Source organism: Nycticebus coucang, chromosome 3 (genome assembly GCF_027406575.1).
Source record: "Nycticebus coucang isolate mNycCou1 chromosome 3, mNycCou1.pri, whole genome shotgun sequence".
NCBI lineage: Eukaryota > Metazoa > Chordata > Mammalia > Primates > Lorisidae > Nycticebus > Nycticebus coucang.
Genome location: NC_069782.1, coordinates 126,993,183 through 127,264,641, shown reverse-complemented (window position 1 = coordinate 127,264,641; position 271,459 = coordinate 126,993,183). Strand labels below are relative to the sequence as shown.

Genomic DNA, 271,459 nt, shown 5'->3' with positions numbered 1-271,459 from the left:
ATAGCGAGGTGCATACAGTGGACAAAAAACAGGCATGGTCCCTACTGTCATGTAGCTTGCAATCTAATAGATAAGAAAGACAATAAAGAACTTCCAGCCTGATCAAGAGCAAGATCCCATCTTTACAAAAAATAGAACTATTAGGTAGGCGTGGTGGTTTACCTATAGTCCCAGACTGAGGCAGGAGGACCCCTTGAGCCCAGAAGCTTGAGGTTGCAGTAAGTTATGATGATGCCACTACACTCTAACCAGGGGACAAATGAACATCCTGGCAGTGACTAATGGGCGACATAACAATACCACACCATAATAAAGTGGGCCAGAAAGGCCTTTCTCAGGAGGTGATCTTTCCACTGAACACCGAAGGATAAAAAATAGACAGTGAATGAAAAGGGTAAGAATGTTCCAGCCAAAGAGATCAGACCTCACAAAGAAAGTACTAGGTTATTTAAAGAACAGAATGGTCAGTTTTCCTGGGGTGGAGAAAATATGGGTTGAGTAGTCTAGATCATATGATGAGGTAATTAGGGTCAGTTACGCACAGCCTTGGGTCCATAGTAAGACCCTAAATTAAATTATAGCCAGCAAAGGATTTAAACAAAGGGATGATGTTTTCTAATTCACATTTTAATACAATCACTCTTTCTTTTGTTTGGAGGATTGGAATAGAAGTGGGATCCCATCTCTTAGAGTAGTCTAGGTGAGAAATAATGGAACAAAGTGCTAGCAGAGGGATGGAGAGAAGCGGGTGGACTTGACACAGTGAGTCAAGAGGACTTGCTGATAGATTGAACATAGGGGAGGATGTGCTGGTGACAGAAAGAGAAGACCCAAGGGCAGTAATTAATTATATCCATCTCCACATCTCCAGCCCCTAAAATTAGGCCTGGCACATAGTAGGTATTCCATAGTTGTACTGAATGAATTTATCTGTTGTGTATACTAAACTCTGTGCCCAATCATTGTCACATTGCTTAATACAGGGCCTCTACCAGCCTATATAGTACTTTTGATCAAATTAGAAAAAAGTATCCCCTTCCTCTGGATGAACATGGCTCATCACTAGGGTTCAGATTTATGAATAGAGCATGGTCTAGATACCAACTCCTATTTAACCCGCTTCAGCTGGTCCTTTGTGCAGTGCACAGTCTGCACAACCACATACAGCTGCACTGACTTAACTTATCCCTAGGAGATGGTTTTGTGGCATTAAGCCCAGTATTCAAGGAGCAAATTTGAGGTCCACAGGAAGGAAGCTGCTTGTCTGGGGTCACCAGAGCTGCTCAGAGCTGCTGCTATGACTGAGATTCAGACCTCTGCCCTGGGAATCTCTGTGGGCTCTTTAGCCTCGGAGCCGCATTGTCTCTCCCAAATCACTCAGCCCATCAATAAAAAGCTAAATTCAAAATGGTGACTTTGCTTCCTTGAGTTTCTCATCTGTCTCAGTTACTATTGTTAGAGTGTTTCACATTTACGTAGTATCCAATATGTGCTCAGTGCCTTACAAAATACAATAAAGGAACATGAAACCAAAGAACCTTGGTTTTGTTTTTTTTTTAAACAGAATAAATAAGAAATGACTCGTTTAAAGGGCCCTTAGCTCTTGGATACAACAAGCTGTGGTATACCGGTTTAAGTTGATGCTATAAGCAGTAGTTTTTTTTTTTTAAATTGCTCTTGCACAAGCTCTTTTTTCTTTGCATCCCTGACAAGGAGATATTGGAGCAGCTGTCTTCAGAAATGTAAACTAGGAAGAGGCTCAGGCACTGGGCTCAAGGACGTAAGGAAGAGAAAGCAACACCCTGAGCAGGAAAAGTGGTGTTCCTTAATAAATAATAGCATTTAACAATTGACAAATGCTTAATATGTGCCTAGAGCTGTGCTAAACCCTTTACATGCCCCACCTAAATCAGTCCTCACACACCCCTACCTGGCAGAATCTACAAATGCCATCATTTTACACTGGAGGAATCTGAGGCACAGAGAGATTACACAATGTGTCCAAGGCTATGCAACAGATGTGTCTTGACCCTGAGATTTGAATGAAGATAGTCTGGCTCCAGAGTCTGAGCACTCAGCTGCTGTACTATAACCTCTACTACAGATGTTCCTGGTGTTGGGTCTTCTGTTTTAGTAGTGAGACCCTCTGGAGTCCTGTGATAACTGTTAATAATAGAGGCTATCTGCTTCTCAGTCTCTTAGGGATTCGATGCTACCTCTGTGCTCAGTGATTGGGCATGGTTACCTCCAGCCTACTGTTGAAATGGACAGTTTGAACAAGGCATATAGAAGAGAAAAGTCCAAACCCTGCTGGGGGACATTTCACAATCTCTGAGTTGCAATATTCTCCCAATAAAATACCATAATTACCCACATGGTATGAAAGACGGAGAACTAACTGTTATCAGGACAGAAGGACTAAATAAGCCTTCCCCTTGGAAATGGGGACTCTAATTGGTCTTTCGTAACTTGAGGGTTTTTTCTTTTTGTGACTTTCAGCTCAGTAGCACAGAAGATACGAATTTTACTGGGCTTTGGGCAGATTCTCCCCTCAGAACTAGCATTGGAAAGTGCTACAATCTATAATTGCAAAGAAAGAAAGGTAAGAATTTCTAAGACCATGGGAGGACAGGGCACCAACAGGTAGTTCCCACTGAATTCCTGAGGACAAGCAGGATAGAGAACTCTGACAAGTGGCAATGACTCCAGACCCCCAATTTAGGAACCGGGAATGCGCTCCAGCTCTAATTCAAGCCAACCAAAGAAGGGCATGGCAGCCCCCACTGTTTGGGCTGGATCTGGTGATGTCACAGTTCCGAGGCTGTTATCCGACCATGAGCTGTACCAACCCTCCTACCACCACTACACAGACACACACCCTCACAATTAGGTTCCTGTGCCAGGGCTGTTCTGTCCCGTTGAGCTCAGGGCTTGTATGGCTATAATTATCCTATGCCACAATGCCCCCCCCAAGTGAGGGGCTTGGCGAGATTATGCCCACATTCACCCTGACTGTATCATCTGAGAACAACTTGGTTCCTTAAAGCTATAATTGATAAATAATCCAATGATTTCTTCTACTTAGAATCTCATGGCTCAACTCCAACTAAGCCAGTCGAATATGTAGAGCAGCACTTTTGGATTCCAACATGATACCATCTACACCCTGATTTTGACATCTTCAGCAGTTTCCTCAGGATGTACAGCAAGCCACAGCTCTCACCCCTGAGTGCTGCCAGGGATGCTGCGCTAGGCACCTAGCAGGAGCTCTGGAAGGCAAAGTGATATGTGTAAGGGAACAAACTTGAGACAGGCCCCCCAGATTTCTACTATTATAAAGCATATAACCTTAGATGATTCACTAAAACTCAGTTTCCCTATCTGTAAAATGGAGACCCATAAAGACCGCCTGCCTCACCTGATAATCATAAATATTAAGTTATATCATGGGTGGGAAATGTTTTGGCAAACTATAAGAGCTAACAAGGAAAGGGGGGGATACACATCACACAAAGTTTTGCTCCAAAAGGACAAATAAGAGTAGGGGACAAACAGATTTTTTAAGTTGTAATGCTAATTCTTTTTTCTACTTACGGGAGCGGCAGAGCCAGAATGCATCTTCTTCAAAGTTTCCTTCCCAGGACATAATTCCTCAGCACCAGACCCTTTTCCATGTAGTACTTAAAAACCAGCATGAGCCCAATCAACAGAACCGGGTACCTGGCGTGTGCAGTTGGCCTTTTATACCATGGGTTCCACTTCTGGAGATTTCATCTAACCTTGGATAGAAGATGTAGTGTGACCTAAATGGTTGTGTCTCTACCAAACATGTGCAGACTTTTTTCCTGTCATTATTCCCTAAATCATCAGTATAACAACTATTTGCATAGCATTTACTTTGTATTAGGAAGTAACAGAGATGATTGCAGGCGTCCTCAAACTTTTTAAACAGGGGGCCAGTTCACTGTCCCTCAGACCGCTGGAGGGCCGGACTATAGTTTAAAAAACAAACTCTGAACAAATTCCTATGCACACTGCACATATCTTATTTTGAAGTAAAAAACAAAACGGGAACAAATACAATCACACCGCCTCATGTGGCCCACAGACCACAGTTTGAGGACCCCTGGTTTAAGGTATATGGGAGTATGCATGTAGGCTATATGCAAATACTATGCCCTGTATATAAGAGACTTGAGCTGCAACAGATTTTGGTATCTGCATTGGTCCTGGAATCAAGCCCCCACAGATACTGAGGGACAACTGTAATAGAAATTTCCTCAATATTTGTTAAACTATTATCCTTTCTATTCGACGACAGAACACCAAGATGAGAATTTTGTTAGACGTGTCACAAAGTGTTACATTATTGGGGGCACCTTCAAATTTGTAGCCCAATCTTACATCCAGGGCCATGAGGCCCCAAATCACTCACTTCAAGAAAACAAGCAGCACGATTCCAGGCGGATGGAGCACCTTGGGCTCTCCAAACTGCCATGTCCCTTTCTTTGTACATATTATCCTTGCTCTCTTTCATTCATCTCCATCCAATCCATGTCATCTCTATAAAACTTACCCAACTTCCCTGGACTAAAGACTCCTGTCTCGTTCCTCCACCCTGCCTCCCCAGCAAGCTATTGTAATACTTGGTTACCCGTGTTCTCCACCAGATCTTAAGTATTCGTGCGTTTCTACCTCACCCACAGGAGTATCATCATAAACACGATGTGTGGCACAGGGACCCCACACTTATTTATTGGAAGGATTAGTCCTCTCTGTGTCCTTTTAGGAAAGGGAGGGAATGGGAAGCCATAGGAAAAATCAGAGAGAATCAAGTAGCCAACCACTTTAGTTAATACTCACATTCCTCCGGAACATTTTTGCAGACAAGTCCTTCCTCCCCCATTCCTTTACTTCCAGAAATGATCTTCCAAAGCATATGATGTGCCTGGCAGTAGGCAGAACTTCACAAAGAGCACATCCCCTTGACCTGGTCTCTCTACCCACCCCAAGGCTGGGTTCACAATAGTTAACTGAAGCTGAGTAGCCCTGGTTTAATCCTAGCTCTACTAATTACTAGCTGTGCAACTTTAAGCAAGTTATTTAATCTTTCTTTGCCTCAGTTTTCTGATGCATAAAATAATAGTAGCAATATCAAGAGGGTGGACAAGAGTTGTGAGAATTAAATGATACAATCTATGTAAAGTGCCCAGCTCCTGGCACGTAAATAAGCACCCCATAAACAGTAGCAGTCCCATCTGAAAGATGACAAACCCATTCTATGTAAACCTCCGGAGGGATGGACTTGTTCCAGGACATCCTGGGCAGGGAGGGGGTGTGGTGGCCACTCTGGGGTTCTGTCTGAAGGCTCAGACAACTGGTGTCATCGACCTTTGGTTCTCATCTGGATCCATCGCTCACCAGCGATGGCCCTAGCCTAAGTAGCTTGTCTCTCAAAGCCTTATGTCCCCAGTAGGGCTGGCAGCACTGAGCTGCCTCACAAGGGGGTGCTGAAAAGATCAATTCGTGTTAGCAAAGTGCTTTGGAAATGTAACATGCTAAATATTAATGGGTCTCTATGAGTGTCGGGAAATGTGCAATCTGAACTCTGCTCAGGGCAAGTTGAAGGTGGGGAGAGCAATTCTGGGCAGCCCGATTGCCACATCCTCGGTCTAATTGGAAGGGGGTGCTGATGAAGAGTGAGTGCGGCCAGCGGCCAGCGTCTGGGGGCTGGCCAGAGCTGCGGGATGGCAGCTCTGGAAGGAAGCATGTCTGAGGAAGCACCTCATCCACAAATAGAAAGAAACCTGGGGTGGGTCTTACAAAAAGCAAACACAAGCTCATTCTCTCTCTCTCTCTCTTAGGGTCTGTAAACCATCTGAGTTTTTGTCCTGTTCTTAACCTCCCAATTCCCATGGGTAGGATAATAAGTAGATATTTTATTAACCTTAGCCAGAACTCTCAATCCAAAATCTTTAGTGTGGCCAGACATCAGGGACTCCTGCTCACACCACCACTGAACAGGTACGGAGCAGGCATGCCCTAGGACACCATTCAACTGTCACCTCTTCCAGGAAAACTTCTTTGACTCAACTGATTTGAGCAGGTGAACTCCTGTTCAGGTCATCTATAACATTTTGCACTTGTACTGTAAGTGTGTGTAATAGACACTCCCAGAACTCTGCCCCGTGACTTTCTACCACCTATGGCCTAGCATGTGCAGTCAAGAAGGTGGGAGTTAATGGACAAATACCCTAGTTTCTCATCTCTAGAGGGGACAACACTAAGACAGCTTCTACATTGTCTTTGAAAGATCCCCAGTGGAGTTGAGTCCCAGTTGCCCACAGCGATAACCTGCTCATTAACACACCCTCTGTTGCTTTCCTCTCCTTCCCTGTCTCACCTTCTCACTCCGCTACTGGTGCCTCCTGGCATCACTGCCTGGGACTGCTTCTGGGGCACCTGAGACTGGACTTCAGCTGCAGTGTGAAAGCTATCCGTGTGCCTCTCTTCCTCCCTACACATAAGCTCCTTGTGGGAGGAGACTGTGTCTGCTTCATCATTTTATCCTCAGTGTTTTGCATCATGCCTAGAATATAAGTGCTCAGGGAATATTTGTTGAATGAATGAATGAGTCAGGATGAGGGTCAAAGAATGGTTTAATATTATCTAGCACTTACTGAGCTCTTAAATTCTCAATATAAACATAGGAACAAGAGGTTCTGTCCCAGGGCTTAAAAGGGAACCAAATGCCTGTAATTACCAAACTTTCCAGATGTGGAAACTTGCTTGCACACTTCAGCAGTTAGCCTGCATCCCAGCTGGCTGCTCCCAAAAGAGCCCTGTGTGTCTCCTGCAGCTTTGGCCTCGGAGAATTCATCACCTTGGGTAGGACAGTAATTTCTGCCCTATATAGCAGTAAATGCTCTTTTCTCTTCCTGCCAACTCATCAGGCTTCTCTCTTTTCTGTTCTTCACATTAAAAAAAAAAAAAAAAAACCTGGCTGGCTATTTCTCATGCATTTTCTGCATTGTTCCCTTTCTTTCTCACTTTTTACTTTCTCAGTGGTCAAAGAAAGGCCAATCTATAAGAAAAGTGCCCACAAAGCTGAAGCTGAGGATGAGCCTGTGCACAAGGAAAAGCTAAAAGCAGCCAAAGAGACTCAATCACTATGTTTGGAGAATATCAAGAAAAGGCTAAACCCACTGTTTGTGGAAAGGTGGAATGTGTGTGTGACTGATGAAGAGGTCAAGCTACCCCAGGTCTGGGTATTTTTCCACCTTCTTTTATTTTATAAAGGTATTCAAACTAGAAATTGTATGGTAATCAATATAAGAGTGCATAGAATTCCAGCAGAGGGAAAGCACCTAAGCAATTCTTAGCCAGGGCACATCATACAAATTCTAGTACCAACATTTGGGGAAAGAGAAACAGCGACAAGGAGAGTGAGAAAGAATATGAGCAATTATAATTTAAATAGTCTAGTACATTTGCCTGCCCTTCCACCCACTGAATGCACACCCCAGTATGAACATGAGATAGGAGAGGACAAAATAATTGCTAATAGTGATTAAAATACCATGTGATAGGTGCTATTCTAAGGACCTCATATACGTTCATGAATTTGGTCTTCAGTATGAGGCACATAATTATCCCATTTTACAGATGAGGAAACTGATGCAGAGAGGTTAATTAACTTGTCTATAGTTTTGTGGCAAGTAAGTAAGCATTAGAGCCAGGATTCGAAATTAGACAGTCTGGCTGTGGCACCCATGCTCAAAACCACTTGGCTATCCTGGGGCACATAAAATTGCTGTTCTCTCAGTCAGCCTCAGTTCTCAAACACCTCCTATAGGAAAAGCACCTAACCAGGATATTAGTAATTCGGGTGTTCAGAGAGCCACATTTTTCATACCAGAGCAATGCTAATGCAAACCAATTCCTCAGGTACACAACTACAGAATCAGTAATCTGTTGTGATGTTAGGGATGTTCAAGGAAAATTCCAGTGATGTGTCAATTTTACCTTCCCATGACTTGAGAATGTAACCTCACTCTAGAAGAGAATCCTCTGCATGTAATTTGTCTAGCTTCATGGGCTCAGGTGGAAAATCTCCCAGACAGCCAAAAGAACCTGCAGATCTTAGAGCCACAGTCAATATCTCTAAGAAATTATAAAGAGGAGGAAATACCATAGGATTTCAAATGAGAAACTATTTGAGCTTGTTTTCAAAAAGAGTGAACTAGTGTAGTTTCTAGGAACTACAGACAAGCAACTGGATATTAATATCACCTCCTGCTAGGTTTTTAGAATAGCTTATCTTTCTTTCTTTCTTTTCTTTTTTCTTAATCAGGCCCAGGTAAGGTTTGAACCCACCAACCCTGATGTGCAGGGCCAGCACTCCAACCACTGAGTTAGAATAACTTATCAAGAAGATGAACATTTATTCACTCTACAAATATTTCTTTGGTACTTACTAGGTGCCAAGCTGTGCTCTCAGCACTGGGGATGTAGCAGCAAACAAAGCAGACAAAATCCTGCCTTCATAGAGCTCACATTCTACTAGAAGGCTCACAATTAAGAAGCAAACAGATAAATTTAGGAAATAGTAAATGCTATTAAGTAATCCAAGGTAAAGGGATAACAAGTGACAAGTCTGTGGGGAGAGGACATTAGTTTTCTCTGTACAGCTAAGTGATGTAAGAGAGCAAGCTGTAGGAAGCCCAAGGGAGGGGAGTTCCCAAGACAACAACCAGTCTAGAAGCCCTAAGATATGGACCTGGCAGGTTCAAGAGACAGCAAGAATGTACATGCAATGAGAATGGAAAAGTTTGAAAGCTCATGTGGGCAAGGAGAGGTGGCCAGATGCCAAGTAGTTAGTACATAGTACAGGATCCTATAGGCCACTGCAAGGATCTTGGATTCATTTCTAAGTGTGACAGGAAGTCTGGAAGGGTTTTAAGGAGAAAGTAGGTGATCTGATTTGGCTTTTAAAGAGATAACTCTGGCTGCTACATAGAACATGAGAACAGGCCATCTCTGCTCCCTTCATTGGAAGTAACTACCTCTTCCTCTGTGCCATGTCTTGATTACATGGAGCATTTGTTTAGGCTTCTTGTCTAATTCTTTCGTTTCTTTTCAGTTATATTCTGGTTTTTGTTTTGTTTTGTTTTGTTTTTTTGAGACTGGGTCTCTCTCTTGTTCAGGCTGGTCTCTGACTCCCGAGCTCAAGCAATCCTCCTGCTTTGGCCTCCCAGAATGCTAGGATTACAGGCATGAGACACTGTGCCCAGTATGTTTGCTCTTTTTGGGTACCCCCCGTCTACCCGTAGTTCCTAAGTTCCTTGGAGACAGAGCCTGAGCTTGTTTGTCCTGCTTCCCTGTCTTGATTACCCCCAAGGACTACTCATGTCTACCCACACATGCCCAGAATAGCACTGAGCAAAGGAATTGTTCAATAATGCTGGAAAATAACTAACATTTCAGTGAGGCAGTTTTAACTGAAAGGGGGAACTTTTGAAGAGAGGAATAAAAAATCTGAATGGGGCTAGGCACAACGGCTCATGCTTGTAATCCTAGCATTTTGGGAGACCAAGACAGGAAGATAGCTTGAGGACAGGAGTTGGAAACTGGCCGGAGCAAAAGCCAGACTCTGTCTCTACCAAAAAAAAAAAAGAAAAGAAAAACAGCCAGGCATGATGTGCCTATAGTCCCAGCTACTCCAAAAACTAAGAAAGGAAGATCACTTGAGCCCAAGAGTTTGAGGTTACAGTGAGCAATGATGACACCACTGCACTTTAGCTTGGATAATTGAGAGATACCTTGTCTCAAACAAACAAACAATAACAACAAAAATAACTGAATGGCCCGGCTTCAAAAAAACAAAGGTCTTCAATACAGAAGACACTCACAACCTCCTGTCTCTTTCAGAATGTTGTGGCCTAGAGATTTAATCATCAGGCAGGTAGTTGCGTCTTTTAAGGATCTTTATAACTCTGAGATTTTATAATTCTTTTTTTTGTGTGTGTGGTATTTGGCCGGGGCTGGGTTTGAACCCGCCACCTCCGGCATATGGGACCGGCACCCTACTCCTTGAGCCACAGGCACTGCCCTTATAATTCTAATAATAATATGTAAGTCACAAAAAATTATAGGACTTGGTTCATACAAGAATTTGCATCATCCACCCCAAACCAGTCATAGTCAGTCTTTCAGATTTCTCCCTGACCAGAAATGCCTTGATACACCTCGTCAACTTGGTAAAGTCTGTTTCACCTGTCAAGACTTGCCTAAATGTCCCTAGCCTAGACTCTAAATTAGCAAGATCACAGATGAAGTACTGTGTACATTCTGGGCACCACAATTTAAGAGGAATTGGGGCATGATGATCACAGGAGGCTGACCAGAAAGTGAGGATTGGAAACCCAATACTAGAAGAAACAGCTGGAGGCAGTTAGAAGATTTCTTCCAGAAAAAAATAAAAATTGGGTGAGGGTGGGAGTGCTGGAAGGCACAACTCCATCTTAACGTGTTGGAAGATTGTCATATGGCATAGAGAGAACCTTATTATATGCTCTCTAGAAGGCAGGTATAGGACTGATGGGAAGAAGTGACAAGAAGGAAGGTTTCTATCCCACCTAAGGAAGTATCTTCTCAACACCTAGCCCAGGGGCTTCCCTATGGTGAGAACACACTGCATTTTAATAGAATTGCAGGTATAACAATTTGAGCTATTCAGCAGCAAAATAGGCTCACAAAGCCTCTGGATCAGTGCTCCAGAAAGCCATAGAAGGGAGTCTTACTAGAATGGTGTTAGATTGAATTAGATCAGGAAAACCAAAAGCCTCACACTGAGTACTGACCATGATTGTTTGGTAGTGACTGCCTGAAACAGCAGGGGAACATTTTGAGGGTGCGTCTGTGCTCAGCAAGAGTGTGGCTATCAATAAGCCATGTCTGCTGTGGGTAGAAGAGTAGGGAAAGGCAGCAAGAATGCCATTCCTGCTACCTGAGAACTCTTTCACCCCTCCAGTTGTTGCATGCTTGTCTGTTGCTATATGCTTGAATGTTGGGCCTCTCCTGGCCCAGGTACAACTGTTGGCATAAAATTCAATAAAGTGTCTCCCAGTCTCCCAAACAGGTATACATCATCATATTCTCCATCCATGGGCCCTGTGACTTTCAGATCTGCTCAGAAACCTGGGGCAACCAGCATTGATTCTGTTTGTTTCCTTAGAAGGAACAGTATTGATCTATTGCACTGTGAAACCTGCTCTTGGGTCGCCTAGTTCCAACAAGCAATTCCCTTGTCTTCGGCAGCCATTTCAAAGTTCCCCAGACGCTCTGCTTCTATTTGGCTCAGTCTCCAGCTATCAGGCTTCTTGTGCTGGGTACCCTCAAGCAGCCCCCAGTACCGTGTCCCCCTTATTCCCTGCCTTCAGACAAAGCCGCATCAGACAACAATCACTTCAGAGCTGGGCACTCAGATAAGGCTGGCTTCTCCTCTCAGTCTGGTGTGGACAACAGATACACAGATAAATTAACAAGTCCAATATAGGCAAAGAAAAGTGAAATTGAGGCTGGGAGATGGTGGAGGAGGGAGGCCAACTCTGTAGGGGGTAGGATGGGGCTGGGGAGCTGCCTAGAGAGCCTGGGTGGGAGGCTAAGCTGAGGGAGAGTGTCCTGAATGAGTAAAGACCTCTTCTGAAGTAGTGAGCACAATGTGATAGTTTGGAAGTCACCTCTAATGACCTAACAAGTTCCCAAGATGGGTCAACAAAGTGTGAAATCAGGGCCAGTGCTGGACAAATGGTGAGGTAGATAAAGTTTGGCATTTCTCTCCCTCATACAAGGATACTGACTTCTTCAGCAAACGGCCCCTTCCTCCAACAACAGCCTTTCCCAGCAGAGGGAGCCCTGAGCCCTTATGCTGGGCCTTGTCTATAGGGTTCTGTCTATAGGCTTGTCTATAGGGGTTCTGTGGGGGCTCTAGCTCATCTGAATTTGGCAGAGATCCAGACACACCAGCTCTGGCATCAAAACTGACCTTCCCCACGTGCCTACAGCAGCATTATTCACAATAGCCAAAAGGTGGAAGCAACCCCAAGATTCAACGACAGAGCAATGGAAACTAAAACATGGTGTACATGGACAATGGAGTGTTATCCAGCCTTAAAAAGGAAGGAAATTCTGACATATGCTACAATGCAGATGAACTTTGAGGACATTATGCTAAATGGAATAAGCCAATCACAAAAGGACAAATGGTGTACAATTCTGTTTATAGGAGGTACCAAGAGTAATCAGATTTATAGAGATAGAAATTAGAATGGTGGCTGCCAGGGCCTGGGAGAGGAAAGAATGGAGAATTGTTTAATGGGTGCAGTTTCAGTTGTGCAAGATGCAAAACGTCCTGAAGATATGTTGCACAGCAGTATGGACTTCACACTATTGAACTGTATGTTTAAAATGGTTAAAATGGTAAGTTGTATTTTCCATATTTAAAAAAAACTTCTAAAATTGCAAATACAAAAACAAGCAAACAACAATAAAATGCCCTGATTTTTGCCTTTGTGCCGTTCTCTAGCACTGTGCACAAGCTTCTGATGGGAGTTGGCTTTACCAGTTCTTTCATCTGGAGTCTGAGGCTATGACCTCTGCCAGGAGAGGCCAGTCCAGACAACAAAACAGTTGTGCTAAACAGGTGATAATGGGATAAATTGATGTTCCTCCCAGTTCATACATTATAACTGGAATCTTCTGGAAATCATTCCTAGAAGCCAAAGATCATAGTTAGTGGAAGGAACTTTAGAAACGGTGGCCAGTCCATGCAGTGAGAGATTTCTGAACCCTCCTAGCTGCACAGTCCATGAGAGGACACCCATGTTTGACTTTGTCACAGCTTTACCCCAACCCTTGGCACTGGGTCTGGGACTTGGGCGACACTCATAATGGTTTTATTTTTCCAGGGCTAGTGAGCAAATAAATTAATAAGTAAATAAAGCTGGGCCCTTTAATATCACAAAGTAGGTAGTTTTAATCACTGGGCATCTTATGGGAAATAGTGCGTTACATTCTGCTTGTGTACTGAACAAGTTGGTTTTGCCTGCCGGTACCCCTTCTTTTGGAGAAACTACTTCTCCCTCATTCCTTGTAGTTTGGAGCTGTCAATCACTACCTACGTCCTCACTGGCCACAGGAGTGAGCACGTGACCCAGGGTGAGCCAGCCATTGGACTGTCTCCTTTGTACCCATGTCTAATAGAGAAGTGAGATCCCAAGCAGTGAGAATTCTTCCACGAGATTTGCACATGGACACAAAGAGAGAAAGGGCCTCTCCCTTTTGGCTCACAAGCCAGCAGCCATCCTTCCCATCAGCTAGAGAAAACCTACCTAAGAATGAAGCCACAGAGGCAGGGACCACCCAGAGCTGGAGACTACAAGACAGAATCCTGCTGTCGGTGTTTTAACCCCTGGATATTGCTGTGCTGAAAGCCAGACCTACTGTAGAACTTCCCAATTATAAAAGTTAATAAATTCTTTTTTTCTCTTAAGCTTGTTTGAATTGGGTGTGTGAACCTTGCAACAGAGAATCCTGACAAATACGGTCTGTTCATTTCAGTTTGAATGTTTTCCACACATGTTTCACCTTATGACATTGTCTATTTTTAAGAGTACACAAAATGCATTCTGCACATCTTTGTATGCAGTGCACCAAGACACAGCATAAAAATCTGGAGAGAAAAAATTAGAAAAGCCAGTGTTTGTCCTTAAGGGACATTCTAATGGAGGTGAAGCGTTGGGGGAAGGGAAGAATTCCATTTAAAGAGTATTTTTAAATTATCTGCTATATACCACATGTTTTCACAAGTTATTGCAATTAACTATTGCCACCCTGAAAGGAAAATACCATTTTTTTTCACTTTATAGAAAAAAATTATAGTTTATGTTGAAGAATAGGCCCAAGATCACCCACCTATTAAAAGGTAGAACAAGGCTTCAAATTCAGGCCTCTATCTCCAAGGTAAGTGTCTGGGCCACTGAACAATCCTGCCTCCTAGAAAGGAGATAAGACAAGCTCAAGAACATTATAAGGAAAAGTGCAGAATTCATACATTGATCCATTCATAAAATACTTATTCAGTGTCTGCTATTCACTAATGTTTGTGAAAATACTTCTTAACCTAGTATACACAACATAAATGTAAAATATTATCCACATGTGCCAGGCACCACGTTAGGCACTGTAGAAGGAGGGACATAAAGATGAATAAAATAGCCTTTTCTTCGCGGGCATATAATAGAGTAGACTTAGAAATACTTCATAGCAACGAATGATTAATGGCACAAGAGAAGTTCAAAGTGCTGTGAGAGTTCTGAGCGGGAAATGTTTACATCTGATTGAGGGAGCAGAAAGACTTCGTGGAAGAAAAGTACATTAGGTAAGTGCACATCGTTACTGTCGTGCTGAGAACGATGTTCCTATAGGATTTTAGAAAGAGTGCTAAAGAAGGGAGGACAAGAAAGAGAGAGGAAAAAGGAAAGAAGGAGGGAAGAAAGCAGAGAGGGAGGGAGGGGAGCAGAAGGGACAAGAGCAGAGGAAAGGGAAGAAAGAAACGAAGGAAAAAGAGAAAAGAAAGGCAGAGAGTGTGGGAGGGAGAGAAAGGAGGCAAGGGAGCAGATAGGCATGCGCTGCAGCCCGGTCCTGAGGTAGCGGGACAAGGAATGGCAGCTCTCTAACCTTCCTCTCCAGAGACTCTTTGTTAGGGTAATATATCCTCTGGACTACTCACCCACCTATCTGCTTGTCACTGCAAAATAAATTATTACTTGTGACCCCCACTTCTTACAGAAGGAACCTTGTAATTATAAAATTGTAAAGGTTTTTAACTTGAGTGGGAATAATAAACTTTGGGAGTTTGCTCAACTGAAGACCTTCTAGGCCCCAAAGATTCTATTTTTTTTTTTTTTTTGAGACAGAGTCTTACTCTGTTGCCCCTGGTAGAGTGTTGTGGCATCACAGCTCACAGCAACCTCTGACACTCGGGCTCAAGTGATTCTCTTGTCTCAGCCTCTCAAGTAGCTGGGACTACAGGTGCCTGCCACAATGCCCAGCTGTTTTTAGAGATGAGGGGTCTCACTGTGGTTCAGGCTGGTCTTGAACCTGTGAGCTCAATCCACCTGTGTCGGCCTCCGACAGTGCTGGGATTACAGGTATGAGCCACTGTGCCTGGCCTCAGATTCATTTTGAATATCACTGGTTTGAGTCCCAGAAATTTGCATGCTTTAATGCCACTTAGGTGACTCTGCTGCACACGTTCTGAGGAACACACTTTGAGAAAGACTGCAGCGTAACCGTGTTGTTTCACAGATAAAGAAGTAACAGAGTCCCAGAGAAATGAAAACTTGTTTTGGGGTCACATCAAAATTGTTGTTATGTGTTGTTATGTCACATCAAAAAGGTGTTATGTAGAGTGATCAGAAGCTGGGAGAGCTAGATAGTAAACAATCCAGGCCCAGAATCAGGTGTATGGACTTTGAGTCCGTAGCTCTGTTTCCCACTAGACTTGACAGCTATACAACCAGAGTTTGCTTAATACTATAGGAATATCCACATGGACCAAGAGCCACAGCTCTCAGTCATCCAAGGGTACAAGATTTTAAATCCAGCTTCTCTAAGATTCCAGTGTTAACTTACACATAGTTAGCACTAAATAAATATTTGTTGACTTGAAAAATCCCTAGTTGGCACTTAAAAAAAAGAAAAAATAAATAGAGAGAAGGAGGTTCTAGAGAATCTGCAGGTGAAAGAATCAGACTCCTTCTCGGCTGTTTTCTCATGGCATCTCTTCGTAAGTTTGCCTTTGATTCAGGTTATTTAATAAGTATTTAATGAGCACCAACCACTTTTAAAGGCACCTTGTTCTGTTCTTAGGGAATACAAAAATGTTCTGTTCTTAGCTTTTCTGTTCTGATGAGTGACATGTTACAGGGAAATACTTATTTGGGGGAAATCAGAGTATACTGTACGGAGGTGATTTTGAGATGGATTATAAAGGATAAGACTTTCAACAGGCAAAATATGAAGGGAAGTTGATCTGGGGAGTGTTCATCTCAGGGGCAACAAGGTGTTGAAGAACTGGCCGGTAGTTCAGTTTGGCTGTAGCTAGGGAACCAATGAGAAGGTAATGGGATTATAAAACCAGAAAATAATGATGGTCCTTGTAGTGGAAGATTTAGATTTAGAATGGAATCTTGAAGCTAAATCCAAAAGATGCTGTGGAATTATTAGAAATGTTGGATTGGTTTGATATTTCAGAAATATGTTTCTGATAAGGGTGTTATGTAGAGTGATCAGAAGCTGGGAGAGCTAGAAGGCAGGAAGTCTGGCTGTGAAGATGGCCAGTTGGAGCCAATTGGATGAAGGTGAGGATGCAGCAGGGGCAGAAGTGTCAGGTCACAGCAGCTGAGTGGCAGAGGGGTCTCACGTAGAGAAGGGTACAGATAACTCTGAAGTTTTAAACGTGAGTGACTGAATAATCAAATATAGGGACATCAGGAAGTGAAGTTGCTTTGGCTTAGATAGTGATGGTGAAAATTTTGATGTGAAACATGCTAAGATTGAAGTTTTATAAAACATCTGAGTATAGGCACTAGCTAGCCAAGATGGAGTTGAAGGTGGAGAGACAGGTGTTAGCTAGGGGTATAGAGGAATCACTGATATGATCATGGAAACTGCTGGAATAGGTAGCAACAGTGAGTGAAGAAGATTAGAATGATTATATGTTTGAATTGTAAATAACAGAAATCCCTACACATTATGGTTTAAATAACGCAAGGAATTTATTGCCTCATGTAACTGAAAAGTCCACTGGAGTGGACTTCAGGCATGGTTAGTCAGCGACCTGGATCAATTATGCTTCAATTCCCTAAACGCTGCTTTATACTGTGTTTTAGCTTCCTTTTCACACTGGATTCCCTTGAGGTTGTAAAATGGTAGCCAACAGCAATTAAGTATATATGGTTTGTCATTTATACCCAAGAGGAGAGAAAAGAAATAGTTTCCTTCAACTATCAAATGAAACCCTTGAGCTTTGCTCTAATTGGCTTACTGAAGGTCACATGTAAATGTCACATGGTGATGGCTCTGGTCTGGTTTTCCCCCAGCCCTCACTGTGATAGGAGGGATGAGTTATACTAATGGGCTTCAATCAGTCACAGCTTACCATTACAGCTGCAGATAGAATTGGTTCTACCTGGTTCTCCTGGCTGCTTATACAATGAGAACTGGAGGTCAGTTTGAGTTCACTACAAGGTCCCAAACCAGATTCTTTTTTTTTTTTTTCTTTTTTTTTGTAGAGACAGAGTCTCACTTTATGGCCCTCGGTAGAGTGCCATGGCCTCGCACAGCTCACAGTAACCTCCAACTCCTGGGCTTAAGCGATTCTCTTGCCTCAGCCTCCCAAGTAGCTGGGACTACAGGCACCCGCCACAACGCCCCGCTATTTTTTGGTTGCAGTTTGGCCGGGGCCGGGTCTGAACCCGCCGCCCTCGGTATATGGGGCTGGCGCCTTACCGACTGAGCCATAGGCGCCAAACCAGATTCTTATAGAGCAGTGGTTCTTAACCTGTGGGTCGCGACCCCTTCGTAACAATGAAAATACATCACGACTTTAGGAAGGTTGAGAAACACTGTGTAGAGGTACAATATTGGTAGGAAATCTAAGGAAATTGTATTGCTATGGAACCCCAGAGAGGAAAATATTTATTTCATTTAGGATACAATAACTGACAAGGTTATAGGCATGATGATGGATAAAGAGTCATTTGTTTGGATGATTAAGAAAAGCATTTGTGGCCTTGAGATGGCAGCTTTAGTTGAGTGTTGGTCATCAGTGAAAGAGACCAAAAGAAGGAGAAGTGTGGACTCTTGTTTGAGAAAGATGGATAGTGATGGAGGAAAAAGCAATTCAGAGGGAGAAGGGGACATTGCATACTGCTTTTAAGAGAAGGGAGACAAGGAGAGACCAAGAGGAGAGTTCAGGAGAAGAGGGGAGAGATGGACGATGCGAAAAGGATGGAATAACAGATGCAGCGTGGTGTTGAAGAGCCAGGAAGAGGGAATAAGCTCAGATATGCAGGCAGGGAAGTTTGTTTGGAGAGGAAATTGGGCATCTCTTCCTAGGAGATCAGCCTAGGAGGAGAGCCAGGGTAAAAACAGAAACATTGGTGTTTCTGTTTCAACTCCCTCAACAAAGGGAGTTGAGGAAACTCAGAGCTGTGCCTATAACTTTCCCAGTAAAATGACTCTGGAGGCTGAGTTTCTGGATGCCCCCAGCAGACCCCGGAGATTTGGAACAATACCTGGGGGAATTCATTAGGAAGCTACAAAACATGAATAAGAAGACTGGAGAGTTGCAACTTAGTACAGTCTTTCTGAAGAGTAGTCTGGCACCTTACAATAAAAGCCATAAGAGTGTTTCTAGCCTTTGACCCAATAATCCCTCGTCTGGGAATACATACCATGGAAATAACAGAAGAGAAAATATAAACTATTTTTAAAAAGATGTTTATTGCTGCCCTGTTCATAATAGGAAAATCCTGGAAGACATCCAAATGCTCCACAACTGGGGAGTGGTTAAGCAGATTCGGTTACATTAGTATGATGGAATATTATTTAATCATTACAAATGATAAACATGAGTCCTCTGTCAATATACGAGAAAATGTATACAGAAAAATGTTAGGTGAACAAGGTAGAATATGAAATAGGACGGATAAGTTGATTTCTACCCTGGAAAATGATGCTTATACAATGGCATGCCTTATAAAAGGTCACTGAATTGTGTAAATAGTTGGTGCGAGGAGGTGAAGAGATTTTTTTCCCCTTTAGAAAATTGTTTAAATACACATTTTTTAAAGAGTTGGCAAGCAGCTGAAGCTAGTCAGCGTGAATTTGTAGTAATGCTGATCTGCAGGACTCTCAGCGGTCTCCCTTTTCAGAGAAAGAAAGGAAGAGCAGGGGACATTCAGAGCCAAAGACAATTAAGGAAGTGAGTCATGAAACCAGGGGTCACCAAGAGAAACCAAGTTCTTTGCTGAAATGGCTTATAATGTTGTAGGTTTCTTAGGGAGGGGAGTAGAGACAGAATAGATATTAGGACCCTGGAAATTGGAAAGATGGGAGGGGCTACAGACCCAAGGGAGGTGAAGAGTTGTGCTAATGAAAGTGAATAAGTGGGAGCTTTGAGCTCCTGAGAGTGATGTTAGAAAACCCGGGGTATTGGGAATGATGAAACAAACTGAAAGGGCAGTTGAGGGGGAGGGGGAATAGACAACTCTGGAGTAAAAGAGGCTGAGAGATAGTGATAATAGGTAGACACGTCTGGAATGAACAGAAAAGTACAGCAAACACAATGGCCATTCATTCATTTATTCATCCAATAAATGCTTATTGAACTCCTACTATGTGCCAGACACTATTCTAGACACTAGAGAATCAACAGTGAACAAAACAGACAGTGTGACTTGTCCCACCAGGGACTTTGTCCCACTGGGTGGCCCTGAACCACACATATCCTCTCTGTTGCAGGTCCCAGCATGTAGTTGATGTTCAGTTACCTTTGGTTCAATGAATGCAGAAATGAGATGAATTTGATTTATTTTATTTTATTATTATTATTATTTTTTTTTTTTTTGCAGTTTTTGGTCGGGGCTGGGTTTGAACTGGCCACCTCTGGCATATGGGGCCAGCGCCCCACTCCTTTGAGACACAAGTGCCTCCCTTGATTGATCTTTTAAAGCAGGGTCCAGTCAGTGTGCTAGGGCCCTGGGGGCACGTGAGGGGGAGGGCATGGGGCCTCGCAGCCAGCTGGGGAGTCAGTGCACTCAAGCAATTAGAGACTTGCTGCCCAAGGAAGTGGGCTCAGCAGAGACGGAGGGGCCAGGTACAGAGAGAAGAGGTACAGCACCATCCTTTCTCGGACCAGAGGGAATAACAAGAAGATTGATGTAGGGATAGAATATATTAAGATGAGAAGTATTGTATTTGAGAAAATATATTCATGGAATGTTCTTGATGTTTTCCTGAAGGTCATTTATTCACCATTTACTGGGCATCAACCTAGGTGAATGGCTCTTGACTAGGGATTTGAAGGCCTGTAGAGTTAAAAAAAAAAAAAACAACAACAACTCAGCTGCTATTCTCAGAAGGCTTACAGGCTTGTAAAATCAGAGTTGGTCTTGAAAACTGGGGTTTAGGAAGATAAAAACCACTCCTGGATCCCCCAGTGTGGGAAGAAGCTATGACAACAGCCCAGGGCTCTCTCCATTACCAGAGTTGTCTGAAACCTGGGGGCGAAAAGAGGAACATTGTCCTGTGCAGTTTCGCCAGGGCTTGGCTAGAGGCAGGAGGCACAGGGTGACTGATACTGGGATTCTGGAGAGAAAGAGGCTGGGATGCTGACTGCATAGCAGGGGCTGGGAGGCCTGGGGAGGGAATAGCCAGAGGGGCTGCTGGACCAGGGAGAGTGAGAGGGGTGTTGGGGGTTAGTTCAGGAAGGCGACAGAGACTGGTCTCTTGGATTTCCTCACCGTGTCCAGAAGGAAATGGACAGAAGACACCTCAGAGCAAGTGGTCTGCTGCCCTAGAGATGAAGAGAGCCCGAGTCACAGAGATGGGGAAGGGACGGATTGATGGTACTGGCCCAGGAACTATACACCCCGATGGGCCCTTCTGCTAGCCTACCTGAGGGGCAGCTGGTACCCAAGATAGGGAGGGAGGGGTGGTGGGACATTTACTGGGCCCAGGCAGTTCTGGTTTCTAATCCTTGCTTTGCCACATACTAGCCATGTGACCTTGGACAGATACATCACTTCCCTTTTCTAAGCCTCAGTTTCCTCATCCTTGAAACAGGCTTAGCAACCTGGAAGGGTTATTCTGAGAATTACACCCCAGAGTGCTGAGTTAACCCTTAGGACAGGCTAGCTGTTGTTTTTATTGGAATGATGCTTAGTTCTGTGTGGGATACAAAGAGGAACAGGGTACAGCTCTCCTCCCCATCCTGCCAGAACTCCCTGCAATGAGGGGAGACAGATATGAACAAGGGATGACAACCAACCAGAACATAGTGTCTCATTGTTGAACAGTAGCATGCCTACTGCAGGAGCCTGGCGGAGCGAATAATTAGTTCTGCCTGTAGAGGTCAGGGAAGGCTTCCCCGAAGAGGGGACATTTGAGCTGGACCATTAAACGGATCACCTGGCAGAGAAGAGGGGAGAAACGCTGCAGGCAGAGCAGCCGCCTTGAGCAAAAGCAGGGAAGCATGCAAGGGCAGTGAGAGAGAGGGGGAGAGTGACAGCGCTTCCAGCCCGCAGCCTGGTGCCGGGAGGGGGAGCCACGAGGGGCGCCTGGGGCAGGTCTGGGAAGGGCCTTGAGTGCTGGGCTGTGTGCAGATATGTACTCCTGCTGCAGTGGGCAACCTCTTAGTGTCTGTCGGGAGAGCTGGCTCTGGTGGGAGGAAGGATAGAAGGAAGGAGGCTGGAGCAGATGCTGGGGAGACCAGGCCCTGCCCCCTGCAGCTTTGGTGCAGCCTGCACCCCAACCATCTCAGGTTGCTTGGGGGTCCAGGGCCCCTTGCTGCAGTCAGTCATCACTGGTACCCACTGCATCCAGCTGCTGCCGCCAGAGCCTCCAGACATTCCCCACAGCGGGGGAGAGGGCCCTCATGTCCACAGTCCTGAGACCCTGAGGGTCTGAAGTCCCTCATCTATCATTTTGGGGGTGCTCTGACCAAGACTGGATGCAGCCTTGGTCTCTCTCACAGGGGAAGTGAAAGGACCATCCCCACCTGCTAAGTGGACTTTCCTTTTCAGAAAGAGCTTTGCTGATGAAGAGCGATACGTGACTTTCACTGGTGAGGAAAGGATTTTAATAACGTCTGTTGATGACTCTTGCCCTGCTCTGCGGAGATACAGAGGCTCATTCTTCTTCCTTTTAATAACCCAGTGCCACTGAACTGTGGAGTGGCCAGCTCTGGCTCTTTCTCACCCCAGTGGTGCATCGCTTGCCCCTCTGCCCCCAGCTTGGGTCCTCTCCTGTTCCCGCTGTCCCTGTCTCTCTGCTATCGGATTTCCCTCACCTTCCTTTTCTTCTCTCCCTCGCCCCTCCTTTCTCTGAGAGAGTCGGGGGCTGGAAGGAACCTTATTAACTGGAAACTTGGTCCAAAGAGATGGATGGGCAGGCCAGCAGAGAGTGAGCCCCTTGTCACTCTGGCGGCAGTCCTGCAGGCCAGAGCTTGCCAAGGAGATTGGTGTTGGCAGATGAAACACGCTTCCCAGACTTCAGTTTGCATTAGAATCACCTGCGGTGCTTATTAACAGAGTTCCAGACCCCGCCTGAGCTTCTGTTCTCTAGGTCTGCAAAGAGCCCAGAGAACTGCAGTTTCCCCCACTAAGCCCCTCAGGAGACCCAGGCAGGGGGCTGCCAGCCTCTCAAAGTAACCCAGAGGTGAGACTGGACAAGTTCCTTCCTCGGACTCTCCTGCTAACCCCATCTAATAGCCTTTCTTCCAACTCCACCTTTTTTCTCAACAATCCAAGTGTAGGAGTCCTGAGGCATTCTGTGGTTTGGGAGCTTGAATCATATGCCGTGTTGAAGTTGGTTCTGTAGTAGTGGCGGCTAGCGTGTACTGAGTATGAGTGCGAGAAAGCTGGGTGAACACTTGCCGTGCTGCTCGGTTCACCCCAGTGATGTGGAGGTCGGTCTTATTAGCCCATTCATTGCCCTCGTGTGACTTGCCCCGCGACTCCAGGCCCATAAAAGCACAGCTGGGTCCCCCTGAGACCTGAGCTGACATTTGCTGAGTCCATTCCCCTAGCCTCACTCCACACTGCTCACAGAACAAGCACATGGGAGACAGGCAAAGGAGAGGAGACGTGTGGGGAGAATGTAATGGAAACCTCTCTCCCATAAGATGTTCAATAGAAAACAATCCTCAAGGGAAAATGGCTGTTTTCCTAATTGTCTCCACCACCTGGGCCTTCTTATGTTTAGCCTTGCTGTTTCTCCTCCTAAATAACTCCCTGTCCCCCTCCACCCCACACTCCTTAACTCAACCCGAAAACTACCCAGTAGGCCACCATTCTCCTGGGCTCCTGCCTGTCACACATAGATTCCATATGGCACAATCTCCTTCAGTCCTTGTGCCAGGCTCTGGTGACCAGCCGAGCCTCATGCCTTGATTATGTTTTGGCCTCCACACCAGTCCCCGTAACCACCACTGCTTTGTACCTAAAAGACTTCCCTCATTACCTTCCTAGTACAAATTCAGTCCCCCAAACTCCAGTATTCTGTGTTACCGTCAGTTACATCTTCCTAAACCCTCTGCTGTCAGAGGGTTATTTTATTTTTTATTTATATATTTCTTTAGAGATGGGGTCTCGCTATATTGTCCAGGCTGGTCTCAAACTTCCAGATTCAAGTGATCCTTCTACCTCAGCCTTCTGGGTAGGTGGGACTATAGGTGCAATCTACCATGCCCACCTTACTGCTGCCATCTTGTATGCCCCCCCTTAATGATTGCCTCAGCCTTGCCGTGCACACTGCAAGAGTCCAAAATCCCTGCCTCTGCCTCCCCACCTATGCCTCTCTACTTCTGCAGAATGAATTCTTCTTTCCTGGGGGTTCAACATATTATACTATATTCTTCCAGCCACTGAGCCTTTGCTTATGCAGTTCCTGCCATCAGACCTGCCATTCTCTCTCATCTTCTCTAATCTCAAACCTTTATTCCTTCAACCCCTCAGTCCTAAACTCTTCGCCTGCACACAGCCTTCTCTGGGAACTTACCTTCCTTTTCCTTTTAATTCCTTGGTGCTCAGTATCCATAGTTGGCATCTTATACTCTCACACTTAAGGATTTATTGACTCAGGATTATTCTAAGGTTGTTTCGGATCTGTGTGTTTTTCTCTCCCTAGCCAGATGCTGTAGGTGTTTAAGAACAAAACTAGACCTTTTTGCTCTTCAGTGCCTACTCTCCCAGAACACAGTGAGTGGCTTTAGTAACTTTGCATTAAATTGAAACAATTCCTAAATGACCATCCCTTTAATTACAATGAACGACTTCAAAGTCCAAAGCCAGTGGAGTGTGTGCTTTGTAAATGGAAATGATCAGATGATATAGTGGGGATGAAGAACACTGTACTAAAAGGCAGGACACCTGCTTTATAATCCCATACTTTCTATTGTCCGGCTGTGTGATCCAGGGCAAGTCATGCCACGTCTCTATCCTGAGGGGTTGGACCAGATGTCCTATGATACCCTTCCCAGCTTTTCCACATCCTGTGATCTGGGCTAATCAATCCACCCGCTCTCCTAGCTAATGATCAAGGGCAAATTTGTCTCTCTGGACCTCACTTTACTTACATGTGAAATGGAAAATACAGTAATAGTAGCTAATTTATAGAGTTGTTGTAAGAATTAAATGCAACAATTCAGAAAGCTCTTAGCCTAGAGCTGGCCCATAGAAAGTGATCAATAAATAGTAGCTATTATTAAGTCACTAGGCCTGGGTTAGGAGGGTTAGGGAAACCCCAGGAGGAGAAGGCCATCTCCTTTGTTTGATCCAAGTAGAAAATCCAAGAGTCCATGAAGCCATTTGAGCTCTGATAATGTTAGGCTGGGGCCCCTGTGGTAAGGCCCAGCCCAGCAGCCTTGTAAGGACTAAAACACCAACTGTCCCGTTAATGACAGCACTGCTGGCAGTTGGGGTGACCCTGCTGTATAGTCCCATCGATTTTCCCATTACCCTTTAATGCTGTGTATTAAAGGCTTTGCAGATCTACCCTGTTACCTTCTTTCTTTATTATCTCTAGGGCCTGCCCAAATGCTTGGGAGGATTAAATTGCCTGGCTGCAGTAAACCTCTCAGCAGGGTGAGACACCTTTTGTTGAGTAGATCTTGGAAGCCAGGAGCCATGGAAGCCTTCCTGGCTTACTGCTCAGGTCATGCAAACACTAATAAGGACCCTGCAGGGTGCACAGACTATGCACTTGGGGCTAACTTACAACCCACTGCCAGCTGGAGGAGGATACACCAGAAGAGCCGGGTCCTCACCCCTCTGCTGGTTGTCTTTTCTGGCCTTACCTGGCCTCAGCCTGCCCCTGGTTAGTAACTCCTTTTGCTGTATCCTCAGTTCCCATGTTCTTCATCTTTTTTTTTTTTTTTAATTCTTTGAGACAGGTTCTCACTCTCTCACCTGGGCTAGAGTACAGTGATGTCATCATAGTTCACTTCAACCTCAAATTCCTGGGCTGAAGCAATTTTCCTGCCTCAGTCTCCCATGTACCAAGTACCTGGGACTACAGATGTGCACCTCCACCTCCAGCTAATTTTTCTATTTTTTGTAGAGACGTGGTATCGCTCTTGCTCAGACCTATCTCGAACTCCTCGCCTCAAGCAATGCTCCTCCCTCAGCCTCCCAGCCTTAGATTACTGGTGTGAATGTCTTTCATCCTGCTTCCTGATGCCCCTCAGGTCTGCCTCCTGGCTGCTGTTCTTATTCAGTAATTCCGTTTGCTAGTCTGGATCCTAATATACACATGACTTCACAACAAAGCCTTATTCAGAATTTAGGGTTGCCTTGACTCCTTTATTTGTGAAATGGGAACATGAGTCCTCTTGTTGAGACCAGAGGGAGAACACATCATTCTTTCTCTGAGCAAAAAAGCCCAGGGAATCAAGCATTGCTGCTTTTTTCCCCTTTAATTTGAGGTATCATCCAAGATAGAGAGGTGGATATTTCACAGTATAATTCATCTATGCAAATTTGTTTTTTCCCATTGAAAAGTAAAATAGCAATTCGAAGGTGCAACTTGTTCTCAGCTGGCATCCTAGACATCAAGTCTCCATCCCCTGAGAGTAGATTTGAGTTTGGGAATTTGTCAATGAAACTTAAACCTGATGAACAAAGTAAGTGATCGAACAGAATACAGACAATCCACAACTTGTCAATTATTCGACTTACGATGTTTTTACTTTACAATGGTGCGAAAGCAAAAATGCATTCAGTAGGAGTCATAATTCAAATTTTGAATTTCCATCTTTTCCCAGGCTAGCAACATTATGCCATACAATACTCACTTGTGATACTAGGCAGCAACGTGAGGCACAGCTCCCTGTCAACCCCGCCTGTAATCATAAGGGTAAATAACCAGTACGGTACAGTGTACTGTGTTCAATAAATTGCAAAAGATGTTAAAATATTTATTATAAAATAGACTTTATGTTAGATGATTTTGCCAAACTTTAGGCTAACGTAAATGTTCTGTGTACTAAGCTAAGCTATGATGTTCAATCAATTAGGTGTATTAAATGCATTTTTGATGTAAGATATTTTCAACTTACAATGGGTTTATTGGGATGTAACCCCATCATAAGTCAATAAGTATCTGTAATCTTCTCCTCTCTCCCACAGACATAAATTAAGGACATGGCTTTACTGTTAAATTGACACTAACATTTATCTCAATGAAAAGTTCTAAAATATATTTTGTCATAAGTGTTGCTTCTTTAGGTGACAACTTTGAAGGGAAATGCGCTTACATTATTAAGCTTTGGTCAACTTATATATATGAAGCAGGATTTTAGGGGTGGAAGCAAAAGAAATACAACTCAAATTGGCTTAAGGAGAAAAAAATAATTTATTGGCTCCATGACTAAAACATCCACAGTTAGACTTATTTTCAGGTATGCCTGGAGTTATTTCAGGGGCTGAAATAATGTGGTCAGAACCCGGCCTTTCTTAGTCTCTTGGCTCACTTCCTGTGCTTACTTTTCACTCTCAAGCAGACCCTCTGAACACCGTGGCACCCCTCAATCTTCAAATCCAATGGCAAGAGAGCTCCACTTACCCTCTGGTTTCAACAAAGATCCCAAGATGGAATCTCACTGGCCTGGCAGGTGCTATACCCTTTCCTGAACAATCACGAGAGCCAAGGGGATGGAATTCCTGAGTGACCACGTCTGAGTCACATCTGCATTCTAGGAACCAGATTGATCCCACATGAACCAACAGTACAATAGGGGTGGCTCCACAGAGGAAAAATGAGGTTCTGTTACCAGAGGAGAGGCACGTGCACAGTTGGTAGACAAATGCAACTGATATCCATTATGGCTTTAAAAAAAAATGAGATTCATAGTTGTCACATTAACATGATAGAATCATGAAAGATTTTCTTTTAAAATTTTTACTTTATTCTTATATTACAGTTCATAAAATAAAGAGAAATGTAGATGTTCATAGAAAACAATTTATAACCAAAGCAAAATTTTTTTTTTAAAAAGAAATTGCTCCATTCATTTCTGGTTGCATCTTATGATGTCCTCTCCCTGAAGTGTAAGGCATTTGTCTGGAGAGGTTTTCAGGAAGTTCTAGCCAATTTCAGGAAGTTCTGGCTATGTTCTCATTCGTTCTTTCCTTTATGCAATGTCCGACTGGCATGTTGGGCAACACTATGGTTATGGAATAGGATAGTGGTTTTCAAACCACTTCTGGAAGCAGAACTCTTTTTGCAAATACTATCTTCCCTCTCTGCTCCCAGCTGCAGAGCTTTCTCCTTCCCTGTTACTCTCCTCCTTCCCCTCCACCTCTGATTCAGGACTGCAGATCCCTGAGGCTCCGAGAAATGCAATTTGAAAACCACTGGAATATAGCAAAGTAACTGGCTCTCCAGGACACAGCCTGGGGCTTTGGCTTCAGTCCAAGAGCAGGGAGGGGCACAGAATGGACATTTATTAAGCACTTACTGTCAGGGATACAACTTTTTATTTCATTTAATCTCTGCGAGGCAATACTTATTATCCTTTTTACAGATGGGAAGATTGAGGCTCAGAATGTCACGTAGCTGGCGTGGCAGAGAGCTGGTTTTAAAGCCAGGTCTTTCTCACTTCAACCACCCCGCACCTCCTCACATATTCACGGAGCATCTACTGTATGCCGGATCCCATGCAGGTGTTTTTATGTGGACTTTTCCATTTGACCCTTACAAAATCTCATAAGGAAAAGAATCCAGACACCAAAGAGCACATACAATGTGATTTTATATAAATTTCAAAAATACATCAACTTTATCTATTATAATAGAAATCAGAAATATGATTACCCTTGGCTACGAGGGGATGGGTGAGGGGTGGTACCGACGGGGAGGGAGCCAGAGGGAGCCCTGGGCCATGATGGCAGTATCAATATCTTGGTCTGGCTGGTTACACGGGTGCACACATATGTAAAAACTCACAGAGCTATACACATATGGATTGTGTGATTATATGGAGTTTTACCTTGGTTTGTTTTTATTTTTAAACCTTACTATTTAAAAAAAAAAAAAAAAGGTTACCATTGTAAATATAAGGAGACTATGGTTCAGGAAGGTAATTAGTCTAGGGTCATGCTATCAGGACTGGAACCTTCCAAGGAGTGTGTGCTGGAGACTTCCTGGCACATGGGCCCCTCTAGGGCATTCTCAGTGGCCTGTAAACAGAACCAGGAGTGCCCAGGGGTTGTCAGCCAGGAAGAGTTGTGTTGCTCTTCCTGAAGGTGTCACTTCAGACACCCAGGGCCTGCCCCCGCCCCCTGCATCCCATTTTCTTCCCCACTTCTTGGCTCCACTGTCCCTAATGCCTCTGTGTCAGTAAGATGGCTACAAAGGCCCTTCCCGGGGAGGAGGATAAAGCATGGTCAAGGCAAAAGTTCAGTGCCAGGAAAGGCATAAGGAGAGAGATTGTGAATGAGTGAGGGTAGAGAAGCCAGGCCTTCCCAAATGCAATCAGGGCCACTTTGTCTCCTGCCAGAAGGCCTGTCCCTGTGCTCAGAACCTCCCAGGGCAGTCCCTATGCTCCCCACAGAGTCCTCCAGGTCCTTTACCTTTTCTCCTATACTATAAAAGTGGCTTCTATTTTTAGGTCCCATTGTAAGAGAGACCCTGGGATTCAGGCCAGGGATCCAGGGAGCTGGGAAACCACAGTCCCAGGGGCCAGATCAGTAGCATAACTGAGTGGATAAAACCGTAGCAGCCTTGGCATCAACTGGGTATAAATCTAAGTCTGATGATGAATCCCTGTGAGGCCCTGAGCAAACCTCCAGCTCCATGGACATGTAGGCACTGGGCTAGGTCGCTTTCAGAGTGAGAGGCCTACCTGCCTCCCCCTCAGAAGCTCTAGGAACACTCAGCCCAAACCCAAATCTTCCACAGCACTTTCACCTGAAACTCTTCAACACCTCCCTTTATATCTAGTAGCAAAGGGGGACCACTGGTGGATTTGAAGCAAAGAAATAAGTGCTGTAATAGAGTTGGCATTTGAACCAAGGCTTGAAGGATGAGCAGGATTATAGCAAGTGAGCAGAGAGCCCACGGAGAGGACCCCTGGGATATAAAGGCAGAATGACTGAGCAGCACAGCCTCCCACTGTCAGGGCCAGGTTAGAATATGTGGGCTTCATGCACAGACACTGGCAGCCAGTGATGACTGATGATTTCTCCGCAGAAAAATAACCTGGCTGTGGCATTTAAAAACATTATCCCTCATGGGATAAACCAGAGAGGCAAGAGGTTGAAGGCAGTTAGGTTTATTCATTCAACAAACATTTACTAAGCACCTACTAGGTGTCAGGCCCTGTGCAGAGTCCTGAGGAGACAGTGCCAAAGAAGATGTGGATCTTGGCTTCCTGAACTTTGTCTTCAACAGGAAATCACTAATGAGATGAGTGACAGGAAGGAGCAGCTTGAGCAAGAGCAAGACTCCTGTCTCTACCAAAAATAAGAAAACTTAGCTGGATGTGGTGGCACACATCTGTACTCCCAGCTATTTGGGAGGCTAAAGCAGGAGGATCTCTTGAGCCCAGGAGTTTGAGGTTGCTATGAGCAATGATGACACCACTGCACTCTAGCTCAGGCAACTGCGTGAGACTCTGTCTCAAAAAAAATAAAATTAAATAAAATTGATCACTCTGGTTACAGGAAAGGGTATGGTGGAGTAAGAGGGATGTGAGGCAGCCATTTACTAGGTTCTAGGGTCCATAGGGAGAGAGAATTTGCAAGACCCCATAGGGAGAGAGGGGGAGGAGTCAGAAAGGACTCCAGGATCCCCAGCTTAGAGGAAACTATAACAGAATAGTGAAAGCTTCCGCCCTCTTTACTCCTATCTGAACACCCAGTCCTGTGTTCTGAGCTTTGCCTTTAATTAGATCATAAACTACTTAAAGCAAAATACCAGCTCTCACTTTACCCTGGACAGTGCCTGTCCTGTCCCAGGATCTTCCAGACAAGAGATGCTCAGTAAATAGCTCCTAAATGAATGAAAGATCACTATTGAGGAAACATTGGTGTTGATCCCAGCTGCAGCCAGTCACAGCCAAAAAGGGCTTCCCTTCCCTTCCCTTCTCAGATCTCTCACTCTCTGCCCTGCCCCCCACTGTGACAGGCTGAGCTGGGGGTCAAGGGGCAGAAGTGGCTTGTGGGCACAGTGCCACCTGGAATACTTAAAACATGAATTGCGAGTCAAGTGGCCCCTCTCACAGTTAATCGATGGCAGCATATCCTGATCGCTTTCATTATTATTATTTTCTTATGCATGTGTGATCGGGAGATTTATTGTTGAGGCTACAGAGGCAAAATCAATTATTCATGTTATAAATTAGAAAATGATTTATGTCTACAGGAGACGGGGCCTCAGCGAGCCGAGCCCATTACAGATAAGCTTTGCTGAAAGGACCAAGATTTATCTGTAAACTTCACAAATTGCCGCTCACCATTCCAGCCCTGTTCCCAAGCCCTACCCCCCAGGGCACCCATCCCTCTTCCTGAGTCATTCTGTCTTTTTCTGTCGTCCACCATCCCCTTGACTCCTTTTTCCTCTCCCCGATTCCCATTGACTCTTCTTTGTTCTTCTTTACTGTTTTTTTCTTCTTCTTTTTTCAACCTTTAACAAACATCCCATCACTTGCTTGTATCTCTTTTGGGAGAAGATACTCTTGAAGAAGTGTCTAAATAAACTATCTCTAGGTACAGCCTGCCCTGTATAGAGGAAAGATAGGTAACAGATTGGGGAAGAATTCCTCTTGGTTCAGTTCATCTACAAAACCTATTGAGGGGAGGAAGGACTGAGTCAGGTTTCCCAGTGAGAGACGGTCATTACCCAGTCTCTGCATTCTATCTTTGTCTGGGCTCTTCCCAGGGAACATGGTAATGAGACCCAATGTGATCATGTGGAAAGCCTATGAGATTTGGAGCCAAATAGATAGGGGCTTGAATCCTAGCTGTGCTGGTGACCTTGGGCAAGTCACTGATGCTCTCTGGGTCTCAGTTTCAGCATCTGCAAAATGAGATTTCAACATCAGCTCTCATTACAAGACCATGAAAGGATTGAAGGTGCACAGTGTCTGGCACACAGGGAGTGTTCCCAAGATGGTAGTTTCATTTGTGGGCAAAAGATTGCAAGGGTAATATCCTCTTCCTGTGTCTTACTCCGCTGCTCTGCAGAGCAACACAGCTGTCCTGGACTCCAAAGACCTGGGACCTGGCATTATGGCCAAAGGGAAAAGGACACTGCCCCAGGAATCAGGAAGCTGGCGTTACAGACTTGCTATCCCTTACATATGTGTAACCAAAGCAAATCACTTTCCTTTCTGAGCCTCACTTTCCCCTCCTGTCAAATGGAGATGATAACACTTGTCCTGCCTACCTCAGAGGGTCTTGTATCAAAGGAGGACAATCTTAATAGAAAACATAACATCTTATAGCAGTTCTTACTGGATGGTGTTATAGGAGAAAACTGGAAAAAAGGATTTTGGTCAGTTGGAAGGCAACTGCAACAGAAGTCCATTTAAGGATGGGTCTCATAAATGATTGAGTAAATGCCCCTAGAATGCCCTGAAACAGCCATAAAGCCCTCTGTGGCTTCTTCACAGTTCACCAGAGGCTCAGCCAACCCACTGATGCCTGAGCCCTAGAGTCATAGATACAAGCCTATTTTCATGGCACAGGGCACTCTCACATCTGCCTTGGTGCCATGGCAGGAAGCACTGACCCTGGAGAGGTGGGCCCTTACTGAGTGCCCACTATGTGCCAGACACAGGGGATCCCAATAAGCAAACAAGGTGCAAAAGTTGTATTCAGGGAGTCTACACTCTAGTGGAAGAGACAGTTATGAAACATACACATAAATTAAATTGCAAATGATGATAAAATCCCATGGTAAAGAAGAATAGGAAGCCATGAGACCTGGGCAGGGGGACTGGCTCAGTGCTGGAGGGTAGGCAAGTCTCCCATGAGGAAGAAGGTATAAGTCAAGACCTATAGGACCAAAAAAGAAGTATGGTTTGCTATGATTTGAATGTCTGTGTCTCCCAAAAATTCATATGTCAAAACCTAACCCTCAATATAAAGATATTTGGAGGTGGGGCCTTTGAGAGGTAATTAGGTCATGAGGGTGGGGCCCTCATCAATGATATTAGTACCATTATAAAAGAGACTCTGGCAAGTTCCTTTGCCCCTTCCACCTCTAGAGAACATGGGGAGAAGGTGCCATCTATAAACCAGGAAGTGGGCCCTCACCAGATACTGAATCTATCAGCACCTTAATTTTTGTCTTCCCACCTCAGAACTGTGAGAAATAAATGTGTGTTATTCATAAGCCATCCAGTCTATAGTATTCTGCTATGTTAGCCTGAAAGACTAAAACAGGGTTACTAGAGAAAAAGAATGGATGGGGAGAGACTGCATGAGTCCCCTGCAGGGTAAGGCAGAAGGAATGAATGAGCCACAGCAGGCCAGAGTGGCTGAAGTATAGTAGGCCCAGTGGTGAGTGATTTGAGGTGAGGTAGGGAGGCAGGCACTGGTTAGTTTTTGGAGAGGATCCAAAATGCCTTTAGCTCCCAATCTGAGAAAAACACCTGCTTTTTAGTGATTGTCTTACTCAGCCCAGAAACCTGATCCCAGGGATCTCCCTTGGCCTGGGAGACTCAGCTACATCCCCTTCCAAGGGGCTGGAACCCTGGGATCTGTTGAGTCTCCTCCTTCTTATGTCAAAATACAAATCCCTTCCTCCTTCCTTCCCACCCCAAAGATCATGGGAGTCTAGATCCCAGGTTCCTTGAATTCCATAAAGTCCACTCAGCACTGCCTCCCTGGACCTTTTCTCCATTTCCCTAGGAGTCTGCGTCTGTGGGTCTTAAGGCCTAAAAATAATTTTTCTCAACCCCCATGACTTTTTCCTGAAGTCTTGATACCTGCTCTTTCAGCTGTGAATCCTCATCTCCCCATCCCCATAAGATGGTCCCTAAGCCCCCTGCCCTGCTCCAGGTAAGAACCATGTCTAGTGCCCCTCAAGACACACAAGTCATCTGATATCTCTGCTGCTGTTGATTAAGAAGACTCAGACTTACACCAGTGCCAACAATATTCTGACTGGAAGAAAACACTAGATTCAGCTTTAATTCTTTCTGATTCTCCAAAGTCTGGAATGTCAGATATTTCCCTCAGAAATCTCACCTACCTTAAACCCCCAGTTAGGTGATTCCACATCTGTCTTTAAACTTCTGGTGGCTCCCAACTGGCCATGCCCGTGATGAGGCTCCAAGCCATGAACATGGCAGAAAGGCCCTGGAAATGGGATCCCAGCCTCCCCTGCCATGTTTCCTCAAGTTTGTTCTCCACCAGGACTGCTTACCAGTCACTGTCCCACCTTCATGCCTTTCCACACACCCCTCCCCCCCATCAGAACCTTGCTGATCAAAACCATCATAGCTCCGTCACCCCCAGGCTACCCCTGCAGCAGGGTCAGCACAGAGAGCAGAGAGAGACCTGGGCTCGGATCTCAGCTTCTCTACTTGAGACCTGCCTAACCTTGCTCAAGATACAACCTCTTAGCCCCTTGGTCTCTCCATATCTTAAATGTGAATAGCACCATTTTCTTCTCCTGTAGCTGTAGGAGTCTACCTATTTGGGCAAAGAGTTAGGATTTGGGACTGAAAGGAAGTTTCCTACCAAGGAAACTTGAATGCAGGCCCGGAGACAGGGAGTGGCTTTTCAGAATGTGGTCTAGGCCTTGCAGGGGTCACAAAGCATGTACTGGAATAAGGTCTCACTGATGTGGAATGGATTAAATGTACCACCAGAGAGAATGCCTGTGAAAATGCATCATCAGTGTTAGGCAGGTTGCTGTTCATACCATGCTTATCAAGATCTCTGGATTATCAAGGAAGGAAATGAGGGGCTTTGGCAGAAGAAGAGGCAGCGCAGAGTCTAACAAAGCCAGCAGCTGCCCCTGGGACACCAACCTGCTTGGATCGGATTGGGAGCTTTGACTCCCGCTAGAGAGGATGTGTGGTTGATGAACTAGCTTTGGCAACGCTTGGTTACCTTGTCCTGCCAATAAAGTCACCAGGATTGAAAAATGGACCCGACTCCCTCCGGTGCCCTTGTCCTTGGGTGTTCTATGTGTCTGAGTTCTGTCCTTTGTGCAGCCAAATTACCTTTGCCTTCCCTCTCTCTGAAAAGCTGGTTTGGTGAAATGAGCCCCTTGTGTAGGTAACACAGCTACGCCTCCATGTATGAAGATTGTGGATGGTGCCGGAACCGAAGGTGGCTGGACTCGCAGGCGTGGGGAGATGGGCCTGCAGGGAAGGGGCCCATCTAACTGAAGGGAGTCAGTCTACTGTGGTGTCTGTTAGCACAGGCACATAATTAAGGTAGGCCTGGAATCAAATATGGGTTATGCTATTTAGTAGCTGTGTGACCTTGGGCAAGTCAACTTAACCTCTCTGAGTCTCCAGCGTGCTTCTCTGAGACCTTACAGAGTTATTCTGGGAGTTAAATAAAGTTATTTGCTTAACATAATACGTGGCATTTTTTATAACTGCTAAGTGGTAACCATTAGTATTAGTATTGGTATTAGGTTTAGTATTAGTACTGGTATTAGTACTATCCCTCCCAATTGAACCCTCCTGCTTTCTCTCCAAACGGCGAGAGAAGACCAAGAGTAAAAGTAAAGCAGACTGCAAAAAAGAAGGAAAGACTCACATTAGCATAGTAATTATGGCTGAGAGGAAATGGGCTGTATTAGGAGCAGACTTTTCCCAAGAACTTGAGGGCCTGACCTCACATCCCTCACACCCCTTTCGTACACCCTGGAAAGGGGTAGTGGGCATGAGAACAGAGCAACCCAAAGATTTTTCCTGCCCAGCCTACTTGCGGTGGCGGGGTCTTTGCAAAGACTGGGCTGGGAGCCAGGCTGAGTGTAACTGTAACTGGGTCTGAGGTTTTCCTCTTTAAAAAGATCTCTAAGCCTCTGCGCAAGAGAAAGCACAAATGTAACAAATGCTTGATAGATTTTTGCTGAATGGAAGGAGGGAGGTGATGGAAGATGAAAGGGAAGAAGGGAGCAGGGGAGGTAAAGCAGGGCAGACCTCTGGGGCAGCACCTTACAGAGACCCAGGCCACATCTGGCTGGCTGTGTGCATTATAGTCTGCTCACTCCCTGCCCTGTTTAGAGGCCTATAGCTGGCCCACAAGCCAGCTGTGCAGAGATCCCAGCAAGCCCAGCGGCTGCCTTACCTCCAGCCCCAGGCCTCAGGCAGGGAGCGTGTGTAGGAGCTAAGAACTCCCGGGCCGCTTATTGCCTCCATCCTCTTCTGACCCCGTGCGTCTCTTCAGCTGCCATTCCAGCTCCTTTCCTTGCATCACTACCCAAGCAGCTCATCAGTGCACTGTCCCTCAGGCTCTGGAGCCTTCCACACCTTTGCAGCCCTGGCGGGCCTCACCCTTCTGAAACAGCAGCATTGTGTGAAACCTCCCACATCCGCCTGCCCGCTTGTACCTGGTCGTCCCTTATCTCTCCCACGGCCCAACCCCCTCTCTCTATGCCCAGACGCACACCAGGAGTGCCTTCTCTCCTCCTCTGGATGATGGCACCACATTATTTTGAATTAAATCAGAATAGCTGGTTCTGTCCCATGTGAACAGTTAGACACCCAGGGCCATGTTAACAAATCCCCCTCCACTCCCTGCCCAAGCTACCTCCAAATTTAATCACACATTTGGCCTAGAACATTCTTTACTCCCCCTGCCACCTTCTGCCCTTCTCCTCTTGCCAAAGTCTATGGAGGTTGCTTCTGTAAGTCCCTACACTTCACTTACCTCTTCCAATATAGATTGCACATAAAGGCCCAAATGCCACCTCCTCCATGAAGCCCTCCCAGAGCTTGGCCATCAGAGTTACTCTCCAGCACGTTGCATTAGCACTGTTGTCAGTACTGTTTTAAGTCACAGGCTTCCTACCTGAGTCAGTCATTTATCTGCCTCCCCACCCTACCCCTAACTGTGATTTTATGAACAGAGACTTTCTCTTATTCATCTCCGCATCCTTAGCACCTGGCTTGTATTTGGAACATGGAGGGTACTAAATATTATAAAGTTGACTAAATGGAGGGCGCTTATAGTTTGGCTGGGTTATCAAGGCACTCAGCTCCCTTAAAAGATGAAAAACTGTGTTAAGAAGGAAAGCTCTGGCCAGGCACAGTGGCTCATACCTGTAACCCTAGCATTCTAAGGGGCCAAAGCAGGAGGATCCTTGATCTCAAGAGTTTGAGACCAGCCTGAGCAGCAGTGAGACCTTGTTTCTACTAAAAATAGAAAAATTATGTCATTGTGGCAAGCGCTTATAGCCCCAGCTACTTGGGAGGCTGAGGCAGGAGGATTGCTTAAACCCAAGAGTTCTAGGTTGTTGTGAGCTGGGCTAATGCCACGGCACTCTAGCCTGGGCAACAGATTGAGACTCTGTCTTGGAAAAATAAAAACAAAAATATAAGGAAAACTCTACAGCACCCCAGGGATTTTGACAATTTCCTATCCAGACCTGTGGCCTCCAGTGCACGTGAGTAACAGCCCTGTACATGGAATCCCTGTTGGACCCTGTGCCTCTATATTGCCGCTGTTTTCTCACAGCAGTGCTTGCTTCTGGCTTGGAGTCAGCTAATCCTTTACTAAGACTTCTAGATCTTTCCCATCCATGTGCAAATACAGTACTAAGCACTCCCCTCCACTCTGTGCATGCATACATTTAAAAAAAATTTTTTTTATTATTAACTCATAGCTGTGTACATTAATGTGATCATGCATGCATACCTTTTAATTCATATAGTTTATTTTTTTCTCTTTGGAGAAAAAAGCATGTAGTTTTGACCCATTTGTCTGTATAGTTACCAGGAAATAATCTAATCTGTTCCAGCATTCATCTTTTTCCCTTCTACAATTTCCTTGTTAATGACATCTTCAGGTTAAAAAAATTCTCAGGTATTTTTGCTTCTTTCCACCCCATGCTGAGGAAAGGTTCCCGGATCCATCCCTCCCTTTCCATCTTTAGAGTTGTCACCATTATGACTGAGGTCCTCATTACCTCATGCCCGAGGGACTGCCCCTACAAAATGCTAGAGCAGGAAGAAGTAACAGTCCAAACTTCTTGCTTTAATGAGATGCAACTGAGGCTCAGAAGTGAGCTAGCCACCCAGTGTCACACAGAGACAGTGAATGACCCACGGGGTCTGGTCCGTGTCTGCCATGAGCAACTCTACCTTAGCACCTGGCAAAGGGCACATGGCATCACACTCAATAAGCGCAGGGATCTTGACAGCCAGGATCCAAGTTGGGTTTTCCAACTCCCAGTGCAGGGCTCTCGTCACCTGCCAGGGCTTCCTGGCTCATCTCCCAGCCTCTAGCCCATCCCTCACCTCCCAGCCTCTAGCCCATCCCTTACAATCTAATCTGTGTTTTAACATCCAACAGATGCTTCCTCTGACAGGCCGTTCTCCTGCCTCAGAACTTAAAATGGGTCCTTATTCATTGCCTTGGACTTAAAGCATACTTTCCCCCCCTTCTCAAATTATATGGGCATTAATTTTTTTCTTTCCTAAGAAAAGATGAAATCGTGTGTGTGAGAGGGTGATAGAAAAAATAGAATGGGCCTTGACATCTTAAATTCATGCAAACTCAGACCTGTTCTCCTGGCAGTAGAATTCCTTGCCAAGAAATGATGAACTGCTTGGGCTGGCCTGATGTGGCTGGGGAGGAGGCTGTAGACAGGGTGCAGGGTCAGGCAGGAGCAGGTGAAAGAGCCAGAAGTGAGAGAACCTCAGTCTTGTCTGGGGAAGCAGGGGGTCAAGCATCAGGATCTGTGCCTCAGTCCATAAGCTCTAACCACGGTTCATCCCCAAGGGAGGTGGGAACACACTCAGCCTGCACAATGGAAGCCAGGAGAGAGTTGTATACAGATGGGCATGTCCAGAGTTCTTCCTTGTCTCAGGGTCTAGTGCTCTGGTGTTGAAGGCATTACTGTTCCCAAGCATCCTGGTATCTTCAGTCGATTGTCTATCAGTTTTTAAGGGTTGCCATAACAAAGCATCCCAGACTGGCTGTCTTAAACAACAGAATCAATTTTCTCACAGTACAGGAGGCCATGTGTGTGGGACCAAGGTGTTAGAAAGGCCAGTCCCTCCTGAGGCCTCTCTCCTTAGCTTGCAGACTGCCATCTCCTGGTGTCATCTCTACCTGCCCGGGTCCGCATCTCCTCTTCTCATAAGGACACTAGTCTTATTGGATTAGGGCCCACCCTAATGATTTCATTTTAACTAAATTATCTCTTTAATGATACTTTCCAAATACAATGATACTAGGAAGTACTGCGATTAGCATGTCAACACATGGATTTAGGGGGAGACAGTTCAGACTATGACATCTCTCAGAGGACAGGATCCAGGGTGGTACGGACACAGGATAAAGGCTTCTCCTCCATATGTGTCCATGGGCAGAGAAGACTTGCAAGATTAGCAATCGATAAATGCCCATGGGTTTGGAAGTTTCTAGCTAAAGAGCTTTTAGAGGATACTATTTCTGGGACCATGGCCACAGCAGACAAGTACTGGGCCTTGAGTGTCTTCATCACTGTTCTTTGAAAGGCAAACCCAGCCTAGACAGGGATATCCAAAATTCTATCTGGGCAGAAGTGGGGCGTGAGACTCAGTTTGTTGTTCCATTGGCAAATTAGCTGAGGGACCCTGAGCAGAAGAGAGCTCTCAAAGTACGATAGCTAGGGCCAGAGCAGCAGCTCATGTGGGAGAACAATGCTGGTGGGAAATAGAGGAAGGCAGCAAGCAGAGCCAAAGGCCCAGGGAACAGAGGTATGAAGGAGACTTGAAGGTTCCTTTTAATTACTTCACTGAATTACGCCCTTTATCTTGAGATTCTATAGTCCTGCCCACTGTGACTCTAGATTTGGCCAAGTAATTTGCTTTGGCCATTGAAATGTTAGCAAACATGCTTGCAAGCAGAAACTTCAAAAGTGCCTGTGTGTTTCCATTCCTTACACAATTGATTGTGTGTGTTGGTTGTGCCCCTCTGCCAGGCCATGAGGATATATTCCTGTGCTAGCCTGCTGGACCCTTGGTAGAGAACTGAGTCATCTCATTCATCCCTGTCATCCAAGCTGTCCAGTCCAGGCATCCTTGATCAGCCAATAGCAAGCCAAGCTCCACACAAGTATGAAAGAATCTAACCATTATGGGAAAACCTCCTAGCTGAGGCCAGCCTCAATCACTGACCTGCAGCAAGCTAAGTATGTACATATTGTTTTAAGCCTCTGATCACTGGGGTAGTTTGTTAGGCAGTGTTATTGTGGTAACAGAAAGGGGTGCAAGAGACAAAGCAAGACAGGCAGCATCCAAGTAGGAGATAATAGTCAGTGTGATCCAGAGACATTGGGACCTGAGGGAGTCTGAGACCCTAAGAGCCTCAAAAATCAGACTGGTAGCATGCTGGAGGCCATGGCAAGACTCAGAAGCTCATGTCAAGGCACATTCCCCTTTACCTTGTTTCCCTGATCCTCCCCACATCCCTTCACCCTGGCTTTAGTCAAGGTTACTTTTGCACTTGACTAATTCTTGTATCCCTGATCCTCCGCTTCCCTTTACCCTGGATTTAGTCAAGGTTACTTTTGCACTTGTCTTATTCTCGTATCCCTGATCCTCCCCTGCCCTTTACCCTGGTTACTGATTTAGTCAAGGTTACTTTTGCACTTTACTAGTTCTCACACTGGATTTTATATGTCTCAGTTTATCCATCACTGTCTCTCCCTTTGTCCCCATCTACCATGGGTGCCAGAAAGCATAGTGCACTGAGAGCCAGAAACCTGGGATCTAGTCCTGGCTCTGCTGATGCTGAGTGACCTTGGGCAGCTCAGTCCCGGCTGCTGATACTCAGTTTCATTGGCCATAGAGTGAGCACAGGACCAGATGACATCTAGGGTTCCTCCAGACCCTGGAGGCGATCCTAGACCTTTTGTTCCCTACCAGCCCTTCACCCTCCACTCTCTGATTTTCCCTGCGTTTCTAGTCTGTATGCAGTTTGTTCCAGCTACCAGAGGAATGAAGCATTAAAAACCTATGCATTTCTGTTGTCATCCATTATCAGCTTTCCCTCATCATCCATTAGGAAGAAACATTCCCCCTTATCTTTCTCTTGTTCCCTGTGTATTTTAAAGAATGTTTTTCTATTTCCTTTTATGTGTTTTGCAGGTTGCATCTCATTTCTTTCTTTGATTTTTTCTCTTCTCATGCCTGTAAATTCTAGCTACTTCTTTGTTTTCTTCTTGGGCAATCGGGCCAAGCTTCCTGTTTTTGCCTTTCCAACTGGCAGATCTTTTCCCTCTGCAGCTTTTTGTCTGGCCAATGAGATTTCTCCTTCATCACTTAACCAATATTGTTCATGTTGGAGGGGTTTTTTTATAGGCCTTAATTAATTCAGTATGCTAGAGCTGGTTGATAGTCACTGTTCTACAACTTAACAAACTCAGTGACCTTGCGCAGGTCACTTAGCATCTCAGAGCCTTAGTTTCTTCACCTGTAAAATAGGAAAGTAACATTTGTCCTTGGTACCTGCCAGAGGAGTTATAAAGCACTGAATAGAAAAGGTGGTAGGACAGCCTTGGTAAGCTGCAGAGAATTGTATAAAGAGGGGTTATTATTTTCTGGATATGCTTGTAAAGGTGAGTTCTGCAGGTAAAACCGCTGACCATAACTGCTTTTTTGTCCCCTAAAGTTCTCTGAGCAGGGCTGCTCAGTTTTCCTGTGCCCTGCTCCTCACAGCCTCCCCATTTCCCCCTCAGAAGATAAAAACCTAGGGAACCCTGACCTCACTGCCTGGAGTTGTTTATTTCTACCACAGGGGCCCAAGGTGTTTACCATTTTTTGTCTGCCTGGTTTGATTCCCCATCATGTTTTTCTTTAGGGAATCCTTCCTTACTTTGGGGACATCATTTGAGCTGTCATTCTCATGTTCTGTGTGCCTGTCCCTCCCCAGAGTGAAGCCATGCAACTCAGACTGATCCATCAGTGTGAGCACAGGACCTAAGCAGGGCCAATCAGAGTCCTACATGTGATTGATGTACGTAAATTGGAAGAGAACAGGTACTTTCCTGCTGGTGCTACAAGTTAGGGAGGGTGTGATTCTGGGACGCTTGACAGCCATCTTGTCTTATGTGGTGGGAGCCTGCCTTCAGAATAAAGCAATGCAGAAAATGAGGACTGGAGAAAGGAGCAGAGTCACAATGACAGCATGTGGTAACCCCGCCAACACTGAGCACATCTGGAGCTAGAGCTATACCTAGATTTCTTAGTCATGTGAGTTAATAACCTTTCTGATTAAGCTTATGTGAATTGGGGAAATTATTATACTACTGAAAAAAATCTCTGACTAATACACCTGACACATCCTAAATGGTTCTGGAGCCTCTCTGCTCTCTCTCAGCCTCAGACAGTCTATCCAGGACCAAGATGGCAAGGGGACATTCAAAGGAGGGAGAAGAGCAAAGGAGCTGATATTTCCTTCTATAAGCTCAACAAGAAAGCTGTGTGCAGACTAGAACATTCTTTACCCACCTGGTGGCCTTTTGGGGGAATCACAAATATAGAGAGAACCAAGATTTTGGAAAGAAGCAGACATGGGCCTCGATCTTGATCCATTACTTACTTATAAGCCATGTGATTCTGCACTCATACCCTCTACGGGTCTCTCTTGTGGAACTATTTAGAAACAATGTATGTACAGAGCCTGGTTTGTAATAGCCCTTCAATAAATTGTAGCTAAAAAGTCTCCTAACCTTTCTGAATTCAACTTTCTAAACTGAAATTGTCTTTCTTTTGTGTTTCCTTTCCTGTTTTTCTTGGAAACCTATCTTGTAATAGTTTCTGGCCATTCCCTCTAAGGTTATCTTCAACTTTGAAATACTCAAAAGACCTCTTCCCCACTGTATCTAGATGCCATCTGCATGTAATGTCTCTCAGTGAATGTTTGTGAGATGAATGAATTGATGAACACTGAATTGGAAAGTAAGTTGCATCCACCCCATTAGAGTCCTACCTTCAGCACCATGGAGCTGTCCACAGTGCTGTCTAGAACTAATTCTAGAAGTCTGTCTAGCAGACTTCTTTAACTATTTCAAGAGTATTTTCTGATCTGTTTCACCTGGAAGAAGGCTCTTTTTGTTTTATCTCGTTTTATTTATTCCACATTCCTTCATTTGTTTATCAAATTTTATGCAACTTTATCCTAGGAAGATACCTTTTGCCCTCAAAGAGCCTATAGGCTTCCTGAAGTAAAATTTATTGATTTACATTTTTATTTTTTTGAGACAGAGTCTCACTATGTTTCCCTCAGCAGAATACCATGGCATCACAGCTCACAGAAACCTCAAACTCCTGGGCTTAAGCGATTCTCTTGCCTCAGCTTCCTAATTAACTGGGACTACAGGCGCCCGCCACAATGCCCGACTATTTTTTGTTGCAGTTGTCATTGTTGTTTAGCTGGCCTGGGCTGGGTTCGAACCCACCAGCCTCAGCATATGTGGCCAGTGCTGTAAGTACTGTGCTATGGGAGTCGAGCCCCGAAGTAAAATTTAAAACAAAAAAAAATTCTTCCACAGATCCTAGTACATTTCTAAATACATAGTCTATCCCACGGGGAATAAAAACAGAATCACATGATATTAAAGGTGGAAAAACCATTGGAACCAATTAAATGCTACTCTCAGCACCCTATTCCACCTTCCCCACCACAATTTGTCTATAAATGCAGAAACTGATGGCTCCTGCCTTTATGCCTTTCTCAAAGCCATGCCTCTAGTGTATTTGTTTTTTCAATTTATTTATTTTTTATTTATTTATTTTTGCAGCTTTTGGCACCCTACCCCCTTTGAACCACAGGTTCCACCCCCTATTTTTTATTTTATTTTTTTAAATTCACTATGATAATTATACTTATTTATGGGGTACATAGTGACATTTCAATATATATAACGTGTAGTGGATCAGACAGAGTAATTAGCATATCTATCATATCTAAGGTTTATCATTTCTTTGTGTTGGAAATGTTCAATATCCTCCTTCTAGCTTTCTGAAACCATATATTATTATTTGCTATAGTCATCTTACAGTGATATGAACACTAAAACTTATTCCTCTTGTCTAGTTATAATTTGGCATCCTTTAAAAAAAAATCTCTCCCTATCCTTCTGTGTTATTGTTTTTAAACAAATTCCATGTGCCTATATTCCATTCTGGAGGGCAGCTCCAAGTGCTTCCTAGTTTTCCGTCTGGTCAAGAACCCTCTGTACATCTTGCCATATATCTACATGCTCCTTTCCCCTCCGCGAGACTGCCTGTGCCTTATGTTCAAGGCCACACCACCAGCTCATTCTCTTTTTCTGTATTCCTGTTCTCTCGGATTAGTCTGGCTGCAGAACTGGCCCAGAATTTCAATCATACACTTGCATGATGGTCACCAGCCCCAGGAACCCCTGTGGGGAGGATGTTTTACAGATTGTCTCTGGGAAGTTAGGATCCTCCTGCCAGAATAGTGTGTACTCCTCCTCATCACCTTTGGACATAGAATGTACACACCATTCGCCTCCCCCTCATTTAGAACAGGAAAACTCCTCCATGCCTAATAGCTCATGCCATTCAGAGAGGGATGTTATTCAGACACAGGACATTTATCTGACCCTTAAAAAGGGAGACAGAAATCACCTGGTAGGGTCAAATAGAACCCAGCTAGTATTTTAAAAATTGCTTCTTATACATAGAAACCACCCACTATTCTCCCATTCAGTCACCCCCAGGCTAACGTTCCTTGAGCCCTCTCTTTTTTATGTACACATAACTCCCACATCCCCACATCCATTCCCAGCAAAGGCTTCCTGAGGAAGAGCAGCTTGGAGGAGAAGAGAAGCACGTGGGTGTTAGTTAGCTTATTGGTGGCATCTCCTCTACCAGACTATAAGCTCCATGAGGACCAAAACGAAGTCTATGTTCCATTGTTTATTCTGCACCTGGCACATTGCAAATGTTCAAGTAATACTTGTAGAAGAGAGAAATACATAAAAACCAAAGAGAAATGAAACCAGAGAGGCAAGCAGAGGAGAGGCACTTCTCTGCTTTCATGTCTCTGTCTTGTAGCTAATGGAATGGGATGGATGAGAGGGCAACCTGCCCTTGGAGACCTGTCGGAGGAGCCCACATGCTCCCTCCCCTCACCCAAAGGCCAGAGTTGCTTCCCGTGATTTCTGATCCTAGGCTGACATTAGTTCTCAGAGGAAGACACAATGGGCGGCTGACTCTCTCTCCTTATCCTTGTCCAATCATCTGTAACTGTGACAGATGGCAGCCAGGGAGGGCTGCATGTGAAAAGGGGCAGAGGCAATGAAAAGACCAAGGCAGAGAGAAAGGAACTGCCTTGGGGCTTCCAAATCAGGTCACTTTTGAGTTCTGAATAGGCAAGATGGACAAGCTTTTTTTGACACAGTCTGAGCTCTCTCTTCAGTCCACAATGCAGGGCTCTGGGGACATGGGTGTTCTGGCTAGTCTCTAGCAATCTACGTGTGGGGCATCACAGACAAGTTTTTGAAGGGAGGGGCCTAAATGCCAGAAGTTATCTCAGCTTCTTCAGAAATGCCCAGAAGTGCTGTGGCTCTGCATGTCTTGGCTGGACAATCGAAGCCTCCATTATTTGACCTTCAAACTACTTTGTCAGCCTCATGGCCCATTACACATCCTCTATGCCTCATGGCATTCCCTTCATCCCTCCTGTGATTTTTTTCAGGGGATTTGATTAGCAGCTTCTAAAATTCATACAGAGGAGTCAATGTGCAGGAATAGCCATAACTGTTTTGAAAAAGAACAAAGAGAGGGTCTGGTACTACCAAGTGTCAAGACTTATTACAAAGCTCTATGAATTTAAATAATGTGGTACTGGCTCAGAGACAGACAAAGAGGATGATGAAATAGAACAGAATCCAGAAACAGGTCCAAGTCTTTAAGTGAATGTGGTATATAAAAAAGGTCTTGTTTTTAATGGTTGGGAGAGGACTGACAATTCATTAAATAATACTGGGACAATTAACCATTCATATGGAGAAAATATAAAGCCAGATCCCTACCTCATACCACATCAAATGTATTACAGAGGGGCTATAATTTTTAAACACCCTCATTCTATCATACTACTAGTATTTCTTTAAATGTGGGTTTTTAAAAACATGTACTTCTACATCTCTCTGGCTTTGCTCATGTTGTTTCTTCTGTCTGGAATATTCTAAGTTCTAACAATGCTCCTCCCTTTTTCCAAACAACTCTCTCCTGATGGCTCTACATTGAAGCCTCCATAGGTTCTCAATTGGATTGGAAGCTCTTCAAAGACAGGACTTATATTATATTTCCTGGTATCTGTTCCCAGAATCCAAAATAGTGTCTTGCAAGCATAAAAAGATCTGTAAATACACACTGATGATAATCATTAGGGTGGTGAGGGTGGTGGTGATAAGGAAAGAGCTTAGCTGAATGCCCTGGGAAATGGTATGGATGAGTCCCAGTCTGTAAACAAAGTAATTTTCACCAAGCTCTCTAATTAGATCAAGAGCCAGGAGCTCCAGTTCAGTTGGTTCTTTCTCTGACATCTATCTGTTAATTTCTAATATAGAATCCAGAAGTTAAAATGATACTTGTCAATAAGGGCCATCCAAGATCTTCGATGGCTTATACTCAAGAAGGTTAAACTGCTACTACTGGGAAATAAATAATAAAATCATAAGAATCAAATCAAGGGAAAAAAACCCTCAACACCGATCAGTTAATTAAGAAGCATTTATTGAGATTTTTCATGTGCCAAGAATGGCAGAAGATACAAAGAACTAAATTCAACATGCCAGTTACAAAGGATGTGTAAAGCATACACACCAAATGCCAGTTCTATGATTAACAACATGAGTTTTGAAATCAGAAGTAAATCTTCACTCTGTCACTCACTTCTGTAAGTTTCGTCACATATAAAATAGAGATAGTAGACATCTATTTCATAAGATTCTCATGAGAATCAAGTGGAATAGTAAGTGTAAAGCACTTAGTATGGTGATGGACATATATGAAACTCAATATATGTTACCAGTACATTTTTTGGTTATAGAATAGAGAGTTCCACTCTAAGAAGGCAATAGACTTAGTGAGGTCCTGGAATTATTATTATACACAGGAACCCCAAGTCTGCATGACAACTAAGAAAAATCTATAGAATGAATAATAATGTGCCTTTTATACATATGTCTTACTGTTACTCAAATGAATATAAATGCTACTATAATGGTAAAAAACTGATCTAAGACAAGATAGAAATGCCATTGTTCACTTTATCACTTGATATTATCCCAACTTCTAAGCTGCCAAAAAAATTAATCCAAAGACAATATGAAGGCTTTGCTTATTTTTCCGTTGGGAAACTCAGAAACACATGCATGAGTGGTGGACAAAAGTTCCGAAAGATGAATCTCAGCATAAGAGTTGTGTCAGAAAATCCCAAAGTTAAGTATTTGCACTGAAGATTGTGCCTTCCTGTCACTGTCTTTCATTCCCTCATCGTGGCTTGCAGATGGGAATCAAATGACCAGGACCTTTCCTGATAACAGTGCTTGGCATAGGGTGGCTGTGCCACTCCCTATCCTCTGGTTTTCTTCTAACTGTCATTACAGAAAAGGAGAGAAGCCATGAGGCAAAAACAGGTCCAGCCAGGGAGGGTCCTGGTGAACAGAGACCCAAGGAAAGGTTAAAGGTCATTTCTTAATAGAGCATAGGGATTTGGAATAATGGTGAAAAGCAACATTAAGATTGATTTCCCAACAAAGTGCCTTTTTCGTAAATGCTATCTTTGGGTATCTAAGTGAATAATCTTTATTTTCAGGAACTTTTCTGAGGGAATTGAACTTGAACCTTTTAAATGCTGAAGCTCCATTTATTAAAACCCCTGTTGATCTCTGGTGGCCCAACATTTTGGTATCCCCTTAAAGTTTTTGCCAACTTTAGATTTCCCAACTAAAATTTCTAGGCCTCTATTGGGACGTGTGGTGAGAAGGCATTTATGGAAATCAGGGGTCAGCCCAGAGAAATCACAGACATCTCACAAGGCAAGACCCAGACAATGAGGCCAAGTGCTTAGCCTTCCCAGCTGTGTCCCCTCCCCCGCAACACACACACACACACACACACACACACAGAGGGGAGGAGGGAAAGGATTTGTTCATCCGGAATTACAGAAAGAAAAAGTCACTAAAGCTCAAAGGGGGAAGACTCTTTCCCAAGGCTAAGGAATGAAGTTCTTGACGAGCTGGGGGTCAAGTTTAGGTCTCCTAGTTCATCAGTTACACCCTTTGACTCTGCCATGTAGAAAAAGAAGGGCTATGTTGAGCCTCTTTCTCCTTTGTAGCTTCTGATTGTTGCCAGAGTAAGGATTTGGGGGAGGCAGAGGATAGGGAAGAAGATTGAACAAATTTTCCCATGGGATTGCTGATTCCTATTCCATATACCCCAGGAACACTTAAGGCCCAGACTTATTAAATGTTCAACTTACCTCAGTCATGTAGAAATTTTTGCTCTGCCTCTAACTAAAGAACATCACATCCAGAGACAGAGACTTGAGAACAGAGGCAAGGTGTCTGGTGATGGAAGAACTGGCTCCTGGCTCAGAAGTATTTGGATACCAGGTGAACTGAGCTTCCTTAAAATTTAATGTTGTCTCTTCTGGGGACTAGATGGGAATCACACAATGACTCAAACAGTTGAATTTACTTTGAAAGACAGTGTATAGGCAGGGGCTGCTCTCTGAGGCCATATGTAATTATGGGATAACCCAGGATATACTGAGATGCTTCTATAGCCCACCATTCATCTCTCCCACTCAAACTAATTCACCTCCATAAAAGGCAGTGTAGGAAGAGGGACACCGATAATTTCTGTCGCAAAATTTGTTCCAGAAGAATGATGAAAATGAAATTGTCTCTGTCATACCTTCTGAGTCCAGCCTCCTGGAAAGACACCTAACATTTTCATCCTTCCTCGTCCCATCTTTCCCAATGTTATGATTTGAATGTGTCCCCCAAAGTTCATGTGTTGGAACCTAAAGTAGCAGTGTTTGGGAGGTGGAGCTTAATAAGAGGTTATTAGGTCATGAGGGTTCTGCCCTCACCAATAGATTAATGTCATCTTTGTGGGAGTGCATTAGTTGTTGTGGGAGAGGGCTAGTTATCATAGGAGTGGAAAAGCGAATCTGGCTCTCTTGTGCCCTCTTGCCTTCCATCATGGGACAACACAGCAAGAAGGCCCCCTCCAAATGCTGGCACCATGCTCTTGAACTTTCCAGCCTCCAGAACCATGAATCGAATATATTTCTGTTCTTTATAAGTTATCCAGCCTGTTGTATTCTGTTATAACATTAAAATGGACTAAGATGCTCCTTTTGAATGGGCCTTACCTCTCTATCAAATGCCAAGCTTCAGATACTGACTTATGTTTCCAAAATTCATCAAGTTTCCTACCATTTGCCAGGTTTTTTTTTTTTCAATATTTAAAAAATTGGGGGTGGGGGGAACAACAGAGTCTCACTATGTCACCCTTGGTAGATTGCTGTGGCATCACAGCTCGCAGCAACCTCCAACTCGTGGGCTTAAGCAATTCTCTTGCCTCAGCCTCCCAAGTAGCTGGGACTACAGGTGCCTGCCACAATGCACGGCTATTTGTGTTGCAGTTGTCATTGTTGTTTTAGCAGGCTCAGGCCAGGTTCAAACCTGCCAGCCTCAGTATACGTGGCTGACGCCGTAACCACTGAGCAGGCGCCGAGCCCATTTGTCAGTTTTGACCGCAGGACATGCATTCTTGCTTTGCCTGGTTTTACAACCCCTCTTTGGCTCTCCATCTCATCCATAGATACTAACTAACATTAGCACTCGCCTCCTCCTTATTGATAGTCATTGATGTCTCTCCCTGGATCGATCTCTGCTTTCTTCCGCATAGTCCATCCTGATATTCTCCCCCCGAAGCCTTTGTACAATGGCCCAGAAAACTACCACTGCACTTGGGGAACAGGACAGACCATCTTTTTGCTCAAGACCACTTTGCATAAAGTGAACTCTCTTGCCACCTTTTCTCTTTGGATTCTGCTGTTTAGTCCTGAAGTTCTACCGTGCTAGATACTGAGACTACAAAGATGAATAAAAGTCTCCACTTTCTGGAAGCTTACAGTCTGGTGGGAGACAAAAAGCAGTAAACAAGCAAAATGTATCAGTAAATATTCAGTTTCAGGTGACAAACTTAGGAAAAAAAGAGTAGTGGGAGAGATGAATTTTTAGTTTATTATATCATATAACTTAAAATGTTAAGGGTTAACCGGTTTCATGCGGACAAAATCCAGGATTTCTGATGCCCTGAGGAATGTATCCGTGTCCTCTCTCCTTTCTGCTTTCCTCTACTTTGGCTTCATTGATTCTTTCCCTATTACATCTTCCACCTCCACCCAGCTGCTCTACCTTTGTGGTCTACTAGCTTAGCAACCCCAAAGAATAGGTACAGCACTAATCCAGGGTAGGCCTCTTATTGGTTTAATTCAAGTCCCATGCCTATTCTTGAGCCAATTACAGTGGCCAAGAGAATGCAATGTTCTGATTAGCTAAGTCAAGGTTACATGCCCACTGAAACTCCACGGATTTGGATTTGAGGAGGGACGGTCTCCCAAAGAAAAATTGGGATCCTTTGTCTAGAAAATAAATGTTAAATGGGTAAAAACAAGTATTTGCTCCACAACCTAACCACACCTCATCACTTGTATTCTCCCAGATTTTCCAGGGCATCAGATGGTTAGGTTGTCATCAAAATGACTGAAGTATTACTGTGCACAAGTATATTAATATGCATCACCCATATTTGTACTCTTGATCTTCAAAAAAGGCTCAGTGCCATGCCTTTTAGCAGTGACTGATGATGAAAAGTCTCAACCCCAATGGCAAAATGAAAATGGGGGGGGAGGGAGATTTTGAGAAATAACACCCTTTGAGATATCTCTCAAAAACCATACCTATCAAATTCTTCCTCTTATTCTCAAATAGGACCTTAGCTAAGGCCACGCTCTACTTACCTGTAATACTATTTTAATTGCACCATTTGAAGGTGAATCATACAAAGTTATTGTTTGTACAATAAAGACTGAGGTTTTTCTTCACAGGGTGCTTGTGTACTTGTGTGCATTTTAAGCACCAACAGCCCAGCTTGAATTGTTAAAAGACTTCATCACTTGCAGTTTACAAATATAACCTCTCTGTCTTCCGCCTACCTCCACCCACCCTTGGGATTTTGAAAGCCTTCTGTGTGGAGTAAAGAACTGCCACTTCTTTGTCAAAGACTCCCAGAACAGGGTTAAACTCTGTTCTGTTTAAAGAAGAGCTATAGGTTAGATAACTGAGCCATTTGGCTTACATCAATTGTTCCAACTGCCACAACATTGGCAATGTCTTGCCAAGGAATGACTCAACATTGTCAAGAATTCTGGAACAGCTAAAAAAAAAATTGAGAGAGGTCTACCTGCCAGCCAACGCTGATTCACCCAACCTGGAAAAGATTGTGCTAGCAATGAAAAAGTCAATGGGCTAAAAGCATGATGTCCGTGAGGCATGCTCCTCCCAGGGCTGAACTGGGGTACCCTGATACTTCCAATAACCAGACAACTAGAGGGGTTCTGAAACCACCATGGGTCTGGGCCTGCATCCTGGGCTCTCCTGGGTAGAGATGATGCAAACGAACCACTTTCCCTGGACAGCTTCACAGAACAGAAAACTTTCAAGTTTGGGGTGGGGAAGAGATTGTTCTGAGTTTAAGTCTTGGCTCCATCACTTATTTGCTCTGTGACTGTAGGAAAGCCTCAGTCTCCCCATTTGTAAGGTAGGGTGATAATACCAACCTTCCAGTTGGCTATAATGATTTAACAAATATTTACTAAGTACTTATGTAGCACCAGACCCAGGCATAACAAGGGACCAGATATACAGTCCCTGTCATCCTAGAGCTATAATTATTTAAGTTATATAATAGTGCATGCAAAATAATTGCCTTTTTGGAAATGGTAGTTACTAGTTATTCTGGAGACTTGGAGTTAAAGGATTCTAAAACCTACTGCTGTTTGGATGGGGGGTGGTTATGACTGGCAGTGAGGAAGTATGGAAAAGGGTCCAAAAGGACCTGAAGAAGTGGGCAGAGCTGAAGACCTTCCTCAATAGATAAAATAGTTTGTTGATAAACTATTAGTGAGTGCTGGCTCTTAAATAGGGAAAAGCTTCATCAAGGCTTAGTTGGAGTAACCCGAAACCGCTCAGCCTTAAAAGCACTCTAAGAGTGGTCGAGTTTTGTCTTCATTTTACCACTTTGGAGACTATAGCACAGAGAGGTTAAGTGCTTTGCTTAAGATCACACAGCTAGTAAGTGATAGAATTGGAATTAATACTTAAACCTGTCCAATGCCAAACCCCTTTTACCATGGCACCTCCTTCTCTAGCTCCTGGAAAGGGATGTGACTCTCTGGAGTTCTAAGGAGGGCAACTCTTTTCCTGAGGTCTACACAGTTACTAGAGATACTGAACCCAAAGCTTCCTCTGAGCAATAGATTGTTTTATTCATTCAACAAATAGCTCTCAAGTGCCGAGCACTGTTTTGGCTTTGGGGATACAACACTTAACAGGATAGATAAAAATTTCTGTCCTCATGAAATGTATATCCTAGTAGGGAAGGGAGACAATAAGCATAATAAATAAGAAAAATATACAGTAGGCTAGCTAGTGATGACAGCTAGGGAGCAAAACAAGCAGGGAAGGAGACAAAGGAATGGACAGTAAGTGGCCATTTTAGATGAGCTAGCCAGGGAAGGCCTCACAGAGAAAGGGATAATGCAAGCAAAACACATGGATATCTAGAAGAAGACTAGAGAAAGACTTTAAATCTCTGGTAGGGCAGCATCAGTCGGCGAATTGGCCCCAGGTGTGCCAGCGCAGATGGGTTATGGCGGCCATGAGAATGTGCCTGGCAGACCTTCAGCTGCAGGGAGTGGGATTGACCAAGGCTCTGGGTGCTGGGCTCTGAAATCCATCACCTACTTTGCACCAAGGCCATACTTCCCAGAAGCTGCTTCTAGCTGAAAACTGAGCACAGCAAGGATACCAAAGCAGGCCCCTTCCTGGGAGGTTTGCACTCCTCTGAAAGCCAGTTTTGTCCTGAAAACTCCACAACAGGATTTGCTGAGCTTTCTCCAGACTGCAGGGCAGCCTAGCAGCTCCTACCCACCTGCCCTCCTCTCTCTCACTCAAGGTCAGATTTGCCTTGCTTCGTCCAGCTTATTTCAGCTCCCTCCCCATTTTCTTTCACATAGGTATTTCCCCTAATAAAATCCATGCTCTTTTTATCCTATCTTGTCATCTGCTTCTTAGAAGACCCAGACTAACATAGAGTGGAGAGGGAAAAAAAGAAGAAAAAAAGAGAAAGAAATGATAAAAAGAGGTGCCTAGTTTCTAGTAGGCTCTGCTCACTGAGCTCTTCTTGAGTTAACCTCGGATTCAAGGATCCCTGCTCTGCAAACTCATCCATTTCTAGGCTTTTGTACTTGGTTTTCCTGATTTGTTTTTGTAATTTACTAGTGCAGCTCCTTTTAAGTAAATGACAACAAAAACAAAAGCTCCAGTGTTGTCTCAGCTAACCTAAGGGGGTGAGGGCGCTCATCCACATCTCCACGCACAGTGGAAGCCTTGATGACAGCAGCAAGGGGGATGAAGCCAGATGTGGCAGTAGCAGCAGCCAGCCCAGTGGGAGGCTGAGGAACATTATCGCTGGAGACCATCCAAGGTGGGGAGGAAGGCGCAGGGGCAGCTGGGAGTACCTCTCCCATCCCCAGGCCAGGCTGTCAGTGGTGGGCTGTTAATGTGTGGGTATTTCTGCGAGGGAGGAGAGAAGGGCTGGGGACACGAAAACCCTTCGCTGGGTCCTACCAGGTCTGTCCTGGGCTCATTGACTTCAGTTTCCCTATTGGTTTTGAAGCCAAGTAAGTCATTTCCGGCTGTTCTGCAAACATCAGCTCCAATCGATAGCATCAGAATTGTTTCTTTGCCCCATTTGTTTTCAACAGCCTGCCACTGGTGGTCCCCCACACTGACTTTCTCCAGCGGCAGCTGTGCCCTGGGGCTCCCTGTCGGTGTATGGCAGAGATCCCCAGCAGAGCAGCAATCACAAGTTCAGACCTTTAATCTCTCGCTCAGAGGGTTAAGGCCCCAGGTTCACCTCCCCAAGCAGACTATAGGCACTTACTGTGCAAGCAACAGCCAACCTTCCTTTACCCAGTCTGTCTTTGCTCTTGAGAACAGCATTTCTGGTTAAGCAGGACCTGGCCTCACTCACTGCCTTTGTAATCCACAGCCACTGCAGGAAAGGCTAACGACTAGGTTTCCAGGAGGAAGCAGCCCAGGAGAAGCACAGGGCCATGCTCAAGCTCCTCATGTAAAGGCCCAGTATTAGGTTTGCTTGAAGATATAGCCCATCATGACTAGACATCCTACATCAAAGCTGATCTCTAGACTGCCTGGTCCTGCCCTCCACCAGACAGCTCTAAGCATCTCGGATTGTCTGTTTACCCATCAACCCACATTTACTCAAATCTTTTTGAGACACTACCCTGTGCTCTGCACCATGTTCTCCATGGAGCCCACATAGCCCCACCCCCAGTGCCTTTGCAGAGCAACAGAAGAGAGAGCCATGTAGACACCCAGCTGCCTGCCACCTCTTGTTTGCCCAAACTGAAATGGTTGTCAAGTCCTGCAAAATCACGTGGTGGGTCTAGAACCTGGGGAGCAGGGGTCATTGACTTTGCCACCTACTCTGCTTTCTTTTGAGTGTTAACCAGGTCTAGCTATACCAGACAATGGATTTTAGCCAGGTGGGGGTTGTTCTACCTGGAGAGCCCCCCCCCTTTCTCTCTCTCTCTCTCTCTCTCACACACACACACATATGAATATCAGCCAAGGCCAAAAGTGATAACAATAGAAACTAAACATATTAAGTGAGGGATATGAGTGAAGATGAGTCATATCCCACCAGAGGATAAGACCTCTGTGGGAAGGGGATGCCCTGTTCACTGCTGTGTCCCCAGCTCCCACCACCATGACTGGTCCATAGCAGGTGCTCAATAAACACCTCTTGAATAAAGGAGCCTTGCATAAATTGACAAAAAGAGGAGAGAGAGAGAGAGAGAAATGGCTTTAAAATTCAGATCAGAGGCTATAGTGTATTATTTATTAAAAACAGAAAGTAATGATGAATGTACTTCTATGTATGGCTAAGTCAGAGTGGTCACAGGTGGAGACACAGGAAGGAAAAACATAAAGAAGGAGGCACCAAACAGGAAGAGCAAAGCACAGCCAGCAGTGAGGGAAGGCCCACACATCTCTCTTGCTTCTCTGACCTGTCTGTGTTCTCTGTTCACTGCATGTGCTCTGCTACCCAAACACCTGGCAAAATCTGCAACCCACATCATTAATATTCCAAGCCAGCCTCCGGATTCCACAAATAGCAAGGCTGCCCAGCCTGGAAGGTGGATGTGTGCAGTGGAAATGACATGGAGGAGCACTGACTAGATTATCTCAGTCAGTTCTTAGAACAGCCTGCAAGGATGGGGGTTTGAGGTTCGAGTACTGGAGTGTGGCGGTGAGGTGGCTCGTTCAGCTATTTGCTGAGGCTCCTGTCCAGAAGGAGAGTTAAAGGACAGAAATTTGGCAAGTAACCTGGTGGATTAGATCTGCACCAAGAGAGAAGGTTGAAGAATGCAGATCAACCCCGCTGAGGCGAGCTGCAACCCCAAGGATACAAACAAAAGGTACAAAATCCATCACCAAGCGGATGGGAGTCCATGAGAACAGCTTGGAGTGCCCCACAAATAAATGAGCAGAGTTCAAAGGTCCTCCCAGTACGCTCCACAGGAGAGACTCTCCAAAAACTGGACCTACCTCCCCTACTAGGGTGCCACGGCATTCTCCTGCCAGGCATAAAACTGTATGTATTCTCTACCTGCAATTCTGAGCTCGCAGCACTCCCCTCCACTCTCACTCTGAGGTCTGGAGGCCTGTCCTCCAGGAGTCCAGATTCTTGGGTGATTTCTTGAGAGGTGTGGATAGGGCCTAGACTGCAGCTGGTCAGTGCTGATTCTGCGGCACAGGAATGAGAAGAGGACGGTCGGCTGAGAGGGAACCACACTGGAGCGGCGCAGAGCAGCAGCCGTTTTTTGGCAACAATAGGGCTCACTCGCGGATATTCCAAAGCCACACCCCATGTCTACCTGGGCAACCAGAGGAGGCCTGGCATCTTCTCAGGTGGCAACCACCGCAGAACAGATCTGGGATAGAAACGCAAGCCCCATGAGTAAAGGGTTTGCCTGAGGCGATACCAGCCTGGGTGGAGCACAGGGACTAGAATACACATGTGCAGAGCTGGGAAATTCCCAGGGCGGGGCTGACCCAGAAGACCACTTTACTGAGCCTAAGATACACCGGCCCTCAGGGGATCGTCAACCTATAGACAAAGTAAGGCAGGAGGCTAGAACTGACAGCTAACTGAATACAAACCTGCAGGAGCAAAGACAGGGCCTGGGGCGCAGGTTCTCGGAACTCAAAATAGCTTCTCTTCTGCAAGGGAATTTAGCAGGGACAGAAACAAATTCTTACAAAGTTGTTCTGTTCTGTCAGTAACATCAATCAGGGGTGGGGCTGAAACTGAGTGAACACCCCCCCCCACCTCCATCAAGCGCGGGAGGTTGTCAGGCCTCACCTCCCACTGCTGGATAGAGGCATAGAGGCTGGGTTGCAGCCTGGCTGAGCAGATATAGATTTCCTTGTGATTCAGGCAGGTGCAAATCCCTGGAGTATCTGCTCACTGGAGGCAACTGGGTCACAGCCCTGCGGGGCTAACAGTGACTGGGTGTGACAGAGGTGCAAGGTGGGGAAGGAGGCATCAACCTTCCCAGACTAATCTATTTGCTGGGTGGGTCCTCCTGACTTCACGGAGCACAGGAGAAAGTCATATCTGAGTTGTCACCAGACCCCTGCGATCCAGTTGCCAGAGACCTTTTAAACTCTCCTACCTGAGACAGGTGCTGACTAAGACAATTGATTTGGACCTTTTGAACTGAACCAATCACCTGAGGACTATTCAAGTGGTGCCCTGAGTATGTGGTTGTAGGAAGGTTTGATTTTCCTTTTCCAATTGTTGCCTGTTGGGGGGCAGGGTGACTGAATTGCTGGTATTTCTCCACAGCTGAGACTTCAACCCAGAGTAACTGTTTCACTAGGGTCAGACAGAGACCAGCTGAAAACAAGACAGAACCACTTAGCCCCACCACACCAAACAGGTCCCCAGTTTCTCAGGCTGTAGCACTGTATGGTTCCTCAACAAAGCTCCAGGGGAAAAATCAAATGGTGTAAAATAATCATGGGGCGGAATCAGTGGAAAAACTCTGGTAACATGAATAATCAGAATAGATCAACCCCCCCACACACACACAGGAAAGGTATGGCAGATGTAACTGAAGATCCCATTCATAAACAGCTGGCTGAGATGTCAGAAATCGAATTCAGAATTTGGATTGCAAACAAGAATAATAGAATGGAGGAAAATTTGGAATTAGAAATTCGAGCAGCAATTCAAAAGTTGGAATTAGAAATTGGAGGAGAAATTCAAAAGTTGTCTCAAGAATTTAATGAATTTAAAGACAAAACCACCAAAGATTTTGACGCACTGAAGCAAGAATTTGCAGTCCTCAAAGATCTGAAAAATACAGCAGAATCCCTCAGTACCAGAGTGGAGCAAGCAGAAGAAAGGATTTCTGGCATTGAAGACAAAGCCATTGCATACTCCCAAACTCTCAAAGAGGAAGAGAAATGGACAGCAAAAACGGATCACTCAGGGAGCTCTGGGATAATACGAAGAAGGCTAATATCTGCCTCATTGGAATCCCTGAAAGTGATGAAGTGGCCTCGCAAGGCACAGAGGCCCTTCTCCATGAAATTATGAAAGAGAATTTTCCAGACATGCCAAGAGATTCTGAAATTCAGATAGCAGACAGTTTCAGAACCCCAGCACGACACAATCTGAATAAGACATCCCCCACGTATATCATAATTAACTTCACTAAAGTTAATATGAAGGAGAAAATTCTGAAAGCAGCCAGACGTAAGAAATCCATTACCTACAAAGGGAAGAATATTAGAATGACTGCAGATCTCTCTGCTGAAGCTTTTCAAGCCAGAAGAGGGTGGTCATCGACTTTTTTTTTTTTCAGTAATACAAGCCTTTTATTAGCAAAGGGAATGTATTCCAATACTTATTACTCTATCTTGATATAAAAATTACATAGAAAACAAAGAGATGTATCACCCCTTAAACAAGAGGGCTATTGATTAAAAACAAAAGACCACCTTAAAATGTCCCACATACAGAAAACATGGCCATTTTTAGGTTAAGGTTGGTTGAGTTACTGAGCATTGTCAGGTACTCTTCCTGATGCAGTGGGGTCCAGAAATGGCAGGCTCCTCTATGGCTGCTGAGAAGGACCCATTGCTTTGCCTCCTAAATCACTATCACCCCAGCATCAGCAACACTAGTCAGGGGTCAGGCATTGGGGAAGGACTATGCAGTCATATCTGATGCCGTTTTCACAGCTCTCCTACTTGCAAATGGCAGCATTTTGGCCCTTTCCCCTCAGATAGAAATAAAATGCAAATACCTTCCCTCAGATAAAAGACTGTGTAGGGCTAGGCACTATGGCTTATGGCTGTAATCCTAGCACTTTGGGAGGCAGAGGCAGCAGGGCTGCTTGAGTCTAGGAGTTCAACAAGATCAGCCTGAACAAAAGCAAGACCCCATCTCTACAAAATACAGAAAAATGAGCTAGGTGTGGAGGCACACATCTGAAGGCCCAGAGACTCAGGAGACTCAAGAAGGAGGATCACTTGAGCCCAGGAGTTAAGTTGCAGTAACCTATGGTTACAAAACTGCACCCTAGTCTGAGAGACAAGAGCAGGACTTTGTCTCAAAAGAAAAAAAAAAAAAAAAGACAGTGTGGACTTTGAGTAAATGTATAATCAAGCAAAATGTGATACCAGCTCTTTCATTTTACCAAGAAGACAGTATCAGCCATTTGCAAAGGGAGAGGGAGAGGAAAAGCTAGGGAATGACTCACAGGAAAAAGTAAAGGACACGGAAGGTAAAACTGAGGCTCCAACTCTCGCTTCATGTCGGCACAGCTGACCTGCACCTGAGCAAGCCCACATAAATGAATGCACACACAGGCATGGAGGAGTTCTTTGGCATGGAATTAACAAAAGCACTGCTAATTCATGTAACAAATTACAGTTAACGTACATTACAACATGACTGGCTTGCACTTGTATAAAGGAGCTTCTCTGTCAGGGTCTCAATAAGGAACCTAGACATTGTGTCTGGGAAAACAAGTACATTCCTACTTGTAGGAGGAAGTAGAAAGGTTCTAATTTTCCTAGGCACTGAGCCAGTCTTCAAGAAACTTTCAAAATAAGCCATTTGCGAACACACAGAGCCTTCATACAACCTTTAACCAGCTAGCACTACCCAGTACCCCAAAGTGCCCTATGTTCCTTAAAACTCACCTGTTCTCCCCTTTCTTATTTCTATCCATATCAAAACTTCCTTTTTCTCGGAGAAGGTTGGATAGGGGCTCCAGCAACAGAATCTCTTAAAACAACAAATAGTGGGCAACACCTGTGGCTCAGTGAGTAAGGTGCAGGCCTCATACACTGAGGGTGGTGGGTTTGAACCTGGTCCCGGCCAAACTGCAACAACAATAAAAATAGCCAGGTGTTGTGACAGGCTCCTGTAGTCCCAGCTACTTGGGAAGCTGAGGCAAGAGAATCACCTAAATCCAAGAGCTGGAGGTTGCTGTGAGCTGTGACACCATGGCACTCTACCAAGGGTGACAAAATGAGGCTCTGTCTCTAAAAAACACACACACACACACACACAAACAAATACTAAGGTAAATGTGTCAAGGGTCAGTTGGTGGACATCCCTCTTAGAGACCTGTATTTTATGACACAAAGCTGAAAATCTCGAATGAATCTCACTACTAGGATTTCAGGCAAAATAACAGAAAAGCAAAAAATAAAAATCAGGTTTCATATATATGTTGGAAGAGTAGGTTAACTTTCTAGGTAGCTCATATTGAGTATGTATAGAGCTCCTTTGGCTAATTTTTGTTTTCCATGGCTTTGCTTTCCCTTTAATGCCTAACTTGAAAATTTTCTAAAAATATCAATGATTGTGGAGATGAGACAGAAGAGTTGTAAGGGCATAAGACAAAGAGAAAATGGCATACCAGGGTGTTATGTCTCAAGTAAAAGGTTTTAAACTTAATACTAATATATTATGGTCTGTAATAATACATATTAAATCATGTTAAAAAACAATAAAATCTTATAAGAAACTGGATTAAAGTTTGATAATTCTCTTAAATAAACAGACTACAATAGAACTGTAGTTGCTGGCTAAGCTCCATTGATTTTTTTTTTTTAACTCTCTTTGATTTTTTCTCCTGATATTCTGTTATCCTTTCTGCAGGTCACTTCTTCAACCCCTTCATTTTCCTGGTTTGTAGTTTGCTTAGGTCTTGCTTCTGCATATGAATCGTTCCATAAATCATACCAAAAGTGTCATGGGAGATATTTTTCTTCTTCTTTGGCTTGAGAGCTTTTGGCATTTTCATAGATAATTTATAAAGGTCATCTGACACTAGGTGTGTCCTTCTCAAAACTAGATCCAGTGAGGGTCCCATTTCTTCCAATTCAATCTGGGGTGTTCTACAACCAGATTTCTTCAGCAACTTATAGCTTTGAAAGTAAATCTTCCCATTCAGTGCAGTGAAGTGCACAACCTACTCTAATCCAGCCAGGTGGATATTTGATACTGTGGGTCTTTTGCATCACTGTTGCATTTGCATTTTCTCCTTTAATCAGTATGGCATTTTTAATATTTTCTTTTTTTTTGATTTTTTTTATTTTTAATATTTTCATTGAGTTTTGGTTCTCTCTTCTCAAGGAATCTCTTGGCTCTTTTTGTCTTGAACTTTACGACTCGATCCAAAGCGTCCATAACTAGCAGTCTCTGCAAATCCAAGCTGGAAAATAGTGGTCATCGACTTTTAATCTCCTAAAACAAAATAACTTTCAACTCCAGATCTTGTATCCAGCTAAACTGAGTTTCATTTATGATGGAGAAATTAAATACTTTAATGACACTCATATGTTGAAGAAATTAGCCATAACCAAACTAGCTCTTCAGGATGTTCTCAGGCCTATCCTCCATAACGACCAGACAAATCCTCTACTACAAAAGTAAACTCACTCAGAAACTTTTGATCAAACTCCAACTTCCACAGTGGCGAAAGGATTAAAAATGTCCACTGGACTTTTGAAAAACTCAATACCCAAAATTTTACCAGACTTATCAATATTCTCCATTAATGTGAATTGGCTTAAACTGTCCTCTAAAGAGGCACTCATTAGCTGACTGGATACAAAAACTCAGGCCAGATATTTGCTGCATACCAGAGTCACATCTTACCTTAAAAGATAAATATAGACTCAGGGGGAAAGGATGGTCATTCATATTTCAGGCAAATGATAATCAGAAAAAAGCAGGTGTTGCAATTCTATTTGCAGACACGATAGGCTTTAAACCAACAAAAGTAAGGAAGGATAAGAATGGTCACTTCATATTTGTTAAGGGTAATACTCAATATGATGATATTTCAATTATTAATATCTATGCACCCAACCATAATGCACCTCAATTTATAAGAGAAACTCTAACAGACATGACCAACTTGATTTCCTCCAGCTCTATAATAGTCGGAGATTTCAACACTCCTTTGGCAGTGTTGCATCGATCCTCCAAGAAGAAGCTAAACAAAGACATTTTAGATTTAAATGTAACCATCCAACATTTGGATTTAGCAGACATCTACAGAACATTTCATCCTAACAAAACTGAATACACATACTTCTCATCAGCCCACGGAACATACTCCAAAATCGATCACATCTTAGGTCACAAGTCTAACCTCAGTAAATTTAAAGGAATAGAAATTATTCCATGCATCTTCTCAGACCACCATGGAATAAAAGTTGAACTCAGTAACAACAGGAATCTGCATACTCATACAAAAATATGAAAGTTAAATAACCTTATGCTGAATGATAGCTGGGTCGGAGATGAGATTAAGAAGGAAATTACCAAATTTTTGGAACAAAACAACAATGAAAACACAAATTAAAAGAACCACTGGGATACTGCAAAGGCAGTCCTAAGAGGGAAATTTATAGCACTGCAAGCCTTCCTCAAGAGAACGGAAAGAGAGGAAGTTAACAACTTAATGGGACATCTCAAGCAACTGGAAAAGGAAGAACATTCCAACCCCAAACCCAGTAGAAGAAAAGAAATAACAAAAATTAGAGCAGAATTAAATGAATTGAAAACAAAAGAATTATACAACAGATCAATAAATCAAAAAGTTGGTTTTTTGAAAAGGTCAATAAAGGTTTGGCGGCGGAGCAAGATGGCAGCTGAGTAACAGCTTTCTTGCATCTGGGCACTGTGAGTCTGGGGAGATAGAACTCCAGGCATCTCTGGCTGGTGGAATCTGCCTATCATCACCCCTGCGCGGATACAGGGAGTCAGCGAGAGACTTCTGGACCCCAATAGGAGGACTAAAACAGGGGAAAACCGGCAAGTGGTCACGTGTGTTCAATCGGTCTAAACTGTAAGTTCAGTAGCAGCGAGACTGCAAACCAGAAAGGCCTTACCTGTGAACTGTTTTGGTGTCTTTGGACTTGGCACTCAGCTGAACTGCCTTGGGGAGAGCCTGAGCGGGAGTGCGGAGAACTTTGGCCATTGTCTAGGGCCGCAGTCTGAGCCGCTGAGCCAGACGGAGCTAATGGTGTTTGGCGGTGGGTCACACGGAGCCATTGTGAGCGATCTGCCCCGGCAAGCTCCGCCCTCAGGGTCGCAGAGCTAGAATTGGGTGGGAGCTGGTAACCCAGCGACCAAGTAGCCTAAGGGTGGGGTCTGAGCCGCCTTGCAGCACTAACCCTCAGGGGCAGAGTGAGACCAGTTTTGGCACACTGGGTAAGTGGATAGCCACTTCAGCAGTGATTCCAGCGACAAGCACTTTCCTGGGAAAGCTTCTGCTCAGCAAGTGAACAAGTTCAAAGTGCCTTTTAAATGGGCTGAAGAGAGATTTAGGGTGTCTACCTGCTGGGGTTTGAGAAATCAGCAGCCTCCAGTCATATCAGAACTGTGATTAACATCTCATACCCCAGAAGACCACGTGTTGCCCACACAATATTCAATAACATATACATACTGCTTTGTTTTTGGTTGTGTGTTTTGTTTTTTTGGGGGGGGGAGTTGGTTGGGTTTTTTTTTGTTTCTTTATTTTGATGTTGTTGATGTTGTTTTGTTTTATAAGTTCAAACTTTTCCATACAGATCCTTTTTCTTTCTCAATTTTTCTAGTTTAGTTATAATTTCCCATTGCTGGGCGGCGCCTGTGGCTCAGTGAGTAGGGGGCTGGCCCCATATGCCGAGGGTGGCGGGTTCAAACCTACCCCCGGCCAAACTGCAACAAAAAATAGCCGGGCGTTGTGGCGGGCGCCTGTAGTCCCAGCTGCTTGGGAGGCTGAGGCAAGAGAATCGCATAAGCCCAAGAGTTAGAGGTTGCTGTGAGCCGTGTGACGCCACGGCACTCTACCCAAGGGCAGTATAGTGAAACTCTGTCTCTACAAAAAAAAAAAAAAAAAAAATTTCCCATTGCTGTCTTTTTCAATAATTAGAACCTCATTTTTGCTAGTGTTTCTACTGCTATTATTTGGTTTTTCACCCAATTTTATCCCGTAAAGTTTTCTGTTTGCCTGTTTTGGTTTGATCTATACCATTTTTGTCTTTCCTCTCTACTGGGTGAAGGTGGGGTACTGTGTCTGATCAGGTTAGCAAAGAGCTGCTGACCTCAAGGGAACCACCCAACTGGGCACCCCCAGAAGGTGGTTTTTTTAAAGGTTGTGTCAAAGTACCCTACTGTACACCCATATTGTTCTGTCTCCCTCTTTCTGTGCCTCTCTTCTTTTTGTCAATATTCCTTTTACCCACCCCCTCTCCTTTCTCTATTTTTCTTTTTTTTCTTATCACTCGGTCCTCCTTTCCTTTATCCCTTTTTTGCTCTTCTCATCCCTCTGGTCCTGTAACCCTTAGTCCACAGGCACGAGAACTTAAACAGCAAGAGGAAGTGAAAGGAAAATTAGGGCAAGGAAACAGATAAAAGAAACCACTCACGAGGAAGAATCAGCAGAAAACTCCAGGCAACATGAAGAACCAGTCCAGAACAACCCCACCAAGGGACGATGAGGTAGCTACTGCAGAGGATTCCACCTATAAAGAAATGTTAGGAATGACAGAAAGGGAATTTAGAATACACATGTTGAAAACAATGAAAGAAATGATGGAAACAATGAAGGAAACTGCTAATAAAGTGGAAAATAACCAAAAGGAAATCCAAAAACAGAATCAAATCAGAGATGAACGATATGAAGAATATAAAAAGGATATAGCAGAGCTGAAGGAAATGAAACAGTCAATCAGGGAATTTAAAGATGCAATGGAAAGTATCAGCAACAGGTTAGACCATGCAGAAGAAAGAATTTCAGAGGTAGAAGACAAAGTTCTTGAGATAACTCAGATAGTAAAAGAGGCAGAAAAGAAGAGAGAGAAAACAGAACGTTCACTGTCAGAATTATGGGACTTTATGAAGCGTTCCAACATACGAGTTATAGGAATTCCAGAAGGGGAAGAAGAATGCCCCAGAGGAATGGAAGCCATACTAGAGAATATTATAAAAGAAAATTTCCCAAATATCACCAAAGATTCTGACACACTGCTTTCAGAGGGATATCGGACCCCACGTCGCCTCAACTCTAACCGAGCTTCTCCAAGACACATTGTGATGAACCTGTCCAAAGTCAAGACAAAAGAAAAGATTCTGCAAGCTGCCAGGAGTAAGCGCCAGTTGACCTACAGGGGCAAATCCATCAGAGTGACCACAGACTTCTCTAATGAAACTTTCCAAGGAGAAGACAATGGTCATCTACCTTTAATCTACTTAAACAGAACAATTTCCAGCCCAGAATTCTGTACCCTGCTAAGCTAAGCTTCAAAATTGATGGAGAAATCAAACATTTTTATGGATATACAAACATTGAGGAAATTTGCCACAACAAGACCAGCTCTACAGGAAATACTTCAACCTGTTCTGCACACTGACCACCACAATGGATCAGCAGCAAAGTAAGAACTCAGAAATTAAAGGACAGAACCTAACCTCCACACTGATGCAAAAGATAAAACTAAGCAATGGACTCTCACCAAATAAGACGAATAGAATACTACCACACTTATCGATTATCTCAATAAATGTTAATGGCTTGAATTCCCCACTGAAGAGACATAGATTGGCTGACTGGATTAAAAAACACAAGCCATCCATTTGCTGTCTGCAAGAAACACACCTGGCTTCAAAAGACAAATTAAAGCTCCAAGTCAAGGGTTGGAAGACAATTTTTCAGGCAAATGGAATTCAGAAGAAAAGAGGAGTTGCAATCTTATTTTCAGATACATGTGGATTTAAAGCAACTAAAGTCAAAAAAGACAAAGATGGTCACTTTATATTGGTCAAGGGAAAACTACAACAAGAAGACATTTCAATTCTAAATATCTATGCACCCAATTTAAATGCTCCCAGATTCTTGAAACAGACCTTACTCAGTCTGAGCAATATGATATCTGATAATCCCATAATAACAGGGGACTTTAACACTCCTCTTACAGAGCTGGACAGATCTTCTAAACAAAAATTAAACAAAGATATAAGAGATTTAAATGAGACCCTGGAACAACTGTGCTTGACAGACGCATATAGAACACTCCACCCCAAAGATAAAGAATATACATTCTTCTCATCACCCCATGGAACATTCTCCAAAATTGATCATATCCTGGGACACAAAACAAATATCAACAGAATCAAAAGAATTGAAATTTTACCTTGTATCTTCTCAGACCATAAGGCACTAAAGGTGGAACTCAACTCTAACAAAAATGCTCGACCCCACCCAAAGGCATGGAAATTAAACAATCTTCTGTTGAATAACAGATGGGTGCAGGAAGAAATGAAACAGGAAATCATTAACTTCCTTGAGCATAACAACAATGAAGACACAAGCTACCAAAACCTCTGGGATACTGCAAAAGCAGTTTTGAGAGGAAAATTCATCGCTTTAGATGCCTACATTCGAAAAACAGAAAGAGAGCACATCAACAATCTCACAAGAGATCTTATGGAATTGGAAAAAGAAGAACAATCTAAGCCTAAACTCAGTAGAAGAAAAGAAATATCCAAAATCAAATCAGAGATCAATGAAATTGAAAACAAAAGAATCATTCAGAAAATTAATGAAACAAAGAGTTGTTTTTTTGAAAAAATAAATAAAATAGATAAACCATTGGCCAGACTAACAAGGAATAGAAAAGTAAAATCTCTAGCAACCTCAATCAGAAATGACAAAGGGGAAATAACAACTGATCCCACAGAGATACAAGAGATCATCTCTGAATACTACCAGAAACTCTATGCCCAGAAATTTGACAATGTGAAGGAAATGGATCAATATTTGGAATCACACCCTCTCCCTAGACTCAGCCAGGAAGAAATAGAGCTCCTGAACAGACCAATTTCAAGCACCGAGATCAAAGAAACAATAAAAAATCTTCCAACCCAAAAATGCCCTGGTCCAGATGGCTTCACACTAGAATTCTATCAAACCTTCAAGGAAGAGCTTATTCCTGTACTGCAGAAATTGTTCCAAAAATTTGAGGAAGAAGGAATCTTCCCCAACACATTCTATGAAGCAAACATCACCCTGATACCAAAACCAGGAAAAGACCCAAACAAAAAGGAGAATTTCAGACCAATCTCACCCATGAATATAGATGCAAAAATCCTCAACAAAATCCTGGCCAATAGATTACAGCTTATCATCAAAAAAGTCATTCATCATGATCAAGTAGGCTTCATCCCAGGGATGCAAGGCTGGTTTAACATACGCAAGTCCATAAACATTATCCACCATATTAACAGAGGCAAAAATAAAGATCACATGATCCTCTCAATAGATGCAGAAAAACCATTTGATAAAATCCAGCATCCTTTTCTAATGAGAACACTGAAGAGTATAGGCATATTTCTAAAACTGATTGAAGCTATCTATGACAAACCCACAGCCAATATTTTACTGAATGGAGTAAAACTGAAAGCTTTTCCTCTTAGAACTGGAACCAGACAAGGTTGTCCTCTGTCACCTTTACTATTCAACATAGTGCTGGAAGTTCTAGCCAATACAATTAAGCAAGACAAGGAAATAAAGGGAATCCAAATGGGAGCAGAGGAGGTCAAACTCTCCCTCTTTGCCGACGACATGATCTTATACTTAGAGAACCCCAAAGACTCAACCACAAGACTCCTAGAAGTCATCAAAAAATACAGTAATGTTTCAGGATATGAAATCAATGTCCACAAGTCAGTAGCCTTTGTATACACCAATAACAGTCAAGATGAGAAGCTAATTAAGGATAGAACTCCCTTCACCATAGTCTCAAAGAAAATGAAATACCTAGGAATATACCTAGGAGGTGAAGGACCTCTGTAAAGAAAACTATGAAATCCTCAGAAAGGAAATAGCAGAGGATATTAACAAAGGGAAGAACATACCATGCTCATGGATGGGAAGAATCAACATTGTTAAAATGTCTATACTTCCCAAAGCAATCTACCTATTCAATGCCATTCCTATCAAAATACCAACATCGTACTTTCAAGATTTGGAAAAAATGATTCTGCGTTTTGTATGGAACTGGAAAAAACCCCGTATAGCTAAGGCAGTTCTCTGTAACAAAAATAAAGCTGGGGGCATCAGCATACCAGATTTTAGTCTGTACTACAAAGCCACAGTGCTCAAGACAGCATGGTACTGGCACAAAAACAGAGACATAGACACTTGGAATCGAATTGAAAACCAAGAAATGAAACTAACATCTTACAACCACCTAATCTTCGATAAACCAAACAAGAACATACCTTGGGGGAAAGACTCCCTATTCAATAAATGGTGTTGGGAGAACTGCATGTCTACATGTAAAAGACTGAAACTGGATCCACACCTTTCCCCACTCACAAAAATTGATTCAAGATGGATAAAGGACTTAAATTTAAGGCATGAAACAATAAAAATCCTCCAAGAAAGCATAGGAAAAACACTGGAAGATATTGGCCTGGGGAAAGACTTCATGAAGAAGACTGCCATGGCAATTGCAACAACAACAAAAATAAACAAATGGGACTTCATTAAACTGAAAAGCTTCTGTACAGCTAAGGAGACAATAACCAAAGCAAAGAGACAACCTACACAATGGGAAAGGACATTTGCATATTTTCAATCAGACAAAAGCTTGATAACTAGCATCTATAGAGAACTCAAATTAATCCACATGAAAAAAGCCAACAATCTCATATATCAATGGGCAAGAGACATGAATAGAACTTTCTCTAAAGATGACAGACGAATGGCTAACAAACACATGAAAAAATGTTCATCATCTCTATATATTAGAGAAATGCAAATCAAAACAACCCTGAGATATCATCTAACCCCAGTGAGAATGGCCTACATCTCAAAATCTCAAAACTGCAGATGCTGGCGTGGATGTGGAGAGAAGGGAACACTTTTACACTGCTGGTGGGACTGCAAACTAGTACAACCTTTTTGGAAGGAAGTATGGAGAAACCTCAAAGCACTCAACCTAGACCTCCCATTTGATCCTGCAATCCCATTACTGGGCATCTACCCAGAAGGAAAAAAATCCTTTGATCATAAGGACACTTGTACTAGACTGTTTATTGCAGCTCAATTTACAATCGCCAAAATGTGGAAACAGCCTAAATGCCCACCAACCCAGGAATGGATTAACAAGCTGTGGTATATGTATACCATGGAATACTATTCAGCCATTAAAAAAAATGGAGACTTTACATCCTTCGTATTAACTTGGATGAAAGTGGAAGACATTATTCTTAGTAAAGCATCACAAGAATGGAGAAGCATGAATCCTATGTACTCAATTTTGATATGAGGACAATTAATGACAATTAAGGTTATGGGGGGGGAAGCAGAAAGAGGGACGGAAGGAGGGGGGTGGGGCCTTGGTGTGTGTCACACTTTATGGGGGCAAGACATGATTGCAAGAGGGACTTTACCTAACAATTGCAATCAGTGTAACCTGGCTTATTGTACCCTCAATGAATCCCCAACAATAAAAAAAAAAAAAGAAAAGGTCGATAAAATAGATAAACCTTTGGCTAGCCTAAGCAGAAAAAAAAAGGAGCAAAATCTCTAATCTCATCAATCAGAAACGATAAAGACGAAATAACAACAGACTCCTCAGAAATTCAAAAACTCCTTAATGAATATTACAAGAAACTTTATTCTCAGAAATATGAAAATCTGAAGGAAATTGGAATTTGGAAGCACGTCACCTTCCAAGACTTAGCCAGAATCAAGTGGAAATGTTGAACAGACCCATATCAAGTTCTGAAATAGCATCAACCATAAGAAATCTCCCTAAAAAGAAAAGCCCAGGACCAGATGGCTTCACATCAGAATTCTACCAAACCTTTAAAGAGGAACTAGTACCTATATTACTCAACCTGTTCCAAAATGTAGAAAAAGAAGGAAGACTACCAAACACATTCTATGAAGCGAACATGACCCTGATCCCCAAACCAGGAAAAGATCCAACAAGAAAAGAGGATAGACTGATATCACTAATGAATATAGGTGCAAAAATATTCAACAAGATCCTAACAAACAGAATCCAGCAACACGTCAAACAAATTATACATCATGACCAAGTTGGTTTTATCCCAGAGTCCAAAGGCTGGTTCAATATACATAAATCTATAAGTATAATTCAGCACATAAACAAATTAAAAAACAAAGACCATATGATTCTCTCAATTGATGCAGAAAAAGCTTTTGATAACATCCAGCATCTCTTCATCATCAGAACACTCAAGAAAATTGGTATAGAAGGGACATTTCTTAAACTCATAGAGGCCATCTACAGCAACCCCACAGCCAATATCATATTGAATGGAGTTAAATTGAAATCATTTCCACTTAGATCAGGAACCAGACAAGACTGCCCATTATCTCCACTGTTCTTTAACATTGTAATGGAAGTTTTAGCCACCACAATTAGGGAAGAAAAGGCGATAAAGGGTATCCATATAGGGTCAGAAGAGATCAAACTTTTGCTCTTTGCAGATGATATGATTGTATATCTGGAAAACACCAGGGATTCTACTACAAAACGCTTAGAAGTGATCAAGGAATACAGCAGCGTCTCAGGTTACAAAATCAACATTCATAAATTGGTAGCCTTTATATATACCAACAATAGTCAAGCTGAAAAAACAATTAAGGACTCTATTCCATTCACAGTAGTGCCAAAGAAGATGAAATATTTGGGAGTTTATCTAACAAAGGACGTGAAAGATCTCTATAAAGAGAACTATGAACTTCTAAGAAAAGAAATAGCTGGAAATGTTAACAAATGGAAAAACATTCCATTCTCATGGCTGGGAAGAATCAACATTGTTAAAATGTCCATACTACCCAAAGCAATATACAATTTTAATGCAATCCCTATTAAAGCTCCACTTTAAAGATCTTGAAAAAATAATACTTCATTTTATATGGAATCAGAAAAAACCTCAAATAGCCAAGAAATTACTCAGAAATAAAAACAAAGCAGGAGGAATCACGCTACAAGACCTCAGACTATACTATAAATGGATAGTGATCAAAACAGCATGGTACTGGCACAAAAACAGAGAAGTAGATGTCTGGAACAAAACAGAGAACCAAGAGATGAATCCAGCTACTTACCGTTATTTGATCTTTGACAAGCCAATTAAAAACATTCAGTGGGGAAAAGATTCCCTATTTAACAAATGGTGCTGGGTGAACTGGCTGGCAACCTGTAGAAGACTGTAATTGGACCCACACCTTTCACCATTAACTAAGATAGACTGTCACTGGATTAAAGATTCAAACTTAAGACATGAAACTATAAAAATACTAAAAGAGAGTGCAGGGAAAACCCTTCAAGAAATCAGTCTGGGCGAGTACTTTATGAGGAGGACCCCCCGGGCAATTGAAGCACCTTCAAAAATACACTACTGGGACCTGATCAAACTAAAATGCTTCTGCACAGCCGAGAACACAGTACGTAAAGCAAGCAAACAGCCCTCAGAATGGGAGAAGATATTTGCAGGTTATGTCTCCGACAAAGGTTTAATAAACAGAATCTGCAGAGAACTCAAACGTATAAGCAAGAAAAGAAGAAGTGATCCCATCGCAGGCTGGGCAAGGGACTTGAAGAGAAACTTCTCTGAAGAAGACTGGCGCACAGCCTACAGACATATGAAAAAATGTTCATCATCCTTAATCATCAGAGAAATGCAAATCAAAACTACTTTGAGATATCATCTAACTCCAGTAAGATTAGCCTATATCACAAAATCCCAAGATCGGAGATGTTGGCGTGGATGTGGAGAAAAGGGAACACTTCTACATTGCTGGTGGGAATGCAAATTAATACATTCCTTTTGGAAAGATGTTTGGAGAACACTTAGAGATCAAAAATAGATCTTCCATTCAATCCTATAATTCCTCTATTAGACATATACCCAGAAGACCAAAAATCACATCATAACAAAGATATTTGTACCTGAATGTTTATTGCAGCTCAATTCATAATTGCTAAGTCATGGAAGAAGCCCAAGTGCCCATCGATCCACGAATGGATTAATAAATTGTGGTATATGTACACCATGGAATATTATGCAGCCTTAAAGAAAGATGGAAACTTTACCTCTTTCATGTTTACATGGATGGAGCTGGAACATATTCTTCTTAGTAAAGTATCTCAAGAATGGAAGAAAAAGTATCCAATGTACTCAGCCCTACTATGAAACTAATTTATGGCTTTCATATGAAAGCTATAACCCACTTATAACCTAAGAATATGGGGAAGGGGGAGAGGGAGGCGAGGGAGGGGTAGGATGGGTGGAGGGAGGGTGATTGGTGGGATTACACCTACGGTGCATCTTACAAGGGTACATGTGAAACTTAGTAAATGTAGAATATAAATGTCTTAACACAATAACTAAGAAAATGCCAGGAAGGCTATGTTAACCAGTGTGATGAAAATGTGTCAAACTGTCCATAAAACCAGTGTATGCTGCCCCATGATCGCATTAATGTACACAGCTGTGATTTAATAATAATAAAAAAAGAACAGCCTGCAAGGTAAACATTATTATCCCCACTTTCTTGATGGGGAAAACTGAGGCTCTGACACCTTGGAAGGTATCTGAGGTTACACGGTTCATAAGTATAAGAACAGGAAGTTTTTTCAGGCCTGATTCAAAATCTAGTTGTAGTTACAGCTTTGGCTCACCCAGGTGCCCCTGGACAAGCCATTTCACCTGTTTGGGTCTCAGATGCCTCAGATTCTATAAATTCAGGAGCTTATGGACTACCACCCTTTAAGTCTTACTTCCAGATCTATCTTTCCATATGAACAGGCCCCCTTTCTTCTGCCAAGATACTCCACATCTCTCTTCAGCTCAGACCCCCACTTGTGGAGAGCAAGCCCAGCAATCCCACCAGTGGCTTTCCCCAGCATGAGCCTTCTCACTCCTGGAAGCCTCTTCACATCCCTTCTTCACTGAATCTACTTTCCCTCTCCAGCCTTTAAACTCCAGTCAACCAGGAACCACTTCTCCCTCTAGAATCGTCCCACCTCAGAGTGAGTGAAATGCCTAGGAGAGGTGGTTCTCCTCAAGTTCTGGGGCCTTCTTTCCAGTTGCCATTACTGCTGTTGGCCAAAAAATCAGGTGCTCAAGCAACCCTGCACATAGTGGGTGGTGGGCAGGAAGGGGCAGTCTTAGAGACATGATGCAGGTAGGCTGCCCATTTTCTTTGTGCACCCCTTTTCCCTGTACCCCATGTCCCAGGACCTGGAGCTCTCAGAAGTGCTATGCAGCACCCCCGTTTATAACAGACACGCCTACTATATGGCAGAATGGGGTAGAGGGCAGATGAGAACAGAGACAGTGAAACCACAGCAGGTGTCCGGAAGAGGCTGACTGATTCCAGCCCTGGGAACTGGCCAGGGCACCCAGGCAAATGCATAGGCAAAACAGGTCAATGTCCTGGCACATTTTCCTCTCCTGGGATTTGGGATGGAGGACAAAAGTTCCTTCTCTCAACTCTTCTGAGGTAAAACAAGGGGTAGGGAAAGATCGGGGCGTTGGAGAAAAGGTGGGGAGTTCTGTAGTCACCATCTCTAGCAGAATCGTAGGCTACATGTTGCCCCAGGCAGCTGGGCCTCTGAGAGCTACTAGACCAATAATAAGGGAGACGTCTTGTTGTGAGCACTGCTCAGTGTTTAGAAGGACCTCACACTGGGGGCTCATTTGGTTTACACAATAATTCTGTAAAAAAGTAGGGCATGGACAGTCCCCACTTTGCAAATGAGGAAACTGAGGCCAGGTATACCATTCAAACCAGGAATACATAGATTCTCTGCCTTGGCCCAGGCACGCCCCACACCCAGCAAGATACAGGCATGTGCACAAATGAGGCAGGACCAGGGAAACAAAGCTTCTCTCTTAGAGAGACAATGTGGTGCAGTGGGTAAGCACGTGGATTTACTGGGCAGGCTTTGCTGGGTTTGAATCCTGCCACCACTGATACTTGCTGTGTGACCCTGGATAGATCATTTGCTTCCTTTCCGCATGCCTCAATTACCTTCTCTCTTAGAAAGATGTTTTAATAATACTTATTTGATATGTTTCTTTGGGAATTGAAAGCATTTAATGCTGGAAAAACACTTGACACCACACTACTAACTACATAAATGTTAGCTATTACTGCCGTTATTAGCTGGAGCTTTGAACTTGTGTCCCAGTGGGCTGGACTATGCAGGGGTAGTCTTTTCTTGTACCAATGAAAACCATCTCTTCTGCTTAACAGTCGAACTCAAGTCTAAGAGCATGATGCTCCTGTGGGATGCAAGGTCACACCGAGCCAACGAGGGAGGGGGCTTATGCCAGCACTCAGTGCAACTGGCCTAAGCCTCTCCCCAGGGCTCCTTAAGTATGAACCATAACCCCACGTGTGAAAACACTGGGGAGAAATGAAGGTGAGGAAGAGACCATGGCCTCTTCTCACAAGGGTTACTGCTGCTGGACCCCACCCCACCTCTTCAGCATCCTCAGGAGTGAGTGAAAAAGTAAGGCACCCAGGACAAGATGCCATCATATGACAGGGGACCCCCACCTACCTCTGCCTCTTCACCAAATTTCTGCAGTGGTCAAACAGTCCTTGAATTAGCTTGTTCCATCAGTCACATAGCTAGAGGGGGAAGAACCTGGTCTCTTGTTCAGATCCTCCAGCTCCTGCCCTGCCTACCCACAGCACTAATTCCACTCTGCACAGGAGCTCTGTCAGCCACTGTCCTGAGCATTGCTGAGCTCTTTCCACTACGGAGAAAATGGGGCCATAATTCTAAAGGAGCTTGCAGGCTTGTTTAGAATTACTCTGGGAATGGCATGGAAGGCCTTTGCAAGTGGGCAGGGCTATTAAAACAAATAAACAGCTATCTCAGGCCCATGTGCAAGGCTTCTAGAAATAGCAGGTCACCAGGATTCCTGGGTGCTGTAGAAAGCCGCCAGGGAAATGGACCGTGGCTGAAATTGTCCCAGATATCCTGTGCCAGCTATTCTTTCTTCATATTCTAAGGAACTTCCTACCCCCAGATTTAACAGCAATATTGGAAGACTATAGTTTTCCTATAGTTCAATCCAGGGTAGTGTTTTCTGACCTTTTAGAGACTATGGACCCTTTGAAAATATAAGGAAAGCTGTCTGGGCATGGTGGCTCACACCTGTACTCCTAGCACGCTGAAAAGCCAAGGAAGGTGTATCCTTTGAGCTCAGGAGTTAAAGACCAGCCTGAGAAAAAGTGAGACCCTGTGTCCAGTAAAAAGAGAAAAATTAGCTGAGTGTGGTGGCACAGGCCTGTAGTCCCAGCTACTTGAGAGGCTGAGCCCAGGAATTTGAGATTGCTATGAGCTAGGCTGACTCCACAGCACTCTAGCCTAGGGCAACAGAGTTGAGACTCTGTCTCAAATAATAATAATAATAATAATAAAGCTACCAACTCTTTGGCCAAGAGGATAAGTTGTGTGTGGATGCTCACAACACTTTGCAAACAGTTTTGAAGGTACCACAAACATCCCCCCACCCCCCAGGACTGCTTTTGGACCCAACTTGGGACACATCTTTGGGTTTGGGGAGTATATAAAATAGTGAGACTTCTCTAAGCTGTCTAAGCAACCTGTAAGTAAAATAGTAATTTTTTTTTACATTTATTGAATATTACACACTTTATAAAATGTTTTCCATTCCATATCCTCACAAATCTTACAGCCATGCTGTTCATGAAGAAAATGAGACTCAGAGGAGTTAAGCAACTTTTATCCAAAGTTACACTGTTAATGATGACGGTTAGTGTTTATAACAACTACCTGCCAGGCATTTTAGATGTATGAAATCTAATTTCCCAACAGTACCATAAGGTAGCCACTATTTTTTTTTGGTAGTCACTATTTTTATTTAGCAATTTATAGATGGGTAAACTAAGGCTTAGGAAAGCTAAGTAACTTACCCAAGTTCATATAGCTATAAGTGATGGCACTGGGATATGAATTCATGACTGCCTTAATGCAAGCTCATCCTGGCTTGGAATATAAAGCAAGTATTTTTATAAAGCAAGATTGGTTACAAAGGAAAATAGTTTGTTTAAAAGAAGCATTTGGGCTGGATGTGATGGCTCACGCCTGTAATCCTAGCACTTGGGGAAGCCAGGCAGGAGGATTGCTTGAGCTCAGGGAATGCAAGACCAGCCTGAGCAAGAGTGAGACCTCATCTCTACTAAAAATAGAAAAATTAGCGAGGTGTGGTGGCACACACCTGTAGTTCCAGCTATTCAGAAGACTAAGGCAAGAGGATCACTTGAGCCCAGGAGTTTGAGGTTACTATGAGCTGTGATGCCACAATACTCTAGCCTAGGGAAAAAGTGAGACTCTATCTCCAAAAAAAGTAAAAATGAAAATAAAATATGCTTTTGATTAGTGAGAATATATTGGCATTTTCCCAATATGTGACAGAGAAAACGTGTATTCTGATGAACCTGTTAAAACAGCTTACCTAAATCTAGGTCTTCCAACCTGGCCAAACTACCCCTGGCCCAACAATAGAAAGCACTGGGCATATCAGGAACATTTGTGGTAAGAGTCCTGGGCCCCCTCAGGGCATGCCCACCTTCAATCCTTGATTTTTCTAGCACTTACTTGGCACCTGCCCCCTTGGCTTGTCCCACTCTTGAACCTGATGACCACTGAACTTCCCTTCTTGTGGAGCCCTGGCCTGTCTCTCAGATGCTCTTTGAGCTCATCCTCTGTTTCTGCTCTTCCCCTCTCTGGAGTCCCATGTCCCTCCCCACACACCTATTCAAGCCTGTTTGGTCTATATCCTCCAGCTAGGTATGTGTTGTCTCTCTTCAAGGAGCAAATTAATATTTTGCATTCTGGCTTCACACTTAGCTTCCTGTGAAGTAGGTTTGGTTGACATGAATCAGACATGTACTTATTAGACTCAACCAGAAACCCAAGTACCAGGTCTGTATAATCATTCTCCTGCCTCTGCTACATCAATCTGAATGCCAGGGGGTATGAGATATCCACGCCAGCTGCAGTCTTTCAGGCATGTATGCATTCATTCCTCCACTTACTGAGCACCTACTGAGTGTAAGGCCCAGAGCTATTTGTTGTGGGCACACAAAGGAACTAATATTTTTTAAGCTTCTACATCGCTTCAACTCCGGGCTGGGTAATTTTTGTACAATCTTATTTAATAATTTAAGATACGGTCCCAAGCTAAAGATTTGTACTTTTTTTCCTTTGGAGACAGGGACTTGCTCTGTCACCTAGCTAGCTGGCAGTGTCATCAACATTGCTCACTGCAACCTCAAACTCCTGGGCCCAAGTGATACTCCTGCCTCACCTCCTGAATAGCTGAGGCTACAAGCATGTATGACCATACCCAGGTAATATTTCTATTTTTCTTTATAGAGACAGAGTTTCACTTTATCACCCTTGGTAGAGTGCTGTGGCATCAAACAGCTCACAGCAAACTCCAACTCCTGGGCTTAGGCGATTCTCTTGCCTCAGCCTCCCAAGTAGCTGTGACTACAGGCACCCGCCACAACGCCTGTCTATTTTTTTGTTGCAGTTCGGCCAGGGCCAGGTTTGAACCCAGCACACTCCATATATGGGGCTGGCACCCTACTTACTGAACCACAGGCGCTGCCCAATATTTCTATTTTTAATAGAGACAGGGTTTCACTTTGCTCAGGATGGTCTTGAACTGCTGACCTCAAGGATCCTCCCACCTCAGCCTCCCAGAGTGGTAGGATTACAGGCATGAGCCCCCACACCTGGCTTAAGAAAAAGAAAACAAATTCAGAGTTTCATGGGGAAGATTAAAATGTATGCAACAATTATCATATGTGATAGACTATTTTTATAAGAAAACAATATGAATATTTGGGGAAGTGAAATGATACTTCCTAGGAGAGGTTTATGCACTGATCCTTTGACGTTAGCTGGACTTCTCGATTTTCACAGTGACTCTGTATCTTCTCAGTCATTTACACACTTCTTTTCCACCCTCCAGTCAGGTAAATATCTCGCCCACTACGTGTCAGCAGCAATTTGTTCAGGCAGAAGATCAAAGCAAGGATATGGACCCAATGTATCTTGATTCCAGCAAGGCACTTGACGAATGCTTTACCTGGTGCCCTTGAGGACTTGATGGGGAAATGAGAACTGGGTCAGAGGACAGAAAGTGGAGTCATAGCTGGATGAGCACCACAGTGAAAGAATGTTGATTAGTTTTTCTGTGTCAACCCAAAGGAGGTCTCTAGTGGCATGCCATAGAGCTCTGTCCTTGGTGCTGACCTCATTGGCATTGTTACCTGTGACTCAGAAGACGACGTACAAGGTGTTCTGATCAAGTTTGCAGCAGACACAAAGCTGGGAAACATAGATACCACTACAGATGACAGAATGGAAATAAGAAATGACCTCAACAGGAAGAAACATAGGGCTGAAACCAACACGATGGAATAGAACAGAGAGAAATGCAAAGTCCTGCATTTGGGTTAAAAATTAATTGCACAAGTACCGGATGAGGTAGACCTGGTTTGGCAGCAATCCATATGAAAATGACCTATTTGTTTGTTATTCTGAAAGTTGGCCACTCTCTCAGCCTGGCCCGACTGTGTTATGTGGTTGATACATGATACATAAAGTGAACACTATCTTGGCTACATTAAGGGAGGTAAAGTGTCTCTGGTCTAGACTATAATGTGGACTCAATGTGTTCAGAACTGGTCAGTCCTGTCTGAAGCACCATGCTTAACCCTCAGCATTACAGAGTAAGCAGGACCCTGAGAAACTGGAGCATGTCATGAGAATGTCAGCCACACGATGCAGGAGCCGAAAGCCATGCCTGTAAAGGAGACTGGAGGGAGCTTGGAAGCCGGTCCAGGAGATGGGGCAGGTCAGGGAAACATGAGCGCTGTTTCGACCATGTGATGAGTTGTCACATGGAAACTGGATTAGACTTCCTCGGTGGATTCCTCTAGACCAGACACTTCCAACTGTGTTCACTTGCCAGGATCCAGGTGACAGGTGATATTCACATGCCCAACACATTCCCGTGGTGGACCTCCAATCTTAGACCTCCCTATATTTGCAGGAAAGTAAAGAACTTATAATAATTTGTCACTGTCACAACAATCAAAGGCACATTTGTCATGGTGACTTGTTGGTCCCCAGCAGGAGTCTGGTAGTTGAGAAAATGTCACAGCTTCTCTTACTTCTGCCACCCAGCATCCTAGGAGGGGTAGAGCCTGAGAAAGATAGGGAATTGCAGCGTGCTTGGGGTCTCAGGTGTTCTCATCTACTTTTTGCTGACCACTATGGTGCTTCCTCAAGTTGAAGTGTTGAAAGCCAAGAATTTGGCATGGAAGTCAACAGAGCAGCCCTTTCAACTGGCTTTGAGTCTAGGCTATCCTCATTGATGTAAAAGAGTTCTCCAAGGGACCGAGCATGGCTCTCTGGCACCCTGCACTGGGAATTGAGGCCAGCATTCCAAGAATAGTAATGTGGTCATTTGCCATGCCTCGGTCCCTGTGTTCTACGTGTCTGGGGTCCTCTCAGGAAGAGATGGAAGGATTCCTTTAACTGGGTTCCTGGGCAAGGATCATACAAATCTCCCCAGTCATCTCTAATTGTCACGGAGCAATTAAAGTCTAACAAGATAGACAGACCTACCTACCTATTCAGGACCTTATTCTGTTTTGTCTGTTTGTTTATCAGCTGGGTGGCCTCAGCAAGTTACCTCTTTCTTCTCAGTTTCCTCATTTGTAAAATGAAGCCAATCATGGTTCCCCCTCCAAGGATTAGTGCGAGGGATATATGAGATAATGCACATAGTAAGCCCCAATATTAGTATAATTGCCGACCCGTTCTTCCTCTCCTTGAACGCTGACACATCCCTGGGCAGAGAGAAGATGAGTTGTGGGTATGCACAATGCCCACCATGTGGCAGTAACACCACACCCTTCTCTTCTAATCAAGAAGTTGTCCCAGAAGGCAAGTGGGTTAAAGCAAAACTACTGATTTAAGAAAAAAGTAATTTGAGGGCGGCGCCTGTGGCTCAAGGAGTAGGGCCCCGGTCCCATATGCCAGAGGTGGCGGGTTCAAACCCAGCCCCGGCCAAAAACCACAAAAAAAAAAAAAAGAAAAAAGTAATTTGAAAATTTAGCCACTTTATTTTTAGGAAAAATTACTGGTAACATATGCCACAGCCAATCACACTCTTGGGCACTGTGACACTGAGACTGAGAGCCTCTGATTGTGGGGCTGGTTGTCACAATGGAGTGCATGCGTGTGAGAGAGAAACAGACAGAGCGGGAAAGACAGGTGCACATTCCAGGGCCTCACCCCAGGGGATTTTTATTCGGGAGGTCTTAGGGGGCACTGAGCTCCTTGCCACATTTTCTAGAACTTTGAGAAGCACAGTTCCAAAAAATAGAACAAGGAGTTATTTTTAGAATTTAAGCTCCCTGCAAAGGGTGACAATAAAAAGAAGAGTTTTCTAAAGAGTAGAGCGAGAGCCATCCAGCAGTGGAGAGGCAGGCGCACTGAGCTCTCTGTCATGGGAAGTATTCACACAGGATCTGTCTGAGAACCCACAGGCACAGCAGGTCGCAGCTACCCTGAGGACAGCCAGTTCTAACCTGTGGTGTGCCTCCCTGTCCCACCCCTGGGGTCTCTAAGCAGCTGATTGGGATGTCAGTTAAACTAGATGTGAGCCCTCATCCTATTCTGGGGCAGAACTGAGAAGCAAAAATTTGTCTTAGGCAAGTCCTCTTTTCTTTCTCTGCTTCCTCCAGTTTGGGCAGCAGGAAGGTGGGTAAAGACTCAAGGTCAAGGACTTAGTAACTGTGAAGTCACTCTTGGACTGCCCTGGAGAAGGCTTGGAACATCATTCTTTCAGAGATGTCTACACTTTAAGAATAGAACTCCTTGGCTGGGCTTGGTAGCTCACACCTACAATCCTAGGACTCTGGGAGGCCAAAGCAGGAGGATTTCTCAAGCTCAGGAGGTTGAGAACAGCCTGAACAAGAGTGACCGTGTCTCTAGTAAAAACAGAAAAATTAGCCAGGCATTGTGGCAGGCACCTATGGTCCTAGGTACTCGGGAGACTGAGGCAGGAGGATCACTTGAGCCCAGGAGTTTGAAGTTGCTGTGAGCTAGGCTGACACCACAGCACCTGGGCAACACAGTGAGACTCTATCTAAAAAATAAAAACGAGGGAATAAAGAAAGAAAAAAGAAAGGTAGGAAGGAAGGGAGGGAGGGAGGGAAGAAGGATGGAAAGAAACTCCTGATATTGACAGAACCCTAAGAACCCACATTTAGGAGCTGGGAGTGAGTTTGTATCATAACTTTGTGCTTCAGTATTCACAAACCCTCACTGCTGGTAACAGTGTAGTAGGTGGTTATGAGCCAGAGGGGAGAGAGGGTGTCTAGGCCACATAGTCTACAGAAAATATAATGTAAGCCACATATAATTTAAAATTTTCTAGTAGCCACATTAAAAACAGGACAAAGAAGTAGTTGAAGTTCATTTTAATAATATTTTATTTGACTCAATATATACCCCAAATATTACCATTCTAACATGTAGTCAATATAAAAATTATTAATGAGCTATTTTATATTCTCCCTCTCTTTTTGTACTAAGTCTTTGAAATTGAGTATATAACTCACACTTAATAACAGGACATCTCGATTCAGACTAGCTAAATTTCAAGAGCTCAATAACCATATCTGGAAAGGGGTTACATTATTGGTTGACACAGTTCTAGACCCCATATAACCTAAAAATGTCCTAGCTTATCTTCCTACTAGGACATGGCCTCAGGCAAGTTATCTAACTTTTCTTTATCTGACTCTCCTCCTTCATAAATAGTAACGATAATAGTGTCTCCATAGTAAAGTTATTATGAGGATTAAATGAGTTAACATGTGGGAAACATTTAGAATAGTGTCTGGCAGGTAGCAATTGCACAGAAATTCAACCCCCTCAGTTTTGTCACATAGGAAGAGCAGGAATTTTCATCTTTTTGTGGATAAGACATGAACATTTATTAAGCATCTACAATGTGTCAGTCTCAGAGCTACAGATCATGATCTCATTAAACTCCCTAATATCCCAGAGAGAGATTATTGCCATGTTCTAATGGTGAAGCTCAGAGAGGTCATCTAACTTATCCAAAGCCACACAGCAGGTACATGGCCGAGCAGGGAGTCAAACCCAGGTGTCCTGACTCCAAAACCCTGCTCTTTTCACTGAGCTCCTCATATGTGACCTGCAATGAAAAGAGGTGACTCAAGCTCTCACAGGAGGTAGTGACAACTCTAGACCTTGAGTTGCCACCTGCCTGCTCCGAGGCTCTTGCTCCTCTTGCCCCCCACAAAGCTGCCTCCCTAAGTGTAGAAATAGGGTACCATGATAGGTTGAAGGGGACATTCTGCATAGAGGGACCCTGTAATTACATCTTTTTAGGTGGCTCCCCATGTTTGCCAATAAAACTGGATCTTAGCACCTGAGCTGAAGATAGAGAGTGGAGGGGATGGGAGTGATTTAGTTTCCCTAAAGATACTTCCAAACATTAGAACCCAGTTCTTGCCCAGTTCTGCCCAGTTTCTACATCCCTGGGTACTGAATGATTTAAAAGCAGGAATTGAGGGCTCTGGCCAGAATGATGTGGCAAAAGGATATTTCCAGGTGCCGATCCCTGGTGGCACCTGCCTTAGCCTGCAGGTGACAGGTAAGCAGAGAAAAGGACTAAAAGAAAAACAGAAGATTTAGGAACCAGGATCCAGTTACAGAAAGAAAGGGGGGCAAACAGAGATAGTGAGAGCAATTGAGAACAGCAATGCAGCAAAAAGAGCTTTTAGTGATAATTAATAATTAACATATCTAATGATGTCCCGGCGACAGGAAGAGGCCAGCATGGGGCTCTGGGGCATGACTCGGGGTGACAGTGACCTCCATGAGGACCAGCAGCCTGAGACTCATTAACCTTCATGAGCGACCCCCCCACCACCTCCACGGCCATGCAGCTAGGAAGCTTCCCGCTGCAGAGATGGACACAGTCATTGCAAATCCAGGAGAAGGGGAGGACGGAGGAGTAATTACGTGGGGAGAGGCTGTGAGTATGACAGGGTTCCAGGAAATTCCTTTTTTAGACTCACAGATCCAGCTCCATTGAAAGCCTGGCTTTCCCTTGACCAAGACAAGCGGCCAAGGGAAGGGATATTTGAAGGCACGGAATGTTCCTCAGGAGGGGCAATGTGTTCAGAGCCAAAGGAAGTGGGGAAAGCAGTGAAAGGAATCGAGGGCAGGGGAATGCCCGTGCGGGTGGGAGCCATCCCAAGAGGGGTAAGGTATAGCCAAAGCAGCAGTGGAAGGGACTGGTGACACAGTTATGATGGTGGGGACACTGGAGATCACCTTCTCATCGTGTTGACACATGGCCTGTCTTCTGTGCTTACGTGGTGAGAAAGAGATCTCTGGTATCGTCCTCTTTTATGCGATCATTTTATGGGATCTTTTATGACCTCATTTAACCTTAATTAATTCTATAAGGGCCTTATCTCCAAATACAGTTATATTGGGGGTTGAGGGCTTCAATGTGTAAGTTTTCAGGGGACACACATATTCAGTCCACAACCACCCAGCCACCACCACCAAGTCACATTTTTTTCCATTATATAACTTACATATAATTTTCCATTATGTATAAGTAAATGCATACATATGTTGGGATATCTGCATATATTTTGGCAGCCCAACAGCTACACACTGACAGAGATGTGCCATCATAACTTTTGGTGGCAAATTCATGGTCACCTGAGGCTGGGGGATAAGGAAAATGGACTGGAATGAGGAACGAGAAAGCCATTTTGGATAATGGAAACATGGTGGTGGCTACGTCAATATATAAATGTATCAAAACTCATCCCTCTAACTGTACATTTACAAAAGATGCTATTATTGCATACGATTTATTCTTCAGTAAAGTTGTTTTTTTATTTTAAATTTCACAAATATTTTAAGTACAATGGCCTGTTCTGAAGAACCCAGCAGAGAAAAACTGATGCCTGAAAACGTATGGATTATGTACCCTTAATTATCATACATTTCTATAGCACTTACTGTATGTCAGGCTGTGTTCTAAGCACTTTGTAAAAACCTCCATGAGGACCAGCAGCCTGAGACTCATTAACCTTTATGACTCCCCCACCCCATGACTATGCAGCCAGGGAGCTTCCCATTGCTGAAATGAACATAGTCATGGCAAATCCAGGAGAAGGGTAGGGCAGAGGAGTGATTGTACGGGAAGAAGCAACTGCTCTCATTTAATTCTCATACTAATCCTATGATGTGAAGGCTGTCATGGTCCACATTTTACAGATCAGGAAGAGAGGTTGGCTAGTGGCCCAAGATGGCACAGCCAATAAGGAGAACAACATGACTCTGATCCCAAACAGGCTGGCATCAAAGCCCCTGCTCTTTGACACTATGCTAAGCTCGTTCTTTACATGACAGCAAGAGACCAGGCTCTGTCTCTGCGTAGACCATTGCCCCCTGACAAAAGAGCCCTCAGAGCTCCTGGCACCAGCCAGTGCACAGAGAGAAGCCGACTGTCCTTGAAGCTTGGTCACCAGACTCTTCTCCACTTCCCTCCGTCCTTGACACTCACTGGGTGTGCCAGTCCCATATCTGCTGCTGTCCAACTGCCAACTTTAGGCACCATCCAGTGGTGCCTTATAGCCCAGCACTGGAGACACAGTTGGTTGTCTGAGCCACTCTGTCTGTCCCTGAGAGATATTAACAGAAAATAAATATCAGTGTGTGACTTCCCGAAGTCCTGTGTTTTGTGAGCCAGAGCTGGTTTCCTTGTGTTCCATGTGCTTCCTGTAAGTCAGGGTTCTGCAGAGGGAGCGTGCAGGACCAGCCCTTAGGAGACCTGGTTCAAGCATGGACTTTGCTACCAATGTGCTGTAAGATGTGGGGTAAGTTACTTCCCTTCTCTGGGTCCCAGTTTTCTCAGTTCTAAAATAATGGGGGAATTAGACCAGATCTGGAGTTCTTGGCCTATGGATTCCTGAGGAGTCCACAAATGGGCTACAAATGTTCCAGGGATCCCCCCAAATTGTAAGCAAAATATTTTGTGTATTTAGGTAAAGGGGCCCATATAGCTCATTTGATTTTCAAAGGTATTACTTTCCTTTTAAAATTTCTGCTCACTTGACTGCCAATGTCCTTTCTAGTTCTAAAATTGTAAGATCCTATGCCTTCCGCATGTCAGCCTGGAAGCATCATTTACAGAGAATGGCAGAGGAAACCCAGGACATCAGTATGTCTTCTGGTTCATTCATTCATTCATTCATTCAAAGTATAGCAATTGTAATTAATATCTTCTATTCAAATAATAACCTTTGACCATGGTCTCACACGTGTCCAGAGCCTCTACAATGACTTGGGGCTTACCACAGTACCTAGCACATAATAGGAACTCTATAAATTTTGGATAAATGATATAACAGTAAATAGGGAGTCTGACTAGGAATTGGCAGTGCAAACTGGGGAGGAAAGGCTGAACCCAAATCAGGAGATAGGAGTTTTAGTCCCAGCTTGGCTGCACATGAAGCCTCTCCCTCTTCTGGCCTCTCTTTTTTCATTTGTGAACTGAGGGAACTAGAATAGTTAAGCTCCAAGGCCCCTTCTTGATTTAGAATCCCAGGATGTCAAGACCACCCTGGCCACTCAGATGGGGTGCTGCAAAGATCAGTGCCAAGGGCTCCCCAACCCAGGGAGGTCTCTAGCTTAGTGCATTAGTCATCTACTGTTGCATTAAAAAATTGGTCTGAATTTAGCAGCTTAAAACAAAAAATATTTATTATCTCAGATAGTTTCTGAGGATCAGGAATCTGAGAGTAGCTGAGCTGGGTAGTTCTGGCTGAGACGCTTTTGTGAGGTTGCAGCTGGGGCTGCCATCTCTGAAGGCTGGACTGGGGCTGGAGCCTCTGCTTCCAGACTCACTCACATGGCCGTTGGCTGTCAGCCTCAGTTCCTTCCCATTTGGGCTTCTCCATAGTAATGCTCATGACATGGTAGCTGGTTGTCCAAGACAGAAAGCGGGTCACCGAGATGAAAGCTTAACTTTAACCAAGCAAGTGACATACTTTCACCTACATTGTACTTCATCAGTTACACAAACCAACCGTAGTATGATATGGGAGAGGACATGACTATCAGGGGGTGAGCTCCTTGGGGGCCATCTGGGAAGCTAGCTGCCACACCCAGGCTAGAGCTACATCTGTGGGGCCTCTGCTCATAACTTTTCTGGAGGTGGGGGTCCCAGCGGGGAGAACTTTTGCATAAGCCAGCCAGCATCATCAGTGAAATGTCCTTCCTGCTCCTTTCCACAGCAAGCGTGGGAATTCTGCAGGGCTCCTTGCTGAAGCCCCAATGCCTATCACAGCCTAGCGAAGGGTGAGTGAGGGCAGAGCTATGTGGGGACTCATCAGGGAATACCCTAAATAACCCAGCAAAACCTCAATCAACCAGAGCAAAGGGAGCCAGGATCCTCATTTAATCAGATTTCTTGACTGACTCAACTACCCCTCATCGATAAAGAAATCTAAATACTGTGGTAAAGCGACACATAGCAGGAAAATACACTGCTGTTAAAGATTTAAAGACCCCCTTTCAAGGATCCATAAGTTTATATGTGCTCCACATCTAAAATATTGTGAGATTCTGCAAGATCCAGAATTATCAATGACTGAACCATTGCCTTCACTTTGCTTACTAAGGCAGGAAAGTGGAATAAAACATTTTAGGAAGTTTTTTTAAATTTAAAAACACTTCTAACAAAGCAGCCTTTCTGCAGAACTTCTATCTAATTAGGAAATTAAATTAACCAGACCATTTCACTTCCTCAGTAAATGGGATTGAATTTCTTGTGGCGACTCAGACTCCGTTCACCATTTCCTTGGCATATCCGGCACTTTACCCCACCTCCTGCCTTCCGTCTTCTCCCAGCCTGGAATTCCTGGAGAGCCTGGAGCTGGAGTTGAATGTGCTGGTTCCCGTCTCTGTACTGTCACATGTAGGGCATTTGGCCTCTTAAGCTTCTTTTCCTTCACTCATATAAGGAGGTGATGAAAGAGTGTGATTCTCCAAGTCTCTTTACCCCTAACTGTTCTCTCCCTCTTCATTTTCTGAAATCTGACTGCTTTTTCAGGATGCAGGTAAAATGCTGTCCTCACCATGCAGCCTCCTTTGTAATTTCTCCCTTCTCTGTGATCTCATCTATTTAAATTAATAGATTAAAAAAAAAAAACACTTCTTTCTTTCTTTTTTTTTTTAGAGACAGAGCCTCACTTTGTCACCCTCAGTATAGAGCTGTGGCATTACAGCTCACAGCAACCTCCAGCTCTTGGGCATAGGCGATTATCTTACCTCAGCCTCCCAAGTAGCTGGGACTATAATTAATAGATGTGAACATATGATTTTATGGATTAGGTATAATATCCATGCGAATTTTGTCCCTCTTACAAGACTATGCTCTTTGAAGGCAGGCACCTGGCCCTTCTCATCTTTATATCTGGAGCACTGCCCCTAGCACATAGTAGGTGCTCACACCTGTGATTCTGAAGTCCAAAGATAGGATTGAGATTTTGCAGTATACCGGTGTATTGGCTGCCCTAGACCAGCAGGGGGAGCACGTTTGCTCTTTAAATGAAGTCGCCCATTCCAAACCACTTTTTTTTTTCCTTTCTTTCTTTCTCTTTCTTTTTTTCTATCTTCTTTCTTTCTTTCTTTCTTTTTTTTTTTTTTTTTTTGTAGAGCCAGAGTCTCACTTTATGGCCCTCGGTAGAGTGCCGTGGCCTCACACAGCTCACAGCAACCTCCAACTCCTGGGCTTAAGCGATTCTCCTGCCTCAGCCTCCCGAGCAGCTGGGACTACAGGCGCCCGCCACAACTCCCAGCTATTTTTTGGTTGCAGTTTGGCCAGGGCCGAGTTTGAATCCGCCACCCTCGGTATATGGGGCCCGCGCCTTACCGACTGAGCCACAGGCGCCGCCCTGAAGTCGCCCATTCCAAATGCTACACTCTACAGAGCTGATGGATGGATTTACCTTTGAGGGTGAGAGAGGCTGGTGGGGGTGGGATGAGGACAACAGCGATGAGGAAGAGCCTGTTATTTCTGACTAAAAAGACGCCATTTATTTTTTATCTTGGGAAAGAATAACATCGCAGAAACAGAGAGCACCCTTCATGATAAATTCCAAGCACTTCCTATCTCTAAGGCCAGGAAACTGCATGCAGTTACAATGGGGATACATTCTTGATTAAACACTGTGTAACTTGGGGAATTAAGTCTATGATAAATTGGGAGATAGGGACCTGCAGCCTCATTTCTTTTAAGGATATTTAATTATGAAATTCTGTAACGAAATTACAGCCTTATTAAAATGGTTTCTCACTGAAGAGAGGGTCTCGAAAGGTGAGATGATGCCAATAGGACAAGCGCTGTAGGGTCTTGCAAGAGCTCTCTCTGTGCCACTGTACACTGATCAGAGACCAGAAAGAGGAGATAAAGATTTTCTTTTGGGAAAATAGCCCCTTGGGGAGAGTGGTCTCTCTATCTCTACCTTTCCCCGTAACCCTGCCCCCATAGATCCTAGGTAGCTAGGATCCTGTTAAGGAGATTTGTCTGGTGTTGCCCTTCTCTTTAAAAAGACAGACACCTGCCAGTGTTGGGCAGCTTGTCAGCCATTCGCACCTTAGTGTGAATTATACCAATCAGCTATTAACGTTTACCTCGTACCCCAAAATGATTTGGGACTTGTTTAATCTAATAATGCTAAATTTGGTTGTAGATTAGAAGAAATCATAATTTCAGGAGGGAGACCAGAGTGATGAGCCTTTGTAGGAGGGATCTGGTCACCCAAAAAGCTGTGCAAGGGACACAGAAGAGAGGGAGCATCGAGAGGTAGCAAATATGCTGTGAACCATACTGACTGCAAATGCCCCCAGGTTTTTCAAAGATTCCGCTCATGGCTCGGCACCTGTAGCACAGTGGTTACAGTGCCAGCCACATGCACTGAGGCGGGCGGGTTTGAGCCCAGCCAGGGCCAGCTAAACAAAGTGACAACTGCAACAAGAAAATAGCCAGGTGTTCTGGCAGGCCCCTATAGTCCCAGCTACTCGGGAGGCTGAGGCAAGAGAATTGCTTAAGCCCAAGAGTTTGAGGCTGCTGTGAGCTGTGACACCACAGCACTCTATGGAGGGTGACACAGTGAGACTTTGTCTCAAAAAAAAAAAAAAAAAAGGATTCTGCTCTATCACCAGCCAAAGCATCAGACCATGTGCCTCAATTTTTCATTCAGAAAATACGACCCCTTGGCTTATGTAGTGACTATTCTCCACCATATACAAGCAGAAATGTTGAACCTCATGGTTCGATCGTAGACTACATGTTTCGTCTCTCAGGGACTGAGATCCAATCTCCTCCATCAGAAAACAGGGCGAGTCATCTCACTTCCCTCATAGGTAATGTGCTTACAAGTACACATATCACTGTGCCTAGTGCAGAGTGACCCTGAGTAAAGGGCATTGACTGTTGCGGCGGCTGCTGCTACTGCTTCTGTTGTGATTGCTGGCCCAGCTGCTATTGTTGTTGCTGTTATTGTTGTTGTTAGTGCATGGCACATATGTGGCACTGAACGTTGAATGCTGTAATTACAGAATCGTTCTGCGACCTGTAGAGTCGGCCTGAGATGTGAGGTCTACTGCTCATTACTTACAACAAGGTCAGCTTTCACCCCTGGGCTGCCTAATTGGGAGCCAGAGAATAGTGTTGGAATAAACCAGGAAATCTGACAACCCAGCTGAGATCTTCCTTTCTCTGTCACTGTGTGAATCAGAGTCATGCACCCTAAGAGGTGAATGCTACTTTAAGGAATCAGATTTTCTAGAGCACTAGGTAGAGATGGTTTTAAGTGACCAGATGCCTTGGGGCAAACTAGAGAGTATACTGGCTTGCAGCCAGCCCTGTCATGGTCCACCAGTGTGACTTTAGGCATGTCAGACATATCACTTATCATCTTTTCTCTCCCTCATCTGCAAAATAGAGACCATGCTAGCAGGGCTACTGTGAGGACTTGATGCCACTGTGCCCAGTTCAGGGCTGACATTGAGTGGCAATTCAGTGAACATTAGCCTGCTTGTCTCCAGGCCTTTCTCCTGCTTCTCATTCCTAAATAAAGGCCTAGAACACTGAGCTGCAGGGAATCTGAAAGATCATCCAACTCTGTTTTATTTTTCTAGGTTCAGGAAGGACATGTAACAAGACAGTGGCAGGCCCAGATGAAAGGCCAGGTCACCCCGTTCCTCATCTGAGGCTCACCCCACTTCATTGCTGTGCCACCATATCGCAGTAGTGGGGCTGTCAGCTCAGAGCTAAGTTCTTCTAAAGTTACATCAACTAAGCTATAATGACCATTAGCTACTATGGTTTTTTCTTTTTGAGGCTGTTCGTGTCTTGGGCTAAAAACTCATCTGTGTAAGCATTTGTACTCTGTTCATATTTTCAGCAAGTCTTGGGTATTGTGCCTGGATTTTAACTTCTCCTTCTAAGTGCAGGATTCTAAATTCAAATTCACAAACCAGTGTCTGTTTTCTGGAGCATATCCAAGTGTGGGTGAGTGAGAACAGGCAGTTTATAATCCTGAGATGCTAATCTACCTTGCCAGGTTCTCAATGTGGTGGAGGAAGTAATAAAGTTGGAGAACAGAATGGGTTCCCAGTCTGAATGACCAATTAAACCTCTTTTTAAGTGACCAAGAGCAATACCTATGAGATACAAGCTAATTACATGAATTAAAAACAACCACTATCGAGAAAACCCAGACACTTCAACTATATCAAATACTGAGGACCAGAAATACGAGCCATCTTTTATTTAATGCATCTGATATTCTGCTATATGTCTGTCAAATTGAACCAGGTCCTATCTCTGGCCTCAGTTTACCTCTGATCCTGAATATATAGAGGTGGAATTTAATTCCAGGAGGAAGGAAGAAAGGATGACAGCAAGCCATGAGCCCGCCTTTGAGTTAAATGGATAAAATACCAGTTATGGGCCCTTTTCTTTCCTGGTTCCTTCCTTTTGATCATTCATCCAGTAAACAGTTATGGAGCAACTACTCCAGAAGCACTGCAATAGGCCCTGGGATGCAGCAGTCCCTGCCCTCGTGGATCTGACATTCCCAGGGGGGAATATAAACAACAGACAAGCAAATGAACAGATAAGATACTTTCAGAGAGCTCTAAGCCCTAAGAAGGACATGTGGTTAGTTAATGGGATAGTGAGAAACGACTGGGGCAGGGGCAGGTTGGATGGATGGTTGGAATAACATCTTGGAGGAGGTGACCTGTGTGAGAGGTGGCCAGTGATGGATAAACCTAAGAGAACATTTCAGGCAGAGGGCTCAGCAAGTGAAGGGCCCTGCCTGAGGATGAGCTCCAAGGAGAGAAGGTCCAAGCAGCTGCAGCCCAGTGAGCTAGGCTGTGGCGTGAAATAGGAGAGGTGGTGGCCGGCTGGTGCAAGGCCTGGAGGCAGAAGCAGGACTCAGGACAGACAAACTTGGATTAGAATCCCAGCTTCAAGACTCACCAGCAGCATGACCTTGAGCAGGTTACTTAACCTCAACCTCAGCTTCCTCATCTTTGAAATGGGGATTCTGGTAATAGGATCCACCTTACATGGCTGATGTGAGGAATAAATGCGAGGAATCCTTTAAGTGCTTAGCAGAGCACCTGGCACATAGTTAGCGGTCAGTAAACTCCGACTTCTGGTATTAGGGACTTCTGATCATTGATTCCCAAGGCTACCGCTAGCAGCCGGGGTTGGTTTCAGCCGCCACCACCAAAAAAGCCACCAGGTGGCGGTCTTTCAAGCTTTTCTGGTTTTAGCCTGGTCAAAACTGTTTGTCCTTGTTTTCATTCAATAGCAAAGTGTAAAAAACAATCCTCCAAAGACCAGGTGGGTTCAAGATTACTGGAAATATAAAGGGAATATTTTCGGTTTCAGCAACAAACTGTAATGGAAAGAACAGCAGCTAAGGATCAGACCTGGGTTCCAGTGTGTGCTTTCCCCACGGACCAATTCAGCCTCTGATCCTATGGGTCTCTATTTCCCCATCTACCTCTAGAGGCACTATCGTGAGGCCCCAGTAACATACTGCATGTGGACTGGCTATGGAATGACTATCTATGGTGAGCTTGGGAGGCTGAGGCAAGAGAATTAAGCCCAGGAGTGGGAGGTTGCTGTGAGCTGTGATGCCCCAGCACTCAAAGCAGGGTGACAGCTTGAGGCTCTGTCTCAAAAAAAGAAAAAAAAAAGACTAGAGTGAGCTTGAGTGACACTCCCAGCTCGGCCACTTTGCTGTTTACTTAGCTCGGCTTTCTAATCTATAAAATGGGCATAAGAATAGAGTTGTAGGCTTGTTGGGATGATTACAGCTGTGAAGCACTTGAATAGCTCCCTGCATGGGTAAGCACAGCCTCAGGGTGTGCTGTCATTATTTGTAAAGCACCATTTAGGAGGATCAGCTTGTGACCACAGGTTGTGGTGGCTTTGATTGAGGTGACTGCTGGAGAAATGTAGAAAAAGAAGGAGAGCGATTGGAAAGGAGGATGAGACAACTTGAATAAGCAGAGAAAGGAAAGAGTTCCCCGTGGAGGTGGAGAGTTCTGGGGGCAGGATGTGGGAGGAGGGGTATCAGTTGATGGCTCTGTCTCCCAGCTCACCCTAGTCCTTATGCCTTTTAGCAGGAATTGGGCGTCAGTTTCCTGCAGTGTTGTAAGCTCCTTGAAGGCAGAGGAGGTCTTATTTATCTTCGTTCCCCCACCAGCCTAACACAGAGCTCACATCTAACAAGCCCTAGGTAAGTGCTGGCTGGGGAGCAATCCATCCTGGGCCTTTCCGTGAATGATCATGTCCCAGACCACTTGGGGCTCTGCACGAGGCGGAACTGCACCAGACCAACCTCAGGATCAGGTGCTCTGCCTGTGCCGTGGGGGTGCTGGTTATTCTGTGCTAATGTCCGTACCTGTAAATGTATGCAGACCGCGTCATAACCGCAGGCAGAAGGAGAAAAGGCACAGGCACCAGCTGCTTTCCCGGGTTGCCCATTTGCCCATGGCCTGTCCCTCCTGCCTGGAAGTCTCTCAGGAGGGCGGCACATGGTGGTGAGTGCTGTATAATTGCTTAATGGCAGGGATGGGTGTAGGAGGGATCGCAGAGAAACCGAAGGACAGCAGGCACAATGGAAGAATGTGGCGAGCCGCGAAAGAACACCCACGCTCCTAACCCTGCTTTGCCACATGACAACTTTGGAGGGTGAGGGGAGTCACTCCAGCTTTCTGAGCCTATTTCCTCATCTCCACATCAGAGAAAATACAAATACCCACTTCTTTGTCCTAAGGGCATGGAGTGGGGCACGAAGAAAAGTGTTTAAATACTGTGGACTCTTCTAATGAGATGTTGCACAAGACTACACTTTGTAAATACTAAAGCAGCCTGAAAAACTTTTCTACCAAAGGGTCCCCAAAGCCCTGGGAATATCGGAATCTCACCCAACAGGAAGCCTGGGAGGTCTTTTCAAGGCTCATGCTTTGTTTAAAATATGCTTGCAAAACTTTGCATTCAACTCCATGGTATATCCAGATTTATTAAGATGGAAACTGTATTTTTATTTCTTACCAGTCAAATTAGCTACTACTCCTTCTTTTGCCCACCTGCCCCTAGCAAAACTTTAGTAAAAACGGATACTCCAGGAAGATGTGGCATTTTTATCTTGAGTTTTCTTGTGTTCAAGGGATACTTCCAAGCATCTGTGTTTAAGAAGCATTGCGTAAGACCACTCTTCAGGTCAAGTTTTTTGTGTTTTCATTTTGATGGGCCAGCCTCTGTACCTTGCTTTACTCAGAGAAAATACTTGGCTTTTGTCCATTTGGGTCCTATCACCCCAGGGGCCAGAATTGCACCGCTTACCTCCATGCTTTCGTGCCCACGGTGCCAGCCAGCAAGCAGCAATTGGACAGATCAGACAGCACCTGCCAGGGTCTCCCCAGGAACCAGGAACAGCTGCTGTGACTGTGCATGCCGTCTCCCTCTGACCTCCTCCCGCCTTCCTGGAGCCTGCTCTCTCCTCCCGCCTGGCCCCCACCCTGCCTTTGAGAGCTTACCTGCCTCCTGAGGTGCGGCTCAGGCTGGCAGCTTCCTGCACCCTCCTCCTGCCGTCTGGCCTGCGCTCTGGCCCTGTGCTCATGGGCATCAGACCCACATCTGCTGGAAAGCGAATGGCATTCCAGCTCTTAAAGACCTCCAGGGGAGCAGTTTCTACAACCTCTGCAGGAATCTTGTTCTAACATCTCACAACTCTCACGGAGAAAAAGAACCTTCCTTTCATGAAATCTCAATTCCTTTCTGAAGCAATGTGCATGGAGTTGCTTTATTCTTTACCAGTTTGAGCTAAAACTTAACCAAACCTAATTTCTCGTGATTTTCTCCCTGCCTCATGGGAGTGTGGAATATTGGTTTTGCTTCTGACCAGCCCTCATCTATTGCACAGGCCTGGGTTAGACAGAGCTGGCTCCTGCCTCTGAAGTGTGAGCAGAGCAACACTGAAGCAAAAAAGACCCTCTACCCCAGAGGCAGGGCTGAGCCCAGGGTGCCCCGGCCTCCTTTGGGTGCCTGGAAGTGAATCCATTGACACTGGGGCCTTTCGTGAGCCGGCCCCTGAAAATGTTTTTGGGAAATATAAAGCCAGGTCTCTATCTCAATGGTAGCACCATGAACGAATCAGTTTCTCAACTCTGTCAACAGTGGAGGATGCCTTGATGTGGGCCCAGGAGACTTCCTTTTGCATCCCAGCTCTGCCTCTCATGAGCCGTGCTTCATTGGGCAAGCCAATTCACCTCCGTGAACCCTTGTTTATGTGTCTATCTCACAGAGGTAAGTGTTAATAGGATTTTTTTTTAATTCTGCAAAATGTTACGCGAATTACAAGATTGCCATAGATTGGGGTGGGAAGAATATAAAAGCAGAGGACCTACCTGTCTGCCACGGGAGAAATACAAATGTGACCTGCTGAAGGGCCAGGAGGAAGAGAAAAGGATGAAAGTGAGTGGCATTTTGCAGGAAGGAAAGGTAGGAGAAGGTGACAGTTGGGCATGGAGAATGGAGGAAATAAAGGGAAGAAGGCTGATGGTTATCATTTATGGAGCACTCACTATGTGCCAGGTGCTCTGCTAAGGGCCCTATGTATGCTCTCTATGTATATTCCTTATAAAAACCCTGCAGTGAGATCTTATTACTCTCATTTTACTCTTGCATGTGACAGGTCATAACATACCTTGGGACCCTGAAGCTGAACATGTAGGAGATCCATCCTATTTTTTTTTTTTTATTGTTGGGGGACCCATCCTATTTTTAACGAAATTTGGTGTCAGGATGAGGGTGGGGTTTCAGAAAAAATCAGGGAAGAATTAAGAGGTGCAGAGATAGGTAGGGGGGCTTGTCCTCAACAAACCCTGGTTAATGAAATCAGGATGAAGTAATCTGAAATAATGTCCCTAAAATTTCAAACGTGGATTCCTTTTCCCAGATGTCATTAGTTTTTGTCCACCTGCTCCTATTAGCTCCACACTTCTATACCTCCATCTTACCTACCTCTTGGATAGCCCATTGCCTCGCTCCTCCCTCTCTCCTCTCTCTCTCTCTCTCTCTCTCTCTCTCACACACACACACACACACACACACACACCCTGCTCAGGTTCAGTTATCCTTTCCATCTTTGTTTGTGTCAATGCTTGACTGTGTTAATGATGACACCTTCATGCTCAGTTTAGACACTTGTTTTCTCCCTCAATCCTTTGCTTCCTTTCCTAACAACTCCCTTCCCCTTCTCTCTTCTACTGATTCTTTTCCTCCTTTTATTTTCTCCTTCCTGTTGACCTTCTTTTCCTGTTCCCTTTTACCCATTTCTCTTTTTTCTTTTAGGATGAATCTGGCATGGGTACCCATGTAGCCCATGACCAGGTAGATGTCTGCAACCTCCATGCAACTGATAAAGGACTTTCCACCCCCCTGTTATTTAAACCATGACCATGAACTCATGTTTGTCAGAAATATTTCTGGGTTGGCACCTAGAGATGCCAGACCAGGAGGAGCTGGAACTTGGAATGAAACATGCCCACCAAAGCAGGGCAAGGATCTGGGAAGTTCTTGGCAGCTGGTGGTGGCAGGAAGTGAGGCTTGGTTAGGGAAATGCTGAATGACGGCAGCAGAAGGAAAAGAACACATAGCCTCAGGGAAGAAAGGAAAGTAGCTGGACCCCAGAATCCTGGTCCCTGAGGTCCTGGGTCATGGGGTAGGGTACCAGGATTGAGAACGGGATGAAGACCCAGTGACTGGAGCTGGGGATACCAGAAAGAGCTCTGTTACAAGAAAAAGGTGAGAGTCAGCTACTAGGACAGAAAGAAACATAGAGCAGGACCAAGGCCAGCAGCAAGGCCACCTTTAAGATTCAAGTTGATGCTTCCAGTGGTAGTACTTGGGCTCCAAGGAGCCCCTTCCTGTGGAGAAGATACCTGCTGAGCATCTCAGCAGGGGAAGGGAGTTGTGTGGTCAGGGCCACCATGGCTTTCCATTGCCCTTCTCCCTCCTGCATCATACTCAGCCGGCCCCACTACAGTGTGGGAAAACATCAAACCACGTTCCACACACAGGCAGACGCGTTCTTGGAGCCCGAACCATCGTGGCACAGATTTACATGATGAGCAGACTCTGCCCCCAAATTTGCCCCAGCCCTCACAGTCTCCTGGGATTCTGTCATGCTCCCCTTTGTCCAGCGTCCCTTTCCTGCATCTGTTCTCTATCTGGAAGAGTTTGCCTGTAGCAAGCAATCCCATTTCAAGCTCTTCTGAACTAATTCTCTCTGGCCATCTGGAAGACTCCTTTCGGTGTCTATGATGGCTCTGTCCCTGGACTGAGCCGTCCCCCAGGGTTTGTGGCTCCTCTAAAGAGGTGATGTCCATTTTTACCCCTAGTTACCGCCCCTCAAGAGTCATTCTGTATATTCACCTCTTATGAGCTGCTGTTAACCCAAGTGCATCTGCAACTCACCAGCTATGTGATTAATGGGGTAACTCCTTGGAAAAAAGGGACCACACCCTGAAGTGACTTGGTTTGAAATAGGGCTATTTCTTCACACTCTCTTAAACTTCTCACTTCTTCCACAGGCTGTGGTTTCCTGTTTTTGACAAGAGCTACTTTTCCACACCCTTACAAAAACATTCATTTCTTTTGGCTCAACCATGCCTAAAGTACGTGTACCATGCCACAATCCCTTACCTGCGATTCTAAATCCCCAAATATCTGAAAAGCAAGAGTTTTTGTTTCGTTTTCACAAGTTTGATGCCAGAACTCATGTAGTGACAAAATCTGACCTGCACTGCTGTGTAGGTACTTTACCCTCACACCCACACTAGAGATGAAGGTCTCTACTGTCTTCTTGTAAAGCCACCTGTCCTTTTGCATTTGGATAAGTTACTTTATCCTCACACCCACTTAGTGTAAAACTTCATATAGTTCATTGCATAGATATTAATATGTCCGATTTCAAGGTGCTGCTCATGACCTCACTGGGGATGTTCAAAATGTGTGGCACCTTTCTAATCTAAAATGCGTCTGGCTTCAAGGGCTTCAGATAAGAGCTCAAGGAACTGTATCAACCTCTCTGTTCTTCTGGATAGGTCTCTTGGAACAGAAGCATCTCTAAGATACCAGGCTCCCTGGCTTTTCCTTTCCATCTGGAGAGAAACTAGCCATGTGCATCAGTGAGGGTCAAAGGAAACTGAAAGATTGAAAATCTTCTGATGTACAGAAAGGATTAACAAAGCCATTTGTAAATGAAAGGACGGGGGGGCTGGGGTGGTCTTCAGTATTTTCTACAATTTTTGTTATGTTATTGATATGCTGTGTGACTATGAGCAATTTGTGTAACCTCTCTGAGCCTGGACTAAAGGAGAGAGCTAGTTCCTGAGGACTCCCGCTCCAGTGAGCTTTGAAGATGACTAAGCTAACACACACAAAATTTCTTGAGCTTTCAGAAAATGAAGTATTACATAATCTTTCCAGCACGTTTGTAAGTTAATGACTTTAATTGGAATAATTAATGGGCAAACACTTATCGTGTGCTCACTCTGTGCCCAGTTTTGGGCTGGGCTATATGAAGTAATCAAGTATAGGGTACAAACCCTGGACTTCAGGGGCTTGCATTCTAATAGGAAGGCCAACTTTCACTCAGATGAAACAATCAGAGAGAACAGAAGACAAGGGTGTACTGTATGGTGGGAAGATGTTGCAGACCTGCAGGAAAGCTAAAAACTACTGGCCGGGGCAGTTTCAGAAGTGGTGAAGGAGGCAAGACTTAGTTTGGGTATCAGCAGATGAGAAAACGCTTTAAGCAAGTTCCTTAGGTAAGAACAGGCAAAGTTCGTGGGGGAACACTCTGAAGAAAGCCGTTACTGGAATAGAGAAGGCTGGAGTTGCTGGATAGAAATTGAACTAGATGGATGGGGTAAGGAGTGTGCTGGGAACGTGTGGGCAGTAGTCTGCTCAGCTGCCATCACACATACCACAGACGGGGTGGCTTAAACAACAGACATTCTTTTCGCACAGCACGGGAGTCTGGAGGTCCCAGATCAAGGTGCTAGCAGGTCTGGTTTCTTCTGAGGCCTCTCTCCTGAGCTTGCAGATGGCTTTCTCTGTGCTCTCACGTGGAGCTTTCCTCTGTGTTCATGTGGAGGGAGATGGAGGGCTCTACTATCTCTTTCTCTTCTTGTAAGGTCCTTTTGGATTAGGGTCCCACCCTACGTCCTCATTTCACTGTAATTCCCTCCTAAAGGGCCCTAACTCCAAATGCAATCTCATTAGGGATTAGGACATCAATGAAGGAGTTTGGTGGGAAAGGCACAGTTCGGTCCATAACAGCATGCATGTGAAGCGAGGAAGCAGGGTGTGTCTGGGCAATTTGGGAGGAGGACAAGATGTCTACCATGGGATGGGCAGGGCTGGAGCTCTGGGTGGACATTGACATGAACTGAGTGAATGGATATGACGGACATTAACGTAATTAAACATTTTAGGGTCAGGACCTCTTGGCTCATTGGGTCACAAGTTCAAGTCCTGAAGTCAGATTGTATTCCCTGAAGAATTTCCTGGATACACCATCTGTATCATTTCCCATGTTTCTCTGCCCTTGCCCAGCACCTCTGGTCTCCTGTAGGAGAACCTTACCTGGCTAGCTACAGGAAAGTGCGAGGTCGTATAGAACTGTGTTGCGCAGAGAACCTAGTCACATCTGGATGGCTAATGCTGATAATTACTGTGCTGGTTACTAAATCTGACGGGTTTCGGCGAGGTGAAGCTCTACAGCTGGGGCTGCTGCTCACAGCTTCATCGGCAGAGAGAGAGGTGAGAACAAAAACCAAGAAAGGTGTGCTCAGATGCTTGAGATTGAGTGAAGCTGGTTAATTACCAGTCACTTGCTGTCTCCCTGAGTTGTAGTTTCTGGCTAAGGAATGCTCATGGATCAGACAGAATATGACAACCTGCAACTTATTTCCACACTAAAAGGGTGGCAGGGGCCAAGATGCAGAGAAAGTGTGGAGACAGTCTCTTAGGTGCCAGGGCCATGTCCTTCCTACTCAGATGCCCTCAGAACGGTGATGACAGCCAGGCACTGAGGCTCATGCCTGTAATCCTAGCCCTTCAGGAGAGTGAAGCGGGAGGATTGCTTGAGGCCAGGAGTCTGAGGTTGCAGTGAACTATGATGACACCACTACACTGTAGCCAAGGCAACAAGGCTAGACCCTGTCTCTAAAATAATAATAATAATAATAGGAAGAAGAAGAAGAAGAAGGTGGTAGCATAATCCAGCAGGGTACAGAGCCAACCGGGCTCCTAATGGAGATAGCTGGGGATCAGATGTGCCCTTGCAGCAGAGTCTATTTGCTGCTAGGTGAAGGTTCTTAGTTTGGGGCCCTAGATTAAATTTTAATAATCCATGAATGCCCCTCAAGTTGTATGCTGATGTATGACTATGTGAGTGAGCATTGTCTTAGAAATAGATCCATACATTTATCAGATTCTTGAAAGGTCCAAAAGGGTCTGTGATCCCCAGAAGGAGGGTGATTATAAACCATTGTCCTAAACCCTTGGAGAAATAGGGTGACATTAGGCAGAGCCCCAAGAGAGTTGGGGTCCCTTATGATCCTGAAATTATACTCTGGGGGGAGTGTGTTTGTGTAAATGTATGTGTTTGCATATTTTTCTAGAAAAAAGAATTTAAAATTTTTTTGCCAGGTTCTCAAAGGAGTCCACAGCCCTCAAACGTTTCATGGAGGCTCAAAAACTAGGTTTGTTTATACTAAGCTACTTTCTTTCAGGAAAAGATTAGAGACCTAAAAACAGGGCCCAGAATATGCTCTGGTGGTTCTGCTCAAAATCTGAGGCTAACAAGATCTGGGGCCAAGGACTGGCTAGTGAGCTCTCCATAAACAAATGTACTCAAGTCATTATGAGAGTCAAGTGCCTAGAAGCCAGACCAGTGAGTGATGACCACTAAAGTGTCAATAGATGGGAAAACAGTCCTAGCTCTTTTCCTCTCTGATGGTGGATTCCCAAGTCTTTCTCTTCCTAAGCCCTGTGCCCCAGCTTTCAGGAACCTTAAAGGCCTTACTCATGGGAGCTCAAAATTCATTCATTAACTAGTTGCTGAGCGCCTATTCTGTGCCAGTCTCTATTCTAGGCACAAAATAAGGGACTGGCCTTCAGAGTGTTATTGACCAAGGCCAGTTTCCTGCCCTGGACACGGGTATTAGGAGTGCTGCTGACAAAATGTGTTCTTCGCGAGCTTAGTCCCCTGTGGCCCCTGGTCCTGAGAGGCAGAAGCTATTCCACTCACCCCAGCGGGCTGGAGGCCAGGAGGAGGAAGCAGTACCTGTGAGCTAAGCGGTGAGCGTGGCTGGTAGGACGCATGGGGTCAGAGCAGGTGGGCCAGGTTCAGCCCGGGCACTGCTGGGGCGGGGGCTAGGCAGGCTGGGGTGGGGGTGCTGCCGGCGGGGGTGGGGTGGAAAAGGCGCTGCCCCAAGCCTCTTCGGCCGCTGCGCCTGAGGTCGGAGCTGTGCTCGCCGGCTCCCCGCCCGCCTGGACCGTTGCAAAGCTCTGCTCTCCATACTGAGCAGTCCCGGGAGGCGCTCGTACACGTCCCCAGGCTGGATAAAGATCTGCTCGGCGCTGGCTCCGCAGCGCGAAATCTCGCCATCAGCGCGGCTAGCACCGCCGCTCTGGCCCGGCCCGGCGACGCCAGATCGCTATCTCGGGGGAAACGGGAAGGCAGCGCCACTGCTCCGGTCGCCACTCCCGGCCCTGCGTGCGGGGGCAGTTGCGGGGTCCAGGGGCTAGCCACGCTCCCCTCCCCCTTTCCATTCCTTCCTGGCACTTCCTCCCGAGGGACCCCTGCTTCCAGCCAGCCCGGTGCCCTCGCGCCCTGCCAGGCGCCCTCTCCCCAGTCGCCAGGCCCGGCTGCCTCCTGAAGGTTACGCGACGCAGCGGCGGTGCGCGAGGGGCTCCCGCCCTCGCCGCCGCCCACCCCAGTGCTGGCCGCGCCGGGCCAGCCTGGCTGCCGGCTGCTGCCACCGCAATCCCGGCTCCTAAATCAGTAAGGGGAGGCGCCCCTCCCTCCACCCGGCTCCCCCGGCTCCCCGGGCCGCGATTGGCCGCTCGGGCGGCCCCCACCCCCGGGCCCCGGGCTCCAGCTGTCGCGCCATTGGCTGCGGGCCTCCGCCAGCCTTTACATAAGCCCGGCGCGCTCGAGTGGAGTTGTATAAAGCGGGCGCGCGGCGTCGGGGCGGGAGGCTCGAGGCCAGCCCGGGACCAGAGCTGGGAGCTGGAAGGCGGCGGCGGCAGAGGCGGCAGCGAGCGCCCGCGCTCCGACGCCCCCAGGCGGTGGGGCTGAGAGAGCCGAGGATGGCTCCGAGCGCTGACCCCAGCGTGAGTACCCGCTCCCGGTGCCCCCACCCCCTCTGGCGGAGAAAGTTTCTCCAGCCTACCCGACCCTCCAGATCCGCCCGCAGGGCTCGCGGAGATGCCGCCGGGGAACCAGGGAAAACCGAGATCGCGAAGGCGGTGGCTTTGCTCCCAACTTGCCGTGAGGCGCTGGACTCCATTGGCGCGCTGAGCCTTCACCGGGCTGGGGGCGAGGCGGGCGGCTGACTGGAGGTAGCAGAGGTGGAAGCTGAGGTGTGGGGGTGACAGTAGGCAGCTGGCAGGGAAGGCTTTGGGGGCGCACTGGATGTCAGCTGTCTGGGGAGGGGGCGCCGGAGCTGGGAGGGGGCGGAGCAGGTGAGAAGGGATATGTCGTGGGTATGGGGAAGTCACCCAGCCAACCAAGCTGAGCTCTGGGCTGGAGAAGCTACTGGCCTTGGCCGAGTGCCTACGCTTCTAGGCTGGGGAAGAGCCCCGGGAGGCTGGCTCTTCCTTCCCTGGGGAAGCCGAGCTCCCGGGCACAGCGCTGGGTGGCAGAGAGCTCCGGGAGCCAGCCCCGCGCGCGACGTAGCTGGCAGCCGCCTTTTGCTGGACCGAGGTGTAGTCTCGCTTTCAAGCTGTCTGAGGCAAGCTAGCTTCAGGCATTCCAGTGGAACTGGGGGTCCCCCTTGACCCTGCGGGAGCACTTGGAGGCTTTGATGGGGCAGCAGGCCGGGCTTGGGGGCATGCCCAGCAATGCAGCGCGCTTCTTTGCAGTACAGTAGTTGGGAACCTTGTTAGTCCCGCTTCTGCAGAAACCAACTCAAGAATTCAAAGTCATCCCAGCCTGGATGGAGCCTCCCAGAGTGGCTGGGGCATGCTCCTAGGGAGGGCTGAGGAGGGGGCGCTTCCTCCGGGAATGACTAATGAATATTGCTGTTGCTGTCCCAAAGGGAGCTTCCTTTCTCCTGCTAGGACAGTTCTTAAGTCACACTTGAGGTACCTTCTGGGATGGGTGCAGGACTTCCTAAGTGTAGCCAGGTGGAAAAGAAGGGAAGAGGGTTTTGGTAATAGGAGACAGCTCTATGATACCATCTTGAGTCAGGGAAGAACTCAGATGGGAAGAGAAAAGCTACTGGTGGGAGATTTTGGACCGTGATGACTTGAAGATACCCCAGACTGAATTCGAGCTAATTCAGAGAGTCAGCCTGCACCTCACTCTCAGCCATGGAGAAGGAGAGGTGGAGGCTGAAAAGAGGGAACATGGCAGCTGTTCCAACATGGTTCTTGAGAAAGTGTTCTCTCTCTCCGTCTTGGTTAAGAACATTCTTCTGGCAGCAGGTTCAAAGTCAATTTAAGAGGCAACACAGGGAGTTTAGGGTCCTCATGCTGACACAGAGGACCACAGTTAGAATATTCCAGTTTCCAGTTGGTACTAACAGACTCTGGAGAAGATCAAAGACAGGGTGGTAGTTACCTGCTCTGCATCTGTTCAATTGTGGCTGCATTCTTCATCTTACCCCATCTCTGAATATGGATGTTCAAATTCCTAGGATAGCTGCTCCAGCCTGGAGATCTTTTATAGGGACTCTCCGTCCTTATCCTAAACCCCAGCCCATCCTCTGCCTGCAGTCTACATTTTTCTTCTGCATTTCCAAAGACCTTTCCACCACTGGGTATTTGTGCAATGAAATACCTGCTTGTTGCTTTTTTTTCCCTCCTCTCCATCTGGGTTGCACCTGGTGTTCTGAACCTTGATGTTTATTTCTTGGCATTTTGATGTTTGGTTAAGACGTCCTATGGCTGCACAGGGATGCTCCTGTGAATGTGTGGACCAACGGCCTGTGTAATTCTACAGAGTGAAACATAGACTCTTGTAGAGATGAGGCCACCTATCAGGAAGACAGTCCTATTAAACAGCTTGTGACAACCTCTGGTTCTCAAGCTTCCTTGCTGCCTGCTAAGGTGGTGGAAGCTCAAAGGTGGAACAGGCTCTTTGGTGTCCAGTAGGGGGCGCCAAAGGTACCTGGCTCAGAACCACTGACTTTCTCACTTCTTTCTTGTCCTTCACTGGCCAGAGCAATTCAATGCTTTAAACCAGCTCAGGCCACAGCCCTCAGCCATCACCACTGTGCTTGGGAGCCTTCTAGTATATGCTTCCTGGACTTCAGGTAGTCCTGTGACTTTAGGTACAACGAATCAGGTACAAGGACAATATTCCCAGGAGCCCTAGCTGGTACACAGCCCTACCTGCTCACTGAGATCTTTCCTGTGTGCTCAGTACTGGTGTAGTCTTTGAGCTCTTTAGGGGCTCAGAGTCCAAGAACATTAGAGCTAGAAGAAAGGAGCCTTGGGGGAGCACCTAGTTTACCCCATCCCATCTCCAACACTCTCATGCACAACACTCAGGTTTACCTATGAGAAAACTGAAGTCCAAGAAAGGCAAGTATATTGCCCAAGGTCACATGGCTATGTAGTGGAAGAGATGGGACTAGTTCCTAGGACTCCTGATGCTCTCTGCAGAGCTCTTTCCACTCCAGTGACCTGCTTCCGCTTCATTGTGACGTTGGGCATATGTTCCCCATGCAAGAGGCACTCATAATTACTGACTGACCAGACCTTGGTAAATGAATAAATCTAGTGAATTTGGGGAGATTTCCTTTGAATCTATTATTCAGAGTGAGCAGGTGAGGAGAGAAAAAGTTCTTGTAATGCACACACATAGCATTTTAGGCAAAAACCATGCAACTCTCAGTTTTGGTCCATACATTTAGGAATCAGAAGTGCCTGGTCCCTCGTGGTGGTCTTTGAACCCATGCCTCGAGTTCCTCTTTTCCTCCACTGAGGGCTGCTGGAGTTGGATCTGTCTGTGTTGCAGTCATACCACTGCTGGTGGGACCTCCCATACTCAGATTCTAGATGAATTGGAGAGTTTCCAAAGAGTATTTGCCTATTTCCCCCATCCTTGCTACTCTCAGCTCAAGGTCAGAGAGCTAGGATGTTCTATTTTTGCAAAATCCTTATGTTCAAGCTTCTTGGGTGACCTGGAAGATACTACCATTTCCATTGCCCTTTCTTCTGTTCTAAGAGTCTGGCTGTTGACATCTGAGCTGGGGCCTGGTCAGGAGGTTTGCCAAGTGGCCTGTGGGCTGCCCCCTCGTTTTCCTCTCGCCACCTAGCTTCTTTGCATACTGTATGGACTTCCCTTGAGAGTCTGAGCACACTTGATGGCCTACCCTCATGAGGAACTGAGTGCTGCCAGAATTCTAAGAGGCAGAATCTTCTGTCCCTAAGACTCATGAAAGGGGTGCTTGTTGCCAGGGAAGATGCTTGAGTCTTCTCCTCTCTTTCACTCTCACAGACAAGTTGGGTCTTTTTCTTCAGGGGATGAGGGAGGTGGCAAGATAACACGGACCACTGAGAGCAACAGCTCCTTTCTATAAAGTGGAGTTCCAAGAGGCTACACTTCAGATCCTCATCAGCTCCCAGCTTTAGCTGGAGAAATGTGCCTGCCTTGGCTTGGTTCAGTTTTGAATAAGGCCAGAGGAATAGAATTATATAAAATACAGCTATGGCACTGGCTCTGTGGATTATTTGGGGAAGAGGGTATAGAGTTTGAGAAGTGGCATTAGACACTGAGAAAACAAGAAGTGTTTTCTCAAAAGGCACACTAGATGGTTGGCCTTACCTACTCTCATTGTAATGGTAAGGACCTAGGCTTAGAATCCGGCTCCCTGCTTACTTGTTTAGTGACCTTGGACAAACCGCTAAACCTCTGAATGCCTCGGTTTCCTCCTCTGCTATATGGTGAAGCTGGTGACCATGTGATGGGGGTAAAGTCACAAAGATTGAGGGAGACAATCTTTAATATGCCTTTGCCCTTGGTAAGGTGTAAAGAAGTATTCGGTTGAAAGGGGATTATTACTGCTGGATCACCAGGAACCCCCAGGGTCATCTTTGTCTCAGCAAGCGAGGCTGTGTGCCCAGGTTTGCATATCAGCCTCTGCTCACAGCACACCAGGGCTGATGGTCAAGGTCTTCTTTGCAGGGCTTTCTTCTTACCTTTTTCCCTCCCCCACTTTAGAGTTCTCACTTTGAGGTTCTGCCATGCTTGGGAAAAAGAAATTTTACAGGTCCCGGGATAATTCTGAATGTGATGGAGGGCCTTGAGCTATTGATTCCTAAGGAAGGATCTTTCTGCTGGGAGAAGCCTTCCTCAGGGCCCAGTGATTTAAGAGTGCTGACAAATCCGTGCTCATGGAGCCTCCTACAGGCTGCAGATGCAGGCTTCCAGGCCAGCCTGGGCTCTGCTAGGAATTTCTGGAGAGCCTGGCTGGCTCTTAGGGGACATAAACCTGTGAACTCTTCTTAGGAGAAAGTATGAAATCAATTGATTTCAATCAATGATCAATGAAATCAAGTATCAATCATTATCACACCAAACACACCCTGGACCACTTAGGGCCTTTAAGAAACCAGAAGAAGCAAGAGACCGAGAGGTTGTGTTTGAAAAGTGCAGAAAGGTGTGAAGGGGTTGGGGGAAAGGAGGGGACAGGAAGACCTTTTTCCATTGAACCACTCATGATCTTGACCTTATTTAAGTCCTTGGGTAGTGACTGAAGGAGTTACATGCCTCTCCCCACCATTTGTCAATGTCTGGAGACTTTTTTTTTATAATTAGAACTGGGGTAAGGGGTGCTACTAGCATCTACTGGATAGAGGCCAGGGATGCTTCTAAACCTCTTGTAATGCACAGGAAATACCCCACAACAAAGATGTCAATAGTGCCAAGATTGAGGAACCTTGGACTAGAGCACCATAGCATAGAATCACAGCACGTGTGAAGTGGGAGGGGTTTTAGAAGCACTCACATCCAATTCTCCCATTTTATGACTGAGGACACTGAGATTCAGAGAGGAAAGGGGACCAGCCAGGGTCATACAGAGAGCAAGGGGCAAAGCTGGTCTGGAATTCAGGTCTGCCTCTTCTGCTGACTCACCCAGACTCCCCCCCAAGTTGTGAAAATTACATGTGAGCTGTGAAACCACATAGAAAATTATAAGGAGACTATTAATATTGCTATTATTAAAAATCTGGGAGTTTGGAAAGTTCTATTCCTGGCTGTGCTACTGACTCATTGTATAATATTGGACAAATCGTTCTCCCACCCCCTTGCTTATGAGTGTGCATGTGGTGGGGAGTGGTCTCAGCAAAAGAGAAGTATATCATAATCATTCTCCTCAGACAAAAATCCAAAAATTTGCCCTTCAAAAACCCTAGACACTTAAAAAAAAAAAAAAAAGAAGAAGAAGAAGAAATTTTCCTTGAAAGAAATCATGTTGACTTCGTAAGAAGCAAAGCGTTTACTTCTTGGAAAAATTCCAGTACTCTGGCCCTGTAAGTTGGTTCCAGCCCAGGAAATCTGATCAACATCCAGAGGAGAAACTGATAGCTCCACAAATGATGAGACACTGGATTTGTCCCCACTCCCTGTGAGAAAGGGAGATGGTGACTTCGACTTCTCTGCCACCCTTTCCTACTCAGCCCTCCTGGCACAGGGAAGTTCTGCAAAGAACTTCAATGAGGGATGGGAAGGCATGTCATTAATTAGTAAAACCTTGTTTACTTAACAGACCTATATTCTTAAAGAGCTCTTCCAAGGGACATTTTGACATATTACTTTAATTAGCTATAGAAGAATCGAGAGTGCAGAGAGTATAAAATGACCCTCTCTGTTGTTTCCTGTTACTCTTATCTTTGTTTGCACCTGACAAGTGCAGGGACAAGGTCATGGGAATCACTGCTGAGCTCCAGGAGTGTCCTGGAGACCACAAACCCGAGGAGAGCCTGCAGGGACATCTACCCTCCCTTACATCAGTCTTTACCTGCCTGGCAAGCAGCGCCTCTGTGCAGACTTTTGCACCAACATCTCAGCCCTCCTCTGATGTATATCTATTTTACAGGAACCATCATGTTGTGCAAATCTTGGCATGGCTCTGAGGAGTGGGAACAGGTTTGGGAGCCCAAATTTCTCTCTGCTAAACAGAGGAGCTCTTAGAGGATTGGTGGGAATGGCCTCAGTTGGTGTCTGTTGTATAAGGCACAGTCCTGATCTTGTCCTCCTTGTCCCCAGGATAAGAGGTAGGATGTCACTTGAGGATGCCCAGAGGACTGAGTGTGCTCCCTCCCTAGACCCCATGGAAGTATTACTACATAGATGCCAGCCATGCATCTTCTGTGAGTCCTGAGGCAGATCCCTTAGCTTCTAGAGGTCAGTCCTTGTAATCAGAGAGCTGGGTGACAGGCCCTTTCCATCACCGGCAGTTTCTTTCTCTAAGTGATGTCATATTCCCTTTCACCCCAGTCTCTAAGAACAGTCTCTTTCTTAGAAATCATAATCATGTACCTTTCATCTGAGAAGCTGTGAAGCCAACGAGGCTTTCACAGGTGGGGAAGTAAGAGTCTCCAAGAAGGAGAAATGCAGTCTTGTAAACAGTACGGGGAAGGCACTGTCATTTGTTCTCAGCTGCAGATGCAGTGCCTAGCATGGCGCTTGGCACGTGGAGGGGCTCAATGGGTGCACAAATGAATAAATGAATGAAGGTGGCCATTCTGGTGCAGAGGCGGCCCTTGGTATAAAGTGATTGTCCAAACTGGCCTCAATTAGGGAAGCCTGCATCCTTTCTAGCTGCTTCCCAGAGCTGGCACTTGGCACCAAGGCTATAAAGATCTCTGAGGGTCCCACTGGTCAAGCAGGGCTGGAGGGCCCCACGCAGTGGTGGCTGGCTCTGAGCCTTGAGCAAGGCCAAGTTCTCTCCTTCTTTCCCACACCTTGGTAGTTCTTACTCCCCCTCCCTACCCCTTCCTCCCAGGCTGCTGCAGAGAAGCTCAGTGCAGGTTTACCTCACTTTAAGCAGAGAATAGATGAAAATTTGGATTTCCACTGAAGACAAACTAGGGAGTGAATCATTGCTTCGTAAAAAATGATGCCTAGGAGGATGCTTTTAAATAGCAATGTCCACTAATGCATTTTAAATGATTTAGGGGAAAAACCTGACCCATAGAGTATTAGATGTGGAAAAGAACTTCAAAGGTCATCCAGAGGCCCTGCCCTACCCCCACCCCAGTGTGTTCAAGTCCCCTCCAAGATACTGTCACTCACTTCTCAGAAACACAGCCTATCTGTCCTGCACACTGCTGCCCAAAGTCTAAAATGGCTTTTCAAAAATGCAAGTCTGAGCATGTCTTCCCAACTTCCAAACCTCCCCCACTGTGTGACTCCAGGCTCCTTACCTGGGCACAGCAGGCTCTGGGGGCCTAGTGGCTGCCTGCATGCCAGACTGGGTCTCCACCCCTTCTCTCTGCCCTTCTCTCTTCTCTCCTCTCCCCTACATCCCAGACATGGTGTTCCAGCTCCAACAACCACATTTGCAGCCTGCACCAATGTCTTTGATCCATAGGCCTCTACCACCTGGAACCCCAATTCAACCTTCTTCAGAGAGCTTTTCCTGCCTGCCCTCCCCACCCACTCGGTAGTTAACCTCTCCCTCCCATGGCCTACATCTGAACTTGGCACCTGATGCTACTCTAAACATACCCACTGTTTTGTGTCTCACCCTGGAAGACCAGAAGCTCCTTGAGGTCAGAGACCAGGCCTTTTGCATCATTTCTAACCTGGTCTGTTGGCATCTTCTAAATGTTTGGAGAATGAATGTAGATTGTGAATAACATAGCATACTGAGGGGGTCTGCGTGTGGAAAGCAGTATTTAAGGAGTCAACTCCACTAGGGTCCCTAGACAAATTAGTAACAGAGGCAAACCTATTCCTCAAGGTCTTACAGTCTAGAGCAGGCATCCTCAAACTTTTTGAACAGGGGGCCAGTTCACTGTCCCTCAGACCGTTGGAGGGCCAGACTATAGTTAAAAAAAAACTATGCAGTGTAACCTGTCTTATTGTACCCTCAATGAATCCCCAACAATAAAAAAAAAAAAAAACTATGAACAAATTCCTATGCACACTGCACATATCTTATTTTGAAGTAAAAAAACAAACCGGGAACAAATACAATCACACCGCCTCATGTGGCCCGCGGGCTTCCGTTTGAGGACCCCCAGTCTAGAGCATTCCATTCAACTTTTATCAACTACTCCTGGAAGGCAAGCACCTAGCGGGCCTAGACGCCATCTCCTGAGATGCATTCACAAGTTCAGTTAGCAGCAGCAAGTGTGGTCATTGCTACTGGCACTGCTGTGTACGGACATTCTCTGTGGTAGGCACTGTGCTCAGCCCTTGGCCCACAATCTCACTTCATTCTCATCACAACCCAATGAGCATTATATCCCATTTTACAGAACGCGAAGTCTGAGCACTTAGTAATACTTACTAAGAACCTGCCATGCCTCGTGCCTAAGGCTAGAAGACACATTTGTCCTCTCAGTTTCAGAAATGCCGTATCATTAGCCCCCTGGCCTCTGTGGCACCTCCTAGCCTGGGTTCCCTGAGCATTTGTCTGCTGTTGATGGAGCAGGACCAAGCCTCCTGTCTGCCCATGGGTGCCACCATGGGCAGTGTCCGGAACTCTCTCCAGGTAGGGGAAGAGGAAGCCTTGTATTTTCCTGGTGCTGGGACACGTGCCTAGGACGTGTCACTTTCTGCAAAGGGGATGTGCAGAGGTCTGGAATTTGTCTTCCAGGCTGGCCATTAGAAGACAGGGGATAAGGTGGAGAAATAGGCAACTGAGGCATTGGAATGTATATTTCACTTGGACGAGGACTTTATCTCGTTCTCATCTGTTTTCCTAGAGCCCAGAACTGTACCCGACATAGAGCAAGTACATAAAAATACTGAATGAATGACCGAGTGAGCTAGCCAGTGAAGGCAGCCTCAGCCTTCTCTCTCACTTGGGCCACAGTGTTTGCCTCCTCCTGGCCTCTCTGCTCCCTGCCCAGCCCTCTTGCAGTCTTCTGCACTTCACACCGCTGCTCCAGCCGTGGCATTCTCTGACCTGTCGGGCCTATGTCACTCATGTGACCTCCAGCTTCCTTAGCTCCACTCCTTCCCACTGGAGGTCCCGCCTCTGCTCTGTGCACTGGCCCTGCAGAGCCTCATTGCCACACACTGTGCAAGTGCTGTCTCCCCACCTCTGCCCGCTGGCCAGCTCAGCTGTGCCCCCCTTAGGCCTTCCCCAGCTTCCCCGGCACAAGTGGTTGCTCCTCCCACTGTGCCCCCACCTCACTCAGTTAAAACAAGTTTGGTGCAGTGAGAGAAACTATTTGGTATAGTGTCTAAGAATTCTGGAGCTAATTTGCTCATCCTAGATCTGTCATGTACTAGCTGTTGACCTTGAGCAAGTTACTTACCCTCTCTGTGCCTTAATCTTATCTGTAAAATGGGGAAAATAATAGTTCCTACCTCACAGGGTTTGAATGAGTCATTCCTGTGAAGGGTGAGAGTCAGGCCTGGCATATAGTCAGCGGTAGACTTGTGTTATTACTAACCATTCTCGGATAGTACGTGCCACAGGAAACTGCAGCTACACGCCTCTCTGTGTGCCTCGCCTACAGGGTCCCAAGGATGAGCTCTTAGGTTTAGAGAGGGAGCTCTGAAAGCCACGTGGATGTGAGGGGAGGGAGAGGGGAGGGAGACGCAGTTAGCAGGTGTGGCTGTTGTTCTGGTAAAGAGAAAGGGGGCACATCCCAGGCAGTAGGGACAGAAAGACTGGGCAGCTCTAAGGGAGCTTTGTGCAGTGGAATCTGCTATGTGAGCCTGTGGTTGTAAAGGATGATGCAGTGGGTAGCACGCCAGATCTCCACCCTGAGGGGCTGTGCTGGGACGAAGGGGCCCAGTGACAGCTTGTGCTCCCAGACTCAGGTTCAAGTCCACCTCAGAGGAAGAAGAGGAGAGTCAGGGCCCAGACAGATGGAGATGGGAATCAGTGGGCCAGGCCAGATACTGCCAAATGTCCCCAGGGACCGAGGTAACAAAATTGCCCCAGCTGGGAGCCACTGCTCTGGTCTGATGGAAGGTCCTTCAGCTGGAAACAAGGGCTCCCTCCTACGTATGACCCAGGCAGTGGGGCCTGTGGGCAACCACTGGGTCCCCTAACCTTTGTGAGGGTCTGCTCCCTGTATTCCTTCCTGCTCCTGCTCCAGGCTCTCCTTGTCCAGCTAACTTTGTAGGATCCTCCGACTTCAGTGACAGCACCCTTCCTCTAGAAAGTATCCCCAGGTCCTCCCTCCAGCTAACTGGGACCTCTCTGTGGCCCTCCTCCGCAGCACTCCTCTTCCCACACTGCCAGTGTTGGACGGGTTTCTTTCTGTGACCCCAGTGCCCACCACAATGCCAGGCCCATTGAGGGACCACAAGAAGTGTGCCGCAGATGAAAGAGCCAGGGCAGCACCCATTAGCTTTTCTCCAACATTGCTTGAGTTCCTGTAGCTCTTTTGCAAGACCCTGTGTAGATCTGGTGGCCCAGCCCACGTGGTGCAGAGTGTTCCTCTCCTTCATGTCTCGGCATGTCTCAGTATGTCTCAGCATCCTTGCAAGTGTCTGAAAAGGGGCTGTGTTCTGTGCTTGTTCCGGGCATCTGAATCATTTGGGCCTCATGGTTGTTGTTTTTTTTTTGCAAGAGCTTGGGGTGTGTCCTTGACTCTTTCCATAATTGTGAAAGAACGGTTTTCCCCGAAAATTGCCCTGGAAGCCTCTCCCCACAGCTGCCTGACCCCACATCAAAGAATCCAGGTTGCTTGGTTACCAGTTTTCAGACCCAATTCAGGAAAGTCCTGAGGTCACAGAAAACTGAGTTTGGCTACGTGCAGCCTACAGCCAATGTCTAAAGGCCATCTAGCCTTCACGTTCTCTGTGTAAAAGGAAGGGAAATGAGCAAGGCGAGGCTGCCTCCTGCCTGGCCCCCCAGAGGCCTTTCCTGTATAGCTCACTTAACCCTGGAAACCTTGGTAGATCACATGATCCATGTTACAGACGAGGACACCAAAGATCAGAAGGCTTAAGGAAGAGGCCAAGGTCACTAGTTAGTTGGTGATGGAGTTGAGATCCACGGCCAGGTCACTGACTCCAAGCATTGGTTTCTTTTTCTTTCTCTCTCCCCTACTCTCCACCTTGCGGAGGATTGTTCAAAAGTTTCCTTATAGTGCATTTTTTAAGAAATTATTATTACAAAGCAGTTCTTCTCATAGCTTGAAACACAAGTCCTACCATCTTTGGCCCTTGTGAAGACCCTTCTTTTCCCTCTCCCACACCTCCCTGCACGAGGAGCTCACATCCCCTGCAGAGGTGCTGTGTGCTCTGGCCCCTCTGTCTTTGATATTTAGCCTCACCTCCTCAGGACTGCTGTGCCCTGGGATAGCCTTCCATTGCCCTTACTCAGGGTGCTGCACCCAGGATTACACAGCTGCTGCACGGCCTGCTGGGAGAGCTTCTTGAAGCTGAGGACTAGGTTTTATTCATCTTTGTATTCTTAGACTGTACCGAATGTCTGCATGGAATATAGAGTACTTCGTACTATGTACTACTCTGGGGCTACTCCTGCTGATGAGTACACTCACACTGCTCTAACACACAGAGCACTTAGACACTTGGTACACAAGAGGGTAAGTACTATTCACAGTGCTCTAATACACAGTAGGTGCTCGGTACACAAGCAGGGTGGGTACTATTCACAGTAGGTGCTTGGTACATGATCAGGGTAAGTACTACTCCCAGTGCTCTAACACACAGCAGGTGCTTGGGACATGAGCAGGGTAAGTACTACTCACGGTAGGAGCTTGGTACACAAGCAGGGTGAGTACTACCCACAGTGCTCTAATTCACGGTAGGTGCTTAGCACATGATCAGGGTAAATACTATTCACAGTGTCCTGATACACAGCAGGTGCTTGGTACATGAGCAGGGTAAGTACCACTCCCAGGGCTCTAATACATAGGTGTTTGGTGCACAATCAGGGTAAGTACTACTCACATTACTCGGACACACAGTAGGTGCTTGGTACACGAGCAGTCAAGAAAACAAAAAAGTTCAGTTCAACCAATTTTTTCATTCTATTTTTAACCTTTCTTCCTGTTCTCCCAAAGGATTCAGCTGTGCACAGTGGTGTGACAGAGGCTTCCTGAGTTAGCCATGTAAAATGCGAGGTCACTCGGGTGTCTGCTGCCCTGTGCTTCAGGCAGTATCATCCTGCTCTGCTTTCTTCCCAAACTTCATATCCCCCCCTCCTCCTTTGACACTCCCTAGATAAATAGATTTTCTTTATATACTTCAACCAGCCGATGATGAATTTTGGTAACAGAAACATTTTTCACTTCAAATCAGATTGCAGTTTATACTCCCATCTGGAGACCATGAGTCTGGGGCAGTGGTTCTCAGCCCAGACTGGCCATTAACATTATCTAGGCAGGTTCTAAAAATATACAGCACCCAAACCCAACCCAGACCAATTAAATCAAAAAAGTGGGTGGGAGGCTTGGACAGCAGCATTTTCCTAAACACCCCCTTGCCCCAGGTGACTCTATTGTCCAGCCAGTGTTCAGGGCCACTAGTCTAGAGTCTTCCCCAGGCATTTCCAACAGCCTGTTAGAAAAACTGACTCTCAGGTGCCACCCCAGACTAACTGAATCAGAATCTGTATTTCAGCATGATCCTGAGGTGACTGGCAAGCACGTTGCAGTTTAAGAAGCATTGCTTTAGAAAAAGAACAGTTTTTAAATGACTATGACAAGTTACAAGCCATTTCTGTTGCTTCACATTATCATTTGGACATATTCCTTCTTTTTATTTAAGAAATATTAATAGATGGCCTACAAGGTGCCAGGTACTATGGCAGTTTCTGGGAACATGTTGGCATGCATTTCTATCTTGGCCTGCAAGTTCCACCCTTTACCCTGTCTCCAGGCTCTGCCCCTGATGGTTGGTATCTGTCTCTGTCTCCTTGACCTGACCGGCCCCCAGCTCTAACCCTTCTCCCTTTTGTCATTCCTGCCATCAGTGGTAATTTGACCTTGCTGAAGACAGCTCGTATCTTGAATGTGTGAAGATAAACGCCAGCCTGGGAATCCCTGAGGATTGCCTAGCCCTAGGATTGATTTCAGCTTCTTAGATCTAGAGGCAGAGGAGAAGGTTCTTGAACCAATCTTGTGCTTTCACTGTAGTATATTGCCTGGTTTCAGGACTCTGGGAGCTGTAGTATAGAACCTTGCTATAGTCAACGTGTAATTTTGTAGTTTATAGACCAGCATCACTGATACCACTGGGAGCTTATAGAAATATAGAATCTTGGGCTCTATACAGAATTATTGACTCAGAATCTGCATTTTAACGAGACCGCCGGGTGATTCCTATACACATCCAAGTTTAAGAAGCACTGAAGCACTGGTATAGAACGGAGCTTCTCAAGTTTTGCAACATGTTAGAATCACGTGGGAGCTTTAAAAAAAATCTAACACCCAGGCTGCATCCTTTGCCAATTAAGTCAGAATATCTTGAGAAGAGACCCAAGTATTAGTATTTTTTTATTGTGGCAAAATATACAGAACATAAAATTGATCATTTTAATGATATTTAAGTGTAAAGTTCGTCAACATTGTGTACGTTTACATTATTGTGCTGCCCTCACAACCATCATCCACAAAAATCTTTATCTTTCAAAACTGAAACTCTGTACCCATTAAACACTAACTCCCCATCTCCCCCTCCCCCACTCTAGTAACAACACTCATTCTGCTTTCTGTCTCTATTAATTTGACTACTTTGGATACCTGTGTAAGTGGATCATACACTATTTGTCCTTTTGTGACTTATTTCATTTGGCATAATGTCTTCAATATTTATCTACCTTGGAGCATGTATCAGAATTCCCTTCCTTTTAAAGGCTGAATAATATTTCATTGTATATACGTGTATATACCACATTTTGTTTATTTATTCAACTGTTAGTTTATCCATTCAACCACTGATGGACACTGAAGTGCTTCCACCTTTTGGCTGTTGTGAATAATGCTGCTATGAACATGGTTGTACCAATGTCTTTTTGAGTCTCTTCTTTGACTTCTTTTGGGTATAGACCCAGAAGTGAAATTGCTGGAGCATATGACAATTCTAATTTGAATTTTTTGAGGAACTGCCATGCTGTTTTCCACAGCAGCTGCACCATTTTATATTCCCACCAGCAATGCACAAGTCTTCCAATTTCTCCATTCCTGTACCGACAATTGTTATTTTCTTGTTATTTTAAAAAAAATTATGGCCATTCTAACGGGTGTGAAATGGTGAAGTCTTGTGGTTTTGAATTTGCATTTCCCTAATGATTAATGATACTTGTGTACTTATTAGGCATTTGTATACAGTAGAGAAATGTCTATTTAAGTCTTTTGCCCATTTTGGATCAAGCTGTTTAGTTTTCATTATTGAGTTATAGGAGTTCTTTATAGATTCTGGATATTAATACCTTATCAGATATATGATTTGAAAATATTTTCTCCCATTCTGTGGGTTGCCTTTTTACTTTTTTCATAGTGTCCCTTGATGCACAAAAGTTTTTAATTTTAATGCAGTCTGTTTTATTGTATCTATTTTTTCCTTTTGTTGCTTGTGCTTTTGGTATCTTATCCAAGAAATTATCGTCAGGCATGAGAATTTTTTTAAAGCCTCCCCAGGTGACTCCAATGTGCAGCCAAGACTGAGCAGTGTTTCTCAACTTTTAATATGCATTCAAATCACCTGAAAGCTTGTTAAAATGCATATTCTGATTTATTAGGTGGAGGGGGGGATCCAAGTTTCTGCATGTCTAACCAACTCCTAAATGATGCTGATGCTGCTGATCTATGGACCACTCTGAGTAGCCAGGACGTAGAAAAGCATTTCAATGGACTTCTTTCATCTGAGCCCTAAGAATAGAGGATAGATATTTATCAGATTTTTCTCATCACAATTGTTCCCCAAATCCACCATCAAGAAAGCCTACTGCTTACTCTCTAACTTTCGACTAGTACTAAGTAGTCCTGGTGGTGCCGGGTGCCTTTGGCATGGCGGAAGAATGAATTGTGAAGGATGTGTTCTCCCTGTCCACTCTCTCCCTGGCCTCAGGGAGAGGCCATCCAGGCTGGTCTGCCCAGACTGGGTGAGTTCACGTCCACACTAAATGATGACCTGCTCCTCTCCAGGCTTGGCCCTTGTGAGAGAGCTGCTGTAGAACCCTGCCGACAAGCTGTTTTGTTCAAAATATGTTTAATATGCTCAGAAAGGAAAACCACACAGGTTGGTCTGAAGTTTATAGAAGAAGCTCAAGGGGAAAAAACTGCTGAAAATCTGCTTCTAAAAAAAAATCCTTTAATCCATCATAGAATTTTAGAGTCAGAAAGGACTTTTAGAGAACTCCTCTCAAACCTTCAATTTGGAGAAGAAAGCTGAGACCCAAAGAGGTTTGTGACTTGTTCAAGGTCACCAAGCAAAATAGAGGTCAGCTCATAGGTACCTTCTTTCTTTTTCGTCTTGCTTTAAGTTACTTATCTAGGAATGGATAACACAGAGTAGCTACTTCTTTCACATGGCTCTTTTAATTAAAAGTTCTATGTTTTAGAGAAAAGGTAAAAATCAAGAGGCTAGGTCATGGTTCTTACACCTTATGGCCTTCATCAGAATTTCTACCAGTAGGGCCGATTGTGGTGGCTCATGCCTGTAATCCTAGCACTCTGAGAGGCCAAGTTGGGTAGATTGCTTGAGCTCAGGAGTTCTAGACCACCCTGAGCAAGAGTGTGACTCCATCTCTACCAAAACTAGAAAAGCTAGCCAGTGTAGTGGGGCATGCCTGTCACCCCAGCTACTCAGGAGGCTGAGGCAAGAGGATCACTTGAACTCAAGAGTTTGAGGTTGCTGTGAGCTGTGATGACACCATAGCACTTTACCCAGGGTGACCTAGTAAGACTCTGTCTCCATTAAAAACAAAAATTTTTTTTGTACCAGTTAAGCTTGTGTTACCCTGACAGGACCTGTCTCCCTGGTGGCAATGACCCAAATTGCAGGTGTGGTGCTTGGAAGGAACTAACCAGCTTCTGGAAGGCACACCAATGTCACTTTCCTCTTCCATGCCTATTGCTGATGTTGTAAGCTGAGCACAGCACTCTTTCCAGTCCCTGCCAATCAATTGGATTTGGCTCTCAAGTTGAAAGTTATTTGCCCTCACTACAATAGAGGTCATACCTTGAAAAGCCCATTGACCTTCAGATTCATGCTACATTTCAGCATGTCTACATTGGTTATTAAAAACTCTTTAGTTTCTCATCCACCTGCACACACACCCTGCTGCCCATTAATCCAATTATGACTTTCCTTTATCCAATCACACGTCCTGCCAAGTCACAGGGCTCTTGTGATGCATTTGTCTTTAGTGATTAGACAGCCCAGTAGAAGGTGCTGTCTTGTTCAGATGACTCTGTAATTTGGAATGACCTCAGTCTGGTAGCTCAACATCCACTGTGTGCCCTATAAACATGCTACAAGAACCTCCTTCCCAGGAAGGCTCACCGAGGTCAGTTTCTGCCCTGCAATTGGAGCCTTGCCTCTATGTCTCTCTTCAGCCTCTCCAGCAAGGCATTAGGAAGGCTTCTGAATCATGTTTGGCTTTGAAGGCAATGGGCCCTTCATTTGGGTCTCTGGATCCTTGAACAGAAGCAAGCTCATTTGCTGGCAGGAGCATCTGTCTCCATAAAGAGAGACAGTCTTCAGATCTTCTTTGCTCTTCCCTTCATTAAGACATCAGCCTCACTCAACCATGCTCTCGGCTGCCAGATGCACTGACAAGCCAGCAGGAAAAGTTCCATCAAAAAGAGGTTTGCTGCCTTCTGAAGGCAGGAAAGTACTGCTTTGCCTGCTGGGACCTTGTGGGACTCATTCCAGTGGATTTTTTAAACTTTCCGTGAGTTCTGATTCCGGGCCTGCGGGGGGAATCTCAGGGTGGTGCCATCTGTAGCTTTCTGAGTGTCTGCCTGCTCATGCTCAAAGTGGGCAGAGCTCTTCCACCTCCTTGCCCATTCTCATCTGTCTCCTGGGTGTGCCACTGGCTTCCATGGCCCCAGGCTGCTTGGCAACACCTGAGTTATGTTAGAGATATAATAATGAATTATACAATGCATTATACATAATTAATTTATAATAAAACACACACTCAATGGTTTAATTTCTCCAAGTGAATGATGTGCTACCTGCCAGATCCTGCTGGAAACCTCCCCAAACTAATTGCTTCTTGGTCTGGAGGTGATACCAGCTGCCCCAGGGAGGGATCTTGGCTTGGGGAACCTGCAAAGTCACAGACTGCCTCTGGGTATGTCCCACAGGAGGACATTCCTTCACTGCCTCTGTTGTTCTGCTCTGGATACTTGTCAGGGTCTCACCTAGATGCTATACCGTCTGAGAACTGTTATATTCGTCATGCTCCCAGTATGGGAAATGCTTGTGTATTTATACTCTACCCTTCCTTCCTTCCTTCCTTCACTCATTCAGTAAATATGTATCGAGTGCCTATGATGTGCCCCGTCCTCAGCTTGCTGTACATCAGTGAAGAAAGCAGACAAGATCTTTGCACCAGTGGAGCTTCTATTCTAGCAGAGTGGGACGGACCCTGAACAATAAGTGGACTGGATGAGCAAATTGTACCGTGTGCCATGCGGTGATAAGCACTACAGAAAAGGAAAAAGCAGTGCAGAGCCAGGGAGATCAGCAGGACAAGGGGGCAGGCTGCAGTTAGAAAGAGGGTTGCCAGGGCAGCAGCCTAGGAATGGCCGAGCCCTCGAGTGGGTCAGAAAGGCACTTCTGGGCCTACCAGGATTTGATTTTCCCAGCTGCTTTGCCTACAAGTTCTTTCAGTTCTTTTTGTAACTTTTGGTTTCAGATGTTCACAATATTGCTGTTTCTGCTGCCTCTGTGGTTCCTGCCCCTCACTGAGGGGTCCCAGCGGGCTGAACCCATGTTCACTGCAGTCACCAACTCGGTCCTGCCTCCTGACTATGACAGCAACCCCACCCAGCTCAACTACGGTGTGGCAGTTACTGATGTGGACCATGATGGTGACTTTGAGATCGTCGTGGCAGGGTAAGTGCCTCGCACCCTGAGTGTGACGTATACATTCATCAGCATTTGCCATGTGAAGGCTGTGTGACACGGAACTGCAGACTCAGAGACTCACAAAGCACACATTCTTCCTCGTAGGTCTGTGGTCATCTGCAGCTCCACTGCAGCTCCACCGCAGCTCAGCTGGGCTCAGCCGAGCTTCCGGGATGCTAGGGCTCTGCGTTTTGCTATAGCAGTGAATTTGGAATGGAGGCAAGTTTGGAAGAAAGGTGTTCTATCCACAGGCTCTTTGGGGAGAATATCTACTTTAAGGCACTCTCTTCTCATATTTAAGCCTCCGGGCTCTAGGATGTATAAAGGAGGGGCTTGAGGGTGACAACTGTGGTAAAAAGGGTTGTTCAAAGCTGCCTTTGTACAGTACTTTATGTAAGATGAAGAAAACTTTAACCATTTCAAAGAAGGAAGGAAGATGGAAATTAAGAAGGATTGCCATTGTAGTTACAGCTACTCAGGAGGCTGAGGCAGGAGGATCTCTTGACCCCAAGAGTTTGAGGTTGCTGTGAGCTAGGCTGATGCCACAGGACTCCTGCCTGGGTGATAGAGTGAGACTCTTATCTCAAAAAGGGGGAAAAATAAAGAGGGATCACTAAGCCGCCTCTAACCATGCCTTGGTGCTCCCTTCTCTCCTGGAAAAAAAGTATTATGTGTCAGGAAAAGCATAAGAAGGAGGCCCAAAAGTCTGAGTCCATGCCCTAGATGTACACCTTTCCAGCTGTATGACCTAGAGTCAGTCCCTCCTCACTGAAATTCGGACATACCATCTGTACAAAAGGAGATAGCCGAAATGCCTGATTGTCCCAGAGCCTCAGTAAGGCTACTGCGCATGACACTACATTGCACTTTCTGCCAATCACCGTAATTCCTATTTGTTGAGGGCTAATATGTGCCAGGCATGGGCATCATCGTATTTTACATGCATTGTCTTATTTCATCCCCTGGCAACACTGTGAAGTAAGTAACTCTCATCCTCACGTAGAAAAAAGGAAGTGGGCTTCAGAGATGGTAAGCAGCTTGTCCTCCATCGAGTAAATATTAAGTAGATGAGTCAGAATCTGAACCCCCAGGCAGCCTAACTCTGGAGCTGCCAAACTACCCTGTATAATGTTTAGTTATCGCTTCGAAAATCAGCCAATCAATAAAAACACTAGAGGGGCCTGTCGACCTCATTGTGGGAGGTCTGAGTTTTTATGGTAGCACTAAACAAAGGTAACCGGCAGGTAACATTATTTGTAGCAGCTGCATGTAACAGTAGAAAGCATTGACCTTGGAATTGGAAGACATGGTTTTAATTCTCACCGTACCTAAGCCAATAGTTGCAATTTACTTTATGAAGATCCACTTTCTCATCTATAAAATGGGCATATTGAAATCTACCCACCTATCTCACAGGGCAGTCCCCGGGGACCATGGTGATGATACACAAAAAAGATACTTAGTGAGGTCATTTTTTTCTTTCATTTATTTATTTATTCTACCCCCCATCTAAATTCTGGACAATTTAGATTGGTGTGCTGTCCAGTGGAACTTTCTCTGATGATGTCAATATTCTGTGTTGGTGCTATCCAATATGTTGCACCAAGCCACTTGTGGCTATTGAGCACTTAAAACTCAATTTTTATTTTTATTTGATTTTGACGAAATAGCCACATTTAAATTGGACTGCACAGCTCTGGGCTTTAAAGAGGGAAAAACTAATGAGCAGAGTGTGACAGAAAAAACAGAAATAGAAATGTTTGTGGTGACGCTCTCTACCTGAGGTGACCTGAGCGCGGCCAACCAGCCTGCCTGTGTCCAGTTCTGTTACTGGCCAGTTGCTTTCTGAATCAGGGAAAAGCCCTCCTCTCCTGGCCAAACCCATGCCCAGCCTGACTCCCAGTACTGGGGGCCACCCTGCTGGAGTCTGGGGGTAAAGAACTTTGATGCATTTCTGAGATGTTCCAGTTGCCTCTGTCTCCTGCTTGGTGAACCCAGCCTCCCCAGGTTGACCTGACAGAGGACAGAGAATAGCATGGCAACCATCCTTCTCTCGTCCTGTCCCCTCCATGCTCTCCTTTCATCTTGGACAATGATATGATCTGTATCTCCCCAGATTAATATGGAAAAAACGAGACCCGAGACATGAACAGAAAGCCTGCTCTTCCCCTTCTTGGACCTGGCCACCTGGCAGAGCTAGCCAGGCCCCAGAACACGGAACATGCAAGGTGCCTCTGATGGCAGGACTGTGTTTCCCCACAATGAGCAGCCAGTCCTGGTCCTTGCAGTCCTGCTGTCCAGCTGCCCTGGCCAGGGCAGCACCCCTTTGGTTTTCTCCTGCCCTCTTGCAGACTCTTCTCCAAGGCTCCAGGTGGAGGGAAAGAAAAGGTGTAAGAGCCGAGGAAAGAACCCCTTACAGCTTACTTTGATGTTTTTGTTGTTGTTTTGCCCCTTTCCAAGGCCTTTCTCTCAAAGGCCTGCTGAACTGCTTCTCACCAGCCGTGCTGCCCTCCTCACAGTCACTTTGTCTCTCAGCTGCAGATAGTGGGAGTAAAAGAAAAGGTCTTGGGCCCCAGGGCTGGTCCTGGCCTCGGTCTGTTTGGAAAGAAACAGAACTGTTTGGTGGCAGAATATTCAGTCTCGTCCTTTCCAAGGCAAAGGGAGTGATAGATGCCCCCACAGACCACTTGCTGGGGTCACTTACCTGAGCCCTGCGTCTAAACATGGGTTTCGTGAAGGTGTCTATCCCACCCACCCTTGGATGTGCAGAGGATCAATCCTGCGTCTATTGACCATTCAGCTTCTTTCTTTCCAAGTACTGGGCATTCATTTCATTTTCCTTTTCCATCAAGTCTTTTTCTCTTTCTTATCCAAGAAACTCAAGAAATTTGCCTTCTCTCCTCTATCGTAGAGAAGCTAGACCATCATTTGCAGTCAGCTTAGAGTAGATGTCTAAACCTTGTTTAGCTTGCTGCTTACTGTGGATCCTGCAGGACTTTCTAGTCATCCTCTAGAAACAAGAACTGGACCATCCTACGTGTTGATCCTGGGTCAGCCATTTGGAAAGGCTCCCCTCTCCTTCCAGGAGAAGATTGAGTGGGCAGCTTGTATCTGAAAGCTGGGGCTACTGGGTGTAATTCCGAAAGATGATATTTATTGCTCACCCCCAGCAAAGAAGAAGTTACATGGAACACAGGATGGCGAAACTGGGCAGCCTCCCAGCTCCAGTTCAGGCTTTCTTTGTTGCCATTGTGAAGTATTGTGAATTCTTAGAATCATCAGACAGACACATTCTCATCTGAGTACCAAAATACATTCCAAAGGCAAATGTAACTTTTTATTATCTTCCGGTTAGGATGATTTGTCACTGTCTTCTTCTTTGGGCTGGATAACCAAACGTTGACTAGACAGACGTATTTAAATCAGGACCTTGGGAGGTCATTTGGCCCACCCTTTGCTTTTCAGTGAGTCCACACCTGTAGTATTTGGAGGCTCCATTTACTTGGAGCCATCCAAGGGAATGTGTGCAATCCTTTGTAATCCCTCTCAATATTTACTTATGTCAAGAACTGGTTTGACTAATCTGGATCTCTTATATTAGAGCTTAATAAGCTATTTCTGTTAGCCTTGGTTTTCCTATTGCCTTTGAAGATATAAACCAAATGATCACCATCCTTTCAGATAATAAAAGTGCGGATCACTGCCCTGCCTTTTATCCCATGTGGATGCCTTGGCAACATTTCTGATTTTGGCTTTTATTCCATTTTATCCACCCTACATCCATATTCAACTCTGTTTCCTTCTCTGTTTGATTATAGACTCTCCATTTAAGAATCATGTAGCAGAAGTTGAAATTTTTAAAAATTGAATATGAATGCCTTGGCCAGGGCACCTGTGGTCCAGCTCCTGAGGCCCACTCTCTATTACCTTCCCATTACCTGGCCCCTGAACACATTTACTTTTGTCACCCATGGGAGAATGGCCAGCTCTTCAGTTTATAAAGCATTCAGTACTTGAACTTGTCTCGGATTTGTTGACCTTGTAGTATGTGACTGGAGGCCTGTTGCTCTGAGTATTTACTCTTTGAATAGGTTTGTTTTGTTTTGCTTTTTTGGTGTCCTCGTTCTGGGTATTGACAGCATTGATTTTGAGCATGTTGCAGTGGGTTTGTGTTGTGTTTCAGAGTCTTGAGTTAATTGTGATGGAAGGCGTGTGCGTGTCTCTGACTCTGGGAGGAGCAGGGAATGACCGCCCTTTGTTCTGCAGGGATGGGGGAGGGAATGGGCCGGTTCATCTCCTCCAACACATCTGGGTGAGTGCATCCGCATATGGAGGGCTTATCTGGCAACCAGCAGGTGCATGATTGCAGTCTGCTCCCTGCAGGGTGAGGGGAGGATTTGATCACCTCTGGAAACTTCCATACACGCACAGACCATGGAGGAGCTTCAGGACTGGCTTCCAGGTAAATAGAAAGCCCAGTGGCTTCCCCTTTTCTCAGTGGAACTAAACACCCAATCTGTAATCTGATGGAGTCTGGAAGGAATTCCTGTTGGTGTCAATCTCACACAATTCCTTTAGAGCAGCTTTTGTTTCCTGGGATATCCCCAGAGGTCTGAGATAACCCCCCCCTTTTCAGTTTCCAACAGGAATTTGTTCAAATGGAAAGATTGTAATGATTGTAAAGTTTAAATCACAATTTAGATCAGTTTTTCTACCCAAAGATCTTTCATTTGATAAAACCTTAACTCATTCTTCACACTCGGAAGGGTTTCATTTAAAGGGATGCTGCATATTAGAAAGCAGTGTTTGAGGTTTTCCTAATTTTGTAACTATGTCAGAAAACTTTTTTAATTTACTAAAGTTAATTGAATTATTTAAAAGGCAAACTGTATTCAATTACCAGATTAATCATAATTATAGAGGAGATATTTTTGCCATTATAAATAAGAGCAGTGATAAAAAAAATAAGAAATTTGTTCATGATTTAACCAAAGCAGCATTTATGCATTTTATTATAAGTTTATAGAGAGAGATACTTACAGTATAAAATATATGTAATATGTATGTATAGATAAATACAGTAGACAGATATATACTGTATATCTAAACATATCTAAATACACACACACACACCCACATACACACAATCTTTTAACAAAATATTTTTGAACTTTCAGTCCCAACTGTTGCTTTGTAAAATGTAAAAGTTTCATAGATTTGTTCATCACTTTTGGCATTGTCTTAAAATGTTAGATTATTTAATTCTGTTTCTCTTTCTTCATAAGCTTAAAATATATTTTGCTTAAATACATTGCAAAAAAAATTCACACAATACAGATGAAGGTAAAAATCCATCTTTACTAACTCCTCGCCCCTGCTCTGAGTTCATCCAAGTCCCCTCCCAGAAGAACAAGCTCCTCCCACCTCTAGGTGTTTTCAATTTGGTGTTTATACTTCCAGAAATTCTGTTTTATTTATATAGAGAATATGTGTGTGATAGACAAAGACACACACACACAGATTCCATGTTACATAAATTTCTATGATGTACATATTATAAAATATATATTTTTTGGAGGAATTGTACTGATGCATATTGTTATAAAACTTGCTTTGATTCACTGTGTAATATCTTCAAACATATAGAGCTTGCTTTTTTTTAAGCTTCGTGTGGATGGACCTCATTTTGCCATTCCCCAGCGACATTTAAATTGGTTCTAATCTGTGACTATTGCGAATGTCACTGTGCTGCATGCCACCCTTACACATATGCAAATATCTTTTTTTTTTAGACAGAGTCTCACTGTGTCACCCTCAGTAGAGTGCTGTGGCATCACAGCCCACAGCAACCTCAAACTCTTGGGCTTAAGCGATTCTCTTGCCTCAGCCTCCCAAGTAGCTGGGACTACAGCGCCCTCCACAACGCTCAGCTTTTTGTTGTTATTGTTGTTGTAGTTGTCATTGTTGTTTAGCAGGCCTGGGCCGGGTTCAAACCCGCCAGCCCTAGTGTGTGTGGCCGGTGCCCTAACCTCTGACCTGTGGGTGCCGAGCTGCACATACAAATATCTTACAAATACCTTACAAATATCTCTCTAGGATAGATGCTGAGAAGTGGAAATGCTGGGTAGGGATATGTACCTTTTAAATCTTAATAGATATCAGCAAATTGCTTCCCATCTCAATATTTTTCTACTTATTTGTAGCCTAAAAATAAAAGGTAGATTTTGGGATTATTCGATTCACTAGCTATTCAAGCACCTCATGTGTGTACAGCCACATATGCTCAAGGGGCTGAACTTTATCAATTTAGATGGAACCATTCCAAGAAAGAAAAAAAGGGCCTATTCTACATCTGCAAAGGAAGCTGCTGCTGTTAAAACTGCATTGAGGACTTCAATACTTTCCGATTCAAACTGGTATGAAAGGACTTCCTCTGAAGCCTCCTCTGTGAAAATATATTTCTTAAATGGTCATCCTTAACCCTGAGATTCATTGTCATTGGCGTCATGGGAGAATGATTGTGGGTGCTAGCTCTTCTGCTGTGGTTTTGCAGGGACTGCCTCTGATTTTGAATACTAATAAAATATGAGTTGGAGCAAGAGTCAGGGATTTTTAACCCATTCTTAAAACTTTTCTAAAAAGTTTACTCAGCAGTGCATAGGTTTGCCAGAGATGTCCCAAGGCTATGTTCACACTTCCTTCTCCCCAGCCCTGGGCAATGATAAACAATGGGCAGAAATTCCATCTCTGCCTCCTTCCTCCAAATTACAGATTACAGACTTTCCTGACCAGCTCAAAAGTCCAGGGCCCCCATGCAATTACACCACTCCCCCCTACACATACAGAGTAAGCGTGGTGGTAGGTGTGGCAAGTAGACTAATGGCCTCCCCAATGTGAGTTCAAATCCCCAGAACCCATAAATGTATCTTATATGGCAGAAGGGTGTTGGCAGATGTGATTAATTAAAGACCTTGAAATGGGGAGTTTATCCTGGATTATCTGAATAGGCCCAATGTGATCACAAGGTCCTTACAAGTGGGAAAAAAGGAGGCAGTAGGGGGAAATCAGAATGATTTGATGTGAGAAGGATTCAACCCATTATTTCCGACTTTAAGATGGAGAGAGGAACAGAGAGTCAAGGAATGGGGGTGGCCTCTAGAAGCTAGAAAAGATAAGGAAACTGAAGTACTCCTAGAGCTTCTAGAAGGGAGAGCAGCCCTGCTAGCACCTCGATTTCAGCCCCATGGGACCAGTGTCAGACTTCTAATATACAAAACTGTAAGATAATCAATTTGTATTGTTTTAAGCCATTAAGTTTATGGTAATTTGTCACAGCAGCCATAGGAAATGAATACAGCAGGTGAAAGTTTGAGTGCTTGGGGTCATTTTTCAGAGAGGTGATGGCCATTACCTCAGACAATTTTAGGGTATTATTTTTCTATTTTCACAACAATGAAAGAAATATACCACCAACAAACGTATTCTTTTTAATCAATGTCAATCTCTGTCAAAGGAATATGTGTAGCTTTGGGAATACTTCCTAAAAGCACACTTTGTTCCTTGGTGACCATCCAAATTAACTCATCCTGAAACTTACTATTTGACACCCACTGCAATGGGTGGCTGGAGGTGGGGAGAGGGAATTCAGAGCTTTTAAACAGTGCACTGTCCTTGGTGGAGCAAATGAACTCACACTGGGTGAGGTTACAGGCGACCAGTGCCACCAGAGAGATGTGAGCATTCCCAGAGACCCAAGGGGTTAAGAGCACTTACTTCCTGCTGGGAATCTAGGGTGGCATTTTGACAGCCTTGGAAGGACAGGCAGCCCATGGGTCTGTTCAGCAAGAGGACAAAGGCCTCTCCAGGTCAAAGATCATTTTAGGCTTGTTTGTTGTTGTTTGTTTGTTTTTAAATTTATTTTTAAAAAAGCATGTTAACAAAAAACCTGATTTTCACAAAGCAGTGAAAAGTATTTATAAAAAGCTATTCAAAAATAGTAATATAATTAAAACACTAAAATTGCCTCTGCTGAAAATGGCAAAGCTACTTTTGGTAGTCTGAATTTTTCATCCATTTAGAAAGTAGATGTATGCCTTGTCTCCAATCACTTTCCTTGAAGTCTTTCTTCTCTCCATTTTTTTAAGTGGAGGGCTGGCCGAAGGACCCTCTTAGTCCCGTGGGCCGCATTACAGGCTGCCAAAGGCAAGGGCCCAGCTCAGGCAAGAGCCTTGCAGCACATGCTCTTGGGCTTTCTTCATCCCTCCCCTGCTCTTTGGAGGTTATGCAGCTCTGACTCTCAGGATGTGGCCCCCCACCCCTTGTGTTCTCCTAAACCCACCCTTTCTCCTCCCTAGTACTGCCAATGTGGTGAGCATGCGGTCTTTTCCCTTTCTTACAAGGATGCTACGATTCTGACTTAAATTCCTTTTGTGGAAATTGTTGAGGTTCTTTTTAAGGTGCTGGTATCTGGAAAAACATAAAAGGATGCGGGAAGCTAAAAACAAACATTTGCACTTCATGTATCCACCATGATCGTCCCAGTTTACCTTCACCTGCTTGCAGACTACAGTTATATATAAGAAGGAAGGTATGAAGGGGTAGGGAGCAGCAGATTCACAGGTCTGGTATTTTACTTCCATTTTCTCCCTTTAACCATCATGCAACCCATATGATAGGCAGCATCTGATTGATTCTAAGTCACACATGTTTTATATTTTAATATCTCTAGAATTGAGATGGGACTTGCAATTGGAAGCTTGCATTTATTTGGCAGCACTTTTCCTTTAATAGAGACACATAAAGTAATAGTGAGTTTTATTGCTAATGATACCTTAAATTTGATGAAAACTTGCAGATGAGGAAACTGAGGCCCAGAGTTCTGCCTGGGGTCACAGAGATGATGAAAGATGGAACTATTATTCTGTATATGCCCATTAAACTGAGCTTTTTAATTGTGTTGCTCAAATCATAATCTTTATTCAATTTTTTTCTGCTTGGCCTATTAATAACTGAGAAGTTTGTTTTATAGTATCCTATGGTCGCATCCACTTCTTTCCATGATTCTGTCAATTTTTGGTTTACGTATGTTGAGACTGATTTATAGATGCAATTTCACAATTCATATATTTTCCTAGTGAATGAGGCCGTTGTCACTATGAAGTGACCTCTTCTATCCCTAATTATGCTTTTGGTGTGATTTACCAGGTCTGTCTTTTTCCAAACTTTTGTTTTGAACTTTTCACGATCCTCATGTTTTATGTGTGTTTCTTATATGCAGTGTAAACATATGTATATGTATATATATAATTTAAGTTTGTTCAAACATTGGACCATGTCTGTAATTTTGGTGATTAGTACAGTCCACTTACATTTAATGGGAATAAAATCCTGATATATTCACACCGGTTTCTGTTATCTCATTTTTTTTTTCAGTTTCCTTGTTTTCAGTGTTTCTTTTCTTTTCTTTTTGAAAATGTGATTGATTAAACTGGGTATGGTAGCTCTCACCTGTAATCCTAGCACTCTGGGAAGGCCAGGGGGCATGGATTACCTGAGCTCAGGTGTTCAAAACCAGCCGAGCTAGAGCGAGACCCCATCTTAAAAAATAGCTGGGCATTGTGGCAGGTGCCTACAGTCCCAGCTACTTGGGAGGCTGAGGGAAGATGATTGCTTGAGCTCAAGAGTTTGAGGTTGCTGTGAACTATGAGGCCAGGGCCTCTACCCAGGGTGACAGAGTGAGACTCTATCTCAAAAAAAAAAAAAAGAATTGTTTTTGATTGATTCAAGGGTGGGGGAAGATTCTTATTTTCTAAATCCCATTTTTTGCCTCTATTAATTTGGGGTTTCTACCTTTTACTTCTGTATTTTTAGGGTTTTACTTTGAAATTTTATGATTCATTTTAACATGACAAACTGAAATTATCTTAACCCCTTTCTGTAACAATACAAGTGCTTTTAGTATACTTTAACTCTGAATATCCCCTCTTGGCATATGTGTAATACTTTAGCTTTGTCCTTTTTCAGTTATAATAATAAGAATTATTGTTGCTGTTATTGGCTTAGATAAATACAATGTTTTTTGTGTACATCAATTTTTACCATCCAATTTGCTCATCCTTTCCTCCTGCGTCTCAGAAAGACCTCCTGGGATCATTTTTCTTCCAAGCATGTTCCTTTACTGGCTCATCCTGGTAAACTCTTAGTTTTTGTTTAATCTAAAAATACCTTCATCATATTTTTATTCTTGAAAGATCATTTTTCTGCATTCAAAATTTCAGGTTGATGGTTATTATTTCACTGTCTTCTGGCTGCCATTGTTGCTTTTCAGATGCCTGTCATTAGTAATGCTATTCCTTTGTAGGTGATCTATCCTTCTTTTGATTTCTTTTTCATCTTTTGGATTTTAGAGTTTTGCCAGCATGTGTACAGCTAGAGATCTCTCTCTCTTTTCTAACCCTGCCTGGGCTTCCCAAATCTAAGGATTCATATCTCTGATCATTTCTAAATAGTTTGCAGCCATCATCTTTTTAAAATTCTTTTTCTTTCTACTTTCTCCTTCTGGGACGCCACTCTGATATGTCTCTAAATCTCTTAACCTTTCTTACATTATTTCATCTTCTGTCTCTCTGTGCTGCTGCATTCTGGGTAATTTCCCAGGTATATTTTCCAGTTTGCTGATTTTTTCTTCAATTGCATCTAGACTGCTGATTTTTCATTTCAAAAATTGTTTTTCATTTTTAGAAGTTTCATATGGCCCTTTTCAAATCTCTCTAATAATTTCTAATAATGTCTTATTGCTTGCTCACTTTTGTGAGTCCATCCTTTCTTTCTTTAAACATTTTGTACATAGTTATATTTTATATTTAACAATTCAATATCTGCAGCCTTTGGGAATTGAATCAGTTCTTACTTTTTTTTTTTTTGAGGCTTATTTGGGGTGTCTTGCTCCCTTATTGTATTTGCCTGATCTATGGGCCTAAATTAAAGATGCTTTTAACCAGAAAGGATTTGTATTTCCCTCTATTGAGGGCCAGGAGGTCCTACTGATGTGGGGTCACCCTAGCTCTCTCCAAGGGTCCTGGCTTAATTTGGGATGTAGGAGGTTCAGCTTCCCTACCTTGCTGCCAGCTCAAGGGTTCGTAATACAATTCATAGTACTCTGAGCCCTTCATACCCATTTGTTTACCCCTCACTGCTACCAGGTCTAATTTAAGCTCCCTTTTCTATGAGATGTGGTGGTTCTTGAAGATTTCCCTTAAGTTTGTGAGCCCAATAATACATTAAAAATATGTTTTATCTGGGATCTACTTGTTCTGTAGTAAGAGGGTCCTTTAGAGGTCTTCATACAGATGGAAACAGAAAAATAGACTTAGCATCTCCAAAGTTTATGTTCTTTCAATTACCAAGAAGGCCTTGGAGGGTATATGCAACTAAAGGAAGTAATATTTAAGAGGTCCTCTCCCTTTGCTGTTCAGAGATGCTTGAATTCACTTCTGCAAAATAGAAAGTGCTTTATGATGTGGGAGATTTGGGCATGAGATAGACAGGGAGGCGTGTGTGTGGGTGCATGTGTGTACAGGAAGAGAAGCATGTGCAGTAAGCCCCGTGCACTCAAGTAGCCAGGCCACACCCTTGGACTGTGTCTCTCTAGAGGAGTATGGGAGTTCAAGATTAGAGTCTGTTACTAGCATAGATGATACCATCAGATGGTCACTGGCGTTTGGGTATGCCACAGGTAATGTGTGATTGTGCACATCAAAAGGATCCCTTCTATCTCAGCAGCCATCTTCCCACATTGTTTATGAAATGCTTACAGCCATGTGAGGTCATGGACAACTACGTGGTATCCTTTGACATGCCTCAGTGTTGTAGTCACTCCGCATGCTGTCCAAGCGTGGGCAGTGCAAAGATGAGCATGCTAATGAGGGTTCTCCCTGTTGGCGGCTATCCTAGAAAGCAGCATACATTAGTGGGCTCCTCACATAGGTGCCTCCACAGCACCTCTATGCCTTCTTCTGGGAAGAATACCCCCTCCTTTGGAGAACTGTGTCAATCACAGAATCCTGTAGGGCTGCCAAGCAAAGCAGTCCTTCGGCCATTAGGTATTAGTCCAGGGTTTCTTGTACACTAAGACTGTCTAATCTTAGATCTTCATCTGGGATTTTCTATTTTGAATCTAAGAATGAAGGCTCTCTATGTTCTCTTAGATCATGAGTTGAAAGAATATATCACAACTACCACTTTTCCTATTCCCCATCTCCTGGAGGAACCTGAGTGAATGAAGATGATGCCCCAAGAGAAAAGGAGAGAATCTTGAGGATGTCAAGGCCATGTTTCTTGTCCCTGAGACATGGGTCTCCTGTAGTTCTCCTTCAGTTCTATAACACCTTTGCAAACTCCAGTAAATCTTCCTCATTTTCTCTATAACTCATCAGATACCAGATCTCACAGCTTGTAAATCAGGCAAGGGAAGCGAGGGAAGCTCCTTTGCAGACCAGAGCAAGCATCCTATCTGGTGCTGAGTTGCAGACCAGAGCAAAACCATTAGTAGTGCCAAAGGAGATGCTGTGGCTGTCTAGTCAGAGAGAAGAATATTCTTAAGAATATTTCAGGACAGTTGACAATATGTGATCAATATTAACCTATTATTTCTGAAGGAGCTTTGCTAGCGAGATCAGATTTTAAAAGAAACTCAAGCCAAAAAATGATCACCATGTTACTTAATTAAACAGTGAATATTCTATATACACACATTTATAAATAGTTGTTTTTAAAATTTCCCCTCTCACATTTTGGATTACAGACTTTTAAAGGCAGGAACTTTATGTTTTTCTTCTGTGCACCTACAGTGCCTATCACATAGTGAGTGTTCAGTAAAATGAAATAGGCCAGTGTCTTATGGATGGATGGAGGATCTTAGATAAGAGGATTAATGAAAATAATAAACATTGACTATACTCAGAAGTGATGGATTCAGAGACCTAAGCCTTGAGAGCAACGTTAATCGACTCAATAAAGACATTCTACATGCCTCCCTACCATGTGCATACCTGTGTGCTCAGTGCTTTGGCAGATACAAGAATATGATCTCTTTCTTCCAGCCTTCTTAGTTGTAAAAGACATAGACATAGGCCAAGTATGATGGCTCACACCTGTAATCCTGGCACTTTGGGAGGCCAAGATGAGAGGATTCAACTTGAGCAAGAGTGAGACTGTCCCTACTAAAAATAGAAAAATTAGCTGGGCATCGTGGCAGCCACCTATAGTCCCAGCTACACAGGAGACTGAGGCAGGAGGTTTGCTTGAACTGAGGAGTTTGAGGTTGCTGTGAGCTAGACTGAAACCACGGCAGTCTAGCCCATGCAACAGAGTAAGACTCTGTCTCAAAAAAAAGAATGTAGGAATATATGGAAATAATAGAGTAGAATGTTGTGTGTGCCAGAGAGGAGACACTCATTCCATGTTCAGCACATTTATCAGGTTCTTGTCCCCTGTGAATATTCCTGTTTCTTATATACACAGAATTGCATCCAAGGTCGTAGTAATATGGCTTTTTTCCCCTTCCTCTCTGGAATTTCTCTGATGTCATGGTTTGGTCTTTTACTATTAAATTCTAAGTCCTTACATTAATTTCCATGTCATTAAACCACAATAATTGTTTGTTGATGGAGTAGTCCCAAAGGACTGACAATATCATTGAGCCTCCAGTCCTAGTTCTTCCTGGCTCCTGTCTAGCACCTCAGGGAGGCCATGAAATTCTCCCAAATGTACCACTAACCAGTTGTACAGATGCCAGGCTTGTCTTTGTTTTTGTTTTAATTGACCAATAAAAGTTGTATGTGCTGTATTTATTATATGTAAAGGATGTTTTGAAATATGTATACATTGTGGAATGGCTAAATTGAGCTAATGAACATATACATTACCTCACATATTAATTTTTTGTGGTGAGAACACTTAAAATCTACTCTCCTAGCCATTTTCAAGAATATAGTCCATTGTTATTAACTATAGTCACCATGTTGTACTATAGATCTGTTGAACTTATTCTTCCTGTCTAACTGAAATTTGTGTCCTTTGACCAACATCTCCCTCTCCCACCCCCAACCCCTGGTGACCACTCTTCTACTCTCTGCTTCTGTGGATTCAACTTTTGTAGATTCTCCATGTAAGTGAGATCATGTACACTTTTCCTTCTGTGCCTGGCTTGTTTCACTTGACATAATATCCTCCAGGTTCATACATGGTGTTGCAAATGACAAGATTGTCTCTAAAGGCTAACTAGTATTCCATTATCTATATACACACAGCGTTTTCTTTATCCATTTATCCATCCGTGGATGCTTAGAATGATTCCATACCTTAGCTATGGGGAATAACACTGCAGTGAACATGGGAGTGCAGATATCTTTTTGATACACTGATTTCGTTTCCTTTGGATATGTACCCAGGAGTGGGATTTCTGGATCATATGGTAGTTCTATTTTTAATTTTTTGAGGAACTTCCATACGGTTTCCCATAATTAGCCTTGTTTTCTTTTGAACATATATTTTTCTATCAGTAACCTTTGTCCATATCCTTCCCTCCAAGCTAAAGAAAGTATGGGAGAAGGAGGAGGAGGGAGACAGCTAGCTATTTCCCTCAGCCTCCTCCTAGTAAGATGGGCTATAATTCCAGTTCCTCCAGGATCTTTTCAAGTTACTTCTCTATTCTGGGATGCTGTGGCTGCACCAGGCTGAAGCGGAGGCAGCACGCCCCCTCCCACCCCCTCACCCCCCACCCCCAGCCCCACTCAGCTATTGCTGGCCTGAGAAGGCCACCTGGCTGGCCTGAGAAGGCCTTGATTAAGCCATTTCAGCACCTGGTTACTGGACAGTGCCACATGGGCCAGGCCCAGAGACCCTGGCCTTCCCTCCCTGCATTCCATATTCAAACCATTTTACTCCCACAAATTAGGAAGACTTTGAAAAGTATGGCAAGTTTCATTATAGACGTTTCTTTTCCAGGCAATTCATTAATGTCAAAAAGCAAGAGAGAGTGAAATAACAGATATCTCAAAGTTTCCAAGGGCGTATCTAAAATCTAAATCAATCTTTCAAGCACACCTAACACTTCATGGGAAAATAAATCTTTAATTTAAAAACCAGGAAGTAAAAAGAAGACAAGTTTATTCTTGGCTCAAAAAGCTGGAGAGCTAAAGAAAGTTTCAAGGAACGCTGGCAACTTTCTGATGCCTATCAGATAATAGTACTTCCTAAGTTGTGAAGGAGACACATGTATTAAGGCATGTAAATTGCTTAGCACAGCACCTGACACATACTAAGTGCTCAATTGTTAATGTGTTAAGGTTAATTATGTTCATTTAACGCCTAATATAACAGAAGGGGTCTGCTTGGACCAACCCGTATCTTAGAGACTTCAATGTCCCTCCCTCCCTCCTTTCACCTGTGGGATAACATGGCACTGTATAACTTTTTGTTGCTGTTTTTAAATTAGAACTATATATTCTTTGTTGTTAATTTTTGACATAGTCCCTTAAAAAGTGTTGAATTCTGTGCCGTCTGCAGACATGCGACTCTAAAATAAGTTAACTTATATTTTACTTAGTTTCCTATAAATCAGTATCCCACCTAGGAGAAAGCTTATTATGTTAGTCAGCTGTTATTCATTCACTCTACATCTTTTTTATTAAGCTGCCATGTGCCAGGCACCTTGCTGAGCCCTGGAGATTAGTTGTAAACGAGAGCAACTCCTGCTTCCCAGAACTCAGAGAGTATCAATATGCCTGATGAATTAAAGAAATTCTTACTTTGGGAAATAATTCCAACTTTCTCCCACCAAGTCTTTTATCTGAATTCGTAATTTTTAGCCAGGATCATTTCTCATTCCCACTGTCCATTCTTGCTAAAAGATGCTAATAAGAAATGGAATGATAAAACAAAATCGGGATAGAAAGGAGAAAGACACGACTAGGCAATCCATGAATTAATCAGCCCCTGAATAATCAAGAGGTGATATATAAAATGTAAGTATCAGAGTTCATGCTGCCTTAAATAATTAAACACATTAAAGGAGAGACAGAAAGACCACATTTCAGAAGAAATTAGTAGCCTTAAGGCAGAGGGTGAGCAAAATCGAGCTTTGCAGCAGCATTTATAAGCCTTTCCTATATTGTAACAAACCAAGCAGGGAGCAGTAAGAGGAATAGTTATATGGATTCTCTCATGTATTTTAAAATAGTGAATTCCAACCTAGAGGTCACAGAGTTACTCTAAGGCATCTGAGAATCCATCTGTGCAGGGGCATTTTATCAATAGTTGCTAGTCCAGCTACCAACATAGGGAGAATTTTTTAACATCGAAAGGTATCTTCGGGCGGTGCCTGTGGCTCAAGGAGTAGGGCGCCAGTCCCATATGCTGGAGGTGGCGGGTTCAAACCTAGCCCCGGCCAAAAAAAAAAAGAAAGGTATCTTCATGCTTGAAAAGAGTTGAAAACCGTGTTCTTAATGCATGTTTGTGTACTCTCATGAAAATGGGATTAAAAGGAGCCTGAGAAGGGTCACTGAAAGAAGAGAGAGAGATTGGTTTCAGACAAGACATGGAGAAAGGAGGAGAGAACAGAGGAATGAGAAAAGAAAAAGGAGAGAGAGAAGAAATGTATATAAGATCTGGGGGGTGGTAGAAGAATTATGGTGTCAGGCAAATCTGTGTTGAAACTCTAGCCCTTTCTCTTTCTAATTGTGGGACCTTAGAACAAGTTACCTAACCAAACCCCTCTGAGTTTTGGTTTCTTGGTCTATAAAGTAGTGACAATAATAACTAATCGTCTACAGCATAGCCCTGTGGCAAATGCCATATTAGCGCTCACAGCAAGAGAAAAGAACCAATAGAAGGTACATCATGCACTGGACAATGACATTTAGGTTAATGGTGGGCAGCACAGGCAAGGGTGGTCTCCTAGATTAAAATAGCATATTCTTATTGCACATTTCCTATCTTTAGCACGTTTACACAAATAGTTACCATCACATTACAGTTGGCTTCAGTATTCAGCACAGTAACGTGCTGTAAAGATTTGTAGCCTAGGAGCAATGTAGCCTAAATCATAAGGCCCAGGCGTATAGTAGGCTAGACATCTAGGTTTCTGTAAGTGCACACCATGATGTTTGCAGAACGGTGAAATCACCTAATGATACACTTCTCAGGCTGTATCCCACTTACTAAGCAATGCATGTATGTATATGTGTATATATGTATATGTGTGTATATATAGAGAGGGAGGGAGAGAGAGAGAGAGATTGAATGAGAGAGAGAGATTGAATGAGAGAGAGAGAAAGATTTATTATAAGGAACTGGCATGCGATGGTGCAGGCCGAGAAGTCCCATGACCTGCTGTCTGCAAGCTGGAGACCCACGAAAGCCAGCAGTGTAAGTCGGACTAAGTCTGAAGGCCTGAGAACCACAAGAGCTGATGATGTAAAGCCCAGTTCCAGAACAGGAGAAGATGAGAACGAAGTCCCAGCTCAGCAGTAAGGCAGGAAAGAAGGGACAAATTCTTCATTCCTCTACCTTTTGTTCTATTCAGACCCTCAACACACAGAGGAGGACAGTCTACTGAGTCCCTAGATTTGATGCTTTTCTCACCTGGGAACACCTTCACGGACACACCCAGAAACAATACTTAATCTGGGTGTCCAGTGGGCTGCTGAGATTGACACAGAACATTGAACAGCAGTTACTATGATACGCACAAAATGCTTGGTCCTGTGTCTAGCACGTAGAAAGAATTCAAATATTAGCTATCACCACCACCATCATCATTTCTTTCTATCCCAGCTTGTGTCTACCCATAAGATCTTTCAGAGTCTTACCCATCAGAAAATACCTGAGTGCTATTTCTGATCAAATCTTTACCAAACCAGATTAGTCAGAGCTCTTTTGAGTACAACAGAAACTAAGCATTTGCTGACCCTCCTCTCTCCAAAAGGATGTAGTGGAGGCATACTGGGCTGCTCTCATAACTCAGAGAAAATCTGTCAACTGAACCTTGAGAAAGCAGGCACAGGGGCAGCAGCGGGGCAGCAGGTCTGACAGCAGCCGGAGTCCAAACATGGTCAGCATCACTCTCTCTGTGTCTCTGCCTCTCATCCCTGTATCTGTGTCTTGGCCTGTCTGCTCAATTATTTTAGAGCATCTTTCTCCGTGAGTCTGGCTCCAAAGCTACCAGCAATCCTGGGCATATATCTCCCCAGCTCGACCACCAGAGAGAAAGTTCCAATTATAAGGAAAGGATTCTGAGGGGCTGCGTGTCCACCTCTGTGGTTCAGTGAAGCCATGTGAACTGTATGGTTGGGAAAGGGGGGAGGATTGATCTTTGGAACATAAGAAGTCTGTCCTAGATCCAAGAAGAAAGAGCGCTGAGCAGACACACAGTCATGATATATTCCCTTATTCAGCAACCATTTGCTGAGCACCTACTGGGTGCCCAACCGTGTATTCAGCCCTAGAGACACAGTGGTGGCCACGACATACGTGGTCCCTGCTCTCACAGAGCTAACATCCTAATGAGAGAGACAGCAATAAACAAAGAAACAGGAAATCTAGATTTCTGTCGAGACACAGTGTGTACACAGATGCACATGTGTACCTGCATGTGAACACCTCTCACTGGGAAAATTTCACGGTGCCTGTGCTAGCATGCTTGGGTCACCAACCTCCAGGCCTCCAGCACAGACCCCTTCCCCTTCCCTGGTTGCTGTGGAATCCCCTGGTTAAATCATCCACTTTGGCACCCATTCATCTTCCCTTCTAACCCTCAATTCTAGTCCTTTCAAAACCTATTGAGCTCCAGTGATGCAAAGAAGACACCAGCTAGATTTCCAAGAAAATTTGCATGCTCTGAATTATGAACTAAAGGTAGGGAGGCCTGGAGAATGGTTTCAGATGAACCCCAGCCACAGAAAAAGAACAAAGTAGAAGAAGGATGAGTAAAAGCAGTGTCTTAGAGTCATCCGTGAGAACAGTGACTTAGGCAGGAGTCCACCAGGGCCTGTCCCTGGGGGCTGAGGGACTCCCAGGCTCCAGCCTCACTCTCACAAATGGAGATTCATGAGGCAATATACACAACCATTGTATATGTGTGTGGATGGGTTTCAAATTTTTTTCTAATATGATATTTTAAAAATGTGAATGATTTTTGCAATCCTATTTTGGCATTTCTTTATTTTTTAATATACTGAGAGTCCGCAAAACTGGAAGTGACCCAGACCTCTCTCAAATTTAAGAGGCTCTGGCCTCTTAAATGAACACCTACAATGTACCAAACTCTATGCTTTGCCCTTCCCACCTATTCTCATTTGTCAAGGAGGCAACATTGTTTCCGATTTATAAAAGAAGAAAAAGAGGTCAAGGGAGGGAGACAGATCTTTTGTTGATGGTCACCTCATTAGTAAATGGCTGAACCAGGAGGTGACTGTGGCCCTTTGAGCCCAACTCTGTTCCTAGGCTGGGCCAGTCTGAAATGAAGTTTTTTTCACTTTGTAGCAAAATAACTAAATAAGGATGGTGCAATATTCTCATAAAGCTAAGAATATTCCATCTAAAGTACTGAATTTTTTTTAATACTAAGATTTTGTCCTTCTTGCTTTTTTCAGTGTTAAAAAGTGTTTTTATGGTTATACAAGGTCTGACAGTTAAGTTCATGAATTCATCCTAGAAAAAGTGCTACATCCCTCATTGCTGAATATCACTACAGTCTCCTTCAAAGTACTCCCCTTGGGAAGCTGTCCACTGCCACCAGCACCTAGTCCATCCTTCAGAGAGACTTTGGAACTTTTTCTGGAAGGGCCATCGGAGCTGTCATCATACAGCACACAAAACACACTACAACAATAATTTATGCCACTCAGCAAGACACCTCCACACATCAACACCAACACAGCTGGGAGACTCTGATATACCAAAGTTATGAAACCTTACTGAGTTGTTTCTACAGAGCTGCCAATGTAAGCACACAGTGGCAACTTCACGAACTTAGTTGCCAGACCTTATGTGACAATAGCTCTGACGGCCATTCCAGAAAAAGAGTTCCAAAAGGTGACAATAGTGATATTTAGCAATGAGGTATGTAGCAGTTTTTCTAGGATGAGTTCGCAAACTTAATTGTCAGGCCTGGGGTTTTGTTTGGTTTTGTTTTTTAGATTGTCCTTAGCTGCCAAAATAAAACATTGGCAATCCTGCACTGAGTGTTCCTAAGTTTGTGTTTTGAAAATTCACTATACCGCAATATCTCAGTTTGGAAAGCACTCAGGCCTTTCACCAAGGAAGCACTTTCCTGCACCAAGCGCCCACAGGGCCCAGGCTGGATGGTTTTCCTGCGTTCTTTCATGAAAGATCAGACCAATACAGCAGGGATTGTCAACCCATGTGCCATGGCACACTGCTGTGCTATGAGAGGATCTTAGGTGTGCCACAAAAATTTTAAAAATCATTAATTAAATTATTTTCAAAAGATGTTCAAAGTGCAGTAAGTATATTCTTTTCTTCTCTTCTTTTTTTTTTTTTTTTTGTAGAGACAGAGTCTCACTTTATGGCCCTCGGTAGAGTGCCGTTGCCTCACACAGCTCACAGCAACCTCCAACTCTTGGGCTTAAGCGATTCTCTTGCCTCAGCCTCCCGAGTGGCTGGGACTACAGACGCCCGCCACAACGCCCGGCTATTTTTTGGTTGCAGTTTGGCCGGGGCTGGGTTTGAACCCGCCACCCTCGGTATATGGGGCCGGCGCCTTACCGACTGAGCCACAGGTGCCGCCCACTCTCTTCTTTTTTTTTTTAATCAACATAATTTAGGTGTGCCATGGAAGTTTAACTATAAGTTCAAGTGTGCCATGAGATTAAAAAAAAAAAAAATGGTTGAAAAACACTGCATTAAAGGAAGGTCTCACCAGGGTTTTACAGATTAGGAAACTGAGGCTAAGAGAGATAAGGGTGCTTTCCATGGGGCTTGGGCTCAAACTCTGCACCTCCGCTCTGCTTGTGAATCCAGAGCATCCCAGACCTCCAGGCAGCAACCCTCCCAGTCCCCAGCATGTCAGAGACACAGTGTCATCATCCCTCACCCTGCCTCCTCCCTCCATATACTGAAGCTTTGATAGCTCTCACAGCCTCCACAGACAGCATTTTTGAGGGCTGATAACCAGCTTTTGTGGCCCCCTTTTGGTTCTCCGGCTTGGAACAACTACCCAGAGAGCCTCAGTAAGAAGGCTGTGAGCTGTGCTGGCCAGGCAAACGGAGGTCAAATGGCTCCCCAGAGCACTTGGCGGTTCACGATCTCTTATTTTGGTGCAAGGCAGAATGGTATGGTCCCCCAGGTACTGCTGGGGCCTGCCTTGCATGTTAATAATGGCCTTAGTGCATATACATGGCCTTCTCTCTGTGTGCAGGGCTTGGAGGATGGTTTTCCTCTGGACAGGCTGTGGCTGGATCTCTTGGGTGCATGCACGTTCAGTCTGCTCAGGGGTCCTTGGCACTTTGCAGAGACCGTCCAAAGGCTACTCTCACTTATACCCCAGCTTACCCACAGGGACAGCTACATGGGTGGCCTCCGTGTGGCTGCCAAAGGTGGCTATAGCAGGCATACTGTAAACAGAAAAAGTATCTGTTCTCTTCACTAGGAGGAGGAGAAGAACCAAGCTGGCTCCTAGACTCATGAGCACTCTGAGAGAAAGGTGCAGGGTTTGGCTCAGCCTGGAGAAGATGGAGCAGCCCATGGGCCAATGTATTTTTCAGGAGCTGTAAGATAAAGGAGAAAGACTCCATCAGCTTGTGGAACCAGAGATGGCTAATGAGGCCAATGTAATTCATGACATGAGAAAAATGTTGACAAATAGAGCAAAACTTATTATACATAATATTATACAGTAGTAAGAATAATAACAAGATACAGGGATTCATATTGTCATGTTTTGGTACCCAGCATCTACTCCCTTCTCCTAAAAACACCTTTCTTTCCTAATGAGAAATTGCGTCTTCCCTTTTGTGGGCAGTTTTGGAGAAATGGTAATCAAGGAATACTACCCTCACACTATAGAAGGATCCAAAGTGATCCCTGGAGCTTCCTCCATCATATGCCAAGGGCTAGAGCCAAGAGGTGGGCACAGTCCTATGCACATCCAACTGGAATCTCCCCTACGTCTTTCATTTTTGGATAGAGCGATGCAAGGATGAAAGAATTGTTTGGAATTTAGTCATCTTAGTTGCTGCACCCAAGCTGGACTGTCAGAGGGTTTGGGCTCTTTCTGGAGCTGTCCATTACGAGATTGGCCCTTCAGCTCTCTCTTTGAACCAGCAACTCCCCTGTAGCCTGCCATTCAATTTTCTTTTGACATAAGTTAGACAGAGTTAGTTTCTGTTGCTCATAATTAAGGAATACTGCAGAGCTCACCCACCGAATTAGTGTTGTCCTCTTCACACAGGCTCGGGAAGGTCATATAGCTGGTTCAGTGGTTCTTCCTTCCCTTGAACAGAGCAGACCTCCTCTTTGAAATGACCTTGGGAGCCTATTTCCCACTCTCTTCTTCAAAGAGAGTGTAACACAAGAACATAGGACCTTATAACTAGGCTTCAATTTGGACCCAAAACAACATTACCAGCTCAATCAGCTGGTTATTCACTGGGATTGGCTACAAATGCCAAAAAGCCTCTTGACTGTTTCCAGAAATAAAATCCAGCCTCACAGGATGAGGATCTGCCACCATTATGCTTATTCCAAATAATGTGGCATCAATTTGAAGAAATTTTCAAGGGAGCCCCCAAACTGTCTGAACAATAGCAGCAACCTTGGGATGAATTCTGGCATCTTTTGATGATTGCTCGGCAAGGGGAGGACACTCAGTTAGGTGGATATATTCCAGTGTATTTATTAAACAGCCCACCTTATTAACTAAAAGTCACATGCTATAGTGGAGACATATTTCTAAGCCTAAGAATTAGACTTTGTTTTAAAGACCCGTGGGAAATTGGGCGGCATCCGTAGCTCAGCGGGTAGGGTGCCAGCCCCATGCACCAAGGCTGGTGGGTTAGAGCCCAGCCCGGCCTGGGTCAGCTAAAACAACAATGAAAACTACAACAAAAAGAAAAATAGCCAGGTGTTGTGGCACATGCCTATAGTCCCAGCTGGTTGGGAGGCTGAGGCAAGAGAATCACTGAGACCAGGAATTTGAGGTTGCTGTGAGCTGTGATGCCACGGGCAACAGCTTTAGACTCTATCTCAAAAAAAAAAGACCCGTGAGAAATTCCCCACATGCAGCCTGAGACCCCACGCACCACCCCCTAGATGTAGCCGTGTAAGGGTTTTTCCCTTCACAGGGGAAACAGATGAGGTTTAACAGGCAGTGGCTATTATCTGTTTTTCTTAAGCAAGGTGGGTGTCATCGGCTCAAGGATGGGCTACGAATCTAAAATAATAAAACATGTAACACTTATCAGCTAATGCCTGCTTTAAACCCCCCTGTGTGAGTGTTATGGTTCCTTGCTTTTACGCTTTCTCTTAGATTAGGGGAAAGCTTGCCATTAGGTTTCCCAAAATAAGAGAGAGAGAGATAACCTATTGTGTACTGGGTGTGTACATGTTTGGATGATACTGTGAGCCCAAAATTGAAACATTAGAGTGGGTGGAACACACCCTACTATCTCCTCACTTTGGTATGGTCATCTGGCTGGGAGTAGATAAATTCTCTGCCATTGCCAGGTCCAGGGGCTGGGACCATTTCAACTATTTGAAGAATCCCACTTTCAGGAAGGGGCAGAAGAAATGTGGTAGTTCTTGATGTGTCTCTTGATAGGGAAACAAAGGAAGAATGAAGCTTTCAGAAGTGATTTCTGTCTCTTGGTGTCTTTACAATTTCTATCTCTTTGTGATCAAAAGATCACAGCCCAATGAGGGGAGGGAGAGAAGCGTCTCTACTTTTGGCAGCCTTTAAGACAGTCTTGGATTATTTATTTGTTCTGTAACTCAGTTCTGTCAAACATTCTTTTTCTATCTCTTGTCATAAAAAATTGAAATGCTGGTTTCTCGGTGGATGCTTTGGCTTTAACTATATGCCTGACCTTGGACAAATTATTTGCCTTCTCTGGACCTGTTTTCTTGAGTGTAAGCACAGTGTTTGGCCCAACATAGGTGCTCAGTAAGTACTTGTGGGTGAGTGGGATGACTCTCAGGGTCCTTTCAGCTGTAACTTCCTCGTTCTCTCTCTCCGGCTTTCCTGATAATTGAGGGGAGTCTATAGTGGGCTTCCTCCCTGTGGTGGACATCACCATTGCCTCTTGGCATGTTTCATATGTGTTTGGTGTTCATTCTCAAAAATGTTTTGCCATTCTCCTGAGTGTACACAATCACCGTATTAACATGGGAGATCCATCCTGAGAGTCTAGAATTGAAGGTCCACGTGGTTTACCCAGTAGAGTTGCTATCAAGTTACTACCACCCAATGCTCTTGGCTTTTGCTCGTCAAAAGTCATTTGTTTATTTACTCTGTGTATTTGAAAACCTTTCCATAGGCAACAACTTCCCCACTTCCTTCAAGTGTTAGTCAGCTGTACCATGTCATCTTGTAACAGGCTAGACCATAAACTTTGTTCAAAAGTTGTGATGATCTTTTAATTCCTATTTTTGTTAGCCCGTGCCTGGAATTTACACAGTTGAGGTGCTTTGGGGGTTAATATTACTCTTTTCTGGAGTTGATTTCCAAAGTGTGTCCCCTAGAGGCTCACCCCCTAATCTGAATTGTCAACTGGGGACTGCTAGAGATTGATGATGAGGGATTATGATCGTCTACGTGTTGCACTTTCATCCAATTTTCTGATGTGTTTTGGTAATGATGTTGACAGTTGTGTGAAGATCTGTTACTGAAATTAAAGCAGCAGCAGCAGCGGCATTTTTTGAGCTTGATGATTAGATTTGATTAGATCAGAGTGGGTTTTACTTTTCCCTCAGAGTCAGCAGAGATTTACTGTCCACTGACTGATTTAACTTCATGCTAGAAGATGGTTAGGGGCATAACTTACCATCAGGAAAGAAATGTCAAGGAATATTAAAACAAAATTCAACCTTGTTTGACTTTGTGTTGACCTTGATGGGTCAGAGATTATACACATTATAAAACATTTCTCTCCATACAGCATCACAGAAAAAATACATTTTGACACATTTTGGTGGACATTTGTATCAATGAGCATCTTCCAGCAGTAGCTATCATTTGAGTGAGTCAGAAGCTTTCGTGAAATCAGATAAGGCATAAAAGAATAGGATTATAGTTTCTGATTTTTCTTTCTACTGGAAAGACGTGAAAGTAGCCAAACATAAGTCTGAGTCTACATGACTTAAAGCCACAGTGAGATGCTGGAAGGAGACAGTTCGTATACAGGGATTTCCTGTAATGTGATAGGTGCATTTTCACTTTGCACATGAATTCTTAAAATAATCATAACCTATAATTCACAAAAGAAGACATGCAAATAGCCAATAGAAAGGAAAAAAATACAACTTCAGCTAAGAATTTTCAAGATGCAGCATCAAATCAGACTAAAGTTTTCACTAACAAAAATGGCGAAATTTTGCAACCATGTGATGAGGTAAATATTTTCCTGAACTACTAGTGAAAATTCAAAAATCTGAAAAGAAATTTGCCCAAAGGTACAAAGAGCCTTAAAAATACACAGATCTGGGCAGCGCCTGTGGCTCAGTGAGTAGGGTGCCAGCCCCATATGCCGAGGGTGGCGGGTTCGGACCCAGACCCGGCCAAACTGCAACAAAAAAAATAGTCAGGCGTTGTGGCCGGTGTCTGTAGTCCCAGCTGCTCGGGAGGCTGAGGCAAGAGAATCACGTAAGCTCAAAGAGTTAGAGGTTGCTGTGAGCTGTGTGACGCCACAGCACTCTACCCGAGGGCAGTACAGTGAGACTCTGTCTCTACAAAAAAAAAAAAAATACACAGACCTTTTGACTCTATAATTCTATTTTTCTACCTCTGTCCCAAGGAAATAATCAGAAAAATGTGGTCAAAAATGTACATGCAAGGTTATTTGTTGTACTTTGTTATAACAGCAAAAAGCCAGAATTGGTTAATAATGAGGAAAATATTCACAACTAAGGGAAAGAAGCATAACATAAAACTTGATACAATCCAAACTTTATAAGATATTTAAATAGGGGCAGAAAAAAGACAAGAAGGAAATACACTAAAGTATTAAAAGTTATTCTAGGTGGTTGATTTAGAGGTGATTTTTATTTTCTTCTTTATACTTTTCTGTGTTTTCCGATCTTTGTCAAATTTGCACAAAGTACACTTTTTTATAATTAGGAAAAACTTTTAATGATAATAATAATCACAGCAAATATAGGGTGGCCCAAGTCGTTTTTGCAGTATTTTGGATCCTGGGGATGAGAACAAGGAGAACAACTATGCGTTTCTCTTCACCTAATTTGGAGAATTTTAGCATAAATTCCACTGGTTCTTGGTGCCTTGTTTTTTCCAGCTGCTCGATAATTTTCTTCACCTTGTCAGGAATCACAGGGATTCTGCAGATTCTTCTGTCTGATATTGCAAGATGAAGTTGAAAATGTGTCCTCGATAATTGTCTTAACTGAGAAGGTTTTTAAGATGCTCTTTCTGGAGCTTAGTGACAGATTCATTCTTATTCAGTAGCTCTTCACCCAGGAATAGCAAGGAAGCTGGTGACTTCTCTACGTGCTTTGTGGCACTTAGAGCTATGTGTGTTTTTAAACATTGAGGGAAATACTAGACACCTTCAGGGGTTTTTTTTTTGTCTCTTCTTTGACCCTCTGCCCTGATGTATGGATGTCTCGATTTCTCTCCAAGTCGGTGTCAGTGTGCTGGCAATTAAAATCCTCCTATGTCGGGCAGCGCCTGTGGCTCAGTGAGTAGGGCGCCAGCCCCATATGCCAAGGGTGGCGGGTTCAAACCTAGCCCCGGACAAACTGCAACAAAAAAATAGCCCGGCGTTGTGGCAGGCGCCTGTAGTCCCAGCTGCTCGGGAGGCTGAGGCAAGAGAATCACGTAAGCCCAAGAGTTAGAGGTTGCTGTGAGCTGTGTGACGCCACGGCACTCTACCCGAGGGCGGTACAGTGAGACTCTGTCTCTACAAAAAAAAAAAAAATCCTCCCATGTCCTTGCTATGGCCCGAGAAAGTTGGACTCCATGAGCTAATGTCTTCAATTTCAACCTGGATTGTTTCTGTGACACTTGGAGTCGGTCACCTCCTCTGTCCCCTTCATTATTTATAAGAACCCAATTGTGATGCCTTGTGGAAGTGAATCCTAGGACTTCCTCACAGGCGCTACTCATGGTGGAGTGAAACCTCCCCTGCAAGAGGCAGCTGTGGAACTCTTGGAGCATAGAATCTAGTATTGGAGGTTCTGGGGGCTTAGAAACAAATTATAGACGTGCCCCTTAAGTTAAAGGGGAGGCAGAATCCCAACATATGTCTCAAACCAAAATAAAAGCAAGTGTGTTGCTAAAAACAGCTTCCCAGAACTCATCTTACATGAGGGCAGAGATGGCAAATAACTGTGATTGAGCGCCTACTGTGTGCCTGGCTTTGTGCTGAGCACTTTACCTGCACTTTCTCATGCAGTCCTCAGCAATCATCTGAGATAGACTATTTTTGCCTATTTTTGCCTAAATGAGGAAACAGAGTCTTAAGAAACTTTGCTGAGGCCACCATAAGTTGCAAAGCTAGAACTCAGTCCCAGAGCTCCCACAGGCGGCAGGACCAGTGTGTCCTAGGCTCGGTCAGAAGAGTGAGCCTGGGTGTTTGCTAAAGAGACTGCCCCCAGGCCCTTGGAGCTTTCTCTGACTGTGTTGACACGGGAAGTTTTTAATAAGTGCCCCTGACAGTCTTCCTGTAAGACCACCTTGGGAGAAAATGCAAGCTGCAGTGGTTCTCAGCCCTGTGGCTGCAAGTTAGACTCATCTGGGGAGCTTTTAAAAAAAAATACTGCTGCCTGGCTCCACCCCAGAGACGGTCTGATTTAATTGGACTGGGGTGGGACCCAGGCTTCAGTATCTTAAAGCACTCCAGGTGATTCCAAAGTGCAGCCAGGGCTAAGAGCAACCGCTCTGCTGCCTTGGCTGATTAAAATTAAATCAGCCTGACTTACTCTAAAAAAACACTGGTAAAAGAAGAATAGCTCGGTGCCAACCAACTGTTCCCTACTGCCAGCCCAGCAATCAGGGAGAGTCATGTAAGGCCAGAAAGAAGAAAAGCAAAATAACCAGCAGGGTGTAACCTCGGCCCTTCTGTCCTTTCACTCCCCAGCTCCTGACTGGACAGCCGTATCCAGTGCTCCGAGAGCACCACATAGGCCAGAGCTTGGGCAAAGAGGGGGATTCTTGCATTCCTTTACCACAGTAGTCTCAAGTGTCAAGTGTATCAGAATCCCACAGAGGGCTTGTTGAAAAAGATTACAGGATGTAGTTTCTGACGATGTAGCAGCCCTGGGTGGGGTTCGTGCTGCTGGTGGAGAACACCCTTGCAGACCACTGCTTTAGCATTTGACTGTCCTTGAACTCATGCCATATAAACATACATATGGGCCTAGCCCTGCTTCCTGGTCAGTGCAGAACTGTACTTTGGAGCAAAATTTTCTCTGAGGGAGCCTTTGGTTGGGTCTTAGATCCTTTGATTGTAACATTTGCAGGAGACACCACGGGGACATCCTCAAAGAGTCAAGGACCAGCCCCAACTGCCCCACCTCCCTCCATCATGGGTTATTACAGGCATCCTCAAACTTTTTGAACAGGGGGGCCAATTCACTGTCCTTCAGACCATTGGAGGGCCAGACTATAGTTTAAAAAAAAAAAAAACTATGAACAAATTCCTATGCGCACTGCACATATCTTATTTTGAAGTAAAAAAACAAAGCAGGAACAAATACAATCACACCGCCTCATGTGGCCCACAGGCCGCAGTTTGAAGACCCCTGGGTTATTACATACATCTGCAGATACCAATGTGGATCCATCAGATCATTCAGCAAGCTGTTCATGGTGCCTGCTGAATGCCAGTCTTTGTTCTGACGGCTGGAAGGAGAATAGTAGGGAAGTCTTCCATGTGTGGATCATACTTTGAGTAGCAAAGTCCTGGGTCATCATGGATGTCAACTGGGTCAAAATTGGGAGTGGAAGGTTCTAGATTAATTCATATTCTGGCTATTTGATCAGGTGGACTACATTCTTAGAATTCACCTGTCCTCACCCCATTCAGCAGTCCAGGATCAGAGGCTGATGTCCTTTCAGGCCCTGATCTAAAACCCTAGGAGGAAGCTATGGGGAGCGCCCCTCCCACTCAGGAGCACCAGGGAGGCTGGAGTCCAGGCTGATGTAAAATCCCTCCTTTGTCTTAGGCACAAACTCAGGTCACGCTGTACATACTGATGATCGTAGCATATTGGTTCCCTGCCACTCTGATTTACACTCGTGAGGTGCTCATCAATTCCAATAGGGAACTTGTTGAGTTATTTCAGCTTTCAGTTTTGATAGCAAAAACTAACTCCATAAAGCCAACATTTCTCCTCTTAGTTATGTTTCCAAGGATGGCACAGCTGCCCTCTGGTTCCTTGCTAGCCAGTCATTCCTCTCAGGGTCTCAGAGCTAATATCCCTCCCTAGGGCTCTCTAGACTCAAATTTGGGTTGGTATCCTAGAGAGTCACCATGAAGACTATTCCAGAAAAAAATATCAGCATAGCGTGTAAATAGCTGGCTTTTTTTTTTTTTTTTTTGAGACAGAGTCTTACCATGTCGCCCTCAGTAGAGTGCAGTGGTACCACAGCTCACAGCAACCTCAAACTCTTGGGCTTAAGCGATTCTCTTGCCTCAGCCTCCCATGTAGCACCTGCCACAATGCCCAGCTTTTTTTTGGTTGTAGTTATCATTGTTGTTTGGCAGGCCTGGGATGGATTTGAACCCACCAACTCCGGTGTATGTGGCTGGCACCCTACTCGCTGAGCTACAGGTGCCGAGCCTAGCTAGCTTTCTTTTTAACAGCAGGAACGTCACTGCACTAGCCACTGCTACCCAGAGAGGGAAAAAACTGACAAGACTTGATTTGGGGGACCTTTCACAGTGCCCCTGCCCATTAGGTGAGCAGAGGTGGTCCTAGAAAGAACCCACTGAGATGTAATTACAGCTCCTGAGCCTTGCTCCTGTCCTGCTCACATGCCAGAAGGTGTCCCTGAAGCTGCTGCTTTCCTACCCCAACCACAGCCTTCCAGACTTCACAGTCAGCTCCTGTTGTGATGAGCAGCTTGCCAAAAGACTTACAGAACCTGTCACAAAAGATGCCTGAGTGGAAGCTCCTTTGTCAATTACCCTGGGCCCTCTTAGCTGTCAGGGGCCCACCTGGCCCAGCTGTTCAGTACCTATCCATACATTCCAGCAAACCCAATACTGTTATTATTTGGCAGCAAACTACACATGAATACCAACTGCATAGAAATGCATAGCAAATGTTCCCACTTTTCCTGTGACATCTTGAAGGTCCAGCAAAGACTCTGAGGTTCTAAGGGAGTATCTACTTCACACCTTTCCATAAGATGATCCCTGGGCCTAAATTAACAAAAATGGCTGAGCTAGCCTATATTTATCTACATTGTATTCAATTCAGCAAATACTTACAGAGCTGTATGGAGAAACTTTGCCTATCAGTCAAGGAGAAACAAATATATATAAAGTGTAGTCCTATAATCAAGAAAATTGTAGTTTATTAATATTATAGTTAAGTCTGTGGACATATCCACACATATCTGATACACAAAATAGAATGTGATAAATTCTAGATGAGAAGTAGGCTCAGAGCTGGGTGGGAGGGGAGATTAAATTTAGCTGGAGAAGTCTGGCATGACCTCATGGAAGGGGTGGCAATGGATCTGCAACAGACAGAATTTCAACTGGGTATGAACATCTTTGGTGAAACTATTATAATAATTGTGACTGTGTATTAAGCTCTTACCATGTATCAGATGCTATTCCAAGGACTTTATGTGTGTTAGCTTATATGAATATCTCTTTAACTCTGTCAGGTGGGTACTTATGTTATCATCTCCATTTTAAAGGTGAGATAGGTGAAGTCCAGCAAGGTCAGATAACTTGCCCCAGGCCAAATACAAGTCCATGGGCATCTGGGATTTGAATCCAGGCAGCCTAGAACCAGTGCTCAAGCTGCCTATATAAACCTCTTTTGCTTCAATGTACAAGACATTCGGTTTTCTTTTTTTATTACCCTCATTTTTAAATCACTAATCAACTTTGTTGAGCTTTGTTAGAAGTAGAGTAAGCACTGAGGACCTACTGAAGATGTTTGTTTATCCCTCACTATGGGCTTTTGAGGCACCTAATCAGTGAAACCCTTGATGAGAGCAGGCTGCAGCAGCCTGCCTTTCTGAGCTCTAGGAAGCCAAGAAGGGGCTCTCCAACCCGGTAGCTCCCCCACCCTGGAGACTCTTCGCAGTCCAGCTAAGCTTATCTGTCTCCCTCTGGGGTTTTGGGTTCTGTGCCCATGAATCTTTTAGGGGGATCATGTCCTAAGTTGTAAGATGTGATTGGGGGAAGGGAAAACCACACACCCACCCAGGGAGATGGTTCCTTTTTCTCCCAGGGCTTCATAACTTGGGACTGTTCACAGGCCCAGGAGCAAGCTCTGCCAAGTGTACCCTCCGGCCTCCCTCCCTCAGGTGGGAGAGGCACCTTCCTGGTGCAGCAGGAAGGGGCATTTAGGCCTCTGTGTGAGTGGAGGTGGAAAAAAATTGAGCCTCTGCTGGACCTGCCCCAGGCCATGCCACACAGAGCCTGAAGAAGAGGCAGCTTTTTGTCTTTCACAGAAGGGGTCCATCTAGAACCATGCAAAAGAGATGTGGCTAACACATTTCTCTTAAACGTGAAGCCAAGAGGTGGCTTCAGAGAGAAATGCTGCCGCCTGTCAACAACCCTAACCGCTTAAGGGAGTCAAGATGGGGCTCCTTTCTGACCTGGGCCAGAGTACAGACAGGGTTAATCCTCCTTCTCCTCTTGGATGTCAAGTAACCGTGAAATCTTTCAGCTACTTCTCCTCTAAAACAGGAAGAGAGGTCTGCGAGCCCCCCATCACCTACCATCCCCCAACTTGACATCTCGGCACACTGGACCTGGGAGGTCTGAAAGCCGGTGAATCTTCCAGCCAGGAGACAGGTCTGGGACCGGCGCTGCCGCCTCCCCCACTGCGCTCTCTGCCAGGGGAGGAAGGACCAGCTGCATCCGTCAGCCAGGCCCTGGGTCCCCCTCCGCCCTGGGATTGGTCCGGGACCATTTTGTGTTAAATGCCGGCATATAAATTTGTAGACGATCCTTGTGCACAAATTGGATTCCTTCACAGGGCCCTTAAATGCTGCCATTCAGCCAGATTTAACGGTAGGCTCCAGCCGCCGCCGCCCCCACCGCCACCCTCGGGGCTGACCCTCCGCAGTCACCGGGGATCGAACCCGCCCGCCGGGGGCTGCCCGGGTCTGTGTACAACGCGGCCTGCGCCCGCTCCCCGCCGCCTCCTGGCTCCCTCCGTCGTCTCCACGTTCACGCCCTCTCTTCCTCTCCCTGCCTCCCGCTCCCTTTCCCCCCACCGGCTCCCGCCCGCCCGTCCGCCTCCCCTCTTCCCCTCCAGTCTCCCTCCTCCTGTCTGCGCCGTGGCAGCTGCTTCCAATGCAGCGAGATGCACCAATTCATTCAGCCTCGCAGACTCTTTAAGGTCGTTACTAAATATATCAAGCAGAAGAAAAGGGTCTTTTTTCCTATCTCTGAGCAGGGAGCATGAATGCCGGCCTCAGGACCCGAGCTCGTCCTCCCTGATCGCGAACGGGAGGCAGCCCGGAGCCCGCCCGGCTCCGGACTCCAGCCCTCCCCGCGGCTCCCTGCAGAGACAGGGGTGGCCGGAGAGAAGGCTGGAGGCACCGAGGGGAAGCGGGCAGGGGACGCCGAGGACTCCGAGAGGGAAATCCATTTGGTATCTTCAAGGAGTTAAACAGCTCTGGAGACTCCGAGGAGAAAACAATTTCCCCCAAAGCTATTTCTCCCCCTCTAGATTAATTTTTTTTTCTTTATTTTGGAGGAAATTGGGAAGTGTTGAAAGAGACTGACTTGCCAGTCCTGGAGACGGAATTCTATTCAGATGCTCTGAGCAGTGTTGTCTGTGGTTTTTTCTAAGTTGTAAGCCGATGACCTTGCTGCTTGAGCAGTAACGGGAGGTGCCTGAGCGCACGTGAACCGCCAGACTTCTGCGTTGTGATTAGACAAAACAACAAAGTTAGTCGCCTGTTACCGCGGCGGGTGGGGAGTGCCTGCTAGCCTCCCTTCTCCGGGGTTCTGGTTTCATGGCAGCTTCTCCAGTACCAGTAACCAGTCCTCCCTACTACACACCGGCACGCACTTCTCTTCCTCCTAATGTGTGTAGGCAGAGCAGGCTGAGTTGTGACTTCAGAGAAAACGCCTCCTCCCCGTGCAAAAATATCTCCCGCACACAACACAGCATGCAGCGCCCATCCTTTAGAAGTTCTTTGAGGGGAGATAAAAATATAAGTGGTATTTCATCTTAAAATCAAAAGTAGATGAGGTCACTGAAAAATGTGTAGGGCAGTCATTTTTAACCTTTTTTTGGGGGGGGGGTTATGGAATCTTTTTTCAAACAAAGAATGCTATGGCTGTCTGCGCCAGCGATGTGCACACTCTTATAATCAGACTTCTGGAAACAGCTTCATGAACCCCTAGGGCCTGTCCACAGACCCACTGACTTAAAAATAAGAACCATGGGGTCAAGAAAGGAAGGCTGGGAGACACTGGTATTTCAGTAACAGTCTAAAAAGGAGATTCAGTGACAATGGTCAGGAAGGAGAAGTTAGGTGGAGAACATTTTAGAAAAGTTGTCACTGAAGCAGCAGGCCTAAGGGGTTCGGGTTAGAGGAAGTGGTGCCTATCAGATGCCTCAGAAAGCTCAGAGAACATAAAGACTGAGAAATGTTCATTAGAATTAAAAATCATCAGGGGGTTGCTGGGAGAAATTTTTCAGTGGGGAAGGAAGAGGAAGTTAGATTTTCTAGGTGAGCCCTGGAGGCAAGACGGTAGGGAAAGGAAGTACAGAAACCCTGGGCAGGCAGGGCACGGCAACAAGTGCTTTCTGGATGGGAGATAAACAGGAAGTCTTCACAGAGAAATCAATTTTTGAGATGGGCTATTGAAAAATAAATAAGAATTCACCAGGCAGGAAAGGGGGCTGGGGAGAGCATTTCCAGCAGGAAGAGGGCATTTTCACAGAGGAAGTTTTGAAGACAGTGCTGTGTTTGGAGGCCAAGGCATTATTTGTTGGTGGGTGGATTCTGTGAGGAGAGGGTGGGAGGGAGATAACTCTGGAAAGTGAAGCCAGGGCAGGGAGTGCAGGTGGGGCAGGGGCTGAGGAGTTTGTGCTTTGCCCTGTCAGGCAATGAACAGCCATTGAAGAGAGATTTTTAACATATTTTTTTCTCCTGATTCTAAAAGTAATACAAGCTCATTATAGAAATTTTTTAAAAATAGGGAAAAATATGAGACACACAGATGATTACTGTTAACATTTTGGCATATTACTTCTTTTAGTCTTCTTTCTATACACTTTTCATTAAATCTAAGACACCATCATTGGAGAGCACATCATTACTTTCTCCGCCACGACGAAGGTGCAGTTATACTTGACACACTGCTCCTTATCCGAGAGAATGAGACACATTCCATTTCAGGTGGGTTAAAATGTAGGGGAAAAATCCTTGGAATTTCAATAATACCTTGGAATGGATGAAATAAAGCTATGTGTATTTTTCAAACTTGAGATCTCATATTTCAAGTTTTGTGCCTTGCTTCTTTTAACTCAGAATTACACCACAAGCATTCTCCAGGTTTTAAAAGTATTTGTAAAAATAATTTTTATAGCTGCATAATGTTCCACTGTATTGATATTCCATGATTTAAACACCTATTTCCTTATGGTAGGGAAATAGTTGATTTTATTTTACTACTATATATAGTACCTCAGGGAATAAAGGTGTGCATAATCTTTTTTTATTAAATCATAGCTGTGTACATTAATGTGATCCTGGGGCACCATACACTGGTTTTGCATAATCTTTATATTTTGATTTTTGTTTTAAATATTTTACTCAGAAATAATGTAGTGAATGCCCATAGTTTTATGTTGCCTTAATGTTCATTTTGAACACAAGTTTAACCATCTCATACTAGAAACAGGGCCCAGTCAACCTTGACACATTTTCTAGTTCTACCCCGTGTCCAAATGGTCAAGCCAGTGGCCAGAGATAAGAACTTAGAGGCATCTCTCTCACCTTGCAACTGGGCTCCCTGTTTTTCCTGTAGCTGTCTTTAAAAGGACCATTCAGGCATTTGCCCGAGAATTTATATTGACCCATGGCCCTATTACCTTACAGTAGAACCTCTGTAAGTTGACTACCCAAGGGACTGTATCAAACTGGTCAACCTATAGAGATGGTCAACATAAGGAACTAGGCCTCCTGTACTGATATGTACATGTGGTGCATGTCCAGTCTATGAATATTAGGTCAACTTAAGGAGGTGGTCAGTGTAGAGAGGTGGTCACCTGTGCAGGTTGTACTGCATATGTTGTCACACAAACTTTCTCTGCCTGACTCTTCCTTCCTGCCTTGCGTGATCCCAGCACAGAGCACCGCTGTCCCAACTCATTGCACCTCCTTGCCCAGGATCTGTAAGTTAAAAACCTTTTGACTTTATGTCCTGTTGTGGTGGTGTTTTGACTCTGTGCCTCCCATTTGAAGAACCAGGGGCTGCCCTGAACCGGGTTTTCTCTGAGCACAGCTGGGCAGGCATAAACTGGGCATGGGTCAGACAAAAGCCACAAGGGCAATCTACTAGTATAATCACGTTTCCCATGAGAAGGATCCCTGGGCACAAGTTGGACAACTAGGTATTAGGAGCTTCACTAGGTAGGAGTGTTCTGTGAAAGGCACGCTGTAAACACATCCAGCTCCCCTTCATTTCCTAGTAGGGCAGGGTTACTAGCTGCTTTGGTACTGGAACCCCAATTTAGCTGGGGGCTCTCAGAACAGATAAATGTATAACACAAGCTAAACATTGATATGGTATAAGACAAGTTATCTTTTAAAAACATACATTATGCTTTCTGTCTCTCCAAAGTATATAAATAAACTACTGGTAAACTTAGCTACAGCTCCATGTGCAACCCTGTAGCTTTTTTCTTTAAATTGTAGTAAAATGAACATAACATAAAATTTACCTTCTTAACCATTTATAAGTGTACAGCTCAATGGCATTAAGTATATTCATATTGTTGTGCTACCAACACCACCATCATCCGTCCACAGAACTCTTGTCATCTTTCAAAACTAGAACTCTCTACCCATTAAACTCTAGCTCCCCATTACCCCTCCTCCCAGATCCTGGTAACCACCATTCTACTGTCTGTCCTTGAATTTGACCACTTTAGATACCTCATGTAAGTGGAGTCATATACTTTGTGACTGGTTTGTTTCATTTAATATCATTTCCTCAAGGTTCATGCATGTTGTAACATGTGTCAGAATTTCATTCCTTTTTAAGGCCTAATAATATTCCATTGTATATCCACTTATACATACCACATTCTATTTATCTGCTCGCCCAACAGTATGCATAAGCTTTTATCTGAAGTTTGGGTTATCTGTCTAGATTCCTAGTCATCACTCAAAAGGCATTAAAAAATTTTAGGTTCTTGCTCAGTGCCTATGGCTCAAGTGGCTAAGGCGCCAGCCACATACACCTGAGCTGGCTGGTTCGAATCCAGCCCAGGCCTGCCAAACAACAATGACAGCTGCAACCAAAAAAAAAAAAAAATTTAGGTTCTTGATTTATATTGCCAATTTCTTTCCCAAAACTTTTCATGCATTTATATGAATGTGTGTGTGTCAGCATTAGATACTATGGTTTGGTTTATTTTTGTTACTTTTAAAAATTGTTTTTTTTTTACAGACAGAATTTTACTCTTAGGCTCAAGTGATCCTCCTGGGACTAAAAGCACGTGCCACCACCTCTGCCTAATTTTGAAAATTTTTTGTAGAGATGGCAGCTTGCCATTTTACCCAGGCTGCCCTTGAACTCCTGGCCTCAGGTGAGCCTCTGCTTCTGCTGCCCAAAGTGCTGGGATTACAGGCTTGATCTACCCTAGCCAGCTACTCTGATACTATATTAGAAATATAGCGTGTCATGGTTTTAATATCATTTCTTTGATCATTCCTAATGAAGATGAACTTTTTTTATATCTTCATTAGCTAGGTTGTTTCCTCTTTGTTAATTTTTTTGTGTCCTCTGATCATTTTCCTATTAAAGATGTAGTATTTTACTTACTACTTTATATGTATGCTCTCCTTTATAGATGAAGGATCTGTTCAAACAATCACCATATTCAGGCACCAGTTAGGCATTGGAGAGACTGCTGTGAGCATCAAACAAAAGAGTTTGATGACCCAGAGAGTTTTCTCCTAGCGAGGGAGAAAGACGTTAAACAGTTGTGTAATATGTTCAATGGCACAGGTGCTATGGAGAAACATGAAAATGGGGAAGGGACTGGAAGTGTTGGGGCCATGTGTCAGGGAAGGCTCATCTGAGAAGTTTGGAGATATCTGAAGAAGGGGGAGGTGGAGACGGTGTTTTAGGCAAAGGGTCAGGCCCGAACAAAGACTCTGAGGCAGGAGCACAGGAGCCTTCTCAGCTGGCGCAGAGTGAGGAAGAAGAGAGGGGTGAGAGGTAAGACCTAAGTGTGACCAGAGAAGAAGACCATGCTGGCCCTGACTTTGGCTTCTTTCTGTAAGTGAGAACGCAATTAGGAGAGGGATTTTGAGCTGGGGGTGATGTGACATGGCTGGCACCTTAGAAGTCTCACTCTGATTTTCATTTGGAGGATAGACTTGAGGAAGGACAGGAGGGAAGCCAAGAGATCTGTTTGGAAGTCCCTGCAGTAACCCAAATGAAAGATGATGGCGCTTAGACCATCATCCGGGTTAGCAGACATATGTGCTGTGAGGTAGAGCCAATAGGTTTGGCAGATACCCTGTTTCCCCGAAAATAAGACATCCTCCGAAAATAAGACCTACTTATAGGAAAGATAAGACGTCCCCTGAAAATAAGACCTAGCGCATCTTTGGGAGCACACCTTAAAATAAGACACTGTCTTATTTTCGGGAAAACAGGGTAGGAATCAGGCATGGGGTGGGAGAGGCATTAGTTAAGACTTCAAGCTTTTGGCCTGAGCACCTGGAAGTCAGAAATGGCAAAAGGAAAGACAGCAGGTATAGATCTACACGGGCAATGGGGAGCTCAGTTTTTGACAAGTTAAGTTTGAAATGTCTATTAAACATTCAAGAGCAACGTCGAGAAGGCAATTGGATATATGAGTCTGGAGTTCAGGGAGGAGGTCTGGGATGGGGATATAAATCTGGGAGTTGTCAGCGTATAGATGGTATTTAATCCCCTGCTACTGTGTGAGGTCACCAGGCGGTGAGAATGGATAGAGAACGGCAATGCCCGATGACTGAGCCTGCTGCCTCCCACGTCAGGAGAGATTTGGACCTCTTGGCCTAGTTTTGGCACTCTAAGGGTTACCAGGCTGGGAGTGGGCCTGGGTGGGAGAAAAGATATGATCAGGTCCGTGTTTCAGATCAGTGGCTCTACAGGGTTGCCTGTGTTTTATCCCATCTCTTCTGGGCAGGGTGAGTCCGAGAGCTTCCCATTGGAGGTCCCAGTGGGCACTGGTTAATGTCTCAGATTTCTATGGTTACATTTGACCAAAAGTGAGTGAACTCTTTAATCTCAAGAGTCATCATCAATAGGGCAGGGCACATTGGTGGCCCTTTGACATTGATGGGGAAAATGCAGGCTTGGGAGGAGAGAGAGAAAGGGCAAGGGGTCTGAAGGGCAGTTTGGGCTGAAGTGCAGCTGGTACCTTCTTTAAAGCAGTGATGTCCAGGGGCTGGGGAGAGGGAAGGTTCATCCAGACACCTGGAGAGCTTTGTCAATCTAGTTTTCCCTGGCCCCCAAGTCCCCTGACCCCAGGAGATTCTAGAACTCCCTCCTGCCCCTGTTGAGAACCCTCACTGTGAGTGGTGAGTACTCCCTCAGAAGGGAGCTGGGAGGGAATAGCAGTGCTTGACCAGAGAAGATGCTCACCAATGCATGACTTCCTCCCTGCTGCTCGGGGACATGTCAGCATTAAGAAGAGTGACTATATGATTTGTTACCCAAGCCACAACACTTTAGATGGGGCTGGGGGTAGAGGGGAAGGAGATTTACTGAAACTTACCCAAGACATTAAGTGTAAACTGGGGCTGTCCTGAAACAAACTCTGATATTAAGACCACCAGCAGAGCTCCAAGTGTGGCTGAGAAATTCCAGTATCAGCATCACCTAGAGAGATGGTTTTAAAAATAAACCTCTGATCTCATCTCCAGATGTACTGGCTCAAAATCTTTAGGGATGGGACCCATGGTCTGCATTTTTAGTGAGCCCCCCACCCCCCGTGTAGGATTTCTCTCTTTGTCCCATCATCTCTTTCCTTCCGCAAGGGATGATTCATGGTCATTTCAGACAAGGCTTCAGCAAGAAAGAAGAACTGCTGGGGGGAGGAAGGATCATCTTTTCTGCAGTAGGGTAGCTGTCCCATTTCTAACACATCCTAAAACTGGAGCAGTGCTGCCTTACTGGAGAACTCAGCCCCAAATCTCTCTGGGTGTTCATGACAGTAATTTCCTTATTTTCTTCTCTTGGACTCTGGGCTGCCCTGTGGTCCCTGAGTAGATCCTAGGATGCGGCAGTAAAACATAAAGAATTGTCCCTCTGACTCTCAAAGGGATGTCAGGATTAAGTCCTAGATGTCAACGTCCTGGCAAGTGTCCTTCCCACGAGCCAGCATCCGTTCCCCTTTCATAATACATTCTGTCTCTGTCATCTGTGAATTTAAAGCCTTTTTGAGCTTCATTTATATTTTAAGCCTGTTTTCTCTTCTTTGGATTACAAATCCCATAAATTTCCTACCTGTTGAATAGTGCTTCCTTTGTTTGTCTAAACACCAGCTCTTTCTCCTTGGCTCCTGAAAACTAGAAGATGATGAATCCCCCTGAGAAACCGTATATACCTTATATGTACCTTTCCTTATATGCCACTTGTTTCAACAATCACAGGGCCAGAAGGGACCTTGAACATAGTTAAATCAGATTCTTCCGATTCTGTCCACCAGATCTTCTCTTTCCTTATAGCTACCCAGTCTACTTGAATATGCTCAATGACGAAGAACTTACTACCTCCGGAAGCAACCAGCTCCAATTTTGCAGAATTTTTTCTCAATGTTGTTTCAAAATCAACCTCCCCTAGGATAAGATGATTCATGTGGTAATGGCTTGGAATTGGAAACAGCGTGAACTCATGTTTCGTTTAATATAGATACAGATGGTTACATAGAGAAATATTTATAGACATATATGTATACATGGCTTGGTATACATACATATATTTCCTCGATCTGTCATCTCAGGGGGCCTAGAGGCAACTGACACCCCAACAGCAACAAGTATTCCTCGTGCCCCGATCTTGATTTCTAATACCTTCTCCATTAAAAAGAAACAGAACTTGCTCTAGCTGATTTTAGGACTGGGGCAAAAATACATAAAATGAGCCTGGAGCATCTGGTGGGCCCATAGAGTAAGGAAAGGCTCAAAAAAGCCACTATGATGGATATGTCAGACACAGGAGCCATCTAAAAGAGCTCCCAGCGGCCAAAGCTGGACCAATTTGAGCAGCATAAAGTTATATTGGGTTATAACCCAAACTGTAAAATAAATAGCAATGGATCTATGCTGATATAAATAAGTGCATAAATAAATAAATGACAGAGAACAGACAAATCTCTCACGTAGAAGAATTCCAAGATTTATGTAGACACAGCACTCTCAAGGAAGTGAAGCATAACTCCCTATGAAGTGTAGGCTCTGCAGAGCGACTTCCTCGTGAAGAATGTGGTATGGGGGTGGGTCACTTTACAATGGAGAAACTCAGCAAACTCTACCCACGTGGGTGACCATCAAGGTCAACCTCAACATGGATAAGTCATGTTGATAGTGTGTGCCCTCGGAATAATGTGACATAGATGGCACATTGCCTCTGTTGTCTTCTTCCCAAAAACCCAGTCACCTCAGCCTAAGCATGAGAAAAACATCAGACAAATCCCATTTGAGCAACATTCTGCGTAATGTATTACCAGAACCCCTTCAAAACTATCTAAGTCATCAAAACCAAGGAGAGTGAAAAACTGTCAGAGGAAGATGAGCTTAGGGAACATGACAGCTAAATGTAATATGGTATCCTGGTGGGCTTCTGGGAGAGAAAAAGGGCATTAGGTAAAAACTAAGGAAACGTGAATGAAGTATGGACGTTAGTTAATAATCATGTGTTGGTATTGCTTCAGTGACTGTGACCAATGTGACATACTAATGCAGGATGCTGCAGATAGAGGAAACTGGGTGGGTATATGTGGGGACTCTCTTTATTATGTTTACAACTTTTCTGTAACTCTAAAGCTGTCCTAAACTAAAATGTGTTTTTAAGAAAGGAAATGAGTCTTCTCTACCTATGTTCTGGCTTTGGCTCTGTCCCTGGCCTGAATTGGCTTAGAAATTAGCTAGAACAGGTCAACCCTGTGTCCCTCTGGGCTGCTCCCCAGGGCAGTCATCATACTCACCTCCCCCTCTGCCCTCTCTGTTGTCTCATCTCCAAATCAGTCATCTCCATCCCCTTCCATAAGGTTGCTAGTGGGTCCTGGTTTCAGCTTCTCTTACTACCCAGATAACCCTTTGTTAGGCTCAGCTCAGTTTGACAACTGCCCACCCAAGTTCAATGAGGTGCCCAGAACTGAATGTAACACTTGAATGTGGCTGCCCAGGGAAGCCGAGAAAGAGCAGAACTGTCACCTCCTTTGGTTCATATACGTGTATCTCTATTAATATAGCCTACAGTGACTTCAATGCCTTTTACTTTAGGGAGCAGCCTCCTCATGCTAATATCTTCAACTCAATTTCCAATTTTTTTTTTTTTTTTTTTTTTGTAGAGACAGAGTCTCACTGTACCGCCCTCGGGTAGAGTGCCGTGGCATCACACAGCTCACAGCAACCTCTAACTCTTGGGCTTACGCGATTCTCTTGCCTCAGCCTCCCGAGCAGCTGGGACTACAGGCGCCCGCCACAACGCCCAGCTATTTTTTTTTGTTGCAGTTTGGCTGGGGCTGGGTTTGAACCCGCCACCTTCGGCATATGGGGCCGGCGCCCTACTCACTGAGCCACAGGTGCCACCCAATTTCCAATTTTTTTATACAGCTCCACTATACTCAACATAAGGAATAACTTTCTGCAAAGTTGAAGTTTACCAAAAACAAAAAACAAAAAAGGAAAGAAAGAAAAGTGTTGTTTCCAGAGATAGCCTTCTAACCCTGGCAGTGGCAGCGACAAAAAAAGGGGACATTGGTAGGTGGAACTGGAAACAGAGGTTCAAGCCAATAGTATTTACAGTCCCTGGGACAAGTTACATAACTGCTCTTGCCTCAGTTTCCTCATCTTTAAAATGGGAAGAATGATCTCTCAGCCAGCCAAGTACTGTCAAACACGTAAAAAATAAATAATTTAAAAATAAAATGAGGTTAATGATAGAACCTGACTCATAAGCTATTGGGAATTAAATGAAGTAATGTGTGTAAAGGGGCTTGGATCAAGTTTCTGGCACACAGTACTATCTGAATGTCTGCTCTTGTTTGCCATTATTTTAATATTTGTTCGGAGGGTAAAGACAGCCCAAGACCTTCCTCCAGCCCCTGGTAAATCACTCCTGACTCACAGGTCCTTTGTGGAACCCCCAGCTCTGACACCCAGCACTCAGGCTTCCTCTCCCAATTTTATGTCATCTGTTTAATTTGCTCAGTAAGCCCATCAATGTCCCCTTCCGACTCATCTGTGTGCAAGTTGAATAGAAGGTGACTGAGGGAACAGCCCAGTGGTGAGTGTGATAAGGCCAGGTCTCCTACCGTTGGGCTGGTGTCATGCCAAGCAGAATGAAACACCCTCCAACTCTGGACACCAGATTAGTCTTACCACAAATCATGACAAGTGCCTTACACATGCTAATGACCAACTTCCTTTGGTTTTAAAGCCTGATCATTTCAGGAACATCAGGGTAAATGATGGGCTGTAGCTATTGAAAAAGAAGTTAGAGGTGCTGGCGTCTGAACTTAATTAGACACCTGTGCTCTTTATAGGGCCTGATAAGGTCAAGCAAATACATTCAGCGCTAATAACGTTATCAGCGCCATGTGGTCGGCAAGCCTTGCCAAAGTCGATACGTCAAGTTTTTGTGGCTCAGAACATGTGTCTTCTATTCACACTCAAGCTTGTTTCTCACATGCCAACAGCTGGTGCCACATCTGGAAAGCTTGTTTCTGCTGTGGCTCCTTGTCTCCTATGAGTGTTTTATGGGACACTTTACCCCACCTCAATCCTTGTAAGAGAAAAGGGCTGATTCATTAATTCACTCTCTGGAGGCCTGTCAAGAGGCAGCCCCTACGCCCTTGCCGCATGGCACCCATGTGAATAAGATAAACTTGTGCTCCAGGCAGCAGCCCTCACACATTAATGTGCGGAACACTCATGGGGGTTTCGGGGGCTTAGGCAAGAGGCCTGCTCCAAGGCCCTGTGTTAGAACCGAGGGGAGGGCGCATGGCCTGGGACTCTGCCGCTCTCACCCGCTCCCTGTGTGATTCTGACGCAGGTGATCTGAGCACCACGCTCCAGGAAATACTCATCTCAGGGCTTTTAGTTCCCCGTAAGAGGCCGGCATAATGTGGATCATTAGTATAACCAGCAAGTAGTTCACTCTGCCTTGCATTAGAATCAGAGAAGCTTTAGATGTAGGTAGGAGGAGGAAAGGGTGTGCTGGGAAGAGGGAACAGCCAAGCTTAAAGTGTGGTGGTGGGAGGAGCAGAAAGGACACTGAAGGCTGATTTTGAAAGGGCAAACACTTGAGGCATGACAAACAAAGCTGAATCTGAGCTTCAGCTCACCCCTTGCTACGCGTATGTCCTTAGCAAGTTATATATAATTTCTCAGAGCCTCAGTTTCCTCTTTTGTAAAGGGTAACTACATCCACCTCTCAAGGCTGAGAGGCTAAGTAAATTAATAAATATCAGTACATGGTGCTGACCAAAGTTCCTGGAGCAAGGTGGATCCTACACAAATTATAACTACTAATAAAAATAGCACTAACAATGGAATCTCTGCATCCATGAAAGGAAAAGAACAGAAACTAGTACAAACGAGAAATAATCAGATAAATATTATTCTAACTAATAATAAATTATTATTCTGTACTTTATTTTTTATAGGCCATGAGTAGCCATCAGCATTTTTAAAGCAGATGTCATAATGCATTTAATCAGTAATAAATACTTAGTGTGCACCTACTATGTGCTGGGCTAGGCCAGGCCCTGAAGCTGGCTAGGTTTGTGTTTGAGAGGACTCTGGAGGCAGGATGAGGGGTGCAGGGGAGGCAGGAGACCATTATAAATTATTGCAATAGCCCAAGCCTGGGGTTCCAGAACTGAATGTCTGTCGGAATCACCTGGAGGGCTTTTTCAAAACACAGGTTGCTGGGACACCGGCTCAGAGTTTCTGATCTCATAGATCTGGGCTGGAGCCTGAGAACTGTGCCTTTTTAACAGGCTCCCGGGCAGTGCTGCTGATGCTGGGGAGCACACTTTTAGAACCACTGGTCCAGATAAAAGAAGAGGGCGTGCAGACAAAGAAGGCACAGGCACCAAGGATGGTGGTGGTGCTTTAGGGGTGGAGCAGACAGGAAAGGATGACCACAAGGGACCCAGGGATGCTGGAACCAGGCCACCTCATAGTCTGGCCTTAGGATTTGCTTGTGCCTGGTTTTCCCATACACCTTTGGGGTTCTGCCAACCCACCAGCTGTGGGAGAGCTGGAGCTACCGCTGCGTGGGCCTAGTTGTGGTCTGGAACTGTCAATCCTGCTGTCATCCCAGCTGAGACTGGGTGTCTCGGTGTGGTCTCTTTTATCTCTATTCAGAGGCAAAGTTTTTTTGTTTTTTTTTTTGTTTGTTTGTTTGTTTTTGCTGTTCTTTTCCTCCCGGGATGTTGATGCCGCCAAGATGTGCAGGTACTGTTCCGCAAGAGTGCCTGAGGTGTGTATTGAATTTCGGTCCTGGATCATTTAATGCGTGGTGACAGAGGGAGAGGATGTTGTTTGGATTCATGTGGAACTCTCCGCCTTTTCTATTTTCTGTGTGAAAGACTGACCACAGAGCCTTGCTCAGCAGCCAGTCCCTGAATTCCCCGCCTGCAAGAACCTCGTGGCACCAGGAGCCCTGGTCCCCATGGCATTACCAAAGCTCCTGTGAAACCCAGTGGAAAATTGGAACATTTGTGCAGGTCTTCAGAGCATCTGTTTCATTTAAAGCTCTCCTCAACTCGAGTTGTTACTGAATTAAACATTGAAACAAACAACAATCAATAGCCTAATAATATTATGTTCTGAAATGTGTTCTTTAATAACGACTGCGAAGCTCTTTGAGGGAGGAACGCGTCTGTGTGTACTAAACGGTAATCTACGTTAATTCCTTTACAGCTGCTGGTTTTGAAAAATGGTTCTGGGTATTTCTTACTGATGCAGAGTGTTCTGTTTTCTGTGGATCAGAAACTTCTCGTAGGTGGTTGGCTGCGATCTCACCCCTCTTAGTCTTGTTGGGAAAGGCTGCTTCAGTTCTGCTCTCCTCCTTGCCTGGAGGCTGAGTTAGAAACTAGACAGAGGCTGTGCACCTGTAACTCAGTGGTTAGGGCACCAGCCACATGCTCCAGGGGTAGTGGGTTCAAACCCAGCTCTGGTCTGCTTAAAAAAAATAGCTGGGCATTGTGGCGGGTGCCTGTAGTCCCAAATACTAGGGAGGCTGAGGCAAGAAAATCACTTGAGCCCAAAAGTTTGGGGTTGCTGTGAGCTATGATGCCACAGTACTCTACCAAGGGTAGCAAAGTGAGACTCTGTCTCAATTAAAAAAAAAAAAGAAAGAAAAGAAATTAGACAGCCCAGACCCAGACAAACGTTGTGACCTGAGGCCCATGCCCAGATAGGCGCTGGGGAAAGAAAGAAAATTGTAAAAAAAAAAAAAAAAAAAAAAAGAAAAAGAAAATTGTAAACACAGAGGCTGCATGATTGGGAACAGGAATTTTCTTGGTTCCCAAGCACACTGATGTTCCATGACTTTCTGAGGAAAGTTAAACACATGAAAACTGTCTTCTGAGATCTCGTGTTCTGAAAAAGACACCACCAAAGAGGGTAGACATGGAGATGACATGTTGGGGCCCCGGGGGCCCGGTTCCCCGAACCCAGTTGACCTGGTTTGATTACTCAGCTGAGCTAGAAGGTTCAACTGAGGCACAATGATAATTGAAAGCAAAAGTGAGTGGAAACTGAAAACACTGGAGCGGCACAGGCAGGGTGGATAGAGAGCAAAGGTCACCTGCACAAGTTTCAGGGTAACAAAGAGAGGTTTTATTTAGGAAGAACAAAGAGAAAGTTTAGAGCACTTCTAAAGAGAGTTGGAAGTAGGTCCTTCTCATGAAGGAGAAAGGGTGAGAGAAAAGGAGGTGCAAAGGCCTGCGGAGATTATAAATACTCTCTCCATTGAAGTTGGCTGCAAGTCTTTCCTTGGCCTCTCTGCACCTCCAGGCAGTATTGCCCTTTCCTCTCGGTCACTGATTGTCCCTTTCTGTTGGTCATTGATTACTTCGGTTATTTCATGCTCATATTCTTATGGGCCCTGTAGACTTCCTGGTTCAGCAGGCCAGGTTTTCCTACCACCCCCGTTGAATCCCCTTTCTTTGTGTCCTTTCTCAAGACGTATGGAAATTAACCAGTTGCCATTAACATTAGATGCTAGCCATGCGGGAAGGTGTGAGAGCAATGCATGGGGTATCGGGGTGTCTGTGTTCAAATGGAGCCAGAATTCTCTTCCTTAACCATCACCACCCTAAGGGGAGGAAGTGCTAGTAAAGGTGCATTTCGGCTTTAGGTTTAGGATTTTAAGGTCTTGGAAAGTTAATAAGTACTCCAAGATCCTATGTCTTACTTGGTCTCCTCCAGGTTCACATGCTGAGTCTCTCCCCTTCTTTCTCTCTGACCCAAGATCCATACTGATAATTTATGGTTTCTAATATCATTGACATATTTTGGGTAATTTCTGAAAAAAAGAAAATTGTAAAGATAAAAAAGTGGGCAGAATAGTGTAATGAACCCTCTGTAATTTTGGTGGGTTTTAGTGACTTTTCCTGCTAATTTTATATCCTGGAGTGCAGCATTGTAATAGTAGTATTTGCAGTAACAAAGGAGGAGAAAGAGGATAGGTTGTTTTGTGGGTAGAATATAATCTTGCAAGAGAGAAAAAGAAGGTAGAAGTTACAAATTCTGTTGACTTCCATCTTCCCTATGCGGGGCCCTCAAACTTGAGAAGGTAGAACCAATAATCTACTGAGGCAGCAGTCCCCAACCTTTTTGGTACTAGGGACCAGTGCTTTGGAAGATAATTTTTCTACTGACCAAGGGGGGATGGTTCCCAGATGATTCAAGCACATTACCTTTATTGTGCACTTTATTTCTATTATCATTACATTATAATATATAATGATATATTTATACAACTCACCATGATGCAGAATCAGGAAGCCCTGAACTTGTTTCTCTGCAACCAGATGGTCCTAACTTGTATTTGCAGCGTCTCCCCAGCGCTGGCACCACCACCTCAGCTCCACTTCAGATCATCAGGCATTAGATTCTCATCAGGAGTGAGCAACCTAGATCCCTCACATGCAGAGTTTACAGTGAGGTTTGTGCTTCCATGGGAATTCAGTGCAGCCACTCACATCCCACTCAGGCAGTGATGCGAGCAATGGGGAGTGGCTGTAAATACAGAGGAAGCTTCCCTCACTTGCCCGCCATTCACCTGCTGTGTGGCCTGGTTCCTAACAGGCCTTGGACTAGTACCAGTCCATGGCCCAGGGACTTAGGTCCACAGTACTAATGGACCTGCAGCCTAAAGCAGGTAAGATGCACATTTGGGTGTCTGAATTACAATTACAGGACAAGGTACGGTGGTGATCTTAACGTCACTTGGTGATCCTAGAAAATGGGGCAGTCAAGGAAGAGAACAGGCAAATTATTTCAAACGTGAAAAACAAAGTGGATCTAAAAATTAAAGAATAGTGAGTTCAAGCAAATGGCTTATACGTTTTTAGGACTTGGTGTGTTGACCATCAGGAACTAGCACTGGCTGCCTAAGAATACTCTACACACAACTATCCTCGTTTCCTTGCGAGGAGGCGTTTGGCTGGTGGATTGTCAAAATGTTGTAGACATTATTTATTTTTATTTTAGCAAAGCAGTTAACAGTCTCCCCACACATTATCACAATGAATATGTTGACCCATAAGCTGCATGATCATTCTCTTACCTAAAATCATGCCCAAAGCTTGATTCCAAAGCCAGAAGAAAGGCTCTGTCCTGGGCCCCTGCCTTCTTGTACCCATTTTTATCAATCACTCAGCTAAAGACTTGGGAAGGCAGCTAATCAGAATTGTAAATGGCAAACCAAGACCAGAAATGGAAGAATAATGATTCGACATTTGGAGAGGAAAAGATTTATTATGTAAGCAGTTACTTTATCTTAGATACACATTTGTGTGTACAGAGAGACCATCATAGAAACATGTGCTATAAATATATACATGCATATGTATGCGTGTAGGCATGTGGCCTTCACTTTTCCAAGTGGGTACTCAGTTTGACTTAGAGGAGACCAGTATCTATATGACGATCTCGCCTTGCTATAAAGAAAGGGACGAATATGTGGGTGCTGCTGACAATAGGAGCTACGGTTTATTGAGTATCTACTATGTACCAAACAATGAATGAAGCATGCTGTGCAGCAAAGAGTTACAGCAGGCTGCTATCCTCGGGAAGTCCTGCTTATCAGGGCAGCCTCTGGCTGATGTCTGGGAACCTGGACCCCAAAACTGATGCTGGGGCTCCCTGAAGTGAAACCGTTGATACAAACACTGTGCTTCATTCTCAGCACCTGCTTTCCTTGTGGGAGGTGGGAATTTGGGTGCATGCTGGCAGAGGATGCCTACTGAGCCAGCCCCCCAATGCAAACCCAGAGCACTGAATGTCTAATGAGCTTTCCTGGTAGACAATATTTCACACATGTCACAACTTGTTGTGAAGGGATTAAATGCCATCTGTATGACTGTACTAGGAGAGAGCCCATGGAAGCTTGCACCTGATTACCTGCAAACTTCACCTCGCATACCTTTCCCCTTGCTGATTTTGCCTTGTATCCTTTCATAGTAATGAACCTTAGCTATGAGTATGATTATATGCTGAGTCTTCTATGTCCTGCCAGTGAGTCATTAAGCCTGGGGGTAGTCTTAGGCCCCCCGACCCACAGCATATGACACTTGTCATATCCTGTCCTTCTTACAGAACTCTACACTTATTACTGCTAACTCACAGACCCAGGATTGAATCCTGCTCTAACTCTAAAGGCTGGCTTGTCCCACGAAAGCACATAGTGGCCTACAGCTCTTTTATACTTGCTGCCATGCAGGACCAAAACCTGAATGGAGAGTCCTCATACTTTCAGGCCCCCCGGTCTCATCTCAGTGTCTTCTGGGATCAGAATAAACCACTGAGCAGGTGACCCTGGACAGCAAGGATAGGGAATGGCCCCTGCTTTTTAGGGCCCGGGGAATTTATCCCTGGGAATTTCACCCCATGGATTCTCCGTGCCCCTCCTTCTTGCTATCTGCTCCCTGGGAAAGCAGGCGGTTGTGTTTTCTGGTGAAGGCAGAGTACAGGCTTATGGGGTTAAAGACTAATGCTGGCTGTGGCCTTCCCCTGCTGGGTGGCCACCAGCCAATCACCCCTTCCTTCTCCTGTCTGATGAAAAGGCTCATGCTCCAACGCCCATAGAAAGCACAACACTGAGAGTGGCCCCACTGGACACTATGGACTCTGGGTGACAACGAGGGGATAGTGTGGGTTTATCATGGTGACAGATGTACTGCTCGGGTGTGGGATGCCAGTGGCAAGGTAGGGAACAGGTGGTATAGTAACTCTGTTCTTTCTGCTCAATTTTGCTGTGAACCTCAAACTACTCTTAAAAAAAAAAAAAAAAAAAAAACAAGGACACACAATAGCTCTCCAAGTGTGGTTGAGGGCGTGGATTAGGATAGCCAGAGACTGCCACTTTCTTAAAAGTGTGACTAATACCTAACATTCCCCACTCCTGTCTTCATTAAAGGCCTTGAAATGTCTTTAAGAGAGAAGAAATTGTCTCTTTCTTTTGCCAACTGGCAAGTGATGTACCCATCTTCTCCCCAGCCTGAGAAGGCACAGAATCCCCAGTTCTCCATTTTTAAGTAGCCTCCTTCACCTGAGGAGCCCTGGGCCTAAAGGAACCAGAAGTTTATCATGGAATTTCCTTTTTTATAAGTATCCTGTTTCAGTAGCCCCCTCCCTTTTCTGCTAGGGCCGCAACAAGGCCCCAGGGGTTAGAGTTGGTGAAGCAGAAGAGACATTCCTCTCTGCAGCTCTAGGGGGTGTCTGGGGACCTGCCTCGGCCACCCCCAAATTCAAACCTACATCTGAGGTACACAGGAAGTGGCAAGAGGTTACAATATGGAATGTCGGTGCCACTTCTGTTTCTAAGCCCATCACCCACCATCTTCTCTCTCCTACTCCCCAGTCAGTGCCTCTTTGACATCGCAAACACCTTAAACCCAACCTCCTGGGGGGGAGGGTCCATTGAATCCCAATAGATAAACACAGCGTGAGGGGTCAATCCTTACGGCATCAAAATGCATCCACCTTTCAGAAGACAGAGTGCAAGGCACAGCCAGGTAAGAGCCAATAAGAAAACTGTGTTAGGAACATGGGCTTCTAGAACCCACGGGCCTGAACGTGAATTGGGCTCTGCTGGTTTCCAGCTGTGCAACTCCAACAAATTACCTAAACTTGCTGAGCCTTTGTTTCCTCATCAGTAAAATGAAGTAACAATGGTTCCTTCCTTACAGAGCGTGAGGATTAAATGAGACCATTCGGCTAACAATCCCCACAATGAAGGCATGCTCCTTTTATGCTCACTTGCTCCCTTTCTCTGCCACCTCCTTCTGCACCTTGGTTCCTGAAGATTCTCTAAGAAGTGTACCTTCACCCTCTCCAGAGAGACCGCCAATACCAGACACACCCTTGTCCCAGCATCTTTTTGAAGCATCACCTTCTCCTCCCCAAAGACAGGCACCTCTTGAAATAAGCTCCCAGCTTCTCAGGGTGCACGTTCCAGAATTCTCCCTGCCCCGACACCCCATCTGAGATCATTTTTGTCACCCTGGCACATCACCATGCCTTGACGGAAACAGACCAGCTCTGTGCTAGTGTTTGGTTGTTTTGCAAACTGATCATTGCAGAAATCTGTGATTTAGAGGGGAAGCAAGTCCAAAGAAATTTTCCGTCCTTTTGTGTTTTGTTGGTGGTGATGGAGGGCTGTTTGTTTTGCTTTGCTAAATTGCCACTCTCAGTGAATGTAACAGTTTATTTTTAATGATAAGGATAAGATCCTGTCAAAAATAAAGATGCCCAGGAGCAGGCAGTGTGAGTTCTTAAGAACACAGAACCTAGAGTGGGATCATGAGCTGGACTGAGCACAGCTTCCAGAAGCTCATGCAAATCTCAGTCTGAGCCACACACCATTGCTTCATAACTAAGTGACCTTCGGGAAGTCATTTGAGCTCCTATGCCTCATCTATAAAAAGGGATAATAGGTTCATCTGGGGGAACATGAGAACGTGCATGTAAAGTTCATAGCCTTGCCTCGCAGGCAGTGAGCAGTCTCTACGCGCTAAGCTGTCATTAGCATGCATTCTAGAATTCAGTTAGCACCTGTGCTCAAAGCGGGTGCTTTGGAAATCTATGGAAGAGCTTGGTCAACCTGCCTCCCACAACTTGAGTACAGGCAGTCCCTGGTTTACAAACAAGATAGGTTCTGTAGATTTAAGTTGAATTTGCATATAAGTTGGAACAGGTATTTACCTATTACCTGTAATAGCCTCCATAAGTGGCAGTTGTACGTACGTCAGATGTTTGTAACTCAGGGACTGCATGTACTTCCTCCGGTCTGGAAGCAGATGTAATCGTAGGCTCTTCACAGAAGCAGGTATGCTTCCTTTTGCCACCTTCATGGCCCCTTATGGTGAGTTGTGCTTGGCTTGGCCGTTGGGGTGTCCCTTATCAGGTCATCTGGGAGCTCACAGATGTTGGCAAATATTTGCGATTATCAGAGATATCAAGAAAGCGTACAGGCAAAACCTACTAAATGCAAAATACAAATGTCTACATACAATGACTAAGAAAATGCCATGAAGTACATTGAACAGTTTGATGAGAATATTTCAGATTGTATATGAAACCAGCACATTGTACCCCTTGATTGCACAAATGTACACAACTATGATTTAACAATAAAAAAAATTTAAAAAAAAAGATATCAAGAAAGCCTCACATCTCCCTGTGGGGCCAGCCTTTGCAAGTTTAATCAACCCAGCCTGTCAGGGACTAAATCTGAGGCAGTGTCTGCACTTTGGAATCATCACCATCACCCATGCATGTGATGTGGACCCTTTGGGGCCAGTGCGGATGACGGAACTCTCAGATATGAGCCAGGAAGAGCATGTCATTGCCCCAGGCTACCAGCCATCTCCTCTGGAAGCTCTAGTGAAGGAAACACAGCTGGACCCACCTATTCTGAAGAAACAGTTTTTACTTTAAAGAAGTCCCAGACTGAGTATCCAGGGGACTGAGCAGTGGGGCCATTCATGAGCCAATGAAGATACAGTGAAAATGAGTTATTCTTTCTTGAGCCTTTTTAGGCAGTTATCTGTGCATTATCTCATTCAATTGTTACAAGAGCCCTTTGATGTAGATACAATTCTTATTATTATTTCCATTGCACAGGTGAGAGGCTCGATGCTCAGAGAGGTTAGGACACAGAGCAGGCAAAGAATAGAGAGGAGATTGGAGTCCGGGGTGTTTGACTGAAGAGATGGGCTCCTGACCTCAGGCTCCTGCACAAACAACAAAAAGCAGTGCCAGGTAGAACTGAGGCTTTCAGGCTGTGTTTTCCCAGATGTAACCTTCTGGAACAAAAAGACTTTCTGTAGTACCCTAACCTAGAAATCAGAGCAGAGTGGGGCTGCTGGGCTGAAGAGAGCTGGGGCCCAGTGCTCTGTCAACCTCCTTTTCCTCCCCTCGGGGCCCTTGTGAACCTCTGGTGAAGCTCAAGGAGCATGGACTTGACAGCTTCTGTCTAATCTTTGTGAAAGAGAAGATAAAATTGGGGAGATTAAATGAGTTAATGCATGTGAAGCATCTAGTCTGCTCCCTGCTACCTGATACCTTTCATGGGAAAGTAAGCATTAACCTAGAAGGAGGTGTCTCTGTCTGTGTCTTAATCCCTGAAACCTGTGAACATTACCTTACCTGACAAAGATGTGATAAACTTTAAGATGTTGAGAAGAGTTTATCTTGAAACGATGTGGCCATAACCAAGCACGGCCTGCAGCTACCAGCAGCTAGAACAGTCAAGGAACGTGTTCTGCCCCCGAGCCCCCAGAGGGATTGTGACCTTGTTGGAACCTTGATTTCAGACTTTTGACCGCTGGAACTGTAAGAGGATAAATTTCTGTGTTAGGCCACACAGTTTACGGAACTTTGTTATGGTGGCCCTAGGGGATTTACACAGGGACGTCACCCCATGTACCTCTGACTCTCACACCGTATGTGTATCTGGGAATTGTTTCACCCCAAGATGATGACATAGGGCAGGTGCCAGGTCCTTGGAATAATGCATGAAAAGTGCCCACCTTGTATCTGCACACGGATAGGCAGGCTCCGGCAGAATCCTCTCTACCCTTTGAAGACCCTTCAAAGGGCAGAATCTGGGTCACTGCTCAGGTTTCCTTCTGGGCCTTGGCTCCAGCAATCACAATGTCGAGTCAGTTATTCATAACACCCAGATCGTCATTTCTGACAAGAGGTCTGCATTTATCTGTTGAGCCCAGTGATCGCGGGGACGGGAGCTTTATTTGTGCTGTCAGCGTTCCACTTTGTCATCATCTACACACAGGCCAGGGGTTGTGGGGGGAGGCTCTCCGGATGAGCAGTGATGCCTCCTGGAGATTGTTCTCGCTACATGTCCTCTTCCCTCCTCTCACTACAACATTAGCCTTTCCTGGAAAGTGTTACCTCCGAGTGACCAAGAGACCCGTGTGGTCTGGGGTCCAGCCCGGTCTTGCTACACTCCTCAGCTGCAAAGAGGTTCTTCCCAGGATGACTCCACAGCAGCCCCGCCACAGAGACTTCTCCATAGCCTTCTGGCATTGATGTTTTAGCTACTTCTCCCGAGAGTTTGCCAGAGCCACAAAGTAAAGAAGCAGTAACTCTTATTTAATTTTATTTATTTGTTTTTTTGCCACCACACCTGCTGACGGGGTATCATATGCTAGTTGTGCACTCACTGGTCTAATTTAGAGAAAGCTTTGCCAAAAGGAATCCCTGATCTAGTTAAAATAGTATGTTAGCTCATGAATAGAAGAAAAATAAGGCATTATGGTCAGGTAAAAAGAAACTAGAATTTGGAAGCAGGAAAACCAAATTCAAAGCCTACCTGCCACTTTTTAGCTGTAGGACTTGGACACATGATGACCCCCTGGCCTTCATTTCTCATTTAAAGGTTGGGGAGATAAATAATGACTCCACTGCAATGCTGAGAGGATGGAGTCATCGATGTGGGGAAACCATAAAGCGCTGTGCAACTGCATGTGCGGGGGCAGGGGAGGGAATGCTTGGTCCTTCTTTGGTTCTGCGTTTTGAGTCCCAAGGTCAACATAGCCACTGTTTCACTAAAAGATCTCTGTCGAGGGCTTCCTGGCCATTTATACAGGCTGCAAATCAACAGAGACCTCCAACTGGACTCCTGTCACATCTTGTTCCACCTCCGCTTGCCATACATTGAATTTCAAAAGATGCTGGCTGGCTTCTCTTATCTCCAAAAGTGTGTGTTATGGTCCGTGTCTCTCTCTTTCTGAAAGAACCAAATGCACACATCAAAGGAAAAGAAGAAAGCTCATGCCATCCCAAAGGAGTGAGCATTTGCAGATGCCTAAGTTGATCTGACCCTTTTCTGACCTGTTTGTTGGGGACCTGGGCAGAGAGCTGCAGAGGATGGGCCTGACTGGTCCTTGGAAGAGGTGGTGGGTACAAAGAGGAAGGGGACAGGTTTATAGGAAAAGGCTGATGAAATAGATAGCTGGTTTCCTCTCTGCTCTAAGCAGGACACTAGCATGGCTGAGCCCAGTGGCTTAAAAAAATGATAGTTTCTTGGGGTGGAAATCTGCCCGGCTCCTGGAGACCTGGGAAAGGTGAAGACAATGTGTTTGCTGTTCTCCACCTTCAGGAAGGATTATATTCGCAAGTGTGGAAGAGAGAATCAAATGCATTGTGAACTGCAAATTAATCAATAATATAATCCTTCTAGGCATTCATACCACAGCTTGTTCTCTGTATGTTCAACTGTACTGATGTTGTTATAAACCCGTAAATGGCAAACATGAGATTTATCCAAGTCCTTTCGTATTGGACTTAGACCACCCTGTGTCAATTCATTCTTAGTGAATCTTGATGAGATTAGAAAGACTAGGGATGAGTCTCACATTTTGGTGAGAACTCTCCACTTCAGGAATTTGAAATGCTGATTCCTGGACTTTACTTTTTACTTCTGGCATTTCTGATTCAGTAGGTCTGGGTGATGCTCCTGAATTTGTGTTTTTAACAAGCTCTCCAGATATTTCTCTTCTAAGTTGTCAACAAGCTACTTTTTGACTCGCACTGATCCAGACCAGCCCTTCTGAAACATTAATGTGCTCAGGAATAACCAACATGCCTTGTTGAAATGGAGATTCTGATTCGGAGGTCTGGGTGGGGCCCAAATTTTTGCATTTTTTAACATGCACCTAAATGATGCCATTGCCTCGGGCCCTCATCCCACAATTTGAGCAGCAAGAATCTAGGTGCTATTCTTTTCTTTTCCTGCAATGGGGTTGTACCAGGGGCTTTGTTCTAGACGGGTGATTCAAACCATAAAATGTCTGCTTACTTAATATCTTAGATCGTGGTCATGCACCTTTCATTTGTAATTAAAATAACTGTTTATCTTAACTGCCAGTCAGGTAAGGTAATTTTTATACAGCAAGCACTTTAAGGAAATAAATGTCTAGGTACTATTTGGTACTTTCTTACTAACACTTAACGCCCAATACTTTTCTCTCCCTAAACTTTAATGCACATTTGCTCCAACAGCCGGATTCTGATGAGTGCTAATGCTTGGCTGAGGGAACTCAAACCAGCTTGGCAACAAAGATCCCTCTGAATGACCGCCTTTAGTAGTTGGCAGCTTTATATATTTTTTAAAGCAAGAGTCTCTTCTAGGACTATTTTCTTCAAATCAAAATGAAGAGTTTAATCTATCAGTTAACACTCCATAGCAACTGGGAGGCTTTTGCTGCTTCTCCGAGCCATTATTTCTCAAGGCACAATCAGGTGTACCCCCATTAGCTTCAGCAGGAGAGAAAACTGGAAGGAACTTGATTTCCCATTGTAATGGGCTAGCCGGAGAGAGTGAGGGGCAGCGTTTGTCAGGCAGAATGGCACATGTGCAGGTGTGTACAGCAAATGTGGACACTCAGGTGAGTGACACCATACCCCTTGAGTGTCTTGACAAGCGTGGTGGACTCGAACACTGACTTATATTAGGAATTCCGAGCAGGTAGTCCCCACACAGGGAAATTTCATCATCATACAGAGGGGCCAGCCACCTGGCTGGCAGCAGCTAGCCACTCATCACCTTCTCAGACGCTGTTCCAACTTCTTCCTTATGCCATGGCCCATGCCATCCTCTCAGCTGAGAACCTCACCCCTTCTTTATCTCTTGGGAGACCCAGGTCTCTGGACATCATTTTTGAGTCACTCTCACCTTATTCTATCCTCTTGCCCATTCTGGCTTCCTGTCCTCTTCCTTCCAGGCCTAACCTGTCTGGTCGGACAGGGCCCCGGGCTAGAAGGACAGACTGATCTGAAAATGGCCTCTCTATTCCCCCATGATCTGTGACCAACAAGAGCCTACTTGGTCCTTATCTTTGCATGACAGCCCTGTCTGATCTCTGCCAGTCACCAGGATCTGTGACCTGTATCTAGCAACCTGTGTCTCTTTGCTTATCCAATGCAGACATAAGGCCAGGCTGGCTTACAGCAGCCTCCTGTACATTCAGGCCAACGCTGGACTTCCTCCCTGCTGAAGGAAACTACAGCTGCCTTGTGACTAGGCCCTCAAAAAGTTCATATCTTATCTGTTGGCAGGGCATTCCTGCAACTCAACAGGCCTTTCATTCAGCTCCTGTTGAGTTAAGTAGAGGAGCAGGTGCTCCCCGAAGTCCCAGGCAGCTGCCTCTGCTACAGACAACAGCCACATATTGTGTGAGTCTGTGTGTGTGTGCGTGCACGCACGCAAAACCTATAGCTCTGTCATAGTTTACATATATTAATCTCATTTGACCTTGTAGAGCAAACATTATTAGCCCCACTTAATAGATGAGGAAACTGAATCCTGGTGATTATAAGCAGGTTCCTTTATCAAACATTGTGTGAGGGGTTAGAAAGAATAAAATATAGTCCAGAACTCTGTGGCACTCACAGGCTCCTGTGCTCAAGGCTACAGAGGTAATAAGAATAATTCATTCTTTCAAAAATATTTATTGAGTTCCCATTATGTGCCAGGTACTGAGTATATAAAGGAGAAGACAGTCGTACTAACTAGTGTTCGCTGAGCATCTGCTCTGTGCCAGACACTGTATTAACTCCTTTACAGGGATTGTCTTACTCCTTGGCAACCTCGTGGCATGGGAGAGGATGTCAGCATCTTCATTTACTGCTGAGGAAACTGAGGCTCAGGCTGTCTGAGGGCAGCCACCCACACAACTAGAGGGCTGCAGAGCAAGTTTTCCTCAGGTGATATGACCCTGAGCCAAGAGCCTCACTGCAGAGCTATGTTCTCTGACTCCCAGTCCAGTGCTCTGCACACTGCTCCATGTCACCCCACAGAGCCTGCCTCACTCTGGAGAGCAGATGTTTCTGCCACCTTTCACCCAGCCACTCCCCAGGGCTGAAGGCAGGTAGGCCCTGTCCTGGGTCCCATGACCCCAACTCTTGACCCAGATTCTGCAGAGCCACCCACCCCCTAGCTTCTGGTTTGGTAACCTGAGGTCACTCTTTCTGGGCCCTGTTGGCCACGTCACTCCCTGGCCCCCTTGCACAGCTCACCCAGTCCTGGTGCAGGGCCCCTCTTCCCTGTGGGGCTGGCCTCCCCACACCTGCCCTCTGCAGCTCACACTCCTCAAGTTGTAGTGGCTTTGCCCTCGGAGGTGGCTGATCCTGCATGCCCGTCTGCCATGGTTGATGGCCGCGGTAAGCCTCTCTTGCTGTTCCAACTTCTTTCTCACACCACAATCCGTGCACCCACCTCTCAGCTAAGAACCTTGCCCTTATTTACTTCCAGGGAGACTCAGGTCTCTGTGCATCACTTTCTAGTCACTCTCTTCCACCTTTTGTCCTATCTTCTTACCCATTCTGACTTCCTGTCCTCTTAATTCCACATTCCTTCCATCTTCTACACATCTTGCTGGGTACCCTCGGAACCCACTGCCCCCCTAGGCTTTTTCCTCTTGCCCACAAAGGTGCACAGGCCTCAGAGCTTGGTAAAACACTCACTCAACGCCGTGCCCCCTGGTCAGTATCTAGGCCTTTCTAAGCCCTTTTCATCCCCAGTGAGTCACTCACACTGCAGGCCCATCCACTCCCACGTGCTCTTGTTCCAGCTCCCCTCTCCTCTCCAAGGAAACAGCCTCCTTAAAGGTCATCAGTGGCTGCCAAGTTGCCAGATTCACCTGCTTTTTCCAGTCGTTGGCCTTTTGACCCCTAAAAGGCGTTTGACCCCACTGACCATGCCTCGCTTTTTAACCCTTGCTTTCGTGATTTCTGTGCTTTCTCAACTCTGTCTTAAAAGTCATTTGCTTGGAAGGAACACAAACCTGCTTGAGTTAGCTCAGACGAGTTTTCTGGAATGATTCAGGGGAATGTCACAGAATCCAATTTCCATTATTCTGCACTATTGTTTCACTTCTCTTCCTTGGCCAATCCTTCACACACACAGCCAACAGACAGCACTCTCCAAAACAGTGCTTTGCTATAATAGTGCACCCTGCTCAGATTCCTTCAGTGGCTCCCCACTTTCTACCAAAGGCAATCTGCGGTTTTAGATTACATGCCACATCTCCCACAATCCTAGCTGCTACAGGACTGATCCCAGTCTACCTTCTACTATTTCCTACTACCGTCCAACACACATTTCCATGCGGTTGGATTAGTCTGTCCCCATTCCCTAAACATATTTTTCTGTTCCCTCCTCACACTGTTGCTTTTATAAATGCCTGACCCATACATCTGTTAGCAAAATCCTAGACATCCTTTAAGTTCAAGATCAAATAAATCTTTATGAAGACCTAACCCTGGCAAAAGTGACCTCTCTCTCCTCTGAGAGCTTAGGATTGGGGTCACTCCTTATTTGCCACACCATGCTGGAAACTTTCTGAACAGAGAATTACATCATATACCATGTGTATCCATCACAGGACCTAGCAGTGTGCCAGACTAGAAATAGGATCCCAGAAGGGTAGAATAAAGTCAATGACTGACTTATCTTTTTTTACTCTTAAAGAAGAATGAGGCTGGGCACAGTGGCTCACACCTGTAATCCTAGCACTCTGGGAGGCCAAGGCAGGAGGATTGCTTGGAAGCCAGGAGTTTGAGACCAGCCTGAGCAAGAGTGAGAGCCTGTCTTTACTAAAAATAGAAAAATTAGCCAAGTGCAATGGTGGGCACCTAGAGTCCCAGGTACTTGGGAGGCTGAGGCAGGAGGATCACTCGAGCTGGGGAGTTTGAGGTTGCTGTAAGCTAGGCTGACCCCATAGTACTCTAGCCCAGGTGACAGAGTTAAGATTCTGTCTCAAAAAGAGAAGATAAATGAAGCATCCACTGTCACCTGGCACCACCATTCTGCCCTAAATTGGCTTGTCTCTTCAACTGAAGGAGAAACAAAGACCAATAGCATTTTAGCTAGAATCTTCTAGGAAGCCATAGCGTGAAGGAAAGAAAATTTGAGTAGAGATTTAAAGTGTTTTGTGACCCAGCAGTAAGTGATTGGCCTGAATCCACAGCAGGTGGATGCGTTCTGGCCAGACGCTGTGATCAACTTGCTGGTCTTGTTGCTGCCAACTCTTAGGGCCCCCCTGCCTCCCTGCAGCCCAGCTTGCTGCCTGGAACACAGTCTTGAAGACCAGGCAGAAGGCCAAAACCCAGACCCATGTACAGAACCTAGTGGGTCAAATACCCTGTTTCCCCGAAAATAAGACATCCTCCGAAAATAAGACCTACTTACAGGAAAGATAAGACGTCCCCTGAAAATAAGACCTAGTGCATCTTTGGGAGCACACCTTAAAATAAGACACTGTCTTATTTTTGGGGAAACAGGGTAGTTGTTCTACTTTCTGTGTTTACCTCTTTCTGAGGATTCTAGATGGGAACGGGGAGACCTTGAGATGTGTCTGGAGGATATAGGGACCCAGTGGTGACAGGAAGGCCTTGCCTTCCGTCAGGAGGCCCTTGTAAGGTTGTTCCAGATTGTATATACCCAGATGAGTCACTGGCATCTAGAGACACATACTTCAACCTTCCTGGCTTCTCTCCCTTGGGATACATGGCTCCTGAGTTGCCACTCACTGGCTCTGCTACTAATTGAAGGGTGCCAGCTACAGGCTCTGGTTTCTGCTTCTGGAATGGACAGGTGACCCCAGCCTGGGCCAATAAGAGTTTTCCCTGGGGGTTTTCACATTGGAACCGAGGAAAGAAAGCATCTTCCCCACTGGCGCTGAAGGTGAAAGGTGAGGCTGGGAGTGCTGCCACCACTGAAGCCTTGGGAAGGAAGATGGTGTGAGAGAATGCAGCCCACAGGTGGAGGAAAGAGAAGCAAGAGAAGGTCCTGGCCACTTCCTTCTCCCGTCACCCTGAGACCTGGCCACACCCTTGCTATTCCTGCAGGTTGGACATCTGAGTCAATAAATTCCTTGACTCTCTCAGGTTGAGTGTTTGTTACTTGCAACCAAAGATTCCTGATTCACATAGCCTCCATCTGTCACCAGAATCACTTCTCTGACAGTCTGTGGAATCCCTGCCTCCCTGTCTTCCTCTTTTCCTGGAAACACGTGTTGAGGGCTGGTTGTCTTCATCATGATCAACACGCACGACTGAGCACCTGCTCTTTCCTGGCGTTGTCCTAGGTATGGTGGGAATAGAGCTGCATGTGATAGTCTCTGCCTTCTGGGTGCTTCTATGCTCATCAAAATAGAAGAAATTCCAAGGGCACAGAGCACATGCTGAGAACAGATCTTTTTTAGAACAAGGCATAAATCAATCAGTCTGCGTGGAGTTTTTACAGAACACAGACACTCATCACTACAGATTATCTGACCTTTTGGTGCCAACATCCCTTTCTTGAAAAACCATGTACCCCTTAGAACAAAAGGTTTTTCTCTTTTTTCTTAAAGTTACCTTTTCCAATAGAGCAGTCTGTTTGTGGGGTCTTCTCCACCCTGGCCAAATCCTAAATCAGGATCACCTCTGGTGGTAGTGTGGTTGTTTTTCCAACCTTGTCCAATTCATTCCCCTGTGGAATCCCCACCCTAGATCATCATCAGGCCCAGGACTGTCCCATTACCAGAGCCTCTATTTTACTAAACAAATATGTGGTCTCTGGATATTCCAGGATACAATCTGTGACTCTCCTGTTTGAATGTCATCCCATATGTTTTCTGGTCCTATTTAACTTCAATGGCTTTCAAAGGATTAAATGTGTAAAATGGAAAAAAGAGCATTATACACATTTCCAAAGAAATGATCTATGCTCAAGGGTGTACATTCAAAAGGGGAAAATTTAGATACGGCTAGAAAAGAAAGAAGAAAGAGAAGGAGGAGTAGGGAAAAATAGGAGTTTCTGAATTTCTTATTACCGTTCCATCCCCAGGCTCTCCCAGACCCTCAGATATCCTGAGATCTGAGTACCACCCCAGTGGGGTCTAGGCCACCCTTAGGGAGACCTGTCTATTGTGAAGTCAAGTGGCAATCCTAGAGAATTCCATTGATTTTTGAATAATCCTTTTCCCTACTTTCCAGGGATAAATTCCCCTTCCCCTTAGGTATGAAATACTAGGTCATCTTTATCTGCTTTCGGTTTTGAAAACGTAGGAGCTTAAAATCTATCCACACATCCCTTCTACCCCTTAACCCATTTGAAGTGTATGTGCTCTTAATCATTTCTGAACCTCATCTTAAACAACTCTCTCTTCTCAGTCTCTTTATTCCCTGAAGGTCATCTCTCCTCATAATGTCCGTCCTAAGACCTAACATCTTCCATCCATCCAAGTTTTTCTCCCTGAAGTATTTGTTTCAGGAAAATCAGTATTCCTCAGTACTGACCCAAATTAGTTTTTACTAAACTAGATTCTGTTTTTGATTCCTGTCTTGATAATGATCATTTAAAACTTTCAATATACTCATATATGTGTATAAGGCTGACAACCCTTTAGACCAGGAGTTGGCAATCTTTTTCTAAAGCGCCAGAGGGTAAATATTCTCAGGACTGGGGCCATATAGTTTCATTGCAACTATTCAACTCTGTTGTTTAGCCAGTCATAATATATAAATGAATGAGCAAGTCTGTGTTCTAATAAAACTTTATTTGCGAAAATAGGCAACAGGCCATAGGCCATAGTTTGCTGATTAGACCAAAGGATAGATTTCTCTTTCATTTTATTTTATCCAATGATTAGCTTTTTGACTTTCACAAACCCACTTTTCTCCAAAACGAACTTTGTTTTTTGTTTTTGTTTTTCCTTTGGAGACAAGGTCTTGCTCTCTCATCATAGCTCACTGCAGCCTTAAACTCCTGGCCTGAAGCGATTCTCCTGCCTCAGCCTCCCAAGTAGCTGAGACTACAGGCTCATGCCATCATGCCCAGCAAATTTTTCTATTTTTTGAAGGAAAGGGGTGTCTTGCTCTTGTTCAGGCTGGTCTTGAACTCCTATCCTCAAGCAATCCTACCACTTCCACCTCCCCAAATGCTAGGATTACAGACATGAGCCACCATGCCGTGGCCCGAAACTCACTTTCTTTATCTATAAAATGAGAGTATTAAAAAATAAAAAATTCCTTCATTTCTAGTTGTGAAAATGCAACACATCTTTAACAATCCTTAGGGGAAATGCCCCAAATGGCCACAAGATGGGCTTGTTCCTCTGTGATAATATCTTGGAGTTGCTGTGTCCATGACTGAAACTTTATGGGGATCTCTCCATCTGTCTCTGTAGGTCAGCAGATCCCTTTCCCTTGAGTCTCTGTCTCTGTGTAGCTCTGTCTCTTTGTCCGTGTTTATGTGTCTTCTCTCTCGGCATGTAGGATTCATTTCCCCCCTTTTTGTAGATTTCCTCTTTTCCATTTTTATATATCCTGCCTGTTTCTATCTTGTAGTCTCTGTTTATACATACATCTATCCCTTCTTTCTGCCCTGCCTCTCTCTCTCGACTACTACATTGAATATTTTTTTAATTTTTAATGAAAAAGTGTTTTTAATGAAACAATTTTCCTGTTCTTAATTTTCAAAATGGGTCGTATATTTTACATATCTTTCAAATCTAAAGAAGTTTCCATTTATATAAAGTGAGATATCATATGTAAATTACTTAGCACAGCATCTGGCATATACTTGGTACTCAATTATTACATCCTTTTATCTGGCTTCCCCTCATGTGATTGCCTAAGTGATTTCTTTTTCACATGGGTCAATGATTCTAAACAGAAAAGAAGTCAATCCTCCATATCTTTAACATTTTGTTATTTTCTCTCAAGCCCTTACCCAGGACTCCAATTCTTGGTGCTGAAAGCTCGTTGTCATTACTGTGCTTGTAAATATCTTTTGGGAATTAATGTGAGTGCAGGCTCAAAGATCAAACAGGAGACTGGTGACTCAGTCAACCTTTCATTCAGCTTCTTGTAGTCCCACGGGCTTCTCTTCTGTTCAATCTGCAAGTATTTATTGAGTGTTCACTCTGCCTGGGATGATGGGAGAGAAAAGTGGACAAAGCAGACACAGTCGCAGCCCTCATGCAGCTCATAGTTTGCTGGGAGAAATGGGCATTAAATATATAGCCAACCAAGAGGAGGGGACTGGGTGGATGCAGTGATTAGGTACCAATGACGGAGATGATCTCCAAGGAGCCTTTGAAGGTGAGACCTAAGGATGAGAGGAGCCAGGTGTGATATGGAGGGAGAGGCCCCAGGTGCGGGGAGCAGTTAGTTCTGCAGCAGGGCCCTGGGCTGGAATGTGCTGGAATGTCAGGAGCTGAAAGGGACCCTGTGGCTGAGGAGGTGCGTGAGGCAGGGAGCAGACTGTGCTGGATTCCCAGGCAGGGACTGACACTGCATCTGAGCTTCATTCAGACACAGGGGAAGCCACCAAAGGGTTTTAGGCAGGAGCATGGGATTATCTGATTTATGTGCTAAAAAAACAACTCTGGTTCTGATGGAATTAGATTGGGTGGGGGAGGGACAAGTGAGGAACCAAAAAGGAAGCTTCCCCAGAGACAGTAGTGGGAAGGGAGGAGAGTAGAGAAAGGGTTTGAAATATTCGAGGAAGTAGAAATGACAGGATTGGTTGACAGAGTCTATGTGTTGATGCCAGACTGCTGGCCTTAGGGGCATATGGGGGTGGGGGTGAAGGAAGCAATCTACAGTCCCAGGTGGGCATGTCCCATCCGCAGTGGCTCTGGCACATGCACGGGGAAGGAGGGGTCAGCTGGCCAGTAGGATGTGTGGGTCTAAGCTTGGCCTGGGACTGGGCTTGAAGGTGTGGATTCAGGTCTGTGGTTCGTGGGTTGTGGGGATGACTGCTGCACCCTCGTGAAAAGGGAGGGAAGAGAAGAGGGCCCTGGGCCAGGCCTGGGGCAGCCAACAGAGAGTGAGAGGGTAGGGAGGAGAGGAGGAACCTGCAAAGGGGAGAAGGACAGGACGCTGGGGACAGAGCAGGAAAACCAGAGGCTGGCACGCCAAGGCCGAGAGAGGGGAAGGAGCAGGGACCGGGGATGAGCCAAACACAGCTGAGGGGCCAGGAGGGAGGATAAGGACAGAAGAAGGGGGCCCTGAGATGGGGCCACACAGAAGCCACAGCTGCAAGAGCAGTGTCGTCAGAGTTAGGGGCAAAAGGTAGAGTGAAACAGGCAGTGGGAGAGTGGGGACAGCTAGTGGAGACAACTATTTTGAGATGTGTGATGATAAAGAGGAATAAAGAAGGATCCCCCCCCCCCGAGGATGGGTGATCAAGGGGATGAGAAATACTAGAGTGTGTTTAGAAACTATCAACATGATCACCAGAGAGTGAGAGATGGTGCCTTGGAGTTATTTTGTTTTTTATTTTTTGAGAACTTCTGATTGTGTAACTCTTCGCAGTTTACCGAGTGTTGTCACACACACACTCTTGCACTCTTGCATCCTGTGAGGGATGGAGCAGCCCTGAGTTACAGGTGAGGAAGCTAAACTTTAGATAATTTGAGTGACAAGCTCAAGGTGAAGAGCCAGGCAGTGGCAGGGCTGGGACTTACTCCCAGCTGCCTGAGGCCTAACCCCAGGCCCTGTCCTCCCCACAGCAGTCCTGTCCCAGTGAACTGGCACTCACGGCACAAATTGGTTCTGCCCTTGATGGTATCTCTCAAGCAGGTTTCACAGTCACCACTGGGCCAGTCCCTCCTGCCTGCTGGCCCATCCTTTGATAGTTGGAAGCCATAAATGCTTTCCAGGAAGGTGGGTCTTTGTCCTAGGTCCCTGCTCTGTTTTACTGAGCTTCAAAGCCTCCCGAATTTCTATAAGTATCACCAAATCTTTGGCAGGTATGAGAAAGAGGAAATGTGTCATCCCAGGAAGCTCACATCCAGCTTTCAGGCTGGACATCTTGGACACTGACACCCCAGAGTGATGTGGTCAAGTCATCTAACCTCTGCACCTCAGTCTCCACGTCTGTAAAATGGGGATGTTAATAAAACCTGTGTGCTGGGATTGTCATGAGGATGAAAAGAAATAGTGGGTATAAGGCTCTTAGAATAGTGGTTAGCACACGGTGACTGCTCTCCTGATGTTACCTATGGATATTTTTATTCATTCACTCACTCACCCACTCACTCACTCACTCTTGCATGGAGCGGACATTTGTTGAGCACATGCTCTGTGCCAAGCATCGCTCCAGGCATGGCAAATGCAGAGATGCAGCTACTCTTCCTGGGCTCAAGGAGCATATGTTTTAATGAGGGAAGTGATGTTGGAACGCAGACAGCTCTGCCCTCACAGGAATAAACGCGGTGCAAAAACGCTGTGGGTATCCAGAGAAGAGAAGGTCACATCCAGCTGGGGCAGCCAGGCAGGCTTCGTGGGAGGATGGGGGGAGGTGGGGAGAACATTCTCCATGGAAGGGGTGGCTGCAGCTGAGCAAAGCCACAGGAGCCGAAAGGACAGAGCATATTCAGCAGAAGGGGAGGAAGCCAGCGGAGCCGGAGCGTCAGCTCCTGGAGGGGAGGGGAGGGAATAAGGCTGTTTCTCCCAAGGAAGAAGATTGTGAGGGGCTCCGGGTGTCAGCCCAGACACCACTAAGGGTGGACCAGGTGGGAGAGGGAGTGACAACTCCATGCACTGCCGCCTGACCTGGCACCAGAGGGTCTCGAGACCCCAACCTAGGAGCTGTTGGTCTGGCTTTGTGTCTGTAGTCCCTAAGGGTTGGTGGGGGCAGGAGGGCAGGAGTAAATGACAGCCCGAGTGTCAGGATTCATCCCAGGCCACCATGTAGATGTGGGGACACCTCTACTGCATGTGCTCACTCTGCAATAGACTGAAGAAAGAATCTGACCCGGCCAAGGAGTCTCGCCCTGTGATCCCTGTAGGGGATGCCCTGAAGCTGGCAGAGCAAGCTCTTCAAAGAGGAGATGCACCAGGGCAGTCTGCTTTCCCAGGGTCACTACCGAGAGCGCCAGAGCCTGATGTGTAGCCCACCCACCCCGGGGCAAAAGGCCTGGCCTCCAACGGGCAGGCGGGAAACCAGGGTCCCTCCCCCCTCACTGGGAGCTGGTTTCAGGGGATAGTAAGGACATTCCAAGAGACTCAAGAGGCAGCGGGTGCAAAGGAGGGGTTTCAATGCTGGGCTTTGTGCAGTGGCTCCTCAGCCCTAGCCTGGGGGAGGGGACACCTGCTCTGCTCATCCCAGTGGGTCACAATCAGACTCATGGACCCACAGAGCTTCTAGTCCAAGGGCTCACACTGAATCCCTGGCTCACACTGTGGAATGTGACGTGTGAAACGAAACGCAGCAACACAGACGTGTTCTGCCTGAAACTGAGAGCGGGGGCCCAGCCAGCGGCACCCCCAGCCGCCTCTGTCCACACACTTTGTGACCCTCTGATGTAGTCCAACTTTCTCTTTTCACAGAAGAGAAACCCAGAGCCTAGAGAGGGGAACTGACCAGCCCAAGGCCACCAACCTCATCTCTGGCAGAGCTGGGACCTTTAAGAAGCAAATGAGATCAGGGCTGAGAAAGTGATTTTATAAACTGTAAAGCGCTAATGAGATCAGGGCTGAGAAAGTGATTTTATAAACTGTAAAGCACTGGAGGAATGTAAGGTTATTCTTATCTCCACCGCCCCTTCCGCATGAAGTTCTTGTGTATTTCTCAGGGTCGCTACTTTGGGGGAAACTGCTAGAAAAAAATATGTACAGGACCAAGAGTGTTGGTGTCATAGACAATGTGGGAAGAATAAAGGATTTGGACCCTGACGACAGAGAGGCCCAGTGAGCTATGTAACTTTGGACCTCACTTTATTTCCTGTTCTAGAAAAATGCCTTACCTATCTTTTTTCTGGGATTATGTGCGGCTCACGTGAGGCATTGCACTTGAAAGTGCTCTTAACAAGACCAACCATTCCACAAACAGAGTTATGTCATGAAGGACAACAGAAGACCCCAACACTTTCAGGATGGTGTTTACCCTCACAAGGCACTTCCTATCCCTGAGATCTGGAGCCAGCTGCTGACAGTGCTGGAACCCAAGTGTTCCGTCTCCCCTGTCTAGACACGTCTCCATAGGTCATGCTGCGCCCTCAACGCACAGCCCTCAGACACTCTTTGTCAAAGTGTCTAAGGCACAACCTTCATCACCAGGCGCTGACTCAGGCCCCAGTAAGCTCTGTTTCTCCTTTCACACCCTGAGGATGCCAGAAGGCACCCGGCCAGCTGCTCAGCATCCCCCAAACCTCATGGGCTCCTATGTCCTGGGGACAAAGGAAAGGGCAGGTTGGAAGTGTTTCAGGAAAAAAAGAAGTGATTTCTCTCAAAGACCTTGGAGAGTTCTTTCTGCCCTCCCTAGGTGTTCTCAGCTGGGAACTTTCCAGAGGCAGAACCTGAACTTCATTGAGCACATGCATACTCGGGCTGGAACACAGGCAAGGGGTCTGGTGCTCTGTGCATGGGAGTTGGCCAAGTTCCTTTGGAGAGTCTGGCAAGCTGGTGTGACTGTGCAACCTAGGGGGAGTGACCTTGGGCGCACTGCTGTCCTTGTTTTCTCCAGATGGAAAGGCGACAGACAGAAGCCAACTGTGGGATAGCTAAGCTTTTATGACTCAGGCATGAGCTCTGAGGTTTCATTCATTCAATCATTCAGCAAATATTTATTGAGCACCTATTGTGTGTCAGGCACTGTTCTAGGGAAAAGAAGGGACAAAAATTTCTGCCCTCGTGGAGCTGATATTCTCAGGGGATCAGAAGGAGAAGAGATAAACAAGAAGACAGAGGATTGCAGGCTGGGGTCAAAGCTGTGGGAAAGAGAGCAGTGGTGAGGGGCGAAAAGTGCAGGGGGGCGTCTGGTTGCACATTTTGAGAGTGTGAATGGGCAAGGCCTCACTGAGGGGGGACCATCAAGCAAGGGCCTGATGGAGGTGAAGCAGGGAGCCATCCAGGGGGATATCTGAAGAACAGCATCCTGGGCAGAGGGGACAGCAAGTGCAAAGTCCCTGAGGCAGGAACGTATCTGGGGGTTCAGCGCAGCGAGGAGGTGGTGTGGCCACAGGAGATAACAGGAGAGAAGAAGAGTGATGGGCTCTGTAATCTTTTGTCTTGAGCTCCTTAGAAAAATAGATCTAGCCTGTCCATCTAATAACTTGAGATGTGCTCATATTTTGCCATCTGAGATGCTAATGCTGGTACTTTCTAGCAGGAAAGAGTTGTTCCAAACCTTAACAAAAAAGCCTTCCACTCCTCCAGGGATCATTCACCCAGGGTTCTTGGGATTGTAGGAAGCGCCTGTGTTCAAGTCTCGGCACCTATTGCTTACTAGCTGTTATCCTGTGTTATCAACCTCTCTGGGCTTCAGTTTCCATGATGAACCTCATTAGTTGTTGTTAGATTTAAATCCAAGAGATCATGAGTGTGAAGTGCCTTTTACATTGAAATGGGCAAGATAAAAGTCAGGGAGGTTTTTGTTTCCCTCAGTGAATTCTGTGGTAAGGGGCCGTCACAAATTGCCCACTCCCCACCACCTCCCTGCTCCCTATATCGACTCCACATGGGCCCAACTGGTTCTCACTTTGCCTGACCTTGTATCCAATTCAGGGACTCAGGGATCCCCCAGTTAAGGCTGGGAAGGGTCCGCCAGGAACACTCTGGTTCTGAATCACACACCCCACCACCACCACCCCCTCGGGTGTGTCCAGGCAGACTCTGAGCCCAGTGCTCTGGCCAGGTGGGACTGGGTGAACCCAGCTGCTCCTCTCTAATATCCCATCCTGGCTTCTCCTCCAGGTACAATGGCCCCAACCTAGTTCTGAAGTATGACCGGGCCCAAAAGCGGCTGGTGAACATCGCAGTGGATGAGCGCAGCTCACCCTACTATGCACTGCGGGACCGCCAGGGGAATGCCATCGGGGTCACAGCCTGCGACATCGACGGGGATGGCCGTGAGGAGATCTACTTCCTCAATACCAACAATGCCTTTTCAGGTAGGGATGGGGGCTCAGGCCTTCTCCCTCCCAGCACCACCCAGGGAATCCCAACCTCAGCCACGGTCCTTGCTGCTTCTAGGGGCTCCGGGGTCCCAGAACCACCCCCGCCCCTTGCCCAGCTTGTAGCTCCCATCTCTAGGGCCCGGGTCTGAAGATGGGTAGGGTGGGCAGAGGAAGCCGGTGCTGTCCCGGCTGGGCCCCCAGCCCTGTGACCTCTCCCTCACCTCCACCCCTGGCTCCCGCACTGGTGCTGGCACCCGTCCCTCTCACCTGGGCTATGCTGTGAGCGCGGCCGTCCTGGGAACCACTTTGAGAACCACAATGCCGGCTCAAAAGGGACTTTCCAAAATGCTTTGAAATCCTTCAAGAGCCCCCACCACTTTTAGCTGAGCTCATTTATTCATTCCATAAAATTCTTGCCAAGCACCTACTCTATGCCTGCCTAGAGGTGCTGGGGATAGAACTTTGAGTTCACAGAGTCTTTTCTGGCCCAGAGTTTCTCACACCGAGTGTGCACCTGAGTCCGCAGGCATCTTGTGTAAATGCAGAGCTGACTCGGCTGCATCTCCGCCCTGTTCCCAGGCTACGATCAGGCTTCTGGGTCAGGGACCACACTCTGAGTAGCAATTCCTACACACTAAGGAATGGAGAAGGGAGCCTGCTGCCCAGAAGTCTAAATAATGGTGGTGGCAGTGATGTCACTAACACAGAAGTAGAAACTGCTGTGGCCAGGCCCTGGTCTAAGTATTTACGCTATTATCTCATTTAGGTCTTACACATCTCAGGTAGGTAGGAACTTTATGGTTGAGGAAACCGAGGCACAAGGAGGCTACCTGGCTTGCCCAAGGCCACACGGCTTGTAAGTCCCAGAAGTCAAACCCAGGGGTCCAACTCCAGTTTTAGTAAATGAGCTGCTAAAACGAGCACCTGGGGTCTGACTCCAGATCATCCTGTGACCAAAACACCCCATGGTCCTCCTCTCACGTATGTCTGGGGACCCTGAGGAGCGGACTCAGAGGGGGTGCTCAGTGTCTCGTGAGTTGGGCAACTGTGCTCCTGAGCTACCCTTGACTCTTACATTTTCTCAGGCTCAGATGTCAGGATCTCTGTCCACTAGAATGAAGCCTGCTTCTGCGAGTCCATGGCATCCATCACCTAGGCAGTGGACAACCCTGTGTCCCTGAAGAGCCAGGTTGGGTGTGTACTGGACTCTCCAGATGGCAGCAGCTCCTTGGGTTGGCCCTAAATGGGACCCTGTGCTTCAGACCTGAGCAGTCACTGTCTGGGACCTCCCAACCTCCTGGAGCCAGTGACAGTCTGGCTATGATAGGGACCACCAACACACACACACTGGCTCTCCCGAGGGCCACAACGCCCTTACTAGTGTCAGACTCAATCTAGGACCCAGCCCCTAGACTGCCCTGATGTTGAGCCTTGCCAGCTGCATGAATGGGAGGGGATGAAGTTGGGGCCCATGCCAGGGGCAGGGGCGGGCGTGCTGGCTGGCAGGCAGCCAGCTTTGTGCAGCCAAGAAACAATGAGCCACAGCCCCAAGTGGTGTTTTATGGGTTTTCATCTCATCTTGCCACCAAGTGAGGCCTGAGAGATAGTAATTATCCCTATACAAATATCAGGGCATGATTACCCAGCTGGATTTACTGCCCTCTCTCCAACCAAGCCAAGATTGCATTAGGACACAATTAATTGATAGGCTGATAAACTCTTTAATGTGGGACAAGGTCAGGAAGGGAGCAGTGTCAAGGGACGCCTGTGGAAGGGGTGAGTCCCAAGGAAGACTCTGGAGAGCTAGGAAGTGGGAATGAGAGCTATGGGTTCAGTGTGGGCTCAGCAGGCAGGATGCCAGAGGATGGGGCAGACTTGTCCCCACGCACCAGGACAGGGTCCCTGCAAGAAGCCCCACTGCAAGTATGAGCAGTGCCCTTCCCACATGCTCCAAGTGCTCCACTGTGGGTCCTAAGCAGTGGTTCCCCGCCCAGGCTGCACATTAGAACCACGTGGGGAGCTTCCAACAATCCCAGCTAAGCCACACCCAGTTAGCCCCCTCAGAACTGCTGGGAGACCCAGTCACCAGAGTGTAAAGCTGTGCAGCTGGGGTTAAAGGCCACTGTCTTGGCATCGTGTTCATTCCCTGTTCAGCCCAACAATAACCCACTCATTCATTCAGTGGGAAAATATATATATATTTTTTTTTAGAGGCAGAGTTTCACTTTATTGCCCTCAGTAGAGTGCTTTGGCGTCACAGCTCACAGCAACCTCCAACTCCTGGGCTTAGACGATTCTCTTGCCTCAGCCTCCTGAGTAGCTGGGACTGGAGGCACCTGCCACAGGCCCGGCTACTTTTTTTTTTTTTTTTTTTTTGTAGTTTGGCCAGGGCCAAGTTTGAACCCACCAGTTTTGGTATATGGGGCTGGTGCCCTATTCACTGAGCCACAGGCGCCACCCCCCTGGGCAAATATTTATGGAGCACCTAGCATGTGCCAGGCACCATTCTAGGCACTGAGTATGCCTCAGTGAATGAAACACAGGGTCCTGCCCTCATGGAGCTTACTCTCTGTCCCCAACGCAAACTTATATTTCTCTAGGTATCTGACTCCCCTCTCCCAACCGTCTGGATGCTAAGTTCCTTGAGGGAAAAGTCCCTGTGTAGTTCATTTTGTGGTCCCTTTGGCCCCCACTAGACATTGAATACCCCAAGAGCTAAATTAAAATTTTGTAAGTAAATCCCAGGAAGAGCAGGTGCACATGAGCCCTTAGGCTTGAGAAGGTTTGTGGAGAGAGAAGACAAGGGAAGAGGCAGAAGGGAAGCCCCAGGAAGGTCCTGGGCTTCCTGAGGCTGAAGGCACATTTGGAGAGGCTGAAGCTGGCCCAGGGCTAGGGTGAGGATGACAGTGGCTGGCAGCCCAGCCCTAGGCCCACACCTCCTGCCACCTTTCTGTGGGCTTGAGGGATGTCTGTGTGCTTGAGTTAATTTTTCAGTTGAGTGGTTCCATTGACTCATTGACAGTGGGCTGGGTGTAGAGCCAGGACATTTGTGTTGCATCAGCACTTCCTCAGGTCCCAGGCACAGTACTCAGCCACTGACACCCTGCCCACTTGGGGAATCTGAGAGCCTCTCCAGTAGCCCCCAGCTAGCCCAGGATCGGCCGTGGCTTTTGGCTGTGGGCTTCTTCAGCCTGAGCCAGGTTGTTGGAACGATCTACTGAAGGACAGTCCCTCTCTCCTGCTTCAGCCAGCCTTCGGAAATTTGGCATTAGAGTCCCCAGAAGGGAGCTGAGAATCTGCTCCTGGTATTGTCCTGTAGGAGTCAGTTTGTACAGACCTGGGGTCTGCCCCTGACTCAATGACCTTGGGTGAGGTACCCAGGCTCCACTCCCTCATCTGTAGGACAGGAAAAGTACTGACTTCGTAAGCTCCAGTCCCTGCCGTGACCCAGGAGACTATATCCAAAGTCTTTGCCATTGCTCCTGGTGTGACCAGCTTGCCTTCTGACTGCCTCCCCTCCCTTCCTCCTGCTCACTCCATTCCCATCTGATGCCTTCATACCTGCTGTCCCCTTTGTCTGAAATACTTTTCCCACTGATGTCCTCAAGGCTCACTTCTCTTCATTCAGGCCCCTCCTCAGATGAGGTCTTCCCTGAGCACCTTATCTAAAATCATACACCCCCCATTATGCCCTGTGCTTTTAACTGGCTTTATTTTCCATCATAGCACTTATCACTAATCTGAAAATATGCTATTTGTTGTCCCTTTCTCCTACTAGACCCTTAATTCCGTGGACTTTTGTGCACTGCTCCAGACCCAAAGAACTAAAGCCCCTTAGCAAGCATTGAATACATATTTTTGAATAAACAATTGAGATAATGAATGAAAAGCGCTATGACGGTGCCTCAGACTACACCCTCCAAATACCAGCCATTGTAATTCTGTGGCTATGAATAAAGTCCGAGCCTCTGAGAGTCCCGAACCTCCTCCTGGTCCCTGGGAGAGAAGCCCCAGGAACAGAAAGAGAAAAGGATCATGAATAAGCAAGACACCACCCACAGGAGGGCTCCCGGTGAGTGTGGGTCAAAGATTAGGAACTGGCATGTAGGGAAGGGAAGCTTCATCACCATCCTGAGGAGGCCTGGGCCAGGAAACCAGCTTATGCCTTAACTGACATGGAAAAATCCAAGCCCAAGTGCTTCAGCCAACACCACTCAGGGAAAGCCAGGTGAGAGCATGTACAGGGCAAAGGGGACCCAGGACCTCCTGCAGCTCCTGGTCAGAGCCCATTCCCCTGGGCTCTGGCCCACCCCAGCACTCCATGGGACAGCCCTCGCTCTCCTGCCCATGTGGCCTGGCCTGGGTAATGGGCACATGGATAGCAGGTCGCATGAAATGTGATCCCCGCTGCTACCTTTCTTTTTACTCAATTCAACAAGGAGTCTTGAAGATCATCATGTGCAGGGCCCTGTTTAAAGAATACATATACCTCCCTCCTTTCTACGCAAACAGTGGCATGTCCTGCTCACATCCACTCCTTCCTTTTACATTTAACAATATACAGTAGACCCTCCACAGTTGGCCCCCTCCCTACATTCATCACCTCCTTAAGTTGACCTAATTTTCATACACCAGACGTATACCACACATACGTATCAGTACAGTAGGCCTAGTTCCTTGTTGACGACCTCTGTATGTTGACCAGTTTGTTATAGTCCCTTGAGTGGTCAACTTAAAGAGATTCTACAATATTTTGGATATTATTTCATAGCAATTACACAGAGAGCTATTTTTTTTTTTTTTTTTAAAGAACCTTACTCAGTTGCCCTGGGGTTGAGTGTTGTGGTGTTATAGCTCACAGCAACCTCAAACCCTTGGGCTCAAGCAATCCCCTTGCCTCAGCCTCTTGAATAGCTGAGACTTCACAGGTACCTGACACAATGCCTGGATCATTTTTCTATTTTTAGTAGAGATGGGGTCTCATTCTTACTGAGGCTAGTCTCGTACTCGTGAGCTCAAGCAATCCACCTGCCTCGGCCTCCCAGAATGCTAGGATTACAGGTGTGAGCCACAGTGCCCGGCCTCTCACAGAGAGCTTTCTCATTCTTTTCATGGCTTTGTAATACCCATTGTATAGAATGGCCATTAATTCAATCAGTCCTGTATTGATGAAGGATTACTTGCAATCCTTTGTCCTTACAAAGAGTGCCACCAAATGACTAAGCTTGTACAACATGCCATTTTCCACAATTTCAGGTGTATTTGTAAGATAAGTTTGTGGAAATGGAATTACTGAGTCACAGGACTAACACATGTGTAGCTCAGATAGGCATCGCCAACTGCCCTTCTCAGGGACACTGCTCATTATATTCCCGTCACCCACATATGCAAATGAGCACTGTCCAACACTCGCCAGCACAACATTTCATGAATTTTTTTTTAGTATTTGCCAATCTAATAGGATAGCATTGATATCTAAGTATAGTTTTAATTTTCATTTTTCTTAAAATGAGTGTGGCTGAGAATATTTTTATATATTTGAATCTCTTGTCTACTCATAGCCTTTGCCCATTTTTTCTATTGATTATTGGTCTTTTTCCTATTGATTTGTAACACCTCTTTATAAATTAGGGAAATAAGCCCTTTGTAATAACAAGTTGCAAACAGTTTTCCCTTGTTTGTCATTTTTCTTATGTCTTTGCTCATGGAGGGTTTTGCAATGTAGAAAATTTTCGTTTTTATGGACTTGGATTTATCACTCTTTTCTTTTATGACTTCTGGGCTCTGTGTCATACTTAGGGAAGCCTTCAGCAGGGCTTCTGTGACCTCTTGGAGAGGAGAGGCAGCATCAATGACTGTGTGAGAGGGAAGAGGGGGATTCGGGGGGAGGCACTCTCGGCCTCTTCTGCCTTCATGGCGGATGAGCTGTGTGCTCTCGAGAGAAGCACCCCTTGTGCGGCAGCTCCTTCACCCAGGCCCAGTTCCAGCTGCACCCAGGCACTTTGCACCTCTCCACTCAAAGTGCAATGCACCAACCAGCAACACTGGGGTCTGTCAGCCGGAAGCTCCTAAAACTGCAGCCTGTCAGGGCCCCCAGACCTCCAGGAGCCCAAGAAAGTCAGAAATGCATTGCCCTGAGTCTCTGCCCTCTTTTTCTAGGCTCCTCTAGGTCCTAAAAAGGATTCTAGGATCTCTCGATCCCCAACCAGTTTTCACCTGGATGCAATGTCCTGACTCGCAGCCCTCCCAGCACCACCCCACTTGGGGACCTGCCCAGACTCCTCATCGCAGGTGGCCCAGTGAGCAGCAGGGAGGGAGCAAGGCTGCCACCACAGCACAGTAGAGTTGGGGTCCAGAGGCCACGCCACGTTCATGGTCCTAACAATGAACGAGGCTCTTTGGGAGCCAGGGCTGCCCCCAACAAGCAGCCCCAGCTCTTTAATACCATGTGAAGGGGCTTTGCAGCAGACAGACCTCCGTTGAAAGCACACTGTTGCTGCTCACAGCAGCTGTGCAACCTTAGACAAACGATCAAATATGCTGAGCCCTGATTTTGCTCTGTAGAAATGAAGACTCCATCCTCCTGGCTGGACCACGGACAGGACTAAAGGGGCCAATGTGGGTAAAGCTCCTGGCAGGAGCTGAAGGGGTATCCAAATTTACCCTGGCATGGAGGGTTGGGGCCAGCAATTATATCCCACCCAGGGGAGCCTGGGCTCCTCTGTTAAAGTGTCCTGTGTGTGAACTACTCTCTTTACCTGGAGACTTCACTGCCTTGCTGGTTTCCATTGACTGAGCCTTAAAAGCCTTTTATATCTCACATCACTGTTGCCTCCTGGGATGTGGATCCTTGAGGGAATGCCTGTCATTCCCTGGATGATGATAGTGATGATAGCATTGTTATTATTTATTGAATTTATCATGTTCCAGACATTGTTCCAAGTGCTTTACATACATTATCTAATTTAGTCCTCACAAGAACCAGGTAAATAGGTGCCCATTCTCATGATCCCATTTTATACATAAGAAAAAGCCAAGTTCATGACTTCCCTAAGGTCAGCCTAGAAGAAGTGCCATTGCTGGCTACCCTACCAGCCCTACTATTTACCTAATGAATGAGGTTGGAGGCTAAGGCTACTGCCCTGCCTCATATACCTGCCAACCCTTCTCTGTGACCACTATCAGACCATGAGTCAGGCTAGCCCCTGGGCTGGGGCACTCCCCACCCAGTGGTCCTTAGGTAGAGCCTTTTATGGTCCAGTCTTACCTCCTGTGGTTCCAGGGCGCCCTCCAGTTCTAATTTTCTGTTTGTCTAATAACTCCTCTGCCCCTTCTTCTTCCTCCTATATCCTCAAAGTGACTAATCCCTGGGACTCAGTCTGTGGCCTGGTCCTTCCCCCTCTCCCTGGCTCCAGCCCCACTGCTGCCATCCCTACTGGCAGTGACGTCTTGGCTAACTTGTGACCACTTCAAACCCAAACTCTCTGAAGCCAAGCTCTTGCTTCCCACCCCCAGCTGGCCCAACATCCCTGCCTGGGTCACCATCCTCACACTTAGACAGCTCCCCTTATCTACAGCCACATAGCCAGTTCCTCCCACCCTCCTACGGTGGCCCCTGCACCCAGCGCTTCCACCCCCACTCCCATTTTCAACACCCCCATCAAGCCCGAGTTCTTGCAAAAGTGGCTGCTCGCTGCATTTTCTCCCGTGCTGGCTCACTCCACGTCCAACTCAATCTTTTAGAAACACTGAGTTCCCCTGACTTTCCCCAGATCAGAAGCCACCAATGAATGGCCCCTTTGCCCTCAGTTCTGGGGTCGCTGGGTTCACCACCATGTTTCTCCTCCTCTCTAGGCCATCTCTGTGTCCCCTCTGTGCCTTTTTCTTGCCACCCTGCCTCCTAAAGCACCACTCCCTCTTGCCTGCCCAAGCTGTCCAGCGCAGTGCAGACACAGCCTTCCCAGTCAGGAAGCCCTGGCTTTGACTGTCTCTCCACCCCTTACCAGTCTGTGCCTTGGGTAATTGACTTAACCGCTACCCCTTACTTTCTCCATCTCTAAAATGGGGCTACACCACCTCTTAGGGTCTTCAGGGCTTAGACAAAAGGATGGCTGCTAAAATAAGAAAGTGCTGTGGGTATAGCCTGCCCATACTGAGTGCTCCATGCACATGGGAGTGGTTACTGTTGTTACTCTGATGCTTCGAGCCCCAGGTCAGGTGCCTCCTCCCTCAGGCAGGCCTCCCTGATTCCAATGACCTCTTCCATCCTGACTTCATGGCATCTCCCGGATGTACTGTCTAGTCCTGCCTTGCAGGGCTCTGCTAGCTGCGGGATCTGAGGCATGGCCTCAGTCACTTTTCACGTGAAGGAGGCATGAGACTGTGCCTGGTGGGTGTGGGAGGGCGGGGGAGCAGGCACACAAGTAGCACCTGGCACAGCATCCTGTAGAGGTGGTCGGTGTCACGTTACTGCAGCATCCCGTAGAGGTGGTCAGTGTCACGTTACTGCTGCCTAGAAGGCCTCTCCTTTGCCTGCCATTGTGATGTGAATGGACCATCAGCACCCTGACATGAGGAACAAGACTCAAGCTTCCTGTGGCCCCCTCTTCCCCCAGTGGCTGGCTTCCCACCCTCCCACCCACCCCCCACCCCCTGCAGGCACAGTGGGTGCCTTCCCCCAGCCTCCTGGCAGGAACTGGACTTTGAAACCTCCAAGTCTCCTTTCATGCCAAGATGCCAGAATCAGGGTGGAAATGGGAATTCCCAGATTGCCTCTCACAGGGGCTGTGACCTCCAGAGCCCCCTGCCCCACCTGAAGCCCCTGTTTCTCCCAGGCCTCCCCCACTTGGCATCTCTCCCAGGGACTCAAGAAGGTCTTTCTCTACTGCCCCTACTCCTCTTTCAGAGCAGCTGCCCCCCGACTTGGTGGGGGACCCCAGCCCAGAATACAGCTACAAGGAGCCAGAAGGCAGATTACACGCCGACACAGGCCAGGGGCCAGTGCTGGGTGTTTATTGCCTGTGCCATCGACCTGCACAGCTCGCTGTTTATCTGTCTTCCTGACACACCTAATTACCCAGGTTGCAGCTGCCAGAGCGTTTGCTCTTCCTAAATCATGGGCTCCCATTGCTTCTGTCGCCCAGGCTTCTGGGCCTCTGCCTGCAGAAGGGCTGCCATTGATTTTGCCGTTCCCATTTATGATCTACAAGGCTCTGCATCGCTGTTGCACATTTTACCTTAATTAGTTTATTTTTCTGGGCATCCCTGGTGAGCTTGGAAGCCCGGAAGCTGAAGGGGGGTTGTGCCAACAGCATAAGGCATCCTAACCCCTCTGGCCAAAAAGCCAGAGAGCCTGACCAGACATCAGCACCCTAGGGCAGCAACATGCTAAGGCCAGTGCTGGTTCCATAGGGTGCTAACAGGTGGTTTGCAAAAAGGGGTTCCATGGAATGTTTGGGAAAGACTGGGTTAAATAAAATTAAGCAGGTAATTTATTACGGGAGTTTTCAAGGTTTTAATAGAGCAATGTCTTCGTGAATCTCCACGAGGCAGGTGAGCATACCGTCTTTCTCAAACTCAGATGATCATGGACTCCTTTCTCTAGGCAGCTTACAGAGAACAGGGCCCCAAAAAGTACACTTTGGGAAAGGCTGCCTGGGGTGGACAGGGGGAGTTGGAGGTAATGAGGCAAACAAAGAAGGTCACCCTCTTTTGGCTAGGGCAGGAGCTCAGCAGCTTGAGAAATTCCTCCTCGCTGAATCTAGAAGTTCCTTTCAGAGCTCTGCTGAACCCTGGCTGCCACCACCACTCTCTCATCCTGACCCCAGCTTTGGAGGATTGGAGCCAGGGTACTTCAGGAAAGGACTAGGCTGGCTGCAGGTTCAGAGCCAAGGGAGCTCTGGTTGGGCAAGGGTTGCTTATTGAGCAAGGGTTGCTTATTGTGGGTAAAGACTGGAGACCCAGAAATCTTCAGAGGGCCTCCCCCACCAGGTGTCTGGAAGCGATGACAAGGCTGCCACTGCCTCCAGGACAGCCATAAAGACAGCAGCTGAAGTCCAGGTCCCTTCTCCACAGACCTGAAATCTAGAACACTCTGAAAACCTCAAGTGCTTTTTTTCAAGTTTTGGAAAACTCATTTGATAGCAAAACCTGTCCTAAGCTGATATGAGCTATATATAGGCTTTATTTATCCCATTTGGTGTGAATATTCATGTTTCACTGCAGAAATATTAATGTGTTTAATTACAGGGCGCTGCCCCAGTCCCTGCTGGGGGTGTTATGTAATAAACGGAGTGTGCACTGTGTTACCTTTTATGTAGGGAAAAAACTCAACTTTCTAAACACATTTGGCCCCCAGGGACTGTGACGAGGAGCTGGAGCCTGGGGTCTTGCGAAGCTGTCACCAACTCTCAATGTGCATTTTCTTGTGTAATTACCAGATGACCCTGAGAGAGGCACTGCTACTACATGCGACCTTTAGAGGGAAACCAAGACCAGGAGAGGACTGGGCCAACTGAGAGAGACTCAGGCCAACTGGGCCCAGTACCTGTGCTTTTGTCCAGCCTCTCAGCCTCCCCAGGCCTCTGCCCAAGCACAGCAGCTCTGCAGATCCCAGAGGCGGCCTGAGCTCAAGCTGCCACCCACAAACACCTGCAGGCCTCCTAGGTCTGCCTCCCCGGTCCCTCCCTGGGAAGGGCCTTTCCCTCCTCTCCGGCCCAGGCCTCCGTTCCCTGGTGCCAACTCCAGAGCCCATGGTTGACACTCCTGCCCCTTGAGGTCCCCTGTCTCAGAGGACGGAGCTGGAGGCCTGAGACCAAACCCTCTGTCCTCTCCTGGGCTGGACCACCTGGGGGGCCGTTGCTCTGCTCTCTCCTACACACATCCAAAAGTACTCACATAGCCACTACGCGTCTTCACACACTCTTTCTCACACTCACTCGTTCTCACACATTCAGTCTCACACGCTCACTCATTCCCACACTCTCACTCATAGCTTCTCTCACTCATTCTCACACTCAGCCATTCTCTCTTACACTTTCACAGCCTCTCCCACACCCACCTGCTCATTCTCTGACACACGCTCCTGCACATTCCTATTCTCATGTGCTCTCATCACACACCCTCACACTCATTCTCACACTCATACTTCAGACGACCATTCTCACTCATCCTCACATACACCCTTACACACTCATTCTCACTCACTGACTCATTCCCATGATCACACTGATGCACCTTCACACTCATTCTCATGGTCCCACTCTCCCCACACACATTCTTACACACTCATCCTCATGGTCACACTGTCTTACATTCACACTCAGGCTCATGTTCACACTCATGCTACTTGCTTGCACATCACACTCACAGAATATTACCAAACCTCTGAAGTGAAAACCTGATGTCTCCAAAGGACCTCAGCAAGTAGCTCATCTATATGGAGAAACTCGTTTCTGTCCAGTCATAGCTGCCACTATAGTTGGAGGGCACACCTTTAGTGTGCACCATCTATTCCTCACATAAACTTGAATGTAGTTACCATTGTCATCCCCATATGTGAGTAAGAACACTGAGGCTCAGAGATGCTAAGCAACTTGCCTAAAGTCTAGAACTGCAAGCAGAGCCCAGGTAGCACTGCGATCCGGACTCTGGCCCGCCTCCTGGAAGCCCTGTGTTCCTCCCCTGGGCGGTGCTGTCACCCTTCAGTCAGCGCCCACTGTCTCATCCCTGAGACAGCCAGCCAGTCAAGGTCAGGGTTCTGTCCCCATGTCTCCCTCCCTGATCCCTTCAGCTGCTCCTCTCCCTATGTTTCCCATGCTGGGTCCTGAGGAGGAACGTGACCCCTCCTAAACTACAAATTCTCTAAGTCTCACTTTAACCGGAAGCAAACTAGGGGTGACAGTGGAGAAAGAGCTCTGCCTCCATGGTCTCTTGGGAAGGCTTGAGGCTCCAGCCACAGGGAGTTCTTCCCATTTCCCCAGAACAAGGTTCTCAGTCATGAATGAGCTTCAGAAGGCCACAAACCTCCTGCAATTACATATGGCATGTTGTGTGGTATAGATCTGTGACTTTGTGAGCTGCAGGTAGTTAACCTCCATCGAATTTGCGAAAGGATCAGTAACCCAAAAGAGCGGGAGACCACTCCCTTGCGGGCTCCCCAGTCCTGTGACTAGGGCCTCTCGGGGCTGCCCACATTTCTCATCACTCCCCAAGCAGAACCGCCTCTCACCTTCTCAGAGCTTAACTTCCATTTCCCTCCTCAGTGTGGACTAAGACCCACCCACCAACCAGGGTCACTTTTTTTGTTGTTTGTGTTTTGGAGATAGAGTCTCACTCAGTTACCCTCAGTAGAGTGGCATCGTAGCTCACAGCAACCTCAAACTCTTTAGGCTCAAGTGATCATTTTGCCTCTGCCTCCCTGGTAACTGGGACTACAAGTGCCCACCACAATGCCCAGCTATTTTTTTAGAGACAGGATCTCACTTTTGCTCAGGTTGATCTTGAACTGCTGAGCTCAGGCAATCCACTGGCCTTGGCCTCCCAGAGTGCTGAGATTACAGGCATGAGCCACTGCGCCCAGCAGGCCACTTCTTCTGAGACCCAAGTCAGATCCTACAATCCAGCAGAGAATGCAGGGATGGCTGCAAGAGACATTCTGGGCCGGTTTGGATGTTGAAATGTGAGCAGCCCCAATCCCTCCTACATGATGCTATAGGAGCACGAGGTGCGGGGTTTGAAATCCCACTGCCGAAGGTAATTTCCTCCCTAGCTCCTGAGGCCTCACTGGTCACCTTCATAAGCCTTGGTCTCTTCTCCCAGCTGCAAACATCTGAGTGTCCCCCAAATATGGAGGAGTCTCAACTTCTTGAGGTCTCCCGCAGCAGACTGGCCAACTACCTCTGGCCCAACCACCTTGTGGCAAGTACTACAAGATATACATCGAAGTCAGAGCCCAGACCCTGGGCCGCCGTCCACCAGTCCTCCCTTTCCTCCCATCTGCAGGGGTGGCCACATACACAGACAAGTTGTTCAAGTTCCGCAATAACCGGTGGGAAGACATCCTTAGTGATGAGGTCAACGTGGCCCGTGGCGTGGCCAGCCTCTTTGCCGGACGTTCTGTGGCCTGTGTGGACAGGAAGGTGAGTGCAGGGACACATGGTTGGGGGTGCCTTGGGAGAAGCAGAGGGCACACAGCGATGAGAGCTAGGAGAGGAGCCACCAGGTAGACATCCCCTGGCAGAGTGGTGGCTGTCACCAGCGTGGTGGCTCCCAGGGTGTCCTACATGGAGTGGCTGCTAAATACTAACAACTTAGACTCGTTACAATAGACCTTTTATCCTTTCTCCTGTGTGGCTCTTCAACAAGCAGTGAGGAAGCTGACTGGGGGTTACTGTGTCCACTGGACACTTGAAGGGATCAAGGATCAGCTTGGAGCAGTGACTTGCCTGGGAACCCAAAATGGATTGGTGGTGTGGCTAGGACACAAGTCAGAACCTTCCAGCTCTAAATCCTCTGCTCATTCATTTATTCAACTAACATTTACAAAGTGTCTCCTGTGCGCCCAGCATTCAGCCACGTAAATACTAATGGAACAAATGAAGGCACAATGGAGGGCTCATAGGTGGGTGAGTGGAGCGCGCCAGAATATGCAAGTACTTTAGTGCATCAGTAGCCCCACCCAAAGTAGATGGGGAAGAAAGAGCAAGTGGGGAGGGCCAGGAGCAGCTGCAGCCATCTGCCCTGCATGGGGGCAGTCACCCTCCCCACCTCAGGTCCCAGCAGGCCCAGCCAGAGCCAGAGGCTTGCTGTGGAAGTGATTTATCCCTCCTGTCACCTGCTCCCCTGCCACCCACCTCCTTGGCTTAGTAAACAGTCATCTCTAAATCAGGGTCCCAGCTGCTGCCCAGCTTCCAGAGGAGCGTCTCTGGCCCCCATTCTAGGGGCAGGGGCAAAGGGATGGGCTCACTTTGGGATTGAGATGGCACCAGGGGATTGGGGATTCAGTGTGAATCTTCACAGCAGGGGCCTCCAGGCCTTGGGAGAAGGCAGGTGCCAGGTATAAATATTTATTTCTTAACAAGCTGGTGCTGGGAAGAGAAGCCAAGCTGGGCTGTGAAGCCACATTTAGCCCTGACCTGAATCTGTGCCACCTGGACTCCTGCCTGGTGGGAGGGACAGGGGGGTGGCAGCTCTGTGAACAGCCCCCAGAGTGTGGGGAGGGGAGGGTGCCAGGCCTGGGCACAGCTGGGGGCCCATTCCCACCCTCCTCCCAGCCACAGCCGCCTGTCTCGCTTTGGGACCAGGGCTCCCCACCCTCAGCTGCTGTGGAAAACTTCTCTCTTCTCTCAGAGAACTGGAGGGAGGGGCGTGCAGGTTCATCACAAGGAGATGCTCTCTTTGTCCTCACAAGGTCATCTGCATACCCACGCATTTAACCACAGGACAAAGGCACCAGGTGAAATGCAAAAAAAGAGAGAGAGAGGGAAAAAAGGAGGCCCTGGCACTGCAGCCCAGGAGGCGGGCAGCCCGTCTGCCATCAGGAGAGAGAGTGCTTTCTGTGTCCAGCCTCCACCTTAGTGATCCCTGGGGCCTGAGCCCTAGGAGCGAGGGCGTGGAGGGAGGCCAAGGCCAATGCGGAAGTTGGGAGAGACGAGTGCAGGACAGTGCAGGAAAACACAGAGCAAGACAACAGTAGTAACAGCTGAGGGCTATTAAACAACAACGTGCCAAGCCCTGTGCCAAGTAGTTGAGGCCTCACCTTCCTGAATCCTTATAATTATAAGCCCATGCAGTAGGTACTGTCATTATCAGATTTTTACAGATAAGGAAACTAAGTCCCCCACTAATTAGGCAACTTGAGGTCACACTGAAGTGGTCACACTGAAGTGGCAGGCAAAGCTAGAAATTGAGCCCTGCTTGCCCAAAATTGAAGCAGATGCCTCTTTACCCCTGGCTACCCTGCCTCTGGGTGAAATGACATCAGCACAAGTTTCTATTAGTGTCCACCCTCCTCATCCCTCCTTAGCCCCACAGCCAGTAAGTACCTGGGGCCTCTTAATCTACCCAATCAGTGGTTCTTAAAGTGTGGTCCCCAGAAGAGCAGCATCAGCACTGTTAGAAATGGACACACTCAGGCCCCACCCACTGCACTGAATCAAAAATTCTGAGGGTGGGACCCAGCTGCATGTCTCAGCCCCTGCCACACGCCGTCTCCCCTCACTCACTCTCTATCCCAAACCTGGAATACCTGCTTGTCCTTTATCTTCAGCGGACTCATCACTCACCCACCTTTCTGGATCCTGCTCAAAGCCGATCTCTTACAAGAAGCGTTCCCTGATCGATAATGATTATGCCTCATGTTTATATAGCATTTTTATCTTTTCAAAGACCTTTCACATACGTTGTCTCATTTCATCTTCTCAAAAAAACCTGCCAGGAAGCAGGGGGAATATGATCTCCATTTAACACATGAGAGGACGCAGCCTGGAGGCAGTGAGGGATTTGCCCAAGGACAAGAAGCCAGTTAGAGGCAGAGCCTGGACCCAGGCTAGCCCTAGACCAGTGGTTCTCAAAGTGTGGGTCCCAGACCAGCAGCATCAACATCACCTGGGAGCTTGCTAGAAATGCACATTCTCAGAGCCCACCCCAGACCTCTTGAATCAGAAACTCTGGGGGTGGGGCCCAGGAACTGTGGTTTAACAAGTTCTCCAAGTGATTCTGATGTGGGATAAAGTGTAAGAACCACTGCCCTGGACCCAAAACTACAGAAACATCTTTCCCCTGGAATCAGGTCCCCCTCCCAGAATTATTACGGTCAAGTTTACGTTGAAATTTCTGCAGTATTCTACAACCGTAACATATCTATGTTTATCAGTTTTATCACCCCAATAAGATATTAGGTATAACTGAATTTTATAAATATCCTAATTTCCAGCAGAGTGCATTTCAGTCCTTTGGGCTTAATTGCTCATTTGTGGATGAGATTGCTGCCAGCTGGTAGGGTCAGGAGCGGTTCTTCCTGGCACACTTTCACCCCTGCCCCTTTCATTCCCTCTACATGCAGTCATTCTGCACACATACACCAAGCCCTGGGGTTGGCTGAGAACCTCTCAAAGTTCTCCCCTAATCAGGAAGCCGTGTTGTAAAGCAGCACATCTCAGATTTCGGTTACACACAGTAATCATGCAGGAGTCTGGGTAAAAAGCCGATTGTGACTCAACAGGTCTGGGGTGGGGCCTGGAGATTACCTATTTCTAACACACTCCCAGGTGTCACCAAAGCTGCTAGTCCAGGGACCCCTCCACTTTGAGTAACAAGATTCGTAAAGCACAGATTGCCAGGTGGCCGGGGAGAGACTCAGAAAACCAAAAGAGAAGGAGCAGAGAAGTCTGGAGGGACCAGCTTTGCCACCTTCTCTGGCTTTGTCCCTTGACACTCTGTCTTGCATCTTACGTTCCAGCAACGTGCAGCTAACTACTGGGTTTTCCCAACATATTCTCTTTCTCATCTCTGCCTGGAAGGTTCTTTCCCCTCTGCTTCACCCGGCTGAGACTCCTCCTTAGGAAACCTTTTCTGAACTTCCCGCAGTTCAGTGCCCTTCCTCTAGGTTAGGAGCCCCTCTTCTGTGCACCCAGGAAATCTCATGCGTACCCTCTGCCATGTGCTTCTATGACCATTGATGCACCTGCCTCCCGCAGAGACCCTGAGCTCCTTTCTTGGCTTCACCCACTAATCAGACAGACTTACGTGGCTCTTAATCAGCTTCCTTGGAAAAGAGGGTCCTTTAGCAGACACCAAGTCAGTAACCAGTAAGGTGGGGCAAGGATCTGCTCGTGGTGCCATTGGGTAAGAAATAGAAGCAGGCAGCGTGGGCCAAGAGGAGGGGGTAACAGTACCATCTTGTTGCCTTGAGCTCAGCTGTTTCTCTGGTGTCCCTTTGGGTTTATGGCTTGCCATTCAAACTAGACTATAAGCAACCTAAGGACAGGGATTTTGTCTTAAGCACCTTGCACAGAGTGGGAGCTCAAGAAGTATTTACTATCTGAGTAATTGGAGGAAAGTGATGAGAAGGACGAGGGGATAGCTAGACAACTGATTTAGAAATTGTGTGGACCTCTTGGGAAGAAGGCATCCATTGAAGAAATAACACCATTACAATAACAGGCAGAAAAGAAGAATCTTTCATCAGCATCGTTTCAGACTATAGAAGAGAATGACTGTAGCAAAAGGAGCTGGTGCCCAGGGCTTCTCCTAGATGCAAAGGAAAAATAAAATATTTGAGACAGTGTTATGAAGGCAGAAGCAATATAATCTTTCTTTCTGGTAATATGGGGGAAAGAAGGGAGTGGAAAGGGGAGGGAGGACCCCTGCAAATCTGTGCCTCTTATGATACCAAAATAGAGGCATGAAGAAGCACAGGGCAGGAAGAGGGAGAGGGAGGTGGCTCAGGAATTTGCTTGTCATCTTGGCTGGAGTGAGCTTGAATGGGAGAGAGAGAGACTGAGAATAATGGGGAATTGGTAGATCAATCAATCAGCAAATATTTATTGAGCAGCTACCCTGGCTGGCAGCTGGAGAGAGCTCAGCTGGAGGGAGGCACATTAGAAAATTGTCTATAAAAAGGTGGTTGTGGGGGAGAGGGAGGGATGTGTTCTTTTGGAACAGGATGGAAGGAGACGCAGCCTGCTTTGCTGTATGGTTCCTGGGGGCGTCATTCACATAGGAGCCTTTGTGAAAAGCCCCTCTGGAAGTGGGCCGTGTACAGACCGCAAGCCCATTCAAACAGACGTGGGGAGAAGAACCCAACCCTGTGAAAGACCTATGGTCCTGCAGGGGTGGGGGGTTCTGGGGAAAGATTGGGATGAGCTGACATGGGTCTGCTCACCTGCCTCCTTCTCCTCTTCCTCAGGGCTCCGGTCGTTACTCTGTCTACATTGCTAACTATGCCTACGGTAACGTGGGCCCTGATGCTCTCATTGAAATGGACCCCGAGGCCAGTGACCTGTCCCGGGGCATCTTGGCACTCAGAGATGTGGCTGCTGAGGCTGGGGTCAGCAAATACACAGGTATGCAGGGTGACCTGGGAGGCTGCACACTGGACAGGCTGGGGCCTGGGTCCAGAGTCTAATTAAGCAGAGACTACAAGGAGAAGATGAGCTTATGTCCCTGGGAAGATGGATAGAGGCTCTATTCCATCCCATCACCCACAGAAGGCCCCTCTCATGCTGCCTTTCCTACAGTTGCTGAGATATCTGGCAGGTGGGAGTTTTGGGGTACCCAGTAGAAGACATCAGGCATAGTGGCTTGCTGGAAAGTGGGGTGTGGGAACACCACCACAGCAGCATCCTCTCCCTAGAACCTCTTCCCCCATTCCCTGCTGTAACCTCAATGATGGGTGAGCAGGTTCCATAGGAGAAAACTGACAAATCACAAAAGCCGAGATTTAAAGCATTCGTTATTGCCAAATAGCAGATGAAATTATTTACTTACACATAAGCAGCCAGGAATTGAGTGCTAAATCCCTAAGCTTCAGCTGGGTCCCGTCTCGGATAACTGAGCTCAAAGAATTGTGTTCTTGTTCCAAAACCTCTCCAGCACTTTTTTTGAAGGCACACTCCCCCTTCATCTTTCTGGATGGGGGACCTATTGTCAGAGTCTCTGACAGGGAGATCTTTCTAGGGAAGGCTGTTTCTCTAATTCCAGCACGGCTGCTGACTAAACTCTGATAATCTGCCAATAGACTGCTGATGGCAGAGCACTCCAGTTCCTCTTTTGGGTGCCAAAAATCAGGAAACCAGAGTTGTGCACAGCAACTTCTCATGTGCACCTCAGCCTCACTCACACCGACCTGCACTTCAGACGTAGAAATTCTCTTGTGTTATAAGAGACTTCCAAAGTGGCAGCCTGCCTGAATCCAAACCCTGGGGCTGAAAGCACACTTGAGAGGTCATCTGAGGCTTCCCCCCACCTCTAGATACCTGGGTGGTGGCATAATCTCAAAATCCTGCCCAGAAAGATTTGACACTGCCTCCCCTAAGTTTATGATGCCTTCCTCTAACCAACTTTCCACCCCAGAGAAAAGGGGAGATGAATGTTGACCTGACAAAGTTTGTGGAAACAAATGACTAAACAATAAACTAGTTTGCACAGCTCAAACCCCATCAAAGTGCCTGAGAGCTCCGTGCATGAACGTACCACAGAAAGGCTGTGTCAGTAATAAACCACGTTTCCCTGGGAAGGGGAATAAACATGCAGGCGCTTCAGTCTAGATTTGCACAGTCAATTTTTCTGAATAGTTCCCAGTTCTGTGCACTGGGTTGGCTTAGCAATTAAGGGCCTTGATCTTGCAAGAGAAGGCGGGTGGGCTGGGGGGTGGGGGAATGAAGCCCTTGAAAATGATGAGATGGAAGGAAAGCACAGACTGGGAGAGTGGCTGAGACATGGAATAAAAGAACTCAGAGGGGGCGGCTGGGTGAGCATGAAGGGGGCATTGTTCACGCTGGCTGTGCTGGCACAGAACTGAGCAGGGGAATGGAGGGGACCCAGAGGAGCCAGCTGAGGAGCACAGTGGGGACAGGAGCCCCAGCCAACTGTGCCAGCTGGGCTGGAAGGATGGGCAGCTCAAGGAGGCAGCAGCAGCTTCTGTGGAAGCATGGAGGGAGGCTGGGGCAGCTGGCGTGCCCAGAGGATGCATTAGAGCAGCTCCGCAAACTTCCAAGAGCCATTTGGCTGACAAGAACCCATTTGGCCCACCATGTTACTATTCTATCTGCCCGCCTTCCTCAGCCCACCCTTTTTCTGCCCACCAAGCCCCCCAACATTAAACTGCTGCTCCCCTTATCACGTGGCTAACAACACATGGACAACTGGCTGGAAAACCAGCCCAGAGTATCCCTCTAAGCCCCAGGAATGGACCCCAACAGTAAGGGCCACCGCACTGAGCTCTGCCTAATGGCTGAGGCTCTAGGCACGTGGCCAGCGCTCAGCGCAGGCCAGTGCCAAGGCACTGGAAAGCAGGCCATGGGTAGATGTACAGTTGGGAAGTTGAAGGTCCCTGGAGTGTCACAGCACCCATCTTCTGGAAAGCTTTGTGACCTGGGAGAACCTCCCATTTTCAAAAGAGCAAACTAAGGCTGGGAGAGAAGGGAGCCTCCAAGGTCACAGAGGAGGTTTGTAGGGAAGGAGCATGAGAACCCCATCTCCTGATGCCTAAATTGCCACTGCCAGCTGCCCCTTCTGGGGAGCTCCTGCTTGAGAATCCCGCTCCAGCCAGCAAGACGGGAGGGGCAGGGAAGGGAAAGCCCCGCATGCACTGGGAAGCAGGCGCCGGTTGGCACTCAGACCTTGAGCTACGGCCCTATGTTGTTGTGGTAGCAGCTGCCTGGCCAGGAGCTCAGGGCAGTAGGGGAAGTCCAGGCCCTGTGGGCCAGGTGGGCCAAGGGGCTGTCTGGCTCTGCGGAAGGGGGAGGAGAGGCCTCCTCTCCAGACACTATTGATTCTGGCGGCCACCTGCACTCTGCTGGGTCACAGTGCCATCTAGCGGCCACCGTGCCTGCTCTCAGGGGACTATTAGGGCCCGGGAGGGGGAAATAGGGGCAGTAAGTAAACCATCCCCAGCCCCTGGTTCCCTGAGAATCCCAAGCCCCCAATTCCCCAGCTGCCTGAAGCCTCTTGGAGCCAGGACGGTGGGGTGAGCTGCCCTGCCTGGGAGTCCCTGAAACTGGGTTCTCACCATGGCCAAGCCTGGCATAGAATCAACACAGGGTAGGTAGGGATCAAAGCCCTACCCTGCCTCTGTGGCTTGGGGCCCTCTGACCTTGGGCAGGCCCCTCAGCTTCTCTGAGCACTTTGAGCCAGATGTCTAGGAGTGGCTAAGGGCACAGGATCTGGAGCCAGGCCACAGGTACAGATCCTGCTCCAATCTGGGCAACCCACATATTATCCTCTCTTAGCCTCAGTTCTCTCATCTTCAAAATGGGAGCATTTTGAGGAAGAAAGGAGGTGCACTTGGAACATGCCTGGCACACAGGCAGTACCCATCAAGTGTGGCAAATACCAAGATACTCCTGCTCTGAGGCCCTCTGCCAGGCATCCCCTGGGTGCAGGGCGCACTGTGCTAGGCACAGACAGACACAAAAGGCATCAGCCCCGGCCTTGGAGGTGTCCTCTGTGTCGCAGAGGCAATCTCCTCCCGCCACACTGGTCCCTCTCTCTTCCCTCCTTCCTGGCCAGTGCCACCGCCTCCCCTAGGCCTCCACCCCCTCCCCGGACCTCTGCACTGTGGCCTCACCCTTTGAGGGAGCATCTGCCCAGACTGCAAGGTGGTGATTAAAGAAGTCTTAAAAGAGGGCGGCGCCTGTGGCTCAGTGAGTAGGGCGCCAGCCCCATATGCCGAGGGTGGCGGGTTCAAACCCAGCCCCGGCCAAACTGCAACCAAAAAAAAATAGCCGGGCGTTGTGGCGGGCGCCTGTAGTCCCAGCTGCTCGGGAGGCTGAGGCAAGAGAATCGCGTAAGCCCAGGAGTTAGAGGTTGCTGTGAGCCGTGTGACGCCACGGCACTCTACCTGAGGGCGGTACAGTGAGACTCTGTCTCTACAAAAAAATTAAAAAAAAAAAAAAAAAAGAAGTCTTAAAAGAAATTTGGAAAGAAAGTGAAGGTGGATTTATGATGTTGGGTAGGAGCTTCGCTGTTGGCTGGGAACAAAGCAGAGGGTAGATCTGATTTATAGGAAGTCATTATTGGAGGAGACAGAGATGCCTAAAACCCAGCTGAGGCCTGCTGGCAGATTCCCACCAGTGGGCTTGACCAAGGGCCGCAGAGTGGGGAGCCTCCCAGATTCCCAGGCAGGTGCTGGCCTTTTATCAGGAGCAAAGCCAGATGTGAGAGCCAGGGACCAGGTAGAGCTGGTGTGACAGGGCTCAAGAACCCCAGGGAGTGCAACACAGGTTTGCAAGGGGTACCCAAAGCCCAAGATATATAGGGACCGTTTTCCTGGGGTGTTAGTTGCATTAGATGTCTGTTGGGGGAGGAAACAGGATTTTTCTTTGAAAACAGATATGCTATAGAATAGAACTGTAATTTTTGTATGCACTTTTCTCAGCTAACACAAGAGATTTTAAAGAAATGTCAAGCCTATGGCTGGCCACTCCAGGATACACCCCCAGGCTTGCCAGTACAAATGATGGAGCCTGTCCTTCCACCTCCATCCCCTTTACACTCAGTGGAGACAGGGCAGGAGGGATTGAGGAGGGGTTGTCTTTGTCCACTACCTACTACTCCACATAGCCCAGCATCCAGAGGCTCCTAGAGGGCTTGGAAATGGCAACACCAGCACCAACACAGTGTTATTCAGTTTTAGAATTTTTCAGGAAATTTAAAATGAGAGACCCTGATACCACCCTTCCCTTCATACACACACACACACACACACACGCACAAATACACATGCATAAATGCACACCCCACCCCATTCCTGTACCCCACATTCTTCAACATCTTTGCCCCACTCTTTTACAGTATCTTAGATGTTCTTGGCAGCTTGCAGGTCTTGGTATCTACCAGAATCCCATTTCTGTCAAGGTCCCAGCAGATTAATCTCCTGGGCCCAAACGTGTTGGCTGACAGGCCTCACTTCAGAGTCTTCCCAGGTGCTGAGTCTAGATGGGAGCTGGGATCAGCTCTCAACACACTTATCCTGTAGTCCACTCTAGAGGATGCATTCTAGAAGGAGCCTTAGAGACCTTCTCATTCATCCATCCACTTTACAGGGAAGAAGACTGAAGCCTAGAAAACGCAAATCTGTATTCTGTGGGTGCAGAGGTACCGAAGCCAGGCAAGAACTAGCGGCCTTTCCTTAGCACCGTGAACCCCATGCTGTCTAGTCCCTGGGCCCCAGGCCCTCAGTTGGGAGTGGCTTAGCAGCATTCACACCCCTCCTGCAACCTGTTCCACCCACCCCCAATCCCTGAGGGCTGGCCCAGATGCTATCTGAGAGTAGGATCACCTGTACCTGAATCATTGTACTTAAAGCTACCTTATCAAAGTGCTGAGATTTAGAGGTATAGGGGTGCAGGGTTTGTTTTAAAGGGACAAGGTCTCACTCTGTCATCCATGCTGAAGTACAGTGGTGTGATCATAGCTCACTGCAGCCCAAACTCCTAAGCTCAAGTGATCCTCCTGCTTCAACCTCCCCAGTAGCTAGGACTGTAGGCATGTGCCACCATACCAGGCTATTTTTTTTTTTTTTTTTTTTTTTGGTAGAGACAGAGTCTCACTGTACCTCCCTCGGTAAAGTGCCGTGGCCTCACACAGCTCACACAGCTCTAACTCTTGGGCTTACACGATTCTCTTGCCTCAGCCTCCCGAGCAGCTGGGACTACAGGTGCGTGCCACAACGCCCGGCTATTTTTTTGTTGCAGTTTGGCCAGGGCTGGGTTTGAACCCGCCACCCTCAGCATATGGGGCCAGCGCCCAACTCACTGAGCCACAGGCGCCGCCCTTTTCTTTTTTTTTTTTTTTTTAATTTTTTGTGGAAAACAGTGTCTCACTATGTTGCCCATGCTGATCTGGCCTCGAGTGATCCTGCTGCAGTCTCCCAAAGTGCTAGGATTACAGATGTGAGCCACCATGCCTGGTCAAAAAGGTGCTGTTCCTGAGGACAACCAAGGCTGCTCCATGGGGCTTGGGCCCAATGAGCAGAGTTCAGAGGGAATGCTGGGATATGGCCAGAGAAAATGGGGGCTACAAAAGAGCATTTCCCCTTCCGCCCCTTCCGCCCCTTTCACACGGTCTGGGGCACAGAGTGAGAAGCCTTCAGGAAGAGATGAGCAGGGAGAAGCATTCACACACCCCCGCAGCAGAACTAAGAGGCCTTTGAAGCTTGAAAGTGCTGGGAAAATAAAGGGATATTATTCACCCAGCAGGTGGTAAATCGTCCCAGCTAATGACTGTGTGGCACCTGACATTTTCCGAGGCACCTTCCAAAAACCAGCTCACTTAATATTTATGACAGCCCAGAGAAGGAGCCATTATTATATGATCAGTCTTACGTTGTAGCTGAGAAAACAGAAGCCCAGAAAGGTTCAGCGAGGTGCCCAAGGTCACACAGCTCAAACTTGGACTCTCTGATCCGCAGTCCTGTGGTTTCCTACCACCAGCACTGTCTTTCCAGCATTACCTGGAGCTGTTTGCCCCCAAGAGAATGCACTAGCCTCAGATGTAAAAGAATTAATTGATAGAAAGTGGAGTTAACGTTATTCTTCAAGTCTAAATAAAGACATTCCTACCTGCCCCCTGGGTAGCCCCATATGCTGTGTGCTAAGCCGTAGAAGCTGGAGTTGAGGGTGGGCAAGAGAAAGAAGAGGAAAGGGAAGGTCCTGGTGGAAGATACTTGCTGAAGGAGGGGACTTTGTCAGTGTCCTGGCAGGGCAATAGGAGTGGCAGCCTGCATTTATAAGAGATGGACTTGTATGAAGGGGTCTTGTATGTTGACCTAGGAGTTTCTCCCCTTGCGCCAGCAAGGGGTACAGACCCCTGGCTACCCCTACCTCAGACCCCCATTTAGCCACCCACCATAAGGCAGCTGGGGCTGGTGCCTGGGGAGACAGCTCCCTGACTGCCACCTCACCTGCTACCCAACTGTGCAGCCAACTTGCCAAGAAGGAGTTGTGGGTAACATCTCTGTTATGGTCCAGTTACCATGGCAATAAATTGTGGCTAATTAGTAGTGTGGTTACCATGGCAATTTTCTAGTAATTACAGGTTACAAATGGTACAAGGCTTCAACCCAACCCAATTAGTTAATTAGAAAGATTTAGAAATTTGTCCAAAAAGGAAATAACCTGCTTTGTAGAAAATGAAGGGAATGTGTCACAGCTTGGGAGCCAGAGGCACAGAGGAAATTGGAGGATGCGGAAGGAAGTGGGGGAGGAAGGATGGAGCTGCATGGCAGCCAGTCCCCAGGTCCCACTTGGAATTTCCTGGGGCCTAGGCAAGGCTGAGTATTTCTCACCAAAGCTGCCCCGGGGCTGGCATTTGGCAGAACCAGGGCAGGGACAGCCACGGCAGCCACTTAAACAACTCCTCTTTTAATGGGCAGAGGTGGGGCCAGGTTGTAGCCCAGCACCCTTCCCTCCTGGTGTTAGGAAAGGCCTCTGAGAGCCACTCCACTCCACGCTGAAATCATGAAAAGCAGATGCCATATCTTGGAGGATGCTCCATGGGGACGATGTGAATTTAGTGACTCCATTTTTAAGAGCTTTGGGCTCTGCTTGGGCACTAATCAGATTATCGGAGAGGAATCTGGAAAGCATGGGGCCCAGAGTTGGTTAACAAGGAGTCCAATTCCCCCCTCTCCCCCATTGTCATACAGCAATAAGAGTGCCAGTACCGCCACCACCCCTGTCTCCCTGGCCCCAAAAGCCAGCTCTGGTGGGCATGCTCCATTTGCACAAATGAGAAAGGTCCCATGATTTCCTTTGGGGGCATCTCAGAGGATGGGAGGAGCCCAGAGACCAAGAGAACCCCTGTCTCTAATTAGCACAGTCACTTTGGGGACACCTATGTCCCAGAGGCAGGTGGGTGGCTGGCTGGCCCATCATGACACAGGTCTGTCTGAGCTCTTATTTACTTTTTAAAAAATTGAGTTCTTCTGGAGCGCTCTGATAACTCTTCTTGTCATGCTGACAGCCCTTTAGGGCAGCACTTCTCAAACTATAATGTGCACACAGACCACCCAGGCGTCTTGTTAGAATGCAGGATCTGGTTCAGTCAGGGCCTAAGATTCTGCATTACTAACCAATTTCCAGGTGCCACTCCTGCAGCGGGGCCCCAGGTCTGACTCTGAGCAGCAAGATTGTAGGGTCCCCGAAGCCCTTTCATGTATAGCTCACCTTATTTTTTTAATTGACAAATTAAAATTGTATGTATTTATGGTATGCAACATGGTTTCTGCACTCCAAAATATACATTGTGGAATGGCTAAATCAAGCCAGTTAACATATGCACTACCTCTCATACTTAACCATTTTTAAAATCGACTGTCTCGGCAAATTCAAGCATACACTGCATTATCATTAACTACAGGCACCATGTGGTACAATAATCTCTCATTCTTTCTGTTAACGGAAGCTTTGGGTACTTTGACCAACATCTCCGCAACCCTCACTCCCATCTCCAACCCCTGGTAACTCCCATTCTACTCTCTGTTTCTATGAGTTCAACTTTTTTAGATTCCACATGTAAGTGAGATCATGGAGTATTTGTCTCTCTGTGCCTGGTTTATTTCACTTAGCATAATGTTCTCCAGATCATCAACATTGTTGAAATGACAGGATTTCCTTCTTTCTCAAGGCTGAATAATACTCCATCATGTATTCTTATACCACGTGTCCTTTATCTGTTCGTCCATTGATGGACCCTCAGGTTGACTTCCTACCTTGGGTACTGTGAATAGTGCTGTAATGGCACACATAGGCGCACAGATACTCCTTTAGCACGCTGATTTCATTTCCTATGGATGTATACCATGCAGTGGGATTTCTGGATCTTTTGGTATTTCTATTTTTAACTTTTTTCAGAACCTCCATACTCTTTTCTATAATGGCTTTCCTGGTTTACTTTCCCACTAACAGTGTACTGGGGCTTCCCTTTTCTCTACATCCTCACTGACACGCTAACCTTTTGTCTTTTTGATAACACCCATGCTAACAGGTTTATCTCACTCCTATTGTCCTCTTAGAAACCCAGAAGTAGAAAAGAGCAAGCAGGTCAGGCTATCCTCATTTCACAGACAAGAGACTGAGGCTCAAAGGGTAAACTGCCTGAGGTCATACAGTTTGTAAGAAGCCCAGCTGTGCTTGGACTCCATGCCCTGGTCCTGGCTCCCCCGCTTTCTGCTTTCTGCCTGACTTTCCTGACACTCGGCAGGGTGGCTGAGGGAAGGCATTCTTGGTGCAACTTGGTTTTCCAGAGAGCAGAAGGTGGAGCCAGGCAGGCAGAAAGCTTTTATTAGAAAGCCTCTGGCTGGGGGTATTTTGTTCAAGACATGTGAAGGTTGGACTTCTTTACATGGCTCAAATTTGATCTTGGAGACTTCGAAGCCGGCTTGGTTTCTTTCTGTCTTTTTTAAAATAAATATATAAATACTTTATTGGATTTCTTTCTTTCAAACTACACTCTTGTTGCAGTAAGTCAAATGAAACAAAGATATTTAAAGGAAAGGCCAAATGCCATCTCTCTTTCTGTCCCCAAACGCTACCCCATCATGGGTAGCCCATGTTAATGGCTTGGGGAGTGGCCTTCCCCACTTTTCTCCAAACTGAATAAGCTTGCCCAAACATGTATATTCAGGAATATCGTGTATTTTCCTATGTTTTTAAAATAAAAGTAAGACCATGTGATGCCATTACTTGACAAATTGCTTATTCTTTTAACAATACATCATGGGCACTCCGCCAAGTCGATACATATGGATCTACATGGTCTTTTTAGTAGCTGCAGAATGGCCCGTCATACGGATGCAGAGTAATCTACTCAACCACTTCTCTATCGATGAGTATAATTGTTTCTACGTCAAACAAAGCCAAGTAAGCATCCTTGTGTAAAACTGGAACCTCTCCCAATAGATTCTTTAAAGAGGAGCACGCACGTCTTGACCAGAACATGTGTGACTCAGCACGGGAGTGGGAGAGGCTGCCGGAGGTCTGTAACTTCACCAAAGTGGCATGACAGAGCTGGCTTTAGGATTACCATAATTCAGCCACCTCTCTCAGAAGGGCAGGGCAGGGCAGGGCCTTGGCATCTGGAGGACGTGCCCTCTGCGCTCCTTTGCTCATGGAATCACCCCTCTGCCACAGCGTGATTGGATCCATCTCGTCCCTGGTCACACCCTCAGTACCATGGCCCTCCACACAGGTTTATGGGGACTGTGGGCCCAGGGTTAGGCTCAGGGACACATCCAGAAGGTTAGAATTCTTCCCAGGGCCTGGGGTTTTGATCCTGCCATTCACTATGGGCCTATGTTCTCTCCCAGGGGGCCGGGGCGTCAGCGTGGGCCCCATCCTCAGCAGCAGTGCCTCGGACATCTTCTGTGACAACGAGAATGGGCCTAACTTCCTCTTCCACAATCGAGGCGATGGAACGTTTGTGGATGCTGCGGCCAGCACTGGTGAGTGGATGCAGACGCCACCCTGTGCACCCTGAGCCCCTAGACTCACAGGGGACGTTGGGCTGTCCTGCCTCCTCTGGCCTCATTGAGAACAGGACAAGTCATCCTCTGCACCACACAGAGAAACAGTGCTTATCCCCCAATTCCACAACCCCCAGGGCTCAGGCCACAGGGAATGTTTGCAGCTGCAGAGAGGGCATGTAGAACTCCTGGCCATTATCCTGCTACAATGAGAAACGGGATAAAGGCACCTGAAACAGTGCCCCAGGCTCCCCGCTCTGCGCCTCTTCCTCCCACTCTGCACCTCCCTCTTCCCCCTCAGAGCCTTTACACCTGCCCTTCCCTCTGCCTGGACTGCCCCACCCACTACCCGCAGACCTCTCTTTGCCCTTCACCACTCAGCTCAAATGCCACCTCCGCAAAGACTTCCTGCTGCCCTGGCGCCACCTGGCAGAGACTGGCCCTTCCTCCTCCATGTTCCCGCCAACCCTTGCAGGCACCTCCCACTCAGGCTTCTATATGACCATCATGTCTTGGGAGCTCTGCATGGACTGGGGCATTCATCTATCTATTCTTGACGCAATGCTTGCCACCCAGTGGCCACCCAATAAATTCTGCTGAGTGACAGAGTGAGCACTTCAAGAAAGTTCACTGATGTGTGGTTACATCCCACGTATGCCCTTCAGCTACTTCCCCCAGACCATCCCACCACCCCCACCTTGCTGAGGAATGGAAGATTTGATTTTACCTTCTTTCTGGAGGCATAGGGAGGGCTCTGGCCTCCAGAAGAAGAGATGAGTGGGATCTAGACATAGGTCAAAGGCCCTGCAAGCTCTAGCTGTCACCAACAGCCAGCGTCAAATCCCTACGTGTGTGCTGGTCCGCTCTCTCTAAATTCAGAGTTTCGACTTCCTGCCTGGGAGGCTCCATCTGGGGGAACTCCTGGTCCACAACACCCACCCAGCCCCAGCTGTCGCCCATCAACCCTCATCCTTGGCTTACTCTTCTCCATCCCTGGCAAAACAAGTGGGGGCAGCTCCCTGGCCTGTCCTCCCACCGGCTCACCCCTGCCTATTGCTGTACTCTGGCAGCAAATTTTCTCATTGCTAAAAAATCATAAAGCGAAGGGAGAAAAACTAGAGGATTTGATAAGGTGTTAAAGAGATGGAAGCAGAGGTGAGTGAACAAGTTGGAGTGGGAGAAGGTATCAGGCGGGAGGAGAGCGGCAAGGTGCTAGGCCCGTAATTGAAAGTCAGAATGATTGCAGGGGTTTAACAAGACATGTCAAGAGGGCATTCATCACCCAAACAGATGCTGCTGTGAAATGCAGCCTGGCACCGATTATTCCCGTGAAAGGGAACCAGCTCCTTGTCAAGGTGCCTTATAGATAGGAGAGAAATGGGCCAATGCAGAAGGCCACTGACATTCAGGCCAGGGAGTTTTGCAGAGAATTAATGGGGTATTAATCCCAGGGATTGGAGGCTGCCCACAGTCCTTTACAAATACTCTTTCTCCAGTATGGGTCTCACTGCCTCTTCCTCCCTCTTCCCTCTCTCCTGGTATCCTCTTCCCCCAAGAGGACGCTGAGCCTCCAAGGTCTTCAGGGGTCCACCCTGCCTTCTCCTGCTTCCCGACCTCAGGATCTCTGTGTTCGCAACTGGCAAGAGTTCCCATTACCCTGGGGTCTCTGATCCCCACTGCCCATCATACTGTCCTCTTGCCTGACATCCTAGAGGGCCTGATGACTGGCAGATGTTTGTACTCTGCAAGGGTCAGAAGAGTCAGTGTGGGTGGACACCTAGAGTCACAGTCTCTCTGCTCTGCACTGGCCTGGGGCAGCTAGGGAATCAGGCCATCACTCTGGGCAATGCCACCCTCATCCTCTCCCAGGATTCTATCAGTGGGTGGTATAGGTGGGGGGCGGGACTGGGCATAGAGGCTTCCCTTCTCAGGTCACACCAGGCTTGCTGTGCGTTTCTCTGTCCCAGCTGCTGCATCTCCTCTGCTGTCACCTATGTCCCTAGTTTGCCTTCTATCATGTTACTTATGTCCCTCCATTCATTCAGCAAAGTATTTACTGAAAACTGCCTGGTCACCAAAGCCCTGAGACAGACACTGCGTATGTAAACACAGGGGGAACCAAAGGACAGCCCTAACCCCATAGAGTGTCAGGGTCAGAAAACCAGACCCTGAGGAAGTAAACCACACAGGGACATGACTGCACACAGTCATCAGCAGGATGGAGGCTGTAGGGGACAGTGACAGGGTGGACGGAGTGGCTGTCTCAGATGGGTGGTCAGGGCAGGCTTCCCTGAGGAGGGGACTTTGTGGCTGAAAGCAGAAAAACCAGGAGTCAGGTACCCTAGAGCCTGGGAGAGTGTACCAGACAGAGAAGGCCCAGAAGCTGGGAAAAGCTTGGGTTATTTGAGGAATGAGAGGAAATACGGGGGACCGAGCTCAGCACATGGGGCGAGGGTGTTATTAGACCTAAACCAGGTAGATGGGCAGGGCCTCGAGTTGCTCAGGCATGACTTTGAACTTCACCCATGAGTACTGGGAGTCACTGAGAGATTTAAGCAAGAGTGACACAATCAGCTTAATGTCTCCCAGTGGTAGCGTGAGGGCTGGCCAGGAGGTATTTTGTCCAGAATCCTCCCTGCCCCAAAACTGAGTAAAAAACAATGTGCTTGCTGGGAAAACACAGCTCTCTTTACAACCAGATGGCCCTCCCACCACTTGCCCCTGTGGGAACCTCTGAGACTGCTGCTCTACCTCCCCATCCACTCCCTGGAGGGCAGGAAGCATTCAAGGGCCACCTTCCTTCGTTGCTTGTCACAGAGCTCAGGCAAGGTGAGTAAGAGTGGGATGCAGGGATGCCACACTGAGGGTCTCTGCCTCTGCCTGCCAGGTGTGGACGACCCCCACCAGCATGGGCGAGGTGTTGCCCTGGCTGACTTCAACGGTGATGGCAAAGTGGACATCGTCTATGGCAACTGGAATGGCCCCCACCGCCTCTATCTGCAGATGGCTGCACACGGGAAGGTCCGCTTTCGGGTAAGAAGGGGCCTCCCCTCTCTCCCCCACCTGCTCGCTTTCGGGTAAGAAGGGGCCTCCCCTCTCACCCCCACCTGCTCTGCAGTGTCCCTGATGTGTCATAGGAGCTGCTGCCGTGGCCTGTGGCCCCCGGCAGGCTAAGAAGGGGCTTGGAGGGGTGGGAGTCGCAGTAGAGGGGTGATGGGCTCCAGCCCAGGCTTTGTGAAGATTACAATGCTCAGAGCAGAGGGAACCAGGTCGGCAGAGGAGCAGGGCCGCCTCCCAAGGTGGGCAGGAGCCCTGTGAGGTGGGCTTCATTCTCTGCATCAAGGACACTTTTCCTGGTGCCTCCAGGAAACCTGTAACCCAGCCTGAGCTTTTCAAATCGAGGTTCAAATCACGGCCAAAGTGGTGGGAGAGAGTGGGAGGTTAAAGGCATAGAATTCCCAGCAGCTGTCCCCAGGGACAAATAGCAGACGGTGGACAAGGTGGCCTCAGACCCCTCTCTGTGCCACGCCCCAAACTGTCAGTAGACTGAGGCTGTTAGTGGCAGGAATGGAGGCACCACCAGTGTGATGGGCTTTGGTTTAAGGCCTAGGGATCACTGAAGCTGATTTCAGGGATTGTTCTGCAGATACCTAGTTCTTGCCAAAAAAACCCTGAGCCAGTGAGAACATTCCTGGAGAGGTCCCTGGGGCCATGAAACCTTGGAGTTTGCCTTATGTGTGACAATGAGGAGGCCCCCGCACAAGCTAGCACCTCATAAGCCGTCACCTGGGGTGCTCAGGCCCAGCCCTACCCCCCAGCTGAGGCCTGAGATCCTTTGGGGGCTGGGGAGCATGCTCTGAACGCAGGGTGCCGATCCCCCTGGGATCTTGGCAAAGATCAAGACAGGCGATTTCCACCTGCATTCAGCTTTCATTCTAACCCAGGTTCTCAACCGGGGTGATGTGCTGCCTTCCCCCAGGACATCTGACAATGTCTGGGGCATTTGGGTTGTCACAACTGGGGAAGGGGGGGCTAGTGCCATGTGTATATAGAGGACAGAGGTGTTGCTGAAATCCTACAGGGCACAGGACAGCCCGTTACAGCAAAGAATTATCCAGCCCTGAATGTCAACGGGCTGAGGCTGAAGACCTGGTTAACCAACTTGACGGCCCCTCCCCAGAGCTCATGGGAGCCATAGCAATGATAGTAACAACTGTCCCATTTGTCAGTTGCCTTCCATGTGCCAGGAACTGTGCTAAGAGCTTAACATACATTATCTTGGAAGCCCAGGCATTAGATGGGGCAACCCCAAGACGGCCATGGAGATTTCCATTTTTATAGGATCAATAGAATAATAACGGTTTACAAAGCCTGAGGTCTCTTTGTTCCCTAGCTCTTAAGGCTCTGCTCAATCCCCCCTGACCAGCTGGCCAGGCTTTTAATCAACCTCATTTCCGTGCTAATGGGGACAACCTCCTCCCTGGCCTCCCCAGAACAGTCAGCTCACCAGGTGGCCCAGCCAGCTCCTCCCTGTGGCCACTGGGAGAGGACCTACAACAAGAAGCTAAGGCAAGGCCAGGTCTGGGGCAGAGAGGCCTCCCAGCAACACCCACTGTGCCCTTCCCAGCCCTCTCCATGTGGATCCTAGGACTTGGATGGGCTCCCAGGGTCTTTAAGGGAAGAACCAACCTATAATGGGGTGTTCTGCTCAGAAACAAAAGGTCATCCTGCATAGCTCCCACTATTTCAGCGGCAAACCCACACCCAGGGCCACCCAGGGCCCCTTACAGCTGGGCATGGGGTCTCCCAGTGAGTCCTGGATGGGTGTAGGTGATGCTGAAGCCCTCCAAAGCAAACATCTCAAAAACAAAATTGAAAAGTCTCCCAAGAAACAATATTAGAGAGTAGAGGCAGCAAAAGCACAGCTATGGGCAGCCTCCTCCACCTTCCCAAGGCTGACAGCGGGGCAAGGCAAGGCAGGTTGCCAGCAATCCGTCTCAAGCCCACTTTGTGCCAAGCATTTTATGTGCAATCCTCACAATCTGGGCATGTTACTAATGAGGAAAGTGTGATCTGAGGGGTTCTGTAACTTGCCCAAGATCACACAGCCAGTCAGCAGTGGAGCCTGGATTCAAATGCACAGCAGAGCGTGGTGCCCAGCCAGCTCCCCAGAAGAGGAATGCGGCATCGTAGAAAGGGCACAACCTCTGGAATCAGCAGCCTTGGCTTCAGCCCCACTCATTAGCTATGACTTGGGCAGTTCCCCTCTCTCTCCAGGACTCATTTACCTCCACTGAAAAATGGGACCACTAATGTTTATGCTGCCTCAAGGGGGTGCCTGGAGGGGTTGATGTGGTCCTGACTGGGAAACAAATAAGCGCCTCACTGGTGTCTCTGAGGACTGTTATCCTCCCTTTTTTGTCTTCCTACAAGTAGCCTGAGGTCAGCCACCCCAGGTACCTTGCAGGGAGGTAGCAGAGGAGAGGTCGCCACCTTGCCTGTGATTGCCCCATGCACAGCAGAGGGGGGCTGGCCCTTTGCCCATGCCCACTGTCTTATCCGCTGACCACAGGCCTCTCTCCTGCAGGACATCGCCTCACCCAAGTTCTCCATGCCCTCCCCTGTCCGCACAGTCATTGCTGCTGACTTTGACAATGACCAGGAGCTGGAGATCTTCTTCAACAACATTGCCTACCGCAGCTCCTCGGCCAACCGCCTCTTCCGGTAGACACTATGGCCTGGCTTATGGCCCTTCATCCTTGGGCTGGTGGGGAGGAGGGTCACAGAGGAATCAGGAGAGGAGGGTTCTAAGGGTCAGGAGTCAGTGCCAAGGATGAGGAGATAGAAAGGACAGGGATTGAGAAAGAGGCTGAAGGAGGGAGAGTACTGGGCAAGAAGCCAGCCCTTTGCTGTTGGAGGGACATAGCAGAGGGACATGGCTCTAGTGTACCCAGAACCCATAAATCCACACCACCACAAAAACAGGGCAGAACCCATAAATCCACACCACCATAAAAGGGGGGTTATAAGATAAATCTGTTTGCGTAAACCTATGTTAAGCAAAGACAAACAGGTTTATTTACTGCAGGACTTCTCAGAGCCTTTAATATGACCATGAATATTTTAACTTTCCAAAAGATGCACTGAGAATTCCAAATAGATTTGTCTGTGGGACAGTTCCTTCAGAGCTGTTTGTCTCGGGACTGGTGTTCTGTAAAACATCCTTTGGGAAATGCTGGATGGCAAGCATTTCTGGTAGATGAGCAAAGGGAGTTTCAGAAGTGGAAGGAATCTTCAAGCATTTGGGTGTTGTGTCTAGCAAGGAACTTTCTGAGGCAACATTTGTCTAAAGGTGTCCAGAGACCGTTGGTATCAGAATCTACTGCAGTGTTTAAACACAGAATCTCAGGGCCCACCCCAGACTTCCTGATTTAGAATCTCAGGGGGTGAGGCACAGGAATCAGAAATAATGAGCACCAAATGGTTCTTATCACACTCAAGTTTGAGAACCACTGTTGAGGAACAAACCTCAGGACACACATGGCCTAAGATGTCCCTGTTCCTGGCCCAAAGCATTCTAATGGGGCTCAGGACTGGGAGAGAATGAGAGTGGACCGGGGACCTTGGATACAGGAAATGGACCAAATCACCTGCTCAGCCCCTCAAGGCTCCTGTTGGTCTCCCAGGAGGGCCCAGCTATTAATAAAAGGCGTGAGCTGTGACTAAGCGTGTTTTAAAATATAATTATTAACAAAGCATCAATCCTGGTTGGAGGTAATCACCCCCCGAAGGCACCAGATTTACTAATTAGGTGCCTTGCAAAAAGCTTATTCACAACTTCCAGATTAATTGCGAAAGATCAATTGCTAGTTAACAGAGACACTGCTTTCCTTCTCTGGCTAATAAAGTGTCACTTGCCAGAGCCCCTAAGCACTGAGGACTCCAGTGCTTCTGTCTCTGTGACCCAAGGACTCAGGCACCTCTTCCCTGTCTTCCTGGCCATGCAGCCTGCCCCAGACCTCCCACTTCCCCTCTAACCCCTTAAGGGTAAGCTAGGAGGGAGGACAGGGTGGGCTGGCCTGAGTGGACAGAGTCACCTCATAGCCACCCAGTGGGTTAGTGTGTTTGCGTCTATACAGCAGCAGCAGAAACCACTTCCCAGGTGCGCGGCTGTGCCCCAGGTCCCCATGGCAGATGGCTGGGTTCTGAGCACACAGCAGAGGACAGTGTGCATGTGAGGGCCTACAGCTGGGGCTGCCACTCAGCTGGAAGCTCTGGAAGTTTAACCCCTGCCTGGCTCACACCACGTGGGTTTCTCACCTGTCACTGAGTGGAACATCATGGGCTCCTTGGCCCTGGTGCTCTCGTGGGGGCGCACCAGATGCTAGAGATGCAAAGCTTCAGGGTGCTTGTGTCTACAAGCCCTATAATAATACCTAGGGCAACCGGAGAATTCACCCAGATGGGCGCTTAGTGAAGCCAAAGGGCCCAGCCCTCTTAATAATCACTGTGGGCAAACAGGGATGAACAGGGACTTTCCTGACTGAGGTGTGTACAGTCACCCCAGTAACATGTCTAGACAGGCCTCAGATCTGTTCTCCACCCACCAGCACTCTTGGTCTCCCTTGGGGATTCCTGCCCCGCCCCACCCCCACCCCACCTGGTCTCCATCCTTCTTTCTGCCCCTCACCCTCCCAACCCCCACACAGGGCCCAGCACACCGTAGCTGCTGCCTAAGAATGTGTTCAATGAACACTTTAGTGCAGGGGAATTACTGGATGTTGTCTGTAGGAATCCTTAACTGCATTGTCACCTGAACCAAGAGGTGTCTCTGCCCAGCTGTGTCAGAATCTGCAGGACACAAATGGTCACAGGGACTGTGACTGTCAGCAGGCTGAGGCATCACTCCCACGCACACCTACACTCAGGTCCACCTCACAGAGCATCTGTGAATTCTGCCGACTCTCCCTCAAGGGCCCACCAAGGCTCCAGCTCAGGGCACCCTGACCCCCTCCTGTCAGCGCTGGCCACATCACAGCCCCCTGGTATTTCTTTGTGATTTGGGAGATAAACAGCAATGGTCACATCACCCTGCAATGTGGCAGGGAGGGTGATGCCAATCCCTCCCTACCTGCTGCCTCCCCTATCATCGCTCTACACATCTAGGGAGGAGCACCAGGGCTATGATAACATAATGAGCAAGACAAATTTGGGAGGAAGGCTCATTGCCATCTTCAGAATTAAGCTTATGTGTGGAAAAAGAGCAAGAATAGCGTTTCCTGAAGCACATATTATCAAGATTCGGAGTTTAAAACAGATAGAACCCCTGCCACCAAAAGGGATCCTCTGCCTCCCTTTTGCCCCTGAAATTCACCCACATGTCCCACAGGCATGTGCCTGGAGCTCCCTGAGCGCCAGGCACTGTGTTAGGTGCTGCCTGAGAGATGCACAGACGACTGACTGAAACAAAGGCCCAGCCTGCAGAGAGCGCCATCTAGTGGTGGAGATAAGACGCGGTTTTGCAGAGCTTTTATGCTGGACAGCAGGTGGACAAAGGACAGCCGGGAAGGACAGCAGGGGAGGGTAGGGAGCATGTGTGTGGAGTTTGAATCCAGAACTAGGAAACCCAGGGGCTGCCTGAAGGAAAGCAAAGGTCTGTTGAAGGTGGTTCTACCCATGCCCCTTACCCATCCATCAGTTGCCCTTCCCTGGGCTGTCTATAATTCATCCATTAGAGAAGGAAAAATCAATATTTACCAATGTAAATTAAAATCCAAGAAGGGAACAGCCAAGGTACAGGCAGGACCTATCAGTAGAGAGTGGCTCTTTGGGCATCCAGCCCATGCACATTGGTATCCAGAGACACTCAGGTGACAGAATGGAGCACGTGGACCTTTAGGCCCTGGTTGTGCCTGCGACCACCAGAACAGTCTTGTCTGCTCTCCTACAGGGTCATCCGTAGGGAACACGGAGACCCCCTCATCGAGGAGCTCAATCCTGGGGATGCCTTGGAACCTGAGGGCCGGGGCACAGGTGAGGGGCAACTAGGGACTCCGTCCTGCACTCTCATCTCAGTGTTCCCCCTACCTTGGAGTAAAGGGCAGGAGGGACAGGGGCAGCCAATCCCTGATGGCTGAGATTCAAGGGCAGGGGTGACAGCAGAGGTGGGGGAGCCCCAGGGACTGTAGGCAGGAAGCAGAGGAGGAGATGGTCCATCCCCCAAACCCCAGGCTGCTAGTGGTGGGGGTGGGGCGGTGGGAATCTGGAGGTCTGTGGGCAGCAGCTTCCCTGCCATGCCTTGCTGAGTGAGGATGGAAAGGAGTGAGCCCCTCCTGCTCTCGGGCAGGAGATCCTGCCAACTCAGCCTCCCCTCTGCATTCATCATGGTGTCAGAGAGCACTGGGCCAAGAATCCCAAGACCTGGCTGTGCCATTGCCCCACTTCGCAGTCTTGGAAAAGCTGCTTTATCTTTTGGTCTTGTTCTATACATACATAATATAGGGATAATTATACCTGCCCTCCTCACCTCTCTCGGTTGTAATGAGAACCAAAAGGGGATGTGTATAGGCCAACACTTCACAAAATGACAAAAAGCTATGCAAAAATAAATATTATCCAAATCATAACAGAAAAACCAGAAGGAAGTCCGTAGGTTCTGAGTAATTTGCACCCACCCTCTCCATGGCAGGTCTTGGGGGAGGAAGGGAACTTGCTTCCGTGAGTCCCTATACAAGCTGGCTTGTGGGCAGGGGAGGAGGAAGCCCAGGTCCTCCTGCCCCAGGGCTGTGTTCTTCTCTGCCTCCCACACACGGCCCAGACACGCCCCTGACTGGGAGCCCCTGTCCCCTGGGGGTTTCCTAGCCAGTGGCAGAAATGAAATCTTTATTGTCCGTAGGGGGTGTGGTGACCGACTTTGATGGAGACGGCATGCTAGACCTCATCTTGTCCCACGGAGAGTCCATGGCTCAGCCACTGTCTGTCTTCCGGGGCAACCAGGTGTGCACAGACCCCAGGACCCACAAACCCAGCCTGGGGTGCTTTCCTGGTGGACGAGGGCAAAGTGACGGGATGCCAGCTTGGCCAGCAGGAAATGGAACCCCCAGGCCTGGAAGAAGCACCTAAATCCCCTGCAGGGCAGTAAACCTCGAGAAGGGTCGCCTCCTGGAACAAGCCTTCACCCCTCTGCCGGCCGTCTGCTGTCACTTCCCTGCCCCAAACCTATTTCCTGGTGTCTTGGATTTCCCTCCTGTCCTCCCAGGGCCTCTCCTTCCTTCACCAGCCCGTCTTCCCCTTCCCACCCTCCTTGCCCTCTTCCTCTCTCTGTTTCCTCCTCCCTCTTTCTTTCCTCCTCCTGCCCTCCTGCCCTCCTGCCTCTGTCCTGTCCTCCCCCTGACCTGCTGATGCCCCCACATCTCTATCCCTCCCTGCAGGGCTTCAACAACAACTGGCTGCGAGTGGTGCCACGGACCCAGTTTGGGGCCTTCGCCAGGGGGGCTAAGGTCGTGCTCTACACCAAGAAGAGTGGGGCCCACCTGAGGATCATTGATGGGGGCTCTGGCTACCTGTGCGAGATGGAGCCTGTGGCACATTTTGGCCTGGGTGAGTCGGGGCCCTGGAACAAGAAATAACCTGGATGTCCCTCCGTAGGTTAATGGTTCAACACACTGTGGTACATGTACCATGGAACATTACTCAGCAGGAAGAGGGATAAACTATGGATACATGAAACAACTTGGATAGGTCTCCAGGGCTCATCTGCAAAGGTCACATGCTGTATGATTCTGTTTATAAAACATGCTTTAAGTGACAAAGCTACAGATATGGAAAACAGATTGGTGGTTGCCAGGGGCTAGAGATAATGGGAAGGAGAGGGACGAGTGTGACTTTAAGTGGATAGCCTGAGGGCATCTTTGTGCAGATGAGACAGAAATCACCACATGTGATGAGATATGTCCTTGGTCGTGATGGTTACATGAATCTACACATGTAGATGTACACCCCTTGCGGCAGTGTCAGACCCCTGGTTTTGATATGAACTGTAGTTATGTGAGCTCTGGCCACTGGGGGGAACTGGGCGAAGGGTACACGCACAGGACTTCTCTGCACCATGTTCACAACTTCCTGTGAATCTATAATTATTTCTAAATAAAACATTTTTTTTGAGACAGTTTCACTATGTCGCCCTTGGTAGAGTGCCATGGCATCCCAGCTCACAGCAACCTCAAACTCGTGGGCCCAAGCAATTCTCTTGCCTCAGCCGCCCAAGTAGCTGGAGCTACAGGCTCCTGCCACAACATCTGGCTATTTTTTGGTTGCAGATGTCGTTGTTTAGCTGGCCCAGGCTGGGCTCGAACCCGCCAGCCTCGGTGTATGTGGCCAGTGCCCTACTCATTGAGCTATGGCACTGAGCCTAAATAAAACATTTTTAAAGAAATGCATGGGGGTGTAGAATTAGGAAAAAAAAGTCTAAAAAGTTTCTGACAGGAGGGGGGATTATAATAATGGAAAAAGACATTGGAAGACACCACAGGAGCCAAGATGTCTTTACTAAAAGGCAATGGTTAAGAAAGCATTTGAGTCAAATATTGTTAGGTTCAAAATCAGACACCTTCTCTGTGCATTAGCACTGCACAAAGTGATATAATTTTAATATAAAAAGAATAGGCAAGATGGTCTCAAGTTAATAAATATATGTTAATATCATACACACATCGTATGTGCAGAAAGAAACTGAAAAAAAATGCAAGAAGTGAAAACAGTGATTCTGTCTGAGTGACTGGATTAATATAGTAACTCTCACTCGTTCCAGACACAGTGCAGAGCACTTTACTCTTATTACTTCATTTAATCTTCGTGACTCACTTGTGAGATGGGCGATATTATTCCCACGTTATAAATGGGAAAATGGGAAAACTGAGGATCAGAACAATTAGGAAACCTGCTGCCCAAAGTCACGTGATACTTAAATGACAGAGCTGGGATTCAAACCCAGGCCTCCTTGAGGTTGTGATTTTTATTTTCTTCCATATGTTTTGTGTATGTGTGTGCTCCGATTTTTATAGGGAACACATAATATTTATGTGTGGGCTGAAAAAGAAGCAATAAATATTTAGAGGGCCCAGGGCCTGGTTATGTGACTGTATTCTCGGGCTATTTCACCCTGATGGGGCAGCCCAAGGTTGGAGCGTCTATCACTCTGAAGCCAGCCATTTGCTCTGCTGGCTTGAAAGGTACAAGATGACTTTCACATACACAGTCCTGTCTTGCAAAATGGTAGTAGCCTCATCGAGTTGTGGCTTATGCAAAGCACTTAGCCTGATGCGGCACATACTAACCACAGCATGAAAAATCATGACCCACATCCAGGAAACTGAGGCTGAGGTCATATAGCTTGTCCCAAATCACTCCAGAAAATAGGGAGAGCTGGATTTGGACCCCACTTCCTTGGGCATAATGATCTGAGTTCTGACCATTGCAATCACCACCTCCCATAGCCGTTATGTGTACAGCCAGGCAAGGCCCTTCACTCTGCTTCTTTTCTTACTGGACATCCACACCCCCTCAGTTACCATGTGACCCAAGTGACACCACCAAGCACCAAGATGATGGCCATGGCATGACAGGTGGAACGTTCATCCAGATGCCTGGTTGCCCATCAACCCATTAACCTCTTTATCTTCCCATGGAGCAGATAAGGAAGTTGAGGTGCACACAGCAAATCAGTGGTAAGGCCAGGACTGGCCTGAGGTTCTCCTTCCCTCATCCCATGGGCTGCCTCTGCTATTTTAAGATGTGTGCTGTGAGCCTCACTGAGTCCCTTCTCTGGCCAGAGTCTGCCCCTGCCGGGAGAAAAGACCTGCTTCCTCAATTTTGAGGCACTGGGTGGGACTTCTGTGGGATCAAGGGGGTGCAAGAGCTTCTTCTGGGCTGTCTGCCCCCCATGCTCAGGTTACATGCGCTGCACCTGGTCGAGAGCCCACCAGACTGCCTGTCCTTACTACCTTGCAAGGCCACAGGATTTGTTCTTGATCTGAACTGTGCCTCTCCCTGTAGGTCCCACACACCTCTCCCCACTTCCTAGCTAGCAGCAGACTGAGCCAGCTCACTACAAACCAGGAAACAAAAACACCAATAATCTACTTGCCTCCCTAGCCCTACTAGGGTCATGGCTCAGGCAGCTGGCTGCTTTGCGGGTGCCCTCCAGCCCCACCCCCACGGTCACCTTCATCTCTGCTAATTGTTTGCAAGTGACTCAGACCTGCCTCCCAGCCGGCTGGTCCTCATTTAGGGAAGGAAAATTCAGTGGCCCACATAAAAATTGCTTTATTAAAGTGCAAAAATATTCTACCAACTGTATTCCCACCATCTGTTTTGCTTGTAATTCTTCTGAAAAGCGCAATTTTGTGTGCCTATTTGATCCTTGTCCTTCAAAGGCTGCCAAGAGGTGACTTGATGTGGCTCCTGACCTCATGTCTCTGTGGTTAATGGGGGCCATTCCTCTGTGCCCCTCCCCTGCACACAGCTCTGGCAGACTGGCCAGCTGGAAGGTTGCCGCTGCATGGTGTCTGGAGGCCGGGTCCCCTTGGGTGTACAGCTTCGTAAAGACTTAAGATGTCTCACAGACAGCCTGAAGCAGAGGGGTCAAGCTGAGGACAGGAGACTGGGTTCCAGTCCCTGCTCAGACACCTGCAAGTCACTTCACCTTGTCAAACCTCAGTGTCTACATCAGGAGAATGAGGCTAAAACGCTCACTGCATAGGCACTGAAGTCCCTCCCCAGTCTCATCTCCTGTCCACGCCACCTAATACACATTCTCACACTCCATTTCCGCGACTTTGAACTTCTCCCTGATGTTTAAACACAGCATGCCCTTTCACACCTCTGTACCTTTGCCCGTCCTATATCATTTGTCTGGAATGTTCCTGCCTTCCCTTCTCTGCCTCACAGACTCTTATTCCTCCTGCAGCACCCAAATGAAATGGCCCATCTCTCTTACCGAATGGTACTGATGCTACTGCTGCACTTGCCCAGCCACTTGTGTTCATTGCTCCCACAGGAATCTTCTCCTCCAGAGTGGTGCCTGGATCTGTCTCATTCTCTGCTGAGTCCCAGACCCCTGAGCAGTGCTTGGCCCTTGCGTGGGGGTGGGGAGGGCATTAAAACACGGGTACAGCAGATAGGGGCTCTGGGATCAGACCTTAGTTGGGTAACTTTGGGTGATTCACTTCACCCAAAGTCTTACCTGTCTCATCTCAACATAGGAATTACGAACTAGTACCTTCCCCTTGGAGATGTGAAGATTCAGTGGGTTAACACTGTCAAGCACTTGTTTTGGTGTGGGGCACTTTGTAAATGTCAGCTGTCATCACCGACAAGTGGAAGCCTTCTGGGAACTGCAGGAGACCCAGTGTCCACCAGCCAGTGCTGACTGACAGGATACTGAGGGTAATGAATGCTCCCCAGTGCAGAGCTCGTATTCCAGGAACAAGGGCTGTGCTTCCTGGGATCACTAGGACTCTCAGCCAGCACCCCATCTTACAGATGAAGAAACTGAGGCCCAGAGAGGATGCCCAGGTCAGCAGAGGAGGGAGACTGTCTCGTGGCCCCAGCCCCTGGAGTCTGGATGGAGAGAGGCAGCAGGACTCAGAACTGGGTGCTGCAAGTGCCAGATGTAAATTTGTGCCTCTCTATGAATATGCAGTGACTTTTGAGTTATTTGTGGCACTTCAGTCAGGCTGGAAAATGTATTCATGTAGCTGTTCTGTTGTCTTAGGTGAGAAACATTTGCTTTTCTTTGTCTCCTTTTTTTTCAGAAATAGAAAATGTTTACGTTTTACATGTGCCACCTAATTTGGGCACTTGTACACCCTAAGAATCCCAAATCTCTTGCACCTCAAGATTCTACTTCAAAACCGAAAATAAAAATCTGTAGTGCCAACTACAGATCCCATTTTCACCGCCCGGCCCCACAAGGAAGAAATTATCTTCCCATATGGGACAGAGCAGAGGGAGAGGAGGTGCCGGGATTGCTGAGAAACAATTTCCCCTTGATACAGCAAGACCCAGAGCCACGAGGGAGAGGGTCTCTACGGGAAGAGACTGGGCCCTGAGTAAAACCCACGGGGACAGTGACTGCTACTCCTGAGACTTTTCCAGAGGGTGGCAGGTGGTCTTCGCCCTCATTAACTCAAAGCAGGACAGCAGCGAGGCTGGACATTCCAATGAGACTTCTCTGCAGGCCAGAGGGAAGAGGGAGCTAAACACGGGGAGGGTCAGGAAGCTGGGTGGTGTGGCCCTGCAATGTGTCACCTCCCCTGGAAGCCCCGATGGATGTCCTGGCTCTCTCTGATGCCATCCAAGCCCCCCAATCCCTGCATCCCAGGCACCTCCACACATACTCTCCTCACTGCATGTGGCCTCCAACCCCCTTCTCTATGAAATATTTTTACATCAAAATATTTTGTAGAGCACCCTCAACCTCACAGTAGCTATCGTTGCAAAATCCATTGGTGGATAGGCATGGCTAAGAGCTAATATACATTCAAGAGCACTTTAAGTTTAATTTGTTTTCTGACAGTATCTACATGCCCTAGTGCACACACGTGGGGATATATTTAGTCAGCCAGGAATGATGCTTGGGGGAGTATGTGGATTTGAGGACCCCCTATAGGACCGTGTGCCCTGGTGCCAGGCTCTGCCCTCTTCCCTGCAGGTGAGGCCCAGTCCCCCATCCATCACCCTTAGCCTGGCCTTGCCACGTGCTGGGCCTGTTTCCTTACACAGGGAGCTGGGTGGGCTCTGACAGTACCTAAACACCTGACAGATCTTTCTAAACTGCTTTCTGCCAAAGCCGGAACATGTTGCTTTAGGGCAGTGTGTGAATGGGCTCACGGTGACTTTCCCTGAGCTTCACATATTTTGTAAACATCTCAGCGTTGTAGAATGGCCTTTCTCCTGTGCTCCACACGCCAGCTCCTTATCCCCACATCTTTTCCAAGTTGTGCTTTTAATGTTTTTGTTTTTAAGAGAAAGGGGTCTCACTGTGTTGCCCAGGCTGACCTCACATGCACTCAAGCAAACCTGCTGCCTCATCCCCACGAGGAGGGACTACAGGTGCACACTACTCACCTGGCTCCTAGGGCTCAGCTCACGTGCCTCCTTCCCAAGAGGCTGTCCTGGCCCCGGCCAACCCCAAGTTCCTCTGTGCCTATTGCCCTATTTTTGGTCTCTTCACAGGGTTTATCGATATTTGACATGACTTATCTGTTCCTCTGTTTGACTTCCCACTAGAGTGGAAGCTCTGTGAGAACAGGGACCTCCCCAGGGACAAAAGTCAGTCCCGCCCCTAGCAGAGCTTAGTAACCAGAAATACCACAGGCATGTATAGGATGACAGAGCAAGCAGCCTCAGAGCTGGGATTTGTCCCTAGGTCTCCCAGAAACCCTCACTCTGCCATATTCTTTCCAACATGCCAGGTTAGTGGAAGAGCCAAGATTTGAACCCCAGACTCCTAAGTCAACCCACTCACCACCAGGCCTTGCCATCTTCCCAGATGCAGCCTCATACCACTTGGCCTGTCTCCTAGAGTGTAAGGTCTAGAGCTGCACTGTCCAATGTAGTAGCCACTTGCTATATGTGCTATTTAAGTGTGAATTAATTAGAATTAAATAAAATTTAAAATTCAGTTCCACAATCCTACTAGTCTCAACCACGTGTGGTAGTGGCTCCCCATATGGGACAGAGCAGATACAGAACGTTTCCATCCTTGCGAAGAGTTCGATTGGACAGCATTGCTCTAAGAAGGTGAAATCTGTCTCATTCACCATCTCCCTAGCACTTAGAACAGTGTTCAATTAATATCTTTTATTAAATGGATGAATACACTAATGTCAATGCTTTGGCTGAGAGCCTCTTGCTCTCCTCTGCTGATGACTTTCTCTCCATCTGTCCCACAGGGAAGGATGAAGCCAGCAGTGTGGAGGTGACGTGGCCAGATGGCAAGATGGCGAGCCGGAATGTGGCCAGTGGGGAGATGAACTCGGTGCTGGAGATCCCCTACCCCCAGGATGAGGACAGACTTCAGGACCCCGCCCCACTGGAGGTGAGCACAGGCATTTGGGCCTCAGAGCCAGAAAAGCAGGCACCACTCATAACCCCCCCACACTGAAGCTGGGTTCCCAAGAACCTGCAGACTTAGCCTCTAGCATGGCGGAGTCTTCTCAGCAAAGGGAAGGCTTCACAAGAATCCCCTCGTTTGTAGTTTCCACAATACTATCACACCCACATCTCTTCTGCTTCTCACAGAAACCCTAGCATATTGGCAGGACAAGTATTTTTGCACCCATTTTACAGAGGAGATAAACAGAGGCCAACAAAGGTAACCCACCAAGCCCCCCTGAGGCTCACAGCCAGCTGTGAGCAGAGCTAAGCATTAATCCAGTCTCCTGCTTACGCCTGCTTCTTTCTGAGTTTCTGATGAGGCCTCCTGTTGCCCTGAGGATGGGGTGCAGACCTGGTAGCAGGGCCTCTGAGGGCTCTTAGAGGAGCATCTCCAGACCCATCTCTGGAGTGTCCTTCCAACTCTGATGGGCTCGCTTGGTTTCAAATAACAGGAACTCACTCAAAGTTACACAAATGATGGAGCTTGTAAGAAGTCCTAGGATAGCTCACAAAATCCAAGGGGAAGCTTAGGACAGGTAGGAACTGAGGCAGCTTAAGGGTCTCCCCCCACCAGGAGCATGAGGACCTTGTCAATAGCACACTGGCTTTGGGAGGAGGGGGCTACCCTGCCCCAGCAGCGCCCACATTTGTCAGTACAGATGGTTGATGTGGACAGAGTGCAGCCCCCAGCAGGCATAGCCAGTTCCCAACTCTTTGTCTCTGTGGCAGTTAGTTCAAACTTTTTTTTTTTTTTTTTGAGAGAGAGTCTCATTATATCACCCTCAGTAAAGTGCCCTGGTGTCACAGCTCACAGCAACCTCAAACTCTCGGGCTTAAGTGAGTCTCTTGCCGCAGCCTCCCTTGTAGCTGGGACTACAGGCGCTCGCCACAACGCCTGGCTATTTTTTGATTGTAGTTGTTATTGCTGTTTAGCAGGCCCAGGCAAGATTCAAACCCACCAGCCCCGGTGTATGTGGCTGGCGCCCTAACCACTGAGTGACGGGCGCCGAGCCTAGTTCAAACTCTTGACACAAGCCTTTGCTTCATGCCTCCTGCTGGATGTCCACCCCTTGTCCACCAGCCCTGGCCAGGGAGGTGGGACACAAACATGGCTTGCAGGTGCTCACCCCTGTGAAAGGGGAGGGTCTCCCCGAGGACAGGGTGCAGTGAACAGGCCCTCACAGAGCATCTCCCAGCCCCCCTACACTTCATCCTGACAGACCCAGGCTCCAGTCTCTGGGTGAAGCTAAGGAAGGACAGGCAGGTGTCCCTGCTCTGGCATGTGGATCCCACAAGCAGGGAAATGAGCAGGAGTTTGAACTGCATCCCTCTGTGACTTTGCTCCAGTCTCCTATTCTCAGGCGTCCTGGAGCGGGGACTCTCCCAGGCCAGAGCTAGATTCCCCCTCATGCTGGGGTTAGGGTGACAGCTACTCTCTGGTCGTAACTAGGAGAGGACCTGAGGTGAGAGCTTCTCAACTCACTCGTGTCTCTGCTTCTGCCCAACTTGCAGTGCGGCCAAGGATTCTCCCAGCAGGAAAACGGCCATTGCATGGGTGAGTTGCCATGGGCACCAGAGATGGGGCAGAGGCCAGATCTCCCTGGGGTGTCAGTCTAATCCCTGGCAAAGTCAGGGTGCATGCAAGGGGCAGAAAGGCAGGGCGGAGAGGGTAGTGTTTATCCATGGGGCTCCAGATCCCAAGACAACTGCCACATGACTCACCAAGGAGGGAGTGATGTTAGTGACCACAGGCTGAATCACTGCAGTTCTGGGGACTGGCAGGGCTTCCCTGCTATGAATACTGAGAAAACGTGTGTGAGGAGGAGACCCATTGCCACCTGGACACTGGGGACTGTGGTGGCTGGGGTGCCGTGCTTCACTCTGGTGCAGGGCAGCAAGCAAGGGAGCTGGCAGGCAAGGGCAGGCATTGCCGGGGCATTGGGCAAAACCAGGTGTGGAGCGCGGTCACAGTTCCGAAGGGAGTGAGTGTGCAGCCTGGTGCAGGAGTGAGGACAGGCAGGCAGCTACAGATGGCAGCTCTGGAAGGGCCTGGGGACCTGCCTAGAGTGGGAAGGGGCAGACTAGATGTTCTGTGTCCAGAAGGCATTCAGTTCAACACCTTCCATCCCAGGCCAGTGATGAGGGGTCAGGCCATTGATTCTTCTTTCCTTGGACCCTTGGGCCGCTCTCTTCTCAAATCCATTCTGCAGCCTGGCTAATGACTTTGTTGCTGAGATAAAAAGTAAACAAGACAGGCACAAGCCCAGTCCTCAGGGGGCTGATGGCCAATGGAGAGACAGGTGATGACCATACAATGTGATAGAGCCGAGATGGGGGAGGGCAGGGGCTTGGGAGCACGAAGCATGGATGCTAAACCATAGAGAGGGAGCTGCAAGTGAGGGAAGACAAGGAGCTTGACCGGCAGAGAAGACAGTGTGCTGGGCAGAGGACCACAGGTGAGGAAGAGGGGAGCATGGTGCTAAGGGTGTTTGAGGAAGATATGACTCCCCTCCCTGCTCCATGTCCACACCCAGGCCCCAGTCCAGGCAATGCACCCACAGACAAGTTCCAGAGTCTTCTCTGCACACCTGAAGGACCCCCTGAGGTCACCAGCCAAGTCCCTCTCCTTCGTCATTGTCCAACAGGCATTCTGGCCTCCTGTACACCAGGAGTGCTGGATGCTGGGGTGCTGGCTGAGTGCTCCCCTGGAGGGGCCTTCACGTGGCCACACAGCTGGATGAGGTGGTGTCAGAGTCCTGTAGGCAGGGTGCTCTCTGGACACCATCTGGACAGAGGGTCAAGGAGAGCTTCTGGATCTCTGAGCTGACACTGCTGCATGAGAAGGGCCCAGGCCCAGAACGAGCTGAGGGAAGAGCAAGAAGCAGGAGGCAGAATGGGGCTCAGTGGGCCGAGGAGCAGGAAGGGGCCCCCATGCCTGGAGGTGAGGAAGAGGCTCACCATGCCCGGGCAGGCATCTGGATTTTGCCCATGGTGCCGATGGAAGTTAAGCAGAACAGTGGCATGGCGTGAGCCACATTTTCAAAAGATCACTCTGGCCGCTAAGTTGCAGATTGTATTGGAGGGAGGAGGGGAAGCCAGGAGGCCTATAAGGAGGCAACTGCTGAACTCCAGGCAAGAGGCCTTGGCGCCTGGGAATAGGGTGGTGGCAGAGAAGGGAGAAAGAGGTGCCGATGAGAGATGGACAGTGAAGGCAGAACGGACAGGCTCCACTGTGAAACTGCACACAGGGATGAGGAAGAGAGAGGAGTCAGCACCACTCTGCTCTCACCTTGAGTGCTGAGTGGATGGGGCGAGCACTTACTGAGCTAGAGAAGATGCAGCAGAGGGTAGAAGAGGATTAAGGGCAAGGGAGAAGGCTGAGTTCCATTCTGGGCATACTGAATTTGAGGTGCCTATCAGACATCCAAGTGGAACCATCCACTAGACCACTGGCCATTGGAGTCACGAGTCTGGAGCTCAAGGGAGGGGTTGTGACTGGAGGTGTGAAGCTTAGACTCATCCATGTGTGAAGAGATCGCTTGGAGGGATTGTAGGACAATCCTGAGAACCCCACAATGTGCAAAGGCCAAGTACAGGAGGAGCCAGCCCAGGAACTAAAGTAAGGAAACCGAGGCCCAGAAGGGAAGGACATGCTCAAGAACACACAGGGGGTGGGTGGGCAGGACCCCCGCCCCACACCTCCATGGTGAGTGGCTCCCCTCACCTTTCAGACACCAATGAATGCATCCAGTTCCCATTTGTGTGCCCGCGAGACAAGCCCGTGTGTGTCAACACCTACGGAAGCTACAGGTGCCGGACCAACAAGAGGTGCAGTCGGGGCTATGAGCCCAACGAGGATGGCACGGCCTGTGTGGGTGAGTCGGGCCCCGGCACAGTTCAGAGGAAAGCTGCCTTCCAGCCACTGCCTTCTCCTGGCTGGATAGAGTCTCCTTAGACTCACACTGGGTTTCCAGGGAAGACCACAACTGGGGCTTAGAGAATCCCCATCACTGCCACCACCACCCAATGGGCCCTGGGGTGCCGTGTCCTGCCTGAGGCTGTCACTCTTCTTTCATTTCTAAAAACTAGTATTCCTACCTTGAAGTCAGCCCATATTTTAGTAGCTGGGATATAAACTATTGCCTACTAGTCATCTCTGGCTGAATTTCTGAACTGGTAATTTGTCTTCTTCCTTTACCCTCACCCTACCCCACCCCCTTTCTTTCTTTCCCATTTTCTATCTCCCTGCCCCATCCTTTTTTGCAGCTCAAGTGGCCTTTTTAGGTGGGTATTCTTCTGCCGCCTTTAGAATCTCTGAGCCTCTCTCTCAGGCCTCATATCTTTCTCTAGGACTTGGACTTTGCCTTCAGTTATATGCACTTTAAATCCTATCAATAAAGGAAAAAGAAAAAAAAAAACCTAACAACCTTTGTGGAAAACTAAATCTCTCTCCTGCTGCCTGTTTCTCTCTCCATGCCCAGTAGAATCTGCTGCACTCTCTCAGAATGGACAGCAGGGTGGCCATCTTTGAAAAGGGAAGTTTGGGAGACACTGGTGTAACCTTAATTGTTTGCAAAGCCTTTCTTTGCATGTTTTCTGAGAAAATAGAAAAGTCACCCCATCCAACCTCCCTCACTCCTTCAAAAGAATCGAGATATCCCTGAATCCTCCATCCAGTGCCTCATGAGCTCCTCATTTCGCCCCTAACAAAGATGGCTCCCAAGTGGCTGCTTGCTCGGTTATTTGATAATGTATCATGTGCCTGCTGTTTCTGCTCTGTGCACCCCGACGTCCTATGCTAGAGAAAGCCTTATTAGGGTTGGTGGTGATTATGGGATGGGATGGGGTGGTCTGGTGGGACTCTTGATAACAATGTTAAAAGTTTGAACTTGCTAAGTCTTCCAGCCTCTTTTCTGGAGATACTATACCAATAAAGTCTGTAAGAGATATTTGCACCTAACTGGTGGAAAAAATTATCTGGGGCAATAGATGCTAGTTGGAATGCTGAACTGAGCAGCAGCCCTTCCATCATGGGTCCTTGGAAAGCAAATCATGATACAGGGAAAGTATGACCCCCAGGCAGGAGCAGTGGCCTGGCTGTGTACAGCAGTGTTCACCTTGGGGACCAGGGTTGGAACCAGGTGAGGGATATGAGATGAGTGAGGGACAGACGTGGAGGGTGTACTCTGGGCTTTTTACCTGGAAGAGGTCACTTGTCCACTCTGGACCTCAATTTCCCTAATCTGTATGACATGGGAGTTGGGCAGGTATATTTCTAAGGGCACTGTCCTTTGTAGGACTGCTCAGTGTGTGGCCGGACATAGGCATGGCTAGTCTCAGGCTACTCTGATTTCTAGAAAGAACTTTGCTCCTTGGCCTCTGAAATATGCTTTGAAAACTGAAAGCTCCTGTAGCCAGAGCGCCCTTTGGGGATGATGTAAAGCCACGGAACGTGCTCACAACTAGCCTCGGTAGTAAAGCCTTATTATAAAACATAGATCTATTCTTCATGGGGAAAAAAGTCACCCTAAGATATAATAAAATCACACTTAAGAATGCAGCAAGCATTTTAAAAACATATTTAACAGAAAAACTACCATTTTCTGATATCAAAATAATATTCCCAATAAATCACAAAATATGAATTCCTTGTAGCTAGTGCTGTTTTTAGACTCAGCACAGGAGCTTAAATGAAAAGTTTTAAAATGAAAACTGTTACAATTTCCCTGAAAAGCATATACCAACTTAAAAAACCACTCCACTTCTAAAAAATGTCCATTTCTGTATATTGACATAGAATTAAAGATCTGAAAGGACTTCAGAGATGAGGCTCGGGGAGATGAAATGATCCAGGTCACTCTGCCCAAGGTCACAGAGCCAGCTGGTCCCCAAGCCAGAGCTGGAGCCCGTTCCCACCACACCATCTTGTCAGAGGGGTGATAGGCAGCTCTGTCACTGTTCAGACTATTCCCTAGCCATTCTGGAAGTTGCTAGCTTTTAAAAATTGAACAAGTGGATCTTGCGAGATAAGTAAAATCCCAAACCTGCAGAGGAATGGTTCCAAATGCAGTGGCAAATGACAAAATAACAGTGCCCATTAAGTGACCATACATAACAACATGAGGAGTAAGGGACAGAACAACTAATGAGACAGCCTGCCAAGGACGTCAGGAAATTCATGGTGACATCAAAGGATGCCTATTAAGTGATAACCATGAGTCCTTGCACATTGAGTTTTCTCTAGCAGGGTGTATCTGTATATATGTTTTACCCTCCTGGGTGGCTGGAGTTATAGGAATTCCAAGTACACCCAGCTGCTAAGAGCACAACTACAGCATTTGGACTCCTGGGTAAGAAGGCTTCCCTTTGATTCATTCGTTCATTCATTCAACTAGTATTAGTTGAGCACCTACTATGAGCCAGCTGCTGAGCTAGGCCCTAGGCATACGATGGTGAGTGAAGGTACCATGTCTGCTGCCCCCACACTGCCTTCCTTCCAGCCAGCTGGAAGAGCCATGTGCATGGGGTGGGAGTGACACACTGCGGGGCTTTCTGAAAAGTCTAGCTGAATATTTGGGTTGCTATTCCAGAAAGTTAGGGCTCTGCATTCACTCATTCATACATATCCAGCAAGCATATCTTGAAAGCCTCCTGTATGGCAGGCACTATGTTCCTCCCACAAAGGAGGTCAAGTCCCCTTCCCCCAAGATGCTTGTGCTGGAAGAAACATGAGGCTGAAAGATACAGGGGACAGGTGGGCATGGGACCAGCTCAACATTACCTGCCCTCCCAAACCTCCAGATGCAGAGTCCCTTCGTTCCTCACCTTTGGGCCAGGCAGGAGTCCAGGCTTTCTGAGGTCTGTGTTACACCAGTCACAGGTGTGCGGGTGCGAGGCCACCCCCAGGCTAGCCAGGTTCAGTGCCCCGACTCCCTTCTTTCTTCTAAGTCCTCTTCCTCTGAGATCCATGCGGGCTCAAACCCTTGTCTTCCCCTCCTGAGCACTCCTGTTTCTTTCTCTGCCCTCCAGCCCCACTTGGGTTCCTGATATCATTTTTTGGCTTGTGCTGGACTTGTAAGAAAAACAGTAAAAGTCTTCAGGAGTAGGCCAGGAACAAAACAGGCCTCAGGAAGGATTATGACGTACAGGAGCTGGTACGGGGCTGACCCAGGCAGCCAGAACTCTCTCCAGCTGAGCGGGAAGGTAGGCCAGTGTTGCCAGACTTCCCATTCTCAAGAAAACCCAAATAATAATCATAATAACAGCATCATTTTTATTTTTCCCCCAAGATATTCCACCTTCACAGGAAGGCACCCCTTAAAATGACAATAGCTTATATTTAGTAGGCTTGGTGTGTCTGGTTCATATCCAAACTCTTCACAGGAATCAACTTGTTTAATCCTCACAACAATCCCAAAGGAAAGTGCTGTAATTATCCCAAGTTTACAGATAAACTGAGTGGTTTGTCTGGGGTCACTCAGCTGGGACAGACAAGGGCAGGATTGGCTCACACCAGCCTGGCTCCCAGCCTGCGCTCTCAACTACCACTGCTCCCTTCGTGCGGGGTGGCTGGCTGGTTTATGCAAAAGCCCCAATCTCTCATGCTGCCCAGAGTCCAGGGCTGGGTTGAGAAAGGAAAACTGGAGTCCCCAGAGGGCCGATGATTTGAGACAGTCCTCCCAAGGTCATGTTCAAGCCTGTAAGAGATGGCTATGTTTGTGGTGAGGGTCCCCTTGCCAGGCAGAATGGCGATCATCCACAAGTCTACACAGTTGCTGGCCCTGCTCTGGGAAGGTGCCATTCTGAGGGCCAAGAGTTTGATTATGCGTCACTCTGGCTGCTATGGCCCCCTCCTAGGGTCTGGGCATCACACTCAGACCCAGTGCCACTGGACCTTGGCCTAAGCAAGAACTCTACTTCCACCTCCAAGAGCCACATGGAGACAGGAGGATGAACTCCTCATTTTCTCAGAGAGCTAGCTGAGTTTTTCCCCAGCATATTCTGGACTGATACCCCCACCCAGACTCTCAATCCAGGAAGCAAGCTGAGTACCTCCCCTCCTTTCCCAGGATCAGTCTCTGTGTGGCCAGAACCCACCAGGGGCTGATGCTGAGTCTCCTTAGCAACAGACACATCCTGGAAAGAGGAAGGAGGAAGGGAAGGGAGCAGGGCCGGTTAACACTGCAGATAATGCCACACCTCCTGCAGCGGCTCCTCTTCTTAAGGAGCTGCTGTAGAACAGCAAAGTGGTCAAAGAGTAGACCAGTGGGGGGGGGGGGAATGAGAAGCAAGAAGAGAAGAAAAACATCCTCAGGGAAAGGAGCTAACATTACGCAATGCCTGCCATATGCCAAGAACTTTTGTATGTGTCTCCATGAATCTTTACACCCATCCCACAATGTTAATGTCATTAGTCTACTTTATTACCAAAGAAACTGAGGCTCTGAAATGATACATCACACAAGGTCACACAGCCGCCTACAAAAGCTATCATTCAAACCCCCAGCTGCGTCACTCCAAAGCCTGGGTTCTTAGGCCCCTTGCTGTGCAATCTCCCAGTAACCGTCACCTAGGGAAGTCATTTCCCCACTGTTCCCTTAACATATATTGATTGGACACCCACTGTATGCTGAGTGCTGTAATAGTGGCTTAAGATAGACACGAGCAATACCGGCAAAGATTCCCACCCTCGCAACACGGCGCAGGCACTGGACAATAAACATGCCAAGCCAAGTCTGCGGTAGTGTCTTCATGCTAGAAGGTGTAAGGGCAATGGGGCTGGGAAGAGAGCAGTAGCAAGGCGGTATGGGAGTGCAGAGAGGGCGACAGGACACCATTTTAAATAGGATGGGTCAGGGCAAAGACATGGTAGACAGGGTGACCTCAGCTTTCTCATCTGTAAAATGGGGATAATACCTCAGCGTTACTGTATTGAATTTGATGTGGTACCTAGCACAGAGTAAGCCCCCAATACATGAGAGATACTATTATTATCAAGAAACAAAGTTCAGATGGAGGCCTGGACCTATTCAATACCAAAGCTCCTGTGCTTCCCAGCACAACCTGCTCCTGCTCTGACACCTGGGAGTTGACAGGAGCAGGAAAGAGACAGCAAGACTACAAATGGCCACAAGAGGGCAGAGCCAGCCTTCCTGGGGCCTAGGCTGTCTGTGCTCAGCTCTGTTCTCACACGGGTGCCGCCCTCTCTGCACTCCTATCATGAAGGAGCGGAAGCTGAGCAGGTGGGCATGGGACTGATCAGGCTCCACAGAGCAGAGGTCACGGGAACTAGTGAACTGGCCTAGAGGTTCAGCCCTCAGCAATCACAGGATCCTAAAGCATGAACCCCAGAGGCATCCTGGGAGTCATCTGGTCCTGCCCCATCTTTTTTAGATATGGAAACCCAGGACCACAACCAAGCAAGAATCTGCCTCCTCCCTGCCCATTCTGCCCCAGCCACTCCCAGCCCCCTTCTCCGGAAAGCTCCAAATATTCCAGAGTCACCAGTGTATGAACAATTTCAGGAATAAGGGCACAGTGCCTTTTCTTCCCATTTGCTGACATGGAAACCGAGTCAGGGTATGTGCCCACCCAGTAACAAAAAAGCCACTCTGGGCAGTTGGAACGCAGCTAGGATTCAAGATCTGAGTGAAGGTCCCAGCTGCAGAGAGGGGCCTGCTCAGCTGAAGAGAGGTGTCAGGAGCACAGAGGATAAGGGCGGGGGCAGAGGGAAACTCAATGTCATCCTTCCCAGAAAGCCCCACCCAGAACCTCATGCCCCTTGCCTGCCTGCCACAAGGAAAGCAATCTGGGGCCAGAACAATTCCTGTGAATTAACTCCTTCTCCTTCAAGGTCAGCTGCAGAGAAGCCAAGAAGGATCTTATCTCTCAGGAGCATTTAATGCATCCCCCCCAAAATCTAAGAGCTAACTTTCCTCTCTCTACCCCAGGCCTGTGCAGAGCTTCTGGGGAAAGAGATAAACACTCCCAAGTTCCCCAGATGCTTGTAGGGACCATAGCAGAATGACAAGATTAGACAAAAGGAAAGAAGGTGAACCAAATAGACACTTTCTCTGCAGTTTCAGGTCCCCAGACTCAAGGTTTACAACCCTCGAAGGCAGACGCAGAGAGGAGAAAGGGAGAAGGAAGCCTGGGGCTCTCGGGGCCCCCAGTAGGACGAGGTCTTAATGCCTCGTCCTACCACAGAAGGTATCTCACATGTCCCACAATGCCATGTTCTTTCTTGGAGAGGCAGTGCAAAACCCCTGTGGCTCTCCCTCCTCCCTTCCTTCCAGCCATCCTTAAAATTTTCTCTTCACCCTGAGTCTCTGGGCTCAGAAGGATGTGAATCCCAGAAACTCTCCCCATGCACTCTGAGGTGGCCTTAAGCAAGCTATTTCCTCTCTGAGCCTCTGTTCCTTCACCTACAAAATGGGGGCAGTGGTAAAATCCTCAGAAACATTGTGAGGCTTCGTGGAGATACAGCTGGCCTGTAGAGCACGCAGAGCGCCTCCTGGATTGACAAAATGCCGAGATTGTCATAAAATCTGTTCAGGCCCTTGGACCTCCTGGTTTCACTTCTAGTGGAGCCTGATTTTATAATGAACAATTCTAAGTCATTAACCAGGATGATGTTAGGCCTATAAGAATCCTTTCCAACAAGATGCATCCATCACTCGGAGTTACAGATGTGGAACTCATTTTGTGACTGCGTTGACATGGCATCTTCCCTTTTAAGAGCTCTGGCCTGTATTCAGATCTTCACAGGGAGCCCAGGGCTGCTTGGTACCCATCCATTCACCTGCCTCCCCAGGGTCTGTGAGCATCCATCTTAAGCCAGGCAGGCCTCTCACTGCTCTCTGACCCATCAGTCATCTCTCTGCACCCATCTTTTCTGTATCTATCCACTTATCCAGCCAGCCAGCCAGCTGTTCGCCCTCTGGTCCCAGGCCCAGACTTTCCAGGCAAAGCACTCAGCCCCAGAAGGATGTAACCACCTCGAAACAGGGGTTTTGGGGCTGACCAGGGTGGGATGCAATCTCTTCCTCCCCCAAGATGGGTAGAATCGAAATAGCAAGGCCAGGGCAACCTTACTGAGAGCCACTTCCCAGCATAGAGCATGGCCTAGGATCACTTTATTGAGTTATAAGGTTCAGGGGAATTGTGTCATTGGAGACCACAGGATTGGCCTGAGCTACTTCCTGCTGGCACATTGTCCTGGGGGTCTGCAGGTGACATGTCTGTCTGTACAGACTCGCCCCTTTCTGCCAGCCTTTGATGGTTGCATCTTCTGTTCACTAGCCAAGAGTGAGGCCCTGTCACAAGCATGTGAGTCAGGGAGAGAGGGGGTGAGAAATGAGTGAGACAAGACCCCCACCCTCAAGGTGTTACCAATCAATGGGGAACAGCAGGGAAAGGATTGTCACCATGTTGAGTTCTTGTAAGCTGTGTGTAACATTTCCCCCTTCCTGGGCCTCGCTCAGCACTGCACTCAGGTGGTGGCTGGTCCCCAATCACTTTTCCATTACAGAAATCAATAATATGAATTACTGCAAAATAACTAGCACCTTCATGCCCCCACAAAGCTAATTTTTCTGAGTCTGCATTTGCCCAAGTGCTTTTCTCTGCATCTGGAATCCATCTTTATGGGTCGATCCTGGGAGGGTGGAGTCTCATCTGACTGTGTCACAGTGTGGCAGAGTGAAAGTCAGAGACGTAGGTTCAAGTCTCTCTTCTGACACTTACTCGCTGTGGGCCCCTGTCAAGCTGCCTAACCCCGTGGAACGTCAGTCTCCTCATCTGTAAAGTAAGATTCAAATACAAACACCCAGCAGAGTGCTAGGGAATGAAGTGGAATAATAATGTACATGAATGTTCTTGTCATTTGCTAGGGAATCAGGGAACCCTTAGTTAAACGTCTGTTTATTCTCTGCAAGAATCTGGAACCTGCTATAAATCTATATCGTGAGGCCATTGTACAATAAGGTCCTGGTGTCACTCCTGCATTTTGCAAATGATGAAACTGAGACTCAGGAGAGTTAAGTGAATTACTGAGGATCCTCTGGCTGCTGCAGCCTTCTGACTTCCTCACCTCTGATTCCAAATTCAAGCCCCTGTGTGGCTCCGGGCACCACACACTGAATTCTGCCATCCTGCAAGAGCTGAAATGACAGGCCCTTTAGACAGTGTCTGAGAAGAGCCATGAGCTCAGTGCCCGATGTCCTTGACCTTTCAGGACAATGAGTCCTCTTAAAAGTCCCCAATTAAGGTCATGTGGAAACCCCTGAAGGCTGGATTCTGCCAGGAAGGAACTAAACTGGCAAGACCAGGCACCTGCTGTGCGCAAAGCACGTTCTCTTCCGCTTTCTCACTGAGTTCGTAACCTTTTGGGGAGGGTGTTGCACCCCCCTTTGAGAACCCACTGAAAACTATGGACTCTCTTCCCCCAGATAAAGGTACCATTGCAGGTGCCAAGTTTAAAAACTCCTGGTGCCAACCTGAGCTGTTGTAAGGTTTTCTTAGGCACCATCAACCTTCTCTTTTGGAGACTCACCCTCACCGGATCACACATTTTCATATACAGCCACAAGTAAATATTATATGCCCACAGAGTCACGTAGTTGTCTGTTTGACACAATGTGTCATATCTGTAGATATTTAATGAAACATCAATTTCAATTCTGTACTTTGTTTTCCTATTTTAGAGCCAATAAACCTTTTTGGCAAATGTTATTGAAATATATCACAAGTACAGAAAAGTACACAGAAAAGTACACAGCTCCGTGAATCTTCAGAAGAAGTTCCTCAGTCCCTCTCCTCTCACTGCCCCCACCCAGGGCAGCTGCAACCCTGACTTCTGACCAATCAGGGGTCCTCAAACTGCGGCCCGTGGGCCACATGAGGCGGGTGATTGTATTTGTTCCCGTTTTGTTTTTTTACTTCAAAATAAGATATGTGCAATGTGCATAGGAATTTGTTCATAGTTTTTTTTTTTTTGTTTGTTTTTTAACTATAGTCCAACCCTCCAATGGTCTGAGGGACAGTGAACTGGCCCCTTGTTTAAAAAGTTTGAGGACCCCTGTGTGGAATCAAACAGTTCATACTCATGTTGCATCTGGCTGGCTCTGTGGAGCCAATAAATTCTTTATTCAGATCTCAGACATTTTCAGAGGATTATAAAAGGCTCATAAGCTGTAGGTATTGTTAAAACCAGAGATTCTCAACTTGCCTTCACATTGGAACCACCAAGGGAAGTGTTTTAAATCCCGATACCCAGGCTATGCCCCAGAACAACTAAATTAGAATCTCTGGGGTTGGGCTTAGACATTGGTGAGTTTTATCCTGCCAGGTGCCACCAATTAAAGACAAGGTTGAAACCTCAGGATCCCTGTTTTACAGCTATGGACACTGAGGTTCCAGGAGTCTCCACCCTGTGCTACTGTCATGAAGCCAGAGCTAAAATTAGGGTCTAACTTGGAATGGGATTTGCCTTGCCTCATCCTTGGGTGCATAATAAAGCCAAAGCTGGGGGTGGGGTGTGCACACTCCTGGGCCCCTCCTTGCTGGAAATCCTTGGAGAGGGATGTGGGGTTTCTCAGGCTAGTGGTGCAAATGGAGATTGGCCATAGGAAGAAGAGTCACCAGCACTGATTCCCCCTTTGCCCTGCACCTAGAGAAAATCTTGCAGGTGGCAGCAGCTGCCAGCTTTGGGGTTGTGGGCAAAGTTTCACAACAGCCGATGAGTTCTTCCCACCTCCTGGGCCACTTTTGATTCCCAGGTGCAGTGTATGGTTCCTCCTGTCAGTGGTAGCCTGAGCTTCTGTAAATTTTGTGGTTTCACACATAGCCAGCCTGTGGCCAAAGGCAGAGGACTGGCAGCAGGAGGGAAGAGCTGCCTGGGGCATGCCTGGGGGCTGAAGCCTTCACATGTGACCTGGGGGACAGCCTGGCTGAGGCAGGAGCAAGGTTCCTGTGCTTCCTGGGGGCCTGGGGCCTGTCCCTGGGTGGCAAAGGGAACACAGTGTCCTGGCTGTGACCAGACTCAGAGGCCACTTTCCCCATAACCAAAGTTGCAGAAAGAAGCCACACCTCACCTGTCCCACAGAGAGTCAGATCCCTCACAGCCCCTCACCACATGCCCATGAGCACAGCCCACCCACTCTCCTGTGGAGCCCTGTGCATGAAGGTGACAGCATTGCCTCAGGGTGCAAGCACAGCTCCAAGCCTTTCCCCGGGAGTTAGATCCTAACCCAGAGTGGCTGAGGCCACCTCTGAAGCTGGATCTATCTTCTTCTCAGCAGTTTGGGTCAGATTCAAAGCCAAGCTCTACCACTTCCTAGCTATCTAACTCTGGGCAAGCTACTTAACTTCTTTGAGCCTCAGTTTCCTCATCTGTAAAATGGGAATAATAGTCCACACCATAGAGGTTGTGAGGATTCAATGCTGAATTATGTAGACTTAGCTTAGTTCCTGGCACATAGTAAGTGCTAAATAAATAAAGCTACTATTGTTGATAGTGGTGTTGATTACCACAACTATTTTAAAGCAGAGGGGCTACTGGCTCTCAGCCAGCCAGAAAAACACTCATAGTTGGTTTTACCAATTTGATAAATCCTCACCCCTCCCCAGGACCTTCTCTCCAGGACAGCTTGGCTCAGGTTCATGTCTGGCCTCAGAATAGAACAAACTTCCTATCCCAAAACAGAATGAACCTGCCCACATTAGAGAACGACCTTGCTTGTGACAACACACACATAGCCCAGGTTGAGCAGAAGTAGTGAGTCGAGCTGCCCCTTGGGGCAGTGAGCACAGCGTGAAAGCTACACAGAATTCCATTTATACCACACAGAGGGGCCCCCCAGCCCTCAACCCAGAGGCTGGAGCCATTGTCCCCACATTCTGGTAAGACCCTTCCCTGGGAACAGACCATTGGCCCACAGACCTGAGGGTGTGACTCCTGCCTCCCTGCAGTCTCAGGCAACCGCCCAGCTGAAAGCCATCCCCATGTCAGAAGAGACCGCGGTTACAAGCTTGGGCACTGTCATCAACTAGCTGTTTGACCTAGGGCAATTCACTCACCCTCTCTGGGCCTCCATCTCTTATCCCCAATAAGAGAACTCAGATGATCTTTAAATCTCCTCCTACCTCTAGCATATGGTTTTAGCAAAGTATCTGGGCTGGCTTTTAGGCCAACCTGCTCCACTACCCACGGCAACAAAAGCCCCAAAGATTACAGATCAGAGGCATCAGAGTGTCTGCCTCCCCAGAAGATGCTAAACTCCAGGAAGACAGGGTCGATCCTGCCCCCTGTGACATGTCCAACCAGGCAGCACAGTGTCCTTTCACATGATCTTGTGGCATAGAGCTGGCCCCCAGTGGGGCAGAGAAAGCAGCAAAGAGCCTCGGGCTGGGAGGTCTTTTTATTGGAAAAAGAAATAATAAAAGGCATTGCCTGTGCCCAGGCCTCCCATGGGAGGTGCACAGGTCAGACACAATTCCCAGCCACACAATTGGCACAGGCCGTGGCCAGGGGGCGGTGGCTCTCCTGGGGATCCTTAAACCAGGATTCACTTGGACTCAGGACTTCCTGGGGTCTCAAAGACTGGGCCAGCCCACCGCAGCTCTCTGGATAGGCTCTGCTTCCCACACACTGCTCCCACGTCCAGTAGAAAACCAGGGCCCTCTTTGGTTCCAGAAAGCTACCTGCAGTGACTGTCTTGCATATCCACTGCTAGCACCTCCTGCCGACTGAGGTAGGGAGCCCTTTCTGTCCGTCTTCAGGGCACCAGGCCCAGAGCTGCTGCCTTCCCCCAGCTCCCCTGGGCCTTGGGAGCTACATCACCACCTGCTGGACTTCCCTTCTTCCCTGGCAAGGAGGGGATTTGCCTTTGCCCCTGTAGTTCGCCAGCTCCTTTGAATGTCCAGCCTCACCTACACAGCCTTACAGAGCCCGAACCCAGGCAGGCTGAATATGCAAGGTCTGTGGCCCCTTTGTCTTGTCACGGGGGGGCTGGGAGAGGAGCCCTGAAGGCCACCAAAGGCCACTGAAGGCTGGCTCTGCTCTCCTAGACCCCCTGCTTCTCTTCTGCTAGAATGTACACAGTAGGGTCAGCAGGTGGGGGGAGACTCCAGGAACAAGAGCCAAGCTGGCAGCCCCAGGCGAGGGGCAAGGGACTTTAGGATATTTAGTTACAGGGGGCTAGGTAGACCTATGCAGGGAAAAAGCCACAGGCCATCATGTAGCAACAAGGCAGGATCCAGAGGGACAGTCATTGGCCTAGTAGCCAAGGGGAACACAGGTGCTGTCATGCACTCACACAGATATGCTCACAAATGCACCCACATTCATGCACACAGTGCACTCACACATACATCCACATATGCACACACATCCTCACATACACACGGCTCCTGCTCAGGAAGGTCAAACCCCCAAGGCTACGCCTCTCCACCAATAGCTTCTCCAGACCCCATATGATCTCCAGGCCATGTACTTCACAGCCGGTGCCAGATGGCCTGCAGAGTCTCAAAGTCAGACACTTCCTGGCAAGGCTGAGATGACTTCTAGCTCCGGGTGCAGGACAGGAAAACCACAGGTCTAGAAGTAGTGAGGAGTGGGCTGAACAGCTCCCCAGCACAGCACCCATCTCCCCAGACCTCAAATTCAGCAGAGGCAGGATCATAGACAGGCAGGGGCCGTGCATGGCACCAGAATGCGCAGACACTGGTTAGACGGCCATCGGGAGCAGAGACAGAAGGGAGAGAATGCAGGTAGACATGGGCTAGGACAAGGAATCATGCAGGCTGAGAATTCTCTGTGTGACAGACCTGGGCCCCACTTAGGTGGGTATTGGGAGAGGGGCTGAGAAAGAAGGGGGACCGTCTGGAGTGGGTTCTCCATACCTCACCTTCCCTAGGAAGGTCTGGCTGTGTGTGACTCAGACCAGCCCTATTGAGGAAGGTCAGGAAGTAGACTGATCCTGCCAGGGGGTGGGGGGCAGGGGACACAGGTTGATGGCCTGCAGGAAACACCAGGCCAGTCACCCTCCCTCCCACCCTGGGCAGCAGGGTGGGCCCAGAGAATGACTCAGAAGCGGGTGCTCTGGTAGCGCAGCCGCCGCAGGTCTGCAAGGCCCTCACTCCGGCCATACACCTCCCTGCAGGGACTCTCGGCCAGTCACCGGGCCCCAGCCCCACCACCCCCACCACTGCTGCCACTGCCACTGCTACTGCCACTGCTGGAGCTGCCACTGCTGCACCGGTCCTCGTAGATGGAGATCTCAATCTGGGGTCATCGGTCAAGGAGAGCTGCGAGTCGCCCAGCTGCTGAGCAGGGGTCAGACCAGACATGAATCCATGGGTGGAGGCCAGCAGGGGAGCGGGAAGCTGGGCTGGGCTGTTTTCTAGACAGTAGGGCTCTGGTGTCCTAGGAGCTGGACACCCCAGGGCTCCCCCAAACCTATCTGTGCACATTACTTAGCTAGCAGTTATGGAGAGTTGTAGGGCCAGGCGCTATGCTGGGTGCATGGCCATCATGACGTGGGATGAAGTCCCTGCCCTCATGGAGCTTACATTCTAGCGGGTCTAAAGACCACATCTTGGGACACAACGTGCTCAGAGAGGTATATCTCTTTACTGCACAGGAAGTATGAGGACTCTGGTGTCCGAATTCAAATCCTAACTCACCCACTCACAAACTTTGTGACCTTAGGCCTGTCACTTAACTTGTTAGCCATCAAGTGTATGGCATCTGTAAAATGGGGATAAAATAATAGGATCTTGGGGTTATAGCATAGATTAGTTAAAAGAATGTATGTAAGCAATAAGCACCATACCTTGCACATAGTAAGACTCAATAAAACGAAGTGCCTCTCACTGGGCTTTGTGAATGTGATCCCGGGTATTTGTTTTCTTTACTTGTTTCCTTAGTATTTTAGCAAAATTTATATTTTAACAATTCTACTTTTGTTGTTGTTGAACAGGAGGAAAAATGTGTGCACATCTGGGCCACACTACCTCAGGTGAGAGGTGTACACACCTGGGTCACACTAGCCCAAGTGGGAGGTGTGCACACCTGGACCACACTATTCCAGGTGGGAGGTGTGCACACCTGGGCCACACTATTCCAGGTGGGAGGTGTGCACACCTTGGTCACATTATTCTATGTGGGGGATGTTCACACCTAGGTCACACTACTGCAGGTGGGAGGTGTGCACACCTGGGTCACTCTATTCCAGGTTGGAGGTGTGCACATCTGAGCCATGCTATTCCAGGTGGGAGGTGTGCACACCTGGGCCATGCTATTCCAGGTGGGAGGTGTGCACACCTGGGTCACATTATTCTATGTGGGGGATATTCACACCTGGGTCACACTACTGCAGGTGGGAGGTGTGCACACCTGGGTCACATTATTCTATGTGGGGGATGTTCACACCTGGGTCACACTACTGCAGGTAGGAGGTGTGCACACCTGGGTCACATTATTCTATGTGGGGGATATTCACAGCTGGGTCACACTACTGCAGGTAGGAGGTGTGCACACCTGGTCACATTATTCTATGTGGGGGATGTTCACATCTGGGTCACACTACTGCAGGTGAGAGGTGTGCACACCTGGGTCACACTACTGCAGGTGAGAGGTGTGCACACCTGGATCCCACTATGCCAGGTGGGAGTTGTGCACACCTGGATCCCACTATGCCAGGTGGGAAGTGTGCACACCTGGGCCACGCTATTCCAGGTGGGAGGTGGGCACACCTGAGCCACACTATTTCAGGTGGGAGGTGTGCACACCTGGGTCACATTATTCTATGTGGGGGATGTTCGCACCTGGGTTACACTACTGCAGGTAGGAGGTGTGCACACCTGGGTCACATTATTCTATGTGAGGGATGTTCACACCTGGGTCACACTACTGCAGGTGAGAGGTGTGCACACCTGGGTCACACTAGCCCAGGTGGGAGTTGTGCACACCTGGGTCACACTATTCTAGGTGGGAGGTGTGCACACCTAGATCCCACTCCTTCAGGTAGGCGGTATGCACACTGGGGCTATACTACTCCGGGTAGAGGAAGCAGTACCATGGCTCACCCCTGTCCGGGCTCCCACTGGGACTAAGACCTTGGAGATATCACCTCATCCTATATCTCACGTTTCTCATGGGTAAAAGGCAACACAAGATTAAACAAAGATCACATGAGATTGTGGACATGTAAGCTAATGTGGTGATTTGCACATCCCTGGAAGGGGTCTTGTAGTTAGGAGTGTACCTGGGCTCCAAACCTGGCACTGACATTCACCAGCCACATGACTTGGGGGCAGCTGCTCAGCGTCAGCGTCTCCATCCATAAAGGGGTCTATAGAGCTGCCGCCTTGTAGGACTGTCATGAGAAGTACATGGATTCATACTTTTAAAGCACTTACTATGCTACCTATCACATACCAAGCCCTCATGGCATACAGTTCAGTAAGTGAGAACCTTCCAACTCATAATAGCCCAATACCTTATGGTGAGGGAGGGGGGTGATGACCACTGATGTGGGGGATCCTGGGAAAACCCTGAGAGGAGGCCCCTAGTTTGGCTCCCATTTCCTGACAGCCTCCCAGGAACTCCACTGGTTGTCACCCTTGTACCCTTACACAGGACAGCTCAGAAGGATACAACCCTCATTCCACGCTCCACTGGGTCTGTAAGCAAGAGGCCTCGAGGTGCAAAGATCTTCTCATTCTGCTCCTGGATGTAACGGGAAATCTTCTTGAGAACCTGCGAAAGGAGGGTAGGGTGGAAGATGAGAAGACAGCGGGGCAGCGCTGGGTGAAAGGTCGTGGAGCAGGTCAGGGAGGAACCACCTTCTCATAGTGGGTCTCCATGCAGAGGAAGATGAAGTAGGCCGTGGCACAGGCCAGGCAGCCCTCAAGATAGGAGCTGCCCCCAATCTTCTCAGCCTCCGCGTAGAAGCCATTGAGGGTCTTCACAGTCTCCTCGAAGAGCTGCCGCTCGATCTGGAGGGAGAGAGGGGCAGAGCTAGGCTGCAGTCAGCCTCCCTGGAGTATGGACAGTCACTGGCAGGGCTCAGGGTGACAGTGGTGGGGCCACATGTGTTAGGGGAGATGACACGCTGGCACACAGGCAAGATCAGAGAGGCTGCAGGCAGAACAGAAAGAGCACTGGTCTGGGAATCAAGAGACATGGGGCCAGTCCAGACTTGGTCCTCAACTGGCTGCATGACCCTGGGCTAATAGCTTAACCATCTAGGCCTCCATCTGTTCATCTGTAAAATGGGAATAGGAGTGGCCTCTCAGCTTCCCGTCCTCAGAAACAGGAAGCTCCCATGATGTCCTGGATGTTTTCTGCAGCTCAGACAAGTATCCTGGTCTTCGACACCTCCCATCTGGATGGTTGTGCAAGAGCTCAGGACCAAATTCGCAGCGGTTCCCCATGTTTGGATGGGACTCTGGCTGTAGGAGACTGCTGGAGAATATTTCTCCAGGAGGGGGCATTTCCTCCTAGCTAAGAGGTCACCCAGAGCTCCACAGCTGTGTATTTGGACAACTGAACTGTCCAAATAATAATAATAACTAATACATATTAAGCACTTTCTATGTGCCATGCATTTTTTTATGTACTCTTTCATGTAATCCTCATAACAATTCCATCAGAAAAGTACGACTGTTGTCCCCGTTTTACAGGTGAGGAGTGCTCTGTGGTCCTAAGTCCACATGAACCATATGCTCCCTGGTCCCAGCCACCAGAATTTCTGGCCTCTTCATTGACCTGACTGTCCTCTTCCCTGCCCTAACTTCCTGTTAAAGTCAGATCATGTCATAGCTCTGCTCAAGAGCTCCCAAAATCTTCACACTTTTCTCCAATTAAAATCCAAGAAGCCCTTGGCCAGGCACGGTGGTTCGTGCCTGTAATCCTAGCACTCTGGAGGCCAAAGTGGGTGGATTGCTTGAGCTCAGAAGTTTGAGACCAGCCTGAGCAAGAGCAAAATCCCACCTCTACTAAAAAATTAGCCAAGGGTTGTGGTGGAGGTCTGTCATCCCAGCTACTCTGGAGGCTGAGGCAGAAAGATCATTTGAACTCAAGAGTTTGAGGTTGTTGTGAGCTAGGCAGATCCCACAGCACTCTAACCTGGGGCAACAGAGTAAGACTCTATCTCCAGAAAAAAAAAAAAAGGGAAAAAAGAAAAAGAAAAAACAAATCCAAAAAGCCTTTACAGTGCCTGCCAGGCCCTCCAAGCTACAAGCCTTGTTGATCTACCTGGGAGTCATCCCACTCCAAAGGACAGCCATGCCTTAAGTGACCCATCTTCTCTCCAACAGCTAGTTGGGAATCAGATCAGGAAAGGCCAGCCCTGCCCCATTATCCCAAACCCACTCGGATCTGCCTGAATTGCTGGATGGAAAGGTCAGAGTTTGCCCCGCCCTCCCCAACCCAGGCCAGCTCTAGTGAAGCCTGGAAGAAGGACTGCACACCCCCTCAGAACCAGGAGCAGAACCCAGCAGCTGATGCCTCACAAGGGACCTATGCCCAGTGGGTCACCAGGTAGCCGAGCCTAGAGGCAGGGGCTGTGGGCAGAGCACTTGCTGCCTGTGATGACACCCAGCAGACTCTGGGGAGAAGCATTAGGCTCCCTCTCCACCCAAGGTGGGGGCAGGAGGGAAAGTGGTCTCCAGCTCTTCTTTGGGTCTCTACACTTTCCTTGTCAAGACTCTGAACACAAAGGCATCTGGTTTTTTCTGTACCCACAAACGATGCAGCTGCATCAGTAGGAAAATAAGAGTCTTGGGGAAAAGCAGAGAAGCAGAATACGGAGGCCCTTCTACTATTTACTAAATCCCATGAGTCACTTCCTCTTTGTGGCCCTCAGTTTCCTCTTCTACATGAGAAGGATGGACAAGTGTGGTGCTTCTCAAACTTTAATGCATGAATGAATGATCCAAAGATGGTTAAAAATACAGATCTGGGCTGGGCAAGGTAGCTCATGCCTGTAATCCCAGCACTTTGGGGGGCCCAAGACAGGAAGATCACTTGAGGCCAAGAGTCGGAGTCCAGCCTAGACAACCTCGTCTCTACAAAAAAAATTGAAAATTAGCCAGGCGTGGTGGTACACGCCTATAGTTCTAGCTACTCAGGAGGTGGAGATAAGAGGATAGCTATGATGTCACCATTGCACTCGCCAGGAGTTACAAAGTGAGACCCTGTCTCTTAAAAAAAATATATATATATATACACACACACATATATATGTATGTATGTATACACACACACATTATATATATAGATGTGCATATTTCAATTCAGTAGATTCAGGGTGGGGCCCAAAATTTTGTATTTGTAATGCACTTCAAGTGATACTGACATGGTCAGCCCACAGACCACAGTTTTAGTAACAAGGACTTAGTGGTTCTCAACTCCAGCTGTACATTAAAATCACCCAAGCAGCTTTTACAGCCCACAGTGCCCAAGTCTCCCTTGCCAGGAGATCCTGAGTCAGTCTGGGAAGAGGGAGAATGGATCAGAGCACCAAAGTCCACCACTTCCAGACCCTTCCCAAGCCAACACCCTGCAAGGTCCCCCTTTCAAAGCTCCCAGGTGCCTCTAAGGTACAGCCCAAGGTGAGAACAACACTGTGCCAGAAGACTAGCTGTTCTCCAGGTGTGATCTATGACCCCTCAATTCCCATTCACCTGGGGATTCCTCATTAAAAATTAAGATTTAAAACCATACTTGATTGGCCAGGCTCAGTGGCTCATGCCTGTAATCATAGCACTCTGGGAGGCCGAGGCAGGTGGATTGCCTGAGCTCACAGGTTCGAGACCAGCTTCAGCCAGAGCAAGACCCCATCTCTAAAAAAATAGCTGGGTGTTGTGGCTGGCACTGTAGTCCCAGGAGAGACTTAGGAGGCTAAGGCAAGAGAATTGCTTAAGCCCAAGAGTTTGAGGTTGCTGTGAGCTGCTACATCATGGCACTCTACTCAGGGTGACATAGTGAGACTCTGTCTCAAAAAAAAAAAAAAAATGATGATTGGGGCTCAGTGAGTAGGGCCTGGTCCCATATACTGAGGGTGGCAGGTTCAAACATGGCCCCGGCCAAATTACAACAAAAAAACAGCCAGGTGTTGTGGCAGGTGCCTGTAGTCCTAGCTACTCAGGAGGCTGAAGCAGGAGAATTGCCTAAGCCCAAGAGCTGGAGGTTGCTGTGAGCTACTATGATGCCACAGCACTCTACCGAGGGCAACAAAGTGAGACTGTCTCAAAAAAATGATGATGCTAGGGCCCCACCACCAGAGATTCTGATTTAAATGGTTTGGGGTATGGACTGGTTATCAGGAGTTTTTTTGAACCCCCAGGAAATTATAGTGTGCAGCCAAGGTTGAGATTGGGGGCTGATAAAAGGAGACTCCCCAAGTCGCTGTCCAACCACTGAGTCAGCACCTCAGATGACACATTATCATCCAGCAGGGCTCGGGAATCTCCATCTGTTTAACAAGCTCTCTACATGATCCTCATGTAGCTGAAATGTGAGAGCTGCTGGACTAAACACTGAGTCTTCTCTGACTTTCTATGAGAAGACAGCAATTGATTCTTCCATCTCAAGTGGCTAAACAACTTAGGTGCCCTATGCCGATAAGATACTCAGTTCCATCATGGCCCTGGATTTCAAGCTTTGACAAAGGCTTCCTTACCCGGCTGTCCAGCTCCGGGGGGAACTTGGTCTGGAACTGACAGATAGTCCCATCGCTGTAGTCTCTCTGGATAAAGACCTTGGTGGCTAGTGAGGCACTTCGCCGGAGCTCCTGCAGATTGTGGACCTGAGAAGATGTACAGGAGACATGCGCGGAGAGTGACCGTCCATCTTGTTCTATCTGAAACTGAGGGATTTCCCAGAATGTGCATCTTTCAGCACTAAAGCCAGAAAAGTTCTCAGCATACAAGGATGAGCTGGCCACACCACAAGTGTGCCAGGAAGGCCAGGAAAAGCAGACTCTGGGGTTTACCCAAGAGGTTGCCTTGAGCTATCCCAGAAAGATCTTTTAAAAGCCAAAGCTGAGCCACAATGAGAGGTTCTAGAACCACCAACGGAGCCAAATTTCTTTTTTTTTTTTTATTTTTTTTTTTGTAGAGACAGAGTCTCACTTTACTGCCCTCGGTAGAGTGCCGTGGCATCACACAGCTCACAGCAACCTCCAGCTCTTGGGCTTACGTGATTCTCTTGCCTCAGCCTCCCGAGCAGCTGGGACGACAGGCGCCCACCACAACGCCCGGCTATTTTTTTGTTGTTGTTGCAGTTTGGCCGGGGCTGGGCTTGAAGAGGAATGAGACGGCCTGCTGGCCAACCCACACTCTTCCCCTAATCAATTCTCTCTCTCACACACACACATGCGCAGTGGGACCTTCCATGCTGTCATTTATTCACCAAGTACCAAGTGTTCTCAAATCATGAAGCCCCATGCTTGCGTGTTTGGGGAACCCAGCACTGAACAAGAATGAACCCTGCTAAGTGGATCTTGCGACTCAGTGTAGGGCAGGGACCACATGGGACAGAGAAGTACCTGATGTGCTCCTGAACTCAGAGATGGGCCAGAGAGCACCACACGTGCTTTCCACATCCAGCACTTCTCATCACTGCTGGAGAGAAAGGGCCATGAGCATCCACACTGCCCCAGAGAAAAATGTGGATGAAGTAAACTAAAGCCAGAAACTGAAATAGCCTTCCCTAGTGGGAAGCAGGGGTGTTTCTGTCCCTGGAGCACACCTGTGGAGTTGAAATTGATATAGACTCTGGCATTTGGGGACATGGACTCAAATCCACAGAAGAACAAGACCCTTTTCTTCCACTTCTCCAGCCTATCTCCTGCATTTGAGACAAGCATCCCTCTGGGTGAAACACACCCAACATTAGAACCACATGGAGACCAGGCCCCAGAGGCAGAGTGAACAGCCAGGCCATCTTGCATAATTGAGCTGAATCTGTTCAGTCACTTTGTTCATTTATAGAGTCCCCGCTAGTGCCAGGCTCTGGTGGTGCCGAGCAAGACAGACTGTGAGCTCCAGGAGGAAGACAAGTAAATATATAATGAATTAGACAGTGATAAATGCTACAGACAAGTAGCATCTTACCCAGAAATACTTACTCAGAAAAGGCTTCCTGAAGCCTGTGCTGGGTGATGAAGAAAGACAGTGGTAGGGGGCAGGCAGGAAGAGAAGAGAGGGACGAAGAGGCAACCAGACAAAGGAAGCTTGTGCAGAGTAAGGCAGACAGGATAGCACGTGGTCTACTCCAATGGCTTGAGGCAGATTTCAGAAAAACTGGAGCTGGTTTACAGATTAGATAAGAGCAGTAGGAGATGAGAAGAGGCAAGGTCAGATCCCAAGGAGCTAGAAGGGCTTCTTCAAGATGGAAGATACTTAAACTTGTTTAAAAGCTAGGGGAAAGAATAAAGAAAGAAAGAAAGGTTGTTGATATGATAGAAGGAGGGTGCACTGCTCACACCTGTAATCCTAGGATTCTGGAGGGCCAACATGGAAGGATCACTTGAGGCCAGGAGTTTGAGACCAGCCTGACCAAGAGTGAGACCCCCATCTCTACAAAAAATGGAAAAAATAGCTAGGCATTGTGGTGAGCACTTGTAATCCAGCTACTTAAGAGGTTGAGGCAGAAAGATCACTCAAGCCCAGGAGTCGGAGGCTGCAGTGACCTATGATGCCACCATTGTACTGGAGCCAGTGTAGCAGAGTGAGACGCCGTCTCAAGAAAAAAAAAGGAAAAGGTAGAAGGGGCAGATTGTTGGTGGATCAAGGTCCTGAAAAGGTAGGAATCTACGAACACCGTATGCAACTTTCCTAAATCCAGGTAAACCTTGCTCTATCTAAGAAATGTGATCCCAAAATATTGTGATTGAATTAAATAATGTATAAGTCCCCCTCTAGCCTTAATATTCCTTGATTCCTTAGAAACCTTGATTCAAGGTTTTCAGTGAGGAGATCCCCTCAACATCCCCTTGGATCTTATAGTAACTTCTAGAAATAAAGAATGCTTTGATAATATAAACACATTAATTGCTAATGTGTCTGCTCTATCTGGTTAAGGTTTTATAATGTTGTATTTTCAAAGGAAAAGGAAGGGGCCATGGCTTTCCTTTGCCCTTCTAAAACCAACTTACAAGAGCCAGTCAATCCTGAGGATGGGCTTCCCTACTGTTAAAAGGATCATTGCAGAAGTTTTGTGGGAAGTGGTCAAGACTGGGGTAAGGGGCCAGTTGAGGGGATGATTGTCTTTGTAGCAATCCAAGGGAATTAAAGTGGGTCTAAATCAAGAAAACCGGTGATGAGAATGGAAAGAAAGGGAAGAAACAGTGCTTTGGCCAGCCTGAAATGCTTCCCGCCCTCTGGCATCATCCTTTGTCTGTGCCTGAAGACACATACAGACTATGTGAAGGCTTGCGTTTTACTGACTAACTGGCTGTTGAACAAAGCCATTCTTCTTCCTCCTAGGCACACAGCTAAGTCCCAGCCTCCTTAGCAGTCAGGTGTATCCATATGACTGAGTGGAATGTGACTAAAAGTGATGAATGCTAGGTATAGCCTGGACTCCTAAAGATGTACCACTCTCCCTGATCTTTCCCCTTCCCTGGAGCTGGCAGAGCCATGGTTGAAGACAGAGGCACCACAGTTGGTAAGTGCCTGCGTCCCTGAATCACTGCCTGGAAAAGACCTATCTCCTTATCAGGAACACTTGTCTGGGACTCTAATAAGTAGGAAACAAACTTCTGGCATATTAAGCTATTGAGGTTTTAGGATGCTACCTTACTTAATACTGTCCCATTTCCTCCTGGCTTTGATCCATGGATTCTCAAGGGTCAGAGTGGAAGGGCCGACACCCTTTCCAACCTCAATAATGTCCACAGCCTTAGAATACAGTCTAGCCTCTAGGTGACCAGAGATCCACTGCTTTCTCTGGAGAGTGTGTGGGGAGGTCTTGAAGAGATACTAGAAGATGGTATCAGATACATTTTATATGACAGAGCCTTAGTCATCCAGACCTACACAGATACACAGATTACAGACTCATCTGTAGTTCGTGAAGAGCAAGATTCAAGGCAAGGAAGGTTTCCTGGCTCTCTCCATCCATGGTGGCTCAGGTGTAAAGTACCAAGCATCCCTGGTAGAAAGATGACCCACTGACCTGGAACCAGGAAACTGGACCTTGGGCTACATGACCCTGGGAAATTCTTCCCTTTTCTGGGCCTTCTTTTATTCAACTGGAAACTAAGAAGTTGGAAACACATAATCACTCAAGGCCCTTCCAGCTCTGACATAGGGGCTTTATCAGGTATTATGAACACAATGTTTACAGGGGCTAAGCAGGAAGTGGGCTTGAGGCTAGTCAAAGAACGGGTGCCCTGTCTTGAGGAGGTGGCTGATCATTGCCATTTGAGAACGTGCACCCAGGTGCCAGCACTTGTGATTTTTCAAGAGAAGTTACAAATCCGGATTTAATTAACATCAAATGTCCTCATTCTAAAATGTTTTCAATACATCTTAAAAATGTATAAGCACCAAGAAGACCCAAAAAGGCATATTTATGGATCAGACTTGTTTCTAGAACTGCCAGTTGGGACCTCTGAATAAAGAATCCCATGGAGCCTGAAGCCAGGCTGCAGGTCACTTGCCATCCACTTTCAGGAAGTTGGTGGGGATTTTCAGCAGAGATCCATGATGTTCAGAATACTCCAGGAGGATCCCCAAACCTAGGCACACCTCTCTCTGAGGCTGTAGTTCCTGGTCCTCCCCCGGACCAGAGCTCTAACCTTCTCCCCACTTCTCACTTTCCCAATCCTGCCCCTCTCCCCTCACCAGCTCCTGGCCTGCTAGAAGCTTAGTAAGTACAGGACCAAGAGGCATTTCCTGAAGAAGAAAATTGGTGGTTAGACCCTTGGGTACCAATTTTCAAACTGCAGTGTGACAAGGAAGGGGAGGCTGCCTGGAGAGTGGGCACCACAGGTGACACATTTAGGGCCTGTTCACTAATGGTCACCAGCCTGGGCTAAGGAGGAACACACACTGGGGTGCAAGGGAGCTCCCAGGCCTAGGCTGCCTAAGATCAACAGGCGGTACCACCTGGCCCACATCTCCATCCTCTTTAAGAAACCAGCTCATTTCATGAAATCAGTGGCATATGAGAAAAAATAAATTTAAAAAAAAACCCTCTCATTCCATAGGATATATATGAGGCCCAACCCAGGAATCAGGGCTTCTGCTGATGTGCCAGCACTCTCTTCCCTCCCTGGGGTGTGGATAGGGGATGAGAGTTAACAGGCAGCTGGCTTGTGCCCAAGGATGAAAAACTGAGGACAAGACCTTCCTTTTTGTCAGCCTACATCAGCACCCAAGCCCAATCCATTGTCTGCTCATTGTTAATTCTATGCCTTGAAGATCAAACCTCCAAATGTTCTGCTTGAATAAGGCTACTTGGTCCATTTTGGTTAGAGACCAGACTCCACCACTTGACAGAGCCCTTCCCAGCCAGACACTTCCCAGTTGTCCTTGGCCATCTGGTCTGTGTCTTGGGGCAGACTCTGCTCCCAGTGACACACGTTTGCAGAGATTTGCTGCTCAGGAAATGGGCTCATTACAGCTTTCCTAATGAGGTCAGGCTTTATCCCTCCTCTGAGTTCCTAGCACACACCCCTCCACTAATGCTAAATCCTAATCAGAAATTAGGGAGCAGAAAAGATCACGTTTCTGCCAGAGGGATAGCTCTGATTCTGGCATATTCATTCTCTCTCTCTCTCTCTCTCCCCCTGCCCCTCCTCTCTTCTCCCCTTTCAATACACCTTTGGCTAGAGGTGGGGACTTCCTACTCAGAATCCTAAGGGAATGGCCATGGGAACTTGGAGTGAGGTTTTCTTCTTCCAGCAGGTTTATCGTGATAATCTCAACTCAATCTTGATAGTAAAAACAGCCTCGGGAGAATGACTCACTTCACAGCCCAGATAATGTGCACGTCCTGTGTCTTGGCAGAGCTAAGGCCTCCTCCTCAGTACTGACACAGAGTCCACCCAAGGCTCAATTGTGAAGGGAGAAATGTTTATCCTCAGCTCCCTGCTCTTATGGACATTCCTCTGTCCCTCCACCCTCAAACTGACCCAGCCAGGCCAGTCAGGGGGCCCGAGTCCCCACACTCCAGCCCTCATGACTTCCTTTGCATCACTCCCCCATCACTGCCTCATGTCAAGATCCCAAGCACCCTCCTGTCTATTAGGCAACACACTTGACAAGTGGATACACTAGCCCTGGGTGCAGAATAAAAAACACTGGCCACAGAGGCAGAAGACTCAAGTGGCCCTGCCACTTTTTAGCCATGTTTTTGTGAATAATGCACTCTAATTGCATCATCTGTAAAATGGGATAATGATGCCTTCTTTGGCTCCTTCACAGAGATCAGGCAAGCTTCTACACCTCAATTGTCTCATCTGTTAATTGGGGATAATAACACCATCCTTGCCCACTTGACAGGGTTGCTCAAAGGCTCAAAGGAGATCACATGTGTGATAGTGCTTTGTACACAGAAAAGTGTGGTATTCACAGAGGCATTATGAGCAGAGCCTCTCCCAGGGGAAGAGTCATGCATGCCCAACAGCAACTTCCTGGAAACACTGCCTCAACCTGGAGATGTGAGCCTGCTGGTTGGAATCTGTGGGCCACAGCAGACCTGAGAGGGAGATATACTGGGGCAGATGGGCCTGTTGGAATCTGTCAGATCACATCACAGAGGCAGCCGCCTTCTGCCCACACTGCTGGCCCAGCTGAGCTCATGTAGCTGAAGTTCCCCCTTTCTGCCCAACACCAGCAGTCATTGCTGTGTCTGGCAGTCCTACCTGGAAGGTAACCAGCTCCTCGGCCATTTCTCCCTCTGTTCTTCCTGCTCTTCTTGGTGTCTTTGGCACTTTCTGAGTATTCTGCACTCCTCCACTCTAGAAGCCAAGCTCTAAGGGTCTGCCAAGGGCTTGACCCAACACTGGGTCCTAGGGGAACAAGCCCTCCTCCCACCCAACCATGTGCCATGTCAGAAAGCTGAACAATGCCAAGCAACTGCTCCTGGTTCTGTGGTGAAGACTTTAGCAGAATAACAACAATAACACTTGGCATTGGTGTCACACTGCTCACCAGGATGCCCAGAGGCACTGAATAGAATTATTCAAAGGCCTCTGCTCTCCCCCTGGTTGTGCTCCGGCTGAACTGGAAACAGGGAGACACCACAAAGGAAATCAACGTCAGAAATGGGGAGCCCCTGGTGTCCTGGGTTCCGCTTTGAAAATTGAAAGGATGAAACTTTCAGCTCTGCTGCTGACATGCTGAGTGAGTATCAAATCAGTCCTCCCCTTTCCATGGTGATTTTTATCATGTATAAAGAGGGAACATAAAAGCTCTCATTTTCCTTATGAAATGAGGGGGAGGGGCAATCCATAGGGATAGAGGGAGTAATTCCTGATCTCAAGATTCTGCCCTTAGTTAATAAGTTCCTTAGTTCAGTCTTCGACACACCTATAAGCATACCCCAAGAAGATAGCACCTCCCACCAGGAGCAAGGGAAATTTGGACATACTGGAGGGCAAGAAGCTCAAATGGGGTGAAAAGGCAAGAAAGGGTGATATGCAAAAGTAGGAATTGGTGCAGGCAGCTCATTAAAACCAACCATTTGGGTTCTTGGCCTGAAGATGTGTTTGTCCCCTCCGTCTCGCAAAGGAAATGTGGATGTAGAGTTAAGTTTGCCATCCCTCAGCCCAGCTTTCGGGTTCAGAAGCTGGATAGCTGCACCGCATAGCAACAGCAGACAGCCGCCTTCCCTCCCCTTAACACGCGAGGACACGCGTCTCCAATCCTCTAGGAAAGCGGTTTCAGGACTTGCGTAGTCCAGGAGAAGTGGAAACCCCAGCCCGGGGCCCCGAAGCAACCCCAGCACTAGTGCCAACAAGTGGAGCGGGAGCCTGGGGGCCCAGGTGGGACGTGGGGAAGATTGACAGGCCAGGGGGCAAACGAGTCCTCACCTAGAGCCCCTCTCTTCCACCCTGGCCCTCCACCCCCACCTCCTCCCTCGGACTCAACCAGAAGGGTCACCCCATCCCACCCTTCAGCCCCCGCCTTTCGCTCCCGCCCAGCCGGCCCCTAGGGGACTTGTTCCCTCCGCAGTCAGGCACTGCCTGGGAGTAGGGTTCTTGCCCCATACCTCAGTGGCCATGTTCTGGGGCGCTGGCGGCTCCAGGGGTGCCGCGGGGCCCGGCCAGGGGGGCTGTCCGCGGTGCTGAGTAGAAAAGCAGGTGACCGGGCGGAGGCGAGAAGGGGCCCGGGGCGCTGTCCGCGGTGCTGCTGCGGACGCCGCGGGCCCGGGCGCGGCGGGGCTGCGGTGTCGTGGGCTCGGTCCGGGCCAGGGGCTCCGAGCTGTCCGCGGTGCTGCTGCGGGCGCCGGGCCCGGGAGGCGAGGCCGCGCCCGAGGCTCCTCACGGCCCGATCGCCCGCTGCCGCTGCTCCTGCAGGCAACGGTCGGGTTTAGCTTCGACAGCGGCAGCGGCGGGGCGGGGGCGGCAGGGGGAGGAGGCGCGAGGCGCCTCCGCGGGCGGGGACGGGGGAGCCGCGGCCCCCAGACTCCGGCGCCCGCGGAGAGAAGCCCCGCCCGGGCCACCGGCTCCGCTCCCGCCCCTCCCGAGGCCCCGCCTCTCCTTCCTGCCCTCCCCCCGCGCCTCCCCTCCCGCCTGGGTAAGAGCGCCAGGAGCTCTGCGCTGGCTACCGTGGCCCCCAGGGACTTCCCACACGCTAAGGAGACAGGGGCAGGAATTTCCTGGGGCAAAACACTCCAGCCTGCGGGGGCAGACGTCCCCGCCCTGTTCGCAGGCCCCCAGAGATGACCTCTTTACCTTTCCTACCACCGACACCCCGACTCTAACCCCTCCCCCACCCTACTCCTGGCCGCCTGGGCAGTGTGTTTTATTTTCTTTCTCTCCCGTTTCCTCTCTGTGCGCTCCCCACATTCACAGCCAGGCTTGCCCGGACGGTCCCTCCTCTCCCTTCTCTTTCCTCTGCACTGCCTTGAACCCCATTAGCTAGACAATGACAGCTGCAGGATGCAGAAAATCGTTTTCTTTATTTATTTTTTAAAGTCATTTCCTTTCTTTAAATACGTGTCCGCATTTCATTCCCAACCCCAGGTCCCTCCTTTCAGGGGGCTCCAGAATTGAAGCCTTTCGTTCTCCCCTTGCTGCTCCTCCTGGCTCTGGCCCCCACCTCTTACCAACCCTCTTTCCTCTGCAATCCTAGAGTTTATGCACACACACAAACCACGGCTGCCACCACCACTCAAAAACCACAAGCCGAAGGTACCAAGCTCACTCTCCCAAGGATGGCAAGACTGGCCCTGGTATTGCCTCCATGTTTTTTACATCACTCTTTCCAACCAAATGACCTAGCTATTTGCTTAATAAACAAAAAAGATACCAACACAGGCACCTCTTTACACCTCTGTAATAGTAATACCCCTGTGGTCTCTCTGGGGGAGATGGGGGACCTGGCTGATTGCTCTGCAGCTCACTGCTACCTGGACCGTGGCAGCAGCCGGCACAGGGAGAGCTAGGTAGCAAAGAAGCCTGGGTTCCCGCCCAGCTTCTTCAGCTGTATGACCTTGGGCAAAGGTCTCATTTTTCTGAGCTCATGGCCCGCTCTGTAAAATATGAGGTTGGACTTCCTAGACTATTTCTAGGACTCTTTCTTTTTTTCCTTCAACCCTTTTATTTTGACATTTTTAAACATACAGGAAACTTGAAAGAATAGTAAAATAAACTACTCTATCCACCTAGCTTCAATTGTTGGCATGGCGCCACATTTGCTTTACTGATAGATACAGAAACAGAGATATATTTTACTAGATTATTAGAAAGTGACAGACATTATTAGGCTTTATCCTCAAGTATTTATGCATCTCCTAAGAATAGGAGCAGTCTCCTACATAAACACAGTTATCATCCTCACACCTTTAAAGTTTCAGTGTCATCTAATACTCTAGAAGAGTTGATTGTCCCTAAAGCACATTATTATCAATAATCCCCAGAAACTCCTACAGAATGTGCTTATTTTTTTTTTTTTTTTTAGTGAATTATGTCATTTTTTTTTTTGTTTTTTTGGCCGGGGCTAGGTTTGAACCCGCCACCACCGGCATATGGGACAGGCGCCCTACTCCTTGAGCCACAGGCGCCGCCCCAGAATGTGCTTATTTTTAATAGCTGACATTTACTGAACACTTACTATGTGCCAGACCATATACTATACACTTTACATGTATTATTTATGGAATCCTCACTAGTGGTCTTTGAGTTAAATGCTCTTGTTATCTTTTTTCTTATTTCCACTTTACAAATAAGGGAAATGAGTAAATTGCCCAAAGTCAAATGGCTTGTGAGAAATGGAGACAGGATTCAAACACAGGCAATCAAGCTCCAGAGCCTGTGGGGTCGAACTGTATTGAACTGTATTGCCTCTCTTATGGACCATGAACTGGCAGAGTAGTAACCACATCTCGTTTCATTCCACCCTATAGTTCCGCATATGATTTGGCATCAAGGAGCAAACAGAATATGTGTGAATCCCATAGCAGTCTCTGATTATAAAGGAACACATAGTCTGATGATCTCCGTATACACCTCACAGTTCCTCCCACTTGATTATGATCATATTAATTTGACAACCATCTGGAAACTACTCTCTTCACCTGATGACTGGAGATATGGATGAGGCCATTCAACAAATTCATTCATTCAATGTATATTTGTCATACACCTACTATGTATCAGATGCTTTTCTATGAGTTGGGATACAGCCATGAGTAAAAACACAAAGATTCTATTCTTCTTGAACTTACATATTATTAATTACGGGGTAACAACCCAAAGCATAAGCAAATATGCATAAAATATGCCAAGTTATGACTATTGTCCAGAATCAGTTCTTGGGCAACTTTTCCAGGGTTGCCCACAATGGGAACCCTGGAAACAAACATGAGGCACAGTAAGGAGATTGGGATGGACAGAGGGCACTTAGTTTAGAAAGAATAGTCAGGGAAAAGCTCTTTAATAAGGTTAGATTTGGGAAGAGGCCTGAAGGGAAAAATAGAGCTAGACACGTAGACACGCAGAGGAAGTGTGCGGAAGCAGAAAGGACAGAGTCCAAGGGCCTTGAGGCAGGCATGGGCTTGGCATGTTCAGGCTGGGAGACCAGTGCCGCTAGACTAGAGCAAGCAAGGGGAAGAGAGACAGAAGTTGGACCAGAGAGGCAGCAGGAATCAGGTCCTATAGCGTCTTGTAGGCCCTGATAAGAACTTTCAATTCTACTTACAGACTGAGATGGCAAGCCTCAGAAGGCTTAGAGTAGAGACACGACATTATCTAATTGCACTTTTTAAAATATTACTCTGGATGCTAGGGTTGGAGGGGAAGCAAGGCTAGAAGCTGTGAAACCAGTTAGGAGGTGGTTAGAGTAGTCCAGGTTTAGAAGATGTACTGGTGGCTTAGAATAGTGACGGTGGTGAGAAGTGGCTGATTCAGGATATCATTTGAAGTGATGCTGATAGGATCTGCTGATGGGTTGGATGTGTGGTGTGAAAGAAGATGCTCAAAGGTGACACTAATTGCTGAGGTCTGAGCCACTGGAAGAAAAGAGTTGCTGTTTACTGAGGGGGATGAATAAGGGGTAGGTAGTCTTCCCATCTGGTATCAATCCTGAAGAGACGGAGGAGCCACCGGTATGTGGATGGTATTTAAAACCATGGGACTAGATGATACCATCTAGGGAGTGAGCCTAACTAGAAAAGGTGTCCAAGAACTGATTCTGGACACTTTGTTACTTAAAAGTGAGAAGACAAAGGGAGATGGAGAAGAGTGACCAGTGAAGTGGGAGGAGACCCGAGAGAGGTGGTGTCCTGAAACCAAGCAAAGAAGGCTGGGAAGAGAACCTTACCCACTACGTTGAATGCTGCTCACCAGTAAACCAAGAGGACCCAGAAACAACCACTGGACTTGGCAGCAAGACGGTCACCAGTGACTCTGATAAGAACTACTTTACTAGAATGGAGAAGCATGAATCCTATGTACTCAATCTTGATATGAGGACAATTAATGACAATTAAGGTTATGGGGGGGGAAGCAGAAAGAGGGATGGAGGGAGGGGGGTGGGGCTTTAGTGTGTGTCACACTTTATGGGGGCAAGACATGATTGCAAGAGGGACTTTACCTAACAATTGCAATCAGTGTAACTGGCTTATTGTACCCTCAATGAATCCCAACAATAAAAAAGAACTACTTTACTGGGTGGAGATGAGATACTGATTAAAGTGAGTTTAAGAGTTATATTGGAGGAGAAAAAGTAGAGATACTGAGAGTGTAGACAATTCTTTAGCGGCATTCCACTGTACACAGGGGCAAAGACTAGTGCATTCTGAGGGAGAAGTGGAAGGAAGGGAGGGCCTTTTTAAGGTGGGAGACATTAGGAGATGTTTGCATGGTGATAGGAATAGTCTAGTAGAGAGGGAAACACTAATGATTCAGAAAAGAGAAAGTTAATTGCAAGAGCGAGCCTTTAATAGGTCAGCAGAGAATGGAATCCAGGGCAAACACGAGGGGATGGTTTTGAAAAGGAGCACTGATAATTTTCCACATGGAGGTGAAAGCAACTTGGTAAATGGCCACATATATGTAAGCTGATTAGGAGATTTTATACTGTAAAGAAAAACCTGAGCTCCCTCTTGCTCCATTTGCATCCTGACTGCTTAACAAGTACATTCAACTGGTACACACAGAAATCTTGCCATGTGCCAAGCGTGGTGCTGGACTTTCCTAGGTAGCCCAAAGAGTTGTTCCCATTGAAGTCTAGG

The 271,459-nt window shown here is 46.8% G+C and overlaps 1 protein-coding gene across 2 annotated transcripts; it reads left to right on the top strand.

Moving 5' to 3' along the window:
• The first annotated feature begins 101,221 nt into the window (after nucleotides 1–101,221).
• CRTAC1 (cartilage acidic protein 1) lies at nucleotides 101,222–253,413 on the top strand. 2 transcript variants are annotated; one of them, XM_053584905.1, is made up of 15 exons: nucleotides 101,222–101,596; nucleotides 119,467–119,666; nucleotides 189,991–190,187; nucleotides 203,196–203,332; nucleotides 208,102–208,258; nucleotides 218,224–218,358; nucleotides 221,267–221,412; nucleotides 223,967–224,103; nucleotides 227,330–227,412; nucleotides 228,275–228,375; nucleotides 228,810–228,978; nucleotides 235,335–235,480; nucleotides 237,052–237,094; nucleotides 239,271–239,414; nucleotides 252,702–253,413. In XM_053584905.1, exons 1-15 carry the CDS (start codon nucleotides 101,573–101,575, stop codon nucleotides 252,866–252,868), a joined length of 1,986 nt encoding a protein of 661 aa, XP_053440880.1. In that variant the 5' UTR covers nucleotides 101,222–101,572; the 3' UTR covers nucleotides 252,869–253,413. The 2 variants fall into 2 exon arrangements, with proteins under 2 accessions (XP_053440880.1, XP_053440881.1); XM_053584906.1 differs by lacking the exon at nucleotides 252,702–253,413 and adding an exon at nucleotides 239,806–239,945.
• The last annotated feature ends 18,046 nt before the right edge of the window (nucleotides 253,414–271,459 follow it).

Excerpts from the sequence above, each read along its gene's own strand:
- CRTAC1 (XM_053584905.1), top strand. The coding sequence starts at position 101,573 with ATGGCTCCGAGCGCTGACCCCAGC. Across the intron at positions 101,597-119,466 it reads CTCCGAGCGCTGACCCCAGC|ATGTTCACAATATTGCTGTT; the intron begins GTGAGTACCCGC and ends TTTTGGTTTCAG. Across the intron at positions 190,188-203,195 it reads TACCAACAATGCCTTTTCAG|GGGTGGCCACATACACAGAC; the intron begins GTAGGGATGGGG and ends TCCCATCTGCAG.